General features: G+C 41.2%; 6 protein-coding genes and 1 non-coding gene across 10 annotated transcripts; 3 read left to right on the top strand and 4 right to left on the bottom strand.

Moving 5' to 3' along the window:
• Positions 1-6,253: 6,253 nt before the first annotated feature.
• LZTFL1 (leucine zipper transcription factor like 1) lies at positions 6,254-17,739 on the top strand. Of its 2 annotated transcripts, none has more exons than XM_054273647.1 (10): positions 6,254-6,319; positions 8,884-9,008; positions 9,456-9,650; positions 10,160-10,220; positions 11,061-11,129; positions 12,511-12,576; positions 12,713-12,790; positions 15,476-15,634; positions 16,115-16,218; positions 16,777-17,739. In XM_054273647.1, the coding sequence occupies exons 1-10, from the start codon at positions 6,317-6,319 to the stop codon at positions 16,793-16,795; spliced, it is 879 nt and encodes a 292-aa protein (XP_054129622.1). In that variant the 5' UTR covers positions 6,254-6,316; the 3' UTR covers positions 16,796-17,739. The 2 variants fall into 2 exon arrangements, with proteins under 2 accessions (XP_054129622.1, XP_054129621.1); XM_054273646.1 differs by having other exon boundaries at positions 15,461-15,634.
• Positions 17,740-24,066: 6,327 nt separating this feature from the next.
• SLC6A20 (solute carrier family 6 member 20) lies at positions 24,067-37,082 on the top strand. Its single transcript, XM_054274146.1, has 11 exons — positions 24,067-24,190; positions 28,235-28,375; positions 29,097-29,188; positions 29,888-30,115; positions 31,203-31,313; positions 31,681-31,922; positions 32,794-32,956; positions 33,244-33,448; positions 34,589-34,748; positions 35,781-35,946; positions 36,849-37,082. The coding sequence occupies exons 1-11, from the start codon at positions 24,070-24,072 to the stop codon at positions 36,996-36,998; spliced, it is 1,779 nt and encodes a 592-aa protein (XP_054130121.1). The 5' UTR covers positions 24,067-24,069; the 3' UTR covers positions 36,999-37,082.
• Positions 37,083-38,242: 1,160 nt separating this feature from the next.
• On the bottom strand, positions 38,243-44,020 carry SNRPD1 (small nuclear ribonucleoprotein D1 polypeptide). Of its 2 annotated transcripts, none has more exons than XM_054274149.1 (4): positions 43,929-44,020; positions 43,334-43,410; positions 40,701-40,892; positions 38,243-38,435 (listed from the first exon to the last, which is right to left on the bottom strand). In XM_054274149.1, exons 1-4 carry the CDS (start codon positions 43,940-43,942, stop codon positions 38,359-38,361), a joined length of 360 nt encoding a protein of 119 aa, XP_054130124.1. In that variant the 5' UTR covers positions 43,943-44,020; the 3' UTR covers positions 38,243-38,358. The 2 variants fall into 2 exon arrangements, with proteins under 2 accessions (XP_054130124.1, XP_054130123.1); XM_054274148.1 differs by lacking the exon at positions 43,929-44,020 and adding an exon at positions 43,531-43,731.
• Positions 44,021-44,848: 828 nt separating this feature from the next.
• SACM1L (SAC1 like phosphatidylinositide phosphatase) lies at positions 44,849-66,228 on the bottom strand. The gene is made up of 18 exons (XM_054274078.1): positions 66,154-66,228; positions 64,470-64,544; positions 61,315-61,464; positions 59,982-60,041; positions 58,290-58,323; positions 55,569-55,670; positions 54,740-54,825; positions 54,455-54,541; positions 53,950-54,018; positions 53,782-53,861; positions 52,204-52,302; positions 49,536-49,674; positions 49,238-49,307; positions 49,075-49,147; positions 48,530-48,623; positions 48,353-48,445; positions 47,611-47,668; positions 44,849-46,931 (listed from the first exon to the last, which is right to left on the bottom strand). The coding sequence occupies exons 1-18, from the start codon at positions 66,226-66,228 to the stop codon at positions 46,795-46,797; spliced, it is 1,581 nt and encodes a 526-aa protein (XP_054130053.1). The 3' UTR covers positions 44,849-46,794.
• An 8,251-nt stretch (positions 66,229-74,479) lies between these two features.
• On the top strand, positions 74,480-74,552 carry TRNAR-ACG (transfer RNA arginine (anticodon ACG)). The gene has a single exon. It is a non-coding gene; the product is annotated as a tRNA-Arg (tRNA).
• Positions 74,553-78,589: 4,037 nt separating this feature from the next.
• On the bottom strand, positions 78,590-107,969 carry LIMD1 (LIM domain containing 1). 2 transcript variants are annotated; one of them, XM_054273883.1, is made up of 9 exons: positions 107,441-107,969; positions 106,714-107,356; positions 97,150-97,251; positions 86,038-86,105; positions 85,015-85,077; positions 83,531-83,661; positions 82,341-82,392; positions 81,583-81,651; positions 78,590-80,623 (listed from the first exon to the last, which is right to left on the bottom strand). In XM_054273883.1, the coding sequence occupies exons 1-9, from the start codon at positions 107,867-107,869 to the stop codon at positions 80,486-80,488; spliced, it is 1,695 nt and encodes a 564-aa protein (XP_054129858.1). In that variant the 5' UTR covers positions 107,870-107,969; the 3' UTR covers positions 78,590-80,485. The 2 variants fall into 2 exon arrangements, with proteins under 2 accessions (XP_054129858.1, XP_054129857.1); XM_054273882.1 differs by having other exon boundaries at positions 106,714-107,969.
• Positions 107,970-118,964: 10,995 nt separating this feature from the next.
• Positions 118,965-203,261, bottom strand: LARS2 (leucyl-tRNA synthetase 2, mitochondrial). The gene is made up of 21 exons (XM_054274150.1): positions 203,191-203,261; positions 200,142-200,392; positions 198,180-198,308; positions 188,749-188,840; positions 186,872-186,932; positions 179,150-179,239; positions 174,960-175,103; positions 163,170-163,277; positions 161,014-161,173; positions 157,701-157,805; positions 154,862-154,977; positions 153,628-153,911; positions 149,956-150,054; positions 147,012-147,149; positions 138,746-138,849; positions 137,394-137,576; positions 134,730-134,899; positions 133,676-133,753; positions 131,519-131,630; positions 125,025-125,152; positions 118,965-119,674 (listed from the first exon to the last, which is right to left on the bottom strand). The coding sequence occupies exons 2-21, from the start codon at positions 200,373-200,375 to the stop codon at positions 119,495-119,497; spliced, it is 2,715 nt and encodes a 904-aa protein (XP_054130125.1). The 5' UTR covers positions 200,376-200,392; positions 203,191-203,261; the 3' UTR covers positions 118,965-119,494.
• Between the last annotated feature and the right edge of the window lie 8,803 nt (positions 203,262-212,064).

Here is a 212,064-nt window from a genome sequence, read left to right as displayed (position 1 = left end):
TACCGGGCCTGCAGTGAGAGGGCGAGAGGGAAGGGCCTGAAGATGAGACTGGGGAGATTCAGATTACATATTTAAAAAAAAATAAAAATCAGTGTGGTCAGGCATTGAAACAGGCTGCCCAGGGAGATGGTGGGATCACCATCCCTGGGGTGTTGATGAGGCCTGTGGCTCTGGGCGATGTGGGTTAGGTGTTACAGTGGCAGTGCTGGATGGACACATGGACAGGATGATCCCGAATGTGTCTTTCAACCTTGATGATCATTCTGAGATTCTATAAACATGTCTTAGCATACCCTAGAAAGAAGGCAATTCTAAGGCTTGTCCAAGACTACGGGCAAATTTAATGTGAGAGAAAAAAAAATTAAAACTGTATCTTACTGCACTCACACCATGCCACCTCTTTAACACCTTTGTTGTGATTCAATTCTGACTGTTTGAATCAACAGCATTTGGTAGAGGCTGTACTCTTAATAATTAAAATTCTCTGGGGAAATTGGAGGCAGATAATCTTTTTGAAAGAACTATAAAAGAGTAGTGCTTAAAGAAAATCTCATCTCTAACAGTACCCAGGGGCTCAAATTATAACAATATAGCATGTGATCACATATTGTTTTTCAGCTTCAACAGAAATGTTATAGAAAACATATACTGCAGGGAACACAGGATAAACTACAAGGAGCAATCCTTCTGGCAAAGGAATGGTTTCTTATTAGTATTAGGCTCTTACTGACAGTTTACTATCATTTAAAACCAGAAAATTGCATGCAATATTGGCCATTATCTCCTGCAGTAATGAGATATCCCCCCAAAGATTCATGTGAGTGTTTATGGTTCATTCTCATTTCATTCAGGAAAGTGCAGTCTGGCATTATGGATTATGCATTATAGAGGCATCTCAGTGATACTACTGGATAATGGTGGCTTATGGCTTCTCTGAATAGATTATTAGATTTATTTTTTTCTGCTTGAAATTCTCTTTCCTGCTAAAGCAATAAAAATGTTGAACTTACAGCATCAGTCTAGTCTAGCAAAACAAACTAGTTGACATAATCTATGTTGTTTTTACAGTTCACACTGTGTGCATTTATGAGAAAGAAAGGCAAGTGAGAGCTGCTATGAAACAGCTCTCAGAAAAGTCTCAGAATTTTCCTAAGGGAATTTTCTTTCTCCATGCACAGCTAACAAGTAGCAATAAAAACTCAGCCCTACAGTTCTTCTATTACTCAGAGACTTTGCTAAAGAACCACCAGCTATAATATCATTACCATAGTAATAGTTATTTGTTAGTCATTCTTCCAGTCACAGCAGTAAGGCAGAGTTCTCAGCTGATGTGCAGTGAGACTTCTAGAGATGGATAACCTTTCCCTGGGCAGTACAATAGTTTGTGTCTGCAAGTAACACCAGAGCTAAGCAGTGCCCATGGCAACTGATGGCTCCCCTCTATTTGTTAGGTACAGCCCAACTTCCTAAAGAACAAAGCTCTGAAGTTGTGGAGACATGCACGTGAATAAAATAAATGTCCTTTGCTTTCTGTTGAAGAAAAACATAGATGAAATCCTGGCATGGATCTGAGATTTGTATCTGATTTCTTCTGGATGGCAAGCTCACTTCATTGTTGGCAGTATGTTTTCTTTGAAACTCTTATCCAAAATAAATGCAGTAATTCCCCTAGAAAGTTAAAATAATCTCTTTTTTTTTTTTTTTGCCATCAACAAGACCAAATGTCATTTGAATTGTACATTTAGTTGCATTAGGGCACCATGATGTAGGAGGCAGTGTTCCAAACAGGCGTCCCCATGGAAAATACTGTGTTTGATCCTGTGGGGATGATGGTGTCCTTCTCATGAGATTGATAGGACTCTCAAGTGTGCAAGCAAAAGAGGGGAGCTTGGATTGTTAGGGAGGTTTGCAGACACAAATGCAATGTGTCTTCTCCTGCACCTTTAAAGAGGCTTAGATTTGGATGGCAGAAACATTGCTCTCAAATCCCGACTGTTCTCCCCACACAGGACAAGATAATCTCTTGTCCTGGCCACTGTTGACATTTTCACTGCCCTGGGGCCCCTGCTCACTTTGGCTGGAAGGGCTTGCAAACCTCTAACTCCTGCTTCTTCAGGTCAGATGAGACATGTTTGAAGAAGATAACTGTCAGAATTGTTTCCTTAGAAACTACTGGTTTACTGAGTAGTAAAGCAGAGATCTGTCCCAGTGGGTTGTGAGGGGAGCAGAGGGAAGCTTGACCCTCTGCCCCAGGTGCAGCTGTAATTATTTGTGAAGTAGACACTGCTCTTTGGGGCCCCTGATCCAAATGCTCCCCCTCCAAATACTAGCCACGAAAGGTGATAATTTTCTTTGTAATTCTGTGCTGTTTTCCTCAGAACCCCATTTATGCCCTGGTGTCCTTGGTGGAAGCTCTGGAGGCTGGCAACAGCAAGCACAAAACCCCTTATCACAACGTAATGCACACTGCAGGTGTGACATGGACGGTCTGTTATCTCCTTTTCTCCTTTTTAAGACTGACATAGCACTAAGTGCAGGAGACAGCTAAAGCCAGACAACACTGACAGGAACGCATTGGAGGCTTAAACAAAAAGAAATAATGAGCATATGGTACATTCCCACAGTGGTTGTCAAGACAGACAACAAATATCTTTGAAGGTGGGCTAGAGAAATTGAAAGCAGACAAATTCCAGAATGATGATCAACCACCACAGTTTGGGCTTGGCTGGCAGCTCAGAAAGTTGCTGGTCCACTCAGTGGGGAGGGTAAATGGTAGTGAAGGCTCAAACTGTGCAGGATACACATGTATCTCATTCTGTTCCTTTTCTTACTCCTGGTTATTGCCACAGCCAGAAAACGAAACAAAATGCTTTTTAGTCTGATCCTGTGTGACAGCTTTTTGGCACCTGTTATTAGTTTCATCTTTTCCCAGCATCTCATTTGCCCTTGCTCCCTGCATTGGCAGATGTTGTAGTGCAGGCAGAAGCGCAGCAGCAAAGGTATCAGTGAAAGGGAGGTTCCTCTGTTCAGTGTTTTGTGCTGTTTTCTTGTTACACCTTGGCCATTCAGGGGTTGCTCTCTTTGTGGCTGGTACCTGAAAACACGCACTTCTGTTCATTTGTGCTTCATTTCACTGGGGTCTCTTTGCTAATGAGTGTGCAGAAGCAGCCAAGGTAAGCAGTTCCAGGTGCAGGGATCTTTGCAGAACAGAGCAATGGCATCATCAAGGCAGATGAACCCAGATCAGCAGAAGCTGAGGCTGTTACTGCAGCTCAGGCCTCCTTGAACATCCCGTCATTCCATTCATGCACAGTCATTCTAAGCTCTGTAGAGAGGAACTGCTGAAGGAGAGGAATGAGAGAAACCCCTGGCTGAACGTGTTTTGGCCCAACAAGATGCCAACACTGTCTCTTAGATGGGCTATATAGAATGCCCATAAAAGTTGCCAGTCAACATCACTGGTGGCAATGTGTGTTGGTAACACTTTCTTCTGCACAGCTTGCTGAGAAAGCTGAAGAAGTGATGCTGTCAGTGTGTACTGTGTGGTGGAGCAGAGGACAGAGAGGTGCAAGCTCACAAGGCATAGCACAGCTCCTGCCCGGTCTTTTAGGCCAGTTTCAACTACTGTAGAGCTGCTTAAGCTCAGGAACAGCCTTTGTGCATATGGTCTGTCTTTCTGCACTCCCTTGATTGCCACATGGATGTTCTCAGTTATGAGGACAGACCTGGATTCCCTTCCCTGAGGGCATGCTGCAGGGCCTCCTGTAAACATGTCCTGAGTCTCCTGTCTTGAATGTAGACTCCACCTGTGTCTTGTATTTACTGAAAGAGATTTGGAAGGGGTCAGACTTTATCTATCTCAAGAGTTGATCCAAACGATTTTGATGGAATTTTGTCACTTGTTCCTGATTGTGTCTGAAGTAAATAAAAATTAAGTTAGATTTGCCACCAATAGAGCTGCCTACTCAAAATGGCCCATTAATCCTAAATTGGTCACTGCTGCTTTTAGGGCCATTAGTTAATGAAAATGCACTGCAGGCTGTAGTCAGTAAGACAAATACAACGTTGAGGAATGGAAATTGTAATGGATCCCATTTTTCCCTTTCAAACTATGGAAGAAGGGCAGTTTTCCCTTGGGGCTACTCTGTTTCAGACAGTGCCTGGATGGAGCAGCTGCCCAAGTGCAGCAGCCCTCCTGCCTGTGTGTTTTCCAAACAGCCTTTTCCCAGCTTGCTGCTTCCTGGTCTGTTCATCATTTAGCTGTGTCATTCCAGTGCTCTGCTTTCACCACTTGTCCAGATATGGAAGGTGATACCAGCTTTTGAAGAGTCCACTGGTGTCATGGGAGAAGGCCATTACATCCCTTCTTCCTGTTTGTAAAGGGACTGATTCAATGATCAACATTTCCTCTGTCTGTGGCTCACTAATATTGTATCTCTGCTGTGACAGATCTGGTCTCCTTCTGCAGGCCTTGAAGAATTAATGTACAAAATCCATAATTTCAGTGTTTACTTACTCCTTTTACTTACACTGGAAAAGACCAAGCTCTGTCAACATTATTTTTGTCTTCTCCTTGGGTGCAATCAGGGTTCAATGCAGCTGGGCCACCTCAACGGGTTAGACTTTTTCCATACACTCAGCTGATGGATGCCAGGTTATTTTTCTGCATTTTGTAAACTTTTTGGGTGATCCAGGTAAAAGACTCTGGTGCCAATTACCCCACCTGGAGTACTGCATCCAGCACAGGAAGGACATGGACCTGTTGGAGTGAGTTCAGAGGAGGACCACCAAGATGATCAGAGGGATGAGGCACCTCTCCTGTGAGAAAAGGCTGAGAGAATTTGGGTTACTCAGCCTGGAGAGAAGGCTTTGGAGTTCCCTAATTATGGCCTTCCAGTACTTGAAGGGAGCCTACAAGTTCTTGTAGTGACAGAACAAGGTAGAATGAGTTCAAACTGAAAGAGAGTAGGTTTAGATTAGTTATTAGGAAAATATTCTTCACTGTGAGGGTGATGAGGCACTGCAACGGGCTGCCCAGAGAAGTTGTGGAAGAGAGAATTGTGATGTCCCAATCCTGGGAGTGTTCAAAGGTGGATGGGGCTTTGAGTAACCTGGTCTAGTGAAAGGTGTCCCTGCCCATGCCACGGGGGTGGAACTAGATGATCTTTAAGGTCCTGTCAACCCAAACCATGCTATGGTTCTGAGCTGTCCTGCTGACATGCTAATGCTTTGCAAAAATCCGTGTTTAGTGAAAAAGCCTTTGGGAAAAAAAAAATCTTAGGTGGTGTAAATAAACGGGGGATATAAGCTGGGGACAGTGTGGGTGGACAGTGCTCAGGTGGAAAGGGACCTGGGGGTGCTGGTTGACAGTCGGCTGAACATGAGCCAGCAGCGTGCCCAGGTGGCCAAGAAGGCCAATGGCATCCTGGCCAGTATCAGGAATAGTGTGGCCAGCAGGAGCAGGGAGGTCATTCTTCCCCTGTACTCAGCACTGGTGAGGCCACACCTTGAGTGCTGTGTCTGGTTCTGGGCCCCTCACTTTAGGAGGGACGTTCTGATGCTTGAGCGAGTCCAAAGGAGAGCAACGAGGCTGGTGAGGGGCTGGGAACACAAGCCGTATGAAGAACGACTGAGGGAGCTGGGGTTGTTCAGCCTGGAGAAAAGGAGACTCAGAGGTGACCTTATCACTCTCTTCAACTTCCTGAAGGGTGGCTGTGGTGAGCTGGGGGTCGGTCTCTTTCTCCGGGCAACAACAGATAGAACAAGAGGACACAGTCTCAAGCTGCCCCAAGGGAGATACAGGCTAGAATTAAGGAGGAAGGTTTTTACAGAAAGAGTGGTCAAATACTGGAATCATCTACCCAGGGAGGTGGTGGAGTCACCATCCCTCGATGTGTTTAAAAAAAGACTGGATGTGGCACTTGGTGCCATGATCTAGTCGAGGTATTAGAACATGGGTTGGACTCGATGATCTTAAAGGTCTCTTCCAACCTAGAAATTCTGTGATTCTGTAATATTTCCCATCGCGCCTAACTGCCCCTACCGCTTTAGCAGCTCACTGTTACACAGTACAGTTTTCCAGATTTCTCACTGCTACACAGTACAGTTTTCCAAACTGCACCTGAGCACGCAGGAAATACAAAGGTAAAGTTAAAAAATAAAATAAAATAAAACATCTGCTTTAGCTGGCACGGCGGCACGCGGGTCACGTGGGCGTGCCGCCGCCAATCGGAGCTCGCCGCGGGCGCTCGCGAGGCTTCGGTCTCCATGGCAACGCTGGGCCCGCAGCCGTCCGAGCTCCGGCGGAGCGGCCGCCATGGTGAGTAGCGGGAGGGGCCCGCCCGGCATTCCTGCTCCATTCCCGCTTCATCCCGGTGTCCCGGCACCGAGGCGCTCCGCCCCGGGCGGCCGGCCCGCAGCAGGGGCAGGGGTGAGGTCTGTCGTCATGCGGGAGCCGCTCGGGGCAGCTGCGGCCGCCACCTGCCCTCCCGGGCATCCCTGCCGTCCGTGCAGAGTCTCTCAGGGCTTGGGGTTTGTGCGGGATCCGGTGGCCAGGTGGCTTATCTGCGTGTCAGCGTGGCTGATCACGAGTGGCCTGTGCTTATGTGTTTATTTACTAGTATAGTTTCGTTTCTCTCTGTAATGAATAGAAGCTTTCAACTAAACCCTCCAACAACAGCAAAGACGACATTAATTTAGTTTTCTGTATAATCCCTCATCTGCAATGTGTGGGACTTGGTGGGCAACATCGGTCTTGCAGCCACACTGTAAGAGTGGTTTTATTTAGTGCTGGTGCTGCTTCCTCGGCTGCATTGAGTTTCCAGAGTGTTTGTCAGGACCCAGGACATCCCGCTGGCTGTCCTGAGCAGCCAAGACCCCTGCCAGGGGGCTCGGAGACCCTGGCACAGAGCCCAAGATGCCTGTGGTTTTGATTATGGAGCAAGTTACCAATCTTAGATGAAGATCTGCAAGCCACGACAAATTAAGTAAAATGATAATGAATTTATCACAGGGTGAAAAAGTAGATTTTGAGGTTTTTTGAATGGAGATTCAGAGGGTCAAGATGGAGACATCTAGGCATGTCCAGCCTTTCTTCTTCTTCTTGGCCTCCATCTTCTGCTGTGATGTTGGTGCTTTTAGATTGGTTTAGAGTAGAAGCTCACTGTCTAACAGAGGTGATAAGTATTAGAAAGTAACTGTAAACATTGTATACGTAGTTTTTAGTATAAAGACATAACACCGCCCCAGGGGCAGGCAGAATGCCTCTGTCTTGCTGAGCAGACCTCGGCAGGCCAGGAGAAAGAATTTTATAGATAAGGAACAGTAAACAACCTTGAGACCGAGAAATGAAGAGCTCTGACTCCTTCTTCAAGCTTCAGGCTGGGAAAAGAGACTTTCTAACTTCTCTCAAGGTCACTCTGACCAGCTAGACACCCTGACAAGTATTGGTTGATCATCCAGGTATCCCAGGATAGCATTGTCACTGGAGCTTCCCCAAGGACAAGGTGATCAGATGAACTGTTTTATCTGAGTTACTACATTGCTGTCTCTCCCCAGCATCGGCCAAGCTAACAAAGTACATTGGAGTAAATGAAATGGACCTGCCTTTGCATTAGCTCTCCAGGGACTGTGGTGACAAACTCCCACTCGAGCCCTGTTGGGCCTCCTTGTCGTTCATGCTGCCTGCATGAGCTGTGTAGTTCTGATATTGGCCCATGCCAATAATCCTTTGAAATAGAGGCACGCATAAAAGGGCTACTTAGCCAGCTCTAAAATTACTTCCTTCTTAATTTGCCCTGGCAATAGTTGTTTCTGAGCGTCCTGGTTTAGGGCTGTTGAGAAACAAATTCAGGTTATCACTTAAGATCTCCTTCTTCATCCAAACCAGCATGGGCAGCAGGTCGAGGGAAGTGATTCCCCCTCTGCTCTCATGAGACCCCATCTGGAGTGCTGCATACAGTTCTGGTGTTTCCAGCTTAGGAAGGACATGGAGGTGTTGGAGCAAGTCCAGAGGAAGAATGTGAAGCTGACAAGAGCACTGGAGCACTTCCCCTGTGAAAATAGACAAGTTGGGGATGTTTAGCCTGAAGAAGAGAAGGTTGTGGAGAGTCCACATAGCAGCCTTCCAGTAACTGGAGGAGGGGCCCAGGGACGCCAGGGAGGGACTCTTCATCAGGAACTGCAGTGATAGGACAGGGAGTAATGGGCACTAATTGAAAGAGAGTAGGTTTAGATTAGATATACCGAAAAAAAAATGTGTATTGTGAGGGTGGTGAGGCACTGCAACAGGTTGCCCAGAGAAATTATGGATGCTCCATCCCTAGCAGTGTTCAAAGCCAGGTTGGATGCAGCTCTGAGTAACCTGGTCTAGTGGGAGGTGTCCCTGCCTGTGGCAGGGAGTGGGAAATAGACAATCTTTAAGAACCCTTCCAACATAAGCATTCTATGATTCTGTGAGAAGTCTCAAGAGTTTACATAAAAAGTAACAAACATAACATACTTTTCTCTGGGCTTTTGTTAGTACATATATGGAAGATATATCATACAGCTACATTATGCATGTGTAATGTAATACCAAGACATATTTATCCAAGAGCTTCATCTCCTGTACAGTCCTTCTGGTTCTGGTTCTCTGCCTCTGTCTCTCTGATTTTGTATGACTTTTTGGAGGTTACTTGAGCCCTTGCTTCCAAGTGCTGGAACTTTCTCACCCACTTATGAGAGGTGCATAGGGACTCAATATACTAGAATGTGGTTGTTTTTCACCATGCTAGTTAGCATGCTAACCCTGTGAAAGCAGTCATAGGAACTAGTCAGAAGGCAAATATTCACAGTGGTTATGCTCATTTTTCCTTATGTTTGTGCTTGTATCCTCCCCTGCAGGCAGAGCTGGGCGTTAATGAGCACCACCAGAACGAAGTGGTCAGCTACATGCGCTTCGCTCGCTTCAAGCGTGGCATGTGTCTCAAAACAGTGGATTCTTGTTTCCAGGACCTCAAGGACAGCAGGTGCTGGGTGGGGTGGTGCTGAGCAAGAATAAAACAAATTATCCTAGCAGAAGTGGCAGGTTTGAATACTTTATAGGGCAAGTTTTCTCCATTTAGGTTTGTATGTTCTTGTATTTTCCAGAAGTCAAATGCCTTTAAGCCCAAGCTCGTCGAATTCTTAGGAATTAACAGAGATATTGACAGCATGACATTGCTTCATATCTTGCTTCTGATATGTAAATTCAGTGCAAGGCTGTAGATGAATTAATATTTGTGAGTTTACTGGTTTAAAGAGAAAATTCAAATAAAATAACCAATTAGTAATGCTGTGGCCATCTAATAATGACTGACAGTGGATGTTTTTAGGAAACGTTGCATTATATGAGTGGTACCAGTGTAGTGAGATCTCATAACAAGGCAGAATTGTTACCTTTATCACACCTGACTCTTCTTGACCTCTCTGTTTAGACTCGTTGAAGAGACCTTCACGGTTGATGAGGTGATAGACATGCTGGATGGGCTGCAGAGTGTTGTACACAGCGAAGTGGAGTCAGAGCTCATCAACACAACTTACACCAACGTTTTACTTCTGAGGCAGCTCTTCTCACAGGCTGAGAAATGGTACCTGAAGTTACAGACAGATGTCTCTGACTTGGAGAATCGGTAACAGCTCTTGGACTATACTTGCAACAATAAGAAAACTTTAAAGTGTTGACTATTTGCATTCTTTTCCTAACCATAGAAACCTATTCTTTTACTATTGTATCAGTGATAGGTTAACTTCAATGTTTCCATCTATAAAATAGCAAGATACAAAATAATTTCAAAATTGTGAGCAAGATGTTTCATTAGTAATATTCTTACTTGAATTAATCATTTAAGAGCAAGTAACTGGACTCGATTAAAAACTTTTGTTGTCCAGTTAGATTATATTGTAATTAAGGATGCTAATCTATTGTAATGCATGTATCATGCATTGCATAACATGATCTATTGCATTTATGGTATTTGTGTAGGACTTCATTCTGTACTTCTAACAAGAATTTTACATGCCAGAAAAAGCATAGCAGCAGCCTGGTAAAATGTGTTTCTTAGTGTAGCTCTTAGTAAAGAAATGTCTCCTTATATTTTTCTTTGGTAAATAAATGCCTCTTTATTTTTTTTTTTCCAAGAGAATTATTGGACCAGGTTGCTGAGTTTGAAAAATCAGAATATACCTCTTCAAACAAAAAGGTAGAATTTTATTTTAATCAAATCATAATCAAATGTCATGTGGAGTCATGACAGATGTTTAAAATGCTTAGTACTGACTCTTTGTGCTCAGGAGAAAACCAAAAACCCACATTTTTTTTTTACAAAACAGTCTTTGAAACTCTCCAAAAAATCACATTTTGTATTTTGGCACCAAGACTCCCTCTGAAGTGTCTTGACTGTTTCCAGAGTGCCTGTTCTGCCCTTCTGGGGTGTGCCTCACACACCTCATCCCAAGGTCAGCCAGACCAGGGATATCTGGCAGTGTCTGCTCCTGGGTTCCCTTCCCTTGGCACCTGGGCTGAGACTGGGACATTCACTTGTGCCAAAAGGGACCCAAGAGCTGAGAAGATTGCACAGTACAGATATCACTCTAGTGTGTCTTGCATGAATATGGCTGCAAACCTTATTAGAGGTGTATTTATATATGTTATATTGTATTTATATATATAAAATACATGTTATTTTTAATACCTTAAATGAGAAAATTATTTGGAGCTTTGTAAATACTTTTAACTCTTACAGTCACTCAATTACTCCTTTTTTCTTTTGGTTGCTGTGGGATTGTCAGTGTTCTGTCAAACCACATTTGCAATACTTTTATGTCTCTGTGCAGTATCTTTGTTTAACTTAAGCTCAAAGTGAAGTCCATAACTTAGGAGCCAAGGAAGCAGTAAAAAATGAATTTGAAATAAAAGGCTGTTCATTTGCTTTGCAAAAGAAAGCTGAATTGACTATCAGTAGTTATTTTACAGGCTAGAGGCTTTTCTTCCCCCTTGAAATATGTATAATTTAATTTTTTCACCTTTATTATTTCTTTAGTCCACTGCAGATCCCATTAAACCAAAACTTGCTCCATTAAATGAAGGTGGATCAGAGCTGCTAAACAAGGTAAGAACTTGACTGTTCAGGCAGTTGAGGTCAATGACCATTCTGCTTATGCAAATGAACTGAATAACTGTACAGTAATATTTGTATAATGTGTCTGTCACTATATAGACATCACAGTATTATATCCCAGAATGTAAAGTAAAATACTAGTAAATTAATAAACATTGTAAGCATCAGAAATTTATTGTGCAATCTCTAACATGTATTGCAGTATCAACCCTTCTTTTGCAAAAACATTTTGGTCCTTGTAGTAATTTTTTTTCCATTTCATGGAGTAAAATAGTAAATTAGTTCCGTACAGCTAGCTGCTGCTTCAACAAAGAAGTAAATTAAAATATGCAGCTGGCTGAAATGACCAGGTTATTGAACATCTTCTGTATCACCTCAAGTCAATCTCATTACCTCCATTCTTTTTGTTTTGTAAGTTGGTTAAATTCCTCCTGAAGAAACAGGCACTTAAGGAATTTGGAATTTACTGTTTTTTAAAACATTTGATTTGTCACTTGCTAAACATTTTCAGAATTAGGAAACACTTTCTAGTACTTAATACTATCAATAGTTTTTATTAGGTATTGTACTATTGTACTCATTTCATTCACCTGCACTTTTCTAAAATGTCACACTTTTTACAGTACCCTTTTAAGGTTTTGATAATCAAGGTAATTATCAAGGAGTTTTATTTTCTGTCTTCTGTCCTCTATTCCCAAATGATGTGTTGAGTACAATGTTTGTCTCAAATTGTTGTTATTCACTGCAATAATTAAAGCATTCAAAGAATTCAGGCTTGTATTTTGCTTATAGGTTAATGTAGTTCTCTTCCAAAACTAATTTCAAAATCATAACAGTTTTTCTTGAATATGTACATCTGTTGTCTTTTTTTCCCCCCAAATAATTCAAAGTTGATGTGGTGAATTTACTCTGATGAAACATGGGTATTTCCTGTGACAGAACAGGAGATGCAGTAACCTGGTATTTGTCTCTTTTGAAAAGGAACTGCAGATAAATTCTTCCTTACCCATTGATTGAAAATATGAATTATAAGCAACAATGTGATTTGCATCCCTAAACATGCAGTTTTTAATCATGAATCTTGTTACAAACAAGATACTGTTCTCAATAATCTCAATGCAGTAAAGCATGTGTTTAAGTGAACAGCCCTATATGTTACAGTAGAATTGGAGACTTAAATTGCTTTCTCACTGAGGCGAAAAACCACAATAAATTAATGAATTTCTGATTTCTTGTGGAGGCCATTTTTATAAGCATTTAGGATCACTTTTGTTTTCTTAAGTTATGAAGTGTATTTTCTTCCCTGAAATATTTGCAAAATCTCAGATAGTGCCAGGGTGTTCACAAACATTTCTTGTTCTTTAACCCAAAGACAGTTGCTCATCTCCAAGAAGAAAATGAAAAATTGAAGACCAGACTCAAGACCATAGAAACACAGGTAAGTTGCCTGTAATCTTGGATGCTTAATGTTGGTTACATATTTTAAAATATCTAAATAAGAATCCCATGGTTATTATTCTTATGTTTTCAGTTAAAATACATTTCTGAGGTTTTAAATTTTCAATGTATTGCAGGCTACTGCTGCCCTAGATGAGAAATCCAAGCTGGAGAAGTCACTGAGGGATTTACAGATGATCCAAGGAGATCAGAAGGTGAATATAATTATATCCCTCTGCTCCCATTTAACACAGCTATTGCCAGCACATCCAAAATGTTGGTCTGTATGATGTGTTCCTGTTCTGGCAAATAGAAGAGTTTGAGTTAGTGTTGTTCCTGCTGACATTGTCTGTTCCTGCTGGTCTGTCAGTCAGCAGGTAATCCATAACATATTAGTTGATGTTATGACATGGATTCAGGAACTATCAGGAAGTAGTGTTCCAGAAGTCATATTCCCAGGGCTGATATTTGTATTAAAAGACACAAATCCATGTCTGTCTGTTTCTTCATGTTTAAGAGTGATACCTGTGGTCAAGGTGGTCACAATACAAAGCAGGGACCACAAGTCTCAGATGGGACTCTTTAATATTGAACATGGCTGACCTTTTATGTACTTTCTAATTGTTTATGCTTCTTCTATCCTAACTATCAGCTACAATAAATCAACATAACACTATTAGTAAAAAGTTACAGTGACTTCAGCTAACTTTCTAAAAATACTTTGTCCAGCTACAAAGTTCTCTTCTTATCTTTTTTCAATTCCTCACTTCTCTTAGTCTCCTTAGTTACAGCCTTGGAGAAAACTCCTTATCACCTCCTTCTTGCTTCTCAGCTTCTCCTTGCTCCTTTAGCTAACAAGCCTGCTGTTAACCCCTTCCAAAGATACCTAACCCAGTTTTTAGAGCAACAATAAAACACTCATTCTTTCACACATTTGTCACTTGATGTTGACAGGAACAAGCCAGACTTGCTGCTTGTTTGATGTTTTGCTAGTTCTCCCTATATCAGCATACTGTTAAAACTGTTTCATTGTTTATTTTTATTACTTGAGGTTCCTAATCTGTTTTGTAAATGAGGACTCCAGCATGGTGAGTTGCTACTGGCAAAAAAATGTAAGAAGCCTCAAGTCATGTTGACACAAATAAATCTCTTCAGGTCACCTGAGTATTTTTCCAAGTTTCTGCCTTTATTTGTCAATAATTAGAATTTTCCAAAGTTTGTTCATACATAATTGTGTCTTAAATTTAAAACATCTCAGTTCAGGCTTTCAACAAAATTAGAACAATTTAATCCCATTATTTTGAGTAATTGACTTTAAAATTCCTGCAATAGTTACAGATTAGGAAATAAGATTCAAGATAATAAAGCATTTCTATTTTAATTTTCATATTTTAATCCTGATTTCTTTTTATTTTGCTTTCTACCTGGTTTATGGTATGTACTTGGTTTCCTTAATATGTTAAAAGTTTACTTAGTAACTTTCAAAATTGTATTCAATAATATTTTTAGTAGGGAACTTGATTAATCAGTCATGACAAAGATTTTCTTTTTCTGTTTTGTTAAACTTTAAATCATTAAAGGTTTAAAACATAAAGGGGTGTATTAAATTCTGGATAATACTGTTTGTAGTGTTGAAAGATTGGAACCAGATCTCATCCTGCTTTTCTGGTTAAATATGAGTTGGCCTCAGTGTCAGGGCTGCTGAGTATCTTCAGCTTTTATGTCCTAATTTGCCCTCTGTAATCTGTCACTTTCTCTCAGTTGTTCATAAAGCAGTACATTTCAAACTCTTTGAGCAAACAAATGACTGCCAAACCACAACTGGTTCTTAGGGATCACTCATCAGATTGATATTGTTTTTTTTTTAATTAATAGTTAATAGATAGCTTCATGTAGAAAGTGTGAGTTATAGTAACCAGGAGTAACTGCTCTGTTGGTTCTGTTTAATTTGAAGATTTAGAATTTTTGCATAAATGACATATGTAATGGTTAGTAAATAACAATTAAAATGTACAAAATGGATGTAGTGCTTTTCAACACAGCAGCCTTGGACTCTGTCTCAGAATTCATACTAAGCTTTTCATCTGTACAGGTGCTACTATCCAGCTCTCAAGTCGTATGTTCCAGATGGAAAAAGGAGCAAGGCTTTCTTAGGTTTTAGATTTTATTGTTTTAAGGTGCTTCTAGTTCAGCCTCATCCTGAGTCATGACACTTTTGAGTTTGAAATTGAGCTTTAAAACCTGGGAATGTTTTGTGTTTGGTTTTTTGCTTTTCTTTAAATGAAAAGTCATAGAACAGTTACACGATTATTATGTTTTATGACTCAACTGATGTCCAGAAAAGTTTCAGTTGATTCTTCTCATAAGGAAACAGGAAAGTGGCTTTGAAATTGGAGCCTCTTTGTATAAGACACCTGAGAACGGTGCAATGTTGGTACCTGGCTGAGAGTGTGAACCCTAACACTTTCAGCCTTTCCTACCTGCCCCACACTAACAGCTTTGGAAATGTTTCAAAAACACATTGTAGTGTAGACATTCAGATCTTAAATGGTAATTTACTGTTTCTATATGGTAAATAATTTCTTGTAATATGATTCATCCTCTGGCTCTAACTAATTCCTAAAGAAGCGAAATACAGGAACTTAAAATCTCATCTTGGCTGAGAAGACATTCCAGCCATCTGTAAAAAGCATTTATTAACAAGATTTTAAGTTATAAATCAGTCCCTGCTCTAGCTCCTTTTTAGTTGAAGCACTTTGCAGGAGTAACTTGTACATCACTATTAAAAGTGAAGGTGTACCTACTTTGTGTGGAATTTTGCACTTAAAATTTTAATTCTTTCTTCTCTTGAATTTGACATATTTTAAATATTTTTTCTGTTGAAGAATAATGCAAACCAGGATATCACTGAACTGGAGAATAAAGTGGCAGCTTTGAAATCCCAGTTTGAGAAGACTTTGAATGACACTACTGCAAACCAAAAATTCTTGGAAGAAGACTTGGTGACAACAAAACATGACTTACTGAAGGTTCAGGATCAGCTATCCACAGCTGAAAAGGTTAGCATTTTACTGTAATGTGAAGATGCATTCCTTACTCACATTTTAACTGATTAGTGATTTAACAAGCATAAGCTACAAGATACAGAGTTTACCAGGCCACAGTTTTGCCCTTGTATTTTTGTTATTTCAGTGGCAAAGCACATGAAACATAAAATAGCAAACCCACAACTAACTGCATAGTTATAATAGATAAATATTTAAAAATTGACTATTTGTCTCAATAGAAAATTTGCATGAAAAACATATTCCCAATCTTCTGAAGACTTTTAGCTTGATTTTGTTAGAAAATGAAGTTGGGGTATCTATGCCTGCCCCAGCAATCTCATTTGAATCTACCAGCTGACTTTATCTAAATTTGACTAAGTTACAGAAAACTAGTATTGTCAAACTTGAGGAGGAAAAGCAAGTTGTTTTTTTTAAAAAATATATTTTCTAGTGTTCATAATATGTAAAAAATATGTTGATGTTATTATGCAGGAGCTGGAGAAGAAATTTCAGCAAACAGCTGCCTATCGCAACATGAAAGAGATTCTCACCAAGAAGAATGAGCAGATAAAGGATCTGCGTAGAAAACTTTCCAAGTAAGTGGTGCTGCCCTGTCTGTCTCAACAAGATCCTTGTTCTGGATCCATGCTCTGCTCCCATTTTGTCTCTTAAACAGGCTCTATATTTTCCCTTAAAAAGAAATTCTAGCAGGCTATGCTCTGATTTTTGACAAACCAGTCCTTTGAATGGATGTTTGGTGTGGTTAGGGCTGGTGTGTGCAACAGCAGCTGCCATGTAGCAAGTAATGAGAGAATTTAGTGTGGACAGCATACAGGATATTCATGGTAGATAAGTCCTCAGGTGCTACACACAGAGATACAGATGGGAGATGCTCCAGGTGCTTTGGCAATTGTTTGGGTTTGTGGGTAAGTCATTCCTTCATTCTATTTGGTAAACTGGCCAGTTTTAAAAGGAGAAAATAGTCTAAAAAGTAAATGCATTTGTCTGTGGCTTAAGTCATACAGTAAACCATGACAGAAATATGTCACTCTTGGGTGTAATATATTGCTTTGGTTTCTTTAGAGACAAAATGTCTTTGGGGAATTTCTAGTCTGTTTTAATTATTTTTCTGTTTATTCTTTTTTAATCCTCAGATATGAGTCAGAAGACTGAAATACCAAAAAGCATCTGATCTATCAGAAGTTGTCATGGAAAGAAAATGCAGGCTGGTATTATTTTTCAATAATTTTTGTTTTGAATGGTGTATTCTTTGCTTCTAGTGTTTAAAATAATTCTTTATTAATATTAATTTCACACTGAAACTCTTACCTTACTTCCTTGTAAACCTACAATTTATAGGTATTAGTTTCTGCAGTCATGTTTTTAATGGTTAACCATTGACATTCCTTGAGAAATAGCAAACAGGACCTTGTTGAAGAACTGAGAACATTCCCTACAAAAAAAAAGGAGTTTATTTTTGTTAAAAAAGGGAGGAAAAAGACCAAAAATATATGCATTAGAGTTTTTGATGTCTTCAAGGTGGAAACTCCAGTTGTTACTTTTGTGTAGTTAATGTAGTTATGAAGTAGCATTATATGTAAAAATTCCATCAGTGAAAGAGTAGGAGGAACCAAAAAGAAACACTGATTCTGTAATGTTACTTCCCACTGGACATGTCACAGTTCAGCAGTGTGGTCAGTAGCATTTTTCTAGAGGGTGTTTATTAGGTAATGAGATAAATATGCTTTACAGCCAGAGTCCTGGACTCTTTCAGATAAAGTTGTGCTTTTTCACTGTAATTGATTTAAAGCAATTTTGAACATCAGAAGACAGATTCTGATTTTGCCAGTATTCTAAATATTGAGATGATAATCTAAATACGCATAGGAAAGTTAGTGGAGAAACATTTTTGGGAGAAAAGTTATTTTAGATGTTTTCATCTCCTTTCTTAATGTAACCTCACCAGAAAACAGCTTACTTCTCTTGAGTCTTCTACTTGTAATTCTCTGCCTTGCATTTGTTTGTCAGTTGCTTAATAGTGCATTCTACTTGTTCATCTGTCCCTGTTCATATGTATCTTGTATTTTACTTCAAATAAAATACTATGTTTTCAAACATTTGATCTTTAAGGAGCTGGATTTTTTTAATAGGAATGTTTTGTATAGGTATTTTTTTAATATCTGTAAGACTGGGTGGCAGATCAGTAAAGAATCTTGCTGGAAATGAGAACATGTAAATTACAGATCCGTGCTCAAAGCCACGTCACATCAAACAGCTGTAAAAGAGAGTACCAGTGACAGGGCTGAGGGTGATGGGTTACAGAAAATGGCATTTAACAATGTTTTTCTCAGGAGTTGCTTGAACTGAAACATCTTTTTCCTCATTATTTCTTTAACAAGCAAAGCTGTTAAAATTGCTTAACTCAAATCTGCCATACACTTGCAGTCTGAGTTCTTCTTTTTTCTCTAAGTTTAAGTTTTCATGTTTTCTGTAAGTTCTGCTGTCTTTTGCCTCCCACTGTTTAAGTGAGGTTGGTTTGACATAAAGTCTCATGCCTGTGGGAGGATTTTATTGCTGTAGCACAATAGTAGAGAGTTATGGGGTGGCATCCTCCTCATCATTGACAGTTAAGATAATGAAAGGTATTCTTTTGACCCTTGTATAGTCACTAAAATGTTAGGTTCTTAATAGGCATGTACCAAAGAGCTTTTTGGCCTGTGTTTGCTCAGAACAACACGAGTACTTGTCTGGATGAATGTTATGGGTTTTTTCTTCATAATAACACACACTTTATGAGATCAATTACTGTTTCTAAAATGGCAGGTAAAGGGTGAAAAAAGCCAGAGATTCTCATGACTCCTGCTGGTCTTCTCATCAGTCTTTGACTCTAGAATATGAACTCTGTGATCAGCCCTAATTATCTGCATAGAAACCATCTCAGCAAGAAAGTACACTGTCAGCTTTAGTATATGGTTAAGTCTCAGTGAAATAAGTTGGCTTAGACAAGCATTGTTACACACCTTGTTACCTCCTCAAATGAGTGAGGCAAATCTTGTAAAGAACTGTGCAGTGCAAAGTGGAAACTCAGACTTTGATTTCCTGCCTTGCAGATTGCCAGTTTAGCAAGTGGGGGATCACTGAGATGCTCACTTTTTGTGCTGCAGAATGGCTAATTAAAAGTCTTGTGTGGAGCTCTTGATGAAATGCATCATCTTTGACAGGTGATGTACCTGTCAAAGAAAACCTGGAGCATTATACAGTTGTGATTTTTTTTTTCTTGAGATAGGTACAATATTTTGAAAATGGAAATGACATCTGAACCTCTCCTGACAGTGCCTGATGTTTCTAAAACTTCACTTCTTTCCCTGAGAAGTAAATTCTAATACTCCTTTTAGCAGCCTTTGTTCCTCATACTGCTCAAATAGACATCATCCATTTCTTCCATTTCAGTTGTTAATTCCCTAGGTATGCCTGAAGGGAATGTTTAAAAAGAAAATTCCCGTATGACTAGCTGGTCTGCAGAAATCAGATCTCTTTCAGGCTGGTTGGGGTTGGGTTTTTGTTTTGTTTTGTTTTTTTTCCTGCAGGCTGAAGAATATGTGAATGAAATCTAAGCATCCCAGCTTTGCTAGTGCTGACTCTGACAGCCAGCAAACAACCCTGTGCTCCAACAGTGACTTCAGTGGTTGTTAATAAATGAGGGGTCCTGCATGTTGCCATCCTAATGAGACCATATATAATTCAATGATCTTTAACTGTTAATAAAATACTCATTAGCCTGTTTTTCTCTTGTGCCTAATAGCCATTTTAAAAAATGTCCTAAGGTGAGTACTAATACCTCCATTGACACTTAGCCTGCAAGTGCACCTTTTTGTTTGATATTGAGACTGATATCTTGAACAGCTGAAATCTGGACATTTCCCACATACCTTGCTTTTGGGAAACCCAGTCATCTGCCAGGAGCTTAGATTTCAGTCCAGCCAAAACGTCTGTAAGATTCCTTAGTTTGATTTCCCTCTTCTGGCATTATAAAGGACAGGTCTTTACATCTGTGTGACATGAAATGCTGTGAAACCACAGTGAAATCTTTACTGCCTCAGGAAGCAAATGTGAATCATGTTGAGGTATCAGGTGGCTGAATGGATCAAGCTTAAAAGGTTTGATGTCTAGAAGGATGTGCCTTCTAAAACATTGTGAAGTAATTTGAAGGTAAGTTTGTATATGAGCAGGTAAGAATTGTTATCGTAATTGTTACCATGGTTATTTTTGTAACTGACTTTGAGCAGAGAATGTGCCTAGGGAGTTACCCTGTGATTGTTAATTTTGACAGCATCCCAGGGAAGGTGGTGTCCCAGGATTCCTGCCCTGCTCTGGCTGCCCACAGTCTCTCCCTGAAGATCTCTAGATGTGCCCTCCTTAGCAGGGTCTCCTCTTGGACATATCCTGACACATTAGGCAGCTTCTTTGGAGTCAGCTCTTCTCCAAATAAGGGTGGGTAGGTACATGTCATTCTGTTTCAACAGAAATTTTTGTTTGTTAATTATTGTGAAATTCTTTTTAGGAACTTCTTGATGTAATGCCTAGCAGTGTGCAGGACTGTGGCAGGGCAGCTCACGACTGACAGCTGCTGGTGAATAAGAGAGCTGCCCAGACACTTCCCCAGAGTGCAGGCAAGCCTTGACAGAGGAAGGGGCAACTGGCAGGTGACAAGCAGAAGAACTGACTGAGTAATCCAGCTGTCTTTTAGTGACATACCAGTTTCTAACTCTCATTTGACACAGGTCAGTTTTGAAGTCTGCGTGAATTAGGTACAATGCTATGAATCCAAACATTATGGAGTGAGTACCCTAAAAAAGTCACACAGTCAGAAGATGGATGGAGCTGTGATGCTAAGGAAAAGCAAGGAAAATAAAAAGAGAGACTGTTTTCAGGCATGCTTTTCTTGAGAGGTTGAGGTAAAGTTAAACAGTTTTAAGGGTGATTGAGAGGCTGGAAATAACTTCAGGGTACAGGCCTTAAAGGCATCCTCTACAGTTTGGAACTAAGCAGCAAGTAGTAGTGATAAAGTGGAATAATTGTAATCCTAGTCACTGCTTAGAGGAGTAACTGTAACGTCCAATTACACACAGAGCGATTGCCCAACAGTTTCATGCCTATGAGTTGTCAAAAATCCAGATGGATTCTTTCTTTTTCCTAAGGTAAGGAAACAGGCATCTTAAGGTAGCAACTGTCAGCAGTGAATTCCAACAGAAAACCCATATGTGGAAGCTGCTACTCCCTTGTCTGCATATCTGCTTCCCTTGACAGCATCAGTAAATACATGCAGAGGCTGCAGACACTCCATGCCTTTGCTCTGATTGTCATCTGACACACTAGCAGATACACACTAGCAGTGTTTGCATTTGGAAGTGAGTTCCTCCAGGAAGTGAAGATAATAAACAACAGAGCTGCTGACACTTTGTCCCCCTCCTGCATGACTGGCTCATCAAGGAAAGCCCAGAGAGTTTATTTTAAAATCTAAGGGGTATAGTGATATATGTTGGAGAGGTAGCATAATCAAGGTCCTGGCTACCTGGTAGAATTTCTTCCCTTGTTTCCATGACTTTTGCCAATCAAACTATTGAGCTTCTCTCCCACCCTGAAATCATGGTCCCCAACCTGTTGTTAGGACCCCAGATTCCCTTTTTGTCTGCATTTTAGGTAGCTGGGAGAGGCATTTGGCTTTTCACTGAACTGGCGTCAAGAGACACAAGACCGGGGTTTTTAGTGGATACCTTCACCTAAGTTCTCAAGGTTTTGCTTCAGTGAGAAATGGAATTCTTGCTTTGTTTATCAGCTTCTGACTTGGTTTACATAGGGCAGTTCTTCTGGGCAGTCCCATCACTCCGTGGTCTGCTGTGCAGATGAACCCCTTCCCTTCTCAACCACTCTGCCAAACCCTACATCTCAAATTTGTTAGGTACTGGGAGAAAAAATTCTTTCTAATCCTTCTTTAATATGAGCAGTGGCATGATCAAAATTTTTGCATATGTCTATTAGAGTCTTATCTTTTTCCCTAAAGATAAAGCCCAAGTCCTTCCCTAACCCAAATGAAAGCAGTTCAAAGGAGATAAAATCATTAACAACATCAGAAATAGCATATTGATAATCTGAAGTAGGTATAGAAAGTCCCACAGCAAGAATTCTTGCGTGTTGTCTGTTTAAATACATTTAAATATATTTAAAGTGTGTCTCCCAAGGAGCAGTAGATGACAGGCACTTTGCTGGGTGCCTATGTGCATGGCCACCTTTCAAAAAAACTGACAGTAGTCTGTGATCTGAGCTATTTATGAGACTGACATTTGTGAGAGAGGCAAGGGTTCATCTCCTTCCACCTGAACTTCCTGATCTGGCCTGACCCTAGATGAGGCCATCACACCTCTCTGCCTGCACAATCTCCTCCAGTCCATTAGTAAACTAGTTTGAAATATAATGGGGAGGAGGTACAGAGCCAAGGAAATCTTTAACTTGATGATGCTCATCAGTAGGAGTAATCTATTCACACAGAAGCAACTCAAGTGGTAGCAATGTGCTATTTTTTAAGCCTGTCCTGTCAGCAAATTATTTAATACTGTAAGGTATTTACACACATAATTTATAATAAATCCCACTTCCAGGGACAGGGATTTGACTTTTTAATAATTTGTGAAGGTCTTCATGATGTGGGACAACTCACATTCTCTGTGTGTCTTTCAGTTTAACAGCTTATGGATTTAAAATTACCTTGAATTATTCCTTCCAGCAGAATTCTGGGTTTTACCCATGAGACATATTGCCAGGGCTAGCTGGCATGCTGCAGTCCTGCAGGCAAGACAAGAACTGCATGGATACTGCAAAAAAAATCACAGACTCCCTCAAAACTCTACTACAGGCAGCTTTGGCAAACCCTGATGTTTTCCAGTGAGAACTTACATCTCTAGCATCACTAAAACACACCCTGAAGAATGGATGCACTTACAGGAGATGTGTAAACCTCTTGCCATCACCTGCTTTAGCAGACAGAAAAGCAGTGTCCCACTTAGTGACGCTGATAATACAGGTGGCTGGTAATACAGGTCAGCAGCTCCACGTGAGTGCTGCTGCTGGGCTCAGCAGCACTGCAGGACACACTCTGCAGTTCAGGCTCCTGTCCAGAGGCCCCAGGGTTGGAGTTCTCACCCATGCCCACAGCTGGAGGCTTTGGCTCAGCCAGTGCCCAATGGGATGCTGGATCAGCACACCCAGAACTGGCAGGGACCAAATTCCTGGTGCTGGAGGAATGAGACTGACAGCAGCTGAGTGAGTCATACTTGTAAAATGATCCTGAAAGGTGCCCTGGAAAAACCCCATTTAAACAGATGAAGGAAGCTGAGTCCCTGGAGTTGCTCAGCTACTTTTTATTGCTGCAGACGCTGCTGGCAGCCTCCTTTGCTGGGAGACCTGTCCAAAGTGGTTGAGCTCAAAGTGTACCTTGGCAGGGGCCCAAACCACAGGGTTCATGTTCACAATGGCACCTCAGTGCGCCTTCAGACAACCCAAAGGCCCCCTAGATCCTTTTGCCTCCACAATGGTCACAGACACCTTTTTCCACTGCCCTTTGAGTTTGGTCCCTGCTGCTAGAAAGTATTTTAGAATGGCAACACCTCAGAAAAGTTCACCTGCAGCAGTGGGGTTTGTGCATGAGGGTGAGTGAAAAGAGAGTGGCTGTTTCACCCTGTCATACACATACAGAGCATGTAGAGGGAAAGCATTATTCCAGGAGGGTCAGACTTGAGTGTTGTCAAGTGTGCACCAGGGTGGGGACTTGCAGGGTGATAGGACTGCTTCAAGGCCACTTTTGGAACTAGGGAGTGTGCTAGGTTGGTTGAGGTGAGCACCAGGGCACAGTGGTAGGATGTCTGAGGATTCTGTTTATTCTTACCCTAAAAGCATTGACAGTCTCTAAACCCAGTCCTAATTGTGTGGGAACCCCTCTTCTGCGCAATCAAATTCAAGCTGGTGCCTCATGCACATGAATGCCACTCGGTAGGAAGGGAGCACTGTGGGGAAGGAGTGTCCCATTTCCAAAACCCAACTTCAGCCCCAATGTTATTTCCTCACAGCTTCAAGTTGGCATGTGAGTCACTAAAAATCCCTCAGCTCACATCCTTCCCAGAAATGCCAGTCAAAACCCAAGCAGCTATTCACCCAAAGTACCAATTTTATAGTTCTGTGTGTGTCTATAATCTATTTACCAGCATTCCTATTTCAGTATGTGCCTGTTAATAAGATTAGTAATTAAAAAGCTTGATAGGAATTGGCAAGCACAGCTCCTCCGCCTTTCCCTCCCCTCTGAGCCGGGCTGGCGTGGAGTGTGAGGCACGGTTGGCAGAGTACCTGAGGGAGTGAAGGCAGGAGGCTCTGCTGCAACCTCTGCCTGCAAGAAAGTAATGGAGAAATCCAGACCCCTATGGGACAATCCCCTGCAGTTTGTTTTCGCCTGCATTTCCTATGCTGTGGGGCTGGGAAATGTGTGGAGGTTTCCATACTTGTGTCAGATGTACGGAGGAGGTAAGTGGGGTTTGCATTTTCTTGCTTCCCTCGAGGAGCAGTGGGGCAAGCTTGAAGTGCAAAAATGTGTTGTCCATGTTCATGCTCTTCAGCAAGGTCCAGGGCAGAGAGGAGGTCTGGCTTTGTGTTGTTGTGCAATCTGTTTTGTTGTGGCTTTATTTTATGTATTCTTTAGCATTAGATTTTTACCTGACAGCTGCTGACAGCAGTATGGTGGCATTGTTTCCTGTAAGTGCAATGGAACAGTGGAGAGGTCCATGTTTTCTAAAAATACTGAGGTAGAGTGAGAGATACAGATCCACATAGTATTCATTGATTATATTTTTGCCCCACTAAATCACTTTGAAGGTGTCGGAAACTGGTTCATGTTCTTGTACATTCACCTATGGGGACTTGGAAAATATTGAGAAGGGGAGATGATGATACTGATTTAACTTAAAGATCAGCTGTATTATTTCAAGTACCTGTCATTAATATCTAGTCTTTTATACGAAGCCTTACTTTAGGAAATGATAACTTGACTGCAAATCTGTGTTAAAGTTGGCTGAAATGCCTTAATCAACAGGAGTTTCATAGCTAAAGCCTCCCAGGAACCTTTGGAAATAAGGAATAAATTGATTTGTCTTCCAAAAATAAATAAACCAACCAAAAAGACCTCAAAATCCTCTTTGAAAATTTATCCTCCTCCTGGGTCCAAACTGAAGGAAGATGATATTTGTGGCATATATGAGACACAGTTGTTCTTCCTTAGAAATGAAAAGTCAGTTAATTAGATTAATTAAAGACCATTATTAATAATCTCCTCTAGTATACAGCTACCACAGTTTTGAAGAATCTTTAGAAACAGGCTCTCTATAAGACAACTATGTTTTTTTACTGCTTCATACTTCATCCTTTGACATGACTGGGGACCCATCTCAAATCTTGCATTAAGGGACATGATGAGCATCTGCTTTATCTGCTTCTGGTCTCCTTCTGCCTTTTCTTCCTTTCAGGAAGAAACACTGAGATGTGAAACAGCTTTTTGCTTTTATGCTTATTTTGTTGGCTTACTTCTGAATGCACTTGTGGTGGTAGCAGTTGGTTCATGCTGCTGTTTGAAAAGCCATCTCAGGGATGAGACTGCATCAGAGCCATCCTGTGGGATCAGGTCAGAAAAATCCAGATAATATGGTGGGTGAAGTATCAGTAGAATATAGATGCTTCAGTGGCTGAAGCTTTTTTAGACAGTTCAGATAGCAGAAATGATAGATATGCTGTAATTTTGCATGTATTCCCCACCACATGCTTTAAGGTAAAGACTTCATATCTGACACTGAACTCTAGCACAAAGTTTAAAATGTGTTCCTGTTTGCAATCAAACTGCACATGATCAGTTCTCTAGTTCCTATCATGGCAGACATCCTGAAGGACAGCAAAACTCTGACTTTTTGGGGGCTGTGTGTCATTCTTTTAACCAGCCAGCTGTATTGTGGTGAAAATTCTCTGAAAGGTGGTGAAAATTCTCTGAAATGTAACCAAAACTGGAACATTTGGTTAACCTGAATAGAAGCTTAAATAAGCTTCCGTGCTCATTGCAAGGGCTTTGGACTACATTATCTTTAAAAGGTGACTTCCAACTCAAACTATTCTATTATACATCCAAGAATTTTCTAAAAAGCATGTTTTATAAGAACATTTTTCCATTATTTTTCACTATATTTTCCATTGTTTTTCTCTTTACCACTTATATTTATGTGGGGAAAGGCAGCTCTTTCAACTGTGAAATTAAAACTCCTGACAGGAGGTTTTGCTTTTTTTAATTGTTTTATCCACTGCCCTCTTAAAGAGGATTCTGTGGCTTTCCAGGGGTTCACAAAACCCACGCATACAGGACATCATTTCAGGAACTTAAAAGCTGGAAATGTCAGGCTCTGGGATTAATTAGGGGGGTGCCAGCTTGTTTGGCATCTTCCTTGCAGTAAAGCAGGGAGCCAGTGCCTGTCCTGCCCAGCAGGGCAATAGAGCCTTATCACGGACGATGCTGAGCATTTGTAACCTGAGTATTTGCAGACTTTGTAACCTGTCATTCTGTTCATCAGCAGTTTCCCTTCTTCTCCTCCTTCTCCTCGCTTTCCTGCTGGGAGCATGACCTGAGCATGAACATTCACACCTCGTAGATGCAGCTCCTCTTAGGGACCTAAGCGGGCCGGGCCAGGCTCCGCCGAGGCTGGGCCGGGTCTGCAGCGGGACTGGTGCTCAGGCCTGGGCGAGGAAGCCCCCGAGCACCAGGCAGGAGCCTGAGCAGGGCCGAGGGTGCCGCTGGCCAAGCCCAGGGCCTTGAGCAGAGCCAGGGCACACTCTGCAGTGATGTCCTCCTCCATGGTCCTCCCTTTCACCAGCTACAGGGATCTGGCCTGGGGCTGGTTTGTGCAGACAGCTGGAACCGGAGGGAGCAACACCCGGTGTCAGTTGAGTAGAGCTGGTTCCCAGCTGACAAGGAGCTGGTTTATCGGCTGCCCAGAGTCACTTGTGTGAGCCCTTCTGGTTCTCCTCTTTGGGAAGAGCAGCACTAGGAGCAAGGTCTGCGTGCAAACAGGATGCAGAGCAAGGGGCAGGGGCTTAGCACCGGCACCCCCAGCTGCGGGGGGACACTGGGGTGAAGAACAAGCCTGAAGGCATTTCTCCTCCTTGCCAGTTGGCACAGTCAATGCCAAACATGTGGCAGCGCTGCTGGGAGGGCGGAAAACCTAGTGCTGATTCCCCTGTGGGAGATGGCAGAGCTGCCTCAGTGGCTGCTGGGCAGCTCGCAGCCCACCGGCACAGAGCGGCTGCGGGAGCTCTTAAACCTCCGACGGCTCCCTCGCGGCAGAGGAAGTTATCTAACAGACTAACAAAGGGGTTGTTAATAACAAGGGAGCTGGGAGGTGGGAAATTAATTCCCAGAATAAAACGGATTATTGCTCTGTGTTTATTTCCAGGTCTTTGCCTCAGTCGCTCATGGAGTTCATTCCTCCACAGCGCTGCACAGAGCCCATTGCGAGGAATGTTAATGCCACAGATTAAATCCTAAATAAGAGATATTTACGTAAATATTTTGGCTTGCTGTAAAAAGGGAAGCAGGGAAGCCTTCACAAAAATCCAGCTTTTGACTCAGTCAGCAGCTCTTTCTGAAGTGAGCCCCAGGTTGAATACAAGGATTTTCTTTTTTTCTGGCAGAAATTGAAGCCAAAGCACATCCTGATTGCCAGACAAGAAGGTTCTTTTCCTTTCCTTGCTGTCAACTGTCTCACTCTTGCTGTTCCTCTTCCACAGGAACATCTCTGTGGCTCTCCATGTGCAGAGAAGCAGGGATGAGCAGTCCCATGCAGGAGACCCAATGTCTGTGTCAAAGGGTCTGCTCCCAGGCTGGGAGGAAAGGCCCTGGGGGAAAAGCCTTCATTCATTTGCTGGTGCTTGTGGGCTCAGGATGGGAATTTGGGAGCTTTTTTGTTTGGTTTTTTGATTGTTTGCTTTTTATTTTTAAGCAAGGCCAGACTTCAATATGTCACTCAAAACTCTCTGCTTGACACAGACATTGCTGTTAGCTTTTCTTTGAGCACTTTGGCTGTGCAGCAGAGCACCCCACACTGAAGTAAATCTTTCCCTCGTCCTCTTTGTCTCATTATGGGTTACAAGGTTTGGCAGGTGGCTGGTTACCCTTTAACAGCCCCAGCCCCCAGCATTGCTCAAACCGCCCGGATGCATCTGGGCAGCGCTGCCGCACAGCAGGGCCGACCAACACAGTTTAACAGCAGAAACCCCAGCCCTGCCAAGTCCCTGCGGAAAATTCCCTGTGCCCAGGCAGTCAGTGCCCACCAGCCTCTGAGAGACTGCCTGAAACCTCTGTGAGATGTCCTTCAGGATTGGGCCATGCCCTCAGTACTACAGGTACCTGTTCAGGACCAGGACCGGGTCAGCCAGCCCCTGGGACACTGAGAGCATGGCTTCAACACAAACAGGGCAAAGTGATGTTTATCTTGCTGCTGATTTGCTGAAGGCTGGCTGTTGGGTTTGTTCTCCCAGGAGGCTTTTTGATCCCATACCTCATCATGCTGATTGCCGAGGGGATGCCCCTGCTGTACTTGGAGCTGGCCGTGGGGCAGCGCATGCGGCAGGGCAGCATCGGCGCCTGGAAAATTATAAGTCCCTACCTCTGTGGTGTTGGTATGTTCTCAGTTCCCATCTTTGTTTTCCAGCATGCAGGGAACCTGGGTGATTTTATATTGGAGAGCTTTGTCTTTCAGAAAAAAGCCAGGCGGGAGCTCAGGTTTTACTGGGTCTCACGAGGCTGAGCAAAGCCAGACACTTCATGGCATGCATTTAGCCAGTCCCTTGTTGGGCACTGGGGCTTGCTGTATTGGGTCTGGATTCAGAGGTGTGAATCCCCCTGCCCTCAGGCTGACTGCCAAAATCATGTTGTGGAGGCCAGTGCTAAACCCAGCCCTCAGGGCTGCCTACAGTGGGCTTTGACCCCAAGAGCACCTTCCCCATAAGCTCAACATGAGTGATAAAATGGTGCCTTAATTTCCTACTGTTCCACTCTGCTATTTACCAATGTCCACTCTTGGCTACATTTTTATATTATTAAATGACCCTGAAAACCCAAGCCATCATCAATTTGCATAAGCACACTTGTTTTTTTAATGATACATTGAATATTCATTCCCCATAGCCCAGAGTATCATATCCAGGTCAGGATAGTCCTGGTGGGAGGAGGAGGCAGTGACTGCAGTGGCAGGGACATGCCCTGTGCACGTGGCTGTGCAGGGACAAAGCCTGTCCCGTGTCAGCCATCGCGGTGCTGCTCCTGCATCCCACAGATGTTGTGGAGCCCTGGGCATGTTGGGGTTTTCTGCTGACCAAGTGTCTCCCTCCATACCCACAGGAGTTGCCAGTGTTGTCGTCTCCTTCTTCCTCTCCATGTACTACAATGTGATAAATGCCTGGGCCTTCTGGTACCTCTTCCACTCCTTCCAGGTGTGTGGGTTCCCAGCAGCCCAGCTTGGCCCTGCTGTGGCTGTGGAGGGTCACAGTGGCTTTTCCTTGGTGCTGGATGTTGCCTGGCACCATTGTCAGCTGGGAATGGGGAGGTGGAGGGGTGTCAAAAGCTTCAGAAACCCAGGGCTTTGCTGTAGGGAAAAGTCAGGCAGTGATGTCCTCCTCCATGGTCCTCCCAGAGCCATTGGCCATGGTTTTCTCCTCACCATGGAATTCAGGTCAAGGCCAAGCTTGTGACACCTTGGTCACATGTGCCTTGGTGCCAGGGTGTCCTGCATCCTGGGATGGGCCTGTCTGATGTCAGGGGAGAAGTTTGGTCCCACAGTAGAGGCTTGGAGAGTGTCACCTCCAGGGGAGAGGGTTAAAGAGGCTCAGTCCTTGGGGAGAGAATCAGTCTGGTCACCCCCAAGGAAGAGGGACAGAGCTGATCTGTCCTTGGGTAGGGGGTTCAGAAAGGGTCATTCCCAGGGGAGAGGATCAGAAAGCATCAGTCCTTGGGCAAGGGTCATTGCCAAAAGAGATCATCCCCAGGGGAGAGGGTCATCCCCAGCCCCGGCAGCCCCTGCAGAAAGAAGCAAGCCCGGGCAGAAAGCCGTCCTTGCCATCATCATCCTCCGTGTTCCCCTCTGGCACCTCGGCTCTCCCTGCCGTGCCCTCACTCCATGCCCTTCCCGCCAGGACCCGCTGCCATGGGCCACCTGCCCCCTCAACAGCAACCGCACGGGCTACGAGGAGGAGTGTGAGAAGACTTCATCCACGCAGTACTTCTGGTACCGGCAGACCCTGAACATCTCCCCGTCGCTGGAGGCCAGCGGCAGCGTGCAGTGGGAGCAGGCGCTGTGCCTGACGCTGGCCTGGCTCGTGGTTTACCTCTGCATCCTCCGCGGCACCGCCTCCACCGGCAAGGTGAGAGAGAGCGGGCACAGCCCTGCCGAGCCCGGCACAGCCCTGCCCAACCCGGGCACAGCCCTGCCGAGCCCGGCACAGCACTGCCGAGCCCGGCACAGCCCTGCCCAACCCGAGCACAGCCCTGCCGAGCCCTGCCGAGCCCCGGGCACAGCCCTGCCGAGCGCTGATGGGCAGCGGGGAATGGCTGCTGCTCCTTGGGGTCACGGTATCTCCCCTGCAGCACCGAGCCCTGCTGCCCTGCCAAGGATCAGCTGAAGCAGGATCCACCAAATCTCTGAGTGATGCTGGAAAAGTAACCCAGGGAAGTTCTTTAAACACAGTCAGCTCTCTCTCATGGCCACTTGGCAGGCTGCTGGCCATGAGGAAAGCTGTCTGCCCCAACAGAGCCGTGTCAGGAGACGTCTATTCCTTGGTCTTTGCAAGAAAAACAAGACATCCACTGGGCGTTTTTTGCTTGCTTTTTATTCACAGCAGAAGTTATGAAGGAGTGGGAAGAAAAACCCCAATGTCCTGAGCCTGCACTAAGCAGCAAGCTGAGGGCTGTAATCCCCAAATCGTCTTAGCCAAATACAGAAAGCCAAGAGACTGTAAACTAGGAATAACCTCTTAAACTTGCTGCAACTGATTCAATTAAATTTTGATTCAATTTGATTAAATTCAAGTTTGATTTTGACCTTTTATGAACTCTGTTTGCCTTCCTTGTAGAGCAAACATTGATGATGATGATGATGATGATGATGATGATGATGATGATGACCTTTGCCTAATGAGTTTTTGATAGATGGTTGTGAACTGGTGTTATGCCACCAAATTATGTGGAACTGACTTTGTGAATGCGGCAAATATTTTAGATTTTTGTTTGATTTCCGGTCTAAGAGAAGACACTTGGAATAGTAGCACAGGTCTTCAGGATTATGAAAAACTTGTTTCCCTAAAATGTAAATATAAAGTTAGATTTGTCTGATAATATTTCTTAAAAATTAATACAGGATAACAATCACATTAATGGGAAGTGAGACTGACATAGCAGATTAGCTTTGTCTTACATATTCTTTAGACCAAGGTCTTTACCCTCTTTCCCCAGGTGGTCTATGTGACAGCCTCTTTGCCATACTGTGTTCTCATCATATACCTCATCAGAGGATTAACACTTCATGGAGCTGTGAATGGGCTCATCTACATGTTCACACCAAAGGTACAGAAAAACTGTATTGAATTCTTCAGGAAATGTTATCAGCTACTGGGCGTGTAAGTTTTTAAAAGGTCTTGGTCATCCTTTTTTTAATACTGAATTTTTGCTGCAGTAACATAGGTCTGGCAGCTGGGAACCTCAGCTGGGAATGGCTGGAGGCTGCCATGGTGCCCATAAGCTGCTTGCTTTTTCCTGCAGAAAAGGCCTCCCCATTGGGATAACCTACTGCTTCCAGCCAGAGCAGTGACCCTGCCCAAAACCACCCCTGGCCTGTAAGGAGTGCACAAAGGCCCCATCCCTGCAGCTGGAAGGGGCAGTGCTGGGCACTCCGTGGAACTTCATGGCTTTGCTCTCTCATCTGCCTTTGCAGCTGGAGCAGCTGTTGAACCCCAAGGCCTGGATCAGCGCTGCCACACAGATCTTCTTCTCTCTGGGCCTTGGCTTCGGCAGCCTCATTGCCTTTGCCAGCTACAATGAGCCCTCCAACAACTGCCAGCGACACGCCATCATCGTGTCCCTCATCAACAGCACCACCTCCATATTCGCCAGCATCGTCACCTTCTCCATCTACGGCTTCAAGGCCACCTTTAACTACGAGAGCTGCATCAACAAGTAAGAGCCCTCTGTGGCACTGGTTTTCACTGCACGCTGTTCTGGGGCAGCTGAGGGGGAGGTAAATAAACAACAGCACACAGCTCTGCCAGCACTGCCCCAAGAGCAGAGCTGATACTGCTCTAATAAAGCTAAAGGAGCTATTCAAAGCGATGAAGCCTGAGAGGAAAGGTCAGAGCGCTTTGCCTTTTGACACCTGGGCGCTGCTTCCAGGCACAGGCCTGGTCAAGAAGGTGAGTTTGCTTGCCAAGTCACAGAGGCATTTTCCCCTGTGTTCTTGTCCTGGTTCATACTCCAGGGAGTGTGGGGGAGCTGATTAATAAATGCAGTGATGCTCAGATCCCCTTTTTTAAGGCTAAGCCCTAAAGTTCCACGAGTTCAGCCTCCTTGGCTGTGATGCTCTGCGAGTGCCCAGCAGCCTGCAGGATTGTGTCCTGTAGCTGCAAGCTTGCGTGCAGTCCCTGGCACAGGGCCCACGACAGTTACACATTTACTCATATTTTTAGAGCTTTCAATCCATCTGTTGATCAGAGAGGAAACCAAGCTGCTAGTCCTTGCTTGTTGACAAAAGACTTTAAAGTCGGTGGGGTGTGGACGTGAGACTGCAGGGCAAAGGGGAAGAGACACCAGGCAGCACTGGCCAGTGCCCAAGATACCTGCCTGGGAGCAGCAGTGTGGGCACAGGAGCTGCTCCCTCCAAGGCACAAATGAGCACAAGGTTGCTGGTGCCCTGGCACTGTGCTGGAAGTGCCGCTCTCAGCCAGGGACACTGAAGCCCTGGGACCAGCAAAGCATTCTCTTGGGGCTGATGGAGAAAAGAGATGAGGAGCCCTGGGCCTGAAAGCCATTAAATTCCTGTAATCCTTCCCAGGGTGATCCTGCTGCTGCTGAATGCTTTTGACCTGGAGGAAGGCTCTTTAACAGCAGACAACCTCAGTGAGATGAAAGATTACCTCATGGCCACCTACCCACAGGAATATGCCCAATTAGCACCACAGATCAAAAACTGCAGCTTGGAAGCTGAGCTAGACACGGTGAGTTGCTGCTTTGTGGTGTCTCCTTTGCTCCTATTGAGCCCAGGAGCTGCCTGGCCTGGGCTGGGGATCATTTCTATGTCTCAGGATGGGGCAGGGGCTCACTTGGGTCATTAGCATCCAGTGTCCATGCAGTTGGGATAAACCAGTGAAGACCTCGGCTGCCTTTGCTGTGCAAAGCCACACCTGAGGTGTACACTGTCATGACACAGAGTCACACTCTTGTGTGTCCTTAATTGGGCTGAGGAGCTGCCTGCAACTCAATTTTCTCCCCTTGTCTCCATCAGGCTGTCCAGGGGACGGGACTGGCATTTATTGTCTATTCAGAGGCGATCAAAAACATGGAGGTGCCCCAGCTGTACTCTGTGCTCTACTTCTTCATGCTGCTGATGCTGGGCATTGGCAGCATGCTGGGGAACACGGCTGCCATCCTCACACCGCTGACCGACAGCAGGGCCATCGCCTCCCGCTTCCCCAAGGAGGTGATCTCGGGTAAGCGCCTGCCAGGCTGCTCACACGGGGAGCACCTGTGTGTGTGTGTGTGTGTGTTTGTGTGTGTGTGTGCATGTGTGTGTTTGTGTGTGCGCGTGTGTGTGTGTGTGTGTGCGTGTGTGTGCGTGTGTGTGTGTTTGTGTGTGTTTATGTGTGCGTGTGTGTGTGTGTGTGCGTGTGTGTGTGTGCGTGTGTGTGTGGGGATATGTGTGTGGGTGTGTGTGTGTTTGTGTGTGTGTACGTGTGTGTTTGTGTGTGCGTGTTTGTGTTTGTGTGTGTGTTTGTGTTTGTGTGTGCGCGTTTGTGCGCATGTGTGTGTGGGTATATGTGTGTTTGTGTGTGTGTGTGTGTGTTTGTGTGTGTGTACGTGTATGTGTTTGTGTGCATGTGTGTTTGTGTGTGTGTGTGTGTGTGTGTTTGTGTGTGTGTGTGTGTGTGTGTGTGTGTGTGCACAAGCTGTGGTCTCCACTGCCATTGAGGGAAGTGCCACTCCACTCTCTGACCTCGGGTGGAGCAGGGAATGGCAAATACGCTGCTGGAAGGGTTTGCCTGCCCTTGTGAAATCCGGCCCATCCTGTGCAGGCCTTTCCCTTGGGAGCTCCCAAAGCACCAGGGCAGTCGTGGCTGTGTATTCCCAGGCTTCCCAACACATCCCAGCTCCTTCAGATTCGTGTCTCCTGACTGGTGATGCTCAAAGGGAGGGTACAAATGGCAGCATAGTTGCAGTAAGCTAGTCAGTCACATCACCGGTATCCCAACTATGAACCACCTCAGTCATTGGTCAAAATAAATACATGCTCCTGTCTGGGCGTGGAAATAAGTTGTAAAAAACTTGTTTTAGTTGGATGCCCAGCAGCAACAGCAGGTGCTGCATGCACGTGTGACAAGGCTGTAGCTGAGACTTGGTTTTCTTGGCCATGTCTGGGATGATGTGCTGTGACTGTGCAGGTCTAAAGAGCAGCAGTTTAATGACAATCATGCATGCTAAGGGGCAGGTCTTATCCACAAGGAAAAGAAAATCCTTCTCCACAGAGAGCTGCTCAGGAGAAATCCCACCAGCTTGTTAGTCACAAGAAGTGTGACATTTTCCCTACACAAACTTCCAGGTGTAATGGCAGGATCCCTGTTTTATCCACACAGGTGTTGTGTGTTTTGTGAATTGTATAATTGGCCTGATCTTCACCACGGAGGCTGGAAATTACTGGTTTGACATCTTCAACGACTACGCAGCCACCCTGTCGCTGCTGCTCATCGTGCTGGTGGAAACCATCGCTGTGTGTTACATCTATGGCATAAGGAGGTACAGCTGGAGCCCTGCTTCCTTCATAGTCTGACAGCTGGGAGCAGCCACGGGCCAGGAATAAAAATACTGCCTTGGGATAAATATTTCTCCTGTGCTATAGGATCAGCAAGGGGATGGGGGTGTCCCCTGCCCTGCAGACCCCTTCTGGGGCCTTGGCTCAGGGCTCTGAGGGGCCAGGCTGGGCTGACACTATCTCTGCTGGCAGGGCAGTACTAAGGAATTGCACACACAGCTCCCTGCTCTTGTCTTTGGTCTTAGGAGCAACTTCTACCAAAATTCTGCTCCTCCCATGACAGGAATTTAACACAAGCACAAGAGTGCCAGTAAGTCTGGTTTCAAAGGTGATCACCTCGCACATTGTTTGTCTCCCAAGTCAATCCTTGTGGGTAAAAGGAAGCTCTGAAATCAGGAGAAGTTTTGAACAGCAGAGACATTTGAAAATAGCTGAAAGGAAAGATTCTAGCATTTGCTTTGTTAGTCTGCCAGCACAGAGGGTGTCCAGGCACATATGTGGGTATTTCCTCCCTGATGAGTTCAAAGCCTTTGAGTCAGGTCCAGGTGTCCTGTGAGATGTTAGGTACCATTCCCTGTGTCAGTGTTCCTCAAAGACAGTCAGGTAACAGCACTGGGAACACTCAGCTACACAAACCCAGCTGTTTTCTCCACAGCACTACAGCATCATTCCTTCTCTCTGTCAGCTGACACCAGTAACAGCCCAAGCTTATGCTTCAGGCAGAACTTTCTTGCTGTATCTATTTCTAGCTACTCTCTGCAACTTGGGATTCTCTTGGAAGCCTCACTGTCTTTGTTGACTTTCCCCTCACTGTGATTCTGGTGAGCCAGCTTTTCAGACAATAATTCTCTGCTCATTTGTGTTCAGCTGTACACTCCTTTCTCATCTGACATCCTCAATTCTGTAGGTGGCTTTTGAAGTAACTCAGAAGAAGGTATTCATCAAGTATCTGTAGCCAGTCTCAAAAATACGTGTTCAGTTTCCTTCACAAAAATGTTTGGTTTTCTTTTGAACAGATTTGAGAAAGATCTTTACACCATGATTGGACGCAAGCCAAACTGGTATTGGAAAATTATGTGGGCTTTTGTTAGTCCACTGCTTATTATAAGCCTATTTATTTTTTACATCACCGACTACATCCTCACAGGAACATTGCAATACCAAGCATGGGATGCCACACAGGTAAGAGGTTTGGGTCTGCACTTTTTTTCTGTTTTAGACCTTCCTTACTTCCTGCAAGGATAAAAGCTTCTAACTACACTCTTCCACAAAATGGCGTTCTGAAAGCGAGTAGCTGGAGTCAGGGCCATCCCTTAACTTTGTGGAAAGGAAAACCAGGGAATACTTGACTTAGTGATGATGCAACTGTTGATTCTGCAAAATCAACTAATTTCCCTCTATGATTCTTAATCAATCCTTTAAATTTCATTCATGTTGAAGACCCAAATATCATCTTTAAAAATACACTTAAAACCTCCCTACTTTTAAAGTGTATTTACTTTGAACAAAATTAGTGGAACTTAAAGAAAGCTGAGCTGCTGCCAGAATAGTTTTCATAATTTCCATATACATTTTTCTTCATGGCCAGGACACTTTCTTAAGAATACTGGACTGTACATTTATCACAGAGCAATTACTAATGGATAAGCAATCACTGGTTTCGTAACATTTTGTGGAAATGTTTCCATCATGCAGGAACAAAGCACATAATTGTTTTCATGTCATGGCCAATTTAGGACTCACGGCAGGCCCGGCCTGTTGACTGGGTGTCAGCATGAGCCCACAGGCTCCAGGAGAGGAACAGAGCCCTGGCAGAGGTCAGGGTCCAGCCACCTCATTAAGAAACACAAATCAAGCCAAAATCTGCTCTTTTCCAAAGCTTGCAGAAGTTTCCCCCAATCCTGCTGTCAGCAGCTCCGTTCCCGTCAGTTTTCAGTGCGTGTGGTTGACAGAGAACACCGAGGGCAGCTGTGGGCTGCCAGACTGCAAATGCTTCTCAGAGGTTCTGCTTAGGACACAGCTCTGCTCCTGGCCCGACTCTGGGACAGCTCCCACAGATCCAACTCTGCTTTTCTCCCTTGCAGGGGCAGCTGGTGACCAAGGACTACCCAGGCTATGCCCTGGCGGTGATCGGGCTGCTGGTGGCATCATCCACCATGTGCATCCCCCTGGGAGCACTAGTGACTTTTGTAAGGAAGAGACTGAAGAGGGAACGAGTCGCAACTGTCGCATGAGAGCTGACAGCTGGATTTGGGAAGACCCTACCCCCGTCACCAGTGACTGGGCACTTCTGGAAGACAGCAGCAACCATTATTTGTAGCAGCTACTTATAGAGTTGAGAATGGTGGGTGCTATATTGACCAAAAAGTGCTCTTGGGAAGTTCCACAATGGTTTGGGGAAGAAAAGCTTCTGTAACAAGATGAAGCTTAAAAGTGGCCTCTGTAAGAGGTGAGGAGAAGAGCAGCTCACAAAATGCCAGCTAGCACAAATTACCCAGCACACCAGCCCATTACACAACATTAGCTGATTCTTTTCCACTGTTGCAGCACTGCCTGTGTGGAAACATGAACAACCAAGCATGTCCCTGCACCTATTTACCAGCAAATGCCCCCAAACCATTCAAGACACTTAAGCATACTCATTGTTTGAAATGACACCTGTATTTCATAAACAGGTGAAACTGCTTGTCTGGCAATGAGATGTGACAATTGCTTTCCTACACAGGAATAATCAGCAGGATGGCACTGGGAGATAAATGTGGCCAATGTGGCTTCTTTTATACTTGTGTCCAGCAAAGCAGTGAATAAATATATTTATATTTGCATATATCTATATATATGCACACATATGTGTGAGCTGCACAAGTTCTCCCACCTCCAGAAGTAAGCTTCCAATTCCAGCATGCAATGTGTGGGGTGCTGTACTTTGTATTTCATAGGGATGTATTTTAAGTACACTGGAAAATATCTGTGATAAAGCTGCTTTACGAGCCCCACCCAAACAACAGTATGCCATATAATTAGCTTTGACAAAGTTCATATCCAGGTATTCTTTAATCATCAGATGTAACAATCCAGCTGTTCCACGGACCTGGTTAATTTCCCTGTGCAAATGTTTTATAAAGAAAGCAACATTGTTTAAATTGCAAGCTTCATGTAATAGAAAACATTAAAATTATATCTACGAACTTTCGAAAAGGTTGCTCTGAAGAACAGTATTAGAGAGACACTCACGGGACAGGGGTTCTTAATACAGCATCTTAGCTATGGAACCATTAGAGGATGGCAAGTGCCTTAGAAAAGAGGGATTCATTTCAAACACTGTGAAAGCACAACACAAGTCTCTGGTTCTGGGGCAAAAAGAGGAAATGTACAGCCCCCAGGGGTGGGCAAAATCTCCACAGTGACAAGCAAGAGGTGCGTAGTCTGCGACAGCCCTGCCTCCTTCCCCAGGCTTTGCTAACAAAGGAAAGACACCTTTTCACATTTCCGTTTATTAAAAATGGATACCATAAACAAGACCTGTACAAAATAAACCTGAAATTGCCTAGAATATGGTAATTGCCCAGAAATTGCCCAGAATATGATGAGAAGTTATCGTCTTGGGCCTCCTCTTCCTCTTCCACGACCTCGGCCTCTGCCACGGCCTCTTCCACGGCCCCTTCCAGCAACTTGGCAGGCAAAAGAAAAAGAGAACATAAAGTGAGACCGAGGAAAACTTTCTTTCTGATTAAAACATTCTGTACTGAGCATAATCACCACACTGCTTCCCTGTGATAAGACATTACATTAGGTATTAAGTCTGGTAATGGTCAGTAAGTTTTAGGTAATATTTTCATCTTTTGTGTTAGTTCTTCCAGTATACACTTTCCACAGACTACTGTCTGTCCTTGGATTCACTGCAGAAAACAAGGACATAAAATAGTTGGCTGCTCCCAAATGACTGGGTAATCTGACAGGAAACCAGGATTCATTCTTTTTCTATATATATAGAGTCTAGTTTTTTTTAGAGAGAAATGCAAATTTTGACAAACTGTGAGATTCCCAAACCCATCCTGTCTCAGGCACCATGTGGAAGCTCAGCGTTTTGAAAGGATCCCAGCATCCACCAGCTCCTACTGGTCTCAGTGATGCCTCTGCCAATTGCAGGTATGATTCTAAGGCAGAGGTCTTGACTGTGTGCTCCCAGTTTTAATTACTGCTATTTAATTGTAAAGGGAAGACAGAATCATAGGACAGTGCAGGCCACAAGCAATTCCTGAATGTCATAAGATCCACAAGGTGATAACGTGCCTTTGCATCTGTCTCACAAAGAAATGTGACCCACCAGGTTGCAAGGACACTCTGCAAACTTTAGATTATTGGTTCATTTAAAATGTGCTTCTGAGTGCAGGGCTCACAAAGATACTGAAAACTGCAGCAGCAGTGGCTCTCTAAGAGACTCCCACTGGCATCCACATTCAAGGAGCAGGCTGTGACAATTATTATGGGATGTAGGTTAGAAATTCAGGAGAGACAGACGGAGCAGAGACACAGGACAGGTTTGACTTAAGCAAGGTGTCATTATATTGCTGGTATACACTGACCCTGTATAGATAGACAGATAGATAGATAGATATAGAATAGACCCTGTATAGATAGATGTAGAATCCATGGAAGCATCAGCCCCAGCTGGAGGATGACAGCATCAGCAGGCAGCTGTGCTCACCGAGTGCCAGCACACTTGGGCACAAGGGACACGTGGCACACACAGCCCAGCCAGTATCCTGCCCTTTCCTGAGCACTTGCTAGGGACAGAATCAAGGGTGTTACACTGCTGCAGACCAAGGGCATTCATGGATTAAGGCAAAGCACAGCACAGCTTTGGTCTGAGAGCGCTTCCATGCACTGGGGATGCAGGGAGCATCAAATGAGGTAACTGGAGCTATCAGGGCTGCTTCCCAAAGCTGACACCAAGTAGGGATGTTGTTGTTCACATCACAACGTGAGGTTCAGGAAAAAGCAATCCAACCACACTCATTTCTCTGTGTGGTCAGATTGTTTTAATGAACTGGAGAGGAGCAAAGCCCCTCTGGGAGCTTTATCCTTATTCCCCACCAAAGCAGCAGCTGCAGTGCTCACAGGCTGCTGCACAGCTGAGGTTCTTCACCAATGCAGAACTCCCTGCACGCCCACATACTTCAACACTAATTACAGGAGAAATGGTACAACATGATTCTAGAGCACAATTAGCTTTCACTTACAGCTCACTGTTTTTAAAACACACAGATTAACCGGTGGGCAAAATATATACTGCTGCTGATTTCCTGGGGTTTACTGGAGACTCATCTTCAGTAGTGTGGATTACACTTGAGTTACAGTCTATACTCTTAGGCTTCCAAAGAGAAAGATTTTTATTCAGCAGCACTTTGAAAAAAAAAGTTCCAGGAAGAGCTGAGACTAGGACACTACTGGGAGCCAAAGCTGGAGATGTGCTCACTGGAATACAGCCTTGATTCCCTCAGGTTCTCAAGTCTATCAAATTCACAGATACCAAATTTCAGTGAACCACTCAACACCATCTGAGGTCCTGCACTTATTATCTATGTGAAGCTCCCCATACAAACTGAGGAAACACAGACACCTGAAGAAGAGGAAGTAAATCTCTTTGGGTGCCAACTGTGAGACTCAGTTAGGTTAAGACTTACTCAAGCTGATAAACATTTACATGTTGAAAAACAGAACAGCCATAACACAACTTCATGTGCATGAAGCTGTGCAGATGCCAAGGAGGTGGGCAAGGCAGACTGAGCCAGTGCCATGTCCAGCCCTCAGGGATGAAGGAATTCAGCGCCAAATGCAGACACTGACAGACTCCTATCAGACACCTTCAGACACACAGCACTAAAATGCACACAAAGGCAGAACAAACACAGACCAGGAAAGCGCAAACTCACCTGCTTCTCTTTTCTTGGATTTGACTTTTGGCTCAACATCCACTAGCAAAGTATCAAGAGGCAAACTGTCAGGCAGAATGAAGTAGCGGATGTTGTTCCCTCGAATACTCAGGGTCTCCAGCTGTACGGGCTCTCTGTTCTTCAGAGTCATTTTCACTGCTTTCAGGTGTGTGTTCATACTCACATCCACTCCTGAAACAACACAAGCCTCACGTCAGGGACAAGGTCTCTTGCTGCCTGTTTTGAAGTGCACACATGAAATGAGATTTATCCTGTTCATCAACACCTGCTTCTACCACTCATTAATTACTTCAGCCTGTCACAGAATGGAACTACATCTCTTTTCTCTCTTGAATTATCCAGTTACCATGAGAGGCCTTTAGCTCCTCATGGTTAGAGATCTTTATCCAGGTCCTGGTAATAGCTGCTTTGTAAATGGTTAAAGCAACTCCTCTGAACAACAAATAAACTACTGCTTATTACAGAAGGCTAACACTAATCTTTAGTCATTTAAAAAGAAGAAAAACAACCCTTGGAGAAGAAAAAATAACCTGGGTAAATTCCTTTTTCTGTAAATCTTAGGAAAATCCAACCACAAAAGCAACATTTACCTCCTGACAAAATACAATCAACACCAGAGTGAATTCTCTGTTAAAGTACATAAAATACCCCACTGCAAGGAACAACCACTGTGGTTACAAACTCCGAGAACAGCCAGTACACAGGAATTGTATGGAATCAGCACTGTGTACACTATGCTGTGTAATGCACAATTCCAAACTGGAAAAAACATCTCAGCTGGATGCATGTACTGCGTAACAGCTGTGAGGAGCAATTAAAAAAACCCAGAAGGTTCTGTTTTGCATAGAGCTTAAGTGGGATCTGATCTCCACCTATGAAGATCCAAATGACAGTGATTTTATTTTTCTGTCTGTCCCCCTCCCTCTGGATTTTACAAGCTCCACCTGACCCAGTCCCTTGGCTGCTGTGAGGGGCATTACACAAAACCTGTCCCCTCATCCCAGCCCTGCCCTGGGGCTGGGAGGAACAGGACATTGTGCAATGTTTTTGCAGATTCTTACCAGAAAATGAGAGAGGCTTTGCTCAACAATTAAGCGTGAAAGAGCAGCGAGGTCAGGAGCCCAGCAGTGTTTGCTTCCCATCTGCTGGGTTCAGCAGAGCGTGCTGCAATCGGGCACCAAGGTGGCTCCCTCAGCTCCTAATCAAAGCTGATGGACCTGGCTGCAAAATAATGCCAGTTTTGAACTCTGCCAAATCCCCACGGATTGCTGCTGGCCAAAACAGCACCTCAACAATCCTCTGGAATAAAACTCAAACTTAACAAGAGTTGTATGTTGGTGGTTTTTTTTTTGTTGTTGTTTTTTTTTGGTTTTTTTTTTGGTTTTTTTTTTCCCCCCCAAGAGTGCTGGGGCAGAAGAGCTTCTGAAAGCCACATGGGGGTGAGTTCAGCGAGGGAGATGCAGCAGCTTCCTCAGCTCAGCCCTGAGGGTTTGCCTCATTAAACACACCGCGCCCCACCCACTCTACCTAAATTAAGTACAGCTCACGGGAACACTCAGAGCAACGTCCCTCACTGAGGTTATTAAAGAAAACAAAATGGCTTGCACATGTTTTAATACCTGAGAACCACTTAATGAGACCTGCGGAATTCCCTGCAACGTCCAGCTCAGTGATATAAGGAAGCACCAGGTAATCAGGAGCCCCCAGGAAGGCACAGGACAGAGCTCTGGCAGCAGGGGGGGAGCAGATTCTCTCGGCCAGGATTCCTCTTTGCTCTATATCCCACACCCAGCTCTGCGTTCTCCAACCCGCCTCTCACACAATCAAACATATGCAAATACGCACTTCCATCTAGACTTGCCTTAACAAAATCGTGCTCAACAGGAATAATTATTTTTAGTCTGCATGCACAATTTAACCAATTAAAGCCCACATCAGCTGGAACAGGTTGCCCAGAGAAGCTGTGGATACCCCATCCCTGGCAGTGTTCCAGGCCAGGCTGGATGGGCCTTTGAGCAACCTGGTCTACTGGAGGGTACCCCTGTGCACGACAGAGGGTTAGAACAGGATAATCTTTAATGTCCCTTCCAACCCAACCATTCTGTGACTCTGTGACCGTGCTACTAAAATGACAAGAGACTACCGAGCAAAGTTTGGAAGAGTTTGTTTCCCTCCTCCCCCCGAGCCTGTCAGCAGGCAAAGCTGCAGCGGGGCGCAGAGGCTCCCAGCGCTACAGCGCATTTACAGCTCCCAGCAGAACCGCTAAAACAAATCTCTGAGCACGGATGGACTCACCCACTGCTGCACATCAAAGACAATCCGTGACTCACGAAATTCCCAATTTCGTGGTTCCCTGTGGAGAGCCGGCTGGTCACAGCTCCCGACTTTTCCCAGCAACCCCCGACAATTTCCAGACACTTTTGCAACACAAACACGCCTCGCACTTGCACATGAAACTATGAATTGAATTACAAAGCCCATCTCCTGCATTTCCCTGTGCCGGTCCCCGCAAGAGGGAGCACAGGACAAAAAACTCATTCAAGCTGCGAATGCCAATTGTCTACCGAAAAGCAACCGGGAGTATTTTGCTGCATCCTCCCATCCTTCCGTACCTGTGATCGTTCCATGCACCTGCGTCCCATTCTTCAGCTCAATGGTCACAGTCTCATGGCTCAGCTTCATTAGAAACCTGGGAATTAAAAACGCATTTAAGAAAAGCCCAGCCCGTTCACTTGCACACAAAGCGGTACGTGTCGGACAGGCGGCACCCAGCAGCGCCGCATCCCGAGCTCCCCCGGACGGCGCTCACGGATCCTGCCGGGGATGTTCAGTGGCACACTCCACGTCCTGCCCAGCCACCGGCGCTGGGACGCTTCCGTGACACAGTGCCAGATCCAGCATCCACTTCCAGGCCAAACGGCCATCATTGTACGGAGAAGGAACCATTTTAAAAATCGTTACAACCGCGGGAAGGCAACGCCAACCCAACTCCGGAGGGTTTCCCTCCAAAAAGCGGGCCGGGGGCTTTGCTGAGCGACCCGCGCAGGCCCCGGCTCACAGCGCGGTCCCCGCCCGGCCTGGCCCATCCCGGGCCGCTCCCGCTCCCGCCCGCGGTCAAGGAAGAGCGCGGGGTGGCCCTGAGGGCGCGGGCTCGCCCGGCGCGGGCAATCCGCCTCCATCCATCCCCATCCGCGCCCACCCGCTCACCTGACGAGCTTCATGGCGGCGGGCGGGCGTCCCCGAGCGCGGAGCGGCGGCGGGCGGGGAGCCCCGGGCGAGCGGAGCCCCTGGCACGGTGGGGCGGAGGCGCCTCTCGGTCAGGCCGCGCCGGGCCGCGCGCGCCAGGACGCTGCCGGGACAGCGCCCCCCAGCGGGCGGGCGGACCCGCGGCGAGCGCCGGCAGCGGCCGGAGCGGCCCGTGGGGGAGAGGGCGGGGAAATGTGAGAGGGGATGGAAAAGAGGGATGGGGGAAAAAGGAGATGGGAATAAAGTGAGGGGACTTGGTCTATGAAAGCCTGGCTGTTCGTAAGGTTTTACATCTACCAGCTCGCCTTCCTTAATGAAAAATAAATGTTAGAAAAAAAAAAAAACCAAACAAACCTACTTTGTTTTAAACCTGCTTTGAGCTTTAAAAATAGGAAAAAACTCAAGGCCTAGAACCTGTAAAGCACTAATTTATTGTGAAAAAAGTTACAGCTTCAGGATCCAGAACTTTAATAGCAAGACTTTTCTGTGCGCATGTCAGTCTCTTCTCCCAGCAAAGGTAAAAGGGAAAGGAGGAAGACACCTTGAATTTTCACCTATTGGTATGGTCAATAAGAGGCTGAAGTGCCCTTGTGAGGAAAGGGGCAAAGAGCCACCGGCCCTGAGCAGAGGTGACACTGGGGATGCAGCACCGGAGCACTCCAGGCACAGGAGCTCCAGACAGACCCAGCCATGGCTGAGAGGAGCAGAAATCTCACAGTGCAGGCTGAGACCAGGCTCTGCCCGAGATCAGCACTGTTTGAGTGATGATCCCTGCAACGAGCACACACAAAACTGAAGCAGCCTTCAGGTGTGAATCAGCTCCTAAGGAATGATTTGGGAACAGTCTGCTCCAAAGCACAAAAGGCACTGCAGACAGCACATCTAGAAAAGCTGAACATTTTATTGTCATTTAAGAGTAGTACACCATTTGTGATTTTAGAAATACAGACTCTTTGCAAAGCACTGAAACACAGGTGCCTTCCAACTTCTAAAACCTACATTATTCTAAGTCTTACAAACCTTTTATATTAGCAAGTCAAGTTTGGTCTTTGCTGCAACAAGTTCTTCACCAAAGATGCAACAACTTAGTTCTAGACTGCAAGACAACTGAGCCAAGTTTCAAACTCCACCTGCCATTGAGCCACCAGAACCACTGCTTTCAAATATTGAGTCTATGATGTTCTTGTACTTTGTGCCCATGAGGGAGTTCACCTTTGAAAATTTTAAGTTAGGAGGATTTTCCAGTTAGCCACCAACTGGTATTTTTCCATTATAGCATCTAGAAGCAAATGGATACCTTGCAAGTACTAGTGCTCATGAACAGGTTATGTTTACACAAAACCCAGAAGAGGCCTCCAGAAACATTCAAGGTTAAAATGAACAGTTGCAAAAGAAAAAAAAAAAAAAAAAGGATCTGTACATATTTTCAGTCATAACACAAGGGAACACTGGAGTATCAGTGTTTTGTGTTCTAGCTTCAATAGTGACACCTGTGCTAGCCCTAGTAGTATTCTACATGTTTGTCCCTTCCCCCCATTTAAATTTTATACTCGCAATCTGAATATACAGCTGTACTTACAGGAAATATTAAACAATGCACAGCGCCTTAAGCAAGTTCCATGTCTGGTTTTGAACAAACCATATAAAATAAGTGACAAAATAGTTTAAAATTGGTCCTTATTTTTATACAGCTTGGAAGCACTAAATTTAAAGACACACATTAACCAGCACAAATTAGTCAGCAGATTTTTTTTCTTAAAAGAGTGTGTTACAGTATCATGCATGAAAAGCAAGCTGCTGCTCCCAAGTAGAAATTCAGAGTTTAGACTTCCTGCTTTCTTCTCAGGCTGTTATTCCTTCTGTCATAAATTATTTCAACATAACCAAGGATAGAAGCAGCTGACTAGCAAAACAATATGAAATTCATCTTTTATGTTGTGACCCATTCTTAAAGTAATGAAGTACTTTGGAACTTTAGCATAAGGAAGGTTGAATAAACACTGCAAAGGACTTTTACATTCTTTGATTTTGTTTACATCTTCAGAAAGAAAATTCTACATTTTAACTCGCTAACTACTGGATTTTCATATGGAGACTGCAGTATTGAAACAGTGCAAGACATTTGCAACTTCAGGAACATCCAATTACACTGCCCTTTCACCCAAACAATGATTAGCAGAATATTGCATCAGTTCTAGATAAACAAGACAGGACAAAAACCTCATTTTAGAATAGCATTAGGATTCAAAAATCTTTCATATTTAGTGAAAAGAATCCACACACAAATATGCACGAAGGACTCCTTAACACAGACTCTATCACAACAAACGTAATCCAGCTGTAAGTCTGGACCAGGACTTTTTATTGGTAAGAAGCCATATTTGTTCAGAGATCCCTAACAGATGTTCCATTAATAATGCTTCAACATTTGGGTATTTTGAGACATGAACAGCATCAAAGCTCTTTCCTGTCAAAGCCAAAAAACCAGCTGGAACAACCCAGGTGGAGCATAAGCTTAAGCAGTCCACTTAAGCTCCAAGAACATTCCAGACACCAAAAAGCTGGCTTTTGTCTTTGCATTACCCCAGTGAGAGTGGAGCCCTGTCCACTAATGCAATATTCCAAAGACCATTGCAACTAAGACTGCCAAGTCAGGTCTCAGTTGAAAGCTCCCACCACCACAGGACACCGTTTCCTTACCCCTGACCCCCCACTGCCAAGGAAGAATGTTCATTAGGGCATTTTTGGTGTGGAAAGCAGGTCAGTAGAGACTCCAAGTGTGGCTTGAAGAATCCTCAGTACCAAGCCGCTTTCCACACACACAAATTCAGTCCATCTTCTCCTTCTGGACCAGCTTGGGTGCATCTACGAAATCCTTGCCGTTGTAAAGGATGATAGCAAAAGTTCCAAAGCTGGCACTTCCCCAGAAAAGCACATAGGCCAGTGTCTCAGTCCATGTATCACCTGAGAAGAAGAGTCAGATAAACCTTTCAGCTCATTATCTCCAATTAGCAGACAGTTTTACTTTAGGACACATGCAAATATTTCAAGCTCTCCCTCAGAGATTTGTTGTCAAATGAAACCAGAAGTCTTTCACAGATCTTTTTCTGTTTCCTTACCTTGGAATATTTGTATTTGCCACACAGCTCTTGGAACACATTGAACAGAGATCTATGGAAGCCAGTCAAGAACTCTACTGGCAACAATGTTAGAAAATTCAAGGCAGAAGCAGAAGGCAAAAACCTTCACCATTCCCAACACAGATTTAGATTAAAGGGAAATCCATCAGAACTAGGCTTATGCCTGTATGTGACAGCTCTGAATTGTCCTTCTGCCCAAAAAGACAAGTATTCCTCTGGGGCTTCATCCAGCCTACAATAAAGCTACAGGTGCATCTACATTTGGAGATAATCAACTGTGCCTTACTTGACTTCTACATGAGTTTTAATATTGTTTTCTACAGCATCTCAGTTTTTTCCACACTAATGATACAGTGCTAAACTTCAATCTCCAGAGCCATGTTCAAGCATCCTTTAGAATGACTGAGAAGCAATTCTACACTGAATAGTTACTGGTAGCCATTTACAGAAAGTTCACAGAGAAATAAGCCAGTTTTATACAATCAAACTCAATAGTGACTTACCAGCCATTAGCAAACAAATAATGCACATGGAGAAAGCAACCACCATAATAATAGGCAACTGAGGAAAGAGAAACAGAATAATCACTTGATACAGCAATATGTACATACGTTCCTTAATTTCTTTTAAGATGAGTAGTACTGTAAAGCTGTTACTTGCTTTGCTTCTCATTTCACCTGCATTCAGGTACAAATAAAAGTTTGGATAGTTCCAAAATCTGGAAGACTGTATTCAATCATAATGTTTAGAATTGAAATACACCTCCTGTGCATTAAAAAAGAGGTTGAGGCTTATGCTTTGCTTAAAATGCAAATAAATACACCAGTTAAACCCATTATGTTCCCAAATCCCATTTCAAAATAGAAAGGGAAGGGTGAAAAAAGTGAAAAGAATGGGGGTTTTGTGTTACAATCTATGCTTCTGCATGAAGTGTGAGAAAAGAAGTCCACAAGATTCTTCTGCAGAAGGAAACAGTCATTGATAGTGAGTAATAGAATTTTCCCCCTTCCACCTGGTGAAGCATATTTGAAAAAAAAAAACAAACCAGCAGTTTTTCCAATACCTCAAGGACACTCCATTTTCTGTCAAGGGAACAGTCTGGGTTTAATCCTATAAGCAGGTGTCACAGAATTACCAGATTACAGGGATGCTTCATGACTAACTGACAAGTCCTACTCAGGCATAATGAAGCCAGTGACTGAATGGTTGTGTTTCTCTTAGTACAAATAAAGTCTCCATACTCACAGCTAAGAACTTCCAATCTTTCTTGACATGTAAAGGACTAGCAGGTTCTACTTCATCCACTGAATAATTTCCAAGAAAAAGATCAATCGCATCCTGGAAGAGAAAGGGAGGGCAAGAGTTAGAATGCACAACAATGTTTATCACATACACTTCCCCATGGTTAAAAACTTTACTTACTTGTCTAAACCCATCAGAAAAGTTGTTTTTGTAGTAACGTTTTAATGAGTTCCAGCCATCCATTATTAAGCCCCACTTAGTTCTCTTCCCAGTTCTGCAAAAAGAAATTGTGAACAATATTTAAAATACATGAATGCATTCAGGACTATAATTTCAGATTTACATTCTGTCACTATCCAGATGTGTCCTGCATTAAATGAACACCTGCACAGGAATACATTTATCTAGTGCTGCCTCTGCATTATAACCACACATACTTGTAACAAAATTGTAAAATAAAATTACACTTCTTTCCATCAGACAACATAAATGTGCATCTTCATGGCACACTGCCTTGGTTTTCATTTCCAGATAGCCTTTACATTCATATAAACACATGATGGATCCTGGAGATTTTAATCTGACTTTTTACCAACCGAACCATTGCAAAAAACTCATTTATAGCCTAAGCCCCAGATTAGTAACCTTCTCAGATAGGAGAACTTGAAGAAAATCCCAAACATGCTCAAAAACCCAGAAGGCCCTTACAAGAAATGCTGACTTGCCTTGTGTAATCGGTCTTTAAGGCACCAGTTCCAGCATATTGTTTGGCACAAGCATTTGCATTATCAGCCCATGCTGTGAATAGGAAAACGATAAGAAATATTAAGGAAGTTATATACTCTCTACAGAGAAAAAGGCATTGTTTGAACTCTGTAAACAGCCTACCATTTTTGTAGATTTTCTCAAAGTCTGCCTGCTCTTCAATTCTCTGTCCCACATGCAAAACACCAAGTCTCTGGAATAAAAAGCACATTGAGGCTTGCTAGGAATTTGTTAGAAAAATTAGGATTTGCTTTCAAAAAAAAGCTGTATTGATCAAACTTGAGTCTAGTCAATGCAGCTCAGGTAAGTAGTACAGTAACTCCACTATGCAAGTTCTTACTGGAACACTCAAGGTACATTTCCATTCCAAATGGAAAGCCTCTCTCCTCTTCCAGCCTGTCAAAGAAGAGTAAAGCTTTACCTGAAGCTGGGCCTGCAGAGACCTGCGTGCCAGCAAGCTCTGGATGACGTTAGTGCGATCCAGGCAGTCCATGCAGTTACTGCGGAACGTTCCTTCCTGCTGAGTCACAGTCTTACCCTCCGAGTCAACTAGAAAGTAACTAACACGCACAACACACATCTTTAGAGATAACAGTCCATATAAACCACCTGGTTTCACAAGTAAATATCCTAACAACCCAACCACAACTGTCCTGAGCATTTGATGAGCGCTCAGCCATGTCTTCAAACTTTGATGTCTCCCTGAATTCTTGCCATGCTGAAAAACAGCACCAATGGGTGAATATTTAGCAATCTCAGCGCAGCATTCACTCCTACCATTCAGAAAGTCAATCAGCAATATTGAGTTATATGCTACTGGGAAGAGCAACTTCTGGTGCAAAATCAGGGACTTGTGGGGTTTTTGTCCAGTTATTTTAGTGTCCCAGCTCCACAGATACAAAAATCATTAGCAGAGCCTAGCGGCAGAAGTAACCAGATTTGTTGGTAAGTGGTCACCAGTTCAACCCAGCCACCAATGCATAAAAAGTCATCTAACTTGTCAGGCTTATTTTTTCCAGGAAGGTACTCAGATTTTTTAAGGGTGTTCACAAAATATGAAAAAATCTGCTACTGTCACATGCTATTCTCTCCATTATATGAACATGAGGGGGGAAACCAGATATTCCCCCTTGCATATGCTAATTATTACCTCCATTTTTTAAATCCACTAAACCAGATGTTTCCAGTAGTTGATGACAAACAGCTCATTTAAAATACTGAATTGCAGACATGCATTACAACAAAACAAATATTCCAATATATTTATCAGTTGGATGTGTGAATGGGACAGAACTATGCCTGTCCTGCCAGAGCACAAAACTTCCAGTTTTCTACAGTTTTACAGATTACAATCCATAGATTAAGTTACTCCAATATGTAATTATGAACTCTGGATTAGCATATAATCCACTCTTACTGTAGAGCATTTTTATCAAGAGCCTCAGCATTTTTATCAGGAGCCTTAGAAACACATGAATTTACTTTGATTAACCTTATTTTTTCTTTTTAACTGTAATTTTCATCGTTCTTGAGCTAGTTTTGCTACACCATGTTTTACATTGCTGAAGACTACAGTGACAATAATACTTGTGAAGTCTTCCTTTTACCCCCAGGTTCTGGCTACATCAGATATTAGGATAAGATAGTTTTTTATTATCCTATTTAACTAGAAATGTCTGTTCTTAAATGCTGCATCTCCTATAGCTGCTCTAAAAAATTAAAAAACTAACAAAGAAGACCTCCACGAACCCAGCTCTCCTTTCTGACAGATCTTCCACAACTGGATCGAGCCTGCAGAATATAAGAGTTGTTTACCTCCCTAGGGGTTGCAAGACTATTTTCTGCGAAGATTAGAACACAGACTTTTCTGTTCCTATTTAAGCAACAGTCATTACAAATGAAATAAAACAAGTTAGAGCCAGCCTTGAGAATGAGTCTTCAATTTTATATCTTGCTTTAGAGATGGCTTTTTTAAAGTTTCCATTTCAAGGAAATCTGGTTATTTGCTATGCCTCCAGTGGCAGCTGGCAGTAAACAAGTTAAAGGATTCAGCATTAATTCTAAGAATAAAGGATCCTTGCTATATAAGAAAAAACTGCAATCTTATTTCTCCTTATTTGAGGTGCTCAAAGTCAATTTATTCATTAGGTCTTACTGAGTTTTTAAGGCTTGTGGTAGACAGAGAATAGTAACTATAAGCTGATTAATTTATATCATTCCCGTAGCCATCACTCCAGGCAAGAGACTTTATTAACAAGACTCTTGTTCTAGTCCACACCTTACCTCATTTTATTTTGTCAGGACAGACTATACCACTGCTAGTTTTCTAATGTTTTAGCTAATCTACTTTGTGCTTTAGTCACAAGGCTTCAAGAACAGGAAGGAAGCAATCAGAAAAGCAGAACAAAGTAAACTACTTCCCTAGCAATCTACAGGTCTACAAGTAACTATGACCAAAAACCCACTTGTGGAACTAAAGATTTAAATTGATTTGGACATTTTGTGTATTTTGATATGACTACAGAAAATAAGAATGTGTTTCCCTGTGGGTTAGTTATATAAGCAAGGGCTAACAACCAATGCCAATGCAAGGTTTGGAGCCATAACAATGTGTGTTAGAGAAAACACTTTTACAAATGCCTGTGGAAGGAACACCCAGTGTTTTACACTACGAGGCAGGACAGTTTGCTGCCAATGCAACCTGGAATTACCATGGATGAAAACAAATATAATCTAAAGAGATTTGCTTTTAAATGGCTCCAGGTGTACGCACATTCATTTCTTTGTCTAACCTTCCACCCAACCTTACAAAGGCAGCTCTTGCCACAACTCAGGGTTGCTGCAATTCTCAGACTCACTTTATGGAGAGGCAATGTGGGCTCTACATCCAACCCCCAACCACGTGTCTAACCTTGCACATGGTGTCAGCAAGACACCAGAGACATGGACACACTAATGCACACAGATGCATCTTCTTCACAGATGACTACAGAAGCTCTGTATTACTGTGCCTTAATGCAACACAATAGAAATTCTGAGAAGTTGTCTCATTTTAACAGCACAGAGGTGAAAGAACTGCAGAGCCTCACCTGAACTCATCTTGCTGGTCTGCCAGTTGATCCATCAAAATCTGAAGCCGATCCCACCTCATCCGACTGCACTCTTTATGGAAGTCAAACGCCACGTATCTGTTCAGGGAGAGAAGTAGTTTTTCCAATTATATATGTACTGCAGGTTACAGAAAATTCTACAGTAAGAGGCTGATCTATAAAACAGGTAGTGACAGAGGACTGGTTTTTCTTCAGAGATGACAGAGCACCGGTAAAATCTGCAGTTGTGCTGAAAGTCATCTTCCTGATGCTGCACCCTTAGTGTGAATGTTGACACCATTTAAAATTCTTTACAAAACACCATTAGTCTGGGGAAGCACACATTGTGTTCCAAGTTCTGTGTATGTTCCATTCAATGTTCTGGCTAATATTTTTCCTCCAGAAAGTACAGAAGGGATACAAATCTTAATGTCTTTTTTTCCCCCCCACCAGGATTCTTTTGTTCTCTGTTCACTTTGAACTAGACACAGGTGTTGAAATCCAACATTTTTTGCGGACATAATTCCCTCAATAACTCTAGAAATCTGAGACAGGTTCTGTTTAAGCAGCTAACCTAACTGTCATAAGAAAATTAAGCAGCTACTGACTTGGAACAAAATTTCAACAGCTGATTTCTGGAAAGAAGAACTCTAAATGAGTGGTACTTGATTAATTAAACATTTACGTGTATGTTTGCTATGAATAACAGGGCATTACACTCCTCCCCTCAAGCATTCATAACCTGAAAGTTATTTGACAAGATTTCAGGACTATGCATGAAGAAAGATGAACACTGAAACAAGTAACTGAAGTCTCAAGTTTGATGGCAGGTCAATACCATCAAAAACAATTAACCAAGAAAGTGGATTTTGATAGCAGTAGTAAAATAGGGCTGCCAAACACCACTTTTGAACATACACAGTACATCACCAAAATGCACCTTCACATAATTTCACATCTTGGGTTCAACCAGATGACTTTATAGCAAATATACACAGAATAAAACAAAACATGGCACAGTAATTTCAAAGATAAGGTAGAGGGGCAAATAGCTGTGTGAGTTGGATACAAGCTCTCCCTCCAGAAATTAACAAAAGCAAGCACAGACAGGTGGTAAAATTGTGTACTGCACTCTGTATCCCACAAAGAGATGGAATTTCCCATAATCCAAGTGGATTCTCCACTCTTGGTCCATTGTTACACTGAGCTCCAGGCATTTAAATTGCTTGCTCCCCTTACTGTTCCATCCTGTTTTGCTCACACTCAGCACTCCCTCACTAAGTTAACAATCTAACCAAGCCCTTTTGCCAGAAGCTAGTTCTACAGGGCATGATTTTCTTTTTTCCAAAATGCAGACGATCGCCATTGCATACTATGGCTCCAATACTGGAATTACCATTGCCTCTTAATTTCCTCCCTTATTCTGCCTGTGTCCTCTCTTAGCAAGTTACTTCATAAACATAAAATGCAAACAAATAATTTGTTTGGTAAAGGCCCCTGAAGAGCGGACCACTCTGCGAGTCTCAGAGGGAATGCTTAACTTGTAACACAAAATGAATCACTTCATGTCAGATGTACCTGACCATTCCATTTGCCATGCTGTTCACCATTTTTGAAAAGGTTTGCTCAAGAGGCTTCTCTGAGCCTTTTTGGTTAACCTGGGAAAAGGGAAAACAAAGACAGAATTACTCAGAAGCCTGCTTAGAAGAACAACAACTTTTACAGGCAGAACAAGGGAAAGCATACCAAGTTGACAATCATTTGCTTTCCATAGCTAATTATTTGGGAGTCAAAATGTCTTTGGAAGCCATCCATCTAGAAGAGAAAGGAAATGGGTTGACAGATGTACACTACTATTAAGATCTGTGCTTTACAAGGAACCATCATTATAATATTTTTGATGATTCTTGTAACTGTTTGATGTTCTCTACTGTGCCAAAACAGTCCCACTTTCCTCCTCCCAGTCCATTCAGTTCTCCTCATTAAACATGCTACAGATAAAGAGTATTGTATATGTACTAAAACTGCTGCAGACTGGATCCAAAGAGAAACTACTCCCACTGATGCCGGCATTTTTTTCAGCCTTTTAATTCATTACAAGAAGTACAAGATTTCTTGCTATTACTTTTAAAAAAATAATGCTTAATCCAGTATTGCTGATTTTTATTCTCCTGATTATAGTTTGCAACCCTATCACACAAACATGAGCCCAGTAACATGTTAAAACCCCAAGACACAAACACTCACATACATGGTTTACTGACTTGCTGATCTGTGGCTTTGGTTTATACTTGAGGTTTGGTCTTTGAGACCAGAAAAAAGGAATAGATCCACGGGTCTGCAAAAGAATGGTAATGGTTTTAAACAGCAGAATTTACAAAACCCACTTGACATTTAAAAATAAAGCAGACAGGTTTATTTTGTTAAACTAATTCAGTCTGTTTGTTTAGTTTATGCTTTTAAATATAGATTGCATATAAGATATGCAAACAAGACAGAGCTATCTATGTATCCATGTTCCTTACAGTGACTTTACCTGAACAAACGATGCTTTGCTCCCCTTGTAATGCACAATTTGTTCTGTCTCCACAAAGTTAGCAGCGTGCCCTTCTGAATCAATACCTGTGAAGGAAAAAAGACCATGTTAGCTGGCTCAGCCTGCCTGCAAAACAGTGACAGCACAGTAGCAAAAGGCTTCCTACCCCTCCCTTTTAAGCCCTCACAGGAAGCAAAGAGCTCCCTGACAACATAAAATTAAATGCAACCTTGGTAAAAGTTTAATATGATCTGCACCAAATTTAAGCAGAACTGTGCTTCTTCAAGTTAACACATTTTGACATTTCTAGCACTAGAGATTATAATTTAATAGGAAATGAAATACCAGTGCTCTGACAACAAAATATTCAGAATTCTGTAACAATGGTACTGCAGAAATGGACAAATTTCTTCAAAAGCATGTATGTTGGGACTAAGAACAGAGAAAGTAATTTAAATTCACTGTCCTGTTTGCTTTTTAACTTGAAACAATTAGAGAACACCGCTCAGGGCTCCCCTGCCAGCACCAGTGATGCTCTTAGCTGGATTTACTACTGGACCAAAAGGGCTATTACACACTTGCATTTAGCACCAATGAAAACAGCCATCTGCTAAAAATCACTACAAAACTTTTGCAATTATGTCTTAAAGACATGAAGAAGAGTCAGTTTTAATAAATACCAAAAAATGCTTCAGTTCTTAATATTTTCTTTGGAGGAAGAAGCCCAAGACAAACTAAACAATGTTTTTTCATTTACTCTTAAAGATAACTTGCATGTGCAGACAGAACACATATTATGTTTTTAATAAATCAGTTTTTTTTCTTTTACCTCTTACATAGTAGCGTACACCAGCCCTGAAACAGCTTCTTCTGGAAATAAGCAGCCAGTCAAAACACTTGCCATTAATAGAACAAGAGTGCATAGTGATAACTGATGAACAACACTCAGGAAAAACGCCAACGTTTCATTAGGATATTTTTATATATCAAGGTAGGAAACTTCAAGGAACCAAGAAACTACATTCAAACAAATCTGTAAACATTTGTCAACCCAACAACAGCTGAACATTAAACGTGAGAGACAGTAACAATATTAGCATCAATATGCACATTGCAAAACAACACTCAATGGTGATGTCACTGATGAGCAAATATTAAAAAGTTTTGAGAAAATGTGATTCTAAAGAAGTTTATTCTAGGTCTTATGGTCCTAATTAAAAATTAGGAATCCATCTCATCCATAATTTCATCAGACTCCCTTAAGAGTTTCTTGCCCCTATTGCTTTTAAAGATTAACAACTACTTCAAAAATACCCCTTCAAATTTTTTTCTGGGCTTTTGGAAGAGTAAATATCTTGGGGTATACATTTTGTATCCATAAGTGCAACATACATCACATGTACAAATGCCAGAACTAGCAGTACAATAGACTGGCTTTCTAATCTGTGTGAAGAAAAAGAGAATGAACACACATGAAGACTCCAGTGTGAGCTTCTCACACAACAACAGTTTCCTGTAGCCCAGGCTACATACCCAAAGTGCCAAATGCACCTGGGACTACCCAACAAACAGGGGCAACGACAATTAATTTCAGCTTTACTCTTGTTTTATGCTACTTATAGTGGCACTTATTTGGGACAGCAGTAAGCTATCAAGTCTAATAGAGATCAGCAGTCATGAAAAATTTCTCCAGGTAGATTCACCAGCTTGCATGCTTTGCCCCTAAAAACTGAAACTTATCACTTTAAAGCAAGCAAAAGATCAAAATGGTCAATTTTTAAATTAGTCTACTGCAGTCTTCTTTTTGAGGAATCTAGATACTTGGTCTCAAGTGAAATTTAGGCTCTGTACCTATGATTCAAATGGGACATAAAGCAGCTGTGTCTCACATGAGCACCTCAGCTCTGTTAAACAACACTGATTTTATACACAAGTCATTGATTCCTGTTTGTATTTATGCCAATACTGTTTGTAAACAACCCCCCAAAATATAATACAAATTGTCCCCATCCAGAATGTTCTCTCAATTCATAAATTAAGGCTGAAAAATACCCATTCCTCTGTTTCCCTGGAAAATTACTGCCAGGTCCTCTACCCTTTAATTCAACATTTGTACAGCCAACAGCATTCTGCAAGAAAGGTTACCTCTAACATTAGCTGCTTAGCAATTGTCAGCCTATTTTCTGTTGGCAATCTGTGCTCACTTAAAATGACAACTTGCTATTAGCAACGTCCACATATACAGATAAGGACAAGACAGAATTTACTGTTCTTTAGAAGGGCTTTGGTTTGGAGCAGCAAGGTAAATACTAAATGTAGTTCAGGGCTACAGGTGACTAAAATCTCAACTATCCAAGTCCATTATTTCTCATCACTGCAAGACTAGAAGCCCAGCACACGTAGTTGAAAAAATATATTTGGGTTTACCTGGGGAAAAAAAAAAAAAGGGCAACTTTGATATTATTGAACTATCTGCTAGTGGTGCTGTAACAATTCTGCTGTGGGGTCTTCCTAGCATTTTTACAGCTAGAAATCCCATTTCTTCCAATTCCTGAGTTGTCTAAGGTTTTGCTGTAATTCTGTTTTAAACAAATATTACTTATGCTAATTTTTTGTACAGTGAAGAAACAGGCTCGAGGAAGGTGTTAATTGCAGTCTGTCAGTTGTTAATTGCAATTTACCCAGAACCAGCAGGATAAGGATTAGGGTGTTTCAATGTCTCCCTTTTGCTATCTTTCCTTTGTCCCTCTGCCTACTCCCACAACATTTTCCATTAAATGAAGCCACAGGGAAGGACTGGAGATCTGCCAGCTGCTGACAGTCCTATCAGATCAACTGATTCCGTCTGGAAACCATTCCCTGCACACACCTGAGGGGCCTTTGCAATGGATGAACAAAGCAGAACATGGCATGAGTTGCTCTGTCAAGTCTTGCCAGTCTTTTTCATACTGTCAGTCCAGGAGCAACTACCTGGGACTAACTGTTTATCACACACTGCTTCCAGAAAGTGTTCAGCTTCCTTGCAGCATTCATCCCTTCTCAAAAATAAACTCATGACTGCTTTGCTAAAAAGGCTGTTTCCCAAAGTGCTGGTGCAGAAAAAGCAGCTGTCCAGGAAAAGCATTCCAGGAGCCTTCAGCAGAACTTATCCTTTTAGTCATCAACATCCATAAGCACTCCAAGTCAAAACTGTCCTCCCTTATTTTGTATCTAAATTAAATGCATCCTTATAGCAAGATAAAGTACTAAAGCTGATGGGAGAGCATCTGCCATATTAATCTTAACCTTCCTATTGACAGTTATGCAAACCAAGACTGTAAAATCAAATACATTAAACCCATAAAGCAGAATATTCCAGGGAGTTAACACACAAGTTATAGACTATCAAACAATATGTAACACCCATCCATATATGAGCAAACTATAACTTATTTGTGACAATGTGCTGTATGTTATAATTGCCAGTGTAACAATAGAGCAGCCTCACAGCAGCCATTTTGTTACTGGACCACTCATTTCCAGTACACAGTTTTACAGAACAAAAGGATACATCCATGCATCACTGGTGTAGCAAACCTATGGATCTGAAAAACACAAACACGTGTGAAAAATATTAAACACAAGTAGTCAAAAAAGGTAAGTGAGTGATTATGCTTTGCCTAAGGATTTTGTGGTAGTTTCATATACTTTATATAATTTACTTTTTGTTGAAGGTGAAGCATTCCTTTCTGAGGAAAAAAGTTCAGGGAAAAGAGCAACATATGCAATCCTTATCAGCAGGAAGAAAAAAGTAAAAGTCTAATCCTAATTAAGCAGCCTAGACAAAAAGCAAGGTGCTTTGTCCTCCCTATACACGGCATTTACTCTCCTACAAATGTGCCACATATAAAGCAATACTTGCTGAAAAACCTTTGACACGGTGTGTTTGCTTTACCTTCACAGGAGGACATATGCAGAGACAGTAGTTACAGAAGCCTTCAGTAAGATGTATTTTTATGTGATTAATGCTCAAAAATGCTTGCTCCAGGGTTTTTCCTATCTTTCCATTCCATCTTTCAAGAAAACTTTGAAGTTCAATACTAGAAGCCAGAAATTCCACACTTAACATTACCTAAAGCTGTTCCTGCATCAAGACACCTGTAATCAATGAGAGGGGAAGCATGGCCTAAAAATATCGGTTATCTCCCTTTCCAGCTTCTGTGCTTTGCCCCTAGATCTGTTTTCACTAGCCAGCCACACTTGATTTTCCTTTGCTGTTCCCACCACAGCTTCTCTCTCATTTCCCAAGCTTTATTTGCATAGCACTATGCAAACTTTAGACCCAGTAATATGCCCTTGGAATATGTACAACAGCCCTTCTCTAATTGCTATCTTCACATTCCAGAAGCAGTGCACAATGCAGCCTTCTGGAACAGTGCTGTCTAACGTACCAACACATCTCCACAGGTTACCCCCTGGAATATGCCCCTGGAATATACACAACAGCCCTTCTCCAATTGCTATCTTCACATTCCAGAAGCAGTGCACAATGCAGCCTTTTGGAACAGTGCTGTCTGATGTACCAGCACATCTCCACAGGTTACTGAGGCAGAAATAGAAGCCGTGCGTCACTTGCTTTGATAAATGCAAAGCACTGGTGGAGAGGGGAGGCTGCTGGAGTGCAGGCAATCCAAGGAGTTTAACAGACAGGAGAGGTCTCTGGCAGGAAGGAGCTTAGACAGTCTGGTCATAAAGGTGCCACAGCTGTGGCTCATGGTCATGTACTTGTATTTGCTGGACTAAGTGAATTCAAGGGTCACACTTCATTTGAAATAAACTGGAAGAATCTAAATTGTCAGTCTTACTCTCCATTACCAGCTTTATGTTCTGTTCACTAGCAAAATGGAATATAAACTGCATTCATAAAGAACAATGTGAGACAGTCTTAGGGAAAAAAGTGATGAACTGGACCTTGCCTATACCCAAAGATAAATAAGCAGCTAAACTTCAAAAACTTGGAAAACATACACTGTGCAGTGTAACTGACACTTCCAAAGAAGTAGCTTTCTAGAAGTGCTACTGAGGGCATTAACAAAATTGGAAGTCTGAAAGCAGAAGACTCACTGTGCTAAACTAGATGATGATTAGCCATGTTATACTAGATTCTGGCTGTCTGAAAGAGACAGAATCACAAAAAGATGTTGCATACTTATAGCAGAAGTATATTTGTTCCCTATTACCAGAATCATTACTAATTGTTTACCTCTGGTTGAGCAATAAATTCTCTCAGAAGGTGCCCATTCCATACAAACCGTGGATCTGCCTGCAGCAAGAAAAAAAAGCCAACATGCTTTTAGAGACTGTCAGTTCTGTTTAATTCAACATAAAGGCAGTATCATAGCATCCACAGCATCATGTAAATTTACATGAACGGGTACAAATGGAGATGAAGTTCCCTTCTTTCGTCAGCAGCCTTCATATCCTGAACTAGAAATCTAAATTAAGATTGAAGAGAGCTATTCTTTTAGCTACTCTAAAGGGTGTTGCATGACACTTCTAAACCACTGACAAATGAGCTGCAGAACATAATGCATTGGTGCCCCTACACTGTGGTTGTTTCCTTCTACCAGTACTGTTATAAAAAACAACAAACACAAATATCAAACAAAAACACCCACACTCCAAACACAAACCAGACTTCTCTTGCAGAGAAAAACTGGAGACGTTCAAAATTGCCCTAATCCTTTTGAAAAGCCATTATACTGCAGCCATGGGAATATGAAATTACACTGCAATTAACCATATGATATCTGAATTTACTTGTAATTGATGTTTTTTACCATACTTTGCCTTTCAAACAACCTTCTGAAGTGACACAATTTTAAGGCAAACCAATCCTTTTGTGTCCTTGTTCTCCCTGGCAAGAGCACTGCCTGAGCAACATTTGATGATGCAAAACAATCCCCAAACGTAAACAGTTTTTCCCAATATTAAAAAACCAAACCAAAACAAAACCCCATCAATACATACACAAGAAAATTTCAAGTTCAAATTGCATTTGGCTGCTGTCTTTATGACAAAAGCAGCATATAAATTCATGCTTCACACAAAGAATTGGAATACTTTAGAAAGAACACAACATCTCAAGACTGACAGCCATAAAACCTTCAGGTCTATCCCAAGTCATCCTGGAAAAGAATATAAACACAAGTACAACTTATTGCACTTTGGATTCCTTCCTCCCACTCAAAGGAATTACTTGCTTTCTCTCAATTGCCCAAAATGCTTAGCTCCTTCTTATAATTAGAAGTGTTCAATATGAGAGGCAATATTTAATTTATTTTGGATTTTTCAAAATCAGTTTAAAGTACACTTTAGGAGGTACTTCCAACTGCCGATCTGGAAGTGTGACAGGAGATCAGAACAGATCCCTAGAATGTTGTGCTGCTCACAAGCTACGGGACTTGTGTGGACCAGTGTGTTCAGACACAGCCCCTAACAGCTTGGGGAAAACACCAGCATCATTTAAACATCATCTGCACCAAACTGACTGACAATTTGCAAGACACAGACATGAAGCAAACTCAAATGCTTACCCTCTCTAGAAGGCTCATCTCCTGGAACTCTGGACTGGTGTTGGCCAGCCGCTGCAGGGTGTGTGTTAGGTCGTAGGTTGTTGAGAAGTAAAACCCGTCCACGCTCAAGACATGGTTAAGCATTGATAAAAATACTTTATTGTCCTGCAACTGTTGGGATAAGGAAAGAACAAAGGAGCTGTCAGATACTGCTATCAAAATATTTAACTCTTGTAAGCTACCACTACTTTTTGAAGTGATGAGATGAATTTTGCTAGTGGTCTAGCAATACATGACATCATCCAGAGATTACCACACAAGAAGAAAAGCATGAGAGTGCAATTCTGATACCAGTTCACTGGTAACTTGCAGCTAGCACACTGCAACCAAATTCTGCAGCAACAGTGGAGAGCAGAGAACAGTATTCCCGTGAGGCAAATAGCTACTGATATTAAACAAATCCTAACAATTTCCAAGACAAAGGGAAACTGTTGGTTTCCCTGAAAACTATTCAGTCAAAAAAACCTCAAAAAACAAGATGGTAAGACAAAAGAAAAGTTATAATCTATGCTCTGGTTCAACCTCACTCCTTTCCTGAAAAAGCATCAAATTCCCTCCCAGCTCCATTGGTTAGATCCCTGACCTGCTCTTTATCAATCCACTACAAATCTGCTTTAAAAAAATCTTCCACCTATCTCTCCCTCAAAAAGGTAAAAGTCAAATTTTCCCTGCTGAGTAATTAAGTAATTGAACAATTCCATAAAGAATCAAGACAGGTAAGGTGACAGCTATACAGTTTATTGTAGGGGCTGTCAGAAGAGTAAACCTCTGAGAAAGACTTAACAGAAGCATTAGGAAGGGTGTACCATTTAACAGAAGCAAAAATGCACATCCATAAACTGCAATGACATTCTAAGTTGTACCATGTGAGTTTATCACCTTGAATTTTATGTACTTTTTATCACCTTGATTTTATATACATCCATACCCAAATATTAGAGCCATTCTAGTAACGTGAACAAATCAGAAAAGGGGATTGTTCAAAGAGCTTCTAAAATAAAAAAGAATTCATAGCTTCCTCATGTGGGAATCCACAAAATCAGAGAATTTTGAGAAAGCTGCAAAAGGCAGGCTCCACACTCCCCTAATCAATGTACCCACCTGAATATCAGTTAAGTGCAGCATGGTCTTTTTGTAGGAGAGGATGTCAAAGTCTGTTGCTTTCCAGATTGCATGACCAAAAATCTCACCTACTTTTTTCTTTTTTGTTATTACAATAAGATATGTGCCTGTAAATCAGAAAGAACAAAGTTAAAAAAACCCCAAAAAACTGCATGTATTAAGAAAAGCAGCCTATACCCATATCAGAAAACTGAAACCAACAGGACTTTGTGTTCTTAAGTGTAGCGAAACACACAGGGCTGAAGCAAAAGCAAAATGTACTTTCTAAGCTACCTACTTCTCTATGCTCAGAGATCTTGAGCTGCTCACTAAGTTTAAGGAACTTTAAAAAAGGCAGACAACATAAAGTGTCACCTATTCTTACTTCTGATCACTGACAGTCTGAAAATCTTCAGGTTTGCCAACTCAGAAAGAGGCAATGCTCTTGAATGTGGTTTGAAAAGCACAGAGTAAGCCCAAAATACATGAAAGGAAGTATGCTTCAAAAGCAAAAAAGACTATTTGACTTATCATGAAAAATATTCCTCCTAACAGATTTAAAACTGTACAAAGATTTGGGGTTCTTTTACCTATTTAAGATAGGAAGTGTGCTGTTTCCCTGGCTGCATGAAGCAAAAAACCCACCCATAATCATGGACAGTTCACTCAGAGCAATTAATTTACACTTGCTGATGAATACAACACAACCATATTTCTAAGCACAGCATATTTTAGTATCACCTTGTTTTTGAAGAAAAATTTTACTCTTAATACTGCAATAGGCAAAGAATATTTATATTTGTTAAAGATGCTGCATTGCTAGACACAGGGTCAGTTTTACAGTTCACAGCAGTGAACTGCCTAATAACACTTAGCTGAACATTTAATTTAACTAATAACATCTTCACTTTGACAGCTGTATGCTAACACTCAGTGCAAAGCTCTGGGGGACAGAATGAAAAAACCCCAAGCTTTTAAGAGACTTAACATATTCTATATTTTATTTAATATTCAGGCAGATGAAAAGTAGTCATTACCAAGCCTGTAAGTGATGACAATTCCCCTTTGGGGCAGTTCAGTTTTCAAACAGTCAGCACTCGTGGAGTCCCTAAGACACATGTATCCATTCATTGCTCTTACTCTGCAAGACCACAATTCTTTAGAATATGGGCATAGAAAGTTCAGCAGTTTTAAGATGCTGTAGAAGCCACTGCATTCAACACAATGACCCTTTGCCTCAGTTGGGAATACTGCAGTGAGTGATCTTTAATCCCTTCTACATATGGGGATTTTATTCAGTATGTATACTGCTTATTACATCATTTTTCAGGGTATTTCAGTCTCAAACTCCACCAAATTCTACAAAAAGGATTGTTGGAGCAGCAATGCTTACTTTCCCAAAAGCTTACATTTTATGCATCAGGTGTATTCAGGACACTGGCTGCTTAGACCTGACCACTGAGACACTTAGAAAAACTGGACAACTTATTCTTATAGTATCCTAGAACTCTCTAAACTTAGAATTGTTCCAGTCTGCCCTTGCCCTTTTCATGTTGGATTTTCTTTGCATTTGTAGGGCAGCTGCAACACAATCATTACTTGAACAGCTGCATCTACTTGTCTATCCTCCAATCACTCTCAGCTATTTGTGTACCATGAGTATTGATCAAGCTTCACAACACAACACTTCTGTTGCACCAAATCCTGCAGCTCAGATTAAAATAGTTACAAAGAATAAGCAGATGAGCTTCTTTGCACTCATTTGAAATGCATTTCTTATAACTCAACTACCAGTTAACCCTACCTTTAGAGCACCTCCTGGTTTAAGAGTTACACACACATTCATGATAAAGTAGATTTGGATGCCTCCATCCTCTAGAAGCCACATGGAAAGCCTATCACACTGATGAAAGTGCATCCTCAGATACTTGCAAATACTATTTTTGCCTTTAAAGCTTCTTCAGCAATCTATTTTGTCTAAGTATTTTTAAAGAGCAGAGTTCTGTTCTCCTTACCTGCCACCAATCGGATTGTTCCCAGAATACCAAATATAGGCCTTGTAACAGCTGAAGGGGGAACATCTTTTTTAACTGGAAAGCAGAAAAAAATAACATCAGAATTTCAGAATGCTTCTTTCATGACTGTATTGGAACACAATTAGAACTAGGTTTCTCCAGCCTTCCTTGTCAAATCAAGTTTTGCTACAGTATAAGAATATTTATAAGTATATAAATATAAGTATATTTAAGTACAAGAAAGAAAGCAGCTGAATTTCAAAGCCTGATGGAGCTTTGGGAGGAGGATCTGGGATTCTAACCCACTTTCTAACCAATTTCTCAAGTTTAATCAAACTAGTCATTCAATTAAATTCGAGCGTATTTTCATGATAGCATAGCAAGTAGATTCCTCAATAATGTATTGTCCTGACAGCTTCCAGAAGCTTTGTTTTGAAGCCATCAAGACACAAAGGATAACCAAACCACAAGTGCTTGTGCCTCCCAGGTCTGTTTGTATCTTCTGAACCTTAGTCTATTTCTGTCTCAAAAGACCTAAGCTGTCTCTGCCAAACTACCAACAGCAGCACACACGTGGCAAGGGACACAGTATTGCAAACAATACACCAAGAGAGCCAAAAAGGATCCAAATCTCAATTAAAAGTCTTATAATGTGTAAGTTTAATCAATCTACATTTCTAAAACAACAGAAGGGATTTTAGAGAAATTGAAAGAAACTCAAGCCATTCCCCAGAATGAAGCATTTTCCCAGAACTCAGAAAACTGAGAACGGTAACCCTGGAATCTTCTTTTGCTTTAAACACCTTGCAGGTTCATCTGATAAAAGAGCAGCAGTAAGAGAGATGCAGACTGACAAAAGACTTGGGATCACTACCTTGACAGTTTTGAAGGAGAAATTGAAATAATTTACTATGATACCAAAAGTATCAGTGGGATGGGCACACTGTTCTTACATGAAGGATACAAGAAGCCTTACAGAAGAGAGACAATGACTGCTTTTATATTACTATTACTGTAGCATTTCTGTTCTAGCTTGGAGATCAGTAATACTGTGCTACCAAACTCCTGAAGTATCAAAAAGGAAGTCACCCAGTGCCTTCATTTTACTGTTATTTAATCAAAGTTCTTTGTTTCATACACTTTAAAAAATGTAACTAAAATTTTCAAGACGTCAACAGGCTTAAGACTCTTCCCACTGACATCTGAATCTGGATTTGCAACACAGAATGGAAGTTTCTAGTAAGAAGCTTTTTACTGTTGCTATTTCTGGAGGCATTATGAAAAGTCAGGTTTCAGTTTTATATAAAAGACAGCACTGGGACAATTTGCAAAAGCTGAAGAATGCCAGTATTCAATCCTTTCCCTGTTTGATCTTGAACTTCTAGCACCAACCCCAACCAGCCTGGACGAGTCAGGTTCCCCTGTTTTGAGGGACAGTCTTACCAAAGAACAGGCAAGCACTATCACCCTGGGAACCCTCAGCATCAAACCCACAGCCAAAAGGCATCTGAAACAAAGCTCTGCAGAACAGAATGCAAAGCATTGTTTTGAACAGTAACAAAGTAAAAACAATTATGTCAGTATTATCTCAGTAATGTCCTGAAGATCTTCTTGCACTCCTAGAGCAAAACAGACAAAAAGGACAGAGAAGACTGTATTGAGAAATACAGGTGAGGAGAGTCACCTGTAAGAGTGACTTCTGTGGAGACTCTGTCAATGGCAAGCACATCATCTGCTCCATCATCACAGGCTTCCACATAGAACTTCTCTGGTGTTATGTGCCTGTAAGGGGAGACAGAGGAAAAAGGAATTAGTTTGGCAGAACTTACTTTGGGTTTGTTTATTCTTCACCACATGAAACAGAGCAATCAATTTTACACCTTATTTCAGCTGCAAAATAACAAAATTCTCACTGGATTGCTTCTCAACAGCCACTGATGTTGGCAGTGGGCAAAAGAAAAGCAAAAAAAACCCCAAGTCCAGCTCATCAGCTATTACAAAATTCATGGCCTGCTTAACAATCTTAATCCTGTTTCATTACCATAAGGTAAAGACATGGAACTAAATTTGTGCATGTAGTGGTCCACTCTGATTCCTGTAAGCTTGAACCATATCTGATAAGCCAAAACCTAACACAAAGTCAGAAGTTTTTAAACCAAAACCAGATCAGACCACATCCCTAATGCAAGTCTAATAAACATAAATTGTAAACACACCTGTTTCACATTAGTGTTGTCAGTATTGCAAGAATCCACTGGAAACAACACAGAAGAAATGGAAAAGTTCAAGTGGCACACTAATTTATTGAAGCAGGGGTCTCAACACTACCATTTCCCAGGTGAGTTAGCCAGGTCTACATAACACACATGGCATTAACAGGTACTCCTGCACCAGACAGACAAGTCACACATCAACTTCCTGTTCACACCTCATTGCCATCTTTGCCTTCCTTCCCCCCAAAACCAGCACAAAACCCAGTGCTAGTCATGAACAGTTTTTAGAAGTGTTCCTTAAAAACACACCTATTGTGGTACTTGCAAGAAGCCAGACATGTTACACTGTGCATGGATAGGAGGGTTATGCAGAAGTGGCTTGTAGCCATACACAGGAAATGCTCAAGAAACAAACAAAATGCCCCAAACACTCTTAAACTATTGCTCTTGACTCTTAAACTAAGAAAAATCACTGTAAGGCTTAATAAGACATGGGGTCAGAGTTTTAAAATTCTTGTTCTGGTAACAGGGTAGGTATTTTTAGGCTCCTTCTCCCTATATAGATCTTGCATTTCTACGCATCTTTTATTTTTTTTAATCCTTCAGAAAGCTGAATTAGAATCCTAATTTAGATCAGAGGAGTCTGATAGCCAGGTTTGGTAGCAGGGTGAGGGGGGCCACTACAGAACTGGCTGCTGTGAGAAGCTGCTGGAAGCCTCCTGTGTCTGACAGAGCCAATCTCAGCCAGCTCCAAGACAGACCCACTGCTGGTCAATGCCAACCCATCAGTGACAGTGGCAGCACCTCTGGGACAACATATTTAAGAAGGGGAAAATGCTCACCACAACAGCAAAATCAAGCAGCAGGAGAGAAGAGAGGGAACAGGAACAACCCTGCAGACACCAAGGTCAGTGCAGAACGAGGGGCAGCAGGCGCTCCAGGAGCAGCAGCAGAGATTCCCCTGCAGCCCCTGGTGAAGGCCAGTGAGGCAAAGCTGTCCCTCTGCAGCCCAGGGAGGTCCATGGCAGAGCACAGACCCACCTGCAGCCCTTGGAGCGCCACAGCAGAGCAGGGTGATGCTGGTTAGAACAGGGTGCTAATGACACCAATGTTGGAGGTTTGAGGAAAGCAAATACTGAACTGAAAAAATCCACCAAACAACATGATACAACAAACTGTAAAGCAATTAATAGCTAAGTGTTTATTCATTAGATAATTTAACTTCATTATAGTCTATGGATCCTAAAATGGGAAATATATCTACAGTAGTTCCTTTGTAAATCAGCATCCTTAAATCTTTCATGTACACATATTAAATGCTTTATCTTTGAAAATAAAACATGAGAGTAAGAGCTATAAATATGGAGTTCACTGAACACTGAAGCCTTAAAACACCTATATTACCTCCATTGCTTCTGTTTTTGATGAAGTGCACATGAGCATCCCCAGCTCTTCAGGGGAGTTTCACAGCAATAATGGGAGCTGTCTTCATGGCAAAAAGCAAACAAGCTTACACAGATAGAACAGGGGCAAGACAAGCTTAAAGCCATCTACAAACTTTGTTAAAGAATCTAAAAAGAAAAGAGGATATACCATTTAAGGTGCAGTCAGAAAGCTACTGCTAACTGGCAGGAGGCAGCTGAACACATTTTTTCCACAAGAGAAAGCTGCAGCTCATTGGTTTAGCTGAATGCTCATCTTTCTCTGGGATGTCAGCTGACACACAAGATTCCAGCTAAAACAACAACTGGGAAGAGATGAAGTTTAATATTGGATCTGTTGTGCCATTAGTACAGATGCTCATGGACTCTTACTCATCTGAGCATCTCAAGCAAAGTAAGTTGAAAAAAACATTAACTTAGCAGGTCACAAACAAAGTATTGAGAACTACAGTTTCAGTTTTTGAACACTCTCTATGAAGAGCACAACACAGACAAGACATCTACACTGACTGTACAGAGCACAAAAAGCATTTCCATCCACGATAATATTTTTAAAAGCTGCTCCTTACACTATAAAGTGCAACATGGCCATGACACTACTGCAGTCTCAGAACAGAGATTCACATGCATATTGGTTAAAGCCTGCTTTTAACCAACAGAGAAGCAGCTTACAAACCTCAAATAATTGTCATATAACAAATGTTTCCTTTATCACATGCAAGAATAACAATTTCTCCCTGAAGAACAAGAAGTCTTTTATCTCAATATCCCCAAACTGAAAAGAAACCAGAGAGAATTAGGGCTGCCACTGCAAATCATGCTGGTCTCTCAATGTGTCTCATACATCCTGCTTTGCTAGATCACATCCCAGCATTTCTCTCTCTCAAATCCTAGACCACAGTATTTCCTGCCACTACCATTGCTTTGAACAACTTTATCATCTTCATTTCCTTTTACACAATGTCTATAGTTTAAGCAAAACTAGAAATTTATGTTTCACATTCACGCAAATTCCTCTTCCCATGGTTCCCTCCAGGACCAAATCTGGTGACAAAAGTGTAGTGGAGAATGCAAGGCAAATCATCCCTGCTTTCAGCTCAATGGACCAAAAAGGCTTCAGCAGCTTGCAGCAGTCTGAAACTGAAATGTTGACTCTTGAGTGAGAGGGGAATCAGGGGTAAGAGGAAATGAAGTTACCAATCTACAAAGTTGACAGAACCTGAACAAATACTACACTCTTGGGGTCATCTTTAAAAACTGCCTTAAATTAAGCTGTGCAACACAAACTGGAAAGCCTAAGGCCCTGCAAGATACTGAACTTGTGCTTCAGAAGAAGTGGGATAATTAGTGCTCTACAAAATCTCCAACAGAAAGATGATTCACTTAGTCCTTGCCTCATTTGTGCAAGAAGTTCAACATTCCTAAAATATAGTTGAGGAAGAGGCCAAGACTCCAAGCAGTTCCAGCCCAAGTGGTGATTTACAACCTCACCAATTACCAGAACTAGCTAGTAGGCTCACTCGCGTTTAAATGCATTTTTCTGTCATAAAATTGCTAGAGTCAAGATGATTTCCTCTCACTTGTCTTTCACACAGGAAACTGATGAACATTGCATGCAAGAATAGGTTTATCTCCAAACTGTACTCACCAGCAAGCCTGTATGTCTATCACAAGTTTAGACAGCACACATGCTCATTTTGATCATCTGACAGGGAGATAGTAAATGGTGAAGAAAGGATCATTCACAACTAGAAACTGCAGATGCATTCTATTTTTTTAATGAAATAAGGACAGATGAAAGTACAAGGGACAGTACTGTATAAAAAATAACAATCAGGAGAGCAGTATTTCATAGAAGCCCACAGTGTCTGCAGTTATGAACTGGTTTTCATACACCCAACCACATTCTGGTTTTGTATAAACTTCACATGTGACATTGGAGCCTGCCTTCTCCTCAGCTACACTGTCACTGCTGTCTAGAACCATACAACACATCAAGGGCTCTCACCACCTTGCTGCGTCACCATCTTGTTTCCCTTAGAACTTAACAGCATGCCAAATCTTCACAACATCTGAGTCCTTCTATTTCCTTTTTTTTTTTTAATTAAAGGAAAATTGACCACCATTATAATGAACTATTTCTCAGTTACTTCTAAAGAAGAAAGGATGTGATAAGCGCAAATATTTTACATTTTTACTATAACTCACGTTACTCAAGAGAGGAAGTATTGAAGAACTGCAATAACCAAATTCCCATTTCAAATATTACTGAAGGTGACTTGAATTATTTTGATAGTCTTCTGCAACTGAAACTGTGTAGATTGATGCTTGAGATAATGCAAGTCAGTAGATTTCATTCCTACAATTCAAAGTTGCAGGGGAAAAATATTGATTCCATAAGAGAGACATTAAAAAATAAAACCAAAAACAGAACAAACCACTGCTTGCTTACATCAAGTGTAAAGTCAGACTCATTTACAGTTGTGAGATAGTATTTCTTTTGTTTATGTATTTGTTGTGAAGTTTCCCTTCCTTAGTTACGCTATAAAGCAGCTCTGTGTATCCTACAGATGATGCAGAGTTGCATCTCACACTTTAATTAGGCTGATCTTACACACAGGAATATTCCTGTGCTCAGATCCAGCATGACAGAGGACCCAGCATGCTCTAATGGCCACTAAAGATAGTGCTTCACTCAATATCACTTAAGCCTTCTAGGCCTCAACAGCCAAATCCTTACTTCAGTAATTGATTATTTCACCATAAATACTTAACATTGCTCTAATGCAGGAAACTTTGATGTCAGCCTCTGAATACTGTAATAAAGCAACCCAGAAGCACAGCCTGTACTGCACAGAGATGCATTTGGGATCTTGAGCACAGCAAACTGCTCTGCAGTGAGATACAGGATGTTAGTTTATACAGAGTCCCAACAGTATGTTAAGTAACAGAGCTAACACACTGGTGGTTTCAGCACTCCAGAGATTCCAGATTTTCTAGGTGAGCAGGTGTGCTAATTATATGTCTCCCATAAATATTACTCCTTGAGCAGAAACAGCTCAAGGAATTGGAACATCTCCAATACAGCAGTAGTTGCTGCAGGGAGAAAAACCCCAGGATTTAGAAAACTAATGGAAATACCATTTAAAAACAACAAAGAAAAGGCAGGTATTAAAGGCTACATAGTGTCTATTTCTACTGAAGTTTCACTCTGGACGAAAATAATTTACTGTATAAGTTAATGTCCTGCTCAACCAACATCCCTAAGCTTTACCATGACAGATTCTTAGATGGAGCAGGAAGAAGCTACTTAGATGGAGCAGGAAGAAAGACTAGCTAAAAATCCCTTTCTATAAGTGTTCTCCAAACCCAAATGCCCTTTCAGACCTCCCCCAAACACACACAGGAGTGGAAGGCACTGTGTTCCAGGGCAGTGGCTACCAAAGACTGCCAAGTACTTTCACAAAGCATGTGAGGCAACATAACTACAGGCAGGAGGAGTTAAATCTGAAACACAGCTAGGGTCATGGACCCACAGGACACTGAGAAGGCTATCAGCAAGGTAAGCCTTCATCCAAGCACAAAATTAAAAAAGTGATTTTAACTGAGCCAAAACAACAGTCAGAATTTGCTCTATTCTGCAGACACCTTTAACAATCAGTTTTATATATTAACTGGACTGGCAACTCCACTGCCAGCTGTGGATGCAATACCTGCAATAGCTGTTTGAATGTTACAATTTATTCCTGAGGCTACCAGAAGAAGTTAATTAAATATAGCAATGCCAGAGGTGACAACTGTGGATAGCAGTTTTCAGGTTCATAGTTTTCCCAATAACTGTTGCTGTAACTCAGTAAGCTCCACAAGCAGCACAAATGCCAGACATCAGCTCTTTCACTGTTACCACCTGAACTTGACTGATGACACAGGTCAAAGCACAAGGGGTGTGAACCACTGCTCTTGATAAGGTGGAGAATACAGTGGGTTTGTTTTGAGAGCTAGAACCTGTGGCTGGATGTACAGAACGGGAGCACAGCAATCAGGGAAGCTCCATACAGACTCCCCAGAAAAGGTACAGCTGCAGAATCTGACCTTATCATCTTGAGAGTGAGTCATCAGCCAGAAATCCAAACCCAAACAGTGCCACCACTAAATCCCCAAACTGAAGTCTAGCCTGGACTTTTCATGAGAACATTCTCCTTTGACCTTGACAAGCTGGTAGGTTTGACTCATGACAAGTTATGGCCCTTATCTTCAAATGCTGGTAGAAAGGCTGCAGCCACTATCACAACTTAGTGTAATGACAAGAAAAGAAAATAAGCTCATTTTTCAGAGCTCAAAACAATTCTGTTTTCATGTTGATGAAAAAACTCATGTTAAACTACATCTGAGACAGCCTTGTTCTAAAAAGATCAAAGCTTACTTTTAGCCAAGATTAAACTTTGAATGAGACAATTCTTTACTAGCCTGTATCCAGAAAAATGCTTTTACTTGAAAAATTCTCAGTAAGAACAACTGTGCACTACAAGTCACACAACTGCTACTCACACAACTCACCTTTGCTCCTCTGCAGCCAAAAATGTCACAAGATCAGCATAAAGAAAGACAAATACTGCTAAGGTGACAAGAGAAGGGGAAAAAAAAAAGAAAGCTTTCTGCCAAGTGAAGTCTTTCTACCATCACTGATGATGTTACTCTTGAGCAACATTCAATTATCTCCAGGGTCGGTGTACCCTCACATACCTACCTGACCAAAATAAGAAGCCTGGTGACTTTGCAACACATAACAGCATTATGGCAAACTGTTTATACAGACCTGCAAAAGATCTATTTGCTCTGAATGCAAAAGATGACTGTCAAATGAAACTTAACAGAGCATAAAGTACAGTTAAATCAGGCTTAAGAGTCACTTTCAGATTTTGCTGCCTGAAAACGGCATCTGTAACTCAATCATGGAGTTTCCAGCTACTGTTTAGAGGTCAAAAGCCTGGGAATGCCTTTAGGACACACAAAGACACTTCACTTTTGGCTTCAGACAGTCATGAAGAGTCTCATGCTCAGAGCAATATCCTCGGGAGTTTGAACTGGTGCGAGGGTTTATAATATAATAATGGAGATGCTTCTTGCAGTGTTAACTTTGTGCTGCTTTCGGTTATGCAACTTCTGCTGCTGTATTAAAGCAGCAAACAAATATCTGGCATATACACACGTTCAAAGGGTTACAGTCTCCCCTAAAAAAATTTTTGTTTTAATAATAGAATTACACTGGGTAGTTAGAAGAATTTATCTGGAAAAGTCACAGCCGGCACTGCACAGGAGAGTCCCGAAGTTCAAAGCCCTCAAAGTTCAGTCATCGACTGGCTTCCAAACCATCGCACATCACAAAAAAAGCAGATTTGTGTGATGAGAGAGCGATGGGCAAGCACGCCTAGGGAACCTTGCGCTGGCAAGCGGCGCTGCACACTGACAGCAGCGCCCGAGCCCCTGAGCAGCAGCAGGAGGGCAGAACCCCAGAGCTGTCCGGGCTGGGGGCACCTCCGGAGAGCACCGGGCCCAACGCCCTGCCAAGGCACGGCCACCCGGAGCAGGGACACAGCAACGCGGCCAGGTGGGGTTGGGATGGCTCCAGTGACGGAGCCTCCACAAGCAGCGGGCAGCGCAGGCTGCTCACGGCAAGGGAAGCCCCGCAGGCACTGACCTCCGGGACCGCGGGAGGGCAGCGGGACAGACAGACAGACACGGGAGCCGCCCGCAGCGCCGTGGGATGGACGGCGACAGGGGACCGTGTCCGCGGCCAAAGTCCTCCCTCCCCGTCCTCCTCCCGCACGCAGCCGCCGCCTCAGGCCAAGCCCTTCACGGTCACCCGGGGGAGCGAGGGGGCCGAGACGGGCAGCAAGGGCGGAGGACAGGCCAGGGGAGGGCAGGGGACAGCCGGGGACGGGTGACCGTCGCTCCACCGGCGGCTCCTCCCTTCCCTTTCCCTCCTCTTCGGCAGGTGCCAGAGCCGCGCCACCCCCGTCCCAACGGGTCACTCACAGCTTTAGGCTGGCGTAGGCCGCCGCTGCCGTGGTTCCCACCGGTGCCGCCGTCGCCATCCGTCCCCTCGGGCTGTCCCCGGCCGCGGGCTCCGCTCCGACCCGGCCGCTCCCACCCTGCCCGACTGACGCGTCCCTGGGCCGGAGCGACGGGGCCCCGCTCGGGACAAACCTCCGCGGGCGCGCTGGCGAGCCCAGGCCGGGGCACCGCCTATGGCAGGGGAGGGCGGGGCCGGGCGGGCTCTCCAGCCCCACCATTGGCTGAGGCGGCGAGAGAGAATTGTGCTGAAATACGCGGGGGCAGCAGCGCCTTTCGAGCAGGGCCAGTGGCGCAATGGATAACGCGTCTGACTACGGATCAGAAGATTCTAGGTTCGACTCCTGGCTGGCTCGGCTGCTCCTTTTTCACTCCTTTCCGTAATTTTTTTTTTTTTTTCTTTTCTGCTTTCAGCGAAGGGTGCTGCCTACAGTCCCCCACTTCTTATATGCCCGCCGCTGCCACATCTTTGGCCTCAATGCGGGAGTGTCCAAACCTCCCAGGGCTGGGTGGTGTTACAGAGCTTCCTGCCCTTGGCAGTGCCCCAGCTCAGGGACAGCTGCTGCCCACCTGGCCACCCTTCCTGACCCTGCAGGCTATGGGGTTTGGCAAGGACCAAACCTGGGGCACCTCCTGGCCCACCACATCCAGCTCTCTGGAAGTCATGCCCCAGGTTTGGGCAGCTTCTTGCCCCATGGACGGGGAACTATAATTAGTTATTCCTATGTATTTGTTTCATTTTAGCTGACACCTCCAAGCTGCTGTGTGCTGCTTGTCCAACATCCAGTCTTCGGGTCTGAGGCATCTGGTAGCTGATAGCAGGGGCACCATGGGAACACCACCCAAAACCCTCAAGGAACCCACCCCCACCGATGCTGCAAAGGAGACTCCCATGCTGGGGTCAGAGCCTGCTCCCACGTGCAGCACATCCCTCCCCACACCCTCAGCCTGGGACCTGGGCCTCCCCAGAACAATGCCAGAGCAGGACAGCTTCCAATGGAGCTGCAGCAAATACCAGCTGCCTGCAAAGGACTAGAAATTCCCAGTGAACCCCACTGAGGTGGGGGGACAGGCGTAAGGAAGAGGTTGGGAAACCATTATTCCACAGCATAACTCCCCCCACCATGGACTCTGGGCAATGACAGTCATTTTAAGTTTAGGAAAGACTTGACTCTGAGTGTTGCTTAAGATACTGTCTTTAATCACTGAAATCACAACAGGCCAGTGGCTACCGGTCTCCATTCTTTATAAATACTTAACAGCACATATGGAAAAGAGGGCTGTGTTCACAGGAGGCTAAGGTTAGTTACACCAGCACAAATCCTAAAATACTCTCTCCTGGAGCTGAGCTTTGAAGGAACATAAAATAACTAGTACCATTCAGTATCGTTAGGCAGGCTCTGGATTTGCTTTCTGGATGCAGAAAGGCAGAGCCTGGGGGTGTGCCTGGGTCCCTGCCTGGCCCTGCTCCGCAGACCTGCTGCGTGGGGAGGAGGGCTGGGCTGGCTACTGCAGCCCTGTCATCCCTCCACCAGGGCCACAGGGCATTCCTGCCTCTACAGGACTCTCTGCCATGGATTTGCACGTGGGGACAGGTTCTTCTCATCTCCTGTCGTGTATGAGTGGGTTACAGATGCATTGCCACACCAACTTCTGGCTGCCCTGGAAGCAAGCAGGGTAAGGATTTTTATTGCTGAGGAAAGCTTTGCTTCTCCTTAGGAAAAGGGTGGGAGAGCAGTTCCAAGCTCTGTCTGGGCTCGTGACAGGAAGATGTCTGCCCAGTCAGCTTCAGTGAGGACAGCCAGAGCCATTGCAGCCAGCGAGCAGCAGGACTCAGAAATGGAAAAGGAAAATGAACAAATGCTGTGCCATGATGAGATGCAAAGCCCTTCCCAGCTTCTCCCAGTGGCACTCACAGGACGGGGGAAAGGGAAGTGTATCTGGTCATGGCCCTTCCCTGCCTGCAGGTACTGACTCCAGGGCTATTGCCCAGTGATGAGGCCTGGGTCAACGTGGCGTTACATTCGTGCACAGAAAGTTCCTCAAAAGGCACCTAAAAGCACTCGGCATGGGCACAGCGGTGTGAAAGGCAGGTGTGCCATGGGCAGCACCTGCCACACAGCATGTGCATGGACACAGCTGCACACAGCACCCCAAAAGTGAGCACATAGCAAGTTGTCAAGGCCCACACGGTATTTTTTTTTTTTTTTAAAGATAATCCTTTCTTTGGAACGGCCAGCCAGACCCATGGCAGCTCTTGGAAGCCCAGTTTCCCCCTTTCAAGGCTGCCACATCACACCTGACTGCTGATGAAACTCCATCATCATTTACAGACTAAGCAGCTATTCACTTCGTAGTAAAAAGATCTAAAAAAAAAAAAAATAAAAGAGCATTTAAATCTTGAAAGACTGGGAAAACGTTTTAAAAGCCCCCAAATGAAATTCAGAAGCTGAAGAGCCACAGATCTTTTCAAATGCTCTTTACCAGAGTGTTAGAAACTGCTGTTCCTTGTGTTTTAACATCAGGGCAGCTTCCCAAAATGCTTTGATCACAGGTGCTTCTTACACTTTACATTACACAAAAATGTCTGCTGCTTCTGTAGCTGGGCCTTTCCCCCGGCTCTTATGCAAAAATCCCTATTTAAATGAGTTTCTGTGTTTTAAGCAATAGAAATTTAACATCATGAATGAACATGATCTGAATGAAAAAATCTTTTAAGCTCTGATTCCTGAAAGCAGGCTTCAGGGAATTCACTTGAATGACTATTTGCATGAGAGTTACTCATTAACAGCACAATGGGACTTCCAAGGGTCCCTTAATTTAAAGCCAGTCAGAAGAACTTGCTGGGGGAGGAACCAAGACTAACATTTCATAGCATGTTTTCATAGCTTCTTAATAAATTAAAAGACAACAAGAATCATGTGAACAGCAAACCCCAATGTGCACCAGCCAGGACATAGGAGGAATTTAATATGTTTTTTGAAATTCTTGTGAAGAGGACACAAAGTGTCACACCTCCAGCTCCAGAGCTATTTCTCCCTTTGGGGGAGCTGCCTGAAGGCAGGCAGGGAGGGCTGAAGCTCCACAGATGCCTGGTGGAGGGTCGGGAGGAGGAGGAGATTCTCCTCTGTGCAGGATGCCCTGCCTCCCCCTGTGCCAGACCCACTGCCAGGCAGCTGCAGAGCTGGGGAAAATCAACAGGGACTCAGACACTCACAGCCTGGGAGAAATAATACTGAGCTTAAAGGAATTCAAACTCCCAGAGACAGAAGCAGTGCAAGTTAGCACACACAGGGGTGCAGGGCAGTGCAGCAGATGCTTTAGCCTCAAAACCACAAGCGCACAGGCTCCTTTTTTCAAGAGCTTCACACTGTCACTTCCAGCTCTTTTTGTAAATACAGGAAAGGAGAGTGTTAGCATTTAATAATTTATAGGAGACCTTAAAACTGGAAGTAGGGCAGCCTTCATTTCCCCAGTGCTGAGGGATACAGGATGGCTGGCAGGAGTAAGAAGACACTGTGTGGGAGCAGAGGCCAAACTCCGGGGATGCAAAGAGGGCTCATGCAGGACATCTTGTCACGAACTGCTGCCCTTGAGGCTTTCCATGAAAGAAAATTATCCTTCTCCCCATTCCCTTCTCTCCTGCTTATGTTGAGGTTTTGGGGAAGGCTGCAAGGCTGAGACAGAAGTTTAAACTGCAGTTTAAAATTAAAATCCCAGTCCCACTAGTGTTTTCAGATCTTTACAAAATGAAGGCCAAAAAACGTGCACAAGGGCTTGATCTAAAAAATCAAGAGGTAGCAAAAGCATGAACTAAATAGCAGCTGGTCTTTCAGAGGCAAGAGATGACCAAGGCTGGTATTTCCAGCTCACTTCAAAAAAACACGTTGGTATCTCATTGCCTTCACTGCAAAAAGCAGCCCAGGGCACAGAACCACCTGCCCAGGACTATTTGAATTATTTACTAGAGATTGTGAGCTGGTGTTATTTTCCACCTCAGTCCCTTCAGACAGTCCTGAGGTCACAGTCACACCTGGAACACCCCCTCCCTGCTCCAGCCTAGCTGTGCTGCAGGACACAAGCTGATGGGATGCACTGGGGTGAGAGCACTATGGGATCTGCCTGGCTGTTGTTGCCCTCAATCCATCCTGCTTGGATGCAGCACTGCTTACAGCTCCCATCCCTTTCCTAACCAGCATTTGGAAGCTAAATTTAAGGCTCTAGGAGGGCTCACATATTTGGGGTCAATTTTACCTCCTCTAAAATCATAGGTAAAACTCTCAGAAGATATATTTCACAGTGCTGAAGTGCCCTCCCTTGAGCTTTCAGTCACTCACTGAAGGGATTCATGTCCCCAGGAAAAATGGTGCTGCAGAGCCAAGCTACACCAAAGCTCTGGATGGCTCCCAGGCAGGACCAGCCTCCAGCCCCAAGCTGCCATCCCTATCCTGAAGGGCAGTGCAAACAGGCAGAGGCACTTGCAGCTGGATGGGACAGAGGGCTGGATGGTCAGCTGGCACCATGAAACTCCAGGCCAGGCCCACCAAGCTCTGAGGCTGGGGCAGTTTCACATTTCAGCCACGGGGAGATGATTTACAGGCAGAGACTTGCTGCTACCTGACACCTGCGCTGCTCCAGATGGGCACACGTTGCTGTCTGACTACATCAAGTGAAGTTCAAGCTACATCCCTGCTATTGGAAAAGAAGTTTGGTTGAACTGTAATGGGTTTTCAGCATGGGAACATTTTGGGAGTCCCACTGCCATGGCTCAGCTAATTTATTGTCATTTTCACAATGAAAAGATCTTCAAGAATGTCATCCCATCCTTTGCCAGTCAGAACCAAATTTACACCTTCAGCATAGATACATGAGGATTTAACTAATTTTCCACACAAAGAAAGAGTAGTTAAGATCCCCAACTGCATCTGAAGCTTTAAATTAAGAACTTTTTGTTAAACAAAAGTACCAGTACATGAGGGGCTGCACAGCTTTGCTAGGGACAGAACACGCACTGCAGGCACACCTATCAGAAATGTAACACATCAGGGGAACAGATTGCTTTGACTATAAAGCAGGGAGCGGGGGAGTGGGAGGGTCAAGAAAAGAAACAATTTGTCTTCCTGCTTTCTCAGCAGAAGGGAAAGTAAGGGCCAAACTCACAAACCCCTTGCTCAGATAAGCTGTTATTATTCATAGGAGCAAACCTGTTTATGCCAACATACTCATCTGAGTTCAGGTTGTGGAGCTGGGCTCTAAATCCCTGCGTGACAAAGCCTTCATAACAATCCCAAGTTCACTCCACAAACTCTGAATAAGCACCACTATGAAATGGCTTTGTGCTGGGTAAACACCATGAAAAGGAATAGCCAGGCTGAGGGCTGAGCTGTGAGGACAAACTGGAAAACCCAGGCAACTGTCTGTGTATGGAGAGCTTTTTTCCAAAGAGAGCTCTGCAAGCAAGAATGAGGGTGGATTTCCCCCATGTCCACACTTTCAGCATCCTGACCTTTCCTTTCCAAATATGATCCACTATTCAGACTCTGACACAGCAGACTGGCCCCTGTGTGTCATGCTGACACACAAGCCTGGGCCCCAAGTCACTGCAGTAGCTTAGCCCAGCTTGTTCCAGTTTTTTGTTCTGTTTGAAATGGGATGTTGGCCTCCAGTTGCCAGACAGCATTGCCTGGTTGGTGCTTGGAGAGTTGGTACTCTTACAGCCAGACTTGATACTGGAGTTCAGGGAATTAACTGAAAGGTCTGAGGGTGCCATTTTGCATAGACTTCTTTCTTTTGTTTTCCTAAAGAATTAATAAAAACGGAGAGTCTCTAAAAAGCTGGTACTAATAGGTTCAGAGAACCTGGTGAAATGTGCTTTCAGGAAACAGTAGACTAATGGGATGTCCCCAGCAGGCAGGCAGGCAAGCCAGCCTCTGGCTTTTTAATTGTGCATGGCACGATGTGAGTTCATAGGCACGAGAGCAAATTGTGCTTTCACTGAAGAATCTTCCAAAACGAGCCCAGAGGAATCTCCAGGCAGCAGAAAAAGACACGTAAAAGTAAACTGATCAGTTTGGGTAACATGCCACATTCTTGGTCAAATAGACATGGTTTGATGCAGCTGGAACCCACAAGCATACAAACTTGGTGAATCCAGCAAAAATCTCTCATATCCTTTGACAGGAACATTGCTGACTGGCAAAAAACATGCACAGGAAATCAGCTGAAGGCGGGGAGAGGGGGATCATGTAACAACTCTTCTGTCCCAGCTTCCCAAAGCTGGCCACAGTGACTAGTAGTGGTGCTGGTAGGCAGCTGCTGGGGTTGTGCCATTCTCTATGTGCTTCAGGTGACAGGAGTGACAAAGCAAATGTTCATCCAGTGGGTAGCAGCGATGCCCGTCTTCGTCGTTCAGCTCCATCCCACAGTCCTGCAAAGAGAGGCCATGCAAGTTATTAGAGCTCGTGCTCATCCCCCAGTGTCAGCTGGGGTCTGGCTTCTAGGAGAGTCATTTTGTGACAAGGACAGACAACACCCAGCCAACAGCTCCTTCCCAATAGGTCCAGCGTGTACCACAAGAAGAAAAACATCTGACACAGGCATTTTGATGGGCAGCCTTGTACAAATTTGTTCAAAGCAGTTTTATTGAATAAGTTTTATCTTGTGGTAAAGTGCAACCCTCTGTATTTTAAATATGCTTGTGTCTCCTTACACTGTCAGGTAAGATTCACCTCTTCACATTACAGTTGTACTGATGTGAAATCAGATTGTGGAGTCAGGGCCTCTTTACACTGCATTATAAGCACAGTGAGAAAAAACAACTACATATTTTAATTCTCAATGCAGAAGTAAGGCAACTTTCTGAGAAGCCCTGCACAGACTAAATGGTTTTTAAGAGCTGGCATCTCCTGGAATTTTTTCTTGTGCAGCCACATCCTTTCTCCAGCCTCAAAGACACATTGATTTCCCATGAGAGTGAAGGTAATTTACACCCTGCAGGATCAGTCACCACCTTAGCATTTTTCAACAATCTGACTTGGAAATCAGATACACATATGTGATCTGGAGCTGGAGGCTTCTGAAAGGCAGCAATAGACCTTACTAAGTCACCATGTTTCCTGCATTAACAAATAAACTGCCAAGTTTGAAAAGCAGTAATTAACTGGTTGCCCATAACTTTATGGATGGCAAATGAAATTAGAACTGAAACCCATTGCTGCAAAAACTTTTGTCCTCAATCTGGAAACTTCTCAGTCACTGACAGAAAGGGTCTCACACTGAAGGTTTGAATTGCTCAGCTCCTGTAAGGCAGGAGATTTATTTCCATCTTAAAAACAACAGCAGTTATGACTATGAAGTGCCCAGTCCCTGAGAAAGCTGCTGACCTACCTCGCAGTGATAACATTCCACATGGTAATCCTTGTCCATGGACACAACCCGAATGGTCTCATCAGACCCCTGTGAGCATTGGAGCAAAGCAGAAATTACAAAGGATTACAGCAGGATCAGACACATGCACTCTGTAGATTGCTTGCTGCAACAAAATGAATGTTGAGGAAATGCATTTGGTCAGCTGGTTGGAGACCACAAATAAATCCTGCCACTTGCAGTTATTTTTACAGTAAAGCTTCATCACAGACTGACTGCAGATATCCTCTAAAATGTGATACCAGAAGTGTAAAAATGTTCTCTGTTTAACAGTAACAGCTATCAGAAATCACAAATGAATCACTTGGTAATTTCAACAGATCACATTTTTCACCATTGTAAATTAGTTTTGCCTAAGATTCATCTCCAAGCATTAAAATGTGTTAGTCCCACAGTGGTCACGCAGAGGACATTCATGAGTACCAACAGCATCTATTGACATAAAGGAAAATTCCCCTGAACATAAAACTAGCAGCAGCATGATCCTGCAGGAGATGAAAACAGCAGCCTGGCAGAGGAGCAATAAGCTTCACCAGTGAACAAAAGAAGGGTCACATCTCAAGAACAGTCCATGAGCTTAGACCAAAGGGTTGCACTCCAGAGGAAGCAACCATCTCTCCCCATCAACAAGCACAATTGTTTTGACACATGGTCAAGTGTGAAAGAGAGCAAGGCCTGACACTCCTCCCCCAAAGGGATATGGAATAAAAGGCTCTCACCTCGGAGGGCAGAATGGGAAGTCCACACGCTGCACACTTCGGAGCTAAAACTCTGGAAGAGCAATGAAAAATTGAAGGCAAGTTAAGGATAACATAAAAAGAGAGGTCTGTATGTTCTCAGTGATAACATGAAAAGTTGCAGCTGTAAATTACTTATCCACAGGAAAGCTTTGCATCCTGAGATCATCAATTCATTATAGCATTTATTTTAAGTAATGCTTGGCACACGTTGCTCAATCAGGCAAAAAGAGACCTTATATCTTACACTTAGTGCCAGAAAAAATACAAATTTTCCCTATAAAATTCTTGGCTGCTACTGAGAGATTTGGAAGAGAAAATGAGGAGGAACTGAGCAGGACTGTCCCCAGAAAAGTACATTAAAAGAAGTGGGGAGAAAAATTTCTGCCTCTGGGCAGAAAAATTCTGAGAAAATGCCACATGACTGCACAGCTTCTTAAGGCCTTATAACACAATAATTAATTAAATTAAATTGCGAGGAAATATTAATTATTTCCGAATAATGACGGCATGCAAGGGCACTAATCTTGGCTACAGGATTGTAACAACTCTGGTCTTGGCACAACACAGAAGAGTTCCAAGGGCTGCCTGAGCAACACTTAATACTCTCCCTGCTCAGAAAATGGAGCAAGGACCAAAGCAAGCCAGAAGGACACACAAAATGTGTGCAGCTCTAACACCATAACTACCAGCCAAGAGCACAGCCATTTTATTTTACTGTCTAAATAAGAAGTGATTTTTAAAGTGGATTTATCAGTTGTTCAATTTAGAACTGGCAAAAAGTTTTGCATTGCAGATTCAGTGGCAGTTCTTTAAAAGTCTAACTCAGCCCTTCAACAACTCAAAAAGTAAATCACATAGATTTCCACAGGCATTCACAGGCTTAACTTAAAGCAGACTAATTTTGTACATCACTGAACACTTCAGGAGCACTATTTCTCACTCTCTCTGCTTTGCAGAAGGGGCAGAGAACCTCTGAAACCCAGAGGTTATTTGGCTTCATCAGAGTTACACAAGAGTCAACAGCTGGATAAGAGGAGAGAGGAGGAATTTCCAGGATCTAGCCCCATCCTCAAAACTTCTAACCCTGTCTCTATTTTCTCCTAACTAGCTGAAAAGCTAAGTTAGAGGCTTGCTGCTTGGAACATCACTGCTGTTTATTTTGCCCTTACTTGTGGTAATCCCTGACACAGTAGATTTTGTTTTCAGAGTCTACAGTGAACGGCACACCGTCCAGACACTCGTTGCAGATGACGCATCGGAAGCAGCCTGGATGGTACGATTTCCCTAGAGCCTGCAGGATCTGCAACAGAGCAAGAGAAAGGAAAAATGCACATGAAGAGCCAATTAAGGTGAAAATAGTAAACACACAGCTTTACACCAGATAATGCTGCATACTCATCAGCAGGGCTGTGTCTTTTTTCCCCTGTTTCATCTGAAAAATCAGTTAACAAGGATGGAACGGGCAGCTGGAATCAATACACAGCACCTGACTCTAGAGATATTAATTATTAGCATGGGTACTAAAACAATTTAGAGACTCAGTCAAGGTGTTTAGCATGACAAAGGATAGAAGTGACAGAACTTAAAGGAAAGAAAATAATTTCTGAAGTCAACAAGTAGAGAATACTTAGCAAGATCACAAGGCACAATGTACCAGCTGAACAAAGGAAATACACTTTTATATTCTCCATGAGAAGTTGAAACTAGTATTATTGCTAGGTTTTCATAATTCCTTACATACTGAAGGGCTTTGTACTTGCTTGCCTGGCTTTCTAATTAGCACAGACTATGGAAACACAGCACAGACTGTGTTGAACTCAACAGCTGTAATTCACTACCTGGAATACCATGGTCCGTCAGTAGAAGGATCAGACTTCTGAGTAGGAAACAGCTTCCAATTGTAATGCTTTCCAGTGTAAGCAGGCAAACAAAGATAATTAATGATAAGCATTAGAAAATGTTGGGAGGCATGCTGTGAACCAGAAATTCCTAATTTCTTTGCCTCAGCTGTAATCTTAAACCACCAGCTATACCAGTCTCCCTCTGAACTTCCTATAACTGAATGCTGATCCCCTGAGTGTTCCCCACCCCATGCACATCTGGAATGGATGGTACCTGCTGCAGGCTAATCCTGCTTCACAGATCTAAACTGAGGTCTGGATCACACACCCTAGGTCAAACCTGCTCCCCAGAGTATCAGTACCCACAAAAAACAACAAGAAAGTGACTTAATGCAGAATACATATGGGAAGCCAGGACTGCAGGACAGAGAGACTGAGAGAGCAGCACTGATGCCTCACAGCAAGGGAGCACTGCAGAGCCACGACACTGCTGAGCAGGAAGCATCAACAGGATTACAAATACACTGTCCAGAGAAGTCCAAAAAAGGGATGAAAGACCTGGAGGCTCTGCTTTTCAACACCCACTGAAAACAGGCAGAGCAGTGTCTCTGCATGATGTACACTAGGCTGCCAGATTCACTTCCTTGAAAAAATCAACAAAAGGCTCAGTGGATTTTCCTTCTGATACCAGTCTCACACTAGGCAAACTACCAGATGATAACAGACAGCACTGGATATGAATATATTTTGCTTTTGATGCATTCTTGTAAAAAGCGGTGGGAGTTTTTTCTCCTAAAGCAATTATCACTTACCATGTCCATTATCAAATGACCACAAATGAAACACCTGTCAGCCGACTGCTGGAAACCAGAATACTGCAAGGACAGAAAAGAATTCACTTAAAATTTCACAAGGCCACTCAAGCATAAGCAACAGTGTACTGTGGAGTGCTATTTGCATATTTGTTATTGGTCCTTTTTCTGTGCTCCTTAGACAGAAAAACTAAATTTTCCAATCTTTTTTTGTTATATAAAGGTGTGGATGTGTTTCTGAGCGCCCAGGCTCAGAAGGAGTACAAATTCCTGTAACTTCCAAGTCCAATTTAAAGTATAAGAATAAATACCATAAATGCACATGCAAATGAGGCAGTTACTAATAAGACTTATTTACATGCTTATTTGACCACATGAATCCACAAGACAAGAACCTGCTTGTGTTTATCACATACTTATGTTGTAGTATCTGTATATACAGGCCTGGAAAGCCAAATTTTTCTTTGGTTACAAGGTTATAATTCTGTTGAAGATTCTCTAAGGTCAGTGGTATTGTTCCAGCTCCCTGGTAGGATAGCGATCAAGTCTGGCCCACTGCAACTTTTTTGCTGTTTTTCCTGAGATCTATTGATAAGGCACTGTCTGTCATGTCCATGCACCTTGGGCACAGCACATCATCTGTCTGAATGAAGAAAATGCACACTTGGAAAATGAAATATTTTAGGTGAATTTAATTCTTTTATTTTCACCCTATGTAGAATATACTGAGGAGAACAAAGACGACCTTACCTCTCTCTGACAGAAATCACTAGGATTCACCAATAAGTAAGCAAATGCAACTTTTTCAAGTCTCAAGGAAGGCTTCATCTACCATGACTCAGGGGTAGAAGGGTGTATGGATTTTTATCTGCACCAGCCAAGAAGGGAGGTGCAGATCAAAAAAAAAGCTCTGGGGTGTTGCTTCATGCTTAGGTACACTCACACAAAATCCATTGAGGGCAACAGAAAGATATCCATTAAGATATCCATTAGGTCTATCACAAGAGTCAACTGAGTGCTTACCAGGAAATCTTCTTCACAGTACACCTTTCCATTGACAAAATAAAAAGCTTTTCCTCTCAGCTTTCGACCTAAGGAAAAAAACACAGAGATAAGAAAAAGATCAGCAGAGAGCAAGGAGAAAATGTGATCAAAACCTGGCTGCTGAGAAGCAAACAACAATGAAGACATCCAAGGGCAGATGTCACACAGCTGGAAAAGAGCACCTAACCCCAGCATGTGTCTTCCCAGACTCCAGCGTGCCAAACTCTCTTCCACCGGTGGTTGCTGATGAATGCCAGCTGGTGGATCTGGACAGAAGTCCCACCTTTGGGTAAGAAGCAGGAGCTTTGCAAGCCTGGACCATCTCCTGGCAGATTACCATGTGTTGTAACTCTGGGAAGAGTGAGGGAGGATGCACTGACTCATGCTGGAAAACAACCAAGGAAAGGAGCAAGGAGGAAAGAAGAAAGGGCATACAGAGAGTGACCCACACTTAATTCCCTAAAATGTCATGACCCTACTGTTTTGCTATGAGCAGCAGCTGCCAGACAAGGCACTGCAATACCTGAGCACTCACTCTGCCCCAGCAGACTCCAACACCAAAGCACTCAACAAGCTTCTCTGTTACCTACCAGCACATTTGTTACTGCAGCTGCCAACAAAGAGCTTTGAAACTATTAAAAAAAAATAAATCCAAATGTCATAATCAAGACAAGATGACAAAGTTTTTCCAAGAAAGGACTCTACATATGGAGAGGATTTGTATTTACTTCAGCTTTCATGTTTATGCCTCCCATTCACCGTCTGTTTTCAGTTCCATGTAATCATGGCAATGTTTGCTCACACTGCCACCACTCCTAAACTTCTCCCAAGAAAAAAGGGCTAGGTTTTGTTTGTTTATAAAAGGCTGCTCCTACCTCTTAGCAGCCTGGTTTCCCTACTGACCCAGGGTTTGAAATGCAAGCCTGGCACTGGAATGGTTCTGCACTGGAGCCCCAAGTGCGTGCCAGGAGACAGAGCCCAGGGCAGGGGAGCAGCACTGCCTGGGCACAGCTGGAGCAGGACCTGCTGCAGGCTGGTTTTGGACACCTACCAAGCACTGCTGGAAGGAAATTGGGTCTGAGACACTGGGGCCCAGAAGCCTCCTGCTTGACATGCTGAATGTGGCCAGTATAATTAAACAAGTGATGGTCAGCTGCTGGGTGCATAGATGTGAACATCACACAGGACTGGACTGGGGGTCACCTTATGGTATGCACCCACCTGGCAGCCTTCAGTAAAGAACCACGCTGGCTGCAAGGCTTTAGGGAAAGGAGGAAGCCAAGTAAACCCAAGAAACAAGCGAGTTTTCAAGAAACAAATGTTACAGTTTTCTGCATACGCCAGAGGGCACCCTCAGGCTGGGAAACAACTCCTGCTGCCAATTTCTTCCTCTGCTGCTCTCAGCTTCTCCCTGCCCACTTTTGGGATGGACTGCTCCCAGTGTCTCTTCGAGGTAAGGAAGTACCTTCTCATCATACAATTGGGAAGGCAAGATGCAGGAAAAGCTCACTTCCCCAAGCTGCACTGGGAACTGTCCCAGTGGAGCACCTACCAAAATGGAGATGCTCCAGAGAAACTCCGAAGTTTTGCCAGTGAATTGAGCCAGACCAGCATTTCAACAGTGGCCCTTAGTGCCCAGTCCAAGTCTCAGACAGTGGGGCAGGTGGAGGACAGGGCAGTGTGTTTTCTCAAGGAACAAGCCCCTGTTTGCATGTGCAGGAACTTTGGGGTAAACTGTGGGCATTGCTCAGCTCTGTATTTACTGGAGCAGTGTAGAAGCCAAAAGCACATGGCCCCATCACAGTCACTGTCCCCCATTCTCTTCAAATCCCTCCTAGGGACAACCATGTAACCTGAAGGTCAGAGATGACCAAGGGCACCAGCCCATCCTTGCATCAATGCAGGCATTGGATAGGGCATGGAAGAAAATCTGACAATCCTGAAAGTGTCCCACTTTGATTTTTCTCATCCACCCTCTGTTGCCAAGGTTGCTGAAACTGAAACAGGACCCAGAGTTCAAAATAGAAAGTATCTAATCTGGGACACGTAATCTTTGTGATTTATAACCCAGGGTGTGTATTTGCATGATAACCCCACCTGTGTGTCTGCCTGTCCACAGGTAAGCCTGGCATGCTCACCAGCAGCTCCAGAGTCACAGTTTCTGAGGAGGGACAGGAGAGGCATGGGAATACCTGAGATTTGCATCACCTTTGTCAAGGGTGGTCCTAAGCAAGTTAACAACTTACGCTGCTAATGCAGCAAGAAGTACTCCTGAAAATCTTCCACTGATTGAAATGCAACACTGGGATTTGGCACTCCCAAAAACGAAAAACGAACAAAACCATTTAACTTAGGTTTTAAATTACATGGTAGCAAGGGCTCCAGTTCAGCGCAACGGGCAGGTGCCCAAGTGACTTTCCACCTGCATGCAATGTGTCTCCTTAAAGACAAGCTGACAGTGGTGAGGAAAAACATACACATGGGGCCATGCAATGAGAAACACTTCTTTGGATCAAGGCCTGGTGCATGAGCAGCAGACATTCCAACAGAAGGAATGAGGTTTGGATCACTGCCACAACACCATTCTTCCATGGTGACAAAAAAAGCATTTACCAGCCATTCTGCACCCAGTGTATTTTTAACACGGTGACATTAGCAGGTTAAGATTGATGGCAACAGACTTTCAGTGAAGGTGCCATAGCCAGCATGCTGTGTCTGGGCTTCTGCTGTAAGCTCATTCAGCAGAGGCATAAAGCCTTTGTAAAGGATTTATAATTTGGCCATTGGTATCATGTGAGTCCCTGAACAGCTGCTGACACCAAGAGCACTTTGAGGCAGGACGGGGATGATTTAATTACTTTTGTCAGAAAAGAGGTAAGCATTTTAACCATTTTTAGTTCTCCATGACTTTCTTTAGGCTTCTGGTATAAATGTAAAAGGAAATCAGCAAAACCCATGAGTAACCAGGCACTACTGCAGCCACTGTGGGAGTGGTTCATGCAACCACAGCCCATTTCTTCCCTGCTGCTCTCAACTTCCCCAGTGTCTCTTTGAGATGAGGAAGCACTTTCTCATCATACAATTGGGAAGGCAAGATGCAGGAAGAGCTCACTTCCAAGGCTGTGCTGGGGACTGTCCCAGTGGAGCTGGGAAATGCATGTCCTTGCTGCAGCCACAGCAGTAAAGGGAACAGCACTGGGACTGCCCCACAGCGCAGAGCAGGGTGGCAGTGACTTCTGTCCCTGCACTGAGCTCCCTGCCATGGGACAGTGCCTTGAACTAAACCAGGCCCTCTCAAAAGCAATGCTTCTGACTGTGCCTGCAGAGGCTGGCACAGGTTTTATCTGAGCATGGACTGCTGTTTTACTTTCACCAAAAGGAAGGACTGAGAAGCTAAATGGTATATAAGGAATCACATATTGATAACTGCCTACTTTCAACATGTATCATGATGAAATATCCTCTGACAAACCCAGGAATATTTAAGGTGTGTTTGCTGCTTTCAGGATCAATTGTTCTACTACACGTCTTATGCTGCTGGCTCCTAACTGTATTTCACTTTTGCTTCACTCTGAATTTAGCTAATCTCACACCTGAAAAGATTCAGACAATTAAAATTCTTTGGCATTTCAACTTTACTGTCTTCACTTTTTTTACAAGGTATCTTGTTCATCTTTTGACAGGAAGTTTGAGCCCTGAGCTTTTATGTACTGCTCATTCCTCACATGTCTGTCTAGTCTGTTTAGCTGTGGAACCTTCAGGATGACCTCGAGGTCATTTCAGCACCAATTTCAAAATATTTCAAGCTTAGTCACTAGTGCCTTTGTGCTAAAATAAACACACTTTGCTAAGCAGCTGATAAAAGGCATACCATCAGGTTGCACTCCCAGGATGCCAGTGCTTTTGTCCACTGTTTTCTCAAATGATGGCTCTCTCCTTTTGAAGACTGCAGAGAGAGTTTAACCAGGGACTTGAAATGTCCCTGGCAAGGAGGATACTGGGAGATCCATCATTTGCTTGCTGGGGATTCGGACTTAACTTACTCTTTTGATGTTGCTTTTCTATTATTTATTAAAAACAATGGGGTCACAAACCCATGTTCAAAGACAAGAGATAGCTTGTCAATGCATACAATGGAACAGGGCCATGTCTGGATCACAGGGCTCTATGGAGATACACAACCAGGATTGCTGCATTGCTGGAGAGGCAGTGTGCAGGCTTCACTTATCACTTATCTAAGCACCATGCAACTCCCTGTGGTATCTGCACAGCAGATGGGCAAAAATCACTGCTGACTGGCAGCTTCTCCTGGGTCCCTTCCACACTGACAGCCCTGGGCCTCTGCCATTACAAAAACCAGTGCTTTTTCAAGTGCCACAGCTGTAAAATAAATTTGGCTATGTGATTACTGATGGCACGTTAAATTCAGCCAGCACGTGGGTTTTGGGAGCCCTCCATGGACACTCTGCTGACAGGCAGCACGGTGTCCCACCATGTGCAGCAGACAAGGTCAGGCATCAGACAGCTCTGCTTCATTTCTGACATCTCTCCCATTTCTCTTGGCCACCATTAAAGCTGGATGCAGCACTCAGGCTGACACAGAAGCGTCAGCATTTCCAATCTGCTCTAGAACTGAGCCTGCATGAAGGGGTCACTTCAATGGCAGTACATCCTCAAATCAGGCAAATGGCAGATAGCCCAGGACAGACCACAGTCTTGCTGAAACCATGGGCAGGAGGATGGGATATCTGCAAGAGAAACTGTGCTGGGACACAGTAATTCCATTACCATTTATGATGTTCAGTCTCTCTCAACTACACTGTTGTATGCTCTGTGCTCTCACCATACATTTGAGGCAGTAGGGAAAAAACCAAACAAACTCAAACAAAAGACTTGGTGGCAGTTTTTTGCTGTTAAAAAAGTGTTGCTTTATTCCTCAAAACTCTCAGGAAATGATCTGATGCCTGAAAGCCAAAAGCATGCACATGTAAGAAAGGTCAGCTGCCTCTAATGGCAACACAAGCACAGGTGAGAGCGGAAATGGATCCCCAGCCAGAAACACTGCAAAACCACAGCACCCCACACAACTGAGCAACCCCTCTCCTTTGCCATCAGGCAAACCACTGCAAAAAGATATTCATGAGCTCTTCATTTTAGGGAAAACCCCTAGAAGTATCAAAATTCAGAGGTAAAATACAGCCACCCTGGGACAAAGCAGTGCTTTTGATCCAGACAGTCCCTGCTCAGGAACTGGTTTTCATCCCAGTGCTCAGCCACTCTGCATCACTCTGGAGATGGCTGCCCAGCTCCCCAAAATGCACCAAACCAGGTGGCTGTCAAGAGCTGGCCTCCCACCCTGTCACCCAGTGACTCATCGAAACACAGAGCCTCAGAGGAGGAAGGAGGGGGAGGCAATCTCTGTGACCTCGATGAATTAACTGCATGTTGAAATGACATGAGAAAGTAATTTTCAAATTTCTCTGGTTATGGAAAGGGCCTCATTACCTACTGAAACACTACTCAGAAAATTAGTCACAGTATCATTAAAGTGTTGTAAGAAACCTACTAAAATCTTTACAGCACAAATTGATCCTATGCCCGTTCTTTACAGAAAACATTACTTTGAAGATGACATTATAAAATAGAAAGACTAGAAGGACTAGCAATTTATTCCACAAAAGATTTCAACCTTTTTTTCCTCCTCACATTGTCCTAATGATTTCAGACTTTCAGCCAGCACTAAAACATATGCAATTGACTGAAACCACTATTACACTGGTAAATCCCTGACTGCATCCATCCCCTTATGGAGCTGAACATCTGCACCTTTCCCTCAAGGATATCAACTGAGGACACCTGATCCATACCAAAGCCCCTCCAGCTCAGGCCTCATATCACTACTGCCCTGAAATCTGGTCAGGAGAGGAACAAGTACTGTCACCTTACTGTAAAAGCTGTCCTGGCTTTTCTCATCTATACAAGCACTTCTTGTGACAAACAATAGGATTTTTCACCAGTGAGCTGAGACTGAAGACAAAAATTCAGCAAGAACATAACAGCCATTTAGACTGAAGCAGAAAAATGTACTGATGAATTGCCTGTCCCCTAAAGTGTAAATCCAAGCACACCTGAATCTTTTCTGACATGATTTTTGCTAAAAATTATATTGTTTATTATGCAGACTCTGGCATGATAATCTTACTGAAGGGATGCTGAGGGTGGATTACTGACAATGCTTTGCATTCTCCACTCTGAAGGTGTGCACATTTCTCAAGTGAGTTGATTGGTGTGGTGGGTTTTTATCCAATTATAGGCACTAAGTTCTGCCTCCATCAGAAGAGATGGCAGTTTCTGCATCTGAAGATAACCATACACATAAATGTGGCTGTGGAGAAATCCACTTGGCAAGGCTTACTATCCTGCTGTCTGGGATTAAGTCATATGGGCAGAAAAAGGTGACTTTCTGCTTGTAAAGTTGTTTAACTGTGCCAATAAAAACCATGTCCTTCTTTTTCTAGGAGTTACATACCAATACAGGACATGGTTACTCCACATAATTAGCCCAAAGACACCAAGAGCTGCATTGCTTTAAGTAGCCATGCTTCATAATCACTGCAGCAAGACTAATTAGGCCAAGCAGAGGGTTATGCTTGCAGAAAACACAGCTTTGATAGCTTAGCTACCTAGTGTAGTAAATGACCCTTGATACCTCTAAACACAACTATGTTGTGAAATATTGAATATAAAATAGATATACCCAGAGGGTGACAAGAGGCAGCCAGCCTGTGTGATTTCAAAGTCTGTCACTGGAACAGCAGCTTAACCCCTGTACTGATATCAACATTAATCTGAGCTTGCAAAAACAGAAAATAAAAATAAAGTAATGAAGGGATGTTGACATGTCAAAGACTGAATTCTGTAATCTAGTAAAGGCTTCCAACCTTTTCTCCTGCAATCTAAGCAACCATTTTCTGTAATCTATGCAAGGCTTCCAACTCTTTGCAGTAAGGAGTCAAAATCTGGTCCTCACTTTGGCCCTTATGTTGTAGTTCAACATCAAACACTCCTTCAAATCACCTTGCAATCAGTTCTTTCTTTCTGACTTCCTTCCTCATTTACTGATTTCCTTCCCAGCCATCTCCAACATTTCCCTTGCACGTTTTTAGCTTTCAGATTTCCTCTTGAGGACCGAGTGGTTCAAATGCAAGACTCTCCTGCTCTCAACTACACTTCCAGCAGAGCAAAAAGGTCTGTTTTCCAGGCAACCTGCGGCATTTCGATACAAGCCTGGCTGAATCCAAGAGAAAACACTAAAACTTAACACAGAAGGTTAGAGTGATACAGTCTAGCTAAAAGTATATAATTTGTAAGGTCTCTTTATTGCCTAAATTGTAAATATCAACATCTGGAGACACATACTTTTTTATACCTCTGAGAAGGAATCAATTACTGATTTAATTTAAATGGTTAATGTGTAACAAACCATTTGATAGCTGCAACCTTGTGTCCAACAAGCTGTAAAAAAAACCCCAAACCCCAAGGCGGAAACAGACACCTTGAGACTGCAGGAAACAGCTCAAGGCGTTTGGAGGCCTTTTTTTTTTTTAACCTACTTTCATAGCCCTCCTGTAAAGCAAATTTCATTTTTTACTAATCCTGCAGAAAGAACCTGAAGCTTTTTTCCTCTCCCTCTCTGCAACAGACTGCCTTGTTTGTGCCTCTGCCCTGTAACAAACAAGAAGATAAACGAGACATTTATGCCAAAGCAATAATTCTAAATCTGTTGTTTTGACCTCTAAGCCAAATTTTCTGCATTACATGCCACTGGCTCAGATAAGACAGTACATTTTTTCCTGCCAACTGAACCCTGTAGTGTGTGCACAGCCCTGTTCAACAAACTGCTCTATCATTAATCTCTGAACATATGTGCATTGGGAAGCTGAGGGTGAAGGAAATTTGGCACTATATGGGGTATCACCCCCCCACCCCCGCCTAACCCCTTGCTTCTTAGACCCTCTTGATTTTCTGTGTTGGGAAAACCAATGCACATTTGGACACAAATCCAGCTAGGAGCAAAATTAGAAATCCTTGCTCAAATGAGAACAGCAAGACAGTGGTTATAAATATCTGGAGGACAATATGCTTTACCTTAATAGGTAATTTTGTATATTTTATTTATTGGAGTGGAGGATATTCAGCGTTCCACCAGAGAAGAAATTTTAGGACTGAAATGAGGGGCAACCTTGACTTCTCAAAGTCAAGTTTGTACTGGATGGTGTCCAAGATGAACTCCACTTGACCTTAAAAGCACTACTTACTTTTCAACTAGAAACCAGAGTTTCCACACAGGCTGCTCAAGATGTGCTTGGCAGCTAGAAAGGCAGCACCAAATAAGTATTTATTTTTCTGGCAGACAAAAATGGCCTCATCACACTTCCTGCAGTGACACAGGTGACAGAAAGGCTGCAGAGGGGCACGTGTCCTCTCTGAATGAACAACAGAGTGTGTGCCCTTTGTCCCCACAGCAACTGATGTTCTGTGGGGCTGGGAGATTACTTAGGGCTACAAAAGGTGGGATTCCTCTCGAGTGGGTTTCCTCCCTGAGTGCAGGGCAGGATGTCCTGTACCTCCCCAGGCAGCCACAGTGCAGAGGTTTGATGAAGCAGAAAGTCAGCCCAGAGCAGGTAAGGACCCAAAGCCCCAGAGCAAGTGAGCAGGGGCAGTGCAGGAAACCACCCCCTGCACTGAAGGGCTTCTTGCAAACCTTGCTGCTTGTAGAGGTCTGTGCACATGAGGGAAACACCCACTACTGTGGGGGCCTTCCTCTGGCACCACTCTTTCTGGAGTGCTGGGAATGCCATGCCACCACACACCTTCCCCTCCATCCATCCATGCCATCCTGCCAGCTGCCACTGCCTCCAGTTTCCATTTTAGTATGGCCACTGCCACAATGGGAAGGACTTCATCTTTCATGACCACTCTCCTAAATATAACAAGCTGAATTAGGCTCTCACTTATATGCCCATGACTTGCATTCCCTTTTTCTATCTTGTTTTGACATACAGTCTTTTCTACTGAGGGAAATATCATTACTGCTCCCACACCCCTTTCTTTCCCCACCTCCCCATAATTTTCACCAGCCTTGTTTTTTAATTTTACTTTCAGTTTGAAACCCTTTGCCCCAGCACATCTACTCAGCACATTTCTCAGTTACAGCCTGGGTAAGAGAGAAAATGGGCTTCACTTTGCTAAACTTGGCTTCTTTCCATCTTTCTAAGTCTCACCTGACATCCCCCCCCTTTTCATCTTGCACTGGAAACGTTTGGAAAGGGTTGACTTTTAAAATAAGCAGCAAATAGCTATTCTTTCAACCCTCACCAACCCACCTCATTAGAAATGGGATTAAGTTAATTTTTAACCAAACACAGACAAACAAACTAATGTAACCACGGATACCTCTGCAACCACAACTACTTTTCCAGCACTCGTCTCCAAATAAAGATTGTAAAATTCATTTTAAAAGGAGGATCAAAAGTGTTTCTTTCTAAAGCACCAGTTGTATGGTAGTAATTTTAGAAATTTAAGACAGCTCAAACCTGCTGCTGGATTATTTTTAACAGGAGCTTTGGGTGCAAGGGCAGTTCAGAGACTGCCTCGCCCTAGAGGGTGAGAGGTAACTGAAGCAAAGCCTTGGCTGCAGCCAGGAAACCTCTCCATGGGAGAACACAAATTTATTTCAAATTAATGTCTAAGAAAGGACAGAAGAGTGAGCAGCTGACTTCTGAGCCTCTAGGAAACTGCCACTACATGCAAAAACCACTTTCTCTTTTCAGTTTTCCTATTTTCAGTCAGATGATGGTGAAATACTCTACTGAAAACATAGGTGAGGCAGGACAGCTGGTGTAGGACAGCTGGGAAATGGGCATAGTTCAGGGCTCAGCTATTATTAAAAAGCATACACATCTTTCTATATTTATTCCAACTTTACAGCTCCAAATAAAACACATGCAGTCCTGATGAGTTTATAACTAAATACAACTCAGGAGGAAAAACCCTCAGTCTCATCTGGGAAAACCAAACTCATATATACAAAAGCAGCAGAAGATTATTATTTTTTCTGCCACCACATATACAGCTACACTTCTAAAAATACACTACTACCACTGGAGTTAAACACAACAAAACAGAAAAACTACTGTCTTACAAACACAGCCACAGTTTAAAATCAAGCGGCCAGTTCTTCATTCCAGCTCCATCACAGACCTCCTGGAAAATCCAAGGAGGATTTTTCCTCCTGGAAAAGCTGCTCAGGAGGATCCATACATTGCTGTACAGCCCAGCAAACTCCAGATGTGGGTCTGACAAAGTGACTCACAGGGAGCTCAGCAGGGCCAGCTGAACCATTAACTCTGCTTCTTGGGTAGATTTCACAGGGCTCATCATCAATGCTCCCAGCCTGATACCTTTGCACAGTAACCAGTTCCCTCCCTGCAAAAACCATAAACCAAGCTGGCAGAGACATGCCCCTTGTCTCAGGGCATGGCTGCATCTCCCTGGAGAAAGAGCAAGCAAGATGTGTAAGCTGGGACATTCATGCACTTACATGCTTTAACTGGAGGTATTTCACAGGTACAAAATGATTTTAGCAAATAAAAGATAATGCACGCAGCGAAAACGCTGCCACTGTATTTACCCTGCAGCAGCTCCATCTGAAAAGTAAAGCCTGCTGAGACAAAAAACATGCCAGCTAAGGCATTTTCACTGCCACTTTGAAAAAATACTCTTGTAAGAAAATGTGGCTATAACAGAGAGGCAGAGGAATGAAAACAACCATCCCCCATACCAGAAGGCAGAAGCCTGGCACAATCCAAAATACCATTTCTACATGCCTTGCAACAATCCATTCAAAAACAAACAGCAAGCACCACCACCACCAAGTCACAGAACTGCAGCAGACTCCAGCTGGGAGGTAGTTTAATAACTGCTTTCTTTTCTCCCCCCTTTACACCAGAAAATGTTAAGCCTGAAGAGTTTGCTGCAGGGCCTGGCCCCAGGGATACTGAGGGATCAGACCAGGCCAGGGATACTCACTGCAAGCTCCACAGGTGAAGCAGCTGTCGTGGTAGAGGTTGCCCATGGCTTGGCAGGCTTGGTTTGCTCCATACACGCCCTTGCTGCACTTCACACAGGTACCTGGGGGAGAGAAGAGAGGTCACAAGTGGGACCCAACAGGGTGCCTGGGGACACTGGTTGGGTGACAGCACATTTAGCTCCTCATGGTGGCTGAACAGCTTCGGACCATGTGGTTCACTGAAGCCACAACAGGTAGGTGACAGCACCGTCACCTGCCCTTAGAGGTGCTGTTAACAGTGGTCATGACAGTCATCAAACCTCCACAGAGAAACAGTTTTGCAAAAAAATAAACTGCACAAGAACAGTTCTGTCCTTCCTTCCTTCCTTTTCCCATCCTTCCTGACAACCTTTATATACATCTAAACCTGCTTAAGGACCCTCACGAAAGCAGTGAGTATCAGTAAGGGTGCTCAGAGTAATAAAAGCAGTGAGTATCAGTAAGCGGGGCTCAGAGCTCCTCATAGACAATAGTTTCTGGCAATTATTGTCTAAGATAAGCTTGTTGGTCACAACTGATGTGAGGAAAACACAGCTCTTTACTTACCTCCTTTAAATCATCCATTTCAGACCCCAGTTGTGCCTAATGGTTCCCCAACAAAACAGAGCCAGACTAGCTGACATCTACCTCTCTTAACAAGGAAATGGGACATCAAGCCATTTCACTCACTTCAGGCATTGCCCTGCAATTGTGACAGGCTGTTTTTGAAGCAGCACCACCCTTCAGCTACTTCTAACTGAGAAACTTGAATCTCTGATTAAGCAAATAAATGAGTAAGGGGCAGTGTGAAGGAAAAACACATTATGTGTTCCTGTCTCTGGTCTGTAGTGACTCTGATGTGACTTCACCTTGCATCACTACCCAGACCTATTAGTCCTGGCTCTTAAAATCCCTGGTCAAGGGACTGTGAGTCACACCTCACTCCTACACGCCCAGGAGGAGGAACAGCATCATCCTGCCGGAGATCCTTAGTTATGCTAAGGATGATAAAAAAGGTTTCACTTCTTCTGGGGCACTGCAAGCTCCAGAGTAATTGAAAAAGTCTGGAGAAAGTTAGGAAGAAGTTCATTGTGCTTACAACAGCACTGAAAAGTAACTCAGTTCTGGCAGCACCAGGCTTGCACTGCCAGGGTGAGTAACAATTTCTTCCTGCAGCCAGTAGCCCTGGCGGTCAGTTTCCACACCACAGGGATAACACCACTCGGGAGTCCTTTGCAGTAGCACACACATGGCTGCTGAAAAGCAGACACTTGGTTTCCCCAGGTTTTTGCAGAGCAGGCCTGGCTCTCTGTGCATCCAAACAGCACGCTGAAAGCCGTCCTAGTGCTGTGCCAAGCCCCACTGCACCCAGAGCCAGAGTCCACACCGACACAAACCTGCAGAGAGGGCTGCAAAGAATAATTAGTTACTTTGTTTTGTCCAAATCCTAAACCAATGAAATGCTCACTTGGCTGTGGGCCCACCCCAGCACTCAGGCTGGCATCAAATGAACAAAACTTTCTGGGTCTTTTTGAACTGAGCAGGTTTATCTCATTTATTGAAAGAAATATGTTAAGAAAGATAAATCGTACTGGCATTAGAAAAAGGATAAAAAAAAAAGTCAAGGCAAAGATAAGAAAAAATTGGCTTTTCAAATGGATGTGCTGTCCCAGGAATGCACACACTCAGGGGCAGCCTGAATTTCTGTGCAATGATCTGACACAAGAGCTAACGACTCAAAATTCCCTCTTGAGTACAGCAATGCCAGAGCAGAGAGTTTAGAGAGCAGAAAACCTGCCAATTTTCCACGACACCCACCAGGCTTTCCACAGAGCCAACGTATTTATTGCACTGCAAGTGCTGCATTTTCCCCTCCTCCATGCCAATGAGTGGCTGCTCCAGAAAATCTCACCAGCATGCTCCGATTTCCTCCTCTCCACAAGGCAGCCGGGTGACACTGACTGTGGATGAGCAGCAAGAAGAAGCAGGAGGCAGAAGGCACAGCAGCTGAGAGCAGGCACAATGCCCAGTAAAGATGCTGGCAGGCATAAGCCATTATTAAGTAGGCTAAGGCAAACCCCATGGAGGGCAGAAAGTGCCTCTGCCATCTCCTGTCTATCCCATCACGCTTCAGAGCACAGGCACTGCCCCTCTGGCTTCCCAACAGGACAGATCTGCAGGAGCTGTCAAGGCTCTCACATCTGTACCAAAACCTTCCTCCACCTCCCACCCCTCAACCTTCCCAACCACTCTTCCACATTCCTTTCAGTCCATGCTCCATTTCACCCCCTGATTAACCCTCTCACCCACTTCTTTCGATATTTAGGCCCCTAAAAAATGGAAAATAAAGTCACGGACTGAAAGGGCTTTTAAAATACATTGACAATGTTTTTTGTAAAAACTGTAATGTGCTAAATTACCCAACTATGTCATAACCAGACATGCTATAAATATTCATACATATCCTGTGCCAAGGTTGACAATTGAAAAATGGCATTATGGCACATCTGAATCTAGTTTATGTTCTTACATGTATCTGCTAAATCTTACTTGAAAGCCTATTCAATCTCACTAGCAAGTGAAATTACTCTCTAAATAAGTCTTTGCTCTTTCCAGATATAATATTCTGAAGTATTTTAACCAACATACTTGAGCCTTAATCTCTGACACTCAGCACACCTGGCCTGAAAGGCAGCGGGGGGAAAAGTTATTTTTATTTATTTTTCCTTTCCATTTTTTTCCCCATTCACTCCCTGCTGTCACAATGATCCTGATCCTTTGGCTTAGGCTAAGCAAGGGAAAAGCAAGGAAAAATCTGCTCAGCAGCCCGTGTGCAAAGCCAGCACAGCCGGGGCCAGCTCCAAGCGCATCCTGCTGCAGAAGGGGCTCCACGCCCTGCCCCACGCCAGCTCCGACGGCGATTTCCCGAAACACTGCTGACTGTGCTTGCTGCTGCTGTTAAAGTGCCAGCAGCATCCCTCCAGCCCCACATGCCACTGACACTAGTCAGCAGTTCTGGGTCATTTTCTTGGCATGGAGTGGCTTTTAGCAAAAACTTCTGTCCTCAGCGTGAAGCAGAGGGATCCTAAGTAGCCACAGTTCAGCAAGATCCCTGATTCCCGCGCTCAGTAACTTTGCAGCTCCTAACAGTGTTTATCCAAGTACCAATCCCAGCAGACATCCCCTCTGAAATTATGATTTTTAACCTTAGACAACGTTACTAAGAAGAAATGACAGGTTTCTCTTTTACCACCAGGATGACAAACCACACATGCACAGCACCACTAAATTCATGCCTGAGCGGACAGGCAGAATGGCAGCCAGATTTGGGAAGGAAAAGGGATGGAAATTGCTGATTTCAGTTCAATTTCTGCCGGCAGGGCAGCCGGCCCTGGACAACAAAGAAATCTCTGTTCCCCTTCGCATCACGCAGCAAGCAACCGCCCGCGCTGCAGCTGAGTCTGAACAAAGGGACCTTTGGAGCAGAGCTGGGACCAAAAACATGCCCTGGAAGCCACTTCCCAGCACTTGCCACACTCCATCTCAGCACTGCAGACCAGGAGGGCTCTCACCAGGAACAGCCTCAGCTCACATGATCCAAGAGGCTGGACACAGACCTCAAGGGCTGTGAGAAATGGAAGCGAACCCGTGCTCAAATGTCAGTCCCACCCTCAAAATTCAACAAGTGCATTTCCATTTACCACCTGACTCAAAGCCCCTGGAGACATTTTTTCCTCCAAGTGTTGCTATTTCACACTCACCAGAAGGAGTTTAGTTACTTACTGCATCCCACTCACTAAAAATTCAACACAAGGCTTGCTGAACAGCAGCGTTTTCTGGGACTAAGACTTATTTCCACATTTCAGACAACACCAATCTACAGACCAAGACCACAGTTCTTCCAACAGCATCCCACTTCTTTTCAGCAGCCTTCACCTCTACCTTCATCTCCCTTCTCAGCAACACACAGCACAGCCAAACTTTCCTACAAGTGCTCCTGGCTGGGCGTACTAATACTGTCACTTTGAATGGCCACATGTGACAGTGCTTCAGTGGTGAGATTTCTTTCATGCCAATTTGGTCCCAGGTAAGAGGAATGCAGGGGCAGGATGATTCCAGTGGTGTGAGTCTGCTTATCTGGCTAATCCAGAAACAGCAAGTCTGTCCTACTCCTTCCACATACTCTGTGCAAGCCACATTTCCACCATTAGATTGACTCTTCTCCATCAGATGTAACTGGGGCTTTGCCCCCTCCTTACAGGAGGTTGGATTTATGCTGAAGAACCCCCAGCTGAACTTAGAAGAACCACTATCCCCTCTGGTAACATCATTCCCATCTACACATGCATGTCTACACATGCACCCAGTAGATCCTGATGCCTCGTGGCAGAAGTTGTACCTTCACAAGGGTCCTCCCCATCAGAATTCTGCTTGACACACTCTGACAGGGAGGACCCTGTGCAGGTGCAGCTGCTGTGTCTCCAATCCACCTATTTATCCCAGGAGAAGCAAGCCCTCCACTTGCACACACGTGTTTCAAAGACTGTCTGCTGAGAAAAGCCTTCACCCTGTTGTACACGGTGTGATGCTCAGTTCTCCTGGTTTTACTTCAGAATTTCTCTGGAACTTGAACCCACCCACCTTCCTATGGCTCTCCTTTAACCAAGTAATTCCTGCATCAAACTCTAAATTACACACATTGCATGCCTTGCTATGCTGCTCATCCACTACTGAGCAGTAACTCTTGCTGAGAGGTGATTTCAAGGAGATTTAGAGGCCTGGGTGAGATGGAGTGCCTGGAAAACCTGGCAGATTGGTTCTATTCATCACGGGGTGACTGGGTTGTCTGCACAAAGATGGACAGGTGCTCCCTGCCCAGAGAACCACAGAGTTGGTAAACACAAGTTTTTTGTTCCCTTTTTCATGCCACATTCTTGACCCCTGACCTTGCTGCAGACCTTCATGTACACACTGCCAGTGAAGGATGAAAATGCCATCAGACTCACGTCAGTGACATTTTAAGTACCTTACAGTGCCATCAGAGATTATGATAACTCCCATGCCACATGAATGAGGCTCCTTATTTCTTTCAGTCCCACTCTTACTGTATTCTGGCTGAAACACTGATTGCTCCTCTGCCACAACTCTTTGCTTTTTCTTTCCTTTTGGTAGATTTTTCCTTAGCTTGCAAACCCAGCTGAGCTCCCAAGAGGAAGGGAGGAGAAGCACATACTGCTGTAATCTTGAAGAGCCATATTCCAAGCCAATACTTATTTGCTTGGTTTCTGGTAGTGAGATAAGCTTTGCAATCTGTACACACCCACTACTCCAAGTGTTGTGATCCTTCTGGCTTTCCTTCTTCCACCAGGACCTGTCTCTCCCTTCCTCCCCTCCTCTCTGCTGCAGGCAGGTGTCTCCTTTCAGCTTTGGTATTCCCCCAGGAGAAGGTAGTAAAGGATGCCTCTGCTCATTCCTGGTGGAAATGGCATTGTCATCATCACCCACAGACAAAACAGACTCAGAGGAACTTTAATTTTAGTCAGAAATTCTCCACTTGTCAGCCCTGAGATTACCTTTGCTGCACACAAAGTGTCCTGGTGCCCCACCATCAGCAGGGTTCAGTAAAATCCCTGGGTGTGTACAGCCCCAAAGTTAAACGAATTGTGGTTCCAGCAGTGGTGAAACACCAACTTCACTGTGCACCACACTTCCAAAGAGCACTGCTGGCCTTTGAGCTGCTCACACCCATTCAGAGGTGCTGGGCTCCCAGCTCTCCACAGGGCTCAGCGACTCAGCTACTGCTCTGCTTATGCCAAGGGGAAAAAATCTACAGACTGTGCTAGGAGATATTCTCTGCCTGACTGCTGGGAAGCATCCCAGCTTTTCACTGCAAAACAAGATGCCCAGGGCCCTCCTAAATCACCCACAGCTTATCAGCTCTGCTGTAAATAACAAGGAAGCCAGAATACAACAGCTAACAAGTATTTGTAACACAAAAACCATTCATAAAAATTGTTTTATAAAAAACTCTTGGTAAGGGTGTAGATAATCCTCATCAGGTGGAGATTTCCATCTAGCTGTATGAAAAAAGCACTGTTAAAAACGTGATGCTACATGTTACACCTCTAGAAGCATCCATCTGTGCCTGCAGAGCAAGGCACTGCATGCTAAGACAAGCAGTCAAACCTCCCTGCAGACCCCAGCACACTTCAGTCACTCCCAGGGAGTGCAGGCAGATGCTTGGTTTGGTTGTGCATCTGTCTCACCTGAAAACTCATCAGGCACCTTCAGTCTTTGGGATGGTGTCACTTCACCTAACCCTAAACATTTGGGTGGTGCTACCAAAGGATTTGCAGCTCCCCTGATTGCTCCTATTTAATCTACTGTCACCAAGAGGAGGTGAAGGCTGATGCACCCAAAGCAACTCCATGGGAAATCAGTGGGATTTGGGCACCTCACTCCCGAATGTTCTCTGGAAATAATACACCAAAACCTAAACACATCCTAAGCTGGCTTCCAGTGACACCTCCCAGGGACATGGGGGCCCTTCTCTGCCTGCATGGGAACCAGTCTCTCTCACGGGAACCAGTTTCTCTAGAAGGCAACCAGTTGCTCTCTGAGCAACTTCAGCTTTTCCTTCCCCAAGCAAAAGACCTGGGTGATACCTGAGACTCCCTACATCCTCCTTGACAGCCCACATAAATCAAATCAGCACTTCAAAAGCCCTCTTGGAGAACTGAAATTCCTCCAGAGACATGCACAGCCCATGCAGCTCACACATAGGTCACCACTTATAAAAAAACAAAAGGAAAAAAAAACCAGAGCGAATTCTTGGCTTTGTGTATTTCTTCCCTTTCACTCATTATACCTACTCTGAGCAGACAAAAGCATTTTGCACAGCAAGCTGGTGCTGAGAGATAACCAGACTGCTGCTCCTCAGCACAGCATCCTACCTGTATTTTACCTAGTCCCTGGCTTATCCTGTTCTAGCCTTTTACAAGCACACATTTTCACACAGTGAAGGAGAAAGCAGCTCCTTTACTGTGATCAGATTTAATTGTTCTCTATAAACATCTGGTCCTGACTGAGACAGACTGAAGGACAGTATGTTAACTTGACAGACAGGCCCATCTTCAAAAACATTCCCTTGTTACAAAAGTAGCACACAAAATTAGGAGAACTGAAAATATTTTCTATAAAATACTTGGGTCATTTGTACTTTAGTCTTGGTTTCATTTCCTGGCTCTGATGAACTTCAAAAGTGCTGCAACAGACTTCCCTTCACTGGGGAATAAGTCTACAACAAAACAAACTATTGATCCTTTTAATCACTATTGCATAAAAGTGTTTATTTTACATCCTAAAGTTTGGTAGCTTGAGAGTAGGGCATAGCAGAAAATGGCTGAGAAGGCCAGCTGTGTCCTTTGTTCCTTCAAAGGAAGTAAGGTAACTGTGCAAAAAATGAAAATAAAAGTGAGAAAGAGAGGGGGAGAAGGCCCAGAATTAAAATACCTCGATACTTGTTCCTTCCTGTTCCATGGTCTTCAGCAGGGCAGATCTGCTGAACCTTTGTCTGCTGAACTGAGGCTCCACAAAACTTTACTTTTCCCTCTGCCAAGACTGCATAATTTCTTTTTTTTTTCTTCTCACTCTCCTCCTTCCCAAATTTCTCAGACATCACATCCTGGTGCAAAACCTCGTGGCAGGAGGATGTCAGAACACCTCACTAGGGATCAGGCAGCCTCGGTGTCTCCTCCCTCCCTGGGGCTCACTCAGCCACCTGACCAGCCGGGCTCTCCATGCTGCCGAAAATACTCCTGCTTCACTATAAATCTCCCATGGGACAGAAGCCTCCTCCTGCCTCGCATCCTTATTTTGTGACAAAAGTGTAAAATTAATCTGGCCATTAACTGGGTTCCTCTGCCTCCTGAGCCATCCCCAGGCACGCTGTGGATGAGGTATGATCCAGCTGTTTACACACACCGCGAGGAGCAGACACAGCAGGGTCTGCTGGAGAGACCCCTGACACCTCCCCAGTGGAGCTGAATGTCATCTCCAGAAAAACACTCCCATTTTCGAGCACCACTCCCCAGGATCCTGCTGTCCCGACCCCATCCCCGTTATCAGCTCCTTATCACGGCATTCAGCCCCCGCAGCGAGGCTCCCTATGCTCATTCAAACCGCGCGCTTCCTGCAGGGGACGGAAAGCGCCAAAACTTCTTTCCAGGCCAAACACTGTGAGCAGAGCAGCTGAACGCATCACTTTTCTGCGACAGGATAAAAAATGCCCCTGCCCTGCCACAGGGCTTAATCCAGTCTCGGATACCAAGATAAACAAGCCCGGCACAGCCCTCTGCGGGCAAGTCCCCCTGCCTGCTGCCAAGGAACACATTTAGTTATGCAATGTGCAGCTCAGCGCTCGGTGGTCCCCCCAGCTACACCCCCAAAGCTCGGTGTGAAGCTCTGGGGTGGCTCAGACCACCACGGAGCCACCCACCGACCCCAGCAGACGGGACCCTGTGCAGGCTGAGATGCACAGAACCCTTCCTCAGCACCAGGCTGAACAGTTTAATCTGTCCCTGTTCTATTTCTGCGACTGCAGGTCTAAAACCATGAGGAAAATCCATACACCTGGCCTGCTCCCATCGTTTCTTAAGTTAACCATGGAGTTTCCAGCCTTCCCAGCAACTCACTCTGGGTTTCCCTCTCCCAAAAGCTGAGCTATCTTATCGGTTGTTAAATTGTGAAGTGGCACAGCAGGGAACGGAAACACGCAATTTGACCCTGACCTCCCGCCATCCTGGGGTAGCAAATCAATTTAATCCAGGAGGACATTCAATATTCTCATTGGGAGTCCTGGCATGTAAGTGGTTCCTTTCCACTGCTAATGCCAGTGATAACTTCTGGTGGTGGTCTGGACTCGTCACAGACCCCAGATTTAGGGAAGAACGTGCCTACTGCTTGTTCTTCTGCCATCTTCGAGATGCACCAATCATTTCACTGCTGATAGGAACCAGCACCTGGGGGCAGAGGGAAATCCTGGCAACTTTGGGAAACCACCGCCCTCCCCATCTCCAAGCTCCTTCTCTCTTCCTCAACTCCGTGTTCTTCTCCATGATGGCAGCCTATGCAGGCTGGATGGCTGCCTTCCCACCTACACGTGGTCGGGACCCATCCTTGTAAGACACACAGAACCAGGAGCACTGGCAAGAAAAGTTAAGTGCCTGCCTGCTGGCAATGAAGGGCACTTCAAAATGTGCTGTTCCAGCTTCTTCCCAGAACTGTCCCCCGGCAAAGCTGCTAAACTACCTTTGCTTTAAAATTAGAGACGTAGGATTAAAGAAAAAGGTGTCACAGGAGGAAGAGCTTCTCATCCCTGTGATAAATAAAAGTTAAGTAAAAAGTCTCTGCTCTGGGGAGCTGACGGAGCACAACCAAGCAGATGTACAGGTGTACAGGCCAATGCAATCCTGCAGGTCTGAACCCTGCCGTGACACTCTCCAGGGAGCCCTCCTCGTGCCGACAGGGGACTGACTGCCTCTTACCGAAGTAATCGGCCTTTGGCCGAGCATCCATCTCCTGCTCCAGGCGCTGGGTCAGCGCCTCCAGCTTCAGCTCAGCCGCCGACGGCCCTTGCTCAGGCTGCGGAAGGAGGGTCTGGCAGGGCAGCTTCACCTTTGCTGTGCTGGAGCCATCCAGGTGCCCAGAGTCTGACCGTGGCCCGCTCACGCCCTCCGGGAAAAGCATCTGCTGGGCATTGGGAGCCACCATCCCTCGGGAAGCCAGGCGTGAGGAGCCGGGCTCAGGGTTCCCGCTGCCAGGCCTGTGGTTCTGACCGTGGGCCACGAAGTGACCGCCTGGGCCGGGGTAGGCAGCGGCGTGCTGGTATTCCACACTGGGAGCAGCAGGTGCGGAGCCTGGCGGGAAGGAGAGCGAGACACCCTGGTACCACGGCTGGCCGCCGTCTCCTCTGCCTTTGGGACCGCAGGGCTCAGCGGAGCCTGAAAACCCCCGAGCGGGCTGCGCTGAGGGTGCCGAGAAGGATGAGGACCTCTGCTGTGGCGGGGGCTCCTCTGGCCCCACCGAGGGTGCCGAGGGGGTCCCGGCGTTTGTGAAGGAGGAGGACCTCTGTCCGGCTGGCATCGGCTCACGGCCCCCGACAGTTCGCCTGCCCTCGCCGCCGTTCTCCTGCCCGCCGCGGCAGGGCTGGGGGTCGCCGGGGCTCCCGGCCTGCTGCTCCCCGCGCCCCACGCCGGGCTGTGAGGCCCCCGCTCGGGGGATCCTGTCGGGTTCCGCTTCCCAGCCCCGGCGCCCGGCCTGGCTCCCCGGGGCCTCGGCACGTGCGCCGCTCTCCCCGAAGCCGCGCTCCGCTCCCTCGCAGGGCCTCGCCCGCGGCCCCTCGGCGGCGGGGGGCGGCTTCGAACCCCGCGCCACCGGCGGGCTGGGACGGGGCGGGTGGAAGGCGGCAGCCCCTCCGTTCATCGCGGCCATCAGCATCTCCTCCTGCTGCTGCTGCTGCTGCTGCTGCTGGAGGTGGATCTTGGCCATCTTGGTGGCGAACACCCGCCTGGTCTCCTCGAACTCGGGGTTGTTGCCGGCAGCTTTGTCCACCCGAAAGAGACCGTCCTTGGAGGCCTCGTACATGTTGAGGTCCTCGATGAACTTGCTGGCTTCCAGACCCAGATCGTCGTACTTGTCCATCCTGCCCGGCTTAGCGGGACGATCCCCGCTTTCTTCTTCTTCTTCTTCCTCTCCTTGTTCCTGCTCCTCCTCCTCTCCTCCTTCCCGCCGGGATCAAGGCAACGCCTGCAGCGGCAGCCGCTCCGTCCCGCCGCGCTCCCGCCGCGCCCGTCCCCGTCGGGGGCGTGGCTGCGGGCGCGGGAAGGGGGCGTGGCCACCGACGCCCCGACCGTCCCCGCTGACCGCGCCCCAAGCCACGCCCACCCCGGGCAGCGCGCGCTGCTCGTCCCCGCGCCGTGGCGGGGGCGCGCGCGGTCCTTTCGAAAGGGTCGCGTGTGGTTCCGGAGGCGTCCCGCGGTGTCCGAACGGGCTCGGGAAGGGCTCGGGTCAGGCAGCGGAGATGGGAAGGGGGTTAACCAGCACGCTGGTTAAAGTCACCCGCGTGATGCAAGGAAGGTGGGTTTGCCTCGTCTCCCCGCTGGATAATATTCCTCTTTTTCACCATGCAGCCTGGAAATCCTCCTGAAGATGCCTTGTGAAAAATCACAGACACCCGTCGAGAATGAAAAAAAAAAAAACCAAGAGCCCTAGTCCCCCATGAAAAACTGCGAGGAAACTCTCATTCCATAACTATTGGGGCAATTGGTCTGTATGGTAGGAAATGGTATGAATTTTCTTGGTGTAGATAGACATTCTATGCTGGATAGTCACGCTTAAGTAAACATGACTTAAGCGTTAAGTTAACATGACTAAAGGGCCCTGGATCATCACAGGAAGATGATCCCTTGCCTGAAGAATAAAGGATACCTCTGGATGCCCAAGATAACATCAGCATCCCAGCCTTCTGGACACCTTCAGGAACCCCCACCCCATTATCTAGCATCATACATGTAACTGCAGCAAGACCACCTCCAGAGATATTTAGATCAGGAAAGATGGATCATGATGTGTTAAAATTATTGTTGCTTTGGAATTTGGTAGCATATGTGTGATACATAGGGACTGGGCAAATCATGCTGTTCCCAAACGCTTAAAGGGCATAGGAGCTGTGTGTAAAACTGCATTTGGGGTGCCCCAATGTGATCAGGACACTTCATGCCTATGACTAAATATTCACCCATGTGAATCTACACTTTACATCCCAGCCTCCCTCCTCTGTCAGCCTGGGCCAGTTGCAAAATTTTCATGGCAAAACACAGCCTGGGGCTGTCCAGAGGTTGGAGGGCAGCAGTGGGAACTCTGCTGGGTTCCTGGGAGAGGCTGGTTGGTAGGGAGCTGTGGTACCTCTCACTAAACTTACTGGCGCAGTCGATCCTGCGGGCCCAGGCACGTGTCTGGCATTCCCATAACTTGTTATTGTAATTCTCCCCCAGGCTCCAGGAGGGAGGGCCAAATGGTAAGGAATGTGGAAATTCTCTGCCTTTAATAATAATGAATTGGGCTGTGATCAAAACATGTCAGAAGTAAAAAAAAAACAACCAGCAAAACCTCCTGAGCAACTGAGGCCAGACCTGAAATATCCTGCCTCTTCCTGTGAGATTCGGCCTGATGTGCTTAAAAATGATGGCACTGTGAGCCCCTGGAAAAGGTGCCTTGTCTTCTTTCAGGGCAACCTTGCAACTGCTGTGGTGTCTCCAAAGAGGCTCCAAGCAGGACTGAGAGACTGGAGGCTTGTCCCTGCTGCAACAGACTTAGGCTGGAGCTTGAGCTGATAAATGATGAACTTTGGACTCACAAAAATTAGCCCAGCCATAGCACAGCTCTAGATAAGGGAGTTCATGGTTTCTAGGGAAGACAGGCAGATGGGAATCCTAGCACAGGGCAAAGCAGTAGAGCTCCCCCAGTCCTCAGGATCTGGAGAAGTGGCACTCCAGCATATATTGCTACTAACCATGATCTGCCACTTTTTAAACAGATTGATAATGCTGGAGCTTTTCACAATATCAGGGAAACATCCCAACTTCCAAGCAATCCCATCTAACAGACCTTTCCAAGCCCTCCTCTGCTGTGGGGATGAGGGAAGGAGGGGTCTCACAGCTCTCTCAAGCTGATCCCCACAAGACCTCTTTCACTTTGGGTGAAGCTAAACCCCACTTTGCACAAGCCCCACAAGTTCAGGAGAAGGGTTTAGCCTCCATCTGGATGTCCATGGTGCAAAGACAGCAAACCCCTGCCTGTGTCAGGGCTTTTTTGGCTGGAGTGGAAGGGGTTTGCCTCCCATTTTGTGGCTGGGAGAGGCCACAGTGGCCCCCATCAGCTGCTTCATGCTAGGCAGGTGTGGGCTCAGGCCACCAGTTATCAAGAGCCAGAGTGACTACCTCTTTTGTGGGTCCTGACCAAAACTGTCACGTTTGAGGCAGAGCTCAGCTGGGGCAATGAAAGCCAAAACAGTTTCAGTGTCTAAAAAGCATCCTCAGAAAGGGTTCCCGGAAGTCTGCTTTTGGCAACACCCTGGGCTGACCAGCAGAACCACAGCAAGTGACTGAGGCATGGGATGCCTCCTCCTCATCGCTGGCTTCAGGATACTTTTGGAGATGGGCTTATCTGAGATGCCTAGCTTTCAGTATGAAAATGGGAAAGCTTCAATGTTAAAACAGTACGTAACAACAAAGTTGGTACTGAAGCACATATTGAGTTCATATTTGTATGGAGAATGACAGAAAGGAAACACATTATCAGGTAGATAAGGATGGGAGCGTGAGCCCCAGCACTGCTTTACTCACTGGAGCAATATGCAACGTGGACAACGAACACTTGGAAAGGAAATTACACAGTGTGCACCTTCTTTCCTCCTTCTCCCCAAAGGATGTGAAGTTAATCAGGGGAGGCCATGCTCCTATCCAGTACATCAGACTCAGACTTGTGTCTACTGGAGTTTTTTATTCCAACACACTGAGATGAGGCTCTTCCATCCCTCTAAAAAACAAACTGTTTGGTGGAGCAGAAGGATTTGGGAGTAGATATCTCTATTTTCAGCTTTCAACACACAAACCAAGGAAGAATCTAACTTCCATCAGATCATGCATTTTTTTTTCTTTCTTTTTTAGGGTCATGCACACATTTTCTGCCGTTACTTTTTTATCTAACATCTGTAAGTCCTTTTACAGTCCGACCTGCAGGAGCTCACCCCTTTGCAGAGGGAAGGAGTGGGGGGAAGCAGTCTTCTTGCCAAATGGCCGCTCTGGATGCTGCTGACCTTCACCAGCTCTGTAAAGTACATTTCCTTCCTATGCCAGAGGATCAAATCAGCTGTCTGCAGAACAATGCTTACGTGGAAAAGGCTGCTGAAGCCCTTTGGATAGGGAACCCCTCGCTCTGGGCCTGGCCTCCTTCCAGGCTCCGCATGCATGAGCAGACACTTTGATGGTGAGCGCCTTCCAGGGGGGATCGCCGCCAAGCGATTCAAAGGCATTTTGGAGCTGAATTCGCAATGCTTTCAGTGAACATTAGGCAGCAAAATACCTTTGAAGTTTCCTGCTCGGATTTATTCTTTCTGTGAGATTTGGGCTAGGGGTATTCTTAAGTGAGCAGATGATTAACTTGAACTTTCTACTAGACTGGAGATGTAATACTACACTGACTGGCAGACCCTTCTGCTGTGATTAGATATGGTCCCACATGTTTATAGTCCCTGTGACTTTTACAGCCCACGCCTATTAAGAAATTAAGGGGTCCACAATTTCTGTTGTAGCACAGGACCAAAATCTATGTGCCAATTTGAATTAACTTATTCTAAACCCTACCCCTTGAAGAGAAAAAAAACAAAAACAAAAACAAAAAACCCCAAACCAAAACATTGCTCATTTAATCTGTTTTTGTTCCTGTGGTCAAGGCTTACACACTGCATTTATTCATGCAAAATAATGCTGACAGTTTGTAACTCAGCCCCGCTCCACGTGGCAATCTCAGCTGCCCATGGGGTGGAGGGGGGCAGTGACCTGGGGAGAAGCAGCCCCGAGTGGCGTTCCCAGCTTTTGGCTCCACCTCGGTGGGAGTGCTGGGCACAGCCCTGTACTGGGGCAGCACGGCCCTCCAGAGTGGGCAGGCTGGGGCACAGCTCTGCCTGCCTGGCCAAACAGGGAAGTGGCCAGGGAGAGGAGGAAGGGGACCTTCTGTCTTTGTTTCTCGCTGCCACGTTGGTGTCTGGGCTCACATTGCAGAGAGATGGAGAAAATGTGAAGAAATTCTCCACCACAAGTTCACAAGTTTCTCTCCCGTGCCCTCCCCGCCGCTCCGATCTTTTTTCAGTCTGGGAGAAAACGCCCTCATATTTTAAAGCATGACAACAGCCCGCGGCTGTATAGTTTATGGGAAAACATGATTAGGAGGAGTCTGGGTGCCAATTTATAGCCAGATCTCTCTCCAAAAGCAACTATTGCATGCTCACACTGCCTATTTGCAACCAAATGAGTGTGGGGAGCCAGTGGCTGGCAGCCCACCAGGTTGTATGTGGACATGTCCAGGGCTGGTCCCAGTACCTGTGTATCTCCAGGCCGTGGCTGTCCCAGGCAGGTCATTTCCCGCGGGACTACGCACACCACTCTGCAGGGCCTGAGATACGTGCTCTGGTGTGTTTTAGCAAGAAAGTAGTAAAGGCTTGAGGGCTAGAGTATAAACAGAGCGAGCAATTTATAAGGCAGAAATATTTCCAGGATAGAGCCTGGCTTGGTTCTTGCAGGAGCAAATGTGTTTCTTAGCTTCTTGCTAGGCAGTGCCACGGTGTCTCTGAACTCTTGACTGAATAGCAGGGGGAAATGATGGACTTTCCTTGCAGCTTCCTAATAAAAGTTTTCATTAAATGTGCCATTTATCTGCACCTGCCAGATGCTTTATACTACGAAGATGATGCACAGCACTGTAGGGCAAATCAGAGGGTGGAGGAGGAGGAGGGAGGGATGAAGCAAGGTGACTGCAGAGGTGAGCCTGGGGGCTGCTGTGGGTGGGAAGGCTGGGCTCAAGCTGGGACCCAAGCTGTGGGACGGGACGCTGCAGAGGTGGGGAGGCCAAACCTCAGCCTCTGCCTTCCCAAAGGTTTTCAGGAAGGCAGCAGGGCAGGGCAGGGACGTGTTGTTCCTCCTGACGGCTGCCCCAGGGGCCCCTGCATTCCTCCAGGAGGCCTGCCCTGCCTGCAGCCGGCTCTGCCTGCCCTGCCTGCAGCCTGCCTTGCCTGCTGCCTGCACAATGAACCCCCAAGCTGCAGGGGCAGCCTGGGGACTGGGGGCAGCCCAGATGCTCACCATGCAGCCTGGGTTGGTGCATCCCATGCCCCTGGGATCAGGGCAGAAATGGATCCAGACTTGGATGTTTTGGTCCTGCTGTGCTACAAGTGTCTACCACAGGGCATTACGTCTGGCAGGGAATTATGCTAGGAGTATTGATTAACACTAATGGGAGAGAAGGGCCAGGGCAGTACAGGGACACCTTTCCACACTGCCTTTCAGGAGAGGCAGCTCCTTCTTAAATAGCTACACCTGCAGCATCAGTCCAGTGGGGATGCTGTGGGCCCTGTGGGTGGGTAAACTGAGGCAGGGAGAGTTACCTGGCAGGCCACACCTTGGGAAGGTTAGAGGAGCCATGGGGAATCACCAAGATCCAAACAGGAACCCAGGAAGCAGCAAAGAGGGAAGCTGCAGATCTCTGAGTTGCAGCAGCTCAGTCTCTGTGAGGAAGGCCAGAGCTGGGTGCCAGACGCTCAGCTGCTGCTCTGGGGCAGACAAGAACCTTCACCTTCCTCTCCTCAGTTGCTCCAGGTGCCATCAGTGGTGCTGGAGTCACTGGTCTCCCTTTGCTGGGGCCAGAACACTTCCTTTCAGTGACTGCGGATTTGCACCGATGCAGACAGCTCTGTTGGTTTTCCTACCCCTGCTCAAAAGAATGTGGAATAGTTTGTTTTCTCCATTTTCTACTGAAAAGAGCCTTTTATCAGAACAAGAGCTCGCCTGGAGAATTTTCCAGCTCTGTTTCCCTCTCTCTTTATCAGTGCATTAACACAAACAGCGCCGTGACCTTTTTAACCAACATACGTGGCCTCCAGTAATGCTGGGCTGGAAGCGCTCCACAGGTCAGGCGACATCCTGCCATCAGTCATGGGCCTCACGTGCCTCCCTGCACTTCGAGTGGCTTTGCCAGATGCAGTCAGTGCATCCACTCTGTTCCTCTGTGCATGTCCTAGGAGAAGCTCTCTGACTAACAGATGTTTTTAAATGCTCTTTCACATGGGAAAATTGGGAATTACATGTTTTTGTTGTACCCTTGCTATTTCATCCAGCGATGGGGCTCTCCAGGGATGGAGACGTACTTAAGAAAAATATTCACTTCTAAAAGCTTCTACAGATCTTTTTCACAATACTTCCTTGGCTTAACCAGCCCAGCAACGTACACTTGTGTTTCTGTTTTGTGACAATTAGTAAGATTTGCTAATTACACCGCTATGTGCTTAAAGACAATTGATTTCCCTTTGTAGCAGAAAACAATTTCCTGTTATGCCGATTCTCTTAATCTTCATCAGAAACAAACCCAGGCTGCCATTGCCAGCAATGTGTCACGTTCCTTTATTAAATCACTCTCTTTTTCTGCCCCAGTTATGTGTCCTGTGTTTATTATTCCTGATCAGTGGATTGGATCACCTACAGCTGTTATGACTTGTACATATTTTGCTTCATGTATTGCTGGCACCAGGCAGAGTTATTGAAAAGCAACTCCCTTTGCTCAGCAGCTTGCGTGTCTCCTTTGGCAGTGGGACGTGGCTGTAGGGACAACCCTGGACCTTTTACGCTTGGTTTTGGCACGTGTAAAAAACTACTGGCAGGGGAGGAAGTTCAGAGCCTTATATGTGAGTGTGTTGGCCACCCCCTTGCAGGCAGCCCAGAGAGCAAGCACAAAGCACACATTTCTGCTCACGTAAATGTACAGGTTTTGTTTAGAGTTATAGTGAAGAAGACCAGGCTCCTCAAATAAAATAATTTCTTATGCCAGGGCTGAGCACCACCAGTGCAAGCAGAGTGTGAATATTCAACTCATTGTACTTAAGCCTGTCGCATTTACACATTCCTTTGCTTAGTGAGAAACTCAGCAGCTCAGAATTGGTGTGGCCCAGGCAGATGAGCATGCCAGGAAATGTCCTGGAAAGCTTTGTATGGAAGATGGTGCTGGATGGCAACTCCCCAGGGCTTCAAACCAGACCTGAAGTTTTCCAACCCCAGGCTTACCTGAGTGAGAGAACTGCCATGAGTCACAAAGGCTGTGTGAGACTCAGGGCCTCCTGGGACAGACAGGGTTAGTGACTGAAGACTGCTTTGTGATACCAGAAAGCCACATTATTCAGGAAAGGGAAAAAAATTCCCACCTTTCCTCCACATGTCAGGCAAAATCTCTTTTATCATCTGGGCTGCAGATGAGAGCTCTGATCCTCTCCCCTTCTGCACAGAGATAATGCTTCAGTTCAGTTCTCCTCCTGCTAGGGCTGGGAGATGCTTAATACTCCCTCTGATCTACTGTGATCAGCTTCATACTACTTCTTTGAGACATAAACCCCATTTCCATGAAAAAAAAAAACCCCTAAACTAACCACTAACCAGTTCCAGCAACATTTTTTAAGGTCAGAAGCAGACTGATAGTATGTATGTTCACCACTCAGGTTCTGTGGTGATAGACCTGATTTAACATTGAATGCTTGTTCAGCTCAGTCCTTCGATACAAAACCAGCTCAGATCATTGAAAGAGAGGACTGATCAAACATGGAAGCAAAAAAAACATCCAGCAAAACCAGCACATGTACTCTTCCAAGTGGGTAAATATAGATTAATAAAACCAATCCCATTGTAAACTGTATCCCATCTGTAATCCCATCTGTAAACTGTAGTAAGTATTGCAAAACTACAAAAAAAACCACAAAAAAAACCAAAAACAAAAACTACCTCAAAACACCAACCCACCAACCAGCCCCAATTACTTCTTCATTTATAGCAAGCTTTTAGAAAAATCTCCCATACTGCAAGCCTCCCTAGGAAGGAACCAGCAGTGCACTAGTTAACATTCTTTCTAGTGCATGTTGGTTGTGAAAGGTTTAGAGAATAGGAATAGCTTTCTGTGAGGCTTTACACAGAAGGAGGAGAGACAAAGAGGAGAGACTGTACAACCTGCCTTATATGTGGAAATTCTCCCTCCAAAAGAAACAAGGAATTTTTACAAAGTCAGATGAGAAAATGCCATTATTAACCTGATGTCAGTTCTGTGGCATTAGTCTGATAAGACAGCACACAGATTTTATTTTGCAGCAAATCTCCATATTTGGGTTCTAATAAAGGTCATGGAAATATAAATGCCTGTCCAGCAATGCTCATGTACAGGGTTTTTTTTTCAAAGCACAGGTGGAAGAAGCTGGAGAGAGATCTATCTTAGCTAGTGACCTAACCTGTAACAGTGTCCTTTATGTGATAGAAAAAGGTCTTTTGCCTTGCTGCAAAGCACCACGGGTGTGTCCATGTCACCTCAGTTCTCACCCACACCAAATAACACATTTTTCTACACAATGATGTCTTCCAGCACATTGCAGTGCCCCCACCACCTCAGCATCTGAGATCCTTTCTCATGAAATCAATGGCATAGGAAAAGTACTTGGTGACCTTTCAGGACTTTGCCAGCTTTTATTTTCCCAGAATCAATGTTTGAGGGCTGGATTTTTTTAAGTTTAGTCACATGAACAATTTTGGGGTAGAAAGTGTGGGTAGTAATTATTCTTTAAATCTGACAGTACTTAAAATAGAAATTCAACATAGATTGGATCAGTGCAACCACCAATCCTCTATCCCTTAGATGGACAGGATGCTGAAAGTGCCCCTTCTGTGTCATGGATCCATTTCTTGGAGCAGCTTGTCCTGGGTCTGTCCCACTGGGTTTAGCAAACCTCCCACATCATCTTTGGATCTCACTTCATGGAATAAGGACAGTGGCACCACGTCATTTTTACCGTGTGTGAATGCAGTGCAATTTGACTGATCACCTGCCAGCACCCTTCCTTCTCACTTCTCAAGTGTCCCCTGCCCAGATTTCAACCTCCAGCACTATTTACCCACTGAGCTCTCCAAGGGGGCACAATCTATATTAGGCATAAAGATGCCTCTCTACTGTGGCACAAATAACAACTGCCAAATAAATAAGACTTCTGTGCTGAGTTATTTTACAAAGGCTGGGTAACAGGCTGTAGCCTGTATGTCATTATCAGACCCATCTAAGCACAGACTGAACCTGTGAGTCACAATTACTGTAAAACAAACACTGATTGTGCTTCAGAGCAGGTCACCCTTGGAAGAAATGTCAGTGGCTGCCAGCGCAACAGCAAAGCTCTGCTGCTGGCACCTCTGACATCCTTCAAACATACACTTAGCAGGGATTAGGCTCTGTCACACTGTCTGCATCATCTCTCTCACTCATTCTTTCACCACCTTTTTTGTATCCCCTAGACCACACTGAATTACAACTTATTGTAAACACACTGGCAGGACTTCTGACCTTACACTTTTTGTGAGTCTGCTGCTCACTACCTTTCCTTTTTTAGCCTGTAGAAATCTATTCTCTATTTTGATTTTTGCCTGAATCACCAAGTGACATCTACAATTCACTTCCTCAGGCAAGAGCAAATACCCTCAAGTGCTAACAGCAATAAACACTGTGGGCGGCTGCCCGGCCCTGCAGTGACTGCAGCTTTTGTTTAAAGGCACCACAGGGTTGCTGGGCTTACAACATCTTTCTTCATCCTTGTAAATTTATAAAGTTTTTATTTACATCAAACATGCCACCTTCCCCCAAAGAAAAACTCTGTAAAAAGTTTAAAAAAAACCCCACACCCTGGTTCCACAGGGTGTGTTAAACCTTTTACATTAAAAAAAAAAAGGCAAAAAAAGAAAAAAAGCAAAAAAGCAGGACTGGGCTGTGCCACAGATTTTACTTCAAAGGATCTCTTTCACAGTCCTTTTAGGGGCTTCTGAACAGGAGTTTTATGAATTTATAACAACATATATGTCAGGCAGACACTGGAATTCAAATTATTTTAACTCCAACTAAAGGCCTGTGTTTGAATGTCTGAATGCATTCCTTTGTGGCTCAGATTTCTGGAGTCTTAAAACTGCAAAGACCATATCTTAATTGTAAATATTCAATTTCTTAGTCATTGGGGTGTCAAAGGACTGCTGGAGAGAAAATCTGCACAAGTGTGGTCCAGGAGGAAGCAGAAATCAGAAGAGTTTTGTGTAGAGCCAAACATGCTCACTAAGCCTGGCATCTCTGTTATGCATCTGGATATTTGGTACCAAGAATGCATAAACCCCAAATGAATATTGGCATTGCTTAGCTAGTGCCCACATGACAATGTGATCTGTCTTGGGCCTGGTTGCTGAGGATCTGTGAGACTTATTTACTGTTATGTGGGATATTTTTCTTGGTTTCAATTCAGTACAGAGTCTGGATGCCTGCTGGGCTGGAAGGTTACTGCAGAGCTCTGTATTTGCCTCGCTGGTTGTTACTGCTGATTTCTTAACTGTCAGAATGGCTCACAAATGGACTAGTTAGTTGGATGACTGTTAAAAGAAAAAAACATTCTTTTACAATGAACCCTGCAATTGTTTCCTTGGAAACTCCTTTTCAAGCATTTGCTGAACACAATAAATATTTCCATGTGGATATATCAGCAATGCAGTGTACAAATAACCTGTCTAGAATCAGGTATGAGAATGGCTTTATGTTTCAGGAATGTCTGATTGATTTTTAGAAACATGATGGCTATTTTCACTTGATGAACCCCTCAGAAAAAAAAAAAAAAAAAAGAATCTCAATTCAAGTTTCACAATCTAGGCACTACAAGAGCCTTGAGTGCCCTGAAAGTCTCTGAGATGGCTCATGCACAGGAAGCAACTTCCATCCTGTTCCACGCAGAAACAACCATCAATACTTTGCTGAAGTTGCACCTCTCATGCATGTACCAACACAAACACATCAGCAAAGGAGGAGAACCCTGGCTAAGGCAGGGCTTGGCTAAATAATCTGACCTTTTTCTTGGCTTGGCTCTGAAATTTATGTGAAATGTATCAAACCACCCCATTCTGGCTACCTGCTGTGCCCAAGGCCATTGGTCAGCACAAAGAAATTATTTTTTAAATTAACACTTTGTAGTGTTTTGTAGTGCTTCCTTCAAACTTTAAATGCTAGTTAATGGTAGGGCACCCAAACATGAGATCCAGGGAGCAAAGCACACCTAACATTTGGGGTAGCACATATCAGGACAGTTGTTTAGTCCTGGAATCACATTTATGCATCTGCAATTAGCCAAGCCAAATTTCCAACAGGATATATTTCTGAGGCTGACACTAAGCCCCATGTGCTTTCTTCAGTTACATTCTGTTACAATTGTTTAGTTCTTCTGCGCTTCCTTCTCTTTCTCCCAAAGAATAAGGACAAGCAGCATCTTACTGTGACTCAGTAAGAAACTTTAATTCTGCACATTTCTCCACATTGAAAGGAAGATTCAGCAGCAACCTGATTTTAACAAGATTTCCTTCCCACCTTTACATGAAGTGAAATAACCATAACTGCTCTTTTTGGTTTTCACCTCAGAAGATTCCAGATCCCTTTTGCAGCCCAGCAGAGCCTTCACTATTCTTGCACTAAGAAGTTGATAAGGGCAGTTCTGGGAGACAGAAAGGCCTTTTTAATGGCTCGTCCCTGCAGGTGCTTGGCTCCAAGCTCACTCTGAAGAACGAGCTCCTGGACTTCTTCAAAATTGCGGGCTGCTTGCTGAGGCACAGAAACTTTGCCACAAGCTTTGTTATTAATCTGAAAGAGAGTCACAAAAACAAGAAAAAAAAGAAGTTTAACTAGATTGTTTCCTACAATTTAATTTCCTGTATCTAAGCTATCTTTTTACAAAAGGAAAGGGGGAAAGTGGAATAAACACTTTTTTCTCCAAACCCACACTTTCTAAGTAGAGGATAAAATTCTTCCTATCTCCTGTCCACCTAAGACAAAACTCTGATTCATGATACTCAAAAAAAAATTGGAGAAGTGGCCACAGGAAGTCTCAGTTTTGAAGACAGCAAGCAGCATGTGACTGTGCAATGCAGTGATCTTTAAATTTTAAAAACATGACAGTCATATAGGCTGCATGAAATGTCTGGTGGGAGTCTTGGTTTGTACATACTTCTGGGCAGCAACTTGGGTTCTTTACAGCTCAGCAACGTCTTGCAGAGATTCAAATGGAAGATTAATTATTTTTAGAAAAATAGGCTTTAACTTAGTGTATGTTGCACTCATTGTTATATGCTGCACTCAACCCATGGCTCAGTAATCCAACAGTGACCACAAGGACGTCAGCTGCTCACTCAGCAACATCCTCCTGTGTGGGGCTGGTTTTCAGTGCAGCTTCCACCCTGCTTTTGCTTCAGGAGGGCACAATCACATAAGTAAAAATGAGTAAGCCCTTTGGTGGGAATCACGTCAGTTTATAAAATGGTTTTATAAATTCTTTCTGTCATCCAGTAAGGGTAGATAACAGAGAAAGACTACAGAACCTGACTGAGTACCTTTCTGGAGCTGGCATAAAGTTATTACAAAGGCTTTCAGACTTATATGGACTATTTTCAGTGGCTTAATGACAAGAAGGCCAATCACACATTTTAGAAAATGAAACAATTCAAATCTTTTAATGCAGTTAATTACATTACTTGCATAATAATCTGTATATGTACTGCAGATTTCTGACCTCTAGGCATCATTTCAAGGAGATGTCAATCTCCTAAAAGAAACACACATTGTCATGCAGTTTGGACATAAAAATGTTCATGACTTGGTTTTCACCCAGATTTTATCCAGGATATCTCTATGCAACATACAACAAATGAGAAAGACCTAGTTCACTTACCTAGTTTGTATTTTTTTTGTATTTTATTTTAAAGAAAATAAAATAATTTGTGCAATTCTCTGAAAGAGGAAGTTGGGACAGATTTTTAAGGAACAAGATGGAGTCTCAAATGCAGCAAGGATGAGCCACTTCTGTTTTTTGACTAGTCTTGACAATAATTTGCAGTGATGTCAGTAGGCTTTTTATTACTCCTACATGCATCCATAACATGGCATCATAAAAGGCTGGCTGTGTTAAACTTTGCCTTTAGCATCTGGTGTAAAGTAAAAATCCTTGAAAAACACATAGGAGTTAATTTTTAAAGCTTTTGTGAAAAATAACTACGAACAGTTCTTTCTGACAGGACACTTAAGAGAAGAAATGCATTCCACAGGAAAAAGAAAACAGTAAAATCCAAAGAGACACAGTTTTAGTGGGAATATAAAGCAAGCCTCTCAGCTTGCTGCTAGGACACGCAGCCTGCAGTTCAAAGCTATGCCTGCCCAGTTAAAATGTCATTCACTGTCCTCCATCATGCAAATTAATATGTCCCAGTGGATGGATGTTGGCAGGGGGAAATTTTCCACAGCTAGCCTATTCGGTGCTGTTCTCAACAGAAGAGCCAAGCAGCCTAAATCAACTTCGTAAATAAATGACTGCTAGTGGTTGTGTTTTCCTAGAAAGGTTGAGAAGCCTGGGTGACCTGGCACTGTGTACCTTCCCACAGCACATCTCCACCTTCCCACAGCATGTCTCCTGATCTTCCCACACTCTGCTCTGAGCTGGGACCATAACTTTTATCAAACAGCAGATTGATTATGGTTTCACCACATGTTTGAGCATGGCTTTCATTATATCATAGGTATCATGAAGCATTTTACCACTATTCTTAAAACAGGGCAGCTGCAGATTTCATCACATGCTGTGTGTAACAAGCATCCTAGGCACATGTCCTTTTAGTCCAGGGCTTAGGCTCTCAGCAGGAGAAATGCCTTCTGCCATTTCTGCATCTCTCTCTGTGTATCTCACTAGACCTTCACAACCCTTGGCATTTCCAGGTGAAAGTGCCACACAAGAAAAGTGGGTGCTGGCAGCCTTGTATCTCTGAAAAACCATGCAAGAGGAGAAATACACAAGTCTTGGGTCCTCTCTTCCCCTGACGAAGGAAGCTGTTGCTTTTTTCTTCTCTTCTCGCATTTATTTTTTTTTCTTTTTAACATTTGACATTCTACACTATTCCAGATCTACAGAGAGCCAGTGGTAACTACAGAAGTTATAAAACTTGAAATGAAATCACAGAAGACTGAAAAATAAGCACCTTGAGGCTGGAGAGAGGAATTTTTAATTCAACTCAAATATTTTTTTACCATTGATGCATAATCCTTCTGAGAAGTTAGAAAGAAAATAAATATATGTGCACTGTTAGACCTTCCTCATATGCCAAAGCAAGGAAAATGACACCAATTTTTTTTTTAATTTATAAAAACATCAGTTATAAGACCACATCTGCTAACAGTTCTGCACCACCTAGAAAATGTGAGGAATGCTAGTCAGAAATATTTATAGGATGAAATGCACACTACATTCAGGTCAGATTTTTCAGAGCATTAATAATATACAGTATTATTAAAAATACTCAACTTTGCAATAATATTTAGAGGAACAGATACTGTGCATATCCACTGAATTTAAATGTCTTTTTTGTAGGCAATTTATATTGTTTCAGCCAAGGATACAGTGAGCTGGTTGCTTTTGTTGCTTTGGGTTAAATATGGAAAGACAGAACTGCAGCACAGACAGGAAATAATGAAGTATTTTGTGTGAAGAGAAATAAACCCAGAATGTCTCAGCAGACAAATCCCTGGCAGCCTGAGGCAGTTTGATGGCTTGAGAAGAATAGGGTTGTGGCCCAAAGACTTGGTTTGACTGTACAGCCTTGTGAAGAGACACTGACTCTTTGCAAAACCAATTCCTCTGTATGGCAAGTGTTTCTTGGTTTAATGAAGGCAATTTATTTTTGCAGCCATACAAAAACCTTCAGTGTCCACAAGACTTCTCACATTCCATGCACATTCACATTCACTGCTCCCCCATATTTCCCTTTTCCTTTACTCTTACAGTAGAAAGCCAGGCACACTCTGTAGGCACTATTGCTAAGAATTATTCCCAGTTCAGAAAAGCAACTTGTCTTTCTGGTCTTCCAGTCACTTGCTTTCTCAGAAGGAAGGTGTTTACATACATCATATAATTCCATGAATATATGACTGAGAACCCAGGGGTTGTTTTTTGTCTTATTACAACAAGACTTACACAAGGCTTTGACAAAGTCAACCAGGAAAAGAAACAAAAATAATTTTAATAAAGTAAATTAATTAAAATTTTTTTCTTGTTCCTTTTTATGAGAAGGAAATTTTCGTGTCAGCAGAAGAATATCAGTGAAATATTTAGGTATTTTCATGTTTGGTTGTGTAGTCTTAAAAACATTGTGTCCAGAGTTTTCTCTGTGTTGCTAAAGTTGTTATTTCAAAGATATATTTAATAACATGTTTGCTTTAACCACAACTGCAAAGATGTTTCTAAAATTACACAATTTCTCATTCATGACTTCCTTATAAACTGAACACTGGAATTCAAGATGTTTGCTAGCTGTGGAGGCTTATTTTAGGCTTGAGAGAAGTGATCATATCTCAGTGAAGATTTTTACTGTTAGAACTAAATGCTTATCACTTAAAGAAAGAAAGAGAGGGCAAGAGAGAGGAAAAAAGCAATTCACCCACAGTGACTATTAGGCTAAGTCTTCTATTAATGCCAGCTGGCAATTGAGTCCTTCTTGGTTTGGAAAGATGACAGTTGAAAATTTCCTTCAAAAAGACATACTCCTTGGTCTTTCTTAAGTGTGTATGTTTTAATGTTGGAAAAACGAGTGCTTTAACATTATTTCTCATTCTGCTCAAATAAACTGACTTGGAGATAGGGCAAGATATGAAATTATTTGCAAAGATACTTTGATTAAGGAAATATACAGCAAAATGGCTTCCCCTAAATTCAGCCAATCTCTTCCCTCCTGAAAAAATACAGCTCAACAAAAACAACCCAACTGCTTTGCTCCCTCCCCCAAAGGGGTGAACAGAAAAAATACAACTAAAACACATTGCTTCTGTTTCTTCTACACACATAGAACACACAGTTTTACATGACCAAATGACATTTCTTCTAAAGGCTCCATTTTCATTGACTGTCCAGAAACACAGAAAGTGTTGAAGCTGAAGAGTTAAATTTAATTTAGAACATTAACCTTTAGAATGTTAGCATTAAAGATTATCCTTTGGGGAACAGTGAAAAAGGCAGGAGACCTCAGATCTGGTAGTGTGCAGCTGTGTTAATTACTGACTATCACACAGTGCCTGAGCATGAGGAGCTTGAAGGCAGGTGGAGCAGGAGTCAGCCAGTGGTAGAGCTGAGTCCCTGCTCAGGGATCCCACACCTTTGGCTCCAGGCATCCATTCCCCCTGTGTCCTGTCTATGATCAAGCTTTATAGTGCCTGGGAGCATCCTGAACACATGCTGGTTAACTAGAGCCATAGCAAAGAAGACAGTAAAATACTCTGTGCACACACTGGGGAACTGGAGGTGAACTAAAGGTAGCTACATGTGTACTATTCCACTGAACAGCCAGCTCATTCCCTGGGCCACAAAGGGGCTTGAGCCCAAAGAGAAACTGGAAGTTATAACACACTTCCAAACATAGCTGGTTTTCTCAACCCCATTCCTGCAAATGGACTCTCCTGACATGTGCCAGAAATTCAGGCCAAGGCAGATGGGAAACATCATTTGGCAAAAATCACAACTTAACTGAGCTTATGATTGGTGCTGTTAGGGAGCCATAGCACTACTGGCACCACAAGAAATATCACCCAATTATACATTTGTGTGCAGGGCTGAGTTAATAAATGCACTGTCAGGCAAAAAATCTGGGCCTAATGATCCTAGTTTCGACTGTATCATCCTTGCCCATGGCTGTTCATTGGTCAAATCTCCACAGGTACTAACATGCAGTCACTCTGAAAGATTTATACTTAGGGTGTCTCTCCTCCAGACTCACTATATCTTTTTGTTTAGGAAACCATTTTAATTACTCAGCACAACTGTTACAGCAGCTTCTATTTTGAACTTTCACTGGGCCATTTACTATGGGAACTGACTTCCACAAGAGAAGAAATTCCATCATCCTCTGGGCTCATAACTCATTACTTGGCCACTACTGAAAATAAATCAAAATGCTCTTACCAGTACAGACATCTCCACAACATCTGATGGCTGAAGGTAAGCTGAGTCTACTTTGGGCCAGGACTGATGCAGAACATCAACATCCCAGTGATGATGAGTACAAAGTTTATTCTGCACATGTGCCAAACCTGGACAATGAAAGCAGTAAAACATTCATCTGTACATGGTAACCAGAACATTTGGTCTCTGGAATTTTTTGACAAATTAGATCAGGATAAAGCTGACTTTAAAAGCAAATGCCATAGGAGGAAATAACATTGTTTAGATTAGCATACAACATATTATAAACAGAAAGATTTAAATCTTTGAAGTATTTGTTTTATACCATGAGTAAGGATATTAACAATGTGGGCACACTTTAAATTTAAATTAACACTCTATAACTTTGCCAAGAGCACAGAAGACTGCTGCTTATTATTTTAAATTGTAATCCTGCAACGTAAGCTGACCTCTGCTTCTAAAAGTCAACCATAATACTGCATTTATTTTCAGTAATGCCACCAGTTTGATTAGAATTTTACTAACAACTGAGAATGATAAATGATTATGCCTCATTTTACCAGCTGTAATATGCTGGCTAGTTTCTAAATTTGCAAGTCAAGCTACTTGCAAGATTTTTTCTATTTTGTGAAGTATATTTTCTCACAAATTAAAGGTGATACAAAGGAATGCCTTGCAGAGCTTGCTCTCCTTCTTATGATTTTTACATTCTGAAACATTTTCTCCTTCAATTTTATTTTAAAAAATTTCTAAAATGGCTGTAAGTGATCTCCTTTTATTAAACTGGTCTTCTCAAGATAATTAATTTCTGATTTAAGTAATAGGAGAATAGGATGCAAGTCATTCTGAAGCTGTATTCTGTAACTGAATAGAAGCTCCTGAGTGGGATTTATGTTGCTGTTTGCTGCAGCTATATGACAAAATACAATGATTTCATTTAACAAGATGCTGTCAAATATAATTAATATTGATGATTATGACTCTTGAGATTCTGACAGAGTCAGGAGATTTTTTAAATTAAAAGCATTCTCTGCATATGAATAAGAACACAGACTAAAACTTTTATAAGCACATGCTTCCTTCAGGGCTGCAAAATGAAATCTTTTCTGGATGTGAAATTTCTTCTGGTTTAGGGAAACTCTATCAAAAGCATAAAGAAAACCCATCCACACAAGACTCACTGGTGAGACTGAGGCACTGAAGCTGTACAAAACAGCAGGACAGCAGCCACAGGCACCCACCCAACCCATGCACAGAGCATACATCAGTTCAGCTTGCTGGGTTGTTTAGACTGATACGGTGAGTAACAGCAAACAGGGACATAAAGAGCAAGCAGCTTCCTCCAGAAAAATCCACCACATTTTTGTCAGTGCTTTTTTGGACAAAGTGCTTTGGTAAAATGACACACAGCTGTGCTATTTGCTGAGTGACTCAGAGAGGGACAGTGGGGAGCACCGATGGGAGCTATTTCTAATGGCAAGCAAGAACATGCACATTTCCTAATGACAACAGCTATTTGTCAGGTAAATAATTTATTAAAACACCTCAGTGGCACTCATTTTGTGTATTTTTTTTTCTTTTGAAGCAGTACTCAGAAACTGAGAGAACAAAAGATAGGAACTCAAGCAGGAAAAAATCTTCATATTCATGATTCATTATCACATTGACTGTAAAGAAAACGGCTGTTAGATTCTTTTCTTTTTGGCTTCTGAACACTCAGATGACTTCACTTCTTTCCAACTGATCACATGCTTTGTGGCAGAAGCATGCACGCTGGCCATTCCTTATTTTACTGTTGAAGAGAATTCTTCAAACTATTTAAAACCCACTTTCTGACAGACAAATTTCTATCTACAAAAGCAAAACCAGGGTCCCTTTTAATTCCTGTGGAGGCTGTCAGTCCTAATAAAGTGACCAATAAAAAATAATCAAAATTTATCCTGAAGCAAAGTGTGAGTAAGCTCAGTGTCAATCTTTTGGTTCATTTTCTTGCTACAAAATGAGCTATGAGCTCATCCACAGAAAAAGAGAGTAGAAAAGTCAACAGAACTAGTTTGAGAAAACAGTTTGACAGGAAACCAAAATGAAGGTTTTAGTTATGTTGCCTGTTTGGCTTCCTGCCTTAATTCACATTTTGTAAGCTGTAGAACACAGAAAACATAATGATTTGGTTTGTATTTTCCTAAACCAGAAACTTCATCGCTCTGATCCAGAATGGTGATTGATAAATTACCATTTCTGAAGCTTTGATTGTGAAAACATGAAAAACGTCTTTTGTTGTCTTACTGTACAGGAAAGTGCCTAGTGAAGTGCATTTTATGAAGTGGTGTGCATTTTGCCTCATATTTTTTGATGCATTTTTCTTTTATGGCTACAGATTCTCTTGCAGATGCACGACAGAAGACAGAAAGATAACAGTAAATTTTTAACTTACTGTAAGCTTTTTACTTATATGTATACATCTGTACAGGACAGATCAAAGACAATACTTGTGGTCAGTCTGAAGTCCTGATCTTGCCATTGGACCTGCTTCAATGGACTTCTACTGAATAGCAAGCCAATATTAGAGCAAGGTTTCCATAACCAGCAACTCACAGAACTGAAACCCATTTTAAAACACCAAGTGAAATGAGTACTATAGTACTGTAAATTAGCAAGTTGAGAGAAAGAGGGGACAGGACCAGTCTAACAACTTTTCAGCTCAGGGCAATGTTTTACTAACATTACAGGAGTATTTCATAAACATAATACTTCCCCTAAGGTGTTATTTGATAGGGCAGAGCAGATTCTCATTTTAAAGAGATTTAAAAAGGAAGACGTGGGAGCAATCGTGTACCAGCAAGGTGCTGGAACAGAAAGGTAACTCTAGTCCTACAGAAAAAAAGCACTGGAAAAAAATTAACTGTAAAATTCCAGTAATTGTGCAGCTACTTAGACATAAAATTATGCAGGCCAAGGAAAAGTTGTGATTATGAAGTAAATTGAGAAAGAGCTGGCTTGTGACAAGCCCTGGAGAGGTTAAAGCAGAGAAGGAAATGAAGATGGAAGTCTTAATGGGTGATAAAAGGAAGCTAATGAAAGCATCTGAAACAATGGCAGTATCAGAGTTTAGGACTAGGGATTTTCAAAGAGAAAATATAAGAAGATCAGAGGGGGAAGTACAAGATGACTCTGAGGGTGAATACCCAAATACTGCTAATTTAATTAAAAAGCTCCGATCAGGAGTGTGTAAGGGCAAGTGAAGAGACATTTTGGGTGAGTATCTACTTGCCTGTGAAACCTCTTTCTGGCATTGTTGCCATGTTACTTTGTTCTTGATGTTCTCTTTACTATTTAATGAACCTCCCTATTTGACAGATTTGGGCAAGTTACATATCCGAAATTTCTTTCTGCAGCTCAGGATGAATATGTCTGTCAGTCATATATGAAGCAATCTGCTATCTCAAAGAAATGGTAACAGCTGTTTCCAGACAGCTCTGAGAAAAGCTGTATTATACCACTGGTATAGTAGCACAGAACTGGGATGTGAAAAGCCTGGGTTACTGTAAGCTAACTCTTGGATGTGATTGCAATCCAGCAAACTCCACACAAATCCTTTTAACTTTCCTAAAACAATCTGTCTTCCTCCATTTGAAAGACTTTCTCTACTTCCTCTTATGCTATTACTCTTGGAGAAAAAAAAAATTAATCTCCAAATCATGTTTCTTATTGGATTTGTGCAGAGGGATTTCTACATTCAGATTTTCAATTAAAACCTGCAACATCAATTAGCTTTTACTCAACTCCATTCTTTTCAGAAGCCTTTTTAAGCAAGGGCTGAATTCAGACAAATTTTTGCAACAGAGCTATTGTAGTGACAGTTAAAATATTGCTAAGACAATGATACCATTAAAAATTAAAAAAAAAAATTTCTAATTTCAGTATTTCCTAACAAAGGTGTACATATCTTTCATGAGCCATCTCTAATAAAAATGTAGCAACTCACAATAAGTAGTTTCATATCCTTGTCTGAACAGCAAAACACTGTACTACTACAAACAAACTAAAAAAAAAGTCTCAAATGGTGTCTGTATATTCCTTAGATACAAGGTTTCAGGAAGGAAACAGATTTCCTCATCCTGTTAGTGTTCATAAACTGCCAAGATATCAGCCGGATGAACTCTTCCCACACTGAGGGGCTACGGCTGCTTTTTATGTTATTGAGCGATAAACCAGCGCATTCTGTGCACAATTAACACCAGCAGGCTGACACACCACAACACCAAAAACTGCTCATCCTCTGAGGGGGGAGAAGAACTTCTTCACACACAAAGTATCTTGGGCTGCTGCTGTTCAGCTGCTGAAAGGCGAGGTACTTACAGAACAGCAGTCAAGCAGCTTCCATCAAAGCCTGGGGTCCACTGCTATAGGTGCAATTTAAAGAACTAACAATATACAAACTCCTTTTCCTGATCAAGTTACAAAAGAGGAAGCAGCATTATCCTGACATTTAGATGCAAAGACAAGGTACAAAAGGAGAGATATATTCTCTCTGAGTATGAAGAACTAAACACAGAGAAAACTAAACAGAGTATTTAGAAACCTTAATTTTTGTATTGAAATTATTTAAAATAGTAAAGCATTATCGCTTATACACAACAAAGTTTGAGAAATTGGTTACATTAGAACAGCAACAGGACTTGGTGGAACCAGAGTGCAATTCAAAACTTGGGGAATTTTTAATATGAAATTTTAATCCCAGGACAGAACTGATAGATGCTGGCTATTTCAAAGTAATACAGTATTCTTACCACAATGCAGCAGTTAAATGTATACACATTCTCCTGATAAAATTGTTTAATAACTTCAGCATAATGCAATGATTACCATGCTAAAAGATACTGTCATTTTCAAATTTAGTAATAAAATTCTTCAGGCAGTAATCAACACGCTATGGGTTTTAATGATTGCTGCACTGAATTACAGCACACATGTCTTTGGTCCACACAAGTAAAATTTTATCTTTAAATGCAGACAGAGGCTGAGGACAATACGCTTCCAATTTTTATATGCTTCCTTTTGATTCTTACATCAGAGTGAGATACAGAAAATGTTTATAATTTTCATTCTCCAGTGATTTTAGTAGCAAGAAAAGACTTCCTTATCTAGCATTCAAAACACTACAGGATTAAGCTTTGTGTTTGACAAGTTGTTAATTAAGATACCCTAGTGCTCTTTGTAATTTTATCAACCATAGCTGATAATTCTGAATTTCCTAACATGTATTAGAATTCCAAGTTTAGAAGGCACTGTATGTATAAGTAACTATTCTGAATCTCTTCTGTCTCCATCTCAACCAATCAGGAAAACAGTCATGCTAATTGCTTTTATTTAGCATTATTTTAATTAGATGGCACATCATTCATAGTATATGACCAGATGGATCCTGTTCTGATGCCACTCTTTATTCTAGACTTAAACTCCTAGTAAGAGATTTTTAAATCACTTGAAATGAAAACATATGCAAAAAACCCAACCCACTCTCCCTACCATATCTTCTTGTTTCCACAGGCTCTGCTTCTTTGTTACTGCTTTGAACAAGAGCAGTCTTTCCTTGGCAATTAACATTGCAGGCCATGCCCAACACTGAAATACCATCAGTTTAGTAGCACTGCTCTGCAAACACTTGAATGCACAAACCATTGAAAATAAAACCATTAAAGCAGCATCCAAAAGCTAACATTAGGTCCAAAACCACACAGCAGCTTGTGGCCAGCCACAATGCAGAATATATTCCTATCTTCCCACATGCATCTTGGGACTTCTCCCAATAAACCTTACAATCAGTTGCTAAACTCTGGCATGTACATCCCTTATTTCACAGGCTTTAACTGTATCAGCACCATGAAACTTAGTCCATTTGGTATTCCACCTGTACAGCTCTGACAGGTGTTAGAAAAGATACCCTTTTCTACAGCTCCCATTCTCCATGGCAGGGTAATTTACAGCATAGTGTCCCTCAGTCTCTGGAGCATCCTAAAAGGACAGGATTTTTATTGAACATTCCTTTAGTCTTTTTATTATCCAGCCCTCTGATATGGTTTGCTTTGCCTGAATTCCTGAAGGAAAATATTTGTAGTCCAAAGGCTCTGACACAGTTATTTAAAAAAGGGCTGTTTCTGCCCTGGTGTTCAGCTCTTAATAATGCCATCCATATCCAGGAGCAGTTAGCAGATGGCATATGAATTCCTCATGCAAGTCCTGTCTTGAATTGTTCTTCTAGCTCCCTTTCTCTACCTAGTTTCAAGAAATCCACCTCTGTATGGAAGGAAAAACAAACCAAAGGCAGAAAGGAGAGATGTGGGAATGACCAAAGTTCAAATTTGTTTAACAATTATGAAAGAAGGTGACAAGCTAGATAAAGAATTCCGAGGTAAGTGACGTGCTGAGTTACAGACATTTTTGCAAATTTCTTGTCCTTTTGCCTAGAACACCTGTATGAAGTTTATAAATACCTTTCCACATCTCTGATGCAATGTGAGGAGCCATAGGTGCAACCATAATGCAGAGGGAAGCCAAAGCATCTTCAAATTCTCTGCTGTGGAGAATAAGAGGCCGAGGAGCTTGCTGAGTGAAAAAGCAAGGAAAAAGAAACAAGCTATTAACATTCTGAGGTGGGGAGGAAAGTAGTTAAATTAAGAAGAAAATGCAGTAATAAAACCTAAAATCAATGTCTATGCTAAGGAGAGTGCATTTTCACAATAAATTGGAAACTTATGAAACTGGAGAATTAAAATCATAGCTCTTGGTCATAGAGTGCTCTCTAACACTTAGAAGCTGATTCTGAAATGGATCATCCTGAAATTGCCATCATCATCCTGGTGAAGATCCTTGGGGATCTGCTCTAGCATAGAACTCTGAACACACACTCATGTGGACAAGAGTGGCCCACAAAAGCATTTTTAGTGCTGCCTTTTCTAGAAGTGCAATCTTAGGCAAAACCAGAGCTATCTGAGAAGAGGTGAAACACTTGTATATGACAGTCAAACTGTGCTGAATGCAACATAGATTTTGATGGGACAAGGTTCATTTCTACAGGATCATAGAGCAGCTTCAGTCAAGCTGAATTTAGTGACAAAGAGCTTTTTAGAGCTGAAGGAAGCTTAGGGACTGAAAGGCACAGTGAAGTCTTTTACAGTTTATGTTCTTATTATTTTAGTAAAGTGTCTGGCTTCTTTAGTATAGAAAATTTTCAATTTCTGGCAAAAAGTAACTTGACTGACAAAATCTGAACTTCATTTCCCCATTTAACTCAACTTATAGAAAAAAAGATACAGCACTAAAAGTAATCAGATGAACTTTTTTTTTCTTTGCCTAAGAGATTGCATCCCATGGTAAATTCAGCTGATGCATTTATTTTGTAATCTATCTCTCTAATGAAACAGCACAAAGAAATGTCAATACATCTCAACTTACAAGAATTATTTGATGTGATGAAAACCCACTCTCATCAACTAGGAAATTGTCCAAAACCAGTGATTTGCTTGACCTCAAATGTTGTCAGAGAGCATCTTATCACTTCTAGTGCAAACTATATTTGAGTAAGATTTAGCAACTGCTACCCACTTTCAATATTTAATCCTTGCCCACCTCTCCACTTCCTCCTTTTAACTGGGAGCAAAAGAGGAAGAGTCAGCATGCAATGTGGAAACTTATTCTTCAAAGATACTGCACTGTCTTCTTTGCTCAAGAAATACATCAGTGTTCAAGTATCTGGCTGTCTGTAGGACCCTGAATTTTATCTTTTTTAACATTCATTCCACCATCCATTAGCCCCAAATGCCTATGAGTCATTGAAATGGAGATAAAGAACTGGGTGTTACCTTCCCAACACCATACAGGATGCCAGGCTTAAGTTGTTTCAGTACAGCACCTGTGCACAATGTACTTAATTTTTTGTTAAGTTCCTTGATTTTGCTAATAAGCACCTTGGAATCCATAACGTATAAAAATGGTATTTCAATAAAGAAGCTAAAGCTTCCAAAATTATATTTAATTTCTGGTCTATATCAGGTTACCATTATATGCCTGAAGGATTGCTCAACCAGATCTAAGAGTAGTAATAAAAATAATGATAATAGTTTATTATATTTCATCTATCACCACTGGCTGATAAACAACATAACCTAAATTAAAAATCTTAAAACTTAAGTTCAGCAGTGTAAGCTGTCTTTGAGGACTGACTGTGTGTGATTTTCCTTGCAAAGAATAACCCTTTTAAAATCAGAATGTTTGGTAATTCTATAATGTACTACTGTACCTAGCTACCTATGTAACTTGGCTAAAATCAAGAGAACAAAGAAGAGAACTAAACAAAATGTATCCTCTTCAAATTACAGGATGCAGACATAAACATCAGAATCTGGTCTAATCTGATCTAATACCATCAAGCTCCTCCTGCAAAACTGTTTATATTTCAGGTTTACAGTGATAGCAGAACATGCTTTTGAACTGAGTGTAACTCAACAAGGCTCTTGACTTAGTAATACTGGTTATGAAGTTAATGACTTACAGAAAGCTGGACCTGTAGTACAGGCAGTTCCTGCCTGGTAGAAAGACTGACAGGAGCAGTGTCTGAGAGAAAAGTACCTTCATTAGTATCACATACTTACATGGAGTACATTTGTGAGGCTCATCAATCGGGAAATAGCTGCATTGAACAAATGATCCTTTGTGAAGTACTCGGTTACCTGTATTAGAAGAAAAAGTCTGTTATTAATTACCTAAAATTCTGGGTTTTTAAAAATGGAAAACAATTAGTGGTAATCAATTTCAATTTGTGAAATATGTGCATCTTACCTAAAGTGAGGAAAATCACTTTAGGATACAAACACATCATATGTGCAATCACAGGTGTGGAAGGGAAAATAATAATCATATAAAAATTCAATTGATTAGCTTCCCTTCTGTTTCAAGATTTAAAATGTTTCAATCAATGAAAAATGTGCATTAGTCACCCTTTATTTCCTTTAATAAAATATCTTCCCTTTGCCCCTTCAAGAGGCCTTCTCTCTTGTAAATCCATTTATACTGGTGAAAACTTGTTCATAGATTACAAGATTAAAATTATAAAGTCTGTTAAATGATCTGGAATATCCCTCACAGCAGGGTTTAAACTGGCAAAAGTTTTTATCCACAGAAATTACTTGAAGTTAATTTTGCAGGTATTTATGTTTTCTTCTGAGTCTTGGATAACTGAATTGATACCAATCACAGCAGGAGACAACAAATAACAAGAGATGAACAACCACTTCAGTATTTTTTTCAAGGCTATGCTAATATATTTTCACCAGTAGCTTTTTTCATTCTATATGAAACAGCAGGCACAATAATGAGATATGAAGCAAAGAGACCAAAGCTTTTGTTAGGGCAACCTACAGAACTCACCTAAGGTTTTGTTACTTGAAATGGAGTTACTTGAATCCCAGATTGACAGAACTTTATTTTCATAACATTTCATTCCTTAATGAGGCATACATCCTTTAAATAAGTTTTGCCCCACAAAATTTGTAGGTAGACAAAATTATTTACATAAAGAATAATTCAGTTTAAAAAATAGCTACTCATCTGGGGAAAAAGCTTTTGGCTCTGTAAGTCAAACATATGGTTTAGCACAACAAGCAACTTATTTAGTAATTTAGAAACTATGTAAGTGTTTCTTTTAACCTCAGAAATCACCAGATTCTTCTGCTCCCAGATCTTTCTGGCTTCAGCCTTCTCTTTCTTATTCAGAAGCTCAGGATTGGGCATGGTTCCTGAAGTCCTTGCTTCAATAAGTTTGGTTACAAGTGCCCAGAGGCGCGTCTGCCATCTCTGAACGCCGGGCATGGCATCAGCTGAGATTAATGAAAGATTTCAGAAACAAATGTCAGTTACAAGTAAAGAATTCAAAACTGTAAAGAAAAGCAGGAACAGAACATTGGAGATAAACATTTTTAAAAAACACTCTCTATTTTAAATGAAAGACATCAATGCAATTAAAATGTCTTTAGAAATAATGCTGAGTTGCTTGAATGGAAAAAAAAATCAGTAAGTATTTTTCTGCAATGACTTTAAAGCAGATATATATAGCAAGAATACAGCATAGAATATTTACTAAAAGCTGTAAAATAACCCAATATTATGTCAATGCTAGAATTCTCATCTGTTTTAATGACTCCACAAAGGAGTTGTATGTGCTCTCATTTTCTGAACTCATGGCAGAATACAAACATACGCACAAGTATGCATACATATACATTTTCAAATTGAGAATTTTCTTTTCAGATTTGATTTTAGCAAGTATGTATACTTTTGTTGCTAGAGATGCTATTGTGCTAATGAGTACAAGCTCACCATACTCACACCACAGGAGAGAATGACATGAGCCCTGCGCTGATGTCCACCACTGAGAGGACAAGGAATTTAGTCTGAAGGGCAATCATCCAAAGGCTATCCCATTCAGAAGAGAGAAGGATCATGACAACTGAGAACCACTATTTAACATTCTCTGAATGAAAAAATTTCCTGTGATGGCCTTGCATGGTAAAGTTTTGGTAGGGAGATGCTACAAGGATGACTTCTCTGGGAAGCTTCTAGAGGCTTCCTCCATATCTGACAGAGCCAGTTGAGCCCAGGAAAAAGGAAGGGATGATGGGAAGGTGTAAATTTGGTTTTACTTCTCATTACTCTAATTTTAATTGGCATTACATTAAATTAATTTCTCAGTCGAGTCTGTTTTGTCCTTGATGGCAAATGCTGAGTGATCTCCTTGCCCTTACCTCAACCCATGAACATTCTGTCGTACTTTTCTCCCTCTATCCAACTGAAAAGCAAGGAGTGACAGAGCAGCTTGGTGGGCACCTGACATCCAGCCCAAGGTCAAACCCAACACAACCTGCCTAACTTCTTTAATTTAAACATTCATGATGTTGTTATCATCATAAATTCAGAACAAAGCATAAAGATATTTAAGAAATGCTTTTCACCTAACTTTCTATTTTCTTCTGCCCTGGAAATATCTTTAGGCAGCTAAAATCTCCTTTTGCTCACATTTTCCAATACTTTTAACATGAGATGATGCCAAAATATTCCTTTGTACTTCTCAAGTGGTAAACAGGTTGGCTTCAATGACTAAATAGATTTTCGCTAGTGTTATAACTGCGCGTTCTTAGCTTTCTTACAAAAATGTTTAATCACCAAGCTCTCATATACTTTGCAACTAAGATTTGGTACACATTATCCTCACAGTAATTCAAATATTCCATTTTCAAGATCAGAAAATACAGCAAAAAGTTTGTGCATCACCAAATTAGCAGCCTCAGAGGGAATTGTGTACCTGTGTAGTGTTTGGGATGCAGCTGTTAAGGCTTGATTCTAAGTGATTCATTTTTTTAAGAGACCTTTTCAAATGCCTAGCTCTCTACTGTTGTGATTAGGTGGTGACAGAAAGCCAGCTGAGAACTCACAAAGCCCACTCCTGTGCATACAATAGTGCAACAATATATAAAGGAACACAAATGAATACAAAGCATGACAGACACAACTGAAATAAAGTTTAGTGCAGGCTGAACTAAGTGGCAAGAACTTAACTTGTGAAAGAATGAAGAACTACACTTTTTGAAACCAGGAATGGAGTGTTTTATTAAAGCCTTATGAAACAGGAAGGTGAAATGTAAATGAATATATAAGACTACATTAAAATGTATGAACCACAGTAGGTAAAAGAAATTAAGACCTTTCAGTATGAGGAATTGCATGACAGGAGTAAATAAATGCACAGGAGGGTAATTCTTAACTTACTCAAGAAGTAAGCGCATAAAAATGTCATATCTAGAAATATTAATTACTAGGAACTCTGATTATCTTCTAATGAGATTCTTTCTGAAAACTATTTCATAATCCAGCTTACAAAAGCCATTGCATGTTTGTTAGTAAACAGAAATAACAAAATATTGTAAAGTTGCATCTCTGATCTGATATGATTAGAAAAAAACAGATTATAAAGAAAAATAATTTTCAGTTAATCAATTATTGCTAATTAAAAAAAAAAGATAATGAGGTCCAAGTTTTCAGAAGAAAATACAACTTAAGAAAGAGTTTTCGTATGTGCTTTTAGCTTATAAGAGGTAAGCTGCTTGCAATAATCGTGTAAATTTGCCTCAGTGACAGCTTTGTGACTCTCTCCTTTAAAAGAAACAAACAATAAAACCTGTTTATGATACTTTTTGATTCATTTTTTCCAAAACTTGGGCACGAAGAACTGTATTAATTTTGTGTTTAAAATATACTACTTGAGAAAAAAGAAACAAATCCACAAGAAAACAAACTACAGAAAATAATCTGACTTACTTTTAGCATCCCACAAAATGTCTTGTTCTGGAGGAGCAGCAAACAAGATGTAAAGGCGCAGGGTGTCGATGCCATACTCTTTCACTATTTCCTCAGGGTCTATTCCATTGTACTTGGATTTGCTCATTTTTTCCCAAGCAACTTGGAGCTTCTCACCAGTTTTTAGGTGGACTGGTTCACTTCCTAAATATTAAGACATACAAAAACCACTGAACCAAATTTTGCTCACTTGTAACAGCAATTAAATTTGTTCCCCAAGCATGAGAAAAAACAACTGTTGCTATCATTTTGGGTTTTTTCTTTTTTCCAAAACAGCTTAAAGAAGAATACCACCCATTCCAAACACTCTTTTCCCTCCCAAATTTTTCTTGTGCTAATGTTTTGAACACCAGTAATATCCTAAAGCTTCCATCACATCATGATAAAAAGTCTCCTACCACTTGGAAGCTGTATCTGGCCTGCATCCTAAGTGCTGCCTTGACAGCTCCCGATATTTAAACTTTTTTATAAGCATGACATTTAAAACTTTCTAGATAGGTGTACTGATTTGATACAATTCTGACCTGCACTTAGCTTTTGCAAACACCAGAGTTACAGGTTCCAATTGCAGTAAGTTATCCTGAAAAGAGTGTGTTTTCTCTTGCATGAATTTAGAGACAGAGTGGGGCATTTACACTTAAAAAGTGCAACTGAGTAAAACCCTCTGCTAAAAAACCCCAATATTTTCTAGAAGAAAACAGGGTAGCAGAAAGTGGTAAAACTTAAGAGGGTGGATTGGTGGGTTGATTTTTAACTGTCTTACAGGGTTTGTATTCAGTGCAAACGAGGATGTATGAGAGGAATGCTTAAGAGAGGCAAATATGACCAAACATTTTTGTTGCTACAGGTCCCATAGCAATGACTGGTACAGCTTATGCAATGAAGGCTCTGCAAAGAACCTGAGAATGAGCACTGTTTCCTAAAGGTTTTATATTCCTAATATCTGCTGAATACACCTGCATCTGTGTTAGTTTTGCTGTAATGTTTTTGTAGGTTGTCTGTTTGCTGGGACTAACTGGCTCCATTCAGCAGGCGGCTGAGCGCTGTCTTAACAAAACTGACTTTTGATCTTTTGGACTACACTGGAGCCAAAATAATAGCACAGTACTATTTCTATGTTTGGATACAATTAAAAGCTGCTGTATTAGTAGGATCTCTGTGTACTCAGCAGCATGTGTAAATCCAAAACTCACAGAAGTTGCTCTCCAGTTTAAATATTAGATTCATTTTCTCTTCCAAATTTTCCCAGCACCAAAGCAGTCCCTGGCTTTAGGGGTGCACCTATGCTGATTTTCCCATGCAGTTTCTCTTACCAGTGAGATCAACCTCCTCTCTCTTCAAACACTGGCCTGTTGTTGTTAGTCTGAAGGTCTGATTCTTGATAAGTCCTTGAACCAAGAGCTTATGGAAAGGCTCCCTAAGGACGGAAGGAAAAAGAAATCTCTCTGTTGAAAAGAGCTGTAAAAAGCATACTTTATGATAAGCCTCAGGTGTTGAGCCAATCAGGCACAATTTTTTAATGAAACAAGAATTTCAAGCTGACTGTACATAAATAGTTGTCACCTTAGAAAGAGTACTTTGTGCATTGATTAATGGTGGCTGGCTGGCAATTCTAAGTATTTATTTGCATTCTGCTCACATTCTTGTACCCTAATTTAGTACTAAGTTATTCTAACATCACTTTTAAAATTAGCATATGGATAACACACAGAAGTTTCTTGTACAACAGTACAATTTCCCTAACATCAAGCTAAATCTCTTGCGTGAAAGCATTCAAGTACCTGGCTTCATTGTCACAAATATTTAGTTCTAGCTTCTCTCTGAGGAGCACAGGACTTTGAACAAATCAAAATGCTGTTGCACATTTCTTTCTATAAACAGATGGAAAGAACAGATAGATGTTTCTCTAACATAAGCACCCACATGCCTTGGCCCTTTACAGAACTAGCCAGGAAGGCCTGGCTGTATGAAAAAGTGTACTAGAAAAAGAGCAATGCTGAAAAGTTCATATCTCAGTGCATCAATTTTTTAGCACCTTACTTTTCTAGCAAAATTTACATCAGTGACAGTAAACTCCCATGAAATGAGTGTATGACAGGGCTAAAAAGAGCCTTGAAAGCCAGTAGTGCACTCAGCAAGAATAAACTCTAAGTAAACACTGCTCTGGCTGACACTATTGTGGCCCCCTCCTTTAATGATCTTGCATTTCTAATGCATTCAGTTACAGTTCTGTCACTGTTTTCACTGAAAAAAAAGGCAACAAAATGAATCTCTAAAGCTTTTGGTTCCCACTCAGTAGAACAGGAAAGTAAGGCAGCTCTAACACAGCTTCAAGAACAGCAGGGGCCAGGGAAGGAGGTATGGAGCCAGTCCCAGAAAGCACATACAGGCTGGAAGCCTTCTCACGGGACCCTCCAACACAGGGACATCAGTCACCATGACTGACGTCATCATGACATCATGTCATCATGATGTCACCAACACCATGACATCAGTCATCATGTCGTTTTGGAGGACATAATCATCAGCACTGGTTAGTACTGACTTGCACCTCCTAATGCTGACGTGTGTGCAACATTAAACTGAGTTTTCTACACTTTTTACCTAATGAAACCTCAAATATGTACAAAACAACTTATGTAAAAGGATGCATTATTTCTATTAACTTTTAAAAAGCCAGAGTATACCCATCTAAAAAAGCAGTAGTAAAACCAGACTTCCACATTTTATTTCATGTGTACAAAAAAGTCATAACCCAAAACATGATTCACCATTAAGGAGTTAATATAGTATTTTAAATTATTAAGAAATATAAATTACATGAAAATTTATCTCACAATTTAAAATGAAGTAATTTAATAAAACAATTAAAGTATTATTAAATTATAGAACAATTAGGCATGTTTCTATCATATTAAAGCAGGTATATTCCAAGTACTAGTCCTTAAACACTTTTGATGACTCTGAAGTAAGAAGATATTTGAAAACAAAACTATAAACTGGGAGAGAAAATGACAGGCTTCATATTTTATCTTCAACATGCTCAAGTTTGAACATGAGCTTCCTTCCTTGCATATTTTGTATACTTATAAATATTGTGCAAGTACTGGCACATATTGATGTATCACTCAATCACAAAGAAGTATGAGTCTCTGCCATGCCACCTGGTTTTAGCAACAATGTTAACTAAGAGCAACTCAAGCATCTCTATAAATATTTTGTAGACTATACTTCAGAGGCTGATGAAAAATCTTGTTATTTAGAAGTAAAGGAATTTAAGGGAATGAGAACTGAAGTCAAATTTAGACAGTAAAATGAAAAAAAAATTTAAAATAGGATTCAAAAATAATCTAAAATACTAAAAATTATTATAAATTATCCAAGTGAATTAGAAGGTAAAAATTGGGAACAAAAACTTTGTAACCCTATCAATAACAATGGTGGGAAAATGCTTCAGGATAAAACAGTTTATGATACATCTCTTCTGTCTCTACAATCTAGAGACATAACACCACTGGAAAAAAAAACTCCCTCCCTATCATTCAGTACTTCAGTCTGTTTAAGATCTCAAACAGTTATTAAAATAGCTACACTTCCTGCTATCTAAAGCAAAGCTAATGAGGTAGCCAGATCATCCAAATCAGATAGGGCTCTCCACTGGAAGTGATTTTTCAAGGAACACTTATTTTTCATGACAAAGAGTTAGTTCAGATCATATGCCAAGTTACTAAAAACTGAATGCAGGAACAAGCATTTCTTATTTTTGTTTATGCTGACAGAGGCTACAAAAATGCAATACAAAATACATTACCAAGTATGGGGAAAATAAACCCCAACCATGTGTCCCTAGTGGGAAACCGCAGGAGTATGGAGACATGCCCAAAAGGAGAAAGCCAGAGCCCATCTGCTAAACACGGGGCTCTGAACCAAATTGTGTTTAGTGATTTTGGCATTGTGTTGTGGTGGCTCCCTCTCATGTTCACATGCAGAGTTACACTTGAATTCATGTTAATACAACTGCACACCTCAAACAAGCCCCTTCAGAGGCAGGGATGCCTTCTTGGCTGTAAGGGAACTGCCAAGGGGCTGCAGCACAGCAGGGATGATGCAGTTCTGACCTCAATGCTGCAGCACCCATGGTCATGGTACCATAAATACCTCCTGATCCAAAACACCAAGAATAATGAAGTTAAGCCATTTTCAGACACACTGACATTTCTGGCATAGAAGACGAGTCTGGAGTTCCTCTGAATGCTTGATCATGTTTCAGACCATAGATATAATGGAATGGGATAGGCTTTCACCTGCCTGTGAAGTTTGTTTGTGCTCATGCTGGAGTATCTGCACCGAGGCTTTTGCTCATGTTGTACACCCACCTGCAAAGTGTGCCTGACACATCTGAGAAGGCTCAGCTGTGCTAGTAATGAAATCTGTAATCCTTTCCTTCATCTTTTCCTTTGTCTAATGTTCATACACAAGTTCATCTCTATGAGAGACCAATTTAGGACCATGCAATGGATGGTAGGGCAAGCACAACAGACAGATCAGGAATTCCTGCTCAGTGCCATGGTCTCATGCTCTTTGCTTTGTTCTGTGCAGGGTGATCAGCAGGACTTTCAATCCTAGTACAAATGACCTGGCTGGAAGAACTCTGTGGGGCCTGCCACAGTGATAAAACAGTGAATTCAGGAGAAGGGATAGCCCTAGCAAGGGAGCTCACTGCATGTATTTGCACCCTGCACCTTTAGAAAGGATGAGAGAGCCCAAGTGCTGTGCCCCTGAGTGAAGGCAAGACTACATCAGTCACTAGTGACTGAGTTCAGGGGGCTGTGAAACCTGCTGCTAGATACAGCTCTGCAACCTTGTGGAGGTGACTGAAGCACATAGAAACAGATAATTTTAGGGAAAAAAAAGATAAAACAATATTGAATGTTCAAGATTCCACACAGTTAACAACTGAGAGCTTTTGCTTAAAATCAGCACTAGAGATAAGGTTCTAAATGAATGCAGAGAAGCTGTAGCATTGTTCCTTCACAGAATAAGCTATTTCTGTCACATACAGTCTTTTATTCTGTAACTCAGCAATGTGAAAAATAGTGCCTTCTTACTCAGCAGATTTGCCCTCTATCAGAGTCAAATCTGCTGACTTAACGGCAACAACAACATTTTTTTATTGCTTTCTAACTCTTTAGGGAGAATGTGCTAGATTCCATTTCCAATTATTCATCAGACAGAGGTGATTACTGAAGTCTAGGGCAGAACCAAATTCTGTGTAACTTGTACTTGCACAGATGAGCAGGTGCAGCAGAGAGTGACAGCACACAACTGCCGTGGTGGATTAGGCTGGAACAGAGGAGGAGTTTTCTGGCCCCAGCTGCCTACCTGGCCCCTCTCCCAGCAGTGGTCACAGCTGGGAGGGCTTGCTGCCTTGTGAATTATTTATAGAACCAATGCATTTTACAGACCAGGCTGCTAGAACAAATTGATATCAATTTGGGCTTAATCTGATATCACATGTATGAATACCCAGAGGGTACCACTTATTCTGCCTTGTCATTACTGAGAAATTGAGCAGCATTTCTTTCCCATCGTCTCCGGTCCAATGCATTAAAAAATAAAAGACCATGCCTCATCTTTAGGGGATATTTAAGCTATACTGACACCTTTACAGTTCTAAATTCTAATTCTAAATGTCTACAAACACTGCATTTTCAATGAGGGTATGTGTGTCTGTAAATGCCTATTTCATACATGTTGCCTGTAACATTTCTGTAAAAATCATTACCCCATATTTGGAAAGATTGCTTTGACAATCCAAACTACAGGAATTTTAATTTCTGTTTTCAACCACATTACTATATAAATAGCCATTAAATAGTATCCATAATTAAAGGCTACACAGAAGTATTTCAATGGATTTGAACATCACAGGATAGGAGCTAAACAATGAAAATTTCCATCAAGAAAACATATCAAAGAAAAACTACTACAGATAAGCAGGGGAATCATAAAAATGTTTAAGGATGCTAGATGACACTTTAAACAGTGGCAGCTCTCCTTTAACTGAGATATAACAATTTTACTTATTTAATCAGTGAAAAAGACCTAAGCTACTAGAGAGAGATTGAAAATGCACAAGAGGGCAGTGTTTTTTAACATTTTAGTGTTTTCCCTCAGAGCTGAGGGTTTTGACATCATGACTTTGAGATTCCTAACAATAAGCCTGTTGTTTCTAATTACACTTTTCAGATCTTTCAGACCAGTCCTTGAGCGGTTCAAACAGAAGACTGAGCAAAAGTGGCTTCTGATTAACACTAAAAATTTAAAATACATGGTAGTATTTATAAAGGAGTTATGATTTCCATATTAAACCAAAATCCTAATTTGACTTCATGGCTTCAAAGCACCTAATGCTTTTCCTTGCATAGAGCTAAAACAAGTGAACAATTTTGTGCATGATGATGAATTTGTTAGAGTCATCTTGCAGTCTGAGCACATATCTAAGCACACGCCCAAGCAGCTCATACACCCAGCCCCCAGGCAATGCTGTAACACATCTTCACACCTGCAACATTGTAGGTGTTGTAACATATCACATGTTGTCACATGTCACACCTCTTGACATTGTATACCACGCCAAAGGAATTCTCCACAGGCTTGCAAACTGCTTCTACAGAAAGCAACTTCTATTTTCTTCTGCCACTGTCACTAGATGTAGTCAGTGCTTCTTAAGGAGTTTTCTTCACTGAAGGTAGAGTTTTCTTCTGCAATTTACCACATTTAGACCAGGCTACACTACACAGCTTTTGTGCTACTGCTCTGTCACACCAGAGTGTGAACAAAACACATTCCAAAGCAATGCAGCTACAGAATCACTGAGTCCTTAGAATAATGCAGGTTGGAAGGGACCTCTGGAAGTCATTTGGTGCAACTCTTTTCTCATATCAGACCTGACTTCAGGTTGTTCAGGGCCCTGTCCAGCTGCGTTTTGAAAATATGCAATGATGGAGATGCCACGATGTCTCAAGTCAAATGGTTCCAGTCTCATCACCTTCCCTGAAAAAACTGTATTCCTTCTGTCCTTGCTGCAGTCTGTGACTGCTACTCCTTTCCTTTTTCCATGCATCTCTGGGAAGAGTCTGGTTCTATCTTCTCTATGAATCTCCTTTAGGTAGCAGTAGTAGCAATTACATTCCCTCCTTAGCCTTCTCTTCTCCATGGGGAACACACTCAACTCTTTTAGCCTCTTCTTGTATGTCATATGCTCCAACCCTGACTATGGTGGTGCTCCTCCTCTAACCCTCTTTAGTCTGACAGTGTACCTCACACTGGGGTGAGGGCCTCAAAACTAGACACAGTATTCCAGTTGTTCCTGAATGATGAGCAGAGATAGCCAAAGCTGGGCATGGTTTTGCTAGAGGAGTACATTGTCATGCCAGCTGCTGACCCACATCCAAATTGCTGCTCATGAGGACCCCTAAGCCCTTCTCTGTTGTAATCCTCCCCACACAGATGGCACAGCCCCAGATGTTCTGTTGAAGTCATGGTAAAAGATATGCACAGCTCTCTCCTCATCCATAGATGGAATCATGTCACCACAGAAGGAAAGCAGATTAAGTTTGGAATAATTTCTTCTTGGTAAATCCATGGTGGCCGCTACAGCCACCTTGTCTTTCATGCCTGGAACTTGCATGTGTCTGGTTTAAGTGAGCCCTAACTTAATCCTGCTCTACAATGGGCAGTATGTCTTGCCTTCAAACTTTCCTACTAAGCACAGACCTTGACAGCAAAGGTCAAGGCAAAGACTTTTCTTTCTACTTAGGCTCTTTGCTGGATTGTGCATCAGGCCAATGTCTTCCTTGCTGTTCTTTTCCATGTATGTCCAGAGGTTCTTCTTACTATCTTCACATTCTTCACCAGTTTCAATATCTGATGAGCTATGACCTTTCCATAATCCACACTGTCTATCCAGTAAAGGCTTCTACATTCCTCCATGGGTAGCCAATCCTTACCTCCTATTTCCTTGCACTTATTTTGGTCTTCTTAAGGTCACACAGGAGGTCCCTTTTTAGTCCAGCTGGCCTCTTTCTATGCCCTTTTCTCTAGCATACCAAAACAAACCACTTACTTTGCAAGAAAATCTCCCCTGCCCTGTGATCTCACTTTATATTGACAATACTTCAGCCACTAATGTGGTTAATGTAATTTTGGAAGGTTAAAGAATTTGACTAGCAAAAGAACATTTTGCTGTTGTGTGTTACAGCTCCACTAGATGCTTGATGGATTAGGATTGTAAAATCTTTTGTAGAATTAATAAGCCTAAAATTACTTGCAAGAGAAACCTTTAAAATTCTCGAAGACATAGCACCTCTGAAAGGAAGGGTCTGCTTTGAAAGGTCCACTCTGAGAGAGAAGAAATAGCCTTCCTGCTGCAGCTACACAGGCTGCAAACAACAGAGTGAAACAGGTACACAAATCACCTACATCCAATATTTCAAACACAGCTTTCACTGCAAACTATTGCACAGCCAAGAACGAGTTATGAAAACACATTGCCTATTTTCATCAAAATTAGGAAATACCTTGGGGAAACATCCTGCTAGCTGCAGTAACTTGTCCATCTTTTTCCGGCTCACGATAATTCAATTCTAGTTTTGTAGCAGAACTACAGCATTCAAGTGAGTTCAGTGACATATATATTTAGGCTCCTGTTTAATGTCAAGTTTTTAGAGGGGATACTTGTAAAGAATGAATTTATTTATATAAGTTGTGGCTGAGGAATCACTGAGCAGCTCTTCTCATGGGGCCACTCATTTTGACTCAATCTATTCAGTCATCTCTGCTGACGGGAGAACAGAACAGAGCATGGGCCAGAGTTTCATTGTTCTGCCACTAGCACTCTCCAAGCTCAGGATGGCATTTCAGGGTACAAAAGAGCTGAATTTCAGTGGAAATGGGGATGTCAAACTCAGAACCTATCTGAGCGGACAAAGAACAGAACAACAGATGACTCACTTTCTTCCATCAAACTTTACCTCTAACCAAAACACAGAACAGTGAATTAGGCTATAGCAGCAGCATCAAAAAGAATAATTAAAAGTAATTATATAAAATTAATTAAATAAAAAATAAATTGGCATGAGATAAATATATTTCTTTTGCCTATCAAGAAGTGTTTTGTACTGCTCAGCTCCAATTATACAGCGACTTAGAGGGCTTTGTTTTTTACATATGCATGCTTCCACTGAAATTAATGCTATTACTGGTAGGAAGTTACCTAATTTGAAATAATAGCACTACACAGAATGCCTGAAGTTACTCATTTGTGCATGCTTTTGCAGGCTGGAAATCTACAGCAGCACTTTATCACTAGCTCTGAGCCAGTTAATACTCATGCAATAAAAACCTTTGTATGAACATATACAGGAAGTGCAACTCACTGTGAGAAACCAAGTACTGACAAGGCAGGAAAATTCAGGCTTACTCAATGTAATGTTCCACCATCACGTCAATGTCCACTAATACTCTTATGAGTCAAATGAAATATGAAAGTTTTTAACAGAAATAAATAAGGCTTACTTGTGTTTAGTCATCTTTAGATCATGGCAAAAATGGCTGAAGAACCTTGCATAGAATAAGTGCATAACTGCATGCTCCTTTCCTCCAATGTACAAATCCACAGGCATCCAGTAGTCTGCTAAGTCACTATTAAAGGGCCTGAAAAAACACAATTATAGGGAAAAATCCAGTGTTGAAAAGAAAGATCAGCATCACGAAAGTAGCTCATCATCCTTAACTGGACAACACTGTTTAGTGAGAGCAATACACGTGTAATAAAACTTTCATTTTACTATCAGATCTTTTTATTTTTCTAAGAAGTAAAATGCTTATTCTGGACAAAAATTAAGTTTCTGCTGAGATGTAGATCCACAGAAGGATTATTTTCCTATTTTTCAGGCAAGCAACTACGTGAGAAAGCAATGAAAACACTTAACTGCTCTTTAAATTATTTTTTTGTAAATACCTTGTGGCTGGCTTTAAATTTTTTAGTATTTATCAAGCTTTATATACAAATATATTGGAATGAAAGACAGAAGACATGACCACTTAAAACCAGTTTTGTAAACTGACGGTTTGCATTGCTGCCGTTAGGGGGCAATGGTGCAGTTCAAGGCTGCAGAACCCTCTGTAGAGTGAGATGGGTCACAGCACTACAAGTGAAGGATGCTCATGAAATGACAATAAATTTGCCATTTACAGCATATTTACATATCGTTGGAGGTCACCTGAATGGTTTCCCAGCATTGCTTATTGCTTCATTGCATATTTCCATGTCTCTGTAGTGGGCCCACAAAATACAATTTGTACAGAAGTGTTTCTCTAATGTAGGCTTCAATCCCCTGCTCCAACAAATTTATTTGTTTTGTCTGTCTGTCTGATTATTCCATCTGTAATTTTTGTTACAGCAACACTTCCTTCGTCACAGATGAGCCCAGAAGCAAATAAAGATCTGGGATTCATGTCTTTGGTGGAACAAATCAAACCTAACTTGTTCATAGGGTTCCAGAATCAACAGAGTAATTCTCCTGAACGGTAGATCAGTGAAATATAGTTTATGGAAATGAAGGTTTTACATATGCATAGCTTAGTTAAAAGAACTAACGAAATAAATCAAATGCAGGCAGCAATTTAGTGCAGAAGTCCATATAAATGTTCTCATTTCAGTGTAAAACAGATTAGACTACACTAAGCTGTTACTTTGACAGTTGGATGTTACATCTGACTATTTATTCTTCAACTTCTGGAAAAGTCCCTCTTGCCCACACACAAAAAATACTTCAACTGTAATGGAGAGGAAGCAATCTGCCTAACTCAGTAATAGCAGCAATATATTCATGCTACCACTAGAAAATAATTAAAACTGGCATGAAATTAAAGAGTTCACAGAAGATTTTTCTCTAGTTTAACCAAACTAGTGCTGCCAATACAAAAAAAATCATTGGCCCAGCAATACTAAGTCACTGAATAAATGCAGTATGTTTCCAGACACTGCTCTGCACAATAAATAAACAAATACATGCCCAAACAGCCCATCAGGTGGTATCAATTTTTAAAATGTGCTTCCTCCTGTCCTCTTCAGACTACATAGTACAGATGTTGCACTAATTCCTCTTTGGGAAAAAAAGTGCTATCAAGCAGTGCTACTACAGCCAGACGATGAAGGAGAAAAACAGCTAAATAACTACATCTGTCTTCCCACACTCTCCATGCTGCAGACACTAGTCCATAGCACATGAAAAATCTTCTTTCATTAATAATGCATGCAATGGAAGTGCTGACACAGCAGGACATTGCTGTGATGCTTCTTCACTTGAGGTCTGCACACACGGAAAAGGCAAGAGTCACCAGAATTTAAAAGGAGAGAAGGGAAGGTTCCAGGCTTGGCAGCAGCATGTTACACTGGACTATTCCTCTTCTTACCATTGGAACAGCACTGCCTGTCCACACACTGAGCTACTCACTGCATTGCCAGGGAGGGTACACTCCATGCAATTTACCAGTCTGAAGCCATGGCAGGCTGTCATTCCTGATGGCATGGCCCACTAAGGACTTCAGCTCCTCAGATGAACATTTTCTCTGAGCCTTGCCCCATAATTCCCATTCATGCAAATTTCTGCCTCTTGCCCTGTAGTTCCTGTGCTTAGTTGTGCTTACACATCCTGCTCTTCTAGATCTCCTGACACAGGAGCAATCAAATACCACATTTTTAGACCAGCTCCAGATATTGTCCTGATTTTAGCTGCGATAGAGTTCTTTTTCTTCTGAATAACTGGTACAGTGCTGTGCTTTGAATTCAGTATGAGAATAATGTTGATAACACACAGATGTTCTGGTTGTTGCTGAGCAGTGTGTACTGTAAGCCAAGGACTTCTTGGTTTCTCCTGCTCTGCCAGAGAGCACGTGTACAAAGAAGCTGGGAGGAAGCACAGCCAGGAAGGCTGACCCAGACAGGCCAAAGGGATATTCCATACCATGGACTGTCATCCCAGTAGATAAACTGGGAGAGTTGGCTGGGGGAGGCCAATTGCTGCTATGGGATGGGCAGCAGTCAGCAGCTGGTGAGCAATTATACAGCGCATCACTTATTTTTCCTGGGTTTTCTCTCTCGCTTTCTCCCTCTCCTTTTCATTATAATTATTATTATACTTTGTTTCAGTTACTAAACTGCTCTTATCCAAGCCATGATTTTTACTTTTTTTTTTTTCTCCTCCTAACTGTTCTCTCTAGCCCATAGGGTGTGTGTGGAGAGTGGTAGTTAAATACAAGCTGAGGTTAAACCACACCACAAACCCTGTGCTGTGCTCAGGCCCAAAGGGCAGGCACATGATGAGGGCAGTGCAGGGATTCACCCTGCCAGCAGACTGCAGCTAGAAGCTGGAAGCACCTGAGTGTGTGGTCTCTTTGTTGCCTTGTGTCCTGTGCAGCAGGCTTGTCCGCAGTGGCCCTGTGCCTGCAGCCTCACCTGTCACTGTTGTGAGGGTCAGTGTACCTCAGGTAGTACCAAGCAGAATCAACAAAGGTATCCATGGTATCGACTTCTCGCCGTGCTGCTGCCTTGCACCTGAGCAAGAGGGGAGAAAAGCTTCTTTTAGATAAGTGACAAGCTTGGGGAAAAAACCAAACAAACATGGACAGAGTGGCCATAAAGACATTTAGATTGAAAACTGAGCAGTCTGAAGAGTGACGTGTTCAGAAAAAGTCCAACAACAGTAACAGGACTGATTTCTTCCCTCTCCCTCCCAAAACATAGCAAAAGCAAGCCTGAATAGCCATCATATCCAGCAACAGCAGAAGATAGCACTGCACTGGACAGCCCTCTCAATCTTGGAATTTTTTAGAATTGCCATTTTAAAAGCTACAAAGCACAGACAAGCATACTTTGCCATCAAGTTAATGGGTACTGAATATAGATCACACTTGTTAGGTACCAGCAGATTTAGCAGAAAGGTCAGGTGGTTGCCTCTCACTGACTGTCCGTACAAAATGGTCTTTGCAGATTCCATTTATCATCTCTAGAAAAAATTAACTTAGTTTAATTTCAGCTTTCACTGAGATCAAATCTCTTCTAGACCTTGTAGCACAATTTTAATTTGTGATTACAGCAAATTGATTTTTGCTTGTAATTATATTGGCAGCCCTAAGGAACAGTTTCAAAGTAGATTTTAGGAGCTCAGGTTACTTTCTGTTAATTTCTCCTTGAATATTCGTTGTTTGTACGAGCCAATAATGACATTTAATAAACTTCCATTTGTTGTAAATGATCCCTCTTAAAACTCTTACTATTAAAGCAATGGGATTATTCTAAAGTCAATGAAACTTTGCAATCTGTGACACTCTTGTGCATAAATGACACTGATTATGTGTAAGAAATGTACGCAGTTAATAACTGCATGCAAGTTTAAATGCAAGTATATAGTAGTAGTAAGTACCCATAATGAATGGGGACTGGCTATTTCATATTTACTAACTGCACATTCAGTCTCTGATCAGTCTTGATGAGTGAGCTGCAACATGTATCTCTGCTTGTCTGCCTGATACTTCAGCTTGGCTTGCCAAGGCAAGTTTACAAGAGCATCACCACTAAACATTTTCCTTCATTGTGTCTCTTAACATGGTCTTCCTCTACATGCAAGTTTTCTTCCAATGAGACTAATGCAATAAAGGAGTTTCACATCTAACTGCTTTTTAGTGTAGAAAAATAATTTTTTCAAATTGCACACATAAACAAAGACTCAGTCAATGTAAAAGAATGGCTTTTCTGTCAAATGTTAAGAATACTTTACAGTCATTGAACCATAATTACATCTGCTTCATGCCTCTGTGCTCTAAATGGACATGGCTCACTAACACAGAGCCAGCATGGGCATCTTTCAGAGTTTATACAATTTATATCAATACTGTGATTACAGGCACAATACTGTAATCTCATTAGACAATCTTCAGATGACTAACACAATTACTGGACTTGTATTACAAAGAATAACTTGGGCATCTCCTCCCATTTATGATTGTTAACATTATTGTCACCCAAACACTCAGAGTTTTGTATCTTTCCATCTGGCTTCCCTTATTAATTATAGATATTAAATGAAACTAATAAAAACCCCTATTACTGGAGAGAAGAACTAAAGGAAGGGATGATGTCACTTCTTGGAGCAAGGAAAAGCAAGGATGACTGCACACAGAAGTAGCAGTGACTGCACACAGAATAGCTCAAATGATTTGAAATTGTAGCAGACATGGACGAGCAATACTGCTGATAGCTGTCAAAAAGGTGAAAATTAGGAAGACAAATAAAGATGAGAATTAAAAAAGTTAATTTCAGCAAACTACTACATTTTAGGCAAAGAAACTAATCCTGTGTGACTTAATTTCTGACTAAACAAATGCCTTTGATTAACTTCCCTGCAGAGCAGCCACAATAACTATCCAGAAACTGTAAGGATTTTCTATACATCAAAAGTGTGTTATCGTCTGGTAAACAAAATAGTAACTTTTAACTAAGGTTAAAAACTGGGGGGTTAAAAGTTGGGGGAAGCCAAGAGTGCACACAGTGACTTTCAGTCACAACAGGAAAATTTTTGAGTTGAAATTAGGAATTGTAGACCAAGGCATTTCTGGGGGTTTTACTAAACCTGTGGATCTTATTCAGTAAGGCTTCACTGCAAAGGTCACACTTTAAAATACACTACTATGTGCAATTTCAATAGGCACATCTGAGAGGAAATTTTCTATGCAGAAACATGGGAGTAAAGGTCTGTTTTACAAAAAATTACACGTTATCAACAAAGTTTAAAAGATATGCTTCTAGAGAACCATGGAACTGCTAATATTAAAAAAAATTAGATGTTATGAATCTGCTGAATTATCAGCGAGAGCCCTATTGCCATTTATATGTCTGATTTCCCTACCTGGCAGCCTGACAACGTGCTTCCCATTAGTTAGGTCAGGCTGCTAGGAGCAGCAATGAATTGCACTGCTGATGAAAAACTTCTCTGGGATACTTTATGTTCTACCAGTTCCTCCCACAGAACCTACAGGCAAACTTCAGTGTACAGAGTATCTATTCAGTTCTCAAGATTACACAACTGATTTTTACAACATATCTCTCACTATATCAATTAGACTTTTTTCTTTTTTTCTTTCTTTCTTGAACTGATGGACTACAAACAATAAGGATTACAGTGACAACAGGATGCATTTACTTTCAAATCTGAATTACATGTTATCTGTAAGGTACAGCCTCATGATAAAGATTTATATAGCTGAGAGAGCACTTTATTGTTGACTATTGCAAAAAAATAAAGACAATGTTAGTTTCCTTAACAAGAGGACTAATTCAGTAATCATTATAAGCTTTATAGAAACACTGATGAAAGATAATTAGAATAACTGTAATAAATGAAGTGATAAATACTGTTAAGAAATGGAAAACAGAGAAAATTATTCTGTTTTTCCTTTTTTTCTCTCCTCTAACTTAAAACCAGTGAATTTTGTTTTAACTTGTTTATGAAAAAACAGCAGCAGGCATTGAGTGTTGCAAAAAAGGTGTTTTAGAGAGTATATAAGAATAAATATCTGTGCTGGGTCGAACGAAACATTATTTTGGAGTTGTATCCTGTCTCAGAGCAGTCACTTGCCAACACTTTGGGTGTCACAGACATATTTTATGAAAAATCCTTTTGCTAGGATCTTTTCTCCTGAGAAGCTGAGAGGCCTCAGAAATGAAATGTAAACAATGGTTATCTGCTGCTGTGGAATGCAACAGGTACATCTTTGACTGGTCTCATGTGGTTGTTTTAAATTAATGGCCAATCACGGTCCAGCTGTCTCGGACTCTCTGGTCAGTCACAAGATTTTATTATCATTCCATTCCATTCTATTCTTTTCAAGCCTTCTGATGAAATTCTTTCTTCTATTCTTTTAGTATAGTTTTAATATATAATTTTTATAATTTTCTTTTAATATAATATATATAATAAAAGAATAAATCTGCCTTCTGAAACATGGAGTCAAGATCCTCATCTCTTCCCTTGTCCTGGGACCCCTGTGAACACCACCACACTTTGGGAAAGCGCACAAGGAACAGGCAGGTGCAAAGTGGTGTCCCCCAGCAAACACAGCACTGACTTACCTTGGACAGGAACAGTTCACCCACTCTGGGGCACTCTCCAAAGGTGAGGCTCCCTTTCCTGTGAAGGTGGTGACATTGGGCAGCAGCACAGGTAAGTCCCCGTAAGGCACGGGGACAGCGCCGCACGCCGGGCAGTGAATGATTGGGATGGGCGTTCCCCAGTAGCGCTGTCGAGATATTAACCAGTCTCTCAATTTGTCACTTGTTAGGTCTCCACCTATCCTTTTATTTTTGGCCTGCTGAGTAATAGCTTTTAAAGCCTCCTGCCGAGTCATGCCGGTGATCTGATTGAAAAAGAAACAAAAAATGAGACGTGGAAAAAGAAAGAAAAAATTATAGGTGCTGTCAGTGAAAGTGCAAGAACAAACAAAACCAGTCAGTTTTCTGGGAGTCAAATAAAATAATAATTTCCCTCTTACCACTGGTTAACATCCTGCTATCCAAGAGTCTATTCATATAGCAGCTGCTCATTTGAACTTTCTTGCTTAAAGGATTATGTTCTTCATGATCTGAATAGAAGAAGGCTGAGAAAGAGTCATGTAGACCCCTTCAGCCATTACTGGCAGATATTTGAATTTACTGCTGATATCTTTATCAGTTGCTGTATGCCAAAACTTTCAGAATTCTATCACAAACATAAGGTAGAGACTAAGGAAATGCATAAGAAAACTGCTTTCCTTCTCCTGTGTTCACTTCAGGTTTTTCTATTCTTGCTTTCACATCCTTTTTAACCACTTAGACCCTATCTGGGAAGTAATGTGTCTGCTATTAAAACACATATTTTCAAGAGCTAGATCTAAAGATAAGATTCCTATGTCTCTTGAGGCATCCATGATACCACAAAGGCTGAAGCCACATTTCAATGAATTTATGGAAGAAGGATTAGTATGTTCACGTTTAGGTTAAGATTCTATCGAGGTTATGAAATAAGAATCAACTTTTAACATGGGTTAAATTATTCAGTTTCCATTACAGAACTAAAACCAATAGAGAGGAAAGTTCAACCTTCCTCTCCTGTACTAAAGGAAAAAAATTATTTTATTGCTACAGCAGGGCCAACATATTCCATCATTAAATTATTCCCAGAAATTTGGTAGCATAAGCTTGGCTTGATCTAAAACAAACAAACAAAAAAATCCCTTTAATAATACAAAATATTTGGCACTCTTGAGAAAATAGATTTAGTCTGCATTGTTACTGTAAGCTGGAAATAAATCCATACTTGTATACCCACCTCTGCAGAATTAATGACCTTCTCCAAACCATTTGGCAATGTCTCAATGACTTCAGTGAAAGAAATGCCCAAATTCTTAGCTACTGCAGCATCTTCTGAACTAGTACTAGGAATTCCTAGAAGGGATGAAAAACCATTTCATTTCTATGGCACTCTCTTTATAATGACTTATATTTTCCTAAAAGAGTTTAAGGAAATGGTTTAAGAACAGTAAAAACGTTTTTGTGTTCTTTAAGCAATGAAATTCAAACAGCAATAATTACAACTCAGTAATTTCTCAGTTCCTCTGTTTTTCAAATGTTCATCAATGTCCTGTCCTTCTTTCAGAAAAGTTTGAAAATCTGATGGTTCTGAAAAAACTAAAGCCATAAAAATTGGATAGAATTACAGAATTTTCAATATAACCATATTATCTAAATATAATATATTTAAACAATACAAATTTTAATTCTATTTGCTAATATGATAATCAAAGACTCAACAAAGAGAAGAGTCTTCCTGTTTCAATATTAATTTATCTCTAATTTAATATAATTATGAAATAATAGAATATTATTAGAATTAGAAGTCATCTAAATTCACCATAATGCAACAGTCTCAAACATTACTATCCCTTTAATTTACTATGAAAGACATGATTTGTTTATAAACTCAGGGAAACTATTAAAATAACATCAGTTTGCTATTCGAACTATAACTAGTGAGAACACTTCCTCATCCATTCAGATGAGTTACACAACTCACACTATTTAAGGCTCCCAAAGCTCTCCTTCCCTCTGCATTTTATTATTTGGGACAGTCATGCATTTTAATTCTGCTCTGGAGGGTTTAACAGTGAGTTAAGAAATTTCTTAGCTTGTTTTCTGAAATATTGTATTCTGAAATAATGTAAGATTATTTGTATTCTGTATTCTGAAATAATATTAAGATACCATCAGATTTATTATTTACACAGAGATACATCTTTCTGCACATTTTCCCCCTTCAATGATAATTTAATCAATAATTTGAACCATCTTGCAATTACTGCCATCTTTAAAAAGCAAAGAAACTTATTCCAATGAGACAATACCAGCATTAAGCTGGTGAAAACTACACACAAAAGTTCTCAAAATATTTGCCGAGCACATTGGAATTATTAACTAAACCAGCTTAACAATTGTCTTAGTTCAGGCAGTGAAATGCCAGCTATACTTTAACTCTGCCAATATATGGAAGTTTGGAAGCAGATGTCTAAAGAAAATCAAACAAAACTCCCCTGTGACAACTTCTTCCTTAACTAGAAAAACGAAAACCTGCTATTTTATCTTCCCAGCAGATGCACACTCTTGCCATTTCAAGAACAATGTTTGTATCTTAATTTGTCAGAAAGCCCTGCAGTCTGCAACAGGTGACTTCACAATATGCTCTACAAACGGAAAAAAGCAGCTCCCACTTTTTGGTCTGCTTCCTTTTGGAAAGATGATGCTATTAATGTACACTGGCAAAGCTCAACAGCTGGCACCCTCAGCTTCCCATGAAGAACTGGGCTGTTTCCAGCAGACTTAAGGCCAAAGTATGTGCCAGCAAACTGCAAGATTTTAAGGAAAATTGAGATTAGGTATCTCAATCATTTGGCTTCTCCAATATGAGGAAAACCTTTGTTTGTCAAAACCAGATTCAAATCTAAAGTGTAAGATGTGGGCATGTTATAAGCAAATACAGCCCAAATGGGTCATTTCCATCAGCCCTGTGAGGGTCATCCAAGACATTTTTGCACATTCAGCTGGTTTAATTCAGTCCAGTTGTGCAAGAATAGCCAATATTGGCAGCAGTGAAAGCAGCAGCCCCAGGACAGGAAAGAAGTATCAACAATAGGGAGGCAACAACAGGAGTTAAGAGATAAGGAATGCACTGGAAAAAGGGAAGAAGACATAAATTATTTCCCTTTAGGACTGGCATAGAACATTGCCTTCTCAATGCAGCTGAGCCCATGGCAGAGCACAAGAGTAAACTGAGAGCTTGGTGGGTGCAGATTAAAATGGATATGGTTTTTAAAACTTAGTACAATTTCTACTTTGACTTATTCAGACAATCATATTATCTAAGAGGATGTACTTAGCTGCCCAGTTTTGGGACCAGGCTCCATGTCCAGGAAAGGAGTAAGACAGGAACTTCATAGGACAACTTTGAGAACAGAAGCTCACTGCAGGTGATTCTGTTCACTCACAGCATCCTCTAGCAACACTCTCCCCCTCCCCTTATCCACCCTCAACTCCAAATCAGGTGCCTTAAATTATGGGAATGCTACCTTGAGAGATAAAGGATCCAAGATAATTGTCCAAGACTACCTCAAAACAATTATTAACTATCCTGAACTATTTTACTGGCCTCAAAACAAATATTACTAGATAAAAGTCAAAGTTGGAAGTTTTGTAAATTTACTATCTGAAGCATTTCTCTATAAGCATGTACATAATTTATGTAAACTTTAGACACACAAAAAAGTCCAAAAGTTAGGGTTGTTTGCCAAAAAATAGTTCTGTTTTGATTAAGGATGGTGAGAGACAGCAAAACACATATGTTGTATGCAACCAATTTTCTTAAGATTTGCAGATCCTCAAACTTAGCTCATTAAATGGACTAATTTTATAATATTTCCATTTAATATCCTGTAAATCTCTTCACCCACATAGATTCCACATAGCTTCTTCTCCCTTCCTTCTTCCCTAATGGAGAACAGAAATCCAAAATCTAGGAGAGAGCCTCTGCTTTCAAATATTTATTACACCAGTACCTTGTGCTCCAATACAGCAACTGAAAAGCATACTATTCCATTTAAATATTTAATGCCACATACCTATTTTAGTATCAAGATAATTATCAAAATTGTTTTTTGCTGAGATGACTATAGGAATCTCCTGATTGGTAAGCAAATTCACAGCTGTCACTGAAGTCAGCGAGTCTGAAAACAAATGTAATGATATGGTAAGTAAAATATAACAGAAGATATGCTAAGAACATCACTTAACATTACAAAGCAGTTTATCTTCAACTTACATGAATTTTAAGTAACAGTTTTCTTTAAAAAAGAAAGTGACAAACCTACTCACATTTCAAAAAATCTCAGATGTATTAAAATGCTCAGTCAAATTGATAAATTATCATGATTAGAAAACATACTTATAACAAGCACCTCTATAACAACCGAGTAAGATTTGGATTGTAACAAAAAATTGAGTTTTTGATTAAAATACAGACCACTGCAAAGTTGTACAAATTGGTTTTACTAAGCCCTGAATTATGCACTAGCATATAATGCTACAAAATTCTATCAAAAATCAGATAAAATTCCAAGGGAGCATATATCCTTATGATTTCATTTCTTACAGAAGAACTTCAAAGCATATGACATCTTATTTTTCTAACCTGTGTTAAAAAGCCACCTAAGTAACCTACTGATTTCCAAACAGGATATTCACATTCATATTCCAGATGAGGAACCCAATGTCCAAGCAAGGGGAAATAGGAGAGGAGAGAATTAAGGGTGAGGACTAATAAACTGAAATTGATGTACAATGTGCAGATTGGGAGTCTCAGCAAGAAGAAATCCAAATCTGAACACTCCAAATTTTGAGGATTTGATCACCAGATCTCAATTTTGGCCTATTTCTAACTTTTTCAGTGCCTTTAAGTTGATGATAATTACAATCATTAAAATATGGGTTGCTAAGAGCTTCCTTTCACCTTTCTTCATAGCTAAGTTGAGGCTATGAAGGCTTGCATTGCAATGCATAAAATCTGCTTGAAGTAAAGAAACAGCAATTTTGAGAACAGGGCTCTTGTATCTCATCACACTTCTTAACACAAATGATACATTTTATTTCTGATTACTACTTTTCCAAATTTTAGGTGTCTGAGGTATTCATATTACAAAGAAAATTTCTACATTCCAACCACCACACACAGCTTTCCTGTGTTTAAAAAAGTACAAAAGGGACAATTTCATTTTTTAAAAGCAACTAACCAAGAAGCGTCATGAGCAGGAAGCTGAGTGGGCAGGACACTGCTTTTAAAAATAACTTCTCTCTTCCACCCAGCAATAATTTTCATTTTTATGCTGGAACCCAAAATAATAACTACAGTTGATGAAGGTGCTCTTTGCTGTGCTCATTTGCTCACATCATTATCATCATAACCAAAGAGAGAGAGTGGTACAGGTACAAGTGTAAGACAATGTATGCAGAGTATTATAATGAGATAATGAACAACATAATGGTCAAATCTTTATCTCAGGCACCTCCTGCTGCCCAAACCATTAGACTTACCAGATTCTAAATTAATACATATTTTTCTAGGCAAAAAAAAAAAAATTAAATTGAATGTTTGACAACTGGTTGTTCTATTTATTTAAATAATAGTAGCCTAAAATACAGACATGTACTTCAAGACTAAAGGTTTTAAAGCTTTCAGTTACTCAGCTATACAACTGCTTATTTTTCTCTCCTAGAAAACATAAAAACATACCCTCCTAATTATTTAAATGAGAACACAGTGAAGAAAGAGAATTGCAAGACTATGCCCATTTAAATGAGAACACAGTGAAAAAAGAGAATTGCAAGACTATGCCCATTGAAAAGAAAACAATTACATTTAATCAAATTAAAATTTCTGTGTTACTGAGGAATTTTTTTATAAAAGTCTTGGTTAATGTGAAAATAGGGTCTACATAAGGCCATCCAAAATGTCTTTTTTTTAAATGGCATTTTTGGCCTTTCATATGTAAAATGCCAATCTCAGCTAATTTCAACTGAAGAATGTCTGTAAGTATATTCACAAGTAGCAGGAGTATACAATAGCAGAGTTATGTGAAATTGTGCCTCTTTTTTGAAGACTTTTGGTTGTCATAATTTCAATTCAGAGTTTCTTAATTTAACTCGGCCAAAAGCTTTAAGCTTATTGTTAACAGACACACAAAAAAGCTTTTGCAAGTATTTCCACTTAAAAACCAATATAAAAATATACCATTGTCCTTATTAAAAGCAAATTTTGCACTTCTGTGGTTTGGCTTAAAGCACAAGATCCAACAAAGGTACAGGCACATGCTCGAATGTGTGTTTGTGCAGTTAGTGCTTTGATTTGGTTCAACTGCAAGAACTGCAAATTTGTTCTCCAAAATTCTCCAAGCTTTTCTCACCTCTTAGACCAGGGATTTATGTACTAAACACAGTCAGGATCCATGTTTCTTTCTACTAGCAAGCAAACTTTTTTAAGGTAGAAAAAAAGTACTTAAAAAAGCAGGTTCTGTACAACCAACATAATTTACCACAAGATGCTGTTGAAATCAGATGTTATCCAGACAATCTTATCTTTACCAGTAAGGGAAAAAAATATTGAACACCAGCCTGAAGTAGAAACAAAACACATTATATTTACTGTTGTCATGTCCAGGTTTTCCAAACAATAAAAAAATACTAGACCATGGATGCTAAATACAGGCAGAATTGGTGGTTGGAGACTTCAGGAAAGCAGTTAACAACAATTAAAGCATTATCAGTTGACTGTGCAAGTCATGAACTGCCACAGGGATACTCTGAATTTACTCCATTGGAGCCTTGTATTAACAAAGGATCTGCATAGCAGAGTATTATTTTACAATCTACCAGTGATCCACTTTGCTATGTATTAGTGATAAAACCAGATAAATTGTTTTTATTTAAAAAACAATTTTAAAAATAAAGTAAAAAATTAGTGATATATTGACCTCTTTAGAGTCCTTATGACAGGAAGAAATAATTGCTGGTGCAAGAATTAGTTCTGCTGTCTTTGTGCTAATGACACATACCTTATAGACAAGAGATTTTCCAATGGGCTGACACAGTCAAACTTGGACTATTCATTTCTGGTGGATGAGGAAACAAGAATCTGTTCCATTGCTTTTATATACTGTGAAGTGTAACAACTATTATAAAAAGAAGAATTCCAGCATAGCTGCTCTTGCCACATCTGAAGCCAGGACAGGCTGATGTGACACTGTGTGACATAGCAAGAATCAAAGGCCTGCTTGCTCTCAACAGGAACAGCTCCTGCTCAGCTTGGTGCACATTCTCTAAAAATCATTCTCTATAATTGTTGCTCTTCTACAACAAATTGCAGTATGAGAAAAATACCACCTTTCCCTGGGATGAACTCCCTCTGAAAGACTTCCTTGAGACTGCTATTCCCATGCAGCAGTCTGTGAGTTGGTAAGATATATAAATGGGAAGCTCCATAAATGGCTTCAGGTGTATAGGTGTAAGCTGCTAGTTTCTCTTCTGTTACTTTGCCATTCACCTGAAAAAGAGCAGAAAAAAAATCCCACTGGCTGTGTGGTGCTTATAGATTTCCCTTCCTTTTCCCACAGCTAATGGGCCTACATCACCCTACAGAAATACACAGATCCAAACAGCAAAGCCAGACACATTCCCACTATAGAAATTTTCCAGAATCAAACCTTGACAAAACTTACTTTTAGGCCTTGAGAAAGTTGTTTTACAGTATTGCCTTAGTTTATCCAAATATAACTATAAAAATATAATTCTAATCCCATATGTAATATTGCACTGTGCTACTGAGATAGACTCAATCCCTGGCTAAGCCACCCAGAATCCTTCTATTCACTTTTAATATGCATGCCTTGTTTCCAAGAAACTGGAGGGAGATGTTGCCTCTGAAAAGAATTTAGGATTTTCTCAGCTACAATATGACTTTACATCATACTTCTCTGATGAAGAAAATGCTGTAAATTATAGATAATATAAATAAATAGTAAAATATAGAAATAAATAATAATTAATGATAATAATAAAGAATAAATAATACAAATAAATAATAAATAAAAAAGAAATAAAATAATAAAAGGTGGCACAGCAAACAATTGGACATAAAATATAAAGAGTAAACTTCAAACACTCTTAAAGAATTACCGCCTGGAACTATCAACAAGGTTTAGATCAACTAACTGTGGAGTATATGGGGGTCTTGGAAGGAGATTTTTCCGTAATAAGTATTGATATAAATTTTCAGAAACAATTGATAAAAACAACTTTAATACCAAGTTATTCGTACAAATACAAATACAAGGGCTGCATCTTTTAGCAGGGTGCAGTTCAGAGGTATTTAAAAGGTTTAATTTGTCTCAATTTGAAGTTCTGAAAAATTCAGTACTTTAGAATGAGAAGTCACTTTTAGAATGTTAGCCCAGAGTAAATAACCACAATAAAGCTTCAAAGTACAAGGGCTGAAATTTGATCAGGGTCTGTGAAAATGTCTTCTGCCACTACCATATTCAGGGAGCCTTGCCCATCTCTTGACAAAAAAAGGGATATCTGAAGCCCTTCTGTAGATAATGATTGTCACTGACATTTTTTCATAAAAATCCTCTCTTTAGGATTTTTCCTCTTCTGGAAAGCTGAGGCCCCAGATAAAGAATGTAAACAATGGTTCTCTGCTGCTGTGAAATGCAACAGGTGCACCTGTGATTGGTCTTCTGTGAGTGTTTGGATTTGCTGACCACTCACGGGAGAGTTGTCCTTGTTTTCTGCTTGGACACAGAACTTTGTAATTCTATTCCTATTCTATTCTTAGCTTAGCAGCTTCTGAACTTTTCTCTCTATTCCTTTTAATATAGTCATAATGTAACATATATCATAAATTAATAAATCCAGCCTTCTGATCATGAGACCAAGACTCTCGTCTATCTCTCTCACCCTGAGGAACCCTTGCAAAGCCGTGCAACAAATGATAATTTTTTTTTCAGGTTTCCTTTTCCTTCCTCTCCTTTCTTTCTATCTAGACTTCTCACTACCTAACAGTGTGGTTTCCATTATTTTAATCATGAGAAATAGTAAGTGAAATAATGGACAAATGTAAGCAAAGCAGTTTGCCTGAGGTCAGCCTGGGTCTGGCACAGAAGGTGCCACGCAGAGAAAAGCAAATGCCCAGCTAGACCCTAGCTGACATGTGCAGTGCCACTTGACAGTGCACCTGGCACAAACGTTGTGGCTTTTAGGGAAGCTTATTAGCTGGCATGTATTTTGGCATAAATATACACAGCCAATTTGCATCCACTTGAACACACAAACCCTTTCCTAAGGAGGGTAGCAGGGAGCATCTCTTTAACCCTCAAGTGCTGTTCTCCAGGAATCTGTGCTGGTCTGTGCATGAATATAATAATCATCTTTTTTAGGAGGTTTCAAGCCTTTAAGATCCGGGAATCCATTCTCATCACACATTTCAGGGGCTGCAGTTAGCCCAACCAAGAGATCAGCAAGTGAAATTTCTGACTTACCTTTAGCAAGAAGTCAAGAGAGCACCCAACGCAGTCACCTATCCAATTTGCTTGCATTTCTTTAATGCCATACCACTCAGGGAGATCAGACAAAGCATCAAACATGGCCTGGAGCAACAAAAGAAAGAATGACGACATTCAGCTTTTGTAAGCATATGAATTGATACTATGGGTTTAATTATAACTAAAGCAAAATGGCAAGGTGCTGGTAAAAACATTGGAAGAGGTGGTTTTATATTGCTGCTACCTCAAATTAATCTCTCTGAGAATAGAACTAACATGGTACAAGCCAGAGGGATGTCACTGCCAACAGAGACACTCTTGTTATTAAAAGTGGCCTTTCTTTTGAGTGGATTAGACCAGAAGATAGAGGAAGAAAAAATCTTAGATGAAAACAAACACAGAAAATATTCCCAGTGGTTGTAACTTCTGGGAAGTGTAGGTGACCTACTGAGCCGAACAAGACTTAACAGATATGCTTGAAGATACAAAGCCTAGATTTGTATTATTAGACAATAGCCTAGAGATTGCAATCAGACAAAAGGTGTTAACATGTCCTAAAATTTTCAAGCTCTGGCTTAAAATAGCATGATATTTTCTAGCTATCTATTTTTTCATATTTCGTATTGATATTTTACCAAGCACAACAGGCTGCAAAATTGATTGGGATCTTTGGGTTGTATCATCCTGCAAAAACAACACTAATCATAACAACAAAGGCTTGTACTAAAATAAAAAAAAATATATAATATTATAATATTAAAATTCTTATAAGCAACCAGCAACAAAGCTGGGTCTGGAGGGGGGTCTAGAGCAAGTCTTATGAGGCACGGCCAATACACCTGGGAATGTTTAGCCTGGATAAAAGGAGGCTCAGGGAGGACCTTATCATTCCATAACTGCCCAAAAAGAGCCTGTAGTGAAGTGGGGGTCAGTCTCTTCCCTCAGGTAACAAATGATGGATGGGACCAGAGGAAATGGTCTCAAGTTGCACCAGGGGAGGATACTAGAAAAAAATTCACCATGGAAAGGGCTGTCAAACACTGGAACAGACAGTCCAGGGAAGTGCTTGAGTCATCATCTCTGGAGGCATTTAGAAGACCCACAGACGTGTTGCTTAGGGACAGGGTTTAGTGATGGACTTGGCAGTGCTGGCTAAATGGCTGGACTTGAGGATCTCAAGGGTTTTTCCAACATAAATGGTTCTGTACTATGCAGCAATGAAGAAATTCAGTGTTGCCTCCTTTATTATCTATAATGTCCAACAGCCAACTTGTAACTTCTATGTATATTTGCACTCAACAAGAGATAAACCTATATATTTATGTGGTTTCTGATGTGTGGAATGGAAGCATGAAAGTCTATTTCAAATCAACTAGTATTTGTCTAAAAAGTTTGAACAGCATGATTTTAATAAATGGCATCTCTAACAATGTAAAGAAGACAGATAACTTAAAGTTCATCTCATTTTTCACTTCATAACACTTCACATTTTTGTTATGAATACTGTGACTGTCCAAAATCTTTACTTTGGCAGAAGTACAGCCAGAGGCATGAGTCATTTGGACAGATGGTGAATATGCTGAACAATTACAGTTAAAATCTAAGAATAAGGCAACATGTTGAATAATTTCTCCTTCAGCTGTGACTCTCAACATCAAATGTGCAAACTCTTTAGTATCTCAGTAATTACTAACAACCTGCAAGGATGGACAGTGGCTACTATGTGCTGTTCAAACCAAACAGTAGGTAGGTGGATAATTAGCGAATGCACACTTAATTCTTCTCCAAGAATGCATTTCAAGTTCTGTTTTAATGACATACTTAACTAATTTCAAAGTGAGATGCAGAAAAGTTACTGTAAGAATTACTTTTTTAGTTACTGCTCTACTGTATATCTGTCATTCAAAATATAACAAAAGCCATGTCCTTTGTAAACCATAATATTACATCACCACTTGGGATTTTTATTGCTTTTTATAACTTTAAGAATCAAACCAATTTATTGATGATTTATAAATAAAAGAATGCTAGACTTTTGGATAGGTTTTTATTACACTATATCTTTAATCAGTTTTAACTCTCAATTGCAAGCATGTTATATCAAAGAGAATTCAAAGTTTGGAGTATTCTCATTAATTGCACCATTCCAGAAACAACTAAGCTCTATCTACCATGATCAATCTATGTACTTACGTAATTATAAAAGAAAAATAAATAATTGGAGATACATATAATGTATCTCTATACTATGTATGTATATCTCTATACATACACACAATACCTAGATACATTCTTTGTAAGAACTTCATGCATTTTAGAAAGAATGAAATTGTATCAGTACATGCAGAACTGACTGTTCACATTAGATATCCATTCTAATCTACATCACATTTTGCTGCCAGAAGCAGCTAATTGTGCATGTGTTCTACTGAAACTGTACAGTCTGTAATTGCTTGCCAGCTAAGCTTCCTAGATGTTTGTTCACTGCAGTATTCCTACACCAAGATTGTCAATACCAGTGTGATAATGATTTTACTGTAATTCATTGGCCTTATTAGAAGCTACAGTATGAGTTAACCCAGTTCTTCTCTTGATAATGCAATTACTTCATGCAACTAAATACAGGAAGAGCCAACTTTACTTCATGTGAATGAAGATAACTAAGCATACTCTGCATGATGATGAAGCCTAGCAGGGTTTGCAAACATAAACCCTTTATAACTTAGTTTATACATAAACAGTTATGTGTGATAGGAAACAAAAAACCCAAGCAAACAAAAACACTTCAAAAATGTTCAAAATGGAATTATGATTCCCAGTTCTTTGTAATCAACAAACTCCTTAGGTTTCTTGTCAAGGCTATGAACCGCAGGTGAAGCAGAAAATGAACATGCAAACTATAAACAATTTCTCTGGTGTACAAAGGCAAATAATACAGAATATGCACACTGCTAGAGTGTTAGTAAGTGTTTCTGAATGGTAAATTATCTAGGGTACTCACTAGCAGGAAAGCAGAGATGCATCAATTCTTACACACATGAATGCAATTGTACATCCAAAATTCATATATGCAAACTAGGACCATTTAAAAGATAGCTTAAGGAAAACCCTTTAAAAAAGCTTTTCCTTTTCAAATCCATTTGCACTACACCCTACAAAATACATGCCCACAAATATATGCTAAAACTATGATAAATATAAAAAAATTACATGTATAATATTAGGGTATACACAACTCTTAACCAATGCTAGCATAGAAATTCCTGAATATTTTAAGTTACTATTTGGGAAGTTAAATATTAACTCCCATGAATTTTGCTTCCAGGCTATTTTTAAAAAATCACTGCCATGTTCAGTACAACATTTTCTCAATCATTAGAGTAGTCCCATGAATTCTGCTCCAAATTTTAATTTGCAAATTGCCAACCCTGGCAATATTTAAGGCCAGGGTGGGTGGGGCCTTGAGCAGCCTGGTCTAGTTGGAGGTGTCCCTGCTCATGGCAAAGGGGATTGGGACTAGATGATCTTTAAGGTTCATTCCAACACCTTAACATTCTATGATTCTGTAATTACTGATAATTTCCATTTAAAAAAAAAACAAAACCACAAACCAAAAACTGATCCTTAAAAGTGTGTATATAACTTCTGTATAACTTCTTGTTATTTCTGCCACAAATTTGTTAACTTGATTTGCTAACACAGAGAAGACAATCAGTAAGAAGACTTCCAGCACACAGGCAAATAAAAAAAGTAAAACCATGTTGGAGTCAGCAGGGGACAAAGAACAAGAGCAGCATTTCAGTCCAGTAAGCAGAGAGTGACAAGATTACCAAATAAACTCAATTTTTGAATTTCTGATGATAACTTAATAGTGAAAAATTTGGAAACATTAGGTAGCAGAGTATTTCTGCTTTCATTTCTCATTACTCAAAAAGAGACATGAAAACCTCAAATGCAAACATCTAATTACAGGAGAAATTACTCCCATCTTAATTAAACATAAGTCAAGGAATAGCATAAATACATTTTGGCAGTCTTTCAGATCTGAAGATAGACAGACTCAGGAAAAGCTAAAGAAAACAAAGTTGTGTTCAGGGATGAGAATGATTTAAAGGCTCTTACACCTGAAGAAGTTGGAGATTGAGGATAAATGTTTCACAGACTTTTTTACTCTTTCAGAACATGCAGAAAATCCTGGCACAGCCAGAAGATGAAAGTCAACTACCTCAGATGATCAGAGAGTAACTAAATCAAGATGAATTTGCTGAAAATTCATCAAAGACAATGATGACCAAGCCTAAAACTAGAAGTAACACATTGTATGTGAAAAACTGGTCTCACATTTCTAGCTGTTTAGTCTGCTGAGGATAATGACAACAGGACTTCAGTTAAGCAATTTTCAGGCAAAAAAGATCCAGAAAATCCAAGAAACATAAGTGCTTTACAATTTCCCAAGAGCATCTCAACTCCAAAAGTCCTCTTGCTTTAGTTCAAAGAAAGATTCTGCTGAACCCCTAAAAAATTCAGTCTTTGACTCCATGAACTAAAAGTTTTAGTAGATCAATACCTGCTACTAATTTCATATTTAGTGAGAGTAATCTAACTCCTCTATAATAGTACATGAAATAAAGTGGAAAATCTAAATATAAGCTATATAATCAAATGTATGCTCTTTTTTTTAAATGAAGACACTTCAATGAAGTTTGACAGATCTGCAAGGTAACAAGAAGATCAGAATAAAAACTTCAGCAAAAGGTTGCATTTCAGAATAATTCAATTAGCAAAATAAAATTGCATTCTACTAAATTACAATAAAATTTAAAAGCTTGCTTCTGAGGAAGAGTCAAATAAATATCCAAGCTCTGTTTGGATTAAAATGAAATTCTTCACTTCATTTGATCAAACTCCCAAAAGAGCAACCAAATGCAAACTAAAGATTACACAAAATCATTTAATACAACTTAATATATTAACATATATTAAAGCACAAGAAATTAAAGCTAGGCTACCCACTGTTTTATTTTGCACTCTATTGCACTGTTCCAACTGTGATTATATGCTACAGCTTCTGCTGGCATTTAATATCTTCTTGTTTTACTATTTCTTCTTCTCCTTCAGTAGTTTCTGTCTGTACCATTGTAGGTCACTCTTGACTTTTATTTCCCATGTGTGAAGAATACTGAAAACATACATTAAAGAGGAGCAATAACACAGACACTGCATATACTGAAAATTCTTTCTCATAAATGTCTGAACTGTCAGCAGTTTTTCCATTTCCTTACCTACAATTTATGGGCAACAAACACCTCTGGTGTGATTACACAGAGCTGAGACAAATAAATGTTTCCTTAAAAGCAAAAAGTAAATCCAGAATTATTCTCCAGATTTGCTCTTCAAAGCTGTTCCTTGCTTAAATTTCTGAAGAGAAGATACTCCCTTTCTGAAATAATGAAGTATATATTTGTGATGAGTAACTGAATCCATAAATAGAAAAGCTCTTCAAAACATTTGCTATAATTTTTAACAATATTAAGTATGCACTGTTTTGGTTAACCTCATACCAACAGGCACTTAAATGTACATTGCTGTACCATCAAATGAGATGCTGTGTTTAAAACAAGGTGAAAAGACCAGCCTGGTCTGGATATCCACAAACAACTTTCTGCCTTGCCAAACTGACAAAACAGGGGCCATTTCTTAGGAATGAAATGCTCAGCAAGCTGAGGGAGCCCTGCTCTTGGTCCCTGTCCAGGAGACAGCTCTCAGCCTGGCTCAAGAAGAAGTGTTTTAAATTGAGCTTTATCAGGCCTGCTCTGTTGGGAGAAGACAACTATGAGCTCGACTCCAAGTGTGGGAATCAAAACAAAGCACACATAAAGAATGAAAAAGAGCCAGCATTTCAGTTCTCAGTGATGAGGCATTACCTCCTGCTATGAAATCCCAAGTGCTACCAAGACTCCTGACATCCTGAAATTCAGTACTTCAATCTCATTACATTTCATTACTATTCTGTTTAAGATCTCAGAAATAAAATACAAAATAAAAAAATCAAGCAAAACACAATTACATGAAATAATTCCAAGTCTATTCAGATGAGTCAGAAAAGGCTGTCAGATGCAGTGCAAAGCCAGAGAAAACCAGGAGAAGAGTTGTAGTTCATTTGCTGTTTTCCCTCCACAGAGTCAGCACCATGCCCAACATTGTGTTCCTGAAACCCACAGAAAATGAGAAGGGTTTATCTCTAAATGTCTCTACAAAAAAAAAACTTAACTAAGAAAGGGTGCTACTTATCTGTATGGCAACTGTCAATTACATCAGTAATTTTGTCAATTACAATTGACAATCATCAATTACAACATAATTTTGTTGGTTATGTTCTCCATTATTTGAATTAAACAGACCACCCCCTACTGCTGTGCAAAAAGGGGAGATCATTTAAGGCAAAACTTGAAGTTTTAAAGTTGCTTCTGTTTCATTTTATTTAAGAAAAGATTATTTTCCAGCTATTTGAATGAATTTTCATACAGTAAAATATGGAAAAGAATTGTATAAATTTAATTTAGGAAGAACAGCATCTATAAAAAGACTAACCTTGCCAATTCTGTTTTGAGGACTCAGCTGACCACGTATAAAAACCTCCATAAAAGCAATTTACAGGTACACAGAAAAAATACTAACATTTACAGACAGATTTTTCCAATGAATCTGCCTACCAATTCAGCAAGGTAACCATAGCAACTAAATGTTTTAGCTTAAACATCTTAAATGCACAGACAACAATTTGAATAATAATGCCATCAGTTAAGGCATTATACTTTTATCAAAGAAATGTGTCAAAAGAAAAATAACAATTAAAATGTTCTCTAAAAATCAAAAAAAGCTGCTAGACTATTTCACATGTACTTAACAGTTTAAAAAATGGGTCACAATTACTTTATTACTTTTCATAAGCAAAATGCTTTCTGCTACGCATTAAAAGTATGGTCAATATTTTTGCCCTTTGAACAAAACTCATTACCAGTGGTAAATTGCCATGTGAGCCAACACTGCTCTGTTTACAATTTTTATTGCAAGAAAGGAATATGAGATGGTGCAGTAACTACAAAAAAAAAAAAAAAATCAAAGCAAGTCCACAGGAGATGATTGCTCTGGACATAACAGAAATGTGAAAAACTGTGTGCAGGAATGAAACACTGGTTCCTGTAATACCCACCTTCACAGACCACTAATAATGATGTAACTCCTGGCTGCCATTTGACCAGTAATGAGGCACTGCAGATGAACATTACTCTGATTAGTTTTTATTTCCATTAAGGTTGTGAGATATCAAGGAAAACATAAAATGATAAATGGGCCAAAGAGAGGAACACAGATGACTAGAATAGATTTGTCAGTATACACTATAAACAGGCTGAAAGTTACAACAAAACAGTTTGTGGATGCTACAAGCAGAAAATAAGTTGTATCCATACATATTGAGCCATTATTGCTAGCTGGTAATTTTCATGAAGAATTAAGGGCTAGAAGATGAAGTAAATGTATTTCAAATGGAACTTTTTCTATGAAAGAAGGTTATGGAAAGACTTACAGTGCCTACATTACTGGTCAAATTTTCCTCTAAGCCACACAGGAATGGAGCAAGTTAACATAAATAAAGCTTTTTTTTTTCCAAATACTTTCCCACTATGTCAATTTATAGAAAACTCAGGTATAACTTTGGGGAAGGAATAGGAAACAGATTTGCAGAGAGCCATTTTTCTGAAAAAGGGCAAGGAAGGTGATACTTCTGACATTTGATCTTGAATTTCTGTAAACTTTTCAGAAGAAATATTAGTCACCATTGAAGGCACAAGAAAAAGGTGACCAGAATCAAATAGTTTTCCCTATGATACACCAAAACCAGATAAAGGCCTGACTGTACAAAGGTGAGTGAGACACTCATAGAATTCTAACCCTCTAGGTCTGAAAGTAGGCCAATCAGAAAAAAATACATGTCTTCCCCAAAAGGTGCAAGGATTAAGTTACTCTTAGCGCCTTTCCATTTTTATATTTCAAAATAAGATGTAGTGGAACTTCAGTGGATAGCAGAAATCTAGTCACACAGCTCACTGAAAGCCTGATCCACTTGGCTCTCTACCTTTTTCCAAACCCAGGAAAAACATCTTGCACAAAGAAGATTAAATCTGCTCTGTGCCTGTGAACTGTGAGGAAATAAAGGGCCATGTGTGCTGGGATACAAATTCTGGCAGTACAGCCCAAAGACCTAAATGCTGCTCTATACTGACAGAAAACACAGATTTTCATATCGCAATGATTGTGACCACGCTAACATGACATAATCTTGTCTTAACCTTCTGGACACACTTAAAAAAAAATGAATTGGACAAAAGATGTTCAACAGGTAATTGACTCAAAAATGGGGAATAAAGGACTCAGGATCAGACAAGTTCTGGAAGGGCAAATTTCTATTTCTGTTAGTGTCTAATGCAAAACAATCTAGTCACACAGTTCACTGAATGACCATGGATTTGAAATTGACCATGGATTTGAAATTCTCCATTTTATAATGCCCCCTCAGATTTCCCTTCTACAGGAGTCTGGCATATGAATTACCAAACAACTGACAAAAAAGGGAAGTAAAATCCATAAAGAATCAAAGTGCTTTACTAATTTATCATTAGAGGCACAAATCTCTGAAGTCTTGGAACTGAAAAGAATTTCAGGAAAACAAAGCTGTACTGGTAGTGTTTCTGGTCTGGTTTCATAAGCCAGGAAAATCTCTTTATGGAAATAAGTGTGCTCAAAATCAGGAGACATGAAATAATACCCCTTGCCAAAGTGAAGGTATCATCACCACCAATGTTATCATCCTGAAATCCTATTAGCAATTAAAGATCTTTAGCTTCTTAAAGAGATGTCTTTATCCTCCACTATAAGGACTAACTCCTTAGAAATCTGGACCCTCCACTCCAAAAGGAAAGGTTCTGTAAATGATGAAGGTGAATGAAGGTCTCCCTCTCAATAAAGCCCATTCTCCTGGCAAGAGCTTTTGAAAAGAGGTGGGGAAGAAGGTTTGAGGAATAGCCTAGGAAGAGTGTTTACTGTGACCAGGGTGTTCAATAAGGCAGGATAATGTGGATTCAGATGAAATGTCAACAGCAGGAATCCAAAGATAAAGGGGACAAAAGAAACAGGAGGAAGGATTCATGGGTTTTACCACTCCTGGAGAAGTACTGGCATGACTACCGTAAGGAATGAAGAAATGTGTGCAAGGATGTTTTGAGGATAACTAGTCGAATTATTCAGGAAGAGAAGCCAAAGTTGTAGCATTTCAGATCTGTAATTTGGCTCCTGTCAAAATGCTAATGTGAAGCTTCCTGATTATTATGTCAGTGTGTGCAAAGAGTTTCTAAGAGACTGAAATACTTGGCCACTATTAGCTCAGATCCAGCCTCCCTCCAGTGGACTGTTTTCAGCTGTGGCTTGCAGTTCATGGGCTGTTCAGAGTTGTATGGCCAAAATAGTCTTCTTCAGAAAATAAACCACAACATGCTGTGTTATCTAGTCTCTTGCAACTTGAAAGAAAAAAAATTACCAAAAAAAGGGACTTTATTTGTCTTAATCTCTCAAGCATGAAATCCATCGACTATCAGATATTGGACTTCACAGAGCAGAGCCTGGTAATCTGCTATTCTTATTTCAATTGGGGGGGGGGGAGAAGTTATTTTTCCCCCTCTACAACCAAATGTTTAAAAGCCTTGCCAAAAGAAGCAGAGTGAGACTGTTTAAAAAGAACCACAGCAACAAAAATAGGGCTGAGTGGAGGGTGAGTAAAAAGGAAAATCCAAACCACCTGCTGATTCTTGGTAGCATCTGTCACTGTACAAGAAGTGGGAGAACATGTAGGTAATGCTTGCCAAAGCACTTCAGCTGGAAGCAGCATGGCATCATTCACTGATCTGGTTGTATCAGCTAGCACAGACCCTATGAATATCAATCACAAACTGAACAAAATTTTGGGAAACCTTCACAGAAACCTGTACAGTACTCAACTGTCCTTTGCAGCAATGTTTTAAGGTTTTGTAGGAGTTGATACAAATGGTCTTCCTGAAATGAAAAGCAGAAGCAGCTCTTATTCATGTCACTAAGATGTTCAAGCACAAAAGGTCACCTGCACATTTGCCCCTCATGTAGGTAGGGAATATGACAGTGTGCTGAGGTGACATCTTTGGGGGGAAGATGAGGGGGTGTTGTGGAGGCAAAAGTTCCTTCTTATCATAAGATAAGCCTGCTTACTGGGGAGGGACATGATGGAATGATGGAGACATGATCAGAGATTGTGCATTTCCTCTCACAGCATTTCTCAGGTAAGAGACTAAATACAAAAGATAAATCCTTCCTAGCAGAGGGTGGATATTGAGCAAGAGATAATAATCCCATAAACCAAGGGTGATTTCAAGGTTACTGAAAAGCTCCTCAGTCACGTCTTTTGGTCTCGATGAGTAAAAATTTATGGCTGATTCAACCTTTTTAAAGGGATATAAGTGATTGGGTACCAGCATGGATACAGACCAGAAATACCAGTCATTGCTTCCTACAACCTGTATAGAGACAATGGACAAAAGAAATAACAGTGGAGACAGAAACTCTAATGGAGCTCCAGCCTCAAACAGGGGGAATCAGTGAGTTGGTGCAGACCCTAAAATATCACAACGGTCATAATGAAATCTGGTGACAAAGGAATTGGGGGAAAAAAGCTCAGAACATTTTGTTTATTTTGTGATGCTGCAGACATGCTCCATTTTTCCTTCAGCTATTGCAAATGTTGCCTCCTTACTGCCAGAACAGGCAGCACAATCAAAAAACATGTATCTCAAGCACCTCTCTGTGTATGAAGAATCAAAGCATCAGGCAGGATATCTAAAGCTTTTCTCTTTGTTATGAATAGATCTAGAGAGAGACACAGACTTCTCCTTGGATGATCGTGGAAATTTGGCTTCTTGAGTCTGGGACTTGGGAAAAGGATCAAAGACAAATGTTTAATATTTTCTTGGAAGCAACTTTCTCAATCTGTACTTGAAGTCTCAATACACAGAACACTCAGAGGGAATAAAAACATCGCCGAGACACGACAGGAAGCGGATACTTTCATCTCAGAGAGTATAAAGCCAAAACTTTTGTTCTGAATTCTGAAGTATGGAATCTACATTGTCCCAGCAAAATGAAAACTGGAGCTTATAAGAAAAAAAAGGATGTTTAAATAACTTGAAAACATTTTTAAAATAACAGACTATCAAACAGAGTAGAGTGTGAAGTGAAGGTTGAGATGAATCTTCAATAAAAAGCAGTTAAACATAAAGAACTATGTTCCAGACACAGGTAGAACTGAATGCTAGGTAACAGGCTGTACTCCATTGCTTACAAAATGCCCACAAGTTAGCAAACAAGTTTTGCACAACTATACATGCAAAATATGCAGAAAAGCACTTGATGATGATACAGGATGCTAATGTGCAAATGCAGAATTCATTTGTTCACCTGTAATTTATGACTTTTGATTTCTTCAAAACTTAATCCCACACCAGTCACCTACAGTTCTTAAAGTGGTGAACAGAAGAACTTCAGGGGTAATAATTTTAATATACACACATACACAGGGATATTATTATGCGATTATATATTATTCAAACATGTATCTATAAAGGACCACGTTCAGCTTAACATTTCTGAACAAAATGTCTCCTTTTCAAAGTGCTACCATAATTCCCAAAAACTGTATTCTCATACCTTTGCATAAGCAGTTGTCTTGATAAACCACTGTTTGAGGTATTTCTGCTCCACTTTTGCTCCTGAACGCCAAGAGCAACCATTGTCATCCACCTGCTCATTAGCTAGAACAGTCTGATCCACTGGATCCCAGTTAACCAAGGCCTAAAAAAAAGTTGCAGGAAGAAGAAACACTTTCAGCAGCTACTTAAAAACCAGTTTTACTTTACAGATGCCAAATGAATTATCCAGAGGCACACCTTGAAAGTTTGTCTGAGTCTTCTATATTTTTAAAACATCAATTTGAATCAGCAACATGGACTCAGCTGGAAAAGTTTTGAACATTCATCTCCTCAGAATTCAAAAGACCCAAAAATGCAGTTGGCAAGATTTGTCTAGACTGATCATGCTAGCAGGATAGGCTGGTACTTGACTGCTTGGCTGTAATATATAATAAGTGTTCCAACTTGACTACACTTCAAATAAAATAGTCTGATGCTTAAAAGTTCTTCACTACTAATCCAAAAGTGTTGAGTTAGACTGAAGGGGATGAGTAGACAAGGATGTCCAACTCAAGAGGACAGAATCTCAAGGAAATATTACAGTGGTCAACTATATTTTAAGTGTAAGAGTTGATATTATTTGTATGTAACTCCTGTCAACTGCACAAATTACTTTTGGAATTCTTTCCTTATCAATATAAATGCCTTAAGTGAAAATCTGTAAAGTGTAATTAATGTTGGTGTTCAACTCCACAAGCCTTGTATTTTGAGCTTTTGAGTCAACTGAAATACAAGACATAACATACTGGAAAAGAAGCAAAAATCAAACTCAGCCTCCCTAGTGCTGAACAATTTAACTGGTCGCTTATCAAAAAGGATCTAGGATCACAAAAGAATCCTATCCAAAAGTGGCATAAAATGCTATACATTGACTAGAAAAAATGAACAGAAAGAAAAAAATATAATCAGAGCAATAGAGTAATCTATTATATTGAATGTTATTTAGTATTTAAGCTAAATTAGTCTAACTGAAAAACAGCAGCTATCGTTCCATAGGGATCTAATACATTAAACATTAAAAAAAAATATTTGAATTACTTCTTTGGGTATGGGGAGGTCTTGTATCTCTATCAAAAATTAGTAACTGCACTCACATTGTACTTTATATTTTATCTATCACTGATCACCTTCTGACCAGTTTCCAAACACCCAATATTGCTTCATTTTAAATATGCTACATGTTTTTACAAATAGTAAATACCACAACCACTTTACAAATCTTACAATGAGGAGAGCTAAAAGAAAGACACAGGGATCCTCTTGCTTCGAAATACTGCTCACAACTGTGTGAGCACAAAGTCTGGCTACACTGAGTTATAAAAAATTTATTATCATTAAATGAAAGAATGTTATTCATTGATAAATTGAAACTTGCCTTGAAACGAAGCTTCTTTGAATTCAGACTTGAATTTAAACTTTTTACTTTCAACCTTTTATCTGTTACCAACCAATAATACCCCACCAGATTTTAAAAAGGCTTATGAAAATTCATTGTGAAATAAAAAGAAATCAATATATTCCACTATTACAAATGTATTTTCCAGAAAATAAAGCTTCTTCAGTAATAAGGCATTATGAATATGGCTCTAAAGTAATCTAAAAGTAAGAATTTATAAAGTTCTGAAAAAATGCCACACAAAGTTACACCTAAAGAGTTAAATCAGACAATACTGAGAAGTAATAAAATTCCAGTTGCATAAAATGGTATTAGCATAAGCTTGTATTAAACTGGCTGTGACTCTAAGTTGAGAAAAAATACCATTTCTATTTTGATGATAACATACCAAACTTATGGTGGAAATTTTGGTAGGTAACTGAAATGATTACATAACTATTTAGCATAACAAATTCTCCTATTACAACTCATGAGGCTATATTTAAATAAATCCTGCAAAACATAAAGCAAATATGCATTTAAGAAATGGTTAGTGGAAAGGTCTTTGTATTTTTTAAGTTACATTCCTTCCATCTCACACAGACTTTTGACAGTATCTAGAACCTGGCTAATAAATGAAATCTTTAGTTCCTGTTTGTACCTCACAAAGGCAACTTCTTGACAATGACAGCCTCTGAAACTATGACCCCAGGAAGCTGCTCAAAGTCACCTACACAAAGAAAGCAGAGAGCAGGAGTGTTCAGAGCACACCAATTATCTTGCTCTCCTCACTATGCCAATGCAGACATGTGCTTTTAAGGCAGGATTCATCTTGTCTAACTTCAGCTCTCCTAAGTGTGAGTATCTATCTCCAGGCTTGCTGTCTCTGTGTCCACTGTGGATTACAGGTATCTGATCACAGTAGCAGAGTCAGGGCAGGTATTAACCTCAGTGAGGCACTCACACCTGGCCAGGCCAATAACCTCCACAGCACATTGACTAGGTGAGTACTGCAGGAAAAAGGGATGGCTTTGCTGCAATGAATAAAGGTGCCCTCTCTGGATGCTGCAGCATTCAGACAGACATTGTTAATCCTCCATAATTGCAGCTCCTGGACATCCTGAGCCTGTGTCTCCCTGCCAGGGTAATTTCTGGTCAGACATGCACACTGCTGGAACAGAGCATTAACTAGGCTAACACCTTACTCTTATTGTCACAGTAAGGCTATGAATTATCTCTTGTACCCAAAATGAAACTGTAATACAGGAGACTTCAGGCTGTGTTTAATACATACTGCAATACACTGACAACATGAGACAAATATATGCTTTAAGTATATATGACTGTTCAAAGAGACCCAGGGTTATGGGCTCTCTCTGCCATCTGTTTCCTGCCAAAAAGCAACTGGTTCATATCCACCAGAGATCACATCCCCTACAGATTGACAGATGCTGATTTAAGTCCTCAAACTGATCCTTGACTAGAAAGTAGATGGAAGTTAGAAGTAGATTCAATCACTGGTATCCAAACACCTCCAGGATCCCACAGTACTCAGAGTCAGAATGCAAAATTTATTTTGTATATCATCCCTGCTTTAAATGAAGCAGCAAACTTTTACTTTCCAGATTCATCTGAGTTCACTTGTCAAACAACAAATTCACAGATAAAAACAGGTTTGTTATAACAAAGCTGGGGGGTTACTTTTTTTTAATACAAGGAAAAAATAATTACAGAAGGGAAAAAAAAACCAACCCCCAATCTAGCAAGCTACTGTATATTAACCACTGAGAGATTTCACTGGTTGTCATTTAAGATCTCTGAATACAAATGCAAATAGGAGAAATAGCTCAGTAACACCCTGCTATCCTAAATGCTACCTTTCACCATCAATCTCTTTTTCCAGGTTCACAGAATAATTCGAGTACGTCCTTAATTATATCCTATGGGGTTTCCTGGTTTCTACCGAATACAAATGAAATATCAAAGCATATTTAGAAAATCTTAGTTTCCATTTTAAGTTAGAAACATTCAGTAAATTGCTGCTTTGTTAAAGTGCAGCTGTTCAGGTATTTTGGAACTGCATTGCCTAGGCTATACAGAGAGTTCTCTGGACTGCTCATTCAACATCTTTGTTTCATCTCATGTTTCAGAAATAACTGAAACCTTCACTTTTTAGATACAGCCTGACACATATTAGGTACAAAATATTATAATTTCTTAATGTAATGGTAACTGATGAACAGCTGTGATAGTCTTATGACACCTAATACTTTTTTAATATTTTGAAGATCACAAATAGTGTTCTGGAATAGGATGGTTATGCACCTGATCTCCAATTATCCTATCCAAAACCATAAGTTCTGAGACAGTATCACAGTAATGTTAGACAGGTAAATAATCTTACTGCTGAACAGACTCCTAATGACCACCATGTCATGTACTTCCATGAGGGACAATAAAATCTAGAAAACAGTAAAGCCAGGAAATAAAAAACTAAAGGCTATATTCTGATCCTGCACTTCAGTGCAAATCTCTGACAATAAACACTTCTGACTTGACTTGCTACAAAGGCCATGCATGTTAGTTAGCTAGTTATAAACTGCTACATAGAAAATTCTGTTATATGTAAAATTAATTCCATTTTAGAATGATTTAAAACTAACAGAGCACAATCACTTTATGACTGTGAACGGACAATGCAGAAATGTGCCACTGACATGAGTGATCTAAATTAGTGTAGCAGCAAAATGTTGAAGGTCAAAGTTTGTACCTACCTCTTTTTGATACACTATCCCAGCTTCAAAAAGCTTAAGAAAGAGATATTGTGTCCATTTGTAGTACTCTGGTAAGCAAGTGGTTACCTCCTGTAGAAAAGAAATAAAAATTTCTGAAACTATTCTCAGAATTTTCCTACACTGTTTTAACTTCAACAATTAACCCAGGAGTGTATAATGTATTCCACAGATTAAACATTTATGCATGTATTCATGTACAAACCTATTTACTTGTATAATGCTTACAATGAATGACAGTCACAATGAGTGATAGTCACCAGAGAACATTGGCTTTGTGTGGGTTTAATGCAGAAGGTAAAGTTTCCCTGTTAATGTGCGATATAAAACTCTGTAAGATTAAAGCTGATATATATAAGAACAGAAGATGAATGGAAGTGATCACAGCAGCCTGATCAAGGAAACAGCAAAATTAAAAAAAAAAAAAAAAAAAAAAAAGCAGACTTCTCTCAAAGAGCCTTCCTAGCCAGGCTGCCTTTCCCACTGTTGCTCAGCAATGGGAAGCAGGAGCAGAGGCTGTGGATGCTCAGAGGCAGCAGGGAGCTGGCTGATGTGAGGCAGGCAGAGCGAGGAGCTTCCAGCTGAAACCGTGGGTGCAGGAGGAGAGAGAGAGAGAGAGAGAGAGAGAGAGAGAGAGCAGCGCTGAGGAGCTGCTGGCACACGGACCGTGCGGGGCACACAGCTTGGAGTGCAGGGTAAGGCTCGGGAAGGGCAGCTCACACCCAAAGCTCAAACAAGCAACTGCTCCAAAAGACAAGGCAGCTCAAGTTACGAGGATGCTCTAGGTTAAAGTATGGAAAAAATGAGTCATAGAAGTCACAAATGAGGAGGATGGTTATGAAGGAAATAAAGACAGATAAAAATAAAAGACAACATAAGCAGGAGGAATGGGAGTTACGAGAACAGCAAGCTGCAATATAATGGATAGCTTTTTTAAAACTCAAAAACATTTGCTAAGTTTTTAGTGAACTCTGATAATTAAAAAATAAGCTGTTTACCAACTGCTTATGAAGCTCCATATTTTAAATGTTTGTTCTTAAAAAACTCTAACTTTAAATAAGCATTAATATGCAAAGACAACAAATGGATTCCATCATTACAGACTCCCTGTTTTCTCAACACAAACACAGGTTCCACAGGTGCAATGGGAACCCACATATCTGCTTGAAGTGGAAGATGGCTTCTACACCGAACTTTAAATTAATATGAATCTCTTGATTTTAAAGTTACTGACAAAAAGTAAGCCACTGATACAATTTATTCCATTTGGAGTAGTTATCAAGCATCAGAAATAGCTCTAAATGTGAAATGTCTTTCATGTGGGCTTTCCCATCAACCCAGCTTCCCACTACACACAGCTCTTGCAATATCATCTGCTACTCAAATGACATCTGAAATGCTCTAGCAAAAAATTTTTATTCTTTTTCTACAACTTTATATTCTAGTTGCTTTGAACTTTATATGCCAGTGCTGAAACATAGCTTTTAACAATTAATATGACCTTTGAATAAATGTGCCTCAGAAGTGTGTATAAGAGGTTTTCAAGATCAAAAAGAGACATTTAATGGCAAGTTTTCAGCTCAGCATGTGAAGACCTAGTAATGAAAAACAGTCGCTTGATTAAAACCCTTTGCTCTGCACTGAAAAAAACCCCACTTGATAAAAATCTGATTTCCATCTCTTCAACTAAGCACATTTAATAGTTTTTTTCCCCCCCTGCTTCTTCACACAGTGACAACAGTTCTCATGCCAGTGTGATGCCACTACAGGCAACAGTTTCATCACTGAGTATCAGACACACAAAAGAAGAGACACAATCCCTTTCAGTACATTATAAGATTACGTGAGCAACAGGCAAATAGGTAGGATAACAAAAGTGAGCTGTCAAATAAAAATAGAAAAGAGAATGAAGATTGGTCCTTTTGGCCCTGAAAGGCAGATATGTGTCAACTGAAACCAAAAAATTACATTTCCCAATCTAAACAAGCATGTTACAAGCTTGAGCTACAAGATACAAGCTAATTGCTGCAAACAGAATCCCATGTACACGATCTCTCACAAGGAGTAAAGAGACATTTCTTTGAAAGAAATGTAGCAGACTGTATCAGTGAAAAAGAAATCTGCTGTGTGGTCACTGAGACGCAAAAAGATTAATCAACTTTAGAATTTAACTATAACCATGAATGTTTGTAGTAACATTTCAAGGTAATGAAGAAAGAGAAATTACATTACTAACAAGTAAAATGAGGTGCTGAAGACAAGCCAGCAAACTCCTGTCAATCTTGAAATGTGTTTTGGTGGTTTTTTTCCTATCATTTAGCACAGTAAGATTTACTGTTATAAATAATTTTGTGTGTATTCCAGTTACTGACCTTGATTAAATGAATGATGCCTGGTAAAAAGTTTCCATTAGGCTGCCATCATGCTTAAATTAAGGTGAATGTTAACATTTCTATTTATACTCTGTAAGCATGACAAAGATCCACAGAACACTGACAGAACTATCTTAACTCAGAAATACACAAAAGAGTTTCTAAAAGGGTTTGAAAAGTAGCATGCTGGAGCCATTCCAGCCTGCCAAAAACTGTACATTTCTGCTTCTCATTTGCGATCTGAGCACGGGCATTACAGCACACATATAGAATCCTGTATCATAAAGCAGTACAGTGAATATATAGAACAGGATATTACCATATTTTCCACAAAAACAAAATACCTACTTAAAATCCAAACTCTTCTAAAAATATATAAGATGCTGCTCAGCATGTGCCCTTCAGTGCTCTGTGAGAGATGCAGTGATCACCCATCACCTCAGCATTTCAGTATTATGAAGTGCCAGGGAAAGCCTCTCCCTCTTCCCCCTATCCATTTTGCCTTTTACTTTTGTCATATTTAAACAGACACTCTCACCAAAATGCATCTTTATCTTTGGTTACTGCTACTGTTCCTTATTTCTACAGGAATGACACTCATTCATTAATAGAATTCATTACAAGAATTTAAATTAATCACCTGTACAGGTGGTTTGCTTTTAAAAGAGCAGATACTGGCAAGGCATAAGAAAGACCCCTATCCTTACCAAAAACTACCTTGCTTAATCCATTTATTGCAGCACAGTAATTTGTTCCAAACAAATACCATACCAGAGGGGACGGTAACTTTTTTATTTTTGCAAAGAAATTCTCAGTTACAGACTAAATGGTAGTATTACAATCTGGATTTGATATCACTGCAACGTGGGAAGCAAAGGGTCCATGAAAAGGTCAAAAAGCTATTCGCTATTATGAAATCTGCTTTAAAGAGTACCTTTCAACTACCAATAAAAATAAGGGTAACCAATAGTAAAAAATCCTGCATTAAAAAAAAAGCCAACAAAAAACAACAGCTAAATCTAGATGAAAGATTTTGATGTTTAATAAAAAGAAAAGTAATTTTCAAATGCTTTGTTTTGAAATTCATTATTTGTTCTAAACCTTCTCCCTTCTAACAATGTTCTATTATGAGTCTCTGACCTTATAATTCATTTTTGCTTGTATTTTTAAGAATAAGGTTACAACTTCAAACTACTTCCATGGCTATATTTTAAAAAATAAAAGTAATATTTATAGGCTGCATGAAAAGATTTATTTTTTCCTAAGATCCACCAGGCTTTATGAATAACATATAACTAGACTGGAGATATGCAATTTCCTAGTTTATTAATAATAAATTTATTTTTAGCACAGTCTTATGCTGTCCTGAAGACAGGCATGTTGCACCTCTTTAAAGGCAGATAAGAAGAAAAAGTCAGGATGGATTTTTTTCAAAATCTATTTGGGAAGATAAAACAGTCTTTAATCAACTATCTGCCTATTTTGGTTTTCAAGGGCATGCACTACCTCATCTAGAAGTATAATTATTTGATTTTCAGAGGTTTGGAGCTACACCAACCTACATTTCTAAATTAATTTGAGTATTTGTATTTCAAAGGCCTTTAGTTTTATGCTTTATTAGCTACAAATAGAAATGTCATACAGTGCCTACATTTTGGAACACGAATATATTTTCTGAAAAAAAAAAAAAGCAGTCTTGTATCAACAGTTTCTTTTTTTAAAAATTTTATTATAATTGGGTCAATGGTACGTGGATGAGAAGAAAATTTCATAGGTAATCTATGTACTGTTGGTTTTATGCATGTTCAGGCAGTACACACAAATGACAACTTCAAAATTAAATAGAATCTGCACAGAGAAAAATCTACCAAAGATTTAATTTTTTTAATGTACAGAGCAGACGGGGAACATTAGTCTCATGCAAAAAATATGTCACTTGGAATGCAGAAATTGAAATTACTAAAAAACCTTCACAGAAAGAGCTACTTCCTGGGAGAAAGTTGCAGATTGATAATAACTGGTGAACTGATGGCTGACTGGGAACATGCATTTGGTCTGATGACACTCCTGAACAAAATAAAGAATAAGCATTATATGCTTTTCATCTCTTGTTGCTGATGATATGAATCATTGAAAATGATACTGTTTAATTCTGCTGAAAATAATGTTCAAAAGAAGTCACAGGCAGTTTGTTATGCTGTCTGCGGTGGTATTTTCAAAAAATCTGATCACTAGGAATGCTCAGATTATAGTTATCTTAAACCCAAAACATAATGTTGGGGATTTTTAAAATTTTCCATGTGTTTTTAATGACTCTTAAGAGACATTTCTTCCATGCTCAAACTTCAGCTTTTCATCCTTCCATCCGAGAAACATAAATGTTCAGAATAGAAATGTTATCTCACTTACTTACTTTAAAAAAAACTCTCCCCAGAATCACACCATTTTCAAAGTGATTTACAAATATAATACTTCTAACTTGAGGCACTTAAAATACCTCCATGTTTCAGGTAAAAAAAATTAGATAATCATTTGTATTCAAAACTACTCTAAGGCAAAGTACTTACAGAGTTATTCTACTCATTTAATTTCATTTTGAATTTGCTTAGATTTTCTGTTTAGGAGAGCAATTTTAAAGTGTCATTGTAACCTGACTGAAATAATCTAATCTAATTAAGCTAGCTTTTAATAAATGTCTTATTTATGATATCGTACTAGATAAGTAAGTTCACTGACAGCTATGAGACAGAAGTACCTGCACATTTTGATTTGTAATACAGACAGAACAATGAAAAAAAAACCATTTAAAAATAAAAGGAAACTTCTATCATTGCAAGTGCACAGGGATTTGTTCATACTAATTTTATCAAGCAATGAGATTTAACGAGTCTTTGTGTTCCTGGACACAAATTTCTTGACAAGCAGACCTGACTATAAGCAGGAAGACTCTTTGGGACAGCTATATGCACTAGGTTCTCAAAATGGATTTTTTTTTTTCCATTTCTCTTTTCCCATACCATATGTAAAAGGTAAAGTTTATGCAAGTTTCCTTCCCATCATTTAAGCATATACTCTAAGCTGGGCACAGAGGACTGAGACAGTTAACATAAATTCACATTTTAAAAAAGCAATTCACCACACATCAAAATATGGATCTAAGTTAGGGGAATGGGTTCCCTCCAGCATTATTTGGTAAGTACTATGCAATAGCATAATAAAGGGGCAGATTTAAGCAACATCAAGGAAATTCAATTAAAAACAGGCCCCTGCTTTGTGTAATAGTCTTGGTTAATTAGACCAACCCATATAAAATCTGTATTTCTTGGACTGTTCATAGGAGTCACTAATACTAGTGGGTTTTTTGCAGTGTCACAGTATTTTGTGAGCCACTGATTTAGAGCCATACAAGTATAGAATATTATAAAAAAATACTCCTTACCTCAAATAGCTCACTTTTAAGATAAGCACTTGCACAGCACAGTGTTTTTCTGTGCAAAGATGCTTGAGTTAGCCCAGGAGCAGTACAGCTGAGGCAGTAAGATGCTCTAATGCCCAGCCTAATGAGCCTGCAGAGAAGCAGGCTTTATCAGCCTGTAAAACACCCTGCTACAGCTTAGCCCTTCCATTTCCACAGGTGCTTCTTTCATGGCCAGCTCAAATACCTGTGCATTTGGAGTCACGTAATATTTTGGGCATCATGCATTTTTTGCAATTAATAAACGTATCTGTTTCTGTGGCTACCATTCAGGTTACTGTTACTCCAATTAGTATGGCAGGCTTTCCAAGTAAAACAAACCTTAACTCATAAGCTAAGGAGTGAAAACTATAACATGTGTTGTCTTTCCAGGAACATTTTTCAGCTGTTTTAAAATCTTACTTTTCAAAAGCACCAACTATGTGTCCCTAGAGCATTCTAGAGCATTTCAGCTACACAGCAGGTTCAAATGGAGTTAGTAATAGGGTATCAAAGCCTTTTCCACAAGTATTGAGAGACTCCTGAAAGTTCATTAACTAAAATACAGTTTACTAGTAAAGTGAAAGTAACTCTTGAAGAATAGGCAGAGATGACAAATCATTTTTCCCTGGGCACTTATACTTCTTGCCATGCTTTTCAATACTGCCAGTTTTCCATCTGTTTTTCAGGACAGAAGGGCCAAACAGAAGCTTATACATGAGACACTAATTTTCTCAATTTTCTTGAAATGCAACCTGCATCACTGAACTCGTGTGTGTGTGCACGCGTGTGCTCCATAACACAGCCTACACACAGGATTCCACTGCTTTCAATACTGCTGCACCACACCACAGACAACCTCTGAGATACCAACAGCTTGAAACATTAGATGTCAAGAATGCCTGCAGTGAAGCTTCCACAACAAATCTTTTCTTTTCAGAGCAACTGTTTTGGCTACCAGGAAAATTTAAATCTTATTCAAAAGGCTTATACTGGAAAATCCTTCCCTATATGAGACATGACAAAATGTTTTTTTGGATGCAAGACATACAAATAAACAACTTCACCTTCATGATTAAAGAAAACAGATGGCATGTCTCAGACTGTCAGAAAACTAATGCTTTTCCTTTTCAGATCTACAATACTGCTATAAAAAACCAAGATTAGCATCTCCATCACTCTATTCAAAATCACATTAAGGTGATAAGCAGCAGCTACTGCTGAGAATATAAAGGCAGTGTGACTGATTCACTGGTAAATGCAATAACCTCACAATCGCTTCCAACGCTAATTTCTTTTTTATCTGGAAAAATGGCATTAGCTTATGTCTGACCATGTTGGTAAGTTTTTTAAGGTGAACACCTGATTCTCAAGCATTAGTGTTTTAAATAAAATTTCTGGTTTCCAAAATGATCCTGATATGAACATTTATGAAAATGCAGGCTTATACTTCAAAATTTGGAATAACATAACTGAGCCACCACTCCAATTTACTATCTTTAAACATTTGACACATGCATTGAAAACAGCACTCCTCAAAAAACACATACCTTAGCACAAAGGCATTGCTGTTCCATAAATATCTGTTTATTACCTTATTTCTAACACAGAAAGTTGATACTTCAAAGAGATAAAAAGCAAATACAAAATCAAAATTACTTTAAAGATTCTCCTATGCATTGATGATATCAGATGATATCAGCATGTTAAAAGTTAGCCAAATCTGATAAAAAGCTCAATTTTACAGTTTAACAACTTAAACTGGTTACTGCCAAAGACAGCTGTATTGTCATAAATAGAATGGTGAAATTCCATGGGTCTCAATGCTCCATCATACAATAAAATAAAGTAGTATCCATTTTAAAAAGAAAATCTTACCCTTTCCCATGTAAAAGACAGACCTAGCGCATCAAACTGTTTCCTCATGTGTTGAATGTTACTGCAAAATAATGATAATAAATGAAAAATTATTAGCTTAAGATCTAACATGTGATCATATAAAAAATCTGGTGCTTATAGAGTTCTGAGAAATCCAAAGCACTAGTTAACCTCTAAACACTATGATCTCACTAGCAGTAAAACTCAGAATTGTCAGAATACTCAAATAATAATTTGAAAAAGCCCCCAATACATTATGGTCCAATTCCCATGGGTATGTATATGAGGCAGTACATTTTTTCCCCAAGATTTGAATGCAACTTAAAAGTAAATATGGCAGTGTAGTTTGAAGGAAGCATTACCCAAGCACCACTTCTTACTATTTTTATTTATCTTTACTGCAGTTGAGTCAAAGGGCCCTCTCAAATCTCAATGCAGTAGGGGACACTTCCACTTTGAGCTTAATCCTGCTCTATTTTGGCAACACTACCCTGGCTGTATTTTGCTGTGGCTCTGGTGATTGTGTGGCTGTAGAATAATGTGAATCAGCCTACCCATTCAGCCGAAGATATGCCCTACAAAAATTCTCCAAAAAAACCCCACGAGATTTCTTTCCTCCCTCTGATCAACAGGCTGATCAAACCAAAACTATGGCCCACAAAACCAGGTGAGCCAGTGCAAAGGAGGTGGTGAGAGCTTGTATCCTGGGAGGTGACAAAGAACTACAAAACCTCTGGTGGCAGCATCACCATAGATAAACATTAATCAACTCACACACTGTTAGGTTAGATGCTGCTCTGAACAGATTAAATTACAAATGTAAAGTAAGATGCATCAGGATATACAGTGAAGCTTTAGTTTGAAAATGTACTAAATGTGCTTTGCTAAAATACCCACAATTAAACAATATTAATTAGTGACCTGGTGAGAATTCATTCAAATACTGTAAAATGGATTAAAATTTCTTAGGGACTTTGACCTTTCTACTGAAAGACATTGTGTCAGATAAAGTAATATCTATCCTCCCAGAGCGGCTGAGTTGACAGTCATGAAACAAAGCATTTAATTCTGATCCAGAAAAAACTTGCAGTGCTGAACAACTGAGTACTGTAAGTATTTAGTATTAAATATCTTTGTTGGAAAAGTATCAAGAATCTTAAGATGGGACCAGAAGCATGAACAAAACCCAAAGAAACAGCATTATCAAAGAAGGAAACGGATCAAGGCCTATAAAGATACCACAGGTAGATTACTGCCTCGAGAGTACAACAACCTCACTTAGGGAGATTGGTTTCCAAGTAGTTTTCAGAAACTGTTTACTTATATAACATTTGACTCATTTTAAAGAATATCAGGAGAACATAAGACCCCATTCTGTGGTCTAAACCAAAAATGTTCACAGAAATCAGCAGCAATAATGGCTGCTTAGCACTTCCCAAGATCCAATCTCAAAAAACCCCAACTACCTTCTTCCTCTCTCCCATGGTACCAAAATCTGCTAGTAAATCTAACCACGTAACTCGTAATTTTCCACTGTGTACTCTATACTAAGGTTTACCTCACCATGATGAAATTTTGATTTATTTATACCTGCTGGTTTGGGTGTTTGGGAAATGCTTCTCTTTTGATATTTTAGCATTTTACAATTTAAAAGTCATTGAGATTAAAACCTTGAAAATCATCCCAATATATTTATCTTTCAAAGCAGAGTCATCTGCACAGTCCCATAAAATGTTTTCACATAACCTTGGTCTCAGACAACCCTGTTCTTTCCCGTACCATCTTTCTTCTGTGCTAGTTTTGCTCTGTTTTATTGATTCATGGGGGCCACAGTACAGGTATTCACAGTGAAAATGCCATATTTCAATTCATTTCACCTTTGTGTCCAGCTTGCAGGGTGAAGGCCATGTTCAACTGCAGCATTCTCTGCTGGTAAACCAAACGCATCCCATCCCATTGGATTGATCACCTGTCAGCAAAAGGAAAAACCACAATGTTATGCAACTTTCTGGAATGGTATCAGCAACACACTGAGAGGCCTCTGAATAATGAATGGTGTTGGCATTCCAGCATTCAGTCTGAGCTGAACTTCTTCCAAACTTGCCAACTGTGGCCAGCTTTGCTTTAAAAGATGACTATGAAGTGCACTTGTTACCTACAATGAGATGTTAGAGGGAGTTTAAATTATTATGCAATAAACTCTCAGGACTATTTCAATATCAGGTTTACAATGACAAAACCCAACTCTTTGAAAGTTTGTGTGGTGGTAAAAGTCAGCAGTTGATGCTGCCACTGGACAGAACTAAATATTCATTCTAAAACAGAAGATGTTAAGTAAAAATAGTTGAAACAACAGTTTTACAACTGTGACTGATGTGTAGCCTACTAGTTTTTTACTTAGTGTTGAAAACAAAATAAAAGAAAAATAATCTATAACTTTAAATTCACCAGATAAAATTAAGAAGATAAGGAAAAACAGTTTTAGTCAATTTTTACTGAAATATCTCTTGCAAATATAGACTACAGATAGACAAATTATTATTTCATGATCACAAATAAATAAAGGTGGGAAAAAAGTTTACTACAAAATATAATAGATAATTTCTGTTGAAATAGAGATGTATTCTTACTGTTAACATGCACGTTATTTAGAAAAATAATCTAGCAATATGGTAAGTATTCAAAAAACCTCTTTAATAACCAACAAAAGAAAGGCCAGTACTTAAGATGCTGTCATTAAACACATATATATTGGATACCTGATAAAGCCAATTCTATTTCTTAACCTACAAATGTGCTATAAATTCAATAATCATTATTAAAATTAAACAAGTTTAACAATAGCAAAACACGACTAACATTTTACAAGTTGTAAGAAATCAAAATTTTTACCCCTTAAAATATCTATTTATATAAAGAACATCTTTCTTAGTGGCATGTAAGCAAACAAGCCATAAAAGAGCAATCCCAGCCATACTAATCTCATAATACATCTCCATGTGAAAAATCACCTCATTTTAGAAGCATAAGAGCTACTTTTGTCACTGCTTTGAATTATTTTTATTCTTCTTTGCCACCGCTTTCCAATCTTCTGACTTAATGTAATATTTCATAACAAATATTTTATAGACGTGTTTATAAAGATGCCCTAGGCACCAACAGTGTAAAAGCAACAGGATTTAATAGATGTGACTCTTCACCATTCTCATTTTCAGTACTGATCTAAAACTAAACCTGCTGTCTATCATTACTCTACTGGTGCAACAACAAAACCAAAGGTATTAACCTGTGATTATCTGTGATCCAAGCCAGCCCAATAAGGGCCCATGCACAGCACATTTTTGGTGTCTAAATCTAACAGAAATTGGAATGCTATTCCATGTTAAAAACTCTCCCTAACTATCAGACAAACTATTGCTCCTCACACCATGGTATCAGAAATTATGAGTCTTAACTGCTTATTTCCTCACATATAGAGGGGGGATTTTACATGGAAAATGCCAGCTGGAGCCTAAACCACTTCTCAACACCCCACTGAAACACACCTCTGCCCAGCCCCTCCCCTCCCATCCACCCACCAATCAAAACTATTGGTATGAAAGAAAAAAAAAAGTTATGCTTTACATAAGCTATAAATATCAACAGAATTTTTATGGACATCTTAAAATATTAATTTATGTAGCTCAGTTCTTTTTGATCGCTAGTATTGCTGACAACCGACCTCTGGACAGATGTGATGGAAAAAACCAGATTTTTTTCCCCATGTATAATACATGTTTTCTCTATTTAAATGCCCTATTTTCTCTATTTAATGTCCTGCCTTTACATTCTTACAAATACAAATTGATGCACATTAAGTGAGATTAGAAAGAATCACTCTTGGTTAATTTTTGTAAAATCTGGCTTCTGATGATCTCCTGGATACAGACAGGCAGCCAAACGCAAGACACAATCTCATTTCTCATGGCCCTGAGCAAAAAGATGTGGGAAAAACAACTTCACTACCAGCTACAGACTCCCCAAAAGGGCTGATGGGTGCTCCAGACAGTTCATGTGCAGACATTTTAACCCTGTACCATCAGTGCTGGAAGGAGCAACCTGTGCTCGCAGATCTTCCAAATTCTAGCATTTATCAAAAAATGCCATATCCACTCTTCACATTCAAAAGTTCAATTTAACGACCAATAGCATTCCTCAAGCTAAAGGTCTGAAGAAGTATGCTAATTCAAGTTTCAATCAGAAAACTGAATTTAAAGAGACATTAAAAATATCCTCAAATTAGCCTCCAGGATAGATCTATTTATGTAGTTGCTATAGAGATGAATGTAACATGCACAGGGGTTTAGAAAATGATTTCAAGTTTATTGTCTCTTTTAATTTTCTACCATGAATGGATTTGAATGATTTATGAAATGCATTTGTCTAAACAACAGGTCAGCTCCTTCTGGCTGTAATCTGCAGCAAAAATGCCACAGTCTCCACCCAGCATTTGACATTACATCTTAACTCTAGTTATTCAACATAAAAATGTGAAAAGACAAGGAAGAGCAGAAGAAAATATGCAACTAGCATGTCAAAAGTTGGCACAAAGGAAAAAGGAACAGTTTGAGTGTTCAAAGCAAATTAAAAATATGAAGAAAAAAATAGAAAGCAGTTTTGAAGACCAAAGGGTTATTCCTTGTAGCTCTTTGATGGGTTGGTCACTGGCCTAACTAGCAGAAAACATGGCTGCTCTCTCTAGCAGCACAGATGAGCAGAAGAAAAACAAGTCATCCACTTTCTTGAATGCTGACTTGACTGCTTTCAACAGCAACCTCTAAACTTTATGCAACTGAGGGATCCATTCTGCTCGCTGCCGTGACCATTCTTCCAAACACCACTTCTCTAAGCCTCAAGGAGAAAGAAAAACAAATTACTGTATTTTGTTAAACAGGAGGCTGCATAAAGTCTAAGGGTGCCTACACCAGGTAAAACAAGGCAGGCTGTAGTTCCAGCCATTTTACAATGGCAAAAGGCAGTGCCATCACCAAAGGCAGCTGTGTGTTCATCCTCACAAGGAAGTGGACAGGTGAACTCCTCGTGCTGGAGACTCTCAGGTTAGTGTTGAACACACATGGTATAACTTCAGATCCTCAGAAGCTCACATGACCATGCAGGATCAACTACAAAACACTGGCATTTTCTAACATTTAACACGGTTTGCACAGGAGTATAAAAGGTTACAAGGAAGTGATTAAATAGCATGTAGGGAACAAAGTGCTCAGTAACTACGACACTGAATGGGCTTTTTAGGAACAAATTATTAAAAATAAAACCAGTTGCATCTTGAAACATTTTAGATCCCAAAGACTCTGGCTTGAAGCATTTTTAAGAATCATTTCCCAGCATGGTCAAACATCTGTTGTTAGTGATGGCTAGAGCTCTTCATGTTACTGTGGGACCAAGAGTAGGAAGGCACAGAAACTCCCTTGATTGAATGCTGAGATCTCAGCTCTTCCTCTCTGAGCATTCTCATCTGTTCACTGCTGTAACAATCAGCTCATCACACTGACATCAGTAGGTGAGATCAGTGTACTGTATAACACAGAGCTGACAATGATCTCATAACACTCAGCTCTAAGCCTCCATCAGCATAACCAGGGCTGGTGATTCAGTGAATTTTCCTCGGTCTTTGTAAGGACACAAAGAACATGTTTGCTCTCCTGATGTACTCAGTATGCCTCAGAACTATGACCAGGGAGCTGACATACCGTTCTTACACTCAGATCAATGCATTCTAAATTTTAAGAAAGCTGGTAGACTCAGTGTCAGAAAGGCCTGCAGATAAATATATTTAATTCAGAGAATGTGTAATAAAAGAAGATGACCAGAAATGAAAATTAAGAGGCTTGCTGACAAATTAGTGGTTTGAATTGATACAGCAAAGTCTATGTTCCTATCTCTGCTTGCAGCCCCATGACACACTCGACATGAACTAACCAAAAAGGGCTGGCAAAACAGGCAATCCATGATTGCAAGTTCCAGCTGCCATAAAACACCCCTGGCTCCATCATGGATCTTGCAATTGTGCAATCACAGACATGAGAGAGCGAGGACTTGCAGGTGGAGAGGGCAATGGAAAGGATGGCTGCTCCTTCCATTGGCTGCCCACAGTGGGCTGAACTTGTTGAAAATCTGGTGTAAACTGGCGTATTACAGCACACTTCAAATACAAGACCTCCCCTTGTGTGAAGCCTAGATTCTCTTTTAACCACTATAGGTAAGAGACATCATTGCACAACAGGTAAAAATTACCATAAACAAACAAACAGACAACTCCCCCAAGCAGACAAGGCACACCTGAAAAAAGAAAAAAATAAGGAATTTTTGACCAGTGTAGATCCTAAAAAGGACTATTTCAATGCTTCTCTGCAACATAGTGCTGCACATTAGAGAAGGTACTCTCTAATAATCAAACCATACAGATTTCTATCAAAACATAAAATGCCCATTTATTTTTATTCTCATAGGATATAAGATATGAGAAATTACTCAACATCCACAGAATACCACACACATTTTGAGAACAAAGTTATCTTTTGCCTTCTTAATCTCACACATTCTTGTCTAACATAATTATATTTAAAATTATATCTCATTTTCTCTTTTTCTTTCAAAATGAAACAGAGTGAGCTCATTAACACCTTCAGTACAGGTTGTGGGAAAACTGAAATTAAATAAGATTCAATTCACACACAATACTTGTAATATTTGCTACTTAATTTATACCACATGAAATAACCTGACAAAAGGATACAAAAGCCTCACAAAAAAAAGTGGAGAATAGCAGGTAGTGATGATCAGAAAACGGATCTGTATCGAAATAATTCATCCTACTGATGATTAATTATAGAGTTTTAATTAAACTTGCCTGTCTGGCTTCAATACCATTCACTTTTGCAATTTCAAGAGCATTAAGATTCACTGCTGAAAGGGAAAATAATGAATGAAAATACATCCAATTAAAAAGTAGATATGTTACAGATTAAAAGAAAACGCTCTTCAAGTCATTTAGAGGCATTGCAGAAATATCACTGACTATATTTTAATCCCATCCATCCCAGTTTAAGTATAAATTAAGAAATAATGAGTATAGTGTGATTCTAGCATGCAGGAATTTCCCCCTGATTTGACTACAGAAAGGACTATTCTCAGTTCTGTACAACTCTCACATGTGACTGCCTGGCTTTGGTACCAGTTTCATTACGAAGATATCACAAGAACTATTGAACTGAATCATTCTGTTTACTGATCACTAAGGGAATTATTCTCGGTCTTCTGAGAGGCACAAATTATCCACTTTGGAATTTATCAAAGACATGCTAACGATAGCATGATAAAGTAATGGTAAATACTTTTTCCCAGAGCAACAGCCCACTGGAAATCTGCCATAGTGAAAATCACCATGAATATCTCTATCATTTCTACACAGCAATCTCAAATAATGAATAGGAAATAATTTCTTACAAAACTCCTACATTTGCATTCACAACATGCATGTAAATTCACAGAGTAAACACAACCAGAAACTACACATAATAGTTCTGGACTGATTTATTAACAACTATAAATTTGTAATTTAAAATATATACATTACTTTTTCATAGCATTTTATAATAAACACGTTTTAAATAAGATGTAGAAATCTCCATATATAAAAACTGTTTTAATTGCACTTCAAGAAACATGTCACCCTTAACACACTCTGGAAAGACCAGCTCAGTGCAGCCATGCTAAGCAATCTATATGGCTTACATTTCCCAGGCAGAGACTTCAAACTTCATCTTCAGTAATCAAAATGTAAACAAGTAACCTTCTAACACATGTACTCTACAAATCATTTATCCAGCAACCCAATCCAAGCGCATGACAGCTTGCTTCCCATGCACTGCCTACAGGTCCTTGAGGAGTGACTGCTGGAACAAGACAATGCTTTACAATGCTTTCATCTACAGTTTTATATTGAAGCAGTATTTCTTTCGGAAACAAGGTGGGGAAAAGAGCAATAGATATTTATTTTCACACTTAAAGCAGTACAGGTTTCTGGGAAATAACTGTGGAGTTCAGTGTGCATTACCTCTCTAGAATATTTTAACTGAAACAAAATCAGAACTTATGGAGCGGAAAAAAAATTGAATACTAATGTTACATTTTAGAAAAACCAAAACCACCACAGAATCCAAATGATTAAAAACTTTCCTGTTAAAATTTCAAAATACTTCCAATATGAAGAAATTATGCAACTGCATTCAAAATAATCCCTTTGTAAATGTATTCTAGCCTATCCTCACTAAAATATTACAAAATATAGGCCAATTCTTGCCTGCTCAGATTAAATCAAGATGTAACTAATTTACTGTTTTCTCAGTAAGGCATTCTTTATGAAAAATACCTACACCTTGTTCAATATAAATTAATCTCTTACTCAATCATACATTCTTGTCAACTACATACACATGATAGACGTTTCCCCTCACTGTTTATTAAATAACAAATATACATTGTAGTCTGAAGCTTTCCCTGGGAACTGTAAATGTGAATGGTTTTGTCTGTAACTTTCATTGTAACAGCCCATCATTTCTCATTGCCTTATACTTTTCTTTTAATTTGAAAATGATGGATGCAAAGTTTAAACAGCATTGTTGCTCAAAAATCTTACCCTAACCTTGCATTGAATGCCTGATATTGATTCACTTCTCAGATTTTTGATTAGAGAAAAATTAGTAGTCCCTAGGCTTTCAAACATAGAATATTACAGCAGAATTTTGAGAAAGAAATAGAAGATCAATAGAATAACTTCAAAATTATGCATACTAACAGTTCTGTTTCTAAAGCATTCTTTCTTTATATACACTGAAGAATTCCAGTAATTCCTTGAATACAGAGACAAATTAATTTTTCTAGGGAATATATAAAGTTTCATGATATAACCACGTCTTAGCTTACAATCATCACAGTATCTTAAACATCATAATAACCTTTGACAGACTGTACAACCATGAAAAAGGCAGAGAGAAGCTTTAGAGTTTGATAAATTAATTGCAAAGAGAAAATCAATTATACAGACTCTAATTCTAAGTGATGGAGAAATTAGCACGGGCAATAAAGGAAAAGTTCTTTCAAGTAAATGTAAGTTCCAGCAAGTTAATGCACATCAATAACACAATGCCTATTAATCTGACATACCCAGAAAATCATCTGAGAGATTTTTAATGTCTCTTAATAATAAATGAAAGTTAAATTCTTTGGCTGCCCACCTTTAGTCAAAAATAGATGTTCAAACTGGTTAACATAACAGAAGATATAAGTATTTTTAGAAATCCAGCATGTTCTACAGGCACTTCTTCGAAGTAATTTTTACATAAAATATAAAAATGTGCTGAAATGCAAGATATAAAAACTTGAAAAGTCTGGAAAAAATTTTCCATAAAACATCTAGACAAACGTGGAAATAAAAACTTGTTTGCATAGTGGCTCTTGCATTTCACTGGAATTATATTATCTTTTTACTTTTCTCCAAATGTTTCCATTCAAGTGCCTACTTACCTTGTATTCAAAAATTTACAACTAGAGCATGCTACTGGATGCAGATAATTATTTTCACTTTATTTTCACAAGTACAAGAAGCAGCAAGTTTTCATCTTTCTGAACAGCAATTTACTGGCTACCTTCCCTGCTATTGATAAGAGATGGCTCTATCCTGAAATGACATTTCATGAATGGTCTTAACATCAAGCAAAAATCAAGCATCCCTTCAAATGCCCTGTTAGCTGCATTTTTTTAGTAACATCCAAGTTCTGGTCATTCAGAGGAGTCAGGAAATGTAAGTGTTATAACAGACATTAGGGTTTCTTCCCATTTAAAGTCTAAGGCATTTATTTCTTTTTCCTGCAATTTTGGAAGCCTAAGAATGCATATCTGTAGAGCAGCAGCAGGTATTTCAGTGCATGGTATGCTCATCACTGGCAAAAAACACATAGTAAGTGGAAAGGCAGCACACTGAATAATGCAGTGACAATACCTATCAGAGTCTCAGGGATGGTGATAAATCCAGGAAATGCTACACTTCTTCAGCACTTGTAGCAAGGAAATTGCACTTATTACCACGACCAGCAACTAACATTCTTTCTCAATTTCATCTTCTCTGTACTCTTTTGAGGTTGATACCTGTATTCTTGAGCTGCTCCATCACTCTTGTACAATAGAGAGACTGCTTCCTGTCATCCTAGATCCTTGCCTATACTATTTTCCTCTTTTTGTTCCCTTCTCTTTCCATATTCCTCCTTCCTACTGTTTTCCCAGCTTCTTCACATTTTCCCTCTACCAAATGTCTTTCCTCTGTAATATGGCTCTCACTCAGGCCACAGTTCTCCTACACCTTCCTTACATCCTTCAAATTTTACCTTGCCAGCCTTTACTGCGGAATGCCAGCCAAGATCCCACTGCAGATTGCAGGGACAAGGCTCTCAGCCACCCCTTCAACCTAATGGAGAGACAGAAGGCAGTGAGGAGAAATTATGGCAGGCGTGGGGGAGACTGGGAAACAGAGAAATGTGGAAGGGAAAATGGGATTTCTCCTTGCAGATGTAGCAAGAAAGTTAAGACTTAGCCTACCTCGTAGGCCTGCACCTTCAGAGGATATTTCATATATATGAGCAAGGCTGAAATGGGCAAGCCAAGGGGTCAGATGCTACAGGACAGAAACTTTCAGCTACACACACATGATGTAACATATGGCATGATCCTGTTCGTCCGACTTGCAGCAGTCACAAAAAAAAAGAGGTTTCTCTCCCAGCAGGCACAGAGGCATCTGCATCTGACAAGTGACATGAACTGGTTCTCAGGAGCAGAAGAGGTGAAAGCAGTTGGTTTTGGTGGTATCTCTTTTCTCTTGCCAGGTACATCTTTTCCTCCCCCCTGGTCCCACCCAGCTGGCAGGAGGGTTGTCAGCCTCCTCTCACAGAAACTGTGTGGCCCAAAGGTCTCAGTGACATTGTGCCACACATCAGTAGATTCAGGCACCTCATACAGCACCAGCTGTTATCATCTGAGATAGCTTCCAACCACTCCTACCGACAGTGAGCTCTGAACACCACTGGCTTTAATAAAACTCTCAAATTTCAGGATTCAAAGCTTCACAGGTCATTATCTACACACCTGTAGCACATACTCCACTTTCATGGATTTTGGTAAATACTAATTTCCTGATCGATTGTGATATTAAAATATAAAAAACCCCAACCCAGTTCTACCACTGATCTATTCTTACCTGCATCCCTCTCATTTTCTGGAACCGAGCTACTGCATCACTGATGGTGTAGACACGAACATGGCCCATGTGAAGCTTCCCAGAAGGATATGGGAACATAGAAAGCACATAAAATTTTGGTCTTGATTTCTAGAAAGAAATGTTTAGAAACTAGTAACTACATGAGTTTGCATTTCACTTGAACAAATACACATGCGCGTTATAAACTACTACACGACACCATAAAGAGAAACACAGCTCTGCTGGAACTGATCCAAGTGAGCACTGACAAAGTTCATTGGATCAAATTCTTTGGGGCTGTAAATGGAGGTGTTTTACCAGACTTTGCTGCCATCTCATCAATTTATACTGGTATTTCTATGGCACTTAAATGTTATGAAAATTAATTCATTTTTACTGAAAAAAGCTATATTGACAGAACTGGAGCTTAACTATAGCATCTGCAACTGATTATCTGTGTGTTCTTAGTCTGCCCCAACAAAAACATGAAAACATAGCAATTAAATTACACTTATAACAGTTTAAATAATTAATGTTTTACTTTGTATCTACAACAAACACAGAGCTCACTCCTGGCCAGTAGCTTTTTGTCATCTGAACTGCAGTAACTCCCAGAGTGACTGCATCATTTGCAATTGCATGAACATCTGCTAAAGGGAAACGGTTCAGTTTCACTATGTATTCTCAGATCCAAACACATCTTACAAGCAAGATTTTGCATAATGAAAAGAAACAAAAAACTTCATTTACTTAGGTTTAATTAAAATGACAAAAGTTACAAAGAAATCACAAATCCTCTTGCACATCAATTATTCCTAACACATCTTGATTACCACTGAATTCATCACTGATACATTGATAGTATCAAGTGCCACTGATACTTGCTGAATCCTTATATTATTTTTCTTGTTAATAATAAAAAAATTACAGGCAGCTTTCAGCTTTTACTGTTCTGAATAAAACTCTATTAGTATTTGTCAAATAATATCTCTTTATCACTTTTGTTCAATCACAGCAAAATCAGAAACAATCTGAGCACTACACACTATTTGCCTCTTAATATCCTTTGCCTCTTAATAACTTTATCCTTCAACTGTAAGGATAAAACAAAAATATCATTAAAAATACAACTTAGAACTTAGCACACGTATCCTACATATGACTCCTACGTACATATGTATATAAAAGGCACAAGTCTAAATGAATGCTTTCCCTGCTACAGGTATACATGCACATCATTTCATCTCAGTTTTCTTCCCCAGAAAAAGCAAGCTCTTTTCTCTCTTCAACATTTTGATAGATTTTTTTTTTTTGTCAGAGAAAAGGCAAATTTTAAGGGAGATGAACAAAAAAACATCAAGAGCCACAAAAGTGTTTTTTATCTATTGTGACAAAATAATTGTGAAGGCAAAAAGAGTCAGAGACTGCGATACAGCTGTTTTCAAGATCTTTTATTGCATGGGAAAACTTTTTTTTCTTCAAGTCACTTACTATTCCTATGAGACTGTAAACCAGAAAATATTAAAAAATCTTTTTCCCTTTACACAGATTTTAGTGAGTCACAGGGTGTAGTGTGATAGATTTGTCATAGATTTGTGGGGAACAGAACCTTGAGAAAATTGTTTACAAAAGTTACGATTAGATGTTTCTTTTAATACTTTAAATAATTAAGTGCCAAATATCATATAATATGCAAAGAAATAACTGATTACTTAAACCCTTCCTAAATGTACAAGTTTATACTTTGCCTATTACTGTATTTTTCCTCAGGATTTTAAAAATTATTTTTGTTTACTTATTTCATTAATGGTTTTCAATAATCTACATGAAAGTGTTTTCCCCCGAAACGTAATGCACATCTAATCATTAAAAGCCATCTGTACTAAGTAAGTTTCAATTAATTTCATTCTAAGAAAACAAAAAATATAAACATGTAATCTCCACATTTCTCATATTGCTTACATCAGTTTCTGAAATTCTGCAGAACTGTTCCTTTATTCTTGGGAACCACCAATTCTCAACTTGTTTCCTTGTCTCCAACCCATAGTTTTTTTCCCATTTGCCCGTCTCACTGTAAATGGTTCTCACACAAGCAGGAACCAGTCTTCTCTGCCATTTAATTAATCCCAGGAAGCCATTTAGTTGTCTCTTCAAACAGGAGGAACAAGGGCCAGCTCTTTGATAAACCGACTGCATTCTTGAGGTTATGGTACCTGAAAAGACAAAAATATGTATTTCATGCCACAATACATAACAAGAATTCAATGATTATTATGATTATACTGAAAAGCAGTAGCTATTAAATTATTTTAGCTTGACTTAGTCTACTCAGCTGCTTTTCATGGAACTTGCATTTTATTTCCGTGTCTGAATTCTAAAAGTATGTATTTTTTAGTCAAGAGAACTAACTGTGGCCTCGCACAGAACAAAACCATTGTGTTAGATGTCTTATCTAATAAAATAAAACTCTTGCATTCAGTCTCCCATAAAGGCATAATCAGTCAATTGAAGGTTCCAGAAGCTCCACTGCCTGAATAGATGGCTAACAGGGTGTTAGTAAAAATTCAGAATGAAACAGAGAGAAAAGGAAGTTGGATGAAATTATACTGTAAAAATACTGAATTTGTCATCACTGAAAAGAGATGGGGGAGGATGACTATAATTAGTAGATTTCAACCATATATTCTAAACCAACTATTTTGCTAAGGCTTTCTTTTTCAACTAAAAATCTGGTTAACTCCTCAAATGCTTCAGAGAGAATCTTCTAAGCTACTCAGATGGGAAAAGATTGAACAGCTCCCATATCTGGGATCAGTCTCAACAAGATTTTTGCTGATTTTACTTCCTACAGTAGGAAATATGGCATTAAAAGAACCTCTACTCTGCAATTTCCTCTTCATCTTGACTGCCTTTTTTTTTAATGGTATTTTTACATCAGTATTTTCTATTCTCTATGGTTGGTTTTGGTGCTTTGGTGTTGTTTTTCTCTTTTTAATTTTGCCCAATACACTTGTACCAAACTAGCTGTTTCAGTCAGTTCAGAATTTTCCTTGCAGAGTTACATCAGTAAAATCTCAGTGTAGAGAAACTCTGAATAAGAAAAGATTTTACTTATGCATTTCCCATAAGGTAGAAACATTATCAGTAGAAATAATTGCTATAGCACCTAAATTAGATCCCCAGCAAGCTAGTGGGAGTTATGCTTCCTTTAACATTCACCATACATGCACACACAAACCCTCACTGCCTGTCTCATTACCTATGCAGAGAATTGCTCCTTTTCTCCCTTACTTATCAAGCAGGGTCTTATAAACACTCCCTCACTTATGTCACATCAGTGCTTTGGATTTCTTGTTGCTACCCTCCATAATCTCTCTCATTTGTAATAAAAACAGATCCAGGACTGTACTCAGGATTCCCAGTTCAGGCGCACATGAGTCATTCAGGAGACTCCAACTTCGCCCAGCCCGTAACATCACACTCATCTCAAAATTAGCATCTCAGTACTTCAAAGTTTTTTGCTTACTTTTACTAATTATTTTCTTATTACTTATGTCTCATTTCTATTGATTTATTTTACAACAGAAAGGAGTGCTTCCTTATACAAGCCAATTTCAGCACTGCTGGTTTACAAAGGAAGTATTTTAAAGCCCAGGAGCTACTACATGTGTGTATAATACTTTACTGAAAGGAGACTGGTGGATGAGAGAAGACAGTCTCAAGCTGCACATGGGGAGGTTTATGTTGGACGCCAGGAAGAATTTTTTCCCAGAAGGGGTGATTAGATATTGGAATGGGTTTGCCAAGGATGTGGTGGAGTCACCATCCCTGGAGGTGTTTAAGGAAAGACTGGACATGACAGTCAGTGCCAAGGCCTGGTTGAGAGGGTGATGTTTGGTCATGGCTTAGACTCCATGATCTCAGAGGTCTTTTCCAACTTAATTGATTCTGGGATTCTGAGCCAGAAAGAACACAGACCCCATGCCTGTGCACAGCTCAAGGAAGCCCACCAGCCATGTCATGCCTGAGAGGGCACATTTGGGTGACCTCAGGCCCTACAGGTCACCCAGGCAGGGATCAGAGCAGTGGGTGGGAGTGAGAAAACAGCCACAGACAAGGGCACACAGCACTACCACTATGCTCATTCAAATAGATGCAATTTCAGGATGAGAAAGAGAATTGCAGTGTCCTTGCTGCTCCATGGCACAAAGGATAATCAAATCCAGAAGACAGAGCACTAAGCTGTTTTTCCTTTCCAGGCTTGTGTGCATGGCACTAGGACAAGGAGAGTGCCTCTCCCTGCCCCACTTAAGGGCACTCCAGCCCAGTGCTGTGTGAGTCTTTCAAGGAGCAGGTTAGGAGCCTAAAACTGTCTCGCTCAGGCAGCTGTGCCAAGCAAGGAGGAAGGGGCTGGTCTGATAGAGAAATAAATCACAGAATGTCCTGAGCTACAAGGGATGCACAAGGATCGCTGACTCCAGCTCCTGGGCCTGCACAGAACCATCCCCAAGAGTCACACCATGTGCTCAGGAGCACAGTCCAAGCCCTTCTTGAGCTCTGTCAGGCTTGGGGCCGTGACCACCTCCCTGGGGAGCCTGTTCAGCGCCCAACCACCCTCTGGGGGAAGAACCTTTTCCTAATACCCAATGTAAACCTCCCTGACACAAAAAACGTTTGGAAAGACAGTAAGCACACCGGAGACTGAATTAAAGTCCTGGAAACTGACTAACGAGGCCCAGCACATTTCACTCAGCCCCGCGGGAATGGGGGCGTGTCCCACCGCTGGACAAGCTTGCACGGGGAGCAGGCGGGACGGAGCGAACGGGGAAGCGGTGACAGAGGGAGGCTGGAGGAGGGGGGAACTCCGTGGGCGCAGGATCGCCGGGAGAGCCGGCTGGGCGCGGGCAAGGAGCCCAAAGGAGGAGGCTTTGGGAAGCGGCGGGCGGCGGGATTAGCGCGGCTCCGGCGGGCGGGGGGCGTGAGGCGGGGCCGGGCGAGGGGGGACCGTTACCTGCACGCGCCCTCCCTCAGCTCCCCCGCCGGGCCGCGGGCGCCGCCATCTTGGCGTGTCGGTGCCGGAGCGAGGCGCCGCCTCCGCCCTTGGCACCGCCCGACGGGGCGGGAGCTCCGCGCGGGGAGGCAGCGGGAAGAGTTTCCTCCTTTCCCGAAAGTAACGTGGAAAGGTAGAACAAGAGTAAAAAATAATGATATTAAAAAAAAAAAAAAACTAACCGGGATTCAGCTCTGTAGAAAATGCACAGAACCTGCTCGGCCTTGAGAAGAGAGGGGCCCTCATTAAAGTTTATTGTGAAAAACGCCAATCACTTGCTGGTTTGTTTTTTTTTTTTAATTTTAAAAGTCTAATAGTAATAAAATGGTTATAAAAATAGTAATACAATTAGAGTAAAAATAATTTCGACAATTTTAATTAGGACAATATGAAACAATAGAAACAAAGAGTTACGGACGTCCAGGTACCTTTTTCTGGGCAGCACGAGCCCGAAAAAAGACACACGTTAACAAAGGATTAACCCTTAAAAACAGTAGCCTGTTGCATATTCATACACTTCATACATGATGCATAAATTCCATTCAAATACAGGATTCTGTCTGGTCATCCTCAATTTCTTCATCTGAATCTTAACAGCGCCCGCGAGGCGGGAAGAAGTTCAGTTTCTTCTGATAAGAGGGCAATAAATTCTTTTTCTCTGAAAGATTTAGGTGTCCTGTGGCTGCTATCTCGCTGCAAGTCCTTTCTTTAAAAAAATATCTTACAGAGCATAGTTTCTATTCTAACATTTTTTATAACTTAAAACTATATTTAACACACTACTTAAGAGAATTAATACAGCGTTACTTTCTAACACAACACATATAATATTCATTTTAATATTTGCGAAAAGCCAGTCATAAAATATGCATTTTTCACATAAATAAATACCTAAAGTGGCGGTGCTGAGAGGATGTTTCCAGGCTCTTCTCGGTGGTGCCAAGCAGTAGGACATGAGACAACTGATGTAGGCAGAAACTGCTGCACAGGAGGTTCCAGCTGAACAAGAGGAAGAATTTATTTGCTGTGCAGTGACTGTGCCCTGGAACAGACTGCCCAGAGAGGTTGTGGAGTCTCCCTCATTTGAGATATTTGGGAACTGTCTGGGCTCAATCCTGTGCTTGGTGCTGTAGGATGATCCCGCTTGACCAGGGAGCTTGGACCAGACGACCAAGTGTGGTCCCCTCCAACCTGACCTGGTCTGTGTTTCTTTTGCTCCCTTCCACATACACAGATGGCCTGTAAAGTGACTGTATAGATTAGGGCTAGATTTCAGTAATTTCAATAATTTTACTTACCTTTTGTGGTTTTTTGTTTGCTTGTTTATTTGTTTGGGGATTACTGATTTTTTTTTTTTTTTTTTGCAGATTCTGAAATAAAGGCAACGGTTTGGGGATTTCTTTTGTGATGTCTTTTTGACTATCCAGAGTAAAAAGCATAAGTCACAGAAATACAGGATCACAAAATAGGTATCTGGGAGCAGGAAAAGCACTGCAGTTCTCTTTCTTGTCCTGAAATTCCGTGTGTTTGAATGAGCTCAGCTCTGGTGCCGTGTGCCCCTGGCTGTCATCTAACTTCCCTCCTCCAACAGGGGCATCCTAGACAAAATGGCACAAGTCAATAAAGGCAATCTAGCCCAGCATAATTAATGCTACCTCTGCCTGGAAAGCAACATTTCATCCTGTTGTCAACACTGTGGAGTTCAGACTTGGTTTTAATTACTGCAAGTAACTTGTAGTAGCCTCCAAGGAACAAGAAATAATAATTATATTTTTTCCCCATGTTTATGCCCTTTTGCTGCTGGCAACTGTTGGTTCTTTTCATTTTTAGACCTTTTTCTTCACTATTGTGTCTCCAACACAGTTTAAACAGACACTGTTTATGCAGTGCAATGCCTACAGTAAAGTCAACCTTCTTATATGACTAAAAATAAGTATTTACTGAATAAAAGCTTTCCACTTGGTTGTGTGTACCTGTCAAGTGTGCTTAAATTATAACCTTTTCACCACAAAAATGAGCAGAGAGCAGCTCTCATGGTTACCCTGCTGATAAACTAGTACAGTTTCTCTATGACTCTGTGCATGATTTTATTTTGCTTTCCAATTGATCTCCCTCTCAGCAGGTGATGGCAATCTGGCTTTAACAGGACTTCCATCCCAAATTTCTCCCTGAGCTGCTGTGTGAGCTCCTGGACTGAGGGAGGATGAAGCATTTTGTTGTGTGTGGGGGCAGACAGTGCAGTCCCTGGCTGAGTCCCTTCCCCAGGATAAATGACAGCTCATGACCAGCTGGGACATGTTTTCAACTTACAAGATGATTTCCCCTCACACTGCCCTTAACCCCTGCTTTTCTGATTCATGCCTGAGTGAATGGATGAAAAGTATCTCAGAGAGGTTAGCAGACTGGATGAGACCACAGAAAAAAAGCCTGTATAAGATTTTGGAACTATTGTGTGCTTTTGGCTGTCCTCTTGACACCCCAGCACAATTATTCATTGCCATTTTTTGGCATTGCTGACATGGGGTCTTGACAGTGTTTTTGAAATGGTGCTGCCAGTCAGTGCTTCCTACCATAAATAAGGAAATAAAATGCCCAAATACCAAATAACAGTGGATTGGTTCTGGCCTTCATGGATTATTATACCTTGAAGAATACCTTTGTACTTCTTTTCTTCTCAGAATATTTCTGGTTGGTCTTGGTTTTTCTCACTTAATTTCTGTTTACAGAAAGTCTTATACCTTTTCTAGCTTTGTTTGATATTGACTGCCTTCCTCACTATTAGAATCCAGATTGCACAATAAGCTCCAATAAGATCAACAGAAAGTGACACAAATTAAAATTTCAGTATATTCTCAGAGCAAGTCTCCAGTATTATCTTGACAGAAGTCACCTTTTACATGTTCTAAGTAACACCCAATTCAAACCTGTGGCAAACCTGCTTGAGTTGTTTTTGTTAGCAGCTAATAAAAGTCATACCAGTAAAGTCCTTCCAGAAGAAAATAAGAATATTATATGATTTTGGTTTTTATTTTTCTCCTGTTATTTTTTTTTAAAATAGTGTCTGCAAAATGGCACTGTAGTCAAGACTTGGTACAATACTTGCCATATCATCAGAATCCCAGGTTAGATTTGAGTTCAACCAAGCCCAGTTTGGTTGTTGGTTAATATGGTAAACAGAGAAGAGCTAGAGGCTCCACATGGGCCCAAACCAAAGTGAGTGCTCCTGAGGGGGCAGGTCTACATTTGTGCATAGCATACATCTAATTTTCTAGGAAACATTTAAGATTGGGATGAATTTAGCAATAATCTAAACAGATTATCCTCAGCTTCCAGCAAATCAAATACATAAGTAGATTGTCAGGATGAGAAAGCAATGTTTTAGTGAAATGAATGGATTAAAAAGATAAGACAAAGGTCTAACTACTGAATCAGCTATAATCTTGATGGCAGTGGGTGAGAAATATAGGTCAATATGTTTAATGTTAGATACTTCAATAGTCCAGAGATTGAAATGTATTTTAAAAATTATAATTCTAAATTCAAGGCAGTAATTAGAATTTCAAAATGTTTTCAAGACAACATAAAATAAACCTCTCGTTATTTTGCTAATTTTTCTTGCTCTAAGCTCTGTGGTGTTTTCCCCAGTTGAGGGGAAGAGCACTACACACACAAAGTAAAGAGGTTTTAATTTGCAAGTGAGGATGGCCAGCTGCTCCACATCAGGTCCCATCCCTTTGGAAGTGGGAACCTCTCAGGTTCCTGAGCAAAATCCTGTAGCAATAATGAATCAGAGCTGTGAGCTGCACAGCACACCATATGAGTGAAAATGAAACCCCACAATGCCTTGATTGCCCAGGCAAGGGCTGGAGACACCACCCACTCACCTGTCTGTCCTTATTGGGCCAAAACCCATGCAGAGTGCAGAGAGCAAGCAGGGACACAAGCCCTTAAAAGATTCAGACTTTTCCAAACAGGATACCTAACCCACTCTCCCATGATCCCCACCTTCCCCTGGAGTTTTGCTTCCTAACCTAGTCTGTTTTCTCAGTCTCATTTCATTATGGGAAATAATTGATATAGAAATGTTTGTATTTGCTTTAATAATCATAAGCTATTTTCTGTCAGGCTGATAGTCTCCTGATTTCTTTTTTTAGTCTGTGCACTAATGTGTTTGTTAGCATTTTCATTAGTCCACATAAAGCCTGGAGCTGATTGGGTAAATAGGTAATTCATTAGTTCCTGTATGGGAAATGTGCAGAAGTGCCCCAGTTGTCTGTCACTTAAATAGACATGGTTCCCAGATTTCCGTACAAGTATAATTTTGCTTTGGCTGATAGTTACCAGAATTGATGTTTGTGCTTCCTGGCATTGTTTTTTTGCTCCTACATCAACAACATGACTAGTATTTTTTTCAGCCACCTACAAAAAGAGGATTAAAACCCAGCCTTTCAAATACAAAATGATCTTTATCGCCTACTTAAAATCCCGGCCCCATTTCTTGTACTTAAAGAATTTGTTTGGTTATTTTTTTCCATCCAACTCCTTGAACGTGGCTTTTGCTACTGAGTTTTGTTTTGCTGTTGTTTACATATGTGCATATTTAGTAGTTTTGCTTTAAAACACAATGTCAGATAAAAAATGCAGGTGATTGGATTGCAGGGGTGTGAAGACTATCACTTGAGAATATAAAAAAGCAAGAAATTAATACACTAAATTTAAGAAAAATCCTTTCAAACTCTATCTACTATCTGAGCCCATATCTCAAAGGAAAGAATTCTGAGTGAGACCAGAAGAATCAGAGATCAGGAGAAGCTTCACTTTTGCAGTGGATTTTATTTTAAAAGCACTCTGGTGTTGTGGTAGTGGAAGAATAAATACTTGAAAGAGGTAGAAGAAGCAGTTATACTTTTGGGATAGAAAGGAATGGATTTGGGCAAGACTGGTCACATTACTAGGGGTGGAGCTTAGCCTTTAAATTGTGAGTTTTGGTAACTCATAACAGGTATTACTTGTATTATAGGTATTACTGTTTGATGCCCACTTTAGCTGGAGACTTGATGACTTGATGACTTGATGACTTGATGACTTGATGACAGAGTGGGTTCTTGTCATCCAAACCAGCACAAGATTTGTCATTCCTTGATTTGTCAAAATGAAGAACTCACACAAATCATCAGTGGATGAAGAGATCAGCTGTGTAAGAAGTCAGAAACCTGCCTGCCCCATCCACGATGACCAGGATGGCCCTGTCTGGTTGGAAAATATTTATGCCTGTCCCTGTGCCACTCATAAAAACACTGAATGTTATGGAAGATTTTTGAAAACATGCAAGATCCAGGCTCAGTGGAATCCTATTTACCAGCATTGTTTTAGCAGACTGATGTTGGTATCCTGAGCCTGGAGCTGGGACATGGGACTAATTTTTAAGACCAGGTAAGCCTTATTGTGAGGGAGTCTTATGCAGCACCTGTATTGTGTTATTTACAGAAGGGTGCATTTAACCCAAAACGCACATCCTCCATGCTCCACATGAAGGCATTAGACCAGTGGCAGTCAGCAGCTTTTACTGATTCAGACTAAAAGTGTGTGAGTAGGTGTGTGCATGTGGCTGGGGAGAAGTTATCACAATCAATGCACCTTTACTTTTTTGCCTTTCATCAACAGCTCGGTTTTCAAACAAAGTAATTGGTACTGTATTTTCATCTTGGCCATCTCCTAATGCACATTTTTGCTGTTGGTTGGAACTAGTTATATGCAGTGGCAAGCAAAACTACCCCTTTGCAGCTTTCAAAGCTACACATTTCTTGCTTTTCATCTCAAAATAATTTTTTTGTAAGACTGTTTAAAACTTTGAATTTACAGTTATTTACAGGGAGTAAGAGCTGAGTCCTTGTGAGTTGGTGGGCTCTGGTCACAGTGACACCATATTGTCATTAAACTATCTACAATTCAGGGGCATCTGGGAATATTATGTCTCCTAGTTACAGCTAGGAATGCAAGTTTTGGAAACCTGGCTTTTCATTCTTCTGTCTTTCTTGAAGTGTGTCATTGCAGATTCAGTTGTATGCCTAGAGGCAGGTGATTCCAGCTGCTCAAAGCCCATAGCGAAGGCTGCCACATTGCTGTGGTACATATATCCTCTACACATCTTCTAGATATCCTCTATGTGTGGGGAAGAGGATGATCCATCTGGACAGCCACCTTCCAGAGTGGCACTGCACTTCTCTTCCTCCACCCCCTCTCACAATAACTTTTTGTATTACATAAGTGTGTGCTACCATGTCAGACAAGAAGGAATTACAAGACAGGCACTTGTTAATGAAACACTTGCCATATGTTGACCTTTCTTTCATTAAGAACCAGGCCCTCATATTTAAAAGAGATGGCAAATGGACATTTTCTGTTCACTGTGACTGTTAAAACAGCTTTTTATACTAATGGACCAACTTCATCATTGCAATTATCCAACATCCAGATTGCACTTGAACTTTGTAATGATATCAGCAGGAAACGGTTTGAGTGCTGGGTAAAACCATCCTGCACACTGGGCTTGTCTCAGTGGCTGTCAGCTGGCTCAAGAAGAAGTGGAAAAGGAGGAAACTATCTGCAAGTCTTAAAATTAATGAGTGTTAATTAATCCTTATTGTATGGACACTTGAAAATGGTTGTATTTCCTTAAAAAGCTCAGTGCAGCTTGGAAGTGGTTGTGTACAAATATTTATGGGTATGTGTGTGTGTTGCCCATGTGTATATGTCACGCAAACACTCATATGCACATACACATATATATACTCGTGTTTTCTATCTATAAGCTTATCAATATACTCCAGATGGAAGTGGATGTGATCTCCCTCAACTTTCTTCTGTATTTCTACAGATGGTAAAATTACCAATGGAGAAAGAATTACTAAATGTTTCTTTCTAGTTAAGCATAAAACAAAATGAAAGGAGGCTGGGTTTACAAGGTGGACATGGTGCCAGAATAACCTGATAGCTTCCCCCAAATGCGATAATGGATTTTCCAAAATAAAAAATGTGGTAAATCTCATTTGTACCTTAGCAAAGTGGTTGATGCACCCCTATATTGGAAAATACTAATGGAGCAAAAGAAGACGGCATTTAACAGATGACATGAAAGGTGGGAAAGAACTGACCAATGGGAAATGGCAGAGGAAGAGAAAGAAATGAGAGTCAAGAAACAAGTTACAATGAGTTTCTCAAGGGTCAATTTTAGGACCAGTGCTGGCAATATTTTCATGAAGTGCATTAGCATATGAAGTCAGCGAGCTCTTGAAATCTGAAGATGAAGGGGCATAGCTAACATGTAAGACTTATCATTTATTAAAAGCTTTCTGACTCTGACAGATAAGTAGAAGAGATGTTTGATTAGAACAGAATTTCAGTGTGTACACTTCAGGCTTAACGAGGAATTTGTCTAAGGGAGACAAGAGAGGACTCAGATGGAGCGGATTGCGTGACTTTGACTGTGAATTGACCATGGGATGTACCCATGAAGAAGGTGTTTGTGGCCATAGCATACAAGAGACAAGGTATTTCCAGCAGAAAGTGAAAGCTCCATTGTAGAAGGCATGGGTGAATGTGCATCTGCAACACAGCTGCTGCCACATTTCTCTGAAAAAGATTAATTAATCTGAAACGAGTGCAGAGGTACCATATAACATGTCATATGAGAGATGGCATGAAATGCTACTTAGTCTAAAAAATAAAGGTTATGATAAGATAGTGAATTCTTTCTAAGAATATATTGGTTAACTTAGTACCATCTTTTTCCTACTTAAAGAAAAGGAAAAAAAAACTTAAATAACTATATCACATTTAGGCTGGATAGTAAGAGCAGGTTCTCATTATTGGATTGCAGAAGTCCTCTAAGCTTCTAGAGGACTACAGCTGGAAACAGCTTTCTCCCTTCAATAACTCTAGCAAGTTTTAGAACAAAATTTAGCCCGTTAACAGCACAATCTCTGTGGAAAGCCAGGGTCTGGTCTAGCTTTGGTAATGCAGGTGGACTCTGGAAATACTATAACCAGTCACAAGTCCCTGTTTCCCTGGAAAAATTGTAAATTACTTTGGGAAATAACATTTAAACAGGGGCCTTGCCTGTTTACTTTAATCACAAAGTAAGCAGATACAGCCATGCTATCCATCCTTCAGTACCGTGGGAATCCTGAATGTCTCATAGATATGTAATGCAAAGTTGGCATTTCTGTAAATCACTTTCTGCTACCCCTTCAAAACTCGTTATGCTTTTATAAAACTGAAGATTTACATTCCAACAGAGGGAAGGTTCTTCTGCACATTTTTCAGCAAAACTGCCAGCATGGCTTGCAGGCATACCAGATGTACCGGATAAGCTCGCTCAGCGTTTCTTACTGCCATTGAAATTACTTGCTAGAGACAGGCAGGAGGGGATGTTCCATGCCTTCCTGTTCCAAGAGAAATTTCAAGCAAAGGACATGCAGTTTCAGCACAGGATATACCTTGATTCATACTTTATTGATGAAAGAAAATCACTTGTTTACTCAAGAATGAGATAAGGCCGGGAATGATGGTTATGGGTGGTGACTCAATGCTGTTCCGTATTACCATGTTTTTACAATCGAGCCATGGTATCTCCTTGCAGTCAGGGAAATAAACTAGGTAGTGCTTCAGGGTATAAACTGTTTTCTCGTGCTGGGACACTGTGCCCTTCTTATACCTAAGGTAGCCAAACTGTGTGTGTCTCTGTCCCAGGCCAGTGAGGAGCCACATGTGGGAATCTCACCTTGGGCCCTGTGGAGCCCACTGAGGCTGGAGGAGTTTTCACCAGAGCCTGTT

This window comes from Melozone crissalis, unplaced genomic scaffold, assembly GCF_028551555.1.
Source record: "Melozone crissalis strain CALT ecotype California unplaced genomic scaffold, PUWL_Pcris_2 ptg000016l_1, whole genome shotgun sequence".
NCBI classification, from domain to species: Eukaryota; Metazoa; Chordata; class Aves; order Passeriformes; family Passerellidae; genus Melozone; species Melozone crissalis.
The sequence above is the reverse complement of the archived record's forward strand: the minus strand, read 5'-3'. Positions and strand labels throughout refer to the sequence as shown.

Coding starts and splice junctions, on each gene's coding strand:
- SACM1L (XM_054274078.1), bottom strand. CDS start 66,228: ATGTGGAAGCCTGTGATGATGGAGCAGATGATGTGCTTGCCATTGACA. Junction 64,545..66,153: donor CACAGAAGTCACTCTTACAG/GTGACTCTCCTC, acceptor TCTGCTTTCCAG/TTAAAAAAGATGTTCCCCCT. Junction 55,671..58,289: donor TACACCAGTGATGCATGGAT/GTATCCTTTTGT, acceptor GTTGTTCATCAG/TTATCACTATGCACTCTTGT.
- SNRPD1 (XM_054274148.1), bottom strand. CDS start 43,667: ATGGTTCCTTCTCCGTACAATGATGGCCGTTTGGCCTGGAAGTGGATG. Junction 43,411..43,530: donor GAACATCCCCGGCAGGATCC/GTGAGCGCCGTC, acceptor TTTAATTCCCAG/GTTTCTAATGAAGCTGAGCC. Junction 38,436..40,700: donor ATCCAAGAAAAGAGAAGCAG/GTGAGTTTGCGC, acceptor TTGCCTGCCAAG/TTGCTGGAAGGGGCCGTGGA.
- LZTFL1 (XM_054273646.1), top strand. Junction 9,651..10,159: donor GTCTCTGACTTGGAGAATCG/GTAACAGCTCTT, acceptor TTTTTTTCCAAG/AGAATTATTGGACCAGGTTG. Junction 12,791..15,460: donor TGATCCAAGGAGATCAGAAG/GTGAATATAATT, acceptor TTTCTGTTGAAG/AATAATGCAAACCAGGATAT.
- SLC6A20 (XM_054274146.1), top strand. CDS start 24,070: ATGGAGAAATCCAGACCCCTATGGGACAATCCCCTGCAGTTTGTTTTC. Junction 31,923..32,793: donor TACGAGAGCTGCATCAACAA/GTAAGAGCCCTC, acceptor AATCCTTCCCAG/GGTGATCCTGCTGCTGCTGA. Junction 35,947..36,848: donor AAGCATGGGATGCCACACAG/GTAAGAGGTTTG, acceptor TCTCCCTTGCAG/GGGCAGCTGGTGACCAAGGA.
- LARS2 (XM_054274150.1), bottom strand. CDS start 200,375: ATGCAGTCGGTTTATCAAAGAGCTGGCCCTTGTTCCTCCTGTTTGAAG. Junction 198,309..200,141: donor GCAGAATTTCAGAAACTGAT/GTAAGCAATATG, acceptor ATTTCTTTCTAG/AAATCAAGACCAAAATTTTA. Junction 134,900..137,393: donor CATTTTGTGGGATGCTAAAA/GTAAGTCAGATT, acceptor CATTAATCTCAG/CTGATGCCATGCCCGGCGTT.
- LIMD1 (XM_054273882.1), bottom strand. CDS start 107,869: ATGGACAAGTACGACGATCTGGGTCTGGAAGCCAGCAAGTTCATCGAG. Junction 86,106..97,149: donor CTTCACCTGTGGAGCTTGCA/GTGAGTATCCCT, acceptor TTTTTTCCTTAG/GTCGAAAGCTGAGAGGAAAA. Junction 82,393..83,530: donor TGTGTCAGGGATTACCACAA/GTAAGGGCAAAA, acceptor TTGCTCTTCCAG/AGTTTTAGCTCCGAAGTGTG.